Source organism: Tachyglossus aculeatus, chromosome X1 (assembly GCF_015852505.1).
Source record: "Tachyglossus aculeatus isolate mTacAcu1 chromosome X1, mTacAcu1.pri, whole genome shotgun sequence".
NCBI lineage: Eukaryota > Metazoa > Chordata > Mammalia > Monotremata > Tachyglossidae > Tachyglossus > Tachyglossus aculeatus.
Genome location: NC_052101.1, coordinates 121,700,726 through 121,942,593, shown reverse-complemented (window position 1 = coordinate 121,942,593; position 241,868 = coordinate 121,700,726). Strand labels below are relative to the sequence as shown.

Here is a 241,868-nt window from a genome sequence, read left to right as displayed (position 1 = left end):
TTGAATTCCCATTTTGTCCAGGTTTGGTTGCAGGCGAGGAGGGACCCCAGATAGGGAAAGAACAGTTTACCTTTCCCTAGTGTTTGCCCCCCTGAGAATCACTATCCTATGCCCATTTTACCCCTAAAATTTCCCTTGGGATTTTACAGCTCAACCTATCAATTCTGGGGCACCCAACTGGGAATCGTGGGGGAACTGGGGATAGAAGCCAGGCATCCTGATCCCCGGCCTTAGCCCCACCCCCCCATTCTTCTCAGGGGCCTTGCTCCCATGTTTCTCCCCACCCTCTTCTCTGGGCCAAAGGGAAGCACTTGTGGCTGGCATTGCTTCTCCCTAGAGGAAGAGCCCCGGATCTCCCCAACCCTCTAACCGGCTTCAAGAGGAACAAACAAACCCATCTGTCTCTCGGCAGATGAATTATCCATGGTGGCAATAAAGAAGAAACACTGCTGCTTGCAGTGCAGTTTAGTATGTTTAACACCCCAGCCAGCTCCTCAGAAACTTCCCATGGGGAGAGTGGGGGGCAGCCTCCCTCCCTCGCTTCCTCCCCCAACCCCTCCCTCTGTCCCTTCATCTATCCTTCTCTGGGAGCGCTCTAGGAGCCAACTGAGGACCGGCAAGAACCAGAGGGACACACTGTGGAGTGTTTGTCCAGGCGGGGCAAGAAGGAAGGTGGCCCCGCTGGGGTCGGCCCCCTTCTTCAGCCCCATTCCCCACTTCCCTGTGGCCCGGAGTCCCCCTCCTTGCCACCAGCAGCAGACAGAAGGTGTTCCCAAGTGAAAAAAATGCCAAACTAAACCCCACCGACCAGGGGTGAGATGTGAACTGTGAATGGCTCAGAACAGGGACCACGGAGGGGCGGGGAGGAGGAAATCCATCACCTGCTTGGCAGTCGAACACACTGGGCTGTTGCAATGGGCCTCTGGGTAACCCCGGGCGTTAGCTGACTTGCTTTGTTTCGGTTGAAGGGTTGAGGAGGCTGAAGTGGAGGCAGGCCCTCAGCCCTCAATCTGGGAGGGTCCCAGCTGGGCCAGACAGGAGGCCGGGGCCAGTAGAAGGGGCACTATGGGGATGGGAGGGGGGAAGATCAGGGGACAACAGGCCACACTATGGATTTACGTGAGCCACAAGGGGAGGAGCCCCTGGGTCTTTCAGGATATCCTCACAGAGGCTGGACTTTCCAGTTAGGCCAGAGTTTGTCTTAGGGCCCCTCGAGAGCAGCCTGAATCCTGAACCCCTGATAGCAAGAGTTCAGGGCTGGGACTCAGGAGACCTGGTTCTAGCACCTAGCACTGGTCGCTGGTCTGCTGTGTGATGTAAACTTTCTGAACCTCGGTTTTCGTATCAGTAACAGAGGGGTTGTGAGGCTGGGATGAGATCACTGTTTTGAAAGCACTTTGGGGAAATAAGTGTCATACGATTTCAAAGCATTTGCACTCTCAACCTGTTCCCTACCCAGCTGCACCCAGCAGCTTGGCCTAGTGGATAGAGCCCGGGCCTGGAAGTCAGAGGAGCTGGGTTCTAAACCCGGCTCCCCCGCTTCTCTGCTGTGTGACCTTGGGCTTCAATCTCCTCATCTGTAAAATGGGGATTCAGTACCTGTTCTCCATGCCCCTTAGACTGTGAACCCCACGTGGGGACAGGGACTGTGTCCACTCTGATGATCTTACATCTACTCCAGCGTTTGACACACAGCAAGGGCTTAACAAATATCCCAATTATCTTTCTTAAAGAGTCTGGGGACTGAGATCCAGGGGCTGCCGTGACACTGAGGGAACCAGCTCTGCCCATCCCTAGGCTTTCTGGGTGAGGGGGTTGGAGGGAAGCAGTAGAAGGGGGTTCTGCAGCTCCCTCCATAGCCCTGTGGGGAACCGCATCAAGTGCTGACTCCAGAGGTGGGCTCTGGTCCTCCCCAGCAGGGGTGTGTTTTCAGCTCAGCGGCCCTCCCCACACTTAGAAAAGGGCTTTGCCAAGAGGGGTGGGCGGAAGGACCCCATTCTGCTGTTGGAGTGCATCCCTGGCACCCATCCCCCGCCCTTCCTGAGTCAGACTACTTCACCTGCCTCTTCTCCTTTAAAATTCCCTCCTTCTCTCCCTTCCTCCTCCAGCCCCCCCCTTCCTCCCGCATTCGCCTCCCTCTGTCCCCGCTCAGGCAGGCACCGGCCCCAGTCCTGCCCGCCCACCTGCCCGCCCCATCCTCCCTCTCACCGGAACTTCTCTAGCGGGTGCTCTGTGGATTCCAAGGGGAAGATGCTGAGGGCCATTTGGGTCCACATCAGCCGGAGCCCCGTCCCCACGCTGCCAGCCAAGTAAAAAAAGAGGGAGAGAAAGCAAAGAACGAAGGAAGGGGGCAAAGTCCAAGCTGGCCCAGAGAGCGAAACCCCCACCCCCACCCCCACACAACTTAGCCTGATGGGCATCTAACAGGAGCCCCTCTTCTGCCTGCTTCGCGGGGTCCGTTTGGTCTGTGCTCCAGGAGTCATGGTGAGTTAGAGAGAGGTTCTCTCCATCCCACTTTGGTGCAGGATCCCAGCTCCTGATAATGTAACCTTGGCAATGCAGTTCTCCACCGAGCTGCTGCATTCTGCTACTGCAGGCGGAGCTGAGTCCGTCCCTACTCCTGGAGCAGGATGGAACCCAGGGGCCGACCAGCCTGGTCGGGTTGCTCAGGGTGGGGCTGGCCATGGGGAGAGGGCTGGGGCCCTCTGGGATGCCCCTCCACCATCCCCCGAAGCTTCCCCCCCCAAGGATCCCAGTCTCAGTACTGGGATGCGGGTATGCACCCCCAACCCCCCACCCCCAGGCACAGTCCCTCTCCCCACTCCCCAGCCCGGCCCCTTGTTTCACTGGAGAGGATGGTGCTTTGACTGTAGCAGCAGCTACTACTGGCTTGAGCATTTTGCAAAGTTGCATGAAACAACTGCTGGACCATGGGGCTGGCACTATTTTCCCCTCCCTCTCCTCCATGGCCATTCCTCTCACCCCCATGGAGGTCGGCCTGTCTTTCTGCCTTCTGCTAGCTCCCCCCTCGCTCTCTCGTTCTCTCTCTCTCTCTCTTCCTCATGGCGCAGCCCAAATGCTGTCATTATGGCTTGGGGGGAGGGGAAGTCCCTGGAAGAGCCTGGCTGGAGTCTGGGAGCCAGGACTCCTGGGGTCTATATCTGGATCTGCCAGGCTGGGGGCCTCCAGGCCTCAGTTTCCCCTTGTGTCCAGCATGGTAGCCCACTTTCCTTGAGTCATCAGATTTTCTTAATTAGTGTTCGCAAAGCACCAGAGGAATGGGAAGCATTAGGGTCCTCTATTAACTCATTTCTCTGCAGGCGATGGCTGCCTGCATTGAACAGTCTCTCTCCACACTGAAAAGGTAGCCAGTTTGCGGGTGCGTGTCAGTGTGCGTATGTGCACGTGTGTGTGTGTGTGTGTGTGTGTGTGTGTGTGTGCACTTATGAGTGTGGGCACTCTCTAGCTCCAGCCGAGGTCTAGCTAGACTATAAACTATATCTGATCTGACCCTACACCAGGGAGGCAGCTTTAGGGGTGGCACATCTCCACCCCCCGACCCAGGGTCCCACTCTCTTAGTACCACTGTGGCAGCGGGGGGCAGGAGGGGGGGCGGGAGACAGGGTGTCCCCCACCTGGAGGCTGAAATGAAATAAAAGAACTGGATCCCCTCCCTGCTTTCCATGCCAACCAAGGGTGCCCTTCCAGGACTCTTCTTTCCATGCCACCAGACTGACCCCTTGGGTTTTTAGAGCAGCACCAAGTGTTCTTTCAACTCTTATATCAGGGAGCGAGGTTATTCACTTCATTTTACAGATGGGGAAATGAAGCCCAGAGAGGTTAAGTGACTTGCCCAAAGTCACACAGCATGTCAGTGGCAGAGGCAGGACTAGAGCCTGGGACCCTTAGTTCCAGGCTCCCTTTATGCCATCCCCTTCACTACATAAACTCACCCCGACACCTAGGGCTGCATCCTCTTTCCTGGTCCTCGAGAAGGCTTTCGGGGAGCCTGGGGAGGGGGAGGAAGGAGGAGCTGGGGGATGCGAAGGGAAGAAGAAAGAGGAAGAGAGTTCCTTGGACCAGGGAGACAAAGGAACCGGCTCTCTACTCTGCCCTATAGATGGCAGCAGCTTCTCAAACCTGCCAGCTTTCCCAGTTTCTCAAATCTGTCCTTTTCCCCATTTCCTACCCCTTGCTTCCCAGAGGTGAAACTCCCCAAAAAGGGGCGGGGGGGGGGGGGGAGAGGAACGACGACGACGATGAGCCAGGCCCTGCCCCCCCCAGATCCTCATCCTCCAGACCCTAGCAGGGGCTCAGGAGGGTTTTTTTTTTAATGGTATTTGTTAAGTGCTTACTATATGCCACACTGTACTGTACCCTGGAGTAGGTACAAGCTAATCAGGTTGGACACAGCCCAAGTGCCACATGGAACTCACAGTCTTAATCCCCATTGTATAGATGAGGTAACTGAGGCACAGAAAAGTTAAGGGACTTGTGTCAGGAATCCAATTGCAGGATTACTTTTTATGGCGTAGTGGATAGAGCCTGGGCTTTGGAGTCAGAGGTCATGAGTTCAAATCCCAGCTCCGCCAACTATCTGCTGTGTGGCCTTGGGCAAGTCACTTAACAACTCTGTGCCTCAGTTCCCTCATCTGTAAAATGGGGATTAAGACTGTGAGCCCTATGTGGGACAGGGACTGTGTCCACCCTGATTAACCCATCTACCCCAGTGCTTAGTAAAGTGCCTGGCACATAGTAAGCGCTTAACAAATACCATTTAAAGCAAAACAAAACAGTTTGCTGGTCCACAGACCTACAAGGGGACGGAATTGTGTCCCTCCTTCTCAGGTGTGGGAAAGACACTGGGAGTCAGAAGACAGAGTTCTACTCCCAACTCTGCCACTGGCCTGCTATATGACCTTGGAAAAGTCACTTTATCTTGCCAGGCCTCTGTTTCCTCATCAGTCAAAGGGGATGAGATAGTTTGGGAGCTCAGTGTGTGACAGGGTCTTGAATGAACCCTGGCACTTAGCACATTAGTAAGCACTTAACAGATTCTTACCTCTAAGCTGTAAGCTTGTTGTGGGCTGGGAACCTGCCTACTAACTTTGATATTGTACTCTCCCAAGCACTTAGTACAGTGCTCTGCACACAGTATGCGCTCAATAAATACAAATGCTTTATTGATTGATTCCCCCAGCAATCTTGGCACATTCCCATGATGTCATAAACTTTTCAGGGTATGGCTTTCAGGGATTGTTGACTACCATGGGAAGCGGCATAGCTGCTAATTCCAGAGGAGTATGGGGGCCACTGCCCCAGACTTCAATCTGTGGGGAGAAAGGCCATTGTTTCCAAAAGGTCCTGGGAGCTTCCGAGCAGGGCTGAAAAGAAGAAGAGTTTCTCAGAGGGACTGAAAGAGATCCCAAATCAGATCCTCCTGGCTTCTGGGATTCAGGAGATCCAGGTTCTCCAGTCCCGGCTCCATCATTTGCCTGCTGTGTGACCTTGGGCAAGTCACTTAGCTTCTCTGGTCCTCATCAGTATAATGGAGTTGAAATGCCTGTTTGCCCTCCTCCTTAGACTGCGAGCCCTGTGTGGGACTGGGGCTGTATCCGACCTGATTATCTTCTACCTTAATACAGTACAGGCACATAGTAAAAGCTTAATAAGGACCAAGTTATTACTATTATTACTGTTAGATCTTCAACGGGCTTGGGAGTCAGAGGTCATGAGTTCTAATTCCGGCTCCACCACTGATCAGCTGTGTGACTTTGGGCAAGTCACTTGACTTCTCTGTGCCTCAGTTACCTCATCTGTAAAATGGGGATTAAGACTATGAGCCCCATGTGGGACAACCTGATTACCTTGTATCTACCCCAGTGCTTAGAGCAGTGCTCAGCACATAGTAAGCGCTTAACAAATGCCTTCATTATTATCCAACAGCTGCATGCCACTCCCATGTGGGATCTCAAATGTATCACTCTCTAAAGTCCCACCCGCCTTTTTGCCCCTCATATCAAAAGGAAAATTTGGCACCTTTGTTAGGGGGTAAAGCTTAGGGGGCTGATTACCATTGGCCCCTAAATAAGTATCCACATTCATTCATTCATTCAATCGTATTTATTGAGCATTTACTGAGTGCAGAGCACTGTACTAAGTGCTTGAAAAGTACAATTTGGCAACAGATAGAGACAGTCCCTACCCAACAATGGGTTCACAGTCTAGAAAGGGGAGACAGACAACAAAACAAAACAAGAAGACAGGTGTCAATACCATCAAAATAAATAGAATTATAGAATATGCACATCATTAATAAAATAGAGTAATAAATATGTACAAATATACACAAGTACTGTGGGGAGGGGAAGGGGGTACGGCAGAGGGAGGGAGGGGGGATGATGGGGAGGAGGAGGAGAAGACAATGGGGGGCTCAGTCTGGGAAGGCCTCCTGGAGGAGGTGAGCTCTCAGTAGGGCTTTGAAGGAAGGAAGAGAGCTAGTTTGGCAGATGTGTGGAGGGAGGGTATTCCAGGCCAGAGGTTGGACGTGGGCCAGTGGTTGACGGCGGGACAGGCGAGAACAAGGCACAGAGAGGAGGTTAGTGGCAGAGGAGCGGAGTGCATGGGCTGGACTGTAGATGGAGAGAAAGGAGGTGAGGTAGGAGGGGGCGAGGTGATGGAGAGCCTTGAAGCCTGGTTTGAATCCCTAAAGAGAACAAGGGGAAAATCCAGGCAGAGAACCAGAGTCTCAGTCCTATTCGTGTCATGCATTCCTTCCCCCAACCCTCCCCAGCACATACCCATTTCTTTACTTAATAATAACAATTAAATAAATAAATAATTAATAGGTCATGGTTTCTAATCCTAGCTCTGCCACATATCTGCTGTGTGACCTTGGGCAAGTCACTTCCCTTCTCTGGGCCTCAGTTACCTCATCTGTGAAATGGGAATTAAGAGTGTGAGCCCTGTGTGGGACAGGGACTGTGTCCAACCTGACTACTTTGTATCCACCCTGGCACTTAGAACAGTGCTTGATACATAGTAAACACTTAACAAGTACCATTACTATTATTAATCAATCAATCGTATTTATTGAGCACTTACTGTGTGCAAAGCACTGTACTAAGCAGTTGGGAAGTACAAGTTGGCAACATATAGAGACGGTCCCTACCCAACAGTAGGCTTACAGTCTAGAATAATTGTATTTGTTAAATGTTTACTATGTTCCAGGCACTGTTCTAAGCACTGGAGTAGATACAAGCAAAATCGGGTTGGACACTTGCACACTCATGAAAACATATCCTCTGCGCATGCATCAATCAATCAATCATATTTATTGAGTGATTACTGCATGCAGAGCACTGTATTAAATGCTTGGGAGAGTACAGCACTACAATATAACAGACACATTCCCTACCCACAATGAGCTTACAGTCTAGTGGGGGAGATAGACATGAATATAAATAAATAAATTACAGATATGTACATAAGTGCTGTGGGGCTGGGGGCGGGGGTGGTGAATAAAGGGAGCAAGTCAGGGCAATGCAGCAGAAGGGAGTAGAGAAAGAAGAAATGAGGGCTTAGTCAAGGAAGGCCTCTTGGAGGAGATGTGCCTTCAATAAGGCTTTGAAGGGGGGCAAGAGTAACTGTTGGAATCAAATCAATCAGTGGTATTTATTGAGTGCTAACTGTGTGCAGAGCACTGTACTAAGTTTTTTTTAATGGCATTTGTTAAGTGCTTACTATGTGCAAACCACTGTTCTAAGCACTGTGGGACACAAGGTGATCAGGTTGTCCCACGTGGGGCTCACAGTCTTAATCCCCATTTTACAGATGAGGTAACTGAGGTTCAGAGAAGTTAAGTGACTTGCCCAAGGTCACACAGCAGACGTGGGGGAGCTGGGACTAGAACCCATGACCTCTGACTCCCAGGCCCAGGCTCTTTCCACTCAGCCACGCTGTCTCCCTGACGAAGTGGTCGGAATAGTACAACAGAGTTGGTAGACATGTTCCCTGCCCACAATGAGTTTATACACAACATCTATCTCCATACACAAAAACACACCCACACAAGCACACAAGCCCTCCCTCTCACTCACACCCTTTAGCAGTAATAATAATAATGGTGGTATTTGTTAAGCGCTTACTATGTGCCAAGCACTGTTCTAAGCACTGGGGTAGATACAAGGTACTCAGGTTGTCCCACATGGGACTCACAGTCTTAATCCCCATTTTACGGATGAGGGAACTGAGGCACAGAGAAGTTAAGTGACTTGCCCAAGGTCACACAGCAAACAAGTGGCAGAGCCAGGATTAGAACCCACAACCTCTGGCTCCCAAGCCCGTGCTCTTTCCACTGAGCCACGCTGCTTCAGTATTACAGTAGTACAGTACAGTACTACAATGGGGGTTGGCAGCCCCCCTTCTAATGCAGCCCCATGCCCCGTTTCTCCACCCTGTCACTCACTTCCACCCCAGCACTGAGTACAATGCCTGACACATAGTAAGTGCTTAACAAATACTACAATTATTCCTTGCCAGCCCTAATTACCTCGCCAAAGCTGGGATGAATTTGCTGCCTGTTGCTTTTTATGACCATTGCCAGAAACACTCCCACTCCCTAACAATACCCTAAGGACTGCCTTTATGCTTGGGTAATCCCCCATGGCTCCTGAGCGGGTTTAGAACCAAAGCTGGAAAGGGGGTGTCTCCATCACTTAGTACAGTGCTTTGCACATAGTAAGCGCTTAATAAATGCCATCATTATTTATTATTTATTACAGTGCCTGGAACAAATGCCACAATTATTATTGTCATTATTATCATTATTATTATTAGGCGGCATGGTGTTGGCCGAGTCAGGGAGAACTGGGGATAATAATTATGGTATTTGTTAAGCGCTTACTGTGTGCCGGGCACTATACTAAGCACTGGGTGGATGATGCAAGCAAATCAGGTTGACACAGTCCTTGGTCCATGTGGGGCTCTCAGTCTCAATCCCTATTTTACAGATGAGATAACTGAGGCACAGAGAAGTAAAGTGACTTGCCCAAGGTCACACAGCAGACAAGTGGCAGAGGCAGGATTAGAACCCATGACTTTCTGACTCCCAGGTCTGAGCTCTATCCTCTACACCATTCTGATACTCATCCCAGACATACAATACTTGCACATATACTTGCGCAACACTTGTGCATACGACCTTCTGACTCTATCCACTATCTATCTAGGCCCAACTCTAACCACTACCCCATGCAGGAGACAGGAGGTGGGGAGATTGAAAGGGAAATTGAAATTGAAAGGGAAAGATGGGGACACTGGCAGGGTCAGGTGGAGGGTGATGGTGTCTACAGCTGGTGGGAGGCCGGGGAGAGGGCTAGGCAAGGCTCTAATCAATCAGTGGTACCTACTGAGCGCTTACTGTGTGCACAACATTGTACTAATTGCTTGAGAAAGTACGATATAACAGAGTTGGTAGACGTGATCTCTGCCTACAAGGAAATGCCAGTTAATAGGGAGACAGACATTAAAAAACATCAAGTATAAGGGAAATCACAGAATATAAAAATATATGCACAAGTATTGTGGGGCTGGAATGAGTATCATCGTGGTGCAGTGGATAGAGCTCAGGCCTGGGAGTCAGAAGGTCGTGGGTTCTAATTCCAGATCTGCCACTTGTCTGCCGTGTGACCTTGGGCAAGTCACTTCACTTCGCTGTGCCTCAGTTACCTCATCTGTAAAATGGGGATTGAGACTGTGAGTCCCACATGGGACAGAGACTGTGTCCAATCCGATTTACTTGTACCCACCCCAGTGCTTAGTACAGTGCCTGGCACATAGTATGAGCTTAACAAATACCATCAATATTATTATTATTGTCATTCATTCATTTGTTCATTCAATCAATCGTATTTATTGAGCACTGTGTGCACAACACTGTACTAAGCGCTTGGGAAAACACAATACAACAGTAGAGACAATCCCTGCCCACAAGGAGCTCACAGTCTAGATGGGAGGAAGACAGACAGCAATACAAGTAAACAGACATCAATATAAATCCTTATTACACAGCCAAGTTCAGAGTAAATGCAGAGGAGAGGGCGGATATGGGAAATACAGAACTAAATCTGGAACTACAGGACTAAGTCCTCTGAAGAGGACTAGGGGTGGTGTAGACTGTGTGTGCCTTTCAAGTGGTTTAAGGAGAGGAGGGAGGGATCTCGGCTGATGCCACACCCTGATAGGGTCTAAGCCACTAGCCTGTCCCAGAAAGGATTCTCTGACTAGATCAGTCAATGCCTCTGTCCGGCTTTGGATGCTCCTTCCAAATCTGTCTCCTGGTGTGTCAAGCCCACACACTTCACTTCTCTAACACCAACCCACTCACTGTGCCTCCACCTCGTCTCTCTCTCGCCACTGACCCCTCGCCCATGCCCTCCCTCCTGCCTGGACCTTCATTCCCCATCACATCTGATAAATAACCACCACTCTCCTTCCTCAAATCACACCTCTTCCAGAAAACCTTCCCTGACTGACCCCCTCATCTCCCCACTCTACTCTCTCTCCCTTCTGCATCACCCATGCACCAAAGCCTGTACCCTAATAAGCACTTTGATACGCCACCTTCAGCCCCACAGCACTTATGTACAAATCCTTACACTCTACCATTTCCCCTGACATTTATTTTAATGTCTGTTTCCTCCTCTAGATTGTCAGCTCCTTGAGGGTAGGGATCAAATATATGAACTCCCCTGTGCTCTCCCAAGTGCTTAATCCAGTGCTCAGCACACAGTACATGCTCAGTAGATATCACTGATCGATTTATTGGTGCCAAGGGGCACTGCTGTAATTAAGCTTTTACTGTGTGCAAAGCTGAGTGTCTGGGAGAGTATTATTATTATCATTATTATATTTAAGCACTTACTATTTGTCAAGCATTGTCCTAAGTGCTGGGGCAGATATAAATTAATCAGGTTGGACACAATCCCTGTCCCGCATGGGGCTTGCGGTCTAAGTAGGAGAGAGAACAGGTATTGAATTCCCATTTTACAATTGAGGAAAGTGAGGAAGAGTGAAGTTAAGTGACTTGCCCAAGATCACATAGTAAGCAAATGGTTGAGCCGGGATTAGAACCAGCGTGGCTTAGTGGAAAGAGCCTGGGCTTGGGAATCAGAGGACGTGGGTTCTAATCCCGGCTCCTCCACTTGTCTGCTGTGTGACCTTGGGTAAGCCACTTCACTTCTCTGTGCCTCAGTATCTCATCAGTAAAATGGGGATTAAGACTGTGAGCCCCATGTGGGACAACTGATGACCTTGTATCTACCCCAGTGCTTAGAACAGTGCTTGGCACATAGTAAGTGCTTAACAAATACCATAATAATAATAATTATTATTATTACTATTATTATTATTATTACAGCCCAGGTTCTCTGACTCCCAGGCCCATGGTCTTTCCACTAGGCCATGCTGCTTCTCATGTAGCAGAGTTGTTAGACACATTCCCTGCCTTTAAAGAGTTTACAGTTTAGAGGGGGAGAGAGATATCAAAATAAATTATGGACCTGTAGAAGCATATTAATTCATTCATTCAATTGTATTTATTGAGCACTTACTGTGTGCAGAGCACTGTACTAAGTGCTTGGAAAGTACACGTTGGCAACATATAGAGACAGTCCCTACCCAACAACAGGCTCACAGTCTAGAGGGGGGAGACAGACAACAAAACAAAATATATTAACAAAATAAAATAAATAGAATAGTAAATATGTACAAGTAAAATAAATAGAGTAATAAATCTGTACAAACATATACACAGGTGCTGTGGGGAGGGGAAGAAGTAGGACCGGGGGGATGGGGAGGAGGAGAGGAAAAAGGGGGCTCAGTCTGGGAAGGCCTCCTGGAGGAGGTGAGCTCTCAGTAAGGCTTTGAAGGGAGGAAGAGAGCTAGCTTGGCGGATGTGTGGAGGGAGGGCATCCCAGGCTAGGGGGAGGACGTGGGCCAGGGGTTGATGGCGGGACAGGCGAGAACGAGGCACAGTGAGGTGGTTAGCGGCAGAGGAGCAGAGGGTGCAGGCTGGGCTGTAAAAGGAGAGAAGGGAGGTGAGGTAGGAGGGGGCGAGGTGATGGAGAGCCTTGAAGCCAAGAGTGAGGAGTTTTTGCCTGATGTGTAGGTTGACTGGTAGCCACTGGAGATTTCTGAGGAGGGGAGTAACATACCCAGGGTGTTTCTGCACAAAGATGATCAGGGCAGCGGCATGAAGTATAGACTGAAGTGGCGAGAGACAAGAGGATGGGAGAGCAGAGAGGAGGCTGATGCAGTGATCCAGTCAGGATAGGATGAGAGACTTAATCAGCAAGGTAGCGGTTTGGATGGAGAGGAAAGGGCAGATCTTGGCGATGTTGCGGAGGTGAGACCGGCAGATTTTGGTGCTGGATTGGATGTGAGGGGTGAACGAGAGAGCGGAGTCAAGGTTGACACCAAGGTTGCGGGCTTGTGAGACGGGAAGGATGGTAGTGCCGTCTACAGTGACGGGAAAGTCAGGGAGAGGACAGGGTTTGGGAGGGAAGATAAGGAGTTCAGTCTTGGACATATCGAGTTTTAGATGGTGGGCAGACATCCAGATGAAGATGTCCGGAAGGCAGGAGGAGACCCGAGCCTGAAGGGAGGGAGAGAGAGCAGGGGCAGAGATGTAGATTTGGGTGTCATCAGCATAGAGATGATAGTTGAACCCGTGGGAGTGAATGAGTTCACCAAGGGAGTGGGTGTAGATAGAGAACAGAAGGGGACCAAGAACTGACCCTTGAGGAACCCCTACAGTAAGGGGATGGGAGGGGGAGGAGGAGCCCACAAAAGAGACTGAGAAAGAACGGCCGGAGAGATAAGAGGAGAACCAGGAGAGGACAGAGTCTGTGAAGCCAACATATTGAGCAGCAGCATGACCTAGTGAATACAGCACAGGCCTGGGAGTCAGAAGGACTTTGGTTCTAGTCCTGTCTCTGCCACCTGTCTGCTGTGTGACCTTGGGCAACTCATTTCACTTCTCTATGTTTCAGTTACCTCCTCTGTAAAATGGGGATTAAGATTGTGAGCCCCATGTGGGACATGGTCTGTATCCAACCTGATCATCTTGCTTAGTACAGTGCCTGGCACATAGGAAAGCACTTGACAAATACCATTAAAAAAATGTGTCCATAAATGCTTTGAGGCTGAGGGTGGGCGAATATCAAGTGCTTCAAAGATACAAATCCAAGTGCAAGGGTGATGCAGAAGAGAGAGGAAAGCAGGGGAAATGAGGGCTTAGTTGGGGAAGGCCTCTTGGAGAAGATGTGAATTTAGTAATAAGAAAATCAGACCCTGAGCCAGGCCACTGCGGGGTGAAATCCATGGTCCATCCGGCACAGCATCTTGCCTCCGACAGTGGCGAGAGGGTGCACTTGCTTGGGGGGAACGGTGTGATGGTTGCATTGGTGACTCTCTTGCTCCTCTTTGTCAGGTGTCTGGTTGCAGAGGCCTGCAGGGGAGCCTGCTCCAGGCCAGCCTCCTGGTCTTCCTGATTCTCCTGGCATCCTCCCGCATGACCAGCAGTGAGAGAGGACGCAAGAAGATTGTCCATGTGCTTGGTGAGCAGGGAGGAGTCAGGGATGGGGAGCTGGGAGCCTTGGGGACGTGTGGGGAGGGAAGAGGTGGTGGTGGTGGGAGTATTGAATGGTGGTGCCTGGAGTAGCCGGCCCTTGATGACTACTGCACATCTGGTGAGTGCAAAGGGGATTGCAGCAACCTGACTGAAAGTAGGAAGGCAGGGAGGCCCTCAGTTGGAGCCAGAGTTAGGTTTAACCCTTTAGATGCTGCAGCAGCAGGGTCCAAAGCTCTTCATTCTGGGAAACTACTGTAATCCTGCCTCTGTCAGTTGCCTGCTGTGTGACTTTGGACGTCTAGACTGTAAGCTTGTTGTGGGCAGGGAATGTGTCTATTGTTATATTGTACTCTCCCAAGCACTTAGTACAGTGCTCTGCACACAGTAAACACTCAAGAAATATGACTGACTGACTTAACTTCTCTGTACCTCACTTTCTTCATTTGTAAAATGGGGATTCAAAACCTGTTGTCCCTCCTATTTAGTAATTATGGTATTTCTTAAGTGCTTACTCTATGCCAAGCACTGTATTAAGCACTGGGGTAGATACAAGATCATCAGGTCCCACATGAGGCTCACAGTTTAGGGAGGAGAGAGAACAGGCATTGAATCCCATTTTACAGATGAGGGAACTGAGGCACCGAAAAGTGAAGTGACTTACCCAAGGTCACACCATATGTACATGGCAGAGTCAGGCTTAGAACCCAGATCCTCTGACTCCCAGGCCCAAGCTCTTTCCACTAGGCCAGGCTGCTTCCTACTAGGCCACGCTGTGGCTTCTTTTTTTTTATGATATTCGTTAAGCACTTACTGTGTGCCAGGCACTGGGGTAAATACAAGGTAAACAGGTTGGACACAGTCCCTGTGCCACATGGGGCTCACAGTCTTAATCCCCATTTTACAGATGAGGTAACCGAGGCCCTGAGAAGTGAAATGACTTGCCCAAGGTCAGACAGCAGACAAGTGGTGGAGACAAGACTAGAACCCAAGTCCTTCTGACTCCCAGCCCCGTGCTCCATCCGCTAGGCCATGCTGCTTCTCTTAAGTCTAGATTTAGACTGTGAGCCCCATGTGAGACATGGATTGTGTCCAACCTGATTAACTTGTATCTCCCCCAGTGCTTAGAACAGTGTATGACACATAGGAAATGATTAACAAATATAACGATGATAATAATAGTAATACGAAGAAGAAGAACGATAACAACAACTGGCTCCCACCCGGGGTCACTAGCTAACCCTCACCTACCCACCAACCACCACCAGCACCTCCACATTCTATACCCCAGTCCCATCCCAGCTCCCTGCAATAATTCATCTGCATGCACGCCATGCCTCAGGGACCAGGGAGGAAAAGCTCAAACAGGAAAATGCAGCTCCCGCCGATAAAGCCGGGCACCTTTTATTGGCCCACAAATCAGCCATCCCCCTCTGCCCCATGCTGGGACACTGCCGGTCCCTTTAAGGCCATACTGGACGTCTTGCATGTAAACCTCCCCGGCCACGGCCACGGGGCAGGGAGGAAAGGGGACTCCGGAAAGGCTCAACCTGCACAAGTCCCCGGCTCTGCGTGGGCTCCTGCTCTCCAGCATCTTGCCCCTCTCCCGGCCCAATCGCTGGGCTCTCTCTGCCCTGGGCCCCTAAGCCCAGGGTCTCACCAAAGAAATACACTCCCCAAAGAGCTGGGACCTTTAGCAGTTGGGGCCCCGCCTGCTGTCCTAGAGAACCTCAGGGCTTCTCCACCCTCTCCCTCTCTGCTCCCACTCAACATGGGTTTCAAGTGGCTCCCCCCCAGGTTGAATTCCTTTCCTTCCCTTCCACCCTGCCCCTCCCCTCCCCCCCCCCGGGACACCTAGCAATCAATCAATCAATCAATGATATTTACTGAGCGCTTACTGTTTGCAGAGCACCAGACTAAACGCTTGGGAGAGTACACTATAACAGAGTTGGTAGACAGACTCCCTGCCCACAAGGAGCTGACGGTCTAGAAGGGGAGTCAGACATTAATATAAATAAATAAATGATAGGTGTTTACATAAGTGCCGTGGGGCTGTGGGAGAGGTGAAGAAAGGGTGCAAATCCAAGTGTGAGGGCGACGCCTGTGACAGTAGCCTCATTTGTCCAACCCAATTTGCTTGTATCCACCCCGGTGCTTAGTATAGTGGTTGGCACATAGTAAGCGCTGAACAAATACCACAATTATTATTATTATTCTTTGCTATTCCCAAGGCAGGGCCCTCTTAGAAAATCTTGCTGTCTCTTTCTAACTCTCTGCCCCTCTGTTGCTTTCTCTTTCTGTCTCTCTATCTCTTCTCTCCTTCTCTGTATTTCTTCTTTCTCAAACCCTCTCCCTGTCCATGCCTCTGTGTCTTTCTCTGTCCCTATGCCTTTCTCCCTCTGGTTGTCTGTCTCTCTCTCCCCCCCCCCCCCCCCCCCCCCCCCCTTGTCCCTCCTGGAGCTCTCCTTCTCATTCCTTCTCCATCCACTTCCTCATGGCCTGGCCTCCTGGGATTCAGTCAATCAATCAGTGGTATTTGTTGAGCACTTACTGTGTGCAGAGCACTGGACTAAGCAGTTAAGACAGAGTTTCTTCCCCACCCAGGATCATGTGTGTGAGCCTGTTGTTGGGTAGGGACCACCTCTATATGTTGCCGACTTCTACTTCCCAAGCGCTTAGTACAGTGCTCTGCACACAGTAAGAGCTCAATAAATATGATTGAATGAATGAATGAATGAATATGTGGCCCAGCTGACCCCGACAGTACCAGCCTGCAGGACTCAGCGTCCCTCACCCTGCCCTCCCTGGCTCCCTTTCCTGCAAGCAGCTCCTGGCAATCAATATTGTGGACCCGCCTATTAAAACTGACGACTCTTGTGAGCGGGCTTGATAACAATTTACATTCATGAATTAAACATGCCCATCAGATTGTTTTTAATATCATCCGCAGCAGCGGATCGGCTCTGGAACCGCTGCCTCTGCGACGGCTTTCAAGTAGTTATTACAAAAGAGCTGGGCTTCCCCCTTCATCCCCTCCCCTTCCCTTCCCCGCTTTGTAATAAGCTATTAAGCGCTGCAGCTCTGGCTGGTAATCATTTTATAAATATGAATTAAGCTTTAACCAAACAAACCCTTTGTCTAGCATGGAAGCAGGCCACCTCCCACTTGGTGCTGCTGCATCTTCCTCTTCCACTTCCCCACCTCTCCCCCACCGGGAGGCCTGGGTTTCAACCCAAAGGAACAAGCCTCCCCTTCAGGGACAATAATAATAATAATAATAACAATAATAATAATAATAATAATAATATCGTTTGTTAAGTGCTTACTATGTGCAGAGCACTGTTCTAAGTGCTGGGGTAGATACAAGGTAATCAGGTTGTCCCACGTGGGGCTCACAGTGTTAGTCCCCATTTTACAGATGAGGTCACTGAGGTCCAGAGAAGTCAAGTGACTTGCCCAAAGTCACACAGCTGGTCAGTGGTGGAGCCGGGATTAGAACCCACAATCTCTGGCTCCCAAACCCGTGCTCTTTCCACTATGCCACGCTGCTTCAATGACAAAGGTCTCTTCCGATCCCATCCTGCAAGGGAGCTCCCAGTTTGATTCATTTTAGCCCTGCTTTTCCGGGTCCCAGCTGACCACTGCTCTGTAACCTCCCAGTGGGAAGGGACCTGTCTCCTTCCCGGTGAAGCGGCCAGTGGGGAGATCAGGTTGGGCCAGCACCAGGCTCTGCTCCGGGCTGTCCTCTGCTAGCTGGGTAAGCTGGAGTTTGGCTTACAGCCACCTAGACTTAGACGCCCTGACTACCTGCTGCTCCCTGCCTCTGATAATAATAACTGTGGTATTTGTTAAGTGCTCACTATGTGCCAGGCAATGTACTAAGCGCTGGGGTGGATACAAGCAAATCAGGTTGGACACAGTCCCTGTCCCATGAGGGGCTCACAAACTCAATCCCCATTTTACGAATGAGGTAACCGAGGCCCGGAGAAGTGAAGTGACTTGCCCAAGGTCACACAGCAGACAAGTGGCAGTGCTGGATTAGAACCTATGACCTTCTGATTCCCAGGCCCAGGCTCTGTCCACTAGGCCACACTGCTCCTCTGCCTGGGTCCATCCCCCAGCGGCTTCTGTGTCAAAGCTGGGAGAGGGAGGGAGCTCTGTTCTGCTTGGGGTGGGAAGAGGGGAAGGTGGAGGAGGAGGGACAGACTGGGACCCCAGATGGAGAGAGGGAGGGAGAGGGAGATGGAGCCCAAGGTGCCAAATCCTCCGGCTAAACACGATCCCAGCTTCTTTCCCTGGAAACCAGAAACCTCAAAGACTTCCAGTTCAATGGTGTCCAATACCTCAACCTCTCCAGCTTCTCCCCTGAGAGCATCAGCCAACCACCTGCCCTCATTTCTTCATCCTGCTAGATTGGAAGCTCCTTGAGGGCAACCAATCTGTTGTATTGTCTTCTCCCAAGCTTTTAGTACAGTGCTATGCACACAGAAGATGCCCAATCAGTCAATCATTGATATTTATGGAGTGCTTGGTGCAGCCAAAAAAACGTTCTTCAGAGCCCTTCCTTCCTCCCTGGCACCCACAGGAGGGAAAAGACCAACAGCTTAGGACTGGTATCGGGGACTGCCAGGAAGCAGGGCAGGACTGGGAGGTGGGCAGGAAGGACTTCGGGACCAAGAACCCAAGTAAAGTTATTGATTTTAGTGCTAGTGGTTGGCGTGGTGCCACACACTCTTTCGCCCCCCTGCCAGTCGTGTTCCTATTGGGGCACTGAGTGCAACAAGTGAGTTGGCGGGCAGGGGTGTGGTATATTACAAAGCATTTGTAAGAATTTGGTATACAAAACCTGTTTATGTCCAAAGTGGCTGTGGCTTAGTGCTGGGCCATAGCATCATGGAATGACAGGTAGTTGCTAGGGTAGCCACTTGGGAAATTGCTGCTGGGGTCTTTACCATCCAAGTGAGCCAGGATTTCTGCAGTCTGTCCATCATACGAGATTCTCCAGGTGATCCTCTGGTCAGAAATTTTCACCACTGATGATAGAACTCTTCCTCCCTTCAAAGCCCTACTGAGAGCTCACCTCCTCCAAGAGGCCTTCCCAGACTGAGCCCCCCCATTCCTCTCCCCCTCCCCACCCCCCTCACCCTACCTCCTTCCCCTCCCCACAGCACCTGTATATATGTTTGTACAGATTTATTACTCTATTTATTTTACTTGTTCATATTTACTATTCTATTTATTTTATTTTGTTAATATGTTTTGTTTTGTTGTCTGTCTCCCCCTTCTAGACTGTGAGCCCGCTGTTGGGTAGGGACTGTCTCTATATGTTGCCAACTTGTACTTCCCAAGCACTTAGTACAGTGCTCTGCACACAGTAAGTGCTCAATAAATACGATTGAATGAATGAATGAACCCCAGCAGGCACTCCTCTATTTCTGGCTGATTTCACCCACCAACCACCTGTCTCCCCACCACAGAATGAGTCGAATTTCGTGGGGTGGGGGTTGGGGCGGGGCCAGAACAGATGACTAGAGGAAAAGTTAGCATTGTGAGAGCCTTCATTCCTCACCGTGAGGAAGGGACATCTAGGAGTGTAACTGATACGAGGTTCTTCTCGGCATCCTGTTACCATGGAGACAGACCACTGGGCCGGATGAACCACAGGTCTGACCCATCAGCGGCCTTGCTTGCTCATGGGCTTATGAAGTGGTAGAGGGGGGTTGAGAGAAGAGTGGCAGGACGACAGGGAGAGGAGAGGATGGGTCCTGGGAAGGCCTGTGCTTGCCCCGTTTACTTCTCCTCTGCCCCCGGAACAGGAAAATGTAAGCAGTCCAGTCCATTAATGATAATAACAATAATTATACTACTACCACTACTAATAATAATACTTGTGGTACTTGTTAAGTACTTACTATAAGCACTTACTAGAAAAGCAGCATGGTGTACTAGATAGAGCACAGGCCTGAGAGTCAGAAGGTCGTGGGTTCTAATCCCAGCTCTGCCACTTGTCTGCTTTGTGACCTTGGGCAAGTCACTTTATTTCTCTCTGCCTCAGTAACCTCATCTGTAAAATGGGGATTGACACTGAGAGCCTCATGTGGGACAGGGACTGTGTCCACCCCAATTTGCTTATACCCACCCCAGCACTTAGTACAGTGCCTGGAACATAGTAAGTACTTTACAAATACCATAATTATTATGCCAAGCACTGTATCAAGCACTGAGGCAGATATAAGATTGTCCAGTCCTACATGGGGGTTAGAGTCTAAGGAGGAGGGAAAAGACGTATTAAATTCCCAGATTCAATATTGAGGCACGGAGAAGTGAAGTGACTTGCCCAGGGTCACACAGCAGGGGAATGGCAGAGCTGGGATTAGAACCCAGGCATCCTGACTCCCAGGCACAGGCTCTTCCAGCTAGGCCACACTGCTTTTCATTATAATCAGTGGGGATCTCCCGCCCTATCTTCCCTATTGCTATCGCCACCCCTCTTGGGGTATACCCTCCCGAGCCCCCATTTCCTTTATCCAGAGGATGACAATCCAGTCTGTAGCTCATGGAAGCCTGTAGCATCTCCTTCTCCCTCTCTCCCAGCCCCTTCTTTTTGCTCAAGGATTATGGGGGCAACCTTGACAATCAATCAATCGTATTGACCTATCCCCTTCCTCCCCCAGAGGATGAGTTGGGTGCTGTGGTGGTGCAAACGGCACCAGGGAAGGTGGTGACCCACCGTGGGGGCACAATCGTCCTGCCCTGCCGCTACCACTACGATGCCTCGGCCCACGACCAAGACGAGATCCGGCTCAAGTGGACCAAGGTCACCGACCCCGTGGCCTTCGTCGACGTCTTTGTGGCCATGGGCAAGGAGCGCCGGGCCTTCGGCAGCTACCGGGGCCGGGCCATGTTGCAGGAGGCTGGGGCTGGAGACGCCTCCCTGATCATCCGCAACATCACCCTGCAGGACTATGGCCGCTATGAGTGCGAGGTCACCAACGAGCTGGAGGACGATGCTGGCATGGTCAAGCTCGACCTGGAAGGTACCGGCTCCCTTTCTCCCTCTCCCTCACACCCCAGCCTCCATCTCCAGCTCCCGGAGCTGAGGAAAGTCTACTTTCACCTCTCTTGGGGCCTTGGTCCTCTGCCCCCTTGTTTTGGAGACTGGAAAGCCTTGGGCCTCTCTGGGTAGTCAGTCACCCTGCCTCCTTCTCTGACACTCCACCATCATTGTCCACTGCTCACCTCCTTCCTGGCACCCGACTGCCACTTTCCAAAAGTTGGGGGCAGAGTCCTGGCCCTGGCTGGGGCTGGGGCAGGGGCAGCAAGGAAAGGGGAACTGAAACCTGCCCGCTGGACTCCCTGGTCAGCAGTCCCACTAAATGATTTGGGGGTGGGAAAGGAGGGATCAGTACAGCACCAACAATCAGTATGCATTGAATGCTGAGCTCTGTACTAGGCGCTTGGGGAAATATACAGAAGTAAGATATTATCCCAACCTTCCAGGAGGTTACAGTCCCATGAGGCAGAGGTTAAAGCCAGAAGCCAAAGCGAGGCATTTGGGTGGTTCTTAGCAGGCAGGGATAAGGGTAAGTATTGGCTGAGGGCAGCTGGCCGCAGAGGTCTCTCTTAGTCACTCAGCAAGACCGAGGGCTCCCAGCTGCCCTGAATTCATTCATTCATTCTATCATATTTATTGAGCGCTTACTGTGTGCACAGCACTATACTAAGCACCTGGAAAGTACAATACAGCAATTGAGAGACAATCTCTGCCCATAAGGAGCTCACAGTCTTCTCTGAAGCAGCATGGCTGGGGTTTGGGAGTCAGAAAACCTGGATTCTAATCCCAGCTCTGCCACTTGCCTGCCATGTGACCTTGGGCAAGTGACTTCACTTCTCTGTGCCTCAGTTTCCTCATCTGTAAAATAGGAATGAAATGCCTGTTCCACTCCCACTTAGACTGTGAGCCCCATGTAGGACAGGGACTGCGTCCAACCTGATTATCTCGTATCTACGCCAGCGTTTAGTCCAGTGCTTGGCACATAGTAAGCATTAAATACCATTATTATTATTATTATTCTCTGCTTAGCTCTAAGTTGACCCAGGTTCTATCAATCAATCAATCAGTGGTATTCATTGCATGCTTACAGTGTGCAGAGCACTGTACTAGCACTTGGAGAAGTACAATAAAGTTGGTAGCCACGATCCCTGCCCACAAGGAAGTCTACAGTTGACATACTAAGGTGAGAGGGTTAGAGCAGAGAGAAGGTGGGGAGGAGGGGCTCCTGGGGTCTCTAACCAACTCTCAGACCCCTGACATTTTCTCTCGATCACATTGATTCCACTTGGGAGAGTGAAGGGGGTGGTCAGATCCCAGAGGTTCGGGCCCCAAGACTGCCAGCTGTGAGGGGTGGCACCCAGCTTCTGCCCTGGGCTACCAACCTATCTTCAGAGCCTTTGGGTGTCCCCACAGAACCCCTCTCATGTGCTTCAGCTCCAGACCTGTGCAGCGGGGCCCTGAGCTCACCAGCCCAACCCTGTTCCCCCTGAGACTGGGTTACTAGCCCTGAAATTTGTTTCTGGGCCAGGCGAGTGGGCAGCTGGGGAACACAGAGCTGGGCTAGTTCCTGGTTTATTTTATTTGGGAAAATTTCATCTGCGTGAATGCAAATGGAGCAATCATAACCCAAGCGGCAAAACCGATGTCCTGGAAATTTAGGAGCTGATGATTAGAGCCATAAAGCTGATTCACAGCTGGGTAGGCAGCCCCTCACAGGCTCATCGTGGTCCACAGGAAAAGCCCTCTCCTTCCTTTCCAGGAAAAGATGTCTTTCCATTCCCTCCCAACCCCCGGACACAGACAGAAGGGAATGGGAATGAGGGGGAAGTGGGGAGTGGGAAGGATCAGGCTGGGGTTTTATCCAGAGGAGCCTGGGAGCAGGAATGGGGCTCCTGGGAGCTAGAATCAGGGAGATGAACAGTCATTGGCTTGTAGCTTGGCTTCTTGCCTCCCCTAGGGACTCAGGAGTAACTGGGCCGGGCTGGGGCAGACCCTGGGGTCCAGATCAGCCCCTGGACATCCCCAATCCCAAGGATGGGTCCTCATGATCCCCTAAGTGGGTTCAGGGTGCTGGACTCTGGGAAGAGCTGGGTCTGGCAGGTGAGACCATGGAGGCATTAATGGTGGATGGTGGTGGCAGGGTCAGGCCTGGGGCCCCTCTGCTACCTCAGATTGGGGGTAGCTCCAGGGCTCCACAGTGTGAGACTGTGGACCTACCTCCCCCTCAGAGGGTCTTAGGTACCAGCCCTCAGCTCCCAACCCCTGGCCTAACAGTAATCAGGAACTCCAGTCCCTGCCTCACTCTGTTTCAGGCAACTGAGAGCACTGCCTGGGGCAACAGAGCGATTCCATGTCCCCCTCCTCCCCTGGCACCCCCAGCCCATCACCATGACACTTCCCTGGTGTGTGTGATGGGTGTTTTATTGGGTCTTTTATTGGCTTTTATTGTTGTGCAGGTTTATGTGGCGGGACCTAATAAAGGCAGGAGATGGATAGTGACTCAGAGATGTAAACCATCCCAACGAGAGAAACCAAGAAGGAAAACACATATATCTCTCAGTCCCCCCGGGTACACCCTGCACCATTGCCACCACCGTGAGGTGTTCGGCCCGGGCCTAGAAACAGTAGGGTTTCAGTCCCCACAGAACCGGCTCCTCTCTCCTTTCCTCCCTCTTCTCCTCTTTCCCTCCCTCTCAGAGGATGACTGGTTGGAGAAAGGAGGGGAGGGAAAGGAGGAAGAGGGCTATGCCCCAGAGATGCTCATTTCACAGAAAGGACTGGGAGAGGTCTTCTCATCTGTCCCCCTGCCTCCAGGCCGGGCTACCTTCAAACCCTATCCAAATATCTCCCTCTGGACTGTCCCTCTGGTGCTGAAACTGATACTTAGAGGTGAAGTGAACAGGGGGATAGGCAGATGGGAACCCAGAAAGTGAGGCCTTAGCAAGGGTGAAGGGAGAGGAACATGGAGAAGGGATGGGGAAGAGAGATTTAAGTAGCTGTGGATTCCGGGGGAATGGAGAGCTCTGCCTCCCAACCTCCCCTGGCTGCCTGAGGGGCCCTGGTGGGGAAAAAACAACTTGGCCTGGTCTGATGTGGAAATCAGCAGAGGGGTGAGACCGGTGGACGTGGGGCATTTAGAGCTTCCCACTTCTCTCTGCTGCCCGAGGGAGAGAGGGGGGTCCAGACTCTTGACTTAAAAATAATATGTTTATTTGAGTATAATTTGCATGTTTTGGAATGCCCAAGTGCAACCTCTCCCCTCCATCGTCCCCCATCTCTCAGTGCCCCTGAATCCCTTTCTAGCTTTCCAGGGACCAGCAGCCAGGTGGGTTAGATCAGGAAGCGCTACTGACTGCACTGTGGCCTAGTGGAAAGACCCCAGGCCTGGGAGTCAGAGGACCTGGATTCTCATCCCAGCTCCGCCACCCATCTGCTGCATGACATTCTTAATTTCCCTGTCTGTAAAATGGTGATTCAATTCTTGTCCTCCCTGTGTGGGAGGGGGACTGTATCCAATTTGATTATCTTGTAACTACCCCAGTGCTTAGAACAGTGCTTGGCACACAATAAGCACTTAACAAATACCATCACTACTATTATTATTGTCTCCCCCATTCCCTTGCAGCCCTGGATTGGGGGCATAGCTTTCCCCAGCTCAGCTGGGCCCTCCCTCTCCTCCCCGCCAACCCCAAGCCAAGAGTTAATAATAATAATTAATAACTGTGGTATTTGTTGAGTGCTCACTGGGTGTCAGGACCTGTACTAAGCGCTGGGGTGGATACAAGCAAATCGGGTTGGACACAGTCCCTGTCCCACATGGGGCTTCCAGGCTCAATCTCTATTTTACAGATGAGGTAACTGAGGCTCAGAGAAGTGAAGTGATTTGCCCAAGGTCACAAAGCTGACAAGTGGCAGAGCCAGGATTAGAATTCATGACCTTCTGAATCCCAGGCCCGTGCTCTGTCCACTCTGTCATGGCATAGGCCTACCGCCTCAGTCAATCAATCAATCAATCGTATTTATTGAGCGCTTACTGTGTGCAGAGCACTGTACTAAGCGCTTGGGAAGTACAAGTTGGCAACATATAGAGACAGTCCCTACCCAACAGTGGGTTCACAGTCTAGAAGGGGGAGACAGAGAACAAAACCAAACATATTAACAAAATGAAATAAATAGAATAGATATGTACAAGTAAAATAAATAGAGTAATAAATATGTACAAACATATATACATATATACAGGTGCTGTGGGGAAGGGAAGGAGGTAAGATGGGGGGGATGGAGAGGGGGACAAGGGGGAGAGGAAGGAGGGGGCTCAGTCTGGGAAGACCTCCTGGAGGAGGTGAGCTCTCAGTAGGGCCTTGAAGGGAGGAAGAGAGCTAGCTTGGCGGATGTTGGGAGGGAGGGCATTCCAGGCCAGGGGGATGACGTGGGCCGGGGGTCGACGGCGGGACAGGCAAGAACGAGGCACGGTGAGGAGATTAGCAGCAGAGGAGCGGAGGGTGTGGGCTGGGCTGTAGAAGGAAAGAAGGGAGGTGAGGTAGGAGGGGGCAAGGTGATGGAGAGCCTTGAAGCCGAGGGTGAGGATTTTCTGCCTGATGCGCAGATTGATTGGTAGCCACTGGAGATTTTTGAGGAGGGGAGTAACATGCCCAGAGCATTTCTGGACAAAGACAATCCGGGCAGCAGCATGAAGTATGGATTGAAGTGGGGAGAGACACGAGGATGGGAGATCAGAGAGAAGGCTGACTGTCTTTGGTCTCCTCTCCCGGGTCTCAGGCGTCATCTTCCCCTACCACCCCCGGCTGGGCCGCTACACCCTCAACTTCCACGAGGCCCAGCAGGCGTGCGCGGAACAGGACGGAATCCTGGCATCCTATGACCAGCTGCACGAGGCCTGGTTGGAGGGTCTGGACTGGTGTAACGCCGGCTGGCTGCAGGACGGCTCCGTGCAGTACCCCATCTCCCGGCCCCGCGAAGAGTGCGGCCGCAAGGACACGCCCGTGGGCGTCCGCAACTATGGATACCGCCACAAGGACGATGAGCACTACGACGCCTTCTGCTTCACCTCCAATTTAAATGGTAATTCCCTCTGCCCCTCCCGCTCCCATCCCCATACAAGGTTGACTAGAATACCAGGCTCACTTGAGTAGAAGGCACAGACCAGATCCCTTTTTCTCTTTAGTTCCCTCCCGATTCACACTCCAGCACCACCCCACCCTCACCAGAATAGAGCACAGACCTGAGAGTCAGAAGGACCTGTGGTCTAATTCTGGTTCCTCCACTTGTCTGCTGTGTGGCCCTGGACAGATCACTTAACTTCTCCGTGCCTCAGTTACCTCATTTGTAAAATGACGATTAAGACTGTGAGCCCCATGTGGGACAGGGACTGTGTCCAACCTGACAAGCCTGTATCTACCCCAGAGTTTAGTACAGTGCCTGGCCTGGCCTGGCACTGTAAATGCTTAACAAATACCATTAAAAGAAAGAGATGCTGTCTGCTCTTTCACCTCTGCTTTGCTTTCTCTCCCCTAACCCTACCCAAGGGTAGGCGGCGAGTCAGTGGTCAAGGCATAGTCATGAGACAGAATTATGAGGAAGCCAGGAGAGAGGAGGGAGGAAGTTAGGGAACTTGGAGAAATGGCTGATCAACCAATTAATAACATTTATTGAGGCCTACTGTGCACAGACCACTGTACTAAGTGCCTGGGAGAGTACAAAAGAGTTAGTAGATACCTGTCTTCAAGGAGCTTGCAGTCTAGTGGGGAAGACAGACATCTAAATAAATTAGAGATGGGAGGGATAATAGAATGTATAAGATATGGACACAAGTGCTAGGAGGGCTGTGGTAGCTTTAGTGCTTAGGTGGCACAGAGGGCTGGAGTAGCAGTTGGGGATATAAAATGGGGAAGATAAGAAATTATTGGGAAAGGCCTCCTGAAGGAGATAAGATATCAGAAGGGCCTTGAAGATGGGGAGAGCAATGGCCTGTCAGATATGAAGGGGGAGGGGGAGGGAGTTCTGGGCAGGAGGGAGGGTGTGAGCAAGAGGTTGGGTGGGAGAGAAAAGAATGAGTCACAGGGTTAACGAGAAAAATGAAGAGGGTAAACTGGGGTGTGGTGAAAGAAGAGAGTGGATAGGTATGTGGGAGAGAACTAACAGCATCTTAAAGCTAAGGGTGAGGAATTTCTGCTGGATGTGGAGAGGAATGGGCAACCATTGGAGGTTTCTGAGGTGTGAGGAGACACGTGACTGTTTAATAGCCACACTCCTAACTTGGACACCTCAGAAAAGACTAAGATCAAATCACCCCATGGGCTCAAAAATATGGTAGGCCCTGCTCCTAAAGCACATTCTCCTGGGCAATTCTCAGGGCTAAGTACGCTCCCAACTCATCCCCCCAGCAGGCAACTCGAGAAGAATTTCCATTTGTTTGGTCTAGAGTGGTCAGGCTTCCACTCTGGCAAGGAGGCCAAGGGCTCCAGCTTCACTCTTTAACCATGACAACCTTCCAGATCCCCCCTCTTCCTTTGGGTTCTCTACCATGATGGCTTTGGCACTGGGAGAGGCCAGGTTTGCTTTTCAAGATGACAAAAGCGTCCCTGATCTTTGATGCCTGGTGGAGCGTGCGCAAGGCTCAGAGGCCTCTAAATATAGATCCAAGGGCAGTTTCAAACATTTCCTCTCAAAGCCCAAGCTGCCTATTGCATGCGGCGGCCAGGGACGGAATCTTTTCTCTTGCTCACTGCCTTTTGTTAACTCTGGCTTTGATTGCTGAGGCGGCTTCATGTGTCCTTGGTGGAAAGGGCTTCCAGCCCCAAGCCTGGCTCTGGACTGCTGGGGGGTGTGGGGGAGAAGAAAGGAGGGAACGTGTGCATGGGTGCAGATGTTTACATGCATTAAGGGGGTGCACATATGTTGTGGGCATGCCCACTGTGTGCAGATGTGTGTTCATGTGCTTGCCCATGTGTACAAGTGTATACGAGAGAAGCAGCATGACTCAGTGGCAAGAGCCTGGGCTTGGGAGTCAGAAGTCATGGGTTCTAATCCTGCCTCTGATGCTTATCAGCTGTGTGACTTTGGGCAAATCACTTAACTTCTCTGTGCCTCAGTTCCCTCATCTGTAAGGAGGGGATTAAGGCTGTGAGCCCCACGTGGGACAACCTTGATTACCTTGTATCTCCCCTAGTGCTTAGAACAGTGCTTGGCACATAGTAAGTGCTTAACAAATACCAACATTATTATTATTATTATTATTATTGTTATTACGAGTGTGTGTGTGTTGGGGGGGGTGTGTCGGGGAGGTGGCCACTGATGGCTTAGACAATCAATAGTATTTATTGTAACTGAGTACCTACTGTGTGCAGAGCATTGTACTAAGTGCTTGGGAGAGTACTATAGATATGATTCCTGTCCTTAAGAAGTTTACAATCTACCAAGGTAGACAAACACTAAAATAAATTAGAAGTAAGAGGAAGCAACAGAGTTTAAAGATATGTGCATAAATGTGTGTGTTGTGGGGCTGGGGGGGGGGGGGGGGGGCGCTGCCGGGAGAGGGGAGAGGGCCATGGAAGTGAGTACCCAAGTGCTTAGATAGTAGAGAAGTCCTGAAGTGGCAGTGGCAGGGGAAATAGGGCAGGGAGATGAGAGATGAGTCAGGATGCCCTTCTGGTGGAGATGTGATTTCAGAAAGGCCTTGAAGATGGGAAGAGCAGAGGTCTGCCGGATGTGAAAGGGAAGGGAGTTTTAGGCAGAAGGAGGGCGTGAGCAAGAAGTCAACGGTGGGAGAGATGAGAATGAGACACAGTGTGTGGGTTGGCTTGAAAGGAGTGGAGAGGGCTTAGGCAAAATTGGAGGTTTTTGAGGAATGGAGAGATAGGTGCAGCATAATGTTTCAGAAAAATGATCTAGGCAGCAGAGCGAAGCATGGACCGGAAAGGGGAGAGGCTGGAGGCAGGGAGGTAAGCGAGGAGGCTAATGCAGTTGTCAAGTGGGATATGACAAATGCCTGGACCAGGGAGCTGCCTGTTTGGGAGGAGAGGAAGGGGCAGATTCTGGAAATGTTGCAGGGGAAAAGCAGACAGAAGTTGGTGACAGACTGAATACAGGGGCAATTAAGTGAATGAATAGCTGGAAAAGCAGGTGAGAAAGCACAGAACTCCAAGACCAACAAAGCCTGGGGCAGGCCCTGGTCCCGGCCCCGTAAGCCCAGGAAGCATATTTGGGAATGAAGTGTTGGGAAGAGGGGAAGAAGGGAAGGGGGAACTGGGGATTGGGCTGTCTACTAAGGGAAGCAGCATGGCTCAGTGGAAAGAGCGTGGGCTTGGGAGTCAGAGGTCATGGGTTTGAATCCCGGCTCCACCACTTATCAGCTATGTGACCTTGGGCAAGCCACTTAACTTCTCTGTGCCTCAGTTCCCTCACCTGTAAAGTGGAGATTAAGACTGTGAGCCCCACGTGGGGCAACCTGATCACCTTGTATCCCCCCAGCGCTTAGAACAGTGCTTTGCACATAGTAAGTACTTAACAAATACCATTATTATTATCATTATTATTATTATTATTATTATTACCAACCTGGGGTCTCTTTATTGCTACCTTGGCCACGAGTACAAATCATTTCCAGCCAAAGTCTCTGATTACCAGCTTGCCCTGCCTTGAGGGGGTCCATGGGATGCAGAACATGCACTGACATCCTTGCCCAACCACCTGGCCCCAGTTAGCACATTCTGGCGAGTGGCTATCTGCAAGGCTGTTTTATGAACCCCCTGGGAGGCTGTTGTGACTGAAAAGCAGATGGGCTAACAGGGACTATGGCTCAGACCTTCTGACCTGGCACCTGCCAAAGGCTTGGGTTAGTTTTCCTCCAGAATGAGGGGTGCCAAGTGGCAGGTGCCCCCCCTCTCCTCTTACCGCATGACTTCATGGCCATGCAGCATTCCTGCCCCTTCTTGTCTTCCTGTATCCCCAGGTCCACTCCTTCCCTCACCCCATGGATGCTGGCAAGAAGAGAACCAGTTGAACATTTGGCCAGGGCAGAGGGTGGTAAAGTTCTTTCAAAATGACCAGGTCGGTGTCCTCTGTTTGGTACCTGCAGCGTGGCTTAGTGGAAAGAGCCCAGGCTTGGGAGTCAGAGGTCGTGGGTTCTAATCCCGGCTCCGCCACTTGTCAACTGTGTGACTTTGGGCAAGTCACTTCACTTCTCTGTGCCCCAGTTACCTCATCTATAAAATGGGGATTAAGACTGTGAGCCCCATGTGGGACAACCTGATTACCTTGTTTCCTACCCAGCGCTTAGAACATTGCTTGGCACATAACAAGCACTTAACAAATGCCATCATTATTATTATTATTATTTCCCCCTTCCCATAGCATACATTCCCAGGATGAACAATGTGGCCGACGGGAGCCAGAACACCCCCTCCCCTTTTTGCATTTTGGCATGAGGGCTGAAGGGCAGGTCCCAGCTGGGAACAGCAGACTAGACTCAATGAACCCAGAAACTGTCCCCTCCTCCCTCTGCCCCTTGGACACCAGCATGACCCTTATTCGATTTTCACAGAGAATTGGTTTGTGCCTTTGGCTACAGCGAGTGAGTCAATATGGCAGCAGGATGTCCATCATGTCTGGCTGCCCCCCCACTGGGGGTGCTAATGGTGTTCTCTCTCTGGGGGAGGAAGCTCTCTGTTGGAAGCAGGTGGGAATGGGCAGTCTGGCTCTCCACCCCTTCCCCGATCTCCCTCCTTCATTCCCTCCCTCTTTTCTCTTCCCCCACTCCACCACATTCCCCATCTGACTGAGAGAAAGGAAGGCAGAGGACCATGTTGGAGCCAGCGAGGGCAGGGGTAGGGGACGAGGCGGGGGCCGGAAGTGGGAGGGAGGGAGGGAGGGTGCAGAGTATGATTTCCTCTTTGGATGCTGCGGAGGGGGAGAGGGAATGGGCCCAGTCTGTGGCGCTTCTTAGAGTGAGGACTATGATGGACGTACAGTTCTGGTTACTGTGTCCTAGGAGAAACTTCATTATGTAATAATAATAATAATGACATTTATTATGCACTTACTATGTGCAAAGCACTGTTGTAAGCACTGGGGAGGTTACAAGGTGATCAGGTTGTCCCATGGAGGGCTCTCAGTTTTAATCCCCATTTTACAGATGAGGTAACTGAGGCACAGAGAAGTTAAGTGACTTGCCCAAAGTCACACAGCTGACAATTGGCAGAGCCGGGATTTGAACCCATGACCTCTGATTCCAAAGCCCATGCTCTTTCCACTGAGCCATGCTGCTTCTTTGTAGAAATATCTTCTATGTAGAGATAACGAACATGCCAGGACTCTTCAGCTTGGAAAAATGTAGGCTGGGAGGAGACAGGATTGAAGGTTTGTTGGAGTCTCCCATCGGGAACGATGGATGAGCCTCCATTCTGTGACTTCAGGACAGAGAGCCTGTGTGGAGGAATTGATTCTAGTGCTTGTGGTTTGTGCGGTGCCATTCAAACTCTCTTGTCCCTTCCAGTCGTGTTCCAGCTGGGGCCCGACGTACAGTGAGTGAGTTGGCAGTGCAGGGGGGCAACACATTACAAAGTACCTGTCAAGGAAGCAGCACGGTGTAGAGGATGGAGCACAGGCCTTTGAGTCAGAAGGTCATGGGTTCTAACCCCGGCTCTGCCATTCGTCTGCTGTGTGACCTTGGGCAAGTCACTTCACTTCCTCTGTGCCTCAGTTACCTCATCTGTAAAATGGGGATTAAGACTGTAAGCCCCATGTGGGACATGTATCGTGTCCAACCTAATTAGCTCGTATCTGCCCCAGGGCTTAGTACAGTGTCTGGCACATGCTAAGTGCTTAGCAAATACCATAAAAAAATGACTGTTTATCAAATCTCACCCTGCTTGGTTGAGGAAATACCCACTTGGAGCTCCAAGGTAGGAGGATCAAGATAAACAAAAAGAAACATTTTTTGTTAAGCAAATCAGTAGGTTCAAGAAGGGTTTGAATAGCTCCATAGATATAGGTTCATGATGGTTTATTAGAAAGAAAAGTTTGGGGTCTTGGTTTGTTCATTCCTAACCATGAGGGTGGATGTCCAGGAGGGCAACCATAAGCCAGCTCATCTAAGCATCCTGTTGCCATGGAGATAGAGCACTGGGCTTGATGGACTGGCCGCAGCCGTAGAGAGGGGGAGTGCGTGTGTGGGTCTGCTCCAGCAATGGCCTTGCTCATGGGCTTATGTTCTTATGCGTCTTCCAAGGGTGCATTGCTGTACCCTCGACAGCCTTGAATGGCTAATATTGGCCTTATATTTTTCATTTTATATATTAATCTTGCCTTCAGCCGCTAGAACAATATGGGGACTAGCCAAACGCAGGATAATAATCATCTGTTAACAAGATCGATGAGAGATCAATATATCCTGTTTATTTGGAAGAGCAGCTGTCTGAACTGATACCTTGGAAGAATGTTGAAATAATAACCCAGGTATAACAATAATAGCAATAAATAGATTATGATTCTTTGATTCCTTCCATCTCTGCTATATTCTCCATGGGGCAGTTTGAGGAGGTGGGCTGAGCATTTTTATCCCTCCTCCTTCCACACTCAAATCAGTTGCCCAGCTTCCCCTGCCCCTACCCTCCACTCCCACTCCCCCCATAGTCTATGGGGCAGGAGGAAGTAACCTCAGGAGCCACAGGAAGTCCTTGTTCTGTGTTGATTGGGTCTTTGCCTGCCCCCCTCCTGACACCTGTGTATTCTGGTAGCTCCTTACCCTGCTTCACCTCTCTCCCACCACCAAGCCTTGGTCCTCACAGTTCCTTCCACATGGACCGGCCTCCCTGCTTGTGCCTGTCAACTCTCCTCTCTGTCTTTTCCTTAAATTGCAGCTTCAGGCCTCCCCCTCCATGAAGGCTTCCCTCAGTCACCATGCTCCTCACTTTCTAGTCTGCCACCCCAATCCATGACCCATTCCTCAACCTATTGCTGCCATGACTGTGGGTCTATCCTTGTGGACAAGGCTAATCTAGGCACCTGGACTGCCTCCCCTCTCAGACTGGGAGCTCCCTGAGGATAGAGACCAGGTGGTTTCTCCATCAGCACCCCCCAACATCCGGGTTCTGTCCCCACAAAGAGAAGCAGTCGGGAACGAGAATGGCCTAGTGAATAGAGCATGGGCTTGGGAGTCAGAAGGACCTGGGTTCTAATCCCGGCTCCACCACATGTTTTCTATGTGACCTTGGACAAGTCATTTTACTTCTCTGTGCCTCAGTTACCTCATGTGCAAAATGGGGATCAAGACAGTGAACCCTATGTGGGACAGGGACTGTGTCCAATCTGATTAGGTTGTATCTACCCTAGCGCTTAGAACAGTGCTAGACACGTAAGTGCTTGACAAATTCCATCACCCCGAGGGGAGGCCTGGACAAGCTTGTTGCTGCTCACTCCGAATCTTTCTCCTTCTCTCCCCAGGCAACGTCTTCTTCCTGAAGACTTACCGCAAGCTGAGCTTTGCCGAGGCGACGCGAGCCTGTGAGGGCAGCAGGGCATCCGTGGCCAAAGTGGGCCAGCTCTACGCAGCCTGGAAGATCCAGCTGCTGGACAAGTGTGAGGCAGGCTGGCTGGGGGACGGCAGTGTCCGCTACCCCATCGTCAATCCCCGAGCCCGCTGTGGGGGGCTCCAGCCAGGGGTGCGCAACCTGGGCTTCCCTGACAAAAAGTACAAGCTCTTTGGGGTTTATTGCTACCGGCCGGCTGGAGTGGTGGCCCCTCAGTGGGGCTGGGAGGACCAGGGGTCCTGGCAGCCCTTGCGAGTGTAGTTGGGTGACACCCTTCTTCTGGAGGGGCAGGGTATTCTGAGCCCCAGGACCCTCAGACAAAGCTGTTGCTATGGGGATGGGCACCCACCACTCCCTCACCCTGACCCTGTCCACCTCCCCCTCTTTCTTCTCGCCTGCCCTATCTTGCCTCCCCTGAAAGCTCAGGCCTCACAGGTTTGAAACATGTCAAGAAAACCTCCTTTTTCCCCACAACCCAGCAGGGACCAGATTCTTAAAGGTTCAGTGGGCAGCCCTGGGGAGAGACACAGCACAAGGAAGCTGCTTATTTCCAAGTAGAGCTCCCTACCTTACCCCCTTTCTCAAGACAGTTCCCTCCCCCAAAAAAAGGCAGTCCCCACCTGCTCCCCCTTGACTCAGAGCCAGCCTTTGTGCTACCTGGAATGTCAAGAGCACCTGGCATGGCACCTGGCATATGCTAGGGGAACCAGGATGGCTGGGTTCTACGATGGACTCCCCAACTGGTGTACTTCCCCTTTCCCTCTCCCTAAACCACACTGCTCCCCCCTCTAGCCAACTGGGAGAAACCTTGTCTCCTTGGCTCTTGCCTCCTGCCCCAGGCTGCTGCGGGGGCTTAGGGGTGGGGCCTGGGTAATGTCTAATCCAGCTGCCCCTTCCCCCAGCTTAGCCCAGAGCCAGGGCAAGGGCTGAAGCCTAGGACATGGGATCAGACTGAGATCACCTTCCCACATATTTCCCTGGCTCATCCCTGCCTCCCCCCGTCTCCTCCTGGCCTGGTCTGGAAGCAGCTGACTTGCCCCTCCGATTAACCCCTGCTTCTCGCCTGTACCCACAGCGCCTTGCCCCTCCCTCCAATAAAGCTCTGGATCCTCCCTTCCCCTCTGTGCTTCTTCTGGTGCTTTGTCTGGGGTTGCCCCCCACCTCCCCTTAACTCCCCACTCACTCCATCCTTTTCCCACCCTCCCCAGTTCCACTGGAATTCAGCCTCTAGTTTCCCAAGGTTAAATATGCTGTCCTGGTCCCTAGATCCAAGCTTAAAACTCCAGGAGAGGTGTAACATTTCTCCACCTTTCTGTTCGCATAACAGCCTGTGCTGGGCTGAACTTGGGAAGCTGCAGTGAAACACCTGAGAATCATCCTGCACCTCCCCAAATCCTTCCCGCACCTTCCAGGGACTTTGAGATTGAAACTCTCCAGAGACTCACAGCCAGCCACTTGGGGCAGGGGTACATTCATTCATTTATCCGATTGTATATATTAAGTGCTTACTGTGTGCAGCACACTGCACTAAGCGCTAGGGAGAGTACAATACAACAATAAACAGTCACATTCCTTGCCCACAACGAGATTCACTGGGGCTGAGAGCAGGTGGGAACTTGAAAAGTAGTAGTAAGAGTATTTATTAAGCCCTTACTGTGTGCAGAACACTGTACTAAACCCTGGAAAAGAATAAACTGGTGGGAATTAGACTTGGCCCCTGGTCCTCAAGGGCCTCTTGTCTTGTCTTATGCCGTCGAGTCGTCTTCAACCCATAGCGACGCCATGGACACATCTCTCCCAGAACGCCCCACCTTCATCTGCAATCGTTCTGGTAGTGGATCCATAGAGTCTTCTTGGTAAAAATACGGAAGTAGTTTACCATTGCCTCCTTCCGCGCAGTAAACTTGAGTCTTGGCCCTTGATTCTCTCCCATTCAGCTGCTGCCCAGCACAGTTGAGTTTTGACTTGTAGCAGATTACCTTCTACTCACTAGCCACTGCCCAAACTAGGAATGAAATGGATATGCCTCTGCCTGACTCTCCCTCCTGTAGTCGAGACTGGTGGAGTACTGGGAACTCTCCAGGTGTGACCCTGAGAGGGGTCAAGGGGCTCACAATCTAATATAAGCTGGGGAGAAAGGACCAGAAGCAGACACATGAGGACTGATGAAACAATAAAACACTAAAACATAAAAGACAAGGACAAATACACAAAATCAAAGCAAAAATCAGTAGGATGTTGAGGCTAGAGGAGAAGAATTTGGGGTTCCTTGTGGCTGAGTCCATAGCAAACCCAAAGCCACAGCAATGGCTACAGCAGCCACCATCCTTCTAGAGGGTTTATGGAGTCCTTATGCTGTGGATTGTTCTTCTCTTTCCCACCAGGGTGTTGGGAAGGCAGGATCAATCAATCAATCAATCAATCGTATTTATTGAGCGCTTACTATGTGCAGAGCACTGTACTAAGCGCTTGGGAAGTACAAATTGGCATCACATAGAGACAGTCCCTACCCAACAGTGGGCTCACAGTCTAAAAGGGGGAGACAGAGAACAGAACCAAACATACCAACAAAATAAAATAAGTAGGATAGAAATGTACAAGTAAAATAAATAAATAAATAAATAAATAGAGTAATAAATATGTACAACCATATATACATATATACAGGTGCTGTGGGGAAGGGAAGGAGGTAAGACGGGGGGATGGAGAGGGGGACGAGGGGAGAGGAAAGAAGGGGCTCAGTCTGGGAAGGCCTCCTGGAGGAGGTGAGCTCTCAGCAGGGCCTTGAAGGGAGGAAGAGAGCTAGCTTGGCGGATGGGCAGAGGGAGGGCATTCCAGGCCCGGTGTCTCCTCAGTGTCTGGGTGGGAGAGCCAGTGCCTGTTCCTTGGGAGGCACTCTGGATGGCTGTCCAGTCGGGGGACACCAAAAGCGCACGGCAGCGAGGTACGCCCGGAGCATGTTGGGAGCAGGGGCCCTCGGTCGTGGAGAGGAAAGGCAGAAGCGTTCCCTGTTTCTTCACTTGGCCTTGGTGGAGAGGGGCCAAAACCACAAAAGGAGGTGAGGCTGTAGTTACCAATTGCCTTGCTTGCCTGCCGTAGAAAGGTGGACGTGGTGGCTAGCAAAGGGGCTGCAAGGGTGGCTTAGTGGCTAGAACACGGGCCTGGGAGTCAGAAGGACCTGGGTTCTAATCCAGGCTCTGCCACATGTCTGTTGTGTGACCTTGGGCAAGTCACTTCACTTCTCTGGGACTCAGACACCTCATCTGTAAAATGGGGATTTAGAGTGTGAGCCCCATATGGGACAGGTACTGTGTCCAACCTGCTTAATTTGTATCTACTCCAGCACTTAGAACAGTGCTTAGCACATAGTAAGTGTTTAACAAATACCATAATTGCTATTATTACTATTATCGTAATTATTACTAAGGGAGCAGCTGACTCCAGGACTCCAGTAGCAGGAACAGCATTCACATTCAATCATTCATTTCACTTGTATTTATTGAATGTTTACTGTGTGCAGAGCAATGCACTAAGCGCTTGGTAGAGTACAATACAACAATAAACAGACACATTCCCTGCCCACAGCAGTTGGACCTACTGGTGCTTGTAGCTGGGAGCCTGAACTCTTTCTCTGGGAATATGTCTGGGATGGGCCCATTGGAGAGTAGGGCCCCTTCCTGACTGTGAGCCCGTTGTTAGGTAGGGACCATCTCTATTTGTTGCCAACTTGTACTTCCCAAGTTCTTAGTACACAGTAAGTGCTCAATAAATACGATTGAATGAATGGGGTCTGGGTAGGGCCTTCTTGCCAGCAATGCTCCTGAGAGCCTGACTAGAATTCTAGATCCCGCAAGACTGAACAATCAAACTCAGCAGCTCAAGAAGCCAGAGTGGAGAGAGAGGCTTCATTCTTCACTCCTCCAGGATCCTGCTCCCAGTGGGAGCTTGGCAAGAGCAGCATGGTTTAGTGGAGATGAGGGACACGTGAAGAGTATGGCAAGGGTGGCACATGATAAGAATGATTGTGGTATTTGTTAAACACTTACTATGTGCCAAGCACTGGGGTAGATTCTGGATAATCAGGTCTGACACAGTCCCCGTCCTACATGGGGCTCATAGTTCAAGCAGGAGGGAGAACAGGTCTTGAATCCCCATTTCACAGATGAGAAAATGGAGGCACAGAGAGGTTATATGACTTTCCCAAGATCACACAGCAGGCAAGTGGCAGAGCTGGGATTAGATCCCAGGTCTCCCAACTCCCAGGCCTTGGCTCTTTCCCTTAGGCCATGCTACTTCTGAACATGCTCTAAGCACACATTTTATAAGAGGTGTGGGGGTGGTACAGAGGCTTTGAGGTAGAGGGGGATGTACCTGCAGGAGGGAAAGTTGAGTCATTGAACCCTCCATCCTCTTCTTTCTTTCTTGGCCTCCCTTCCTCCACCCTTTGGCTGTCATCGTATAACAATGGACCCACTGAGCCTAACCCAGGATCTGCGAGGCAGAAACCTGAACTGGATCCGGCTGGATTGCGAGCCCCTACCCTTCCCCCGGCACTCATCTATTGTATTCTCTCAATCGGTCAATCAATCGTGCTTATTGAGTGCTTACTGCATGCAGGCCACTATACCTAAGCGGGAGAGTACGACACAACAATATAACACTCCCTGTTCTATGTACTTCATTCAATCGTATTTATTGAGTGCTTACTGTGTGCAGAGCACTGTACTAAGCGCTTCGTGCTCTGTACACAGTTAGGACTCAGTTAATGCACAGATTAATCCACTTGCTAGAGGTCAGCCTACTCCTGCCTTCTCTGGAGTCAGAGTGGGAGGTCAGAGTCTATTTCTTCCCTTAAGACCACCATCCATGCCCCTAACCACCTCCCCTTTTCCCCTCCCCACAGTCCCTGCTCTTAAGCAGACTTTTGTTTCCCAGGCGCTTTCCTTTATAGCCACGGAATAACTGCCCTAATTCTCCATGTGCCAGGGAGGGAGGGCACCCGGTAGGGGGGCTCCCACTCTCCCGCAGCGCCTTTGATATTTTCATTAGCCGAGCCACGTGGCGCCAACGGGAGAGGTTAAATTCCTGGGCCTGAGGCTGCATCTGGCTACTGCAGCTCTGATTGGAGCTGGTTAAATGGGGGAGGCCTGGTCTGCTCTCGGCCTGTAAACAGAAACCAACCGACCAACAAACCAAATAAGAAAAACCCAAGCTGCCAGTTGGCTGGTTTCAGAGGAGCATTGGCTGAGTTCTTCCAGCTCTCCCTGGGCAGATTGTGTCCGCAAAAGCATCATCCTGGGTTTTGAACTTTTCACCACTGCAACCGTAGAGACTGCAGGCCTTCTTTGGGCCCACAGCCTGCCAGAGTCACTGGGTGCTAGATAGATCTTGGGGTTGGAGATTGGGATCCCTGAGGCATTCGTTAAGCACTTACTATGTGCCAAGCATTGTACTAAGCGCTGGGGTGGATGCAAGCAAATCGGGTTGGACAGAGTCCCTGTCCCACATGGAGCTCACAACTTAAATCACCATCTCACAGCTGATACCCGGAGAAGTGAAGTGTCTTGCCCAAGGTCATACAGCAGACAAGCATCAGTTTCGGGATTAGAACCCAGCTCCTTCTAACTCCCAGGCTCATGCTCTATCCACACTTACTGAGCACTGAACTAAGCACTTGGAAGAGTACAATGTAACAGAGTCGGTAGACACATTTCCTGATCACAATGAGTTTACAGTTCTGAGGGGGAGACAGACATTAAATATTAGTAAATAAATTATGGATATGGACAGATGTGCTGTGGAGCTGAGGGAGAGGTGAATAAAGGCTGCACATCCAAGTGCAAGGGTGATGTAGAAGGGAGTGGGAGAAGAGGAAATGAGGGCTTAGTCAGGGAATGGCCTCTTGGAGGAAATAAATCCAGTTGATTGATTGATTGACCTAGGTAAGAGTAGAGTTGTCAGACTCAAAGACCACCTTTACTTAATCCATTTTACATGGTGTGTCAATTATCCTTCTCTTCTCGTGGCTCATTAGACTGGTGTGCCCCTCTCCCCCATCCTCTCCCTGCCCCCCACTCACTGATAGCTCAGGCCACCCTGTCATTTCTCTTTATTAAGCTCCAGTCCTTATGTTAACAGCACCATCAAAGTGCGTGTCTTTGACGGGGAAAGGTCCCCATTCATTCTAGCTGACTGCCTGCTGCCGGCTGGGTGGCTACTGAGTCAATAAAAGGGAAGGGGGCATGGATGAAGGGCACAGAGTTTATGGGAAAGGCTGTGCGGGTCAGATAAATCCAGATTCATTTTTAAATGGGCTATCAAGAGTGACCCCGATAGGGTTTCTCGAAGGATAATTTGGGGGAGGGGGGAGGGGGCAGCCCCCGGCTCATATTTGATCATCTCTCACCTGTCAGCACTTTCTAAGTGAAATGCTGGGGACAAAGGGAGCCGGAAATAGTTTGCCCTAAATGCTTCTTTCCCTTAAGATTATTTTTGGGGTTTTAAAAAGAAAATGGAAGTTGCAGCTGGAAGGATTAAGGAAAGTTGTGATTGTTAAATCTCTGGAGATCTTTAAGAATAGGAGAGCCCCTCCCATCTTGCCTCCAATTCAAGGAGGAGGCATTAGGCGGAGTCACCTAGAGGCAGGCGGTGGGAGGAGAGGATGAGTTTTTTGGGTCCGTTCTCAATGGTTTAGTCATGGGGTCCCTTCCAGCCCATGGTTTCTGGAAGATGATGACTCCAAGAAGACTGAAAGAAGCATCGTCCTGAGTTTTGAACTTTTCACCGGTGCATTAGGCTCAAGAGAGCTATTTCCTATAAAATTATTTTTATTGGGCTCATCCAAATGGGCATAGAGAGTAGGGAGAAAAATGGAACAGAAACAGCAGGATATGATTGGGCAGGATGATGCTGCTGAAAGCCTGGAATTAGACCTTCAAAGCTACATCAGTGAGTAAAATTTCTTTAGAATGAAACTAATGGGGCCCATTTTAGGGAACTTTTGTTCTATGGGAGTCTTTTTCTTCAAAATCATCCAGTGAGTGAGTAACGGAAAATTGTATTATCTGGAGATTTGAGGACTGTTTTGAGGTGTTTGTCACCACAGTGAAGAGGCTCTACTGCGAAATCACGCCTTGCGTGCCCCCTCACCCCACCCCTGGCCCCCTGGCATAGAGAAGGAGATGGTGCTAGGCATTTGAACTGTTAAAAAAATTTATTAAAATGTCCAGGAGTACATAAATGCACAGTGTTGGGATACCACGGACCTACAGAACACTGCACGTCAAAACCAGCGGAGTCCAAAGCGTGTCGCACACACGCACACACGCACACGCACACACGCACACACACAGAAGTAAAAAAAAATCCTCGGTTTAAAAAAACCCCAAAAACCGGGAACCCCAAAGAATTAGTAAATTGAGCCACCCTCCCAACCGCCTGAATGCCTCTGCACGGGGGAAGGGAGAGAGACAGAGAGAGATAGGAGGAGAGATGAAGATGGAAAGAGAGATGGAGAGAAAGAGAGTTGGAGAGAAAGATAGAGAGTTGGATAGAGATAGAAAGATGGAGAGAAAGAGAGATGGAGAGAAAGAGAGATGGAGAGAAAGAGAGAGATGGAGAGATGGAGAAAGAGAGAGATGGAGAGATGGAGAAAAAGAGAGAGATTAAGTGAAAGACAGGGAGATGGAGAGAAAGACAGGGAGATGGAGAGAAAGGGAGATGATACCTCTCCATGTAGGAAGAGAGGAGAGAGAGGTGGAGAGAGATTGATGGAGAGAACGAGAGAGATGGCAAGAGATGGTGAGAGAGAAGCAAGAGGCCACCGGCACGAACAAAGACTACACGTTCCAACAACACCAGATTCAAACAGAGAAAAATAACAAAGGAAAAAGAAAGGGGAAAAAACCCAAAACCTTCTAGCAACATTTAAAACTGAGAGACTGGATTTTTTTTTTCTTCTTGCTTTCTGAAATCGAGACGAGTCCCAAACTGGAAACTGGAAGGCTCAGAGCTACCTGCGAGCGAGCGCTCCTCGTGGCGGGCTGCAGGTGTCCTGCAGGAAGTGTACTGCAGGAGGCGCCCCGGCCCGGAGAACGACAGGCCCGGCCTCCCTGGAGATTCGCGGAGTTCGCAATTGGCTTTCCCTCCCCCATCCCCGGGGCCGGTTCTGAGCGATTGGGATTTAGGGCTTTAAAACGTCGTCGTTGGACCGTATCCAGTCCGAGCTCGTGGACGGGGAGGAGCAGGGAGTCTCTTGGTGACATGTTTTCATGTTTAAAATCTGTTTTGTACTTTCCTTTTAATACTGCAAACCTTTCTACTATACGATCACAGGTGGGAGTTACTACTTCAAGTTTTATGCGATTCTATTCAACCAGAAAAAGACCGGAAACATAAGGGACCCGTCAGCCTCTCCTCTCCCCCTGGAGCTGGAGAGAGAGAGAGGGAGGGAGGGAGGGGTGGAGGGAAGCAGGGAGGAGGGAAAAAGACTTTTTGGGGCGTGGGACCACCAATGCCTGCTAGAGGGGGTGAGGGGAGAAGGGAGGGGTAGAAAAACAGACTCTTTTGCAACAGGCAGGCAGGGGGAAGTTGATGGGGCTTACACATGCCCAGAGACCAAAGGCTGGGGATCCTGATGGGAAGAGATGAACAGGAGATCAGGCTGAGCAAGGAAAATGGATGTTACTATCTTCCACCCTGACTTCATTATCATCCATGTCTGGTTGTCTACCGTATCCCTCCGAATCTAAGTCAGCCCCATCTACAAGTCGACTCCCCCTTCCTGTGCATCTCATTCAAAGACCAGCCAAAGCGACTTCACCACACATGCTGAAGACCAGTTTAAGAGCTCTGGGGGAGCAGTCTTAAAAATATCTGTCTTACATTCAGACCGATACGGGACATATACACGCAGATATGTGACACTCTTGTATGTGGGTACACACATACCTTCCCATGGGCACTCTGCGTATGTGGATGATTACACAGGTACATTGATACTTTAGCGGGAGGTATCTTTTGGGGATAAGAAGTGGAAATCGAGGCTTTTTAAAAAGGGAGTTGGGTTGGGGGCTTGGGATCAGGGGTGGGGCCCCTCCCCTACCTCCTCTGCCAAAGGTTTTGTGGGGAATGGGAGTGGGCTGGGATGAGAGGGGTTTGTGCTTTCTCTTGCCTTGGCCTTCAGCAGAAGTTACTCTCCTCCTCCTCCTCCCAGTCCAGCTTGGGGTGCTTCTTGTGTTTTCTCCGCTCCTTGCGGGATTTGTGGTGGTGGTGCTGGTGGTGCGGGTGGTGATGGCGGTGATGGCGCCGGGTCCTGTGGGATCTCCTAGCTGCAGGGTGGAGGAGGACAGGAGAAAGGGATGATTTAGCCATGCCTGGTGGAGGAGAATTCTCTTTCTCCTTAACCTGGGAGTCTGGACGAGAGAAGCAGTGTGGCCTAGTGGAAAAAGCCTGGGAGCCTAGGAGTCAGAGGACCTGGGTTTTAATCCTGCCTCTGCCAATTGCTTGCTTCTCTGTGCTTCAGTTTCCTCAACTGTAAAATGGGGTTTCGAAGCCCATTCTCCCTCCTACTCAGAGTGTGAGCCCCAAGTGGGATGGGGAATGTGTCCAACCTGATACACTTGTATCTACCCCAGCACTTAGAACAGTACTTGACAAATACCATGAAAAAAAATAGATGTTAGAACTGCCAGCCCACACAGCTTTCCTCATCTTTCCCCCACTCCAGGAGGCCTGTGGGCAGTTTAATGCAAGAAAATCAAGGTACTTGGTTACTGGCTCAGGCAAGGGGCTACTTGCAAGGCTGGTCCAAGAGTCCCGGGATGGGAGAAAGTGAGAGGGAAGCAGCCACCTACGTTTTGTACAGATGATCTTGGGCCGATCCCACTTCCCGTTACTGTGACATTTGATCGTGGGCAGGTGGTGCTGTAGGAAGCCCTCCTCACACTGGTAGCGCACAGTCGAGTGGATGTTGTACTTGTCCTTCCTCGAGCCCAGGGGAAAGGCGTTCTCCACAGCTGGGGGCAGCCCACACAGCACTGCAGACACAGTCAGACAAGGAAACCAAGGATGAGACCAACATCAGCACAGTCTATTAGATCAGGGGGCCTGTACCCAACGGGGCCTCTGTGGGGCCTCTGCAGGGTTGGCCGCTTGTCCCAGGGGCCTGAGGATAGTGGGCACTTTTCTAATAGGGCAGAAGAGGAACGGGAGGGGGAAAGGCAAGGAACAGTAGCTCCCATCCTGCCCCTGGTCCCTCTCCTCTGATATTCGATAAAATATTATCAGTCCCTGAAACCCAACCCTCTAGAACTCCCCCTAATAAATAACCTGGTGTCAAGGGATCAGAGGTAGTCCGGTCCTGTATCTCTTTGGCTAAATTTCTTTGAGTCTCTCGTCCTATCCCGTCTGGACTACTGCATCAGCCTTCTCTCTGATCTCCCATCCTCATGTCTCTCCCCACTTCAATCCATACTTCATGCTGCTGCCCGGATTGTCTTTGTCCAAAAATGCTCTGGGCATGTTACTCCCCTCCTCAAAAATCTCCAGTGGCTACCAATCAATCTGCTCATCAGGCAGAAACTCCTCACCCTCGGCTTCAAGGCTCTCCATCACCTCGCCCCCTCCTACCTCACCTCCCTTCTCTACTTCTACAGCCCAGCCTGTACCCTCTGCTCCTCTGCCGCTAATCTCCTCACCGTTCCTCATTCTCGCCTGTCCCGCCGTCGACCCCCGGCCCACGTCATCCCCCTGGCCTGGAATGCCCTCCCTCCCAACATCCGCCAAGCTAGCTCTCTTCCTCCCTTCAAGGCCCTACTGAGAGCTCACCTCCTCCAGGAGGCCTTCCCAGACTAAGCCCCCTCCTTCCTCTCCCCCTCGTCCCCCTCTCCATCCTCCCGTCTTACCTCCTTCCCTTCCCCACAGCACCTGTATATATGTATATATGTTTGTACATATTTATTACTCTATTTATTTATTTATTTATCTTGTACATATCTATTCTATTTATTTCATTTTGTTAATATGTTTGGTTTTGTTCTCTGTCTCCCCCTTCTAGACTGTGAGCCCACTGTTGGGTAGGGACTGTCTCTATATGTTGCCAACTTGTACTTCCCAAGCGCTTAGTACAGTGCTCTGCACACAGTAAGCGCTCAATAAATATGATTGATTGATTGATTGATTCTTCCCCACTGTGTCTCTCCTGTGCTTCCCCATCCACCCCAACCAACACACCTCCCCCCCCTCCGTATGCACACCTCACGGCCCCCTGGAAAGAGCAGGGGAATCTCCCTCTACCTTGAAGGGTTTCTAGCCTTCCGTTGGGGAAAAAGTCTCCATTGACATTTACATGGAATTCACCAGCTGGAAGGCAAGGCTGTCAAATCCCTGGCTCCCAGTCTTGATATTTACAAAGGGTGCGGAATTTAAATACCAAGTCAAAGAAAGAAACAAACTCAGGCACTCCCATGCCCTGGGGGAAAAATAATCAATAAGAGGGAAGTCTCCAAAGCTGGGTTGCCCCGGGGGTCGGGCCAGGGCACTGTGCTGAGCAAAGCCATGTTTGGGCATTTCAGCACCAGGATGTAGCTCCGACAGCCGCTCTTCTTCCATCCCTGGCACCACCTTGGCAAGGCTGGAGTGGATGGAGAGCCAGGGCTGCTAGCACTGCTCACATCTCCACTGCCGAACATGTGCTCTCCTTCCCCGTCTGAAATCTCTACTTCCCCCTTCCAGGGAGACCAAGTGGGGCAGTGGCAGTGAGGTCAGGGAGGTGCTGAGCTTGTGGTAAGATTGGACTTCTTCACCTTTGCCAGTCCCCATCTTGTCTCCAGAACCCCCTCCCTTCCAAGCGATCTGAGGATCATCTAAACCATAACCACTCATCACCTCTGTCACTCCCCAGGCCCATCTCTGTGGTCATCTGCGAGGTCAACTGGCTTTTTTCATTAGTCAGGATCAAAACTACCCCCAGGCCCGGATTTTCAGGGGGGAGACAGGTGAAGAAGGGAGAGCTGGATGTCATCTCTCCCACCCTCTTCTATTCCCTCCTTGGGCCTGGAGGTTGGCTACTTTATGATCACTAAATGCAATTTGGGTTTGGCATTAAAAATGAATGCCCCTCTTGTACCATTTACATAGGGACCATGTGGCATTATATAACTATATGGAGAGCTATAGTTATATCCTCTCTAAATTATAGATAGGGTCGGGTGTGGAGAGGGGGGCTGTGTTTTGACAGATCCTCACTAAGGTGTGCTGAACTATCTGCATATTTAATTAATTGCCTTATTGGGGAACATATATCATGACATTTCACTGCCTGTCGGCTCTGCCGGGAATTGAAAGTGTATTTCTCCAGCTCCATTTGAACAGCTGGAGGTTAATATAACTTTCAAGATAAGAAATAGGAGACTTAATAGTTTTAATAGTGTCATATTAAGGAAATTAAAGCGAAAGGAAGGAAAAAATAGAGCAGTAAAGACACAAAGATAAAGCTGTTGTGGCCTGGGGGGAGAAGGAGGGAGCAGGGAAAGGATGGCATGTAGCCTATAGTCTATTGCATTGTACTTTCCCAAGAGCTTAGTGCAGTACTCTGCATTCATTCATTCATTCATTCAATCGTATTTATTGAGCGCTTACTTTGTGCAGAGCACTGTAATAAGTGCTTGGGAAGTACAAGATTGGCAACATATAGAGACGCACACAAGCACTTAATAAATACCGATTGATTGATCAGTTGTGTATTCTCGGGAAACCAGGGCACATCTTCCCTCGGGGAAGCTCCCGTCTAGATAGAGCATCTAGTATGGGGTTCACACCCTCCTGGGTGGCAGGGTTAGGGGCTTCGGTGGGATCCAGGTCAGGTGACTCTGAGTTGCCTGTGACCCTGCCTTTGTTAGGCAGGGCACAAGGTGTGTACCGTTATACAGACCATTTTGCACGAGTCCACACAGACCTAGAGGGTTTCCCTGGGGAGTCCCCTGACCACCGCCCCCCACCACTTGCTCTAGAGTTCTTGTTTTTCCCTGCCAGATCCTTCTGAATACAGGTGCCACTTCTGGGATTACTCATCAGAGAGATTTCAGCATGGCGTAGTGGATACAGCACGGGGCTGGGAGTCAGAAGGTCATGGGTTCCCTGATCCTGGCTCCCCCACTTGTCTGCTGTGTGACCCTGGGCAAGTCACTTCATTTCTCTGAGCCTCAGTTCCCTCATCTGTAAAATGGGGATTGAGACTGTGAGCCCCATGTGGGAAAGGGACTGTGTCCAACCTGATTTGTTTATATTCACCCCAGTGCTTAGAACAGTTACTTCAACCTCCTTATTGTGCTCTCAAGGAAGCCAGAACCAAGCTTTGACCCACCCCCAGGGTGTCACCTAGCCAATTAGAGGACAGCATCAAACAATTTACAGTCTGCCCCTCCCGCCAACACTTTCCCACTTCAAGGTGAGAGAGCTTCTGTAAACACCTTTCTTACCTGTTCCCTTTTTGCAGATGTAGGGGAGATTGTAGTTGCAGGGCACATCGTTCCAGCGGCCACTCTCATGGGCCACGGTCACCACGCAGTCTTCCCCTCCCGCAAAGAAGTTATCTGGCTGGTTTTCCCTCCAGTTCTCATATTGCTGAGGGAATGGGGTGGGGAGAGAGAAAATAGACCTGGGTCATTTCTTCCATTGCTAAAGGCTGGGGGTGGGAGGGTGACCCACCCATCCCCAGGTTCTAGAGGTCACACCCTTCTGTTCCTTCTTTCTCCTGACCTAAAGCTCTTGCCACACCAAATTGCTAAACGGCTTGTTACCCAGGAGTGTCCACTCCCTCCCCAAAGTCCTCCTTGCTCACCAGGCCCGTGTTGTCGGTCCACTGGAAATCCTGTTCCACGATCCGGTCATTCAATCCGATCCACGTGTTCTCGTGCCCGAAGCCTGGGGACAGGGAATTGGGGGTGGGAGTGGGGGGGAAGAACTGCAGGGCCTGGGATGTAGCAGGAGGGAAAAGGGACTAGGGTAGGCTCCTCCCTGAGAGTCTCATGCCACTAGGCTGTGTGGCTTCTGTGCTCCACCCCAGAGGTGGCTGCAGTCTTCTGTCCAGCAATTCACATCAGAAAAGACCTGGGCCCTAAGGGCCTTGAACTGGGAGACTCTAAGATGGTTTTGGCTTTGGGACATCCCAGAGGACTATGATAAAAAGTCCTCTAGCCCTACTCCCCAAACTGCCCCCAGGCTGTCCCTCTCCACAGAGCCTTTCTGTTCCTCTCCCTCATGACCCTGAAGGCAGGACCGCCAATTCCCCCCCAACAGGGTCCCTACAAGACTCACTCTTTTGGCTGGCAGCATCCGCTGCCTTCAGTTGCCTGCAGCCTGGGGCCCCCATGCCCTTGATTGACTGCTTCCTCACCCTCCACCATCCCCATCCTTCCCCCCTGCCTCCCGCCCCCACACACAGGGCTGGTGTCCCTACTGTTGATGAAGCCGTGTTCCTCTGGGGAGTGGATGCTGGTGAGGTGGCCAGCCCTGCGGCGGCAGTCCCGCTCGGCATCCTCCCAGGCACGGCGGTGAGCAAAGTAGCGGTAGCAGTGGCCCTGAAACTTGTGCCAGTTGTGGTCGCAGCCTTCTGTGTCTGAGAGGAGGGTGGGGGCCAATTGTGGGGGGGGTTCGAGGGAGACAGAAGAGAGCCCATCCTTAAACAGTAAAAGGGGAAGCAGCGTGGTCTAGTGGATAGAGCACAGGCCTGGAAGTCAGAAGGACTCGAGTTCTAAACCCAGCTCTGCCACTTGTCTGCTGTGTGACCTTGGGCAAGGTACTTAACTTCTCTGGGCCTTGGTTTCCTCAGATGTAAAATGGGGATTAAGACCGTGAGCTCCATGTGGGACATGGACAGTGTCCAAACTGATTAGCTTGTATCCACCCCAGCGCTGAGAACAGGGCCTGGCAATAGTAAGCACTTAACAAATACCATAAACTCCCCTGCCCAAAAATCAGTACTGTTTCAAGGCCCACTCAGTGTGGAACATCCAGGAAGAGCCTTGGACTGGGAGCCAGATGACCTGGGTCCCAAAGCCTGCTCAGATATAATAATAATAATAATAAATAGTATACTGTAAGCTCCTTGTGAGCAGGGATCAGGTCTACCATCTCTGTTATATTGTACTTTCCCAAGCACTTAGTACAGGGCTCTGAACATAGTAAGCACTTAATAAATATCTTTGATTGACTAATTAATCGATTGATTGGTAATTGTGAGGTGCTGACTATATGCCAAGTACTGTACTAGGGTAGGTACAAGATCATCGGTTCAGACACAGCCCCTGTCCCAAATGAGGCTCACAGTCTAGAGGAGCAGGAGAGCAGGTATTCAATCCTATTTTGTAGATGAGGAAACTGAAGGCCAGAGAATAATAATGATGGCATTTGTTAAGTGCTTACTATGTGCCAGGCACTGTACTAAGTGCTGGGGTGGATATAAGCAGATCAGGTTGGACACAGTCCCTGTCCCACATGGGGCTCACAGTCTCAATCCCCATTTTACAGATGAGGTAACTGAGGCACAGAGAAGTCAAGTGACTTTGCCCAAAGCCACACAGCAGAAAAGTGGCATGAAGTGACTTGCCCAAGGTCTCACAGCAAGCAATTGGCAGAGCTGGAATCAGAACCCAGGTCTCCTGACTCTCTGTCCTGTGCTCTTTCCACTCGACCACATTGCTTCTCTGCTGAAGAAGCCCATAGCCACAGCCCGAGATCCAGTGCCAGTTCTGGTTGGTTTCTTTGCCCTGTGATTGAAAGTTCCATGAGGGCAGGGGTGGGCTTGTTCTGACACTCCCCATGGTGTGGTGCCTGGCCTATTGGGAGGTATTCCACACCCACCCTCCCACCTTCCTGGGGCTTTGTCCCCTGGCTTCTTCCTTTGGCACATTAGGGGGGACCTGTGATCCTGAGGCACTGGAGGAGGGAAACTCGCTGTGGGCAGGGAATGTGTCGGTTTATTGTTATACTGTACTCTTCCAAGTGCTCAGTACAGTGTTCTGCACACAGTAAGCATTCAATAAATACGACTGAATGAATAAATGAATGCATATTCCCCTAGGTCCTGGCTAGGCCTCATTTGCTATGGGGCAGAGGTCCATGCTGGAGGCCTCTCACCTTTCTCACAGACGCTCCCTCCATAGCTGGGCAGACAGAGGCAGACGAAGGAATTGATCTCATCAATGCAGGTGCCGCCATTCTGACAAGGGCTGGACAGGCAGTCGTCGATATCTGCAGAGCCAGGAGATCCAAAGGGTCAGCTCTTCCCCGTGACCTCCCACCCCCTGGGCCACCAGAGGCCAGGCGAAGACTCCTGGAACAACCCAATAAGGGGGCTGGACAGAGAGCAAGGAGCTTGACCTTCTGATCCCATGCCCATCCTCATCCTAGCAGGATGCCTCCAGAGGCAGCAGAAAGACAGATGTGAAAAATGACTCACTGTGTGAACACCGATTAATTGGCAATTAGCATTAATTAGCACCACTCCTAGAAGCCGCCCTCAACTTGGCCGAGTCTTTGTTTGTGGGACTGGATGGAGTCCCCCAGATTGGGTGTCCTTTTGGTGTCTCGCCCAGTGGGTAGCAGAGAGTGAAATCAAAGACGCTAAGCAGGGAGACCCCCTCTTTCCAGGTTTCTGGCTCTGTGGTAACCTTCCTGGACAGGGGCAGCCTGTCCTCCTGTCCTCCCCAGACAGGGAGCCAGAGGTCTGAGCCAGACACCACCCTCCTCCACTCCCTATCTCACCCGAAGAGACTGGCAGCAGCGTGGCATGTGCCAGCAGAGAGATACCATATTGGATTCCCTCTGACAAGAATGGGGGCACGGCAGCTGCTGCAGCTGAAGTTGCTCAGCTGCATCCAATGGGTTAGATTTCGGCACTAATTGGGGCTGATTTATCTATGGCTAACAAAGAGGGAGTGGTGGTGGTGGGGAGAAAATGAGTCTCCTTCTGTCCTAGCTCTCCCTTCCCCCAGGGGGAGATGGGGTGGGTGTAGGGGAGGAGGGCTCTGAGACTAATGCAGCACAGGGAGGATTCTAGTGTCTTGCTTCTCGTTTTGTACCTACAGAAGGCTCCAGGTTTACCTCAGCCTGTAGTTAGGTATGCAGCGATGCTGATGGAGCCAGCCGGCATGAGAGGGAGTCGTGGGCCCATTATTCCCAAACCAGAGGACCAGGGACTATGTCTAATTCCCACCCATGTCTCATTTCCCAATGCGTAGTGGAGGGCTCTGCACCCGGTAAAACACTGAATGAATACCCTTACTACTTCTACTTGTAGCAACTAGCTGGTGATGACCAATTTAGTGTTGGGTGCCTCGGCTAACCTAAATGTCCCTTGCTCACATCTCTCCTGTCTCCAATCCACTGGTCACACCTTTCCCCCTGCAGGGAATATCATCTCCCCTGAACTCCACCAAGCCATGTTCCTTCCCAGCTTTCCCACCTTCCTAAAATACCACCTCCTCCAAGAGGCCTCCCCCGATTGGTCCCCTACCTTCCTGGTTATGTTACCCCAACATCCATCTGAGTGCCCTGTTTATGTAACAGCTGTTTACTGGGTTGTTTTTTTTAAATCACTTGGATCTAAATTCTTATTCTTAGCTACTGTAAATTTGGTCATCTGGGTCTGCTCGTTTCCCCCTTTAGACTGTAAACTCCTTGAGGTCAGGAACTGGGTCTTTTACTCCTTTCACATGCTCCTCAAGCACCTAATACTGTGTTCTGGACACAGTAGGTGCTTAATCATCAGTGCTACTCCTGCTGTTGATGAATACTCTAATGAGTCGGTCTGGGCTTGTGGGTAAAAGCTGATCTCTCAAAACCCGGTTCTGAGCAGGAGCAAGAGTCACATCAACAACTTGTATGGCCAGGACCACCTCCCCACTTAAAATCTGTCCGGCTTGTTTGCCTCCCCTCCATCAAAGGCTATCTCCTCCAGGAAGCCTTTCTTGATGAGCTGGAGGATAGGGCAAGGAGAAGATGCCCACCCATCCACCATCCATCCATTCATCCAACATATTTTCAACCATCCCTTGAATCCTACCCCTCCTCCTCCAGTACACCTCCCTCCCTCTCTTGCCCTACATGGCTCCTCTGGCCACTCCCCTCCTTTCCTGCTAACACTCGAAGATGCTGCCCAGAATCAATCATGAACGGCACAAGTTTGTCCCGTCTCTTTATATTTGGAAGCTCCTAGGAAGGGAGGAGGTATGGGGTGGAGGCAGGCAGGCTCTAGGGTCCATTTTGCTGGTCAGGCAGATTGGGAGCATTAATGAATATTATTTGCAGAGGAGGCAGCAAGCAGGCAGGCTGCTTTTGCTTCTGGCTCAATAACGCCGGAAAGTCACGCTGTGGTTGTGGTAATTATAGACTCTTCCCCACTCATGGGTGAAAATGAGAATTCAGAAGGGGTGAGGGAGAATAATAATAATAATGGTAATAATGGTATTTGTTAAGCACTTACTATGTGCCAAGCACCAATCTAAGCACTGGGGTAGATACAAGGTAATCAGGGTGTCCCACGTGGGGCTCACAGTCTCAATCCCCGTTTTACAGATGAGGTAACTGAGGCTCAGAGAAGTGAAGTGACTTGCCCAAGGTCACACAGCAGACAAGTGGCAGAGCTGGAATTAGAACCCATGACCTCCTGACTTCCAGGCCCGTGCTCTATCCCCAGAGGGTGACCAGGAGTTATGTTTTCTGGTGCCTAGCATGGATTGACGTATTCCTGCAAAATGACTTACATGACGTTGTTACGTCATTCTGGTGTGTGCTTGGCATAGCTCATGTGATGTCACTTGGGCCTCCTTGTCTGGTATTCGCAAGGGCTGTCAGTGGCCACCCTAGATCCAAGTAGGGCTGGGGGTTTTAAAACATGTGAAGACATTGTCTGAAAGCATTTGAAAATAAAGCCTCCTGCCTATACACCAAATGATGGCTGGCATCATCATCATCATCATCATCCATCGTATTTATTGAGCGCTTACTGTGTGCAGAGCACTGTACTAAGCGCTTGGGAAGTACAAATTGGCAACATATAGAGACAGTCCCTACCCAACAGTGGGCTCACAGTCACAGAGTCACAGGGCTCACAGCTCACAGCTGGCATGGTATGGGGTTGGATGGATGGGTTTTATCCGGGCCCGGGGAGGTGAACTGCCATGGCTGGGGGGACAGTGGGAGGAGGGATGGGGGAGGAGAATGGCTGAGGGACACAGCCCTATGCCCGTTGGCTCCCAAACCCTAAATTGGGCCCGGCTTAAGCTTCCTCCCACTCCATATTAGCTCCAGCCTATTGCCAGGTCTCAGGCTGGGGTGGAAGAGATTTGCAAGATCCGGAGAGAGGGGGAGCAGCAACAACAGCCAGCAGGGGGGATTAAGAAGGCATTAACTGGGGAGCAGGAACAGGGACTGAGCAATCCTTTCACCGGCAGCTTCCAAAACAATTTGGAATCAGTGAGCACAACCCCGGGAGACTGGCATTGAGAGCATACAGTGGAGCCGGGGCCCGGGCCGAAGCCTTATCGTTAGGCCCCTCAGCAGGCCCCGGCAAACCAGAGGGAGGGAGGGAGGGGAGCTGGGATTATCCCCTCTTTTAACTGACTAGGGGTCGCTGCCAACTCTTGTGTGCCCCTCTGGCACACAAAGGAAAAAATCATCTCCCTCAAAGTAAGGGATAGGGGAGGGAAACAGGGAGGGAAAGGCTGAGGTAAAAAAAAAAAATACCCAACAAAACCTGGAGGTAGTGTGGCAGACTCAGAGCCATCCATCTCTCTCCTTTCTCGTCTCCCTACCCTGCCCCCTGGATTTAGCTCCCACCCTGAGTTTGAAGAATTTAAAATGCTTTCAATTGAGTGCCACAAATCAATCATTACACATATTTTCAAAACCTCCAGTCCTTGGATTAGCCACCCCATTGCATTCAACACACTGAGCCTTGAGCTTAAAGCTTTGGCTATTCCTCCACCTGGACCTAGCGAGATTTGCTGTTTATATTTTACTGCGTTGAATGTGTGTGACACGTTTACATCAGTGATTTCATTTTATCATCACCACATCTCTGTAAGAGGCAGCTATTCTCTGCCCCCATTTTACAGACAAGAACACTGAGGCCCGGAAAGATAAAGCCACTTGCCCAAGGTCACACAGCAGGCACAGTGGCTGAGCCAGACTAGGGCCCTTGACTCCCAGCCCCCACTGGGAATCAAGTGGTGGGGAGTATTACATCCATAATTTACATAGCTGTAATTTATTTATTTATATTATTATCTGTCTTCCCCTCCATTCATTCAGTATTTATTGAGCGCTTACTGTGTGTAGAGCACTGTACTAAGCTCTTGGGAAGTACAAGTTGGCAACATATAGAGACGGTCCCTACCCAACAACGGGCTCACAGTCCAGAAGGGGGAGACAGACAACAAAACAAAACATGTGGACAGGTGTCAAGTCATCAGAATAAATAAAAATAAAGCTAGATGCACAACATTAACAAAATAAATAGAATAGTAAATATGTACAAGTAACTAAAAGCTCACTGTGGACAGGGAACAAGTCTACCAAGTCTTTTATATTGTACTCTCCCAAGTGCTTAGTACAGTGCTCTGCACACAGTAAGCATTCAATAATTGATTGATTGGAGTAAGGGAGGGGGAAAGATTGAACCAGATGGCTCTAGGCTCAGGGCCAGAGTCACCCTCCTTCCCTCTGGCCACTTCCATCCCGGTGCCCTTGGGCCAGAGACCAAAGGACAAGGAAACCCAGAGAGTGGCAGAATCGGGGAGCGAGCCACTTCCTGCTGCAGAAATACCAGGGAGGTCAGCCCATTTGCTCCTGGAGAGCAGCGAGCCCATCTCAATGTCTCATAAAGACATCCTAAATCCTGGGCACTGTTCCCTCATGAAACACAGGATGGTGCCAGCTAAATGCTTACCTAAGTCCACAGGGGCAAGGTGGAGACCAGCAGTTCCACCGTGGAATCCCCCTCGCCACCTGCCTTTCTTGGGGTCCATCTGCCCACCCAAAGATATGGAATAAGGGATGGAAAGAAGCAGGAATTGTCCAGAATGGCACACTGGGAAAACTGTTGGTGTCCATTCACCCATTCTGGTTTGAATTAATTTTTTTCTTTTTTGTGTTGTGGGGGGTGGTGGTGTTGAAGTCCTGAGCTGAGTCATCTGAGTCAGGACAGAGACTCTACAGAGGCATGGGGTCTAGGCCTCCCCAAAATGACACAATCCTGTGTGCCAACAAGGCTACTACCCAGGATCCGGACTGTCGGTGTTCAGAGGGAGCTGGAGTCTCGCTAGCACCATTATGCAGTTTGAAATGTCTTGTTTTGTCCATCTATCCACTCCCTTGCCATGCAACACTTTTTCTTATTGGAACAACCTGCACCTTTAAATGCCTCAACCCTACCCCTCATTCTAGTGTGAGTCTATTTTTATTCTCACCTCTGGCCATGTGTCCCACTGAGAACCTGCTTCTCTGCTCCTTGCTGATCTCCCAGCCTCCTGTTTCTCCCCACTCCAGTCCATACTTCACTTTGCTGCCTGTATCATTTTTCTGAGAAACGTTCTGGTCATTTCACCTCACCCCTCAAAAAATTCCATTAGTTGCCCACCACCTCCGTATCAAACAAAAACTCCTCTCCATTGACTTTAGAGCACTCCAGCACCTCGCCCCCTCCTACCTCGCCTCACTTCTCTCCTTCTACAACCCAGCCCGCACACTTCGCTCCTTTAGTGCTATCCTTGTGTGTGACTTTGGGCAAGTCACTTAACTTCTCTGTGCCTCATTTCCCTCATCTGTAAAATGGGGATTAAGACTGTGAGCCCCATGTGGGACAACCTGATCACTTTGTATCTCCCCAGTGCTTAGAACAGTGCTCGGCACATAGTAAGTGCTCAACAAATACCATCATCATCATTATTATTATTATTATTATTATCCTTCTCACTGTGTCTCGATCTCGCCTGTCTCGCCACTGACCCCTAGCCCGTGTCCTGCCTCTGGCCTGGAACACCCTCTCTCCTCTATTCTGACAGCCAACCATTCTCCCCCGCTTCAAAGCCTTATTGAAGGCACATCTCCAAGAGGCCTTCCCAGACTAAGCCCCACTTGTCCTCATCTCCCACTCCCTTTCGCATCGCCCTGACTTGCTCACTTTGCTCTTCCCCCTCCCAGCCCCAAAGTACTTATGTACATATCTGTCATTTTATTTATTTATATTGATGTCTGTCTCCCCCACTCTAGACTGTAAGCTCTTTGAGGTCAGGGACTGTCACTGTTTATTGTTGTATTGTACTATCCTAAGTGCTTAGTACAGTGCTCTGCACATGGTAAGTACTCAATAAATACTATTGAATGAATGAATGCCCCCCACCCACCTTTCACTTCCCACTGTGCTAAGTGCTTACTACATGCCCTGAGCACTGAGGGCACTTACTAAATACTACTGATTGAGATACTGATAGGGAGTGCAGCACTCAGATACTAAATACCATAATTATGTTGATAATAATAAATACTAAAAGTTAAGGATAATTATAAAAGTAAGAACACTAAGGGTGGGAGGCACCCATCCAGAGAAGGGTGTTGGCAGCAAATCAATCAATCAGTAGTATTTATTGAACACTTATTTTTTAATGGCATTTGTTAAGCACTTACTATGTGCCAGGCACTGTAATAAGCGCTGGGGTAGATAATCCATGTCCTACACGGGGCTCACAGTCTCAAGCCCCATTTTACCGATGAGGTAACTGAAGCAAAGAGAAGTTAAGTGACTTGTCCAAGGTCACACAGCAGACAAGTGGCAGAGTCGGGAATAGAATCCAGGTCCTCAGGCTCCCGGGCCCGTGTTCTTTCCATTAGGCCACATGGGGCACCATACTAAGCACTCGGAAGTGTTCAATACAAAAGAGCAGGCAGACAATCACAGTATGATGTCTATGCATTGATCTCAAGTCTAATACAACCCCAGTTTTGAATGGGGGTGTTTTCAAAGGGAAAGTCTTTACTGCAATTCTTCCTAAAATCAACTGGGAACTCCAGGCCTCTTAGGAGGAAGGAGGGAGGGAGCAGGAAAACCATATCTCTTCAGCCCACAGGATGAGGTGAGATGGGGAAACAGACCAGTTATAGGCTGAGATCTGGATGGAAAGATGCACCCTTTATTCACCCCTCCCTCAGCCCCTCAGCCCTTAGGTACTTATCCATAGTTTATTTGTATTAATGGCTGTCTCACCCTCTAGACTGTAAGTTAATTGTGGGCAGGAAATGTGTCTACTGACTCTGTTACATTGTAATTTCCCAAGAGCTTAGTACAGTGCTCTGCACACAGTAAGGACTCAATAAATATGATTGATTGATGATTGATAAAATCAATCAATGGTATTTATTGAGTGCTTACTGTGTCTGACCCACACAGGGCTCACAGTCTAAGTAGGAAAGAGAATGGGCATTGAGTCCCCATCTTACAGATAAGGAAACTAGGGCACAAAGAAGTTAACCGACTTGCCCAAGGTAACCCAGCAAGCAACTGGCAGAGCCAGGATTAGAACCTAGGTACTTTGACTGCCAGGCTTAGGCTCTTTCCATTAGACTATACTGTTCCTTAGCTGGGTAGCTCCAAGGGCAGGCCATGTTCACCCTCTTTAGTGCCCATGGTTCAAACCCCCTTCTTGTACCTACTCCAGCCAACATTTTTTTTTAACCATACCTGTCGAGTCGAGGGGTTGGGACAACCTTGCCCCTCTGAGGGTGTGCCCTTGTGGCAAGTACTACACAGGCCACCTTGCCATACTCATCCACTTCACTCATATACCCAACAGTCCTGGGTGCCCTTGTGGGGAAGGGGCATCATCCTCTTTAGCAAGCATGCTCATTACCCCCTCTTTAGTTGGTTGTCTCTCCCAGGGGCGATTTAACGGGACATCTGTTCCCAGCATCCTCTCTGTTTTTCTGGAGAAGTAACATGCTAATGAATTGCTGCACAATCGCACCTCTCTCCTCTCCTCCTGGCAAAAGGCAGTAAGCAGGTGGAATCTGTCACTTCCACGCTGAGGAAGAGGAGACCATGAGGCCTGGGATTTGGGAGGTCTTTACTTATTGGATTTGGCAGAGGCCTGTTGCCAGAGCCAGTCACTGGATGGAGTGAGATCCCTGCAACCTGCTATTGATTCTAGACTGTGAGCCCACTGTTGGGTAAGGACCATCTCTATATGTTGCCAACTTGTACTTCCCAAGCACTTAGTACAGTGCTCTGGACACAGTAAGCACTCAATAAATACGATTGATTGATTGATTTTAAACTTGGGGTCTTCCCCATGCTGTGCCTCTTCAGATGGACAGTAGAAGGAGTTCTACATCCTTGGTGGATGGGGAGGCCACCTTGGTGGGGGGTCAGGGAGACAACAGAAGTCAACAGGGCGAGAGGCAGCAGCTGGTACCTCTGGCCTCACAAGGACTGTAGGAGAACCTTTGCACTTGGGTCCAAACCCTCTAAGCACTTTGATACTCACCCCACCTCCACCCATTTTAGGTCCATATCTTTATCCTCTGTTGTTTCCCCTACCCGTCATTTATTTTCATGTCTGCCTCCCCCACTAGGTTCTCAGCTCCTCAAGAGCAGGGATGGTAATAATAATAATAATAATAATGGCATTCGTTCATTCACTCATTCATTCAATTGTATTTGTTAAGCACTTACTGTGTGCAGAGCACTGTACTAAGTGCTGGGGGGGATACAAGGAAATCAGGTTGTCCCACATGGGGCTCACAGTCTTAATCCCCATTTTACAGATGAGGTAACTGAGGCACAGAGAAGTTAAGTGGTATTTATCGTATTGTCCTCCTTCTGGCCAGGGAGCATTGTCTAATAAAAATAATAATAATTATGGCACTTGTTAAGCACTTACTATGTGCCAAGCACTGTTCTAAGCGCTGGGATAGAGACAAGTTAGTCATGTTGGACACAGTCCCTGTTCCACATGGGGCTCACATTCTTAATCCCCATTTTACAGATGAGGTAACTGAGACCCAGAGAACTGGAGTGACTTGCCCAAGGTCACATAGCAGACATATGGAGGAGTCGGGATTAGAACACAGATCTACCAATTTGTTATACCATACTCTTCCAAGTGCTCAATACAGTGCTCTGAATACAGTAAGGGCTCAATAAATTCCACTGATTGGTTGATTGAGTAGCCAGATGGAGTTTATATGGCTGTCAAGTGGCTCCAGAGCCCCAATTCATCCCTGGGAGATCCCCTGGGCTGTCTGGACTGACTCGGGGTGAGGTGGGAGGATGGAAATCTTATGGGGTTCTGGGATTGGGGGAGAGGGGCATCTCTGCACCTCTGCTCCCCTCTCCAAGGCCGATGAGGGCAAAAGGAAATTTCGGCAGCTGCGGCAGCGGAGGAGATGGATGCATCACGGAGGGTGAGAAAAATCTTCTTCTCCCTTCCCTACTCTCCCTCTCCACTTCCTTCTTCTCCCCCACTTTCCCTCCACTTTCCCTTCATAGTCTCCCCTTTCCCTCCTTCTCCTTCCCCTCCCCAGCCCCTCAACGCTCAGCTTCAAGTTAGCCCCCTTGCTTAGGATGAGAAGTTGGCATCATTTGGCCTTTCTTACCAATTTCGCAGTTCTCTCCGGTGAATCCCTGGCCACAGTTGCAGCTGTAGACAGTACCGTTGGGCTGGCAGGTCCCCCCATGCAGGCAGGGATTGTTCTTGCAAGGATCGGGCCAGGCTGCAAGATAGGAGCATGCGATGAGTGCTGGGGCTAGGGGTGGGGATCACTGTAAGAATGGAAGCTGCTGTAACCCAACCAGAGTGAATAATCAGTGAATCTCAATTGAGAGGTTAAGACTGTTGCCATCATTCATTTTATTACTGGGTTTCCCTTGGGCCAGTCTTCTAAAAAGTATTTGTGGGCTGGTAGACTTTTTCTTCTTTGCAAGATTGTTTCCTCCCACACCACAGCAGCACCCAAACACCCTCTCCCACCCTCCGGCTCTGCCCAGTCAAACCTGAAAGTAGGACCTGCCTCTGAAAGAGCTAGACAAGCCAGAAGCGGCGGTGCTGCCAGCTGGTTCTCCCTGCTGTCCCTCTGCCCGCTGTCATGCAACCCCTTCCCCTTCATGGCAGGGAGAAGGAACCATTGCCAGGAAGATTTTAGGGCACTGTGCTATTAAATGAAGGTCCTGAATAAGCCATGCCACTTTGCAGCTAATGTCTTTTGGGTCATCAGCTCAGGCACCTTTTCCCAAAGGGCTGAACAAACTTGATGACTGACTCCATCTCCTTGGAGAGGCTTTCTGGGGGATAGAATTTTGGAGGTTCAGGCCTCACCCTGAAGACCACCTTCCAGACGGGCACCCCGGCATCTGTTCTACAGCTTCCTTTTTCCGGCAACGGTGGGAGTCAGCTCCTGCCTGGTTCAGGTTGGCCCGACTGACCCCGGCCCCTTCGATCCCTCCAACGTACCTGTGTCACCCTCAAACACTCCACCCCTAGCAGTCGTGTAGGTCTCTGCCAATTACCCAGCTCCGTGGTTTAGTGGTTTCTCCTCTTTGGAATCTGTTGCATTCTCTGCCACAGTCCCTTGTGGTTTGTGTTTATTTGTCTGTGTCTGTCCTCCCTCCCCAGCTAGGCTAGCAGGGACTCAGTCTAGTGTTTCCCCCAGTTTCCTGGGGTGCTCAATGCAGACTGTTGACTGACTGGCTGATTGAATCCATGACTCCCCGTAAGAAGCCGAGTCTTCCCCAGCTCGCCAGTCTTCCACTCCTCTAATCCTGGACTGGCTGCTCCTCTCCCCCTTCAGTGGGGGAGATGCCAACTCCTCTACCCGAGAGAGAGACAGCAGCAGCAAAGTGTCTGACAACAATTAGTCACGTCCTGTTCCCTAAGAATGCAGCTTTCCAGCTCCATCTGTTCACAGGTAATTCAGAGGCTGTGAAGCTGCCCTTCCTCGCTTTTCCCAACCCCTCGCCCCCTTTCCAGAAAAACTCAGCTTCTCCACCGCCTCCCCCCTCACGCCCTGCCAAAGATCCGCTTTGCTCCATCTGTCTTGGGGCCCCGTGGGCTGTCAGGCGGTGACAGACAGAGTCTCCCTGGGTTGTGGGGACCCCGGATCTAGGCCCCCAGAAGACGGAGCGTGGCCGGCCCACCATGGCCCATTGTTGCCTGTGGTGATGTAAATGCAGCAGTGGCATCGCAGGCCCCACAGCCTTCTGGCAGATGGAACAAGTCAGGATTTCATTTTTTTTTTTATAACGAGTGGTGACTGACTTTACACAGTCTCTGAGGAAATCAGTGCCCCCCAGCCCTGCATGGAAATGGGAGCGGGAGTCAGAGTCCACCCACAAGAAGCCCCTGGGATAGGGAAATGTGCACCAGTCAGCGTCTACATGGAGGAATTCACTGTTCTCTTGCCCCAGCACAAGGGGCAGGGGCATGTGGAGGTCCCCAGACCAGACCCTCTCTGCAAGGGCACTCTGGAGGTGGAGTCTGTCCGGACCCCTCTCCGGAGAGGCAGTCAAGCTTAGGTGTCCCTACTCAAAGCCCAACCTGGCACTGTCCCAGAGCTGGGCTCCCCGACTCGATACAGCAGGTGCTGGGGGCTGCCGGAGGGAAGTGACACACGGAAAAAGATGGACTCCTGCATACGCCCCATCCCACCTCAGAGACCTGTTCTCAGTCTGCCCGAAGTCCAAGCCATAACTGCCTGAGCAACACCAATGGAGAATGAATGTATTCCCAGACCAACAATCCCTCAACAGATTGGCGTCGGCCATCAAATGTCTCAACCACCTCTGAACGGGATGATCCAAAGTCACCTGAAACCCAACCCTGTGCCTAAATCTCATCTCTCTCACCATAGACCCCTTGCCCACATCTTCTCTCCTGCATTGAACTTCCTTCCCCCTCATATCTGACAGACCACCCCTCTCCCTATCTTCAAAGCCCAATATCACATCTCCTCCAAGAGGACTTCCCTGACTAACCTCTCATCTCTCCACCCTATTCACCCTCCCTTCTGCAACACTTATGCACTTGGGTATTTACCTCTTGAGTACTCTGATACTCATCCTGCCCCCAACCCCACAGTACTTGTGTACATATCCTTATATTCTTTTGCTTCTCCTACCTGTCTTTTATTTTAAAGTCTGTTTCCCCCATTAGAGTATAAGTTCCTTGTGGGCAGTGTTCATGTCTACCAACTCTATTGTACCTCCTGAGTGCTTAGTCTAGTGCTTGGCACATTGTAAGGGCTCAATAAATACCACTGCTTTCTTGCTTGATAAGTGGTCAAATCCCAACCCTCTCTCCCAACTCAACTATCTCTGACAGGTCTCCGTTCTGAAATCCTGCCTGGTGGAGACCCGTTGCCTGAGCTGGTACCCTGATATCAATCCCCAAGCATCCCTTCCGCCTAGCGTGCCACTGCCAAAGGGATTCTAGGTCCACAATCCTGAGGTTTTCCTCTCTGAACACTTCCTGTCAGCAGAGCTTTCTGAACCTCTGCAGAGACCCAGCTCATGCTCTGGCCCCCAATTCAGAATCGTCTCCCTCGGAGGTGGAGCTGCAGACTCATCAGGTACTCACCCTCCAATAATGATGATGATGATGATGATGATAACAATAATAATAATACCCAAGCATTGCACTAAGAGCCGGGGTCGATAAGAGATAATGAGGTCAGACACAGTCCCTGTGTCACACGGGGCTCACAGTCTATGGGAAAGGGAGAAGAGATATCATATCCCCATTGTACACACGAGGAAACTGAGGCACAGAAGCTAGGTGACTTGCCCATGGCAAGTGGTAGAAGCGGAATTAGAACCCAGGTCACCTGGCTCCCAGGCCCGAGGTTTATCCACTTGGAAAAATAATAATAATATATAATTGTTATATAATATATATAGGGACTGTCTCTATATGTTGCCAATTTGTACTTCCCAAGCGCTTAGTACAGTGCTCTGCACATAGTAAGCGCTCAATAAATACGATTGATGATGATGATGATAATATATAATTATTACATAATTATAATATAATTATACATTATATAATATAATTATTATTATTATTGGGTGTGCTGCTTCTCATTCCAATCACTCCAGTGCTCACCTAGTGCACACAGGCCACTCTGAAAAGGACAGGTGCATAGTAAGACCTTTCAGAGCACGATTTCTCAACCCGCGGGGTTGAATCTTCTTGAATGTCTTAGCGATTCCCTTGTTCAACACACTTTGAAAACCCTCGTTATACACATAGACGGGTCCCTCTCCTCTCTCTCCTCCAAAGGAAGGAAGGCTTTGAACTACAGAAAGAACCTAGTGCTTTAACAAAGCAACGGGTAATCCTGCATACCTCCTGGGCAGCAAGAGAATATGTAGTATTTCAACAAAATCCAGCAAATTTAAAGAGGCAGACAAAAACAAAGGAACAGGGAAACTAAGAGGATTAGCTTAGTGCATACATAAGAGACATGTAAGGACCGCCTCCCCCCCCACATCCTACTACACCATGCCGCTGCCAGGCTCCCCCAGATACCACGGCAGGGAGCAGACACAGGGAGATGCGTTCAGAAGCACATAAACCCAGAAACAGATAAGCATAAATTATATTACCATTGCACCTACATACTGTTTTGAGGTATTCACCAAAATATTATTTTTTTTAAATCCCTAAAACCTCAAGACCCTAGCCCATTAATTCCCAGTGACTCAATGACTCCCACAACGGTTTTAAATAAGAGGGTGTTTTCCAAGAAGAAAACTACAGTATTATCAGCATTTTTACCATCTATTGTTTGAGCTCTCAACTCTCTTTAATGTTCTTTGCCACAGTCTTTTGCAATATGTTTTTCATTGAGCGTCTATGCAGGCGCTGACTCCTCCGTCACCCTGAAAGTCTTCTGAGGTCAGGGTAGACCTTTCACCAGGTCGGGCCAGGCCAGACCTACTCTGTTAAAGGTTAAGGTCCTTAACTGAGCCTCCGCTGGGCCCAGACTGGGTTGGAAATCTCCCATTCAGCAAGCCCACCCTCACAGCCCTCCTCTTTACAACCATTTTAGGATGAAGTATGGCCAGAACCTGTGGGGAAGAAGCAGTTGAGGTGGCGGGTGGAGTGGAAGAGCACCCATCTGGAGGCCAGCAGGCAGCCTGGAAGCAGACAGACCCAGGTTTGAGTCCAAGTTCTGTCACTGGCCTCCCGTGTGACCTTGGGTAAATCACTTAACCTCTGTGTACTCAGTTTCCTCATCTGCAAAATTGGGGTAATACCTGCCTTTCTACCTACCTTGCAGGGGTGTTGTTGGGGCAAAACTGAGATAAGTAATGTGAGGGCTGTTTGAGAATCAAAGCATGATACAAAAATCAAGGCCTTATAATTATACATAGCTTTTCATACATCAGTAGTTATTCCACTCAGCTGCTTGAACTACAAATCCCAACAGGCCACTGGGCAACTGTATGTGCCTACATTTTCCAATCATGGTGATACCCACTGAAAGTGAGAGCCTAGCAGAAGCAGCGTGGCTCAGTGGAACGAGCACGGGCTTTGGAGTCAGAGGTCATGGGTTCAAATCCCGGCTCTGCCAACTGTCAGCTGTGTGACTTTGGGCAAGTCACTTAACTTCTCTGGGCCTCAGTTCCCTCATCTGTAAAATGGGGATTAAAACTGTGAGCCCCCCGTAGGACAACCTGATCACCTTGTAACCTCCCCAGCACTTAGAACAGTGCTTTGCACATAGTAAGTGCTTAACAAATACCATCATTATTATTATTATTAATTATGGCATTTGTTAAGTGCTTACTATGTGCCAAGTGCTGGAGTAGATATAATTTAATCAAACAAAACATGGTCCCTGTCCCAAATGGGGCTCCCAATCTAAGGGCGAGGTAGACCAGGTATTGAATCCTCATTTTACAGATGAGAAAACTGAGGCTCAGGGAAGTTAAATGTCTTGGCTAAGGTTACACAGCAGACAAGTGGTAGAGCCAGGATCAGAACTCAGGTCTGCTGACTCCAAGTCCATGCTCTTTCCACTAGGCTATGCTGCTTTTCAGCTCCTGAACCACTTCCTGTCTTGCTAAAGCACATTTCCTGTTCGAAACCGAGGGGGCTGGACCACAAAATTGCTGGGCTCTCGGGCAGCAGCCATGTCCTGTTCTTCTTATGTCCTTCCCCAGAATGCCTAGTACAAGGCTCTATACCCAGCAGGTGTTCAGTCCAGGCCAGTGACTGAAACACCATTTTATTGAACAACTGCCCCCCTTTCTGGCAACCACAGCCACTCCTCGACCCACATTTCCTCGTAACCTCACCGTGCCAGAGGAAAGGAGGTGTGGTATCTCACAGTGGGGTGTGATCTGGACTGGCTTCCCCAAGTCCAACTTTCATCAGTCCCAAGACTAGCCTGCTGTCAGAAGGGAAGAGAGATCGGATTCTGCTCAGCTGGATTGATTTCAGTGATAAATGAGCCATCCTCTGGAATCACCGCTGAAGCTGGGTAATTTCCTGGCCCCTGAGAATGTTTGCAGTGATGTATGGAAACAAGAGTAATTGAACCTTGGGCTTCAGGGTATCGGCCAGTTGCTGCAGGTGGTAATGGGAAGAGCACCAGGCCCCTTCCTGCCTCCTGTCTCCATTCTGCCTCAGACAGGGAGCCCGGGGAGTGCTCCTTAACTTCTCCTCTCTCAAAGATGAGGGGAGAGGGAAAGGAGCTGCACTTGATGTTGTAGGAGGGAGGAGGTTGGCTTTTACAAACAAGTGGGCTGAGCCTATGTAGCAAATCCCATGTCCTGACTTGAAATGTGCATGGGCGTGTGTGTGTGTGTGTGCGCATAATGGGACGGGTGTTCACATGTGATTACAGGTGGGAGTTGGTGAATCCTTAAATCCCCTCCTAAGATGGCAGGCACCTGGACTGTAAGCTCCAGGAGAACAGACACCACCTCTTTTCCTTCTGTTGTCTGTTCCCCAACACCTGCTCTAAGTAGGTCTCTGTCCTCAGTAGGCCTCAATCACTGCTGTGGATGGAATGAAGAAAAGGAGGAGGAAGAAGAAAGCTTCTGTGCAGGACTTAGTGGATAGAGTATGGGCTGGGAGTCAGAAGGACCTGGGTTCTAATGCCGGCTCCATGACACGTCTGCTGTGTGACCTTGGGCAAGTCACTTAACTTCTCTGTGCCTCAGTTACCTCATCTGTAATATACGGATAAGAGTGTGAGCCCCATGTGGGACAGGGAGTGTGTCCAACCTGATTAACTTGCATCTACCCCAGCATTTAGAACAGTGCTTGGCATATAGTGAGTGCTTAACAAGTACTATTATTATTATTATTTTTATTATTAAGACCATTAATCCCAGATTAATAACTGATGGTGATTGATCCTGGTTTTAAAGTGGGGACAGAAGTTGGGGCTTGCCCCAAGATTACTGAACTCTAAGGGGCCTATTCAAGGCTAATAATTAATACATTAATTATGGGGTTTTTTTTAGTGCTTACTATGTGCCAAGCACTGATCTAAGCACTGGGCTAGATATAAAGATATCAATTTAGACACAGTCCCTGTCCCACATGGGGTTCACAGTCTAGGTAGGAGGGGGTAGGATTAATTCCATTTTTACAGAAGAAGGAACTGAGTCACAGAGAAGTTAAGTTACTTGCCCAAGGTCACACAGCAGACAAACGGCAGAGCCGGAATCAGAACCCAAGTCCTCCGTCTCCCAGGCCCCCGCTCTTTCCACTAGGCCATGCTGCTTCTCAGGCTGCTAAGAGTATGCCAGTTCAGTGTTTTCAAGGCAGTTAAGCCTGTGGAGGTTTAAGGACTTTCAGCTCTCTGTGGATATAATGAGTCTCCTGAACTTCCAGATTCCGCACTGGGGAGCTGAGTATTCAGAGAGAGCTCCCATTACTCATTCTTCAAGCACTTACTTCAAGTCCAGGAAGTTCTCCCACTACCTAACCTAACTCCCTCCTGCTGCAGTTCAAGCCAAGTTCAGCATGTATTTCTGTGGCTGTGCATGGCTGAGTACCTGTGCCCATGTAATTGCATGCAAGGCTATGGACCTATTCTCTCTACCTCGATCTCATTTATCCTGCTGCCAACCCCTTGCCCAAGTCCTCCCTCACAGCTGGCACCCCCTCCCCCTACCTTCAAAGCCCTTCTAAAATCACCTGTCTTCCAAGATGCCTTCCCTAAACCCTCATTTCCCCGCCTCCCTCTCCCTTCGCATCACCTATGCCCTTGGACCCCTAAAGCACTTGATAATCACCCCCGCCTCAGCCCCACAGTACTTATGGTCATATCTTTACACTCTGCAATTTCCCCTTTCTGAAACTTATTTTACTGTCTTTCTCTTCCTCTTGACTGTAAGCTCCTTGTGGACAGGGATTGTGTCTAACAACTCTGTTATACTCCCACGGCACTACCATCCTTCCTGTCTCACAAGCCTGCAACCTTGGTGTCATCGTTGTCTCCGCTCTCTCATTCACCCCACACATCCAATCCGTCACCAAAACCTGCCGGTCTCACCTTCACAACATCGCCAATATCTGCCCCTTCCTCTCCATCCAAACTGCTACCTTGTTAGTACAATCACTCACCATATCCCGACTGGATTACTGCATCAGCATCCTTTCTGATCTCCCAACCTCCTGTCTCTCCCCACTTCAGTCTATACTTCACTCTGCTGCCCAGATTATCTTTCTACAGAAACGCTCTGGGCATGTCACCCCCATCCTCAAAAACCTCCAGTGGTTACCTATCACCCTTCATATGAAGCGAAAACTCCTATTGGCTTCAAAGCTCTCCATCACCTTGCCCCCTCCTACCTCACCTCCCTTCTCTCCTTCTACAGCCCAGCCCACACACTTCGCTCCTCTGCCGCTAACCTCCTCACTGGGCCTCATTCTTACCTGTCCCACTGTCGACCCCTGGCCCACGTCCTGCCTCTGGCCTGGAATGTCCTCCCTCCTCACATCCGCCAAACTAGCTCACTTCCCCCCTTCAAAGGCCTACTGAAAGCTTACCTCCTCTAGCAGGCCTTCCCAGACTGAGCCCCCTTTTTTCTCTGCTCCTCCTCCCCTCCCCATCACCCCTACTCCTTCCCTCTGCTCTACCCCCTGCCTCACAGCACTTGTGTATATATGTACATATTTATTATTCTATTTATTTTATTAATGATGTGTATATATCTATAATTCTATTTATTTATTTTGATGCTATTGATGCCTGTCTACTTGTTTTGTTGTCTGTCTCCTCCCTTTTAGACTGTGAGCCCATTGTTGGGTAGGGATTGTCTCTATCTGTCGCTGAATTGTACTTTCCAAGTGCTTAGTACAGTGCTCTGCACACAGTAAGTGCTCAATAAATATCCTTGATTGATTGACAGAGCCCTGTGTGTGCCTGTACACATGTGTGCCTTCTGGTGGATATTGTGTGCACATGTGCAAGTCATGTGCGCATTCATGTGCATTTTCGTGTGTGTGTTTGGAAAGCATGTACCCACGCGAGCCAACGCAGAGCAGTCCTCCCAGATCTGTCCCTTCTCACTGCCTACAGCAAGTGATGACTCAGTCGCTTTCAAGCTCTGACTTCTATTTTCAAACTCATTTGCGTTTCTGCCAGGAAAGGGATGTCTGTGATGAGGCACCCCCCAAATCCTCTCCTCCTCCTTGCTGCTTCACTCCAGAAAGGAATGGAGGCTGCCTTCCTCCTCTGCACCCTCGCTGAGAGATGCTTTGAAGCTTCCTCCAATACAGGGATCGGTGACACTGCTGCCTTGTCCTCTGTAGTAGCCTCGGCTTCCCCAGCGGGTAGTGCAGGGTTTCAGGGTCTGTGAATTGGGTTCCATCAGGATCTCAGATTCGGTGGGCGAGCCACTGGTTCAAAGGGGATATGTTGTCGAGCAAGGCCTGGGAGCTTGGAAACCTGGCTGCCCCCACTTGCCAGTTGGGTGACCTTGGGCAAGGCACTTAACTTCTCCGTGCCTCAGTTTTCTCAACTGCAAAAATGGGGAAAGAGACCTGTTCTCCCTCCCCCTTACACTGTGAGTCCCATGTGGGATGGGGACTGCGCCCAAACTGCCTATATTGTATCCAGCCCAGTGCTTAAAGCAGTCTTTCACACATAGAAAGCGCTGACTTAACAAAGACCATGATTATTATTACTACTGAGAAGCAGTGTGGCCTAATGGAAAAACCACAGGCCTGGGAGTAAGGGAACCTGGGTTCTAATCCTGGCTCCACCATTTGTCTGCTGTGTGACCTTGGGCCAGTCACTTAACTTCTCTGTACCCACTTACCTCATCTGTAAAATGGGGACAAAGACTGTGAGCCCTATGTGGGACAGGAACTGCGTCTGATCCGATTATCCTGTATCTACCCCAGCGCTTAGTTCAGTGCCTGGCACATAGTAAGTGCTTAACAAATACCATAATTATTATCATTCTTCCTGTGGTGGAAGCCCTCCACCCCAAGTCCTCTTGCCCCACATGCCCCTCCTCTAGCCCATCTGCTCCCGATCAGCAGGGCTCCCAACTCAAAGCCAAAACCTTGTGATGGGGATCTCTGGAGCCCTGCTTTTTCCTTTGTTATGGCCACTGGAGTGCATAGATGTTTAGGAATCTGGGTGACAGCAGCAGCTCTGGGCAGCTAATTGCCTTGTTCTTTGGAGATGGGGTGGTTACCAGCCCCCTTGATATGCTCCTGGCCCGCCGGCTGAAGGAGTGGTCTGCGGCTAGAGAGTGGCCGCTCTCGGATTTACTCCCTGGTTAGGTATTGCAGGGTTGCCTCATGTGGGCAGGTGGACTGAGGAGCTATTCACTGTTGGTTGTTTAGAGCATCCATATCCACACATGGCTTTGTTTTGGAAGAGTCGCTGGAGAGCCTAGGGACAAAGACTCTGAAGACTGCAGGGTTCCTCATTACAGCCAAATGGCAGCTGCTGAGTGTATCAGGACAAAGCTGTCCCTGCTGGCAATGTTGGTGACATCTCTCCATCTCTCCAATCACAGGGAGTTTGCAAACAGAGAGGATATGGGGCTGACTCCTGATCTCAGCACAACCTCCTGGTGGCGGGGGGCGGGGGGGGGGGGGGGAAGGAAGAGGAGGAGGAGACAACTGCAGCAGCTAAGAGGCCAGGAGGGCCCTCCAGTTCCTCTGGCCTTCTTTGTTCCACTGCTGCAGTTGCCACAGTTGCCGTGACCTACCACTTGCTGCCCGCTTGGCCACCGTGCTGTGATCTATGGACCCTACCTGGGCCCTGATTAATTAATAGCAAAACCCATGGTTGGAAGATCCCAAAAAGAAGAAAGGAGCCTGGCAGTTTGCAGAGCAACAGAGAGCAGGGCCACCGGCCCAAGTCCATTTCCGGAAACCCACGGGATAGGGACAGGCTCAAGACCAGGTTGTTCCTTTAATAATGATAATAATAATGATGATGATGATAATAATTGTGGTATTTGTTAAGCACTTTGGGAGTTAGAGGTCATGGGTTCTAATCCCAGCTCTGCCACTTGTCAGCTGTGTGACTTTGGGCAAGTCACTTAACTTCTCTGTGCCTCAGTTACCTCATCCGTAAAATGGGGATTAAGACAGTGAACCCACATGGGACAACCTGATTACCTTGTATATACCCCAGTTCTTAGAACAGTGCTTGGCACATAATGAGTGTTTAACAAATACCATCATTATCATTACTATGTGCTAAGCACTGTTCTAAGCACTGGGGTAGATACAAGATAATCAGGTTGGACACAATCCCTGTCCCATGTGGGGCTCACCATTTTACAGATGAGGTTATTGAGGCCCAGAGAAGTGAAATGACTTGCCCAAGGTCACACAGCAGACAAGTGGTGGAGCTGGGATTAGAACCCATGACCTTCTGACTCCTAGGCCCATGCTCTTTCCACTAGGCCACACTGCTGCTTCCTTTTCCATCCATCACCTCCCTCTTTCCAGAAGGCCGTCCTTTCCTCCCCCCAACCCACCCCAATTCCCAGCCTTCACTTTGGCCACGGGCACCCAAGGGCTCTGCGGTGACATTCATCACCCGGATTAGGAGCAAACGTGGTTCTCCAGATCTGACAGGGAAGGTGAAGGGAGTGACGTGTGTTCAGCCTTTCACTTTCTTGTTGGGGCCTCTCAGAAATTAATGGAGTATCTGGAGTGTAGACAGGTGGGAGGAAAGGAGGGAGGAAGGGCAGGAAGACAGGGAGAGAGAGAATCAGAGACAGAGAGCATGAGGGAACAGAGAAATTGGGCCAAAAAACACAAGGCAAAGAAGGATGGGAAGGTGAATCTAGGAGAAGCAATATGGTCGAGGGGAAAGGGTACAGGACTGAGACTCAGGAGACCTGGGCTCTAATTCTGACTCTGCCACATGTTTGCTGTGTGACCTTTAGCAAGTCGCTTGACCTATCTGTGCCTCAGTTACTGCAGTTTTCTCCTCGAGGATTCAATGCCTGTTTTCCCTCCCATTTAGACTGTGAGCTCCATGTCAAGCAGGGACAGTGTTTGATCTGATAGATAACTTCCCCAGTGCTAGGTACAGAATAAGTACATAACAAATACCACAGTTATTCTTCTGATTATTATAGTACTCTCTCTTTCTTCAGATCCAGCTCTTTCCCTCTCCCAAAATATAACTCCCACGACTCATGAGGTTCCTTTCATCACCTTCCCCACCCATCCCGCAGCAGGCAAACTCCCCGGTGCCTCAGGTCTTAATTCCCTGACACCCCCAAGAGTTTTCCGGTTCAGCCTTACAATTATTCCTCAGACCCACAATTAATTCACCAGCCCACCCTATTTGTGATTCACCAAAGCCAAAACTATGAAACCAACACACTCAGGTGTTCTCACAAAAGTGGTTAAAAACAGGGGTGAAAGTTTTAAAATAAATTCTACCTGGAATGCTGTGGCAGCAGAGAGAGTGCTATGTGGGAGTAACAGAAATGGGATCAGGGAAAAGCCCCAATCACACCCAAACAGGTTCCTGGGTTGGGTCAGGAACCATGTCCCATCAGAAGAGGGCAAAGAAAGGAGCCATCACATTGACTCCGCCTCTAACCACAGCTCCTTCTGACTCCAAGGCTGAGCCAGGCATACCCAGGCAGACTAGGCAGACTAGGGCCCAGGGGAGGAGTAAGATAGGCAAGGTGGAGCTGGTGCCTACCCAGAGACAGCAGGAGCTTGGTGTAGTGGATAGAGTACAGCCCTGGGAGTCAGAAGGTCATGGGTTCTAATCCCCATTCTGCCACTTACCTGCTGTGTGGCCTTAGGCAAGTCACTTAATTTCTCTGGGCCTCAGTTACCTCATCTGTAAAATGGGGATTAAGACTGGGAGCCCCATACAGGACAGAGACTGTGTCCAGCCTGCTTAACTTGAACCTACCTCAGTGCTTAGAACAGTGCTTGGCACATAGTAAGCACTTAACAAGTGTACCATCATCATCATTATTATTATTATTATTATTATCCACCATCACCACCGCAGCAACATAATTCTCATACCGGAATGACCGTTCTGGCCCTTTTTCTTTTACCAGACCCCAGCTCTGGTCCAATCTGGCTTACTTTCAGCTCTGGTTAAAATAGAAGCAGAGTTTATTATTCAGTTTTCATCCTGATTTCCACTAGGTCCACTGCCTGATTCCACCAAGAGCATGCTCAGATGCCTGGCTGCTCACGTCCAACCCCCTTGCCTCTACCCGTGCCAGATTCCCAGCAGAATCCTGCCTCCTGCCAATGGAGCCAGCTCTTGGCAGCAGAGAAGGGTCAGCAGCCTCGTAACCTTCCAGTCCCCACACCAACACCCTCTTGTCGACACATCCATGCCACGCCAGGGCCGGGCTCTTCAGAGTCGAAGGGGAGAGGGCCAGGGATGGGAGGGAATGAATGTATGATGGATGGCAGCTGTAAGGTGGGGGTGAGTACAAGTAAGGAAATGTCAGCTGGGCCCCAGGGAGCAGAGTGCATCAGTCACTGTCATCGGGACAGCAGAGCACCGGTGACAAAGCGGTTTAAAAGCCAGCAAAATGACTTTAACCAAGAGGAAATCACAGTCCTCCCTGTTCCCTGACCCCCGCATCATCCAGGCCAATAGCAAGTGGGATAGCATCACGAGAAAAGCAGCACAGCTCAGTGGATGGAGCCTGGGCCTGGATTCTAATCCCAGTTCTGCCATTTGTCTACTGTGTGACCTTGGGCAAATCGCTCAACTTCTCTGGGCCTCAGTTTCCTCAACTGTTAAATGGAGATACCTGTGCTCTCTCCTACTTACATAGCGAGCCAGGGACTGTGTACAACCTAATTAACTTGTACCTACCCCAGCGCTTACAAGAGTGTTTGACACATAGTAAGCGCTCAAGAAATACCATTAAAAAAAAACTGGGTGGCTGAGAAATTCCTGGCTTCTGGGGTCTTCACCCGGCCCTGATCCACTCTGGTTTCTAAAGATCTGAGAAGGGACTGAGTATGAGACAGCCAATGGGATTGGAACAACACTCAAAGAGACATGCTGGGGGGCAGCCCCCCAACCCCGGGCACCCAACACCCATCTGTCTCCCCTCTTCTTTCTGTCCTTATCTGGGACCAGGCAACCCCTGTCCCCCAGGGATTCGTTCATTCAGTCATATTTATTAAGCTCTTACTGGACATCTGAAAAGCCAACTACCTAGCAGGGAAGCTAGAGAACCACAGGTGGTCCTAAAAAAAGCTCTTCCTGCTACTCTGCATTATGTGGGTCATACTTTTTAGGCTTCATCCTACCACAGAAAAAGCCTAAGGCAGCCTAAGCCTCTAAGCAGCATGATCTAGTGGATAGAACACAGCCCTGGGAGTCAGAAGGATCTGGATTCTAATCCCAGCTCCACCACTTGTCTGCTGTTTGACCTTGGGCAAGTCGCTTAACTTCTCTGGACCTCAGTTCCTTCATCTGTAAAATGGGGATTAAGACTGTGAGTCCCATGTGGGACAGACTGTGTGCAATCTCATTACTTTGTATCCACTCCAGCACTTAGAGCGGGGCCTGGCACATAGTAAGTGCTTAACAAATAACATTAAAATAAAAAAAAAGATTCAATTAGAGTCTTACTTCCCACCGGAGTTGTAGGAGTGGACCCCACATTGCAGCAGTGGCAGCAGCATGGTAACAGGAGGGAGGAGGATAGAAGTAGATGGCATAGTGGATAGAGCACGGGCTTGGGAGTCAAGGATCTGGGTTCTAATCCCAGCTCCACCACTTGTCTGCTGTGTGACCTTGGGCAAGTCACTTTGCTTCTCTGGGCCTCAATTACCTCATCTGTAAAATGGGAATTGAGACCGTGAGCCCCACATGAGACAGGGACTGTGTCCAACCTAATTTGCTTGTATCTAACCCAGCACTTAGTACAATGCCTGGCTCATAGTAAGCGCTTAACAAATGCCACCATTATTATTATTATTAGAAGGGGAAGGAGGAGGAGGAGAAGAAGGAGGAGGAGGAGGAGGAACAAAGAGGCTGCGCAGCCTCTGTCTCCTTCTCTTTTTCTGTGCCACCTCCGCTGCCCCACCTGACATCCGAGGGCTGTACGTGGGTACTGGGCAAGGGCTGGAATGACACGTTTCTGGTTGTACTGGAAACTCCCTTTAATAGCACCAGGCCTGGCTGTTTCTGTAGAGAATGGTAAAGTCAGGAAGATGCAGCAACACCAATGGAGGCGTGAATGAATTGTCCCAGTTCTCTCTCCCACCTTTCAATCAATCAATGGCATCTATTATTAATAATAATAATGTGGTATTTGTCAAGCACTTACTATGTGCCCAGCACTGTTCTAAGCACTGGGGTAGATACAAGGTAATCAGATTGGACCCAGTTCCTGTCCCACATGGGGCTCACAGTTTTAAGCCCCATTTTACAGATGAGGTAACTGAGGCAAAGAGGAAATGAAGTGACTTGTCCAAGGTCACACAGCAGACATGTGGCAGAGCGAGGATTAGAACCCACATCCTCTGACTTGCAGGCCCATGTTCTTTCCCCTATGCCAAGCACTTACTGTGTGCAGAGCACTGGACTAAGCACTGTTCCTCCTCTCTCTCTCTCTCCATTTGTCTCCCTTTCCATCTGCCCACTCTCTGCTCTGCCTCCCATCTCCCCCCTCCCTCCATTTCCGGCTTCTTTGGTCCTGCCTCATAGAGAGCCCATTCCCATCCCACCCTGATCCTCAAAAAAACTACCTGAGGCCTCTTTGAACAGACCCACCTAACTTACTCCTGTACCATGAGGGGCTGGGATTCCACAGCCCTGAAAAAACTCCTCAGTCTTCTAGAGAGAGAGAGATTGTGAAGGAGTCAGAGAGACAGAGAGAGAGAGAGATACACCTAGAAAAAGAGGCAATCAGCAAGAAAGAGACATAGAAAAAAGCAAGAGAGGGATAGAGAGTCAGAGACAGAGTGATAGAAAGGGGGCTGAGAGTTGGAGAGAGAGATAGTGTATGTGTGTGTGTGTATATATGTGTGTGTTTCTGGCAGAAAGAAAAATCTGTTCAAAACTCAGTCCTGACCTGGCCCCATGCTATCCCCCTCTTCTCACAGAGAAACCAGATCTAGAGTTGCCTCCACCCCCACACTCCCCCTTTCACCACCTCCCAGCAAGAGGGGATCTCAGAGAAAATGTGTTCAAGCAAAGCGAGCTGTTAATGAAGTTGTCACATATGGAGTGGGGCTCTCAGAAGGGTCCTGGTGAGCCCAGGTGGGCTGCGAATGGGGCTGTTGGTCTGCAGGCAGATGGGGTGGTTAGTGGGTTGCTGTGTGTGTGTGTGTGTGTGTGTGTGTGTGTGTGAGAGAGAGAGAGAGAGAGAGAGAGAGAGAGAGAGAGAGAGAAAGTTTAAGGTCAGTTGGTATCCAGATGCCTCCAGCCCCAGCTCCACAGTGCCCCATCCAGCTGCAAGCTGTGGCTCTGATCAAAGGTGGCAAGAAAGCCCTGGTCTAGGATGTCCTTGCAGCAGCAGGGGTTGGAAGCAGTGTTGGATTGGAAAAAAGGCTAACCAAGAGACCCTAGGATCCAGGAAATCTGACCAGAAATCAAATGCAAATGAACAGACATTCATTCTGGATTTGGGGAGGGGGCACCCCCAGCGGCCCCGTTCACGCCTCACTGAGCACACCCGAGTAGCTCGCCAAGATTCTCAGTTGCCATGGTGATGGCGGGTGCCTGCAGGCCGGCTACCTCAGCTTGGCCATGCTCCTGACCTTGGCTGGCCAGGGTCTGAGTGAGCGGAAACCATCCCCTGAGGCAACTGACCATCTTTAGTTAGTTATTGCCCCCTGTCCACCAGCCCTCCCAGCTGGTCCTCTGGCCTGGCAGGAGGCCCCAAGGGTCACTCCTCTTGGCCCATCTCTCCCTGTCATTCCTAGGAGGTGAGGGAGGCCTGAACTCCACACTAGGCACCCCATTATAGGGGCTGCTGCTGGGGTCCCAGTTCAGGAAGGACCAGCAAGAAATGAGTCCTCCCCCTCTGCCACCCCTTCTTTCTCCTTTTCTTCCTTTTCTTCTCCCTCTTTCTCTTCTTTTTCTTAAGAATAGTAACAATACTTTACATTTATGTAGCATTTTCCACCAAAGGAATCCAATGTGCTACCCACATATTAGCACCCTTTCTGGGAAGAAGACTGGGAAAAAGATCATCCTCCCCATTTTACAGATAGAGCCATGGAGGCCCAGAAAGGTTCAGTGACACAACCAAGGTCACCCAGCATGCCAGTGGCCGAACCAGAATTTAGAACCCTAGCTCATCCAACTCCAACCAGATTATACTGCCTGCCCTTCCTTCTCCTTCCCTCCATCTCCACCCTCGCTGGGGTGCCTTTCCCTGTCAAGTTGGCGAAGTACAAGATACCATGAAAGAAACCTACCCATCTCCCCACTCAAAACCCAGATCAAAAGCAGTCTATTGAGAGACAATCCTATAAGAGCAGAGCATCTGTCCTCTTTCCCTTCCTCCCCATATTTGCATGAGGGCAGGGTTTGTCAAAGGCTTCTCTTTGCCCTCCTCACAGCAGGGGGGAGAAGCAAGGGTGATGTCTGAGCTCAGGGTCTGGATCGCAGGTGGCCAGGAAGGAAAGTGGGCTGAGGTGGCCCTGGCAGGTGAATTTTTCAGATGAGTCCCCTATTTCCATGTAAATATCCTTCACCGTTAAGGAAAAGAAAGAGGATTCAAGCCACCGAGGGAGTCGAATTTCTGCGGGAGCCCTGAGATACCTTAGTATCCCAGGGCTGGAAAGGATCCAAGGGGTCATCAGGTCCATTCCCCTGCCCCCAGACTGCAGAAAGCCCAAACCATCCAGGACGGATGGAGTTTTGACCTGTTTTACCAATTTCCATGATATACCTCAGTTGCTGCTTCTCTGTTTGCTCTCCCTGGCACTCAGGAGGTTCTTTCATGCCTAACCAGACTCTTTCTTGTTGCATTTTAAGCCCTTTGAGGACTGAGAAGAATGGGTTAGTGTCCTCCTTGAAGAAACCCTTTAGAGATTTAAAGGGATCTATGAGGCTCAGCGTGGGAAATCACAGGGCAGGACTTCATGGAGCTGGGTTGAAGAGCATCAGTGGGGAGTGAATTTATAGAATGGTGGAGGCTGAGGCCCCTCTCTGTAGAGCCTCACCACAAACCAGGGGAAGAATGGCCAGTCTCCTCCCAATCACTTAAATGATTGGGTGGGAAAAGGGGAGCTCAGAGACTGGGAATAGGGGGGTCTTTAGCCTGTTTTATACTGAACAGTCCAGTTTTCAGCTAATCTGACCCCTGTCCACTACAGATGGCCTTATGCCCAGGGGTTTTTATTTTCAATACTTCTACTTCCCTGATTAAGTCCTCATTTCCCCTACCTGCCCTCCCATTTCATTCATTCATTCATTCATTCTTCATTCATTCAATCGTATTTATTGAGCACTTACTAAACTCAAGTATAATTGATCAATCAATGGCATTTATTGAGTGCTTACTGTGCGCAGAGCACTGTACTAAGCACTTGGGGAAGTACACTGCAACAGAGCTGGTAGACACGTTCCCAGCCCACAAGGAGCTTACAGTCTATGGGAAAAACAGACACTAAAGTCAATTCCAGCTAGGAGAAATGGTAGAATATAAGGATATGGACATAAGTGCTTTGGGGCTGGGATGAGTATCAAAGTGCTTGAGGGATGCACAGCCAGGTACTCTCCCAAGTGCTTAGTACAGTGTTCTGCACCCAGCAAGCATTCAATAAATGTGATTGACTGATTGAATGGCAGAAGGGACAGTGTGGGCCAAGGCTGGTCAATAGGTAAGAGGCATAGCTTTAGAAGGCATATGTCTGGATCAGAGGGGTCAGGCTGAGGGATCATGGGAGACAAGAGCAGACAGATACGGTGGGACTGGAGGAAAAGGCTCCAGAGGGAACAGAAACTTGGGATTTGAGCCCAAGTCTTGGGCCTCTCGGCTTCCCCTCATTTCACACAGCCACGTCTCCTCTGCACAGCAGAAAGAGAGGACTTGGCTCCAGGGTGGGGTGAGACTCTGCACTGAAATGGCTCCAATTACATCCCTGGCTCAGAACATTAAGACACATTTTATGAGTCAAGCAGCTTCTCTCCCAGAGCCGGGAGAACTTCAAATCGTGAATATTAAGTGTGTTGACAGACTGGCCCCTCAGCTTGAAAGATCCACGTTGCTTTCCGCCCCCCTCCCCACCCCCCGCCAGACTGAAACAGAGCAGAAAGCTAAAATATTCCTGGCCAGGGGCAGCCTTTCCAGCAAGGCAGAAGAGACTCTTGGAATTTCATATATTTTGAAAGTTGGCTCTGTGGTGGCCTAGGGGAGCCTTAGGTCGGAAAAGCCTGGGAACCGGAGTTACAATCCAGGTGGGAAAGCAAAGAGACCTCAAAACTTTAGCTCAAATGTATATATGTTTGTACATATTTATTACTCTATTTATTTATTTATTTTATTTGTGCATATCTATTCTATTCATCTTATTTTGTTAGTATGTTTGGTTTTGTTCTCTGTCTCCCCCTTTTAGACTGTGAGCCCACTGTTGGGTAGGGACTGTCTTTATATGTTGCCAACTTGTACTTCCCAAGCACTTAGTACAGTGCTCTGCACACAGTAAGCGCTCAATAAATACGATTGATTGATTGATTGACTGATTTAAGGGAAGAAAGAGCCTGGAACTCCGATGCCATTATTACTAGGTTGGTCCTTTCATGGTGCTATTGATATTCCAGGTTCTAATTGCTAATACCAGCAGTACAGATAATATTGCCAAATGCTAATATTCATTGCTGATAACGCTACTTATCACCAATATAAATATATTATTGTTAGAATTTGAAGACGATACTACTGATGGGGATCTCTAGCCATATGTGCACACGTGTCTGAAAAGACAGATGTGTGGGGAGGGTGGCCAGACTTTCCGATTCTGCTGGGGGGCCCTGGCTTCGGGCACCTGGTCTTAATAAACATTCCCAGGATTCCTGAAACATGCCAGTTTTCACAAGCTAGGCCCACTACCCCACCCAAACCAAAAGGGGATCTTCCACGCATATGCAGCCCTGTTCAGCAGGCCCAGCTGTGCCTGATGCCTTCTGGGAACTTGTAACCCCAGCAGCCCAAGGGGCAGCAACAATACACTAACAATTTAGGGGGTGGGTCCAGCCAAAACTCCACAACACCCTGACCCTTGGAAGCCCTTAATGAAGACGTAGAGAATTGGGAGGGGATTCCACACCTGAACCAAATTTGGCTGAGTTCTTTTGGGCCAGTCTGACCAGAGCTCATGCCTCTGCTCACTCACTCCGTGCCGACCAGGAGAGGCAGACCACGTCCCCAGTAAATGCTGAAGGGAGGCGGTGAGCTGAGGGTTGAGGGGCTGGGGACAGATCTTCACAAGAGTGGTAATGCAGGAGACAGACCCAATACAGGGTCAGGAATTGAGTCTAGGAGAGGAGAAAGGGGTTCTCCATTAATAGACTCCATCTTAGCTGACTCCTCTCCTCTCCTGTCACTCCCCCACCTCAGTCTCCTCACTCCTCCAAGGCAAACCTCCTAACCATTCCTTGCTCTTAACTCTCACTCTCTTGTCTCCGAACTACTGCTGATGCCTATCTACCTGTCTGGGACAGCCTCCCCTTCAGCTTTGCCAAACCCTCTTTCTAATACTGCTTCCCCCAGGAGGACTTCTCTAATTATTTCCCTCATCTTCCTGGTGCTAACCCCTTAGCTCTCATTGTATAGAAGCCACCTGGTCAAACAGAAAGAGTTCAGGCCTGGGAGACAGAGGGCTTGAGTTCTTATTCCAGCTCTGCCAATTGCTTGCTGTGTGAGCCTTGGGCAAGTCGCTTCATGTCTCTGTGCCTCAGTTTCCTCATCTGTAAAATGAGGATTGACTCTAATCCCAGCTCCACCACTTTTCTGATTATATATATAATATACATACATATGGGGGGGATACTGAAAGGAGCAGGAAGATGGGGCAGGGCAGTTAGTTACTGGTGGTAGCACAGCAATTGATTCATTCATTCATTTATTCAATCGTATTTATTGAGTGCTTACTGTGTGCAGAGTACTGTACTAAGCGCTTGGGAAGTGAAAGTTGGCAACATATAGAGACGGTCCCTACCCAACAGCAGGCTCACAGTCTAGAAGGGGGAGACGGACAACAATGTATCAAATACAAGGAAGCAGGGTGGCCTAGTGGAAAGAACACAGGCCTGGGAATCAGAAGTCCTGGATTCTATTCCCAGCTCTGCCACTTACCGCCTATGTGACCTTGGACAAATCACTTACCTTCTCTGTACCTCAGTTTCCTCATCTGCAAAATGGGGATTCAATACCCGTTCTCCCTCCTACTTAGACTGTGAGCCCCATTGCCCTGATTGTTTTGTATCTACCTCAGCGCTTACTAGTGCTTGGCACATAGTAAGCACTTAAATAGCATAATTATTATTATCATCATTATTAATATTATTCTGTGGGACATGCACCATGCCAAATAGCACTATTATTATTATTATTATTATTATTTGGGACATGGACTGTGTCCAACCTCATTATCTTGTATCTGCCCCAGCACATAATACAGTGCCTGGCATATAATAAACTGTTAACAAACACCATTAAAAAAAAAGGAAAGTGGAATTAAGACATTTCCAGACACAAGGAAGAAGGACAATAGGACATTGACAAGAATAACCCCAAAGCTCCAGGAGGAGAATTGAGAATATGCAGACACACCTCTGGAATACCCCAGATGACCCAGAGAGACATCAGAGGCCAGGATGCCCACCCTCGGGGCAGAACCAGGGAGAGGGCAAAAGGATGTTGGAGTGGGTAAAAGAGGGACCAGGAGACAATAATCTTTGTTCTGCCAGTTGGGCTCTGCAAGCCAGAGTCCACTGGTCTGTGCACCAGTGTGGGAAGAGCTAGTAAACAGAATTGCTTTGGACCTCTTGCAGTGTCATCTCATTTTTAGTTAGGAAAGTAAGCGCTCAATAAATACAATTGAATGAATGAATAATGGGGTGACTGGCAGATTCTTTCTCTTTTTGCGAGGTTCTCTTACAGGAACCCCAGAATGCTGTTGATGGGAGGTGGTTGTCAGCAATACAAGTCACTTAACTTCCCTGTGCCTCTGGTTCTTCATCTGGAAAATGGGGATTCAGTACCTGTTCTCCCTCTTTCTTTGACTGTAAGCCCCACGTGAAACAGGGACTGTGTCCAACCTGATAATCTGGAATCAGTCCCAGTGCTTAGTACAGGGGTTGGCACATAGTAAGCACTAAACAAATATTATTATTATTATTATTAATGTCATTATTAATTCAAGAGCTGCCCACACTGGAGGGAGCAAGCACAGGGTGAGAGAAGAAATCTCTTTAAGCACTTTGGCATGCTCCTCAGGGGCTCGCTCAACCCGAGACACTGAGAAGCGCCAAAGCTCATCTAATTAAAAAGAAAACAAAAACACACCAAAAAAAGCACATAAGCAAGCACCAGGGCCCAAACAGCTGAATTGCTGCTACAGACACCACAGTCGCCTCAGGGAAGCCCACAAGAATTGGAGGCCCAGATGGAGAAGACAGGGAGAGGGGTACCTCAGCTCTACATGGCACTAGCTTGCTTAACCAAGAAGGAAATGGGAGGTAATAATTATAGTATTAAAAGCCTACTGTACGCAAAGGGCCGTACTAAGGGCTGAGAAAAAAAGACATGAGAGAGACAGGGTCCCTGGCTAGAAGGGGCTGGGATTTGTGGATAATAAGAGAAGCAGCATGTCCTAGTGAATAAAGCACAGGCCTGGGAGTCAGAAGGACCTGAGTTCTAATACCGGCTCTGCCATTTGTCTGCTGTGTGACCTTGGGCAAGTCACTTGACTTCTCTGGGCCTCAGTTACCTCATCTGTAAAATGGGGATTAAGACTGTGCGCCCCCCCCCCAGGGACAACCTGATCACCTTGTAACCTCCCCAGAACTTAGAACAGTGCTTTGCACATAGTAAGTGCTTAATAAATGCCATTATTATTATTATTATTTCACTTCTCTGGGCCTCAGTTCCCTCTTCCGTAAAATGGGGATTAAGACTGTGAGCCCCATGAGAGGTAGGGACTGTGTCCAACCTGATTATTTTGTTCCCATCACCTCCACTCCCTCCCTCTGCCCTACCCCCTTCCCCTCCCCACAGCACTTGTGTATATTTGTACAAATTTATTACTCTATCTATTTTATTAATGATGTGTATATAGCTATAATTCTATTTATTCTGATGGTATTGACACTTGTCTACTTGTTTTGTTGTCTGTCTTCCCCTTCTAAACTGTGAGCCTGTTGTTGGGTAGGGACCATCTCTCTATGTTGCTGATTTGTACTTCCCAAGCGCTTAATACAGTGCTCTGCACACAGTAAACGCTCAATAAATATGATTGATTGAATGAATGAATATCTACTCCAATAATTAGAACAGTGCCTGGCACATAGTAAGTGCTTAACAAATATCATACAAAATTAATAATAATAACAGTTGTGGGATTTGTTGGGTGCTTATTATGTGCCAAGCACTGTACTAAGCCCTGGGGTAGATACGGTGCATGCAAACCAGACACAGTCACTGTCCCAAACAAACAGAAGCCACAGTTTTAGGAGGAAAGAACAGGTATTTAGTCTCCATTTTACAGATGAAGAAATTGAGACCTAGAGGAGTTAAGTGACTTGCCCAAGGTCACACACAGATTGGAACCCACTCCCTCTTAAAGGCCTGTGCTCTTTCCATTAGATCATGCTCTCTAAAAGCAGGGCCAGGCCTAGACACTTTGGCACATATCAGCCATCCTCCCTCCCATGCCCACTGCTTCCCAGAACCAAGGTTGGTGGGGGCAGGAGGGATTATAGCTGCAGGACCTCTCCAGTGGCTGAGGGCCTGCTCAAGGGTTGTGCCAAACAGATGATAAGTCAGTCTTAATAGCAGACCTGGGTCGCTCTTAACTGTAGCGACCCTCCTGTCTCATCAGAGCCTATCCCAAGAGCCTCAAGGTGGCATCGAACCAGGACCATAAAGGTGGGGTGTGAGCTCCAAGCCCTGAACACCTGGGATCCAGACAAGTCCTTGCAAATCTTCTCCCTCCCAGACTCCTGGCCCAGCAAGGGGAGGGGGCTGAAAGTGGAGGGGAGACACCTCCAGGCTCCAGCCCCTCTTATCAGGAAGGAGTCAGTCAGGTTAAAGAGAGAGAGCTTCTAGCAGTTCGGGCCAAGCTGGCTGGCATTTCAGGGTGGCCACTATTAATGATTTAGCAATAAATACTGCAGAGACAGACAGTGCCTGCCGGAATCTCATTCCACACGGGGTCAAGAAGATTTCAAACCCCATTCCCTGCTGCGAGGGCCCGAAGAGGCTCCTGTCATTAACCCAGTCAGCCAAACCCCCTGGCCTGGGTCCTCCTCACTCTCTGCAGACTCTCATTTCCTGGTTTGGGAGCTGCCAGAGCGCTCCTGCCAAGCCCAAATGAAACCTGATTTCATTTCTCCACGTGAAAAATCGAGGGTGTTTGGGTTGGGTTGAGCTGGCAGAGCGGATCTTTCCTGTTTTTTGGCTGCTTCTGTGCTCCTCTGCTGGTTCAGGTCCTCGGAGAGTGGCAGCTGGGGTTCGGGTGGGCTCTCTTAGTATTAGTGGATCCTCCCTCTCTCCCCCACTAGCCCTGCCAGGAGGGCGGCACCCAGGCTCTCCTGCACCTATGGAGCCACACCTCCCTCCCTACAGTTACGAGACCCTCCAAGGGGGGGCCACAACCGCCACCCCCTCTGCAGGGCTGGACCTGCTCCCTTATGGAACTCAGTGTAGCCTAATGGATTGAACACAGGCCTGGGAGTCAGAAGGACCTGGGTTCTAATCCTGGCTCCATCTGTTGTCTGCTGCGTGACCTTGGGCAAGTTGCTTAACTTCTCTGTGCCTCAATTACCTCATCTGTAAAATGGGGATTAAGACTGTGAGCTCCATGTGAGACATGAACTATGTCAAACCTGATTATCTTGTATCTACCCCAGTGCTTAGTACAGTGCCTGGTGCATAGTAAGTGCTTAACAAATACATAAAAAAAATCTTCTTTAGGAGGTAGAGCAAGGAGGCAAATAGCCAAAAAATGCCCCCCCCCGCCCCGCCCCGACACATACACACCCCAAGCAGGGTGAGTTTGGACAATCATGACCTCAGAGGGCTTAGCCCCAGACCCTACAGGATGCAGGCGAATTAGGATTCCAGAGGGTGCCATCTGTCATGGAGGGGTGATGAGGAAGAAAAGTCTGAAAACCTGCCTCTTTGGAAGAGAGGAACCACACAAACACTCCCAGGCAGGGAGTGGAGAACCTCTCACCTTCTCCTGGGCCCAATGGGATGTGGCAGGGAGGAGGAGGAGGGAGTATCCTTGGGTCTAAATTTTCCCTTTGCATGGAGGAAGTAAGAGAGGGCCCAGCTCCCGTTTCCTCGTTCTACGGACTCCGATGTTTCTGCATGGAACAACCTTCTTAACCATCCACCGGACCATATCCTCTCCCTTTGCACCCTAGAGCTGGAGGCCACCTCTGTCAGGAAGCCCTCCCATCCGGAGGGCTTTCTCAGCTCAATCCTGTCGTGGCTGGCTCTGGCTGGCACAAGATGGGGATTGGAATTGTCTGCCTGCCTTGCCTCCCCGATTCTCCCAGATCCTGCCCCCACCTTCCTCCCCAACCCCAACCCTGTAACTTCCCACCACCCAGGTTCTCTCTACTAGGTAACTGACCCCCTGACCCCTGAGGGTGTCTTGGCCTTGTGGCCTCCCCTCCAGACTGTCAGACCATCACCAATGACACCTCCGCTGGCTGCTGGGTTCTGAGCTGATCTGATGCTCCTCCCTCCCGACCCACTCTCTTCCCCAGCAGAAACCCTCAGGAACACAAATCCAGTGAGACTAGAAATGGGGGTGGGGGGTGGGGGGAGGTAGTGGCAGGACGGAGGAGGGGAACAGATTCAGCCTGCCAGACAGAATCCTCTCACCACAAAAATCAAATCAAATCAACCATCTGGCAGCATTTGGGGGAGGAAGGGGACGTACGTTTGATTTCAAAGGATGTCTTTTCATTTCGATTAGTACCAGTGTTACTGGCGAGAGGGGCGGTGGGCATTGAAACAAGAATATAGGATCTGAAGCAAATAAAAAATCCTCGACAGCACCTGGAACAAAGGCGCTGGGGCCTCCCCGGGGCAAGGACATTATCCTTGTCTCTGCCACCCTGATCGTCTAAGCAATTGGACTAGCTAAATAAGAGCATCAATCCCCCACAAGCATAATTTAATTAGAGGTGGGTACGGCCTAGCTGGCAGCATGCCACCACTTCGGTGGAAGGCGTGGGGGAAAGTGGCTGGGTTCTCCAAGAGGTACCGGTGCCTCTAGAGAAGCAGCTTGGCTGAATGGAAAGAGCATGGGACTGGGAGTCAGAGGACTTGGGTTCTAATCCCAGCCCTGCCACTTGCCTGCTGTGTGACCTTGGGAAAGTCACTTCACTGCTCCGTGCCTCAGTTTCCTCATCTGCAAAATGGGGATTCAATTCCGTTTTCTCTCCTACTTAGACTGTGAGCCTTACGTGGGACCTGATGATCTTGTATCATCCCCAGCACGTAGTACAATGCTTAACAAAGACCATTATTATTATTGTTATTACTATTATTATTCACAAGCAGAGCCTTAGTCTCGGCACCATCACGTGGGATGGGCAGAGCAGGGGAGGGGAAGAGGAAGGATTTCCTTGTGGACTAGTGGGTCTGGCATGTAAATGGCAGACAGGAAGCAGTATGGACTAGTGGAAAGAGCCCGGGCCTGGGTGTCAGAAGGACCTACGTTCTAATTCCAGCTTCACCACTTTCCTGCTGTGTGACCTTGGGCAAGTCACTTAATTTCTCTGTGCCTTAGTTACCTCATCTGTAAAATGGGGATTAAGACTATGAGCTTTATGTGGGACAGGGACTGCGTCCAACCAAATTACCCTGTATCTACTCCAGTGCTAGTACCATGCCTGGGACATAGTAAGCACTTAACAAATGCCAGTATTATTATTAGGAAAAGAGGCTAGGAAGGATTAGGGGAAATGGGTAGGGGGAAACACTCCCAGCAGCAGCAGCAGCAGTAGGGGAGTTGCAGAATCATTTGGCTGGATGGCAACTAAGTCATCCTCCTACCTCCAACATAGGACTACCCCTAATCTGTCCCAGATATTCCTAAAGAATTACAGGGAAAAGGAGATTGTCTATCCTCTCTCGTTCCCTCGGGGCAGCATCCCCAATCGGGACTTTCAGGAGGTTCTTCCTTGAGTCTAATCTCCATCCCTCCCGCTGCAAGGGAAGCTTGCTTTGTCTTCTGGTCTTGGGTGGAGCTGGAGACCTTCTGTTTTCTAAAGTGCTGGGGCTGTGGAAGAGTTGGGCAAGGGCAGGTGGGAAACAGAGGATCCTGGGTTCCAGGGTGAAGGGATCCTAGATTATAGCCACCCCCTTCCCTCCCTGAGAACTTTCCCTGGCCCTCTCGGTCCCTAGGGACAAGCACTTACATTCTGTGCTCAGGTTACTCTCCAGGGTCCAGGATGGGACTTCCAAATCCCCTGCCATAGGGAGCATCTGGTCCTCTGGTCCACTCCCGGTCTCCTCCCCCAGGGCCAAGCCCCCGGACTCTGTCACGGGGCCTGGCTCAGCCTCCTCGGAGGATGCCCCCTCTGGCCCAAGGGAATAGCTCCCCTGGTCCGTGGTGGGTTCTTCTGAGCCCTCCCCAGGCAGGGTCCTACCCTTGGGGCCAGTGGGCTCCCCACCCTCCCCGGTTCCAGGCCGCAGGGAGAGCAGGGTCTCGGGTAGCTCCGGCAAAGACTCGCCAGGGCGCAGGGTCTCCTTGCTGTGGCTGAGCAAGCCGTTGGTGGTGGGGTGGGGTGCCGGGAGCCCCAAAGGGCTGGGCAACTCTCTTCTGCCTTCCCCTGAGGCATCGTCCATGTCCTGCTCTGGGATGCTGGTCGGGGTTCTCTGGAGAGCCCAGCCCCCTGATTCCTCTGAGCCATTTGGGCTCAGAGACTTCAGGGTCCCAGCTTCCAATGGCTCTGGGACAAGCGTGGGTTCCCCTGAAGGGCCACCCTCTTGGGCAGTCAGCATGGCCAGTGGGTTGGCTTGGGTGGGGTCTGGGGTCACCCAAAACGACTCTAGAAGGCCTTCGGCTCTGCTTTCCAGGTGGGGTCTCCAGGGGTCCAACTCTGGCTCCAGGGGGTTCCATGAGGTGAGGTGTCCAGGGCTGGGATCATCGGGCCCAGGCTGTAGGGTGGAACTAGCTGGGGTCTGGCTTTGGAAAGCATCTGCAGAGGAAGTAGCCACCGTGTGGAAGCCAAGTCCCTCCTCTTCTTCCTCAATCTCTTCCTTCTCCTCCATCTCCACCTCCGCTTCTTCAGTCGCCTCGGTAACCAGATCCCCAGGGGCCATGGAGGGGTCTCCGGTGATCCTGATGGGAAGCAGAGAGTCAAGGTCGCTGTTCAAGGGGTGGGAGGCCAGCAGGACGGTGGATGGAGTCTCCTCTTGGAGTACCGAGACGGTTGTCCCTGCCGCAGCCCCCCCGGTACCCTGCCAGTAGGTAGCTCCGGGCACAGTGGTCTCTGTCTCTCCAAGAAGGGACGGCGGATCGGGGTCTTGGTCTTGTCCAGCCTGGCGTGCCTCCTGCCCTCTGTAGGGGGATCCAATTTCAGTGACTGAATCTTCCTGCCTGCCCACTGTGGAGGGTGCTGGTGGGGTGGATGGCTCTTCCTCAATTCTTTCTTGCCCACCTCTGCCCCATCCGGGGTCCTGGATGCCTGTGGAACTCCAGTTGACATGCTGGGTCTGGAAAGCCGTGGAATCCTCTGGGAAGATAGCAGTTTTGCCAGGTTCCCCTTGGGGCTCCTGCATAAAGGCCCCTGGGGTCATTCTGCTGGGCAGGGTGACATCTGGAGGATGGGAGGTCCCTGGGGTAGGAGGGAGTGAGGACAGCAAGGAGGGCTTGGGAGCCCGCAGCATGGCCAGGACAGGCACATCCACCTCCTTGCTGACACGGGTCTCCCCAGAGGAGACTTCGGAATCTTCCCCCTGGACCCGTTGGAGGGAGCTGCTCTCTGCTCTTTCGGTCAGCATGCCACTATTGGTGGGCAATGGGTACGGGGTGGCATCTTGGCTAGGAGGGCTGTCTGTCTGTCTTCGTGTTGCAGTGTCCCTCAGGTGCCAGAGGAGCTCACCCCCAGCCAGATCTAGGGTCACCACTGCCAGAGGAGCAGTGGGACTTAGACTTGCTGCCCAGCTGTCAGTGTTGGCTGATGATGTTGGCTCTTGGGTTGGGACTAGGAAGGCTCTTGTCTCCTGGTCACTGGTGACTGGACGCTCTTCAGGCTGGGTCAACGAGGGGCGGTTGCCTTCTTGAGGAGCCAGGGCTGGGGTTCTGGTCATTTCTGGGTCTTCTCTCTCCTCGAAGTCAGGCACAGAGGTCAGGAGGCTAGGTGGGCTCCCTGGCTTCTCGGATCCTGGCACATCTGCAAGAAGGCACATGTGGCACAATTAGCAGGAAGCCGGAGGGCATCATAGGAGAAGGCCGGGGACCCAGGGAACTGAACCAGTGAGAAGCACTGTGATCTTGTTGAAAGAGCCCAGGCCTGGGAGTCAGAGGACCTGGGTTCTAATCCTGACTCTGCTACTTGGCTGCTGTGGGACCTTGGGCAAGTCGCTTCACTTTTCTGTGCCTTAGTTTCCTCAGCTGCAAAATGGGGATTCAATTCCTGTTCTCCTTTCCTCTTTGACTGTGATCCCCATGTGGGATGGGCAAACAGCTGCCCCAAATCTGGGAAGCAGTGCAGCCTAATGGAAAGAGCATGGGCTTGGGAGTCAGAGGATGTGAGTTCTAATCCTGGCTCTGCCACTTGCCTGATAGATGACCTTAAGCAAGTCACTTTGGAGAAGCAGGATGGCCTAGTGCAGAGAGCACAGGCCTTGGACTCAGAGGGACCCGGGTTCTAATCCCGGCTCTGCCACTTGTTCTCTGTGTGACCTTGGGCAAGTCACTTCATTCATTCATTCATATTTATTGAGTGTTTACTGTGTGCAGAGCACTGTACTAAGCACTTGGGAAGTACAAGTCGGCAACATATAGAGATGGTCCCTACCCAATAACGGGCTCACAGTCTAGAAGGGGGAGACAGACAACAAAGCAAAACACGTAGACAGGTGTCAAAACCATCAGAATAAATAGAATTATAGCTATATGCACGTCATTAACAAAATAAATAGAGCAGTAAATATGTACAAGTAAAATAAACAGAGTAATAAATCTGTACAAATATATACAAGTGCTGTGGGGAGGGGAAGGAGGTAGGGTGGGGGGGTGGGCAGGAGGAGAGGAAAAAGGAGATTCAGTCTGGGAAGGCCTCCTGGAGGAGGTGAGCTCTCAGTAGGGCTTTGAAGGGAGGAAGAGAGCTAGTTTGGCGAATGTGTGGAGGGATGTCATTCCAGACCAGGGGAAGGACGTGGGCCGGGGGTCGACGGCGGGACAGGTGAGAACGAGGCACAGTGAGGAGGTTAGTGGCAGAGGAGAGGAGAGTGTGGGCTGGGCTGTAGAAGGAGAGAAGGGAGGTGAGGTAGGAGGGGGCGAGGTGATGGAGAGCCTTGAAGCTGAGAGTGAGGAGTTTTTGCTTGATTCATAGGTTGACAGGCAACCACTGGAGATTTTTGAGGAGGGGAGTGACTTGCCCTGAGCGTTTCTGTACAGAGATAATCCGGACAGCAGAATGAAGTATAGACTGAAGCAGGGAGGGACAGGAGGATGGGACTTCACTTCTCCAGGCCTCAGTTACCTCATCTGTATAATGAGGATTAAGACTGTAAACCCTGTATGGGACAGGGACTGTGCCCTACCCAATTTGCTTGTATCCACTCCAATACTTAGTACAGTGTCTGGCGCGCAGTAAGCTCTTAACAAATACCACAGTTATCTTCTCTGTGCCTTAGTATCCACATCTGTAAAATGGGGATGAAATGCCTGTTCCCCTCCCATTTAGACAGTGAGCCCCACGTAGGACAGGGACTGTGTCAACCTGGTGATCTTGTATCTACCCTACTGCTTAGTACAGTGCTTGGCACATAATAAGCACTTAACAAGTACCCCAATTATTAATATTATTATTGAACCGAGGGACTTATTCCCTGAAACCCTGGCACCCAGGCCTGGGTCTGAATGAGCTAGGAGGTGAGGGGCGTGGACAAGGTGAAGGGACCCACCCTAAGTGGGTCCCTGTCCGATCCCTCTCTGACCCACCCCCCCCCACCAGCATCTTTTCTCTTCAGAATACAGCCCCCCCACCCCCGATGGTGTCACATTCTCATGGTCCCCAGGAAGACAAGAAACACTGAGACACAGAGTTGGTCAAGGGCTTGCCCCAGAGCCACTCAATCAATCAATCGATGGTGGTTATTGAGTGCTTACTGGAGGCAGAGTACTGTACTAAGAGCTTGGGAGAGTAAAATCCAACAGAGTTGGAATCAAAAAGTCATGGGTTCTAATCCCAGCTCTGCCACTTGTCTGCTGTGTGGCCTTGGGCAAGTCATTTCACTTCTCTGTGCATCAGTTACCTCATATTTAAAATGGGGATTTAAGATGGTGAGCCCCATGTGGACTGGGACTATGTCCAACCTGATCCCCTTATATCTATCCTAGCGCTTAGAACTGTGCTTGGCATGTAGTAAGTGCTTAACAGATACCATAGTTATTATTATAATTACCCAAGCACTTAGTACAGTGCTCTACATACAGTAAGCGGCTCAATAAATATGATTGAATGAATTATTAATAAATGCATTAATTGATTGAAAGGTAGGAGAGAGAACTGGAACAATTCATTCATGCCTCCATTGGTGTTGCAATATCTTCCAAACGTCCATCGTAGATGAGCCACGTGACAACCCTAACTCTATCCTCTATAACCCTAACTATCCCATCTTAGATGGCTTGTCCATGAATTTATCCAAAACGTCCTTGAACCACAGTTTTTTTTCGCTGAATAACTTCCTGTGGTAACTGCTTCCATACCACTCTATCTGCTATGTGAAGAACTGTCTCCTTTTGATTTGAACCTTCCATATTCAAGCTTCAGTGGGTGCCCCCTTTTCCCAGTGCTCTGGATTGGGGGAACAATTCCGTGTTGGCCCTACCCACAACCTTCATGATTTTGTAAACCGTGTCCCCTCTCGGCCTGCATCTTTCCAAACAGAGTCTTGTCTTTTCAGGCTATTCTCCTAAAGACCTTCCTCCAATCCCCCAATCTTCTTTCAATCAATCAATCAGTAGTATTTATTGAGTGCTTACTGTGTGCAGAACACTTTATGAAGCAATTGGAAGAGTTCAATATAATCGAGTTGGAAGACACGTTCCCTGCCCACAATGAGCTTACAGTCACGGGTGCCCTTCCCTATCGCTAGTCTCCGCAGACTAAATTGCAGCAACCAGAGCTGCCCACGGTATTCCCGTGACTTTATATATTGTTTTCTCTGTCTTTTATTTTGCTTTCCAGTCCCTTCCTGGTGGTGTTCAACATTTGGTTGGTCTTTTTGGCTATCATCAGCCATTAAACAGATGATTTAAAAGAGCAATCAACAATGACTCGGAGATCTTTCCTGAGTCATGACTGTTAGTTCGGGGACCATCGTCATGTGCTTGTACTTGGGATTATTTTTCTGCACCCACATTACCTCAGTCTTGCTCAAGAAGCTTCCCTCCTACTTTCCTACCCACTACTCAGCCCTGAGACCGTCCTGCAGTTTATGACTCTCCATATGGCAGGTCAACCCCCAGAAGAGCTTGGCGTCATCTGTCAAGTTGGAGAGTTTATCGGGTACAATGCCCGCTGCCAGATCATTTCTGAAGATGTTAAAGAAAACTGGCTGTGGCACTGATCCCCACTATTTTTACTTCTCCATCCAGGCAAATGGTCATTTATCCCTACCCTCTCTTTTCTCTCTTTTAGTCAGTGTTCTCTCCTTGGCAAAACAATTCCTTCAATCTCATGATTACTCCATGTTTTTCAGCAGTCTTTGGTATGGAATCTTGACAGAGACCTTTTCAGAATCTGGTTCCCTTCTCTTGCTTCAAAAACTCCAAATGATCGATAAGACTTGATTTCCCCCTACAGAAATCACTTCTCCTCCAGGAGGGTTTCCTGATTAATCGCTCATCTCCCCCCACTATTTCTGCCACCTAAGCACTAAAGCTACCACAATCTTTATACTCTGTTGCTTCCCCGCTACCTGTAATTAATTTCAGTCTGTGTTCCTCATTAGATTGTAACTAATAATAATAATAATAATAATAATAATAATAATAATAATTGTGGCATTTGCTAAGCACTTACTATGTGCCAGGCACTGTACTAAATGCTGGGGTGGATACAAGATAATCGGGTTGGACACAGTCCCTGTCCCATGTGGGGCTCACAATCTCAATCTCCATTTTACAGATGAGGTAAGTGAGGCACAGAGAAGTGAAATGACTTGCCCAAGGTCATGTGGCAGACAAGTGGCGGAGCTGGAATTAGAACCCAGGTCCTTCTGAGTCCCAGGCCTGTGCTTTATCCACTATGCCATGCTACTTCTGAAAACCCTTTGAGGGCAAGAACCAGGTCTATTCAGTTGAAATCCCCCAAGTTCTTAGTATAGTGCTCTCCCCAAACCAGGTGCTCAGGAAATACTATTGATTGACAGATTGATATTGGCCCCTCCCCAACAGATTGCGTTTCTCTGCTCACTGCTCCTAAACTTATTTATAGGTTCTATATGTGTGCCATATACAGAAGTGAGCCTCACCAGTTTGTAATTACCAGGATCACTTCAAATCCCTTATAAATGGGAGTTATATTAGCAATTCACCCGTTCTCTGATAGAGTGGCCTGATCAATCCATCAGTGGTATTTACTGAGCACTTACTGTGTGGAGGACATTGTACTAAGCGCTTGGGAGGGCACAACAGAGTTAGTAGACACATTCTCTGCCCACAGTGAGCTTACAGTCTAGTGGAAAGAGCACATGATTGGGAGTCAAGAGACCTGAGTTCTAATCCCAGCTCCACTGCCTGTCAGTTGTTTGAACTTGGGCAAGTCATTTAACTTCTCTGTGCTTCAATTTCCTCATCTGTATAAGAGGGATTAAACACCTGAACTCCTTTCCCTTGGACTGTGAATCCAGCGTGGGACAGGGCCTGTGATGGCTCTGATCACTCTGTATCTACAGCCTTTGGAACATAAGCGCTTAATGAATATTATTATCATTATTATTACTACTATTAGAGTGCTATCTGTAATGATAGGTTACTGACTCTTGCCAAGAGTTCCTTCAGAACTTCCGGGTGGATGCCATCTAGTCCAGTGCTTTGTTTCCACCTAATTTCTCAATATCATTGGCTAACACAATTTGACTCCGTTCTTCTGACCTGTCAGGTAAACAAACAATTTGGGGGTGCGAATCTCTCTAACTTCTTCCTTAGTAATGACCAAACTGAAGAATTGAGTCCCCTGCTATCTCCTTTTCATCCCTGAGGGCAGTTTTTACCCCACCGTGGTCATGGGGCCCCACTCATTCACTAACCTGCTTCCTACTTTTGATATACTTTAAACATCTCTTATTTTTAGCTTTGGCATTTCATGCAAGATGCTCTTCCAACTCTTTTTTGGCCCACCAAATTTTCTGTTGCACCCGAACTGCCACTTTTTATGGGCTTTCCATTCTTACTTGGGTGAGCTTTCTGCTTTTTAAAGAATGACTTTTTCATCTGGTGACCCCTTTTCCTCTGCCAGTTAGCCATGCAGGGTCTTTGTTTGGCCTTCTGGTTCTCTGTGTTTTTTCTAATACATTTTTTATCTCTTTTATATTTGTTTAGCACTTACTATGTGCCAGGTACTGTACTAAGCACTGGGGTAGATACAAGCTAATCAGGTAGGACATACTCCATGCCCCACATGGAGCTCACAGTCTTAATCCCCATTTTACAGATGAGGTAACTGAGGCACAGAAAAGTTAAGTGAATTGCCCAAGGTCACACAGCAGGCAAGTGGCAGAGTCAGAATTAGGATCCAGATCCTCCTAACTCCCAGACCCATGCTCTGTCCACTAGGCCATACTGCTTCTCCATTTGAATCTGCGGCTCTCTGCTGAATGATGTCATTGTTTCTAGCTCTTCCACTCATAAGGTTCAGCCACCCCGTTCTAGTAGATCACTTAGATTTCTTTTTATCCCTTCCCGCTTCTAAAGTTCACATTTTCTTTCCACTTTCTAAATTAAATGTTCTCATATTCATTTTTTGAAGCCTCCCTTCCCAGGAGAAATGCTAAATGTTACTAAGTTGAAGCCATTTTATCAATAGGTTTAAAGCAGGTAAATTCATGGTTAAGCAGTGCATAACAGGTTACTAGAGGGAAAACTCAAGATGTTGGATGGTCCAGGCATGCAGCTGACATCCGGTTCCTCCAAGCATCTTGCAGCCATGGAGACAGAACCCTGGGTCGGATGGATCACTGATCCAGACCAGGATGTTCTTTTGACTAGTGAGAGAAAAATCAAGGGATAAACAGACAGACAAAAGAAAGTGAAATAGAAAGGAAGGGAGACAAAGAGGCAGAAAAAATGGGACCGTGAAAGGATGCTTGCACCAGGGAAATAAACGCAGAGACAGAGGATTTTAAATGTACAAGAGTATTCTTTTCCTTTTTTAGCACCATCCTCCAATGGAATTAGGTGGCTGCGAAGTTGGTGGGGGGAGGGGGAAGGGGTCCATCGGAAAGCATGCAGGAGGCTTGCACAGTGCTAGCCCTGAGTTGGGAGGTCAGGGTGTTGATTTTTGAGAGACTGACCTTTGTCGAAGTTGGGGACAAGTAGGGCCCCAGATTTAGTCCCACAATCCTCTGCATCCAAGGGGCCTAAGAGAACAAGAAGGCCTGGCTCATGGGCTTTAAGGAATCCCAGCCAATCCCAGCACTGAAGGGTTGCCATGGAGACTGTCTTCTCCTGGCAAGGGAACTGTGTAAGGGGAAGAGATGAAGAAAGCAGGGAGGGAGTCTAGTGAGGAGGGACAGGTCCTGAAGGTGCCCTTGATTTCTGAAAGGCTCCAGCAGAGGAAAGCAGTCCTTGGCCCCCGAGGGGCCAGGAGATCAGGACACTTGGGGTTCTTTCCAGTCTAGCTAGAATCTGGGCTTTACTAATAATAATGATGGCATTTCCCAATCCTCTCTGCCTTCTGACTGGGTGGCCACTATCTCCGACCCTGGAAGAGAAAGCCCCGTCTCCACCTCTGGGACCCCATGGCCTCCCACCTACCTGGCTTCCCTCTGACTCCCAGCCAGACCACTCCCCAAGTCCAAGCTTCACTGCCTTGTGTGGGGTGTAAGGTGGGGTTGGGGAGAAAGCCCCCTGCTCCCTGCCCTCATCAGCATTCGGCCAGTATGCCCAGGAGATAGGTGCTTCCAGGTCTGGGCTGGAGGCTGTGGGAGTCAGGCAAATGTGGTCGGAGAGAGAGAGTATCATGCGGACATCAATTTCCAACTCCACTAGAGTGCCCCTCCTCTTCACAGGCCACCTGCTCCCAACAGCTGCTTTCCAGATTGGAGTCTCTCCTCAGCTTTCTGCCTAGGCTCTCCTAGCCCCTCTGCCATCTCCATCTCCCCCCTCCTCCTCCAGGCCTTCCCCCTCCCTTTTGGCACCCCTCCATGTTCTCCCTTCTTCATCTTATTCTCTCTTTGCACCTTGAACACTCCCTGCCCCTCTCTATAATAACAGCTTCCATTCAGACTAATGGCAGGATCAGCCTGCAGGGGAAGAAGGGGGAAAGGACTTTGGCAGAAATCCAGGTATGCAATTCCAGAGCCAATTGTCTTAACAGCAATACAGCTGGAGTTTCCACAGGACCCCACTTCCATTTCCGGTATTGTTCCAAGGCTCACCTAAACCTGGTCACCCATACGAACTAGTGTTCTTCTGGGATAAAGGGGAAGTGGAGGCCGGGGGGTGGTGTACAGCCCTGGTCCCTCTGAATCTCCTCAACTGCCCTATTCCTTTGCCTTAAAGTCCATTAAATACCTTCCTGGACTGCTGACTCTAAGACAAAAGACCCCAGAATGAGTAACCAAGGGGTTGGGTGGAGAATTTTAAGCAGCGAGGCAGACGGCTCTCTCTGTGAGCTGGTTGGAATGACACCTTCTGAGGCAGAGGGATGGAGTATATGACCTCTCAAGGCCCATCCCAGACCTTGAGTTCACTGATTCTGTGACAGCAGCTTCTTCCATTAGCTCCCTAAAAGACCACTGCCCTGGAAAAAAAAAAACCCAACCCACTGAAAATTCCTTTGTCTCTTTCCGTTCAATCAAAAGTAACAAAATTGACTCCCTGGCCTGGTTTCCATGGTGACAGAACCTAACCTCCCATTTACTCCCTGCCTGCTCTTGGGGTCAGTTCGCAGGTTGGGCTGGATAGGGAAGAAAGGGGAAAGAGCAAAAGGGATGGGGGAAAAGAAGTGGGAGGGAGGGGGCCAAGTCCCAACAGCCCGAGAGCCTCTGGCTCCAGCTGAGGGATGGGCTGAGGGATGGGAGAGACATTGCCAGAGCCCAGGGCTGGGAGTGCTGACAGCTCCCTCTTTCCTTGAGTGCTCGGCTGACGGGCTGTGCCCATAAAACTTAACGATTTGTTAAGATCTGCAATTCCAGCTTTAACAAGCTGCCGGGTAAAACGTTTATTTTTAGTTGAAAAGGTAAAACATCAGCTGGGCCCACTTTGCTGCCTTCCTTCTGCCTGTTTTTTCCCCTCAATTTCCTTCCCCTCATGCCAGCCTTGGGCATGGCCAGGGAGACAGCATGGATGCACCCTGCCTGGTATGAGCACCCCAAGAGCAGCAGCACCCCCTGACAGGGGGAAGAACCCTTGTGGCACGGTCATTCCTGGCCTAGGGATCCCTAAAACGAGGTGGCCCTTGTGGCATCAATGCCCTCTCAGGAACAGATACCCCTGCTCCCATTTCTTGGCACAGACTCTGATCCTGCTGGACACTGGAGAAATCAAATGGAGGCATTTTGGGATTGGAAATTGGGAGCTGCTGACTCTGCCAGGGATCTCAATTCTCCCCAATGCCGAGGGGAGCTCCCAGTGGTCCTCCTGGCCCATGGAGAGAGGGAAGAAGGGAGGGCACTGGGGAGGGAGAAGTGACTTTGCCTGCTGCCAGCCATTCACTTAAGTCAGCAGGAGGTGATTTGTTGTTGAAGGGGAAGCATTAATTAGCCGGTGGTAGCCTGCTCGGGCGACCTCAAGCCCTAATGAGGCTGTGGTTGAGGGTGATGGGAGGTGGCGGAGAGCGGGAGAGGAGCAGGAAGAGGGCAGGGAGAAACAGCAGGGGGAGGCTTGTGTTTCTAAACCAAATGAGCGTTGAGCTGCTGGATGCTGGGCCCACACCAACTGTTCCAGCATCTTCCAACCTGAGGCTCCGTGTAGGGGAATCACCATGTCCAGGCTTCAGCCACCAGGGATCGGAGCTGGCAGCCAGAATTTGGGTTTCCCACACCTGAGCCCAAACTAAATCCTCTGCTCAGGACCCGACCCTCCCCGTCTGACCCTGACCCAATGATTCCTTGCAGGTGGCTCCAGACTGCTAAATCCCAGACACTGCTGGGCACAAAAAGGAGAGGCATCCAACAGTGGGTGCCCCACCACTGCCCCCAGGATGGCATAAGAACTATCACTGACATTATTTTTCCAGCCTTATTGACTCCCATGCCCATTGCCTTTGCCAGATGTTTCAGACATTTAACTCCCTCCTCAAACTCCTGTCTTCCTGTCCCCATCCCACTACATCTCTTGCCCCTAATGACCTGGCCATGCACTTCATTGATAAAATTGAAACTACCTGGCGTGATCTCCCTAAAATTTCTCCTGCTCCTCTCCAGTCCTTTCCTCCTCCTGCCCCTTCTTCAACTCTCATCGTTCCCAGCAGTATGTCAAGAGGAGATCTACCACCTCTTGTCAAAAATCTACCCCTGCCACCTGTGCCTTGGACTCCAACCCTTCACACCTTCGCATCAAACACTTTCTCTCTCCCTTCTTTCTTCCCCAAATGCCATCTTCAACCGTTCGCTTTCCAGTGGCTTCTTCCCCACTGCTTTCAAACATGCTCATGTCTCCCCTAACCTAAAAAAACCCCTCCTTTGCCCCGCAGCTCCCTCCAGTTATTGCCCCATCTCCTCCTACCATTCCTCTCCAAACTTCTTGAGTGAGTTGTCTACACCACTGCCTCCACTTCCTTTCCTCCAATTCTCTCCTTGACCCCTTCCAAACTGGCTTCTGCCCCCTTCACGCCACGGAAACTGCCCTCTCTAAGGTGACAAATGGCCTCCTTTGTGCCAAATCAATGACCTCCACTTCATCTTAATCGTCCTTGAACTCTCAGTTGCCTTTGACACCGTGGACCACCCCCTTCTCTTGGAAACATTATTTAACCTTGACTTCGCTGACACCGTCCTCTCCTGGTTCTCCTCCTATCCTTCTGGCTGCTCCTTCTCAGTCTCTTTAGCAGGTTCCTCCTCTGACTCCCACCCTCTAACTGTGGGGGTACCTCAAGGTTCAGGTTTGGATCCCTTTCTATACTTCATCTACACCCACTCCTTCGGAAAACTCATTCAATCCCATGGCTTCAACTACTATCTCTTTGTGGATGATTCCCAAATCTACCTCTCCAGTCCTGACCTGTCTCCTTCTCTGCAGTCTTGCATATCTTCCTGCCTTCGGGACATCTCTACTTGGATGTCCCGCCGATGCCTCAAACCTAACATGTCCAAAACAGAACTCCTCACCTTTCTACCCAAACCTTGTCCTCCCGAGTCTTTTCCATCACTGTAGACAACACCACTATCCTCTTTCTCCCAAGCCTATAACCTTGGCTTTATCCTCGACAACTATCTACATGTTTTGTTTTGTTGTCTATCTCCTCCTTCTAGACTGTGAGCCTGTTGTTGGGTGGGGACCGTCTCTATATGTTGCCGACTTGTACTTCCCAAGCGCTTAGTACAGTGCTCTGCACACAGTAAGCACTCAATAAATGCAATTGAATGAATGAATGACTCATCTCCCTCATTCAGCCCACATATTAATTCTGTCACTAAATCCTGTCAGTTCTATCTTCATAATATCCCTAAAATCCATCCTTTCTTCTCCATCCAAACTGCTACTATGCTGGTCCAAGCACTTACCTTATCCCACCTTGACTACTGCATCAGCCCCCTTGTTGACCTTTCTGACTCCTGTCTCTCCCTCCAGTCCATTCTTCACTCTGCTACCCGCATCATTTTTCTTAAAAAACATTCAGTCCACATCTCCCCACTCCTCAAGAACCTCTAATAGTTGCCCATCCACCTCCACATCAAACAGAAACTCCTTACCATTGGTTTTAAAGCACTCAATCAGCTTGAGCCCTCTTACCTTACCTCCCTGATTTCCTAATACAGCACATCGAATACAATTCACTCCACTAACTGTCACCTGCTCACTGTACCTTGATCTCATCTGTCTTGCCTCCAACCTCTTGTCCATGTTCTCCTTCTGGAATGGAACTCCCCCTCATGCCTTCATGTACCGGAGACCATCACTATTCCCTCCTTTAAATTCTTATTAAAATCACATCTCCTCCAAGAGGCCTTCCCTGATGAAGCCCTCATTTTCCCTACCCCCTCTCCCTTCTGCATTGTCCGTGCACTTGGATCTGTACCCTTTAAGCACTTGATAGTCACTTTTCCCTTAGCTCCACAGCACATATATAATTTCTTTTAATGTCTATCTCCCCCTCCAAACTGTAAGCTCCTTATGGGCAGGGAATGCATCTACCAACTCTGTTGTACTACATTCTCTCAAATGCTTAGTACAATGCTCTGCACACAGTAAGCCTTCAACAAATAACATTGATTGATTGACCCTTCACTTTCCAATAAGCCACTCAGCAGTGAGTGTACAAACCAGACCAAATAAGTGCCCCCCCGCAACTTTGAGATCTCATGTCAGGGGAAAACTGAAATTGAACCCTCACATATAAATTGTGGGAATTGAGAGTACTGTACTCTTCCCAAGCATTTAGTACAGTGCTCCACATACAGTAAGCACTCCAGCAAAATTACAGCTGAATTGATTGATTAAATGTGGAAGGTTTGACTTCAGAGAACCAAAGAGTAAGTCTAGGCTAAATGCCAGCTGGAAGAATTGCGAACTCTGAGGGCAGAGCCCAGAGCTCCCCAACTCTGCACTTGGAGGGCCAGAGAAATGGCCATTTTCCTAGCTGCCCGTAAATGGCTCTAAATAGTCCCTGTTTGAGTAAGGTTATAGAGATCATAGACCTGCAGGACATTCCTTTTTTTATGGTATTGGTTAAGTGCTTACTATGTGCCAGCCACTGTACTGAGTGCTGGGGTTGATACAAACTAATCAGGTTGGACACAGTCCCTGTCTGGGGCTCACAGTCTTAAAATCCATTCTACAGATGAGATAACTGAGGCACAGAGAAGTGAAATGACTTGCTCAAGTTCACTCAGCAGACAAGTGGTGGAGCTGGGTTTAGAACCCAGGTCCTTCTGACTTCAAGGCCTGTGCTCTATCCACTAGGCCATGCTTCTTCCCTAATAATAATAATAATGATGGCATTTGTTAAGCGCTTGCTATGTGCAAAGCACCGTTCTAAGCACTGGGGAGGATACAAGGTGATCAGGCTGTCCCACGTGGGGCTCACAGTCTTAATCCCCATTTTACAGACAAGGTAACTGAGGCACAGAGAAGCTAAGTGACTTGCCCAAGGTCACACAGCTGACAATTGGAGAAGCCGGGATTTGAACCCATGACTTCTGACTCCCAAGCCCGTGCTCTTTTCACTGAGCCACGCTGCTTCTCCTAGTAGTAGTACTACTACCAACTAAGTAGCTATCAGAAAGGAAGCTAAATTAGGAGTTGTCCCTCCACCCTCATCAGTCCCAGCTGATACCAGGGCCCCTGAACGGGGCCATGGAGGGGTCGGGGGGTGTTCAGTAACCAGGCTGGGTGACTCACCAGAATTGAGTCGGTCCACCTCATTGGACAGGGAGGAGGTCTCGGGAATGCTGAGGGGTCCAGGGGCCAGAGCAGAGGGGTTCTCCAAGTGGTTTCCAGATGCTTTTGTTTCCAGGGGTGCTGCAGTGCTGCCTCTCCCGCTGCCCCACTTCCTTTTAGGGGCCACCTTTGTCTTCTGGAAGTACCGTCCGTTGAGCCCTTTGTAGTGGCCTCGCCTGGTGGTCTCGGGGCTCCTTGGGGCAGCTTTGGTGATCCCTGGCTTGCTGGGGTCAACTGTTTCTGTGCCCAACCCCCCAGTGACTCCCAGGACTCCCCCTGGCAGGGATGTTGGGAAACCCTCAGGGCTTGGGCTACCCAGACCTCCAGGGCTGTTGCTCAGGGTTGACTCCGTGGCCCCCGGCCCAGCCACTTCCGTGATAGCGGCAGGGACCCAGAGCTGGGTGGGCCCCAGACCCTTAGGGACAGACGTGCCCCCTTCTGAGATGGTAGTGGAGCTGGGGCCCTGAAGTTCCTGGGATGTGGCTTTTGGAGGTGGATGCGGAGTGCTTTCTCTCCACCTGGGGATCTGGTCCACCATATTCTGCCACTGATCTTCCTCCAGTTCAGGATCCGACTCCAAGGATGTTATCCCAGCTGTCTCGGCCCTATCTGCAAGAGATGCTGGGGTCCCATTCCCTGCACCCGTCCCCGACCTGGCCTGGTGACGGTCCACCCGGGACGTCTCCGAGGGGGCGGTGGTCGTCAGCTGCAGCTGCTCATCCACGGGATGAGGTGGGGCCAAGAGGCGGGGCTTCAGGGCCGGGTGTTCCCGTCCCGTCCCGTCTCGGGAGTCACCGGAGACCAGGAGATCGTCTCCGTCGGGGCCGGGGAGCCCTCCAGGGGATGGGGTGGGGCCGTGTTCCTGTAGAATGTTCTCCAGGCTCAGGATGGGCAACTCCTCTGGCTGGGATCCAGCCCCCGGGGCCCATGTGGGATGCTCCGGGAGCTGAGTAGGGGGAGCCAAGTAGTGGGCTGCAGGAAAGAGGCAGGACTGGTGTCAGGAGCGGCGGGCCAGACCAGCTCCCAAAGACACCAGGGACTTAGGGCGGAGGGAGGGAGGAAACCCTGAATACTTTCAGTCCAGACTGGCCAGCTAAGGGGTAGGGAAGATTTCAGGGTTTGGGGTCACCTCCCATGGAGCCACCTGGCTGGCCAATGGACCCACTGATTGATGAAAGGATAATTTCAGCTTATTACCCATGCCTCCTGTGCCCAGTAATGGGGAATTATTAGAACCGATCGGCACCGTGCAGTCACCCTGCGGGCTGTGGGAGTCGCTGATGAGGCCCCAGTCGAGGTAAGATTAGCATGGGCCATTAAACAGGAGCCACCAGTGTCCCCTAATCCCTGGACTTGGAAAAAGAGGTGGAAGAGTCTCTAAGCCAAAGGCCCTGGAAGAAAAGCACGAGGGGGCAGGAGATGCCAAACCCTACCACCCCTTACCTCTGTAGCAGTAAGCATCAAACTTCAAGGAGGGCTCCGGGAAGCCTGTTCGGTTAGGGAACTGGTACAGGGTCCTCACTCCGGGTTCCTCCCCACCACATTTCTTCCGTGGAGTCTGGATGGGGTAGCGGACGCTGCCATCAGCCAGCCAGCCTGGGTCGCACTGATCCAACCCCTCCTGCCAGGCTAGGTAGAGTTGGCCAACAGTTGCCAGTGTGGCCCCATGGCTCTGGCAGTGAGCCCGGGCCCCAGAGAGGGTCAGCCGGTGGGGGTGGGACACGTAGAACACTTCGCCTGCAAGGAGGGAGGAGACAAGGCCCTGATGAGAGTTGCTCTATCCCCAAAACCCCCAAAGAGGACAGGGGCATCGAAGAAGTGTTTGGGATACATATAATTTTTTTGTGGCATTTGTTAAGCACTTACTATGTGCCAGGCACTGTTCTAAGCACTGGGGGGGATACCAACTTATCAGGATGGACATTGTCCCCATCCCACATGGGGTTCACAGTCTTAATCCCAGCGCTTAGAACAGTGCTTTGCACATAGTAAGCACTTAATAAATGCCATCATTATTATTATTTTACATATGAGGTAACAGAGGCCCAGAGAAGTGAAGTGACTTGCCGAAGGTCACACAGCTGACAGGTGGCAGAGCTGGAATTAGAACCCAGGTCCTCTGACTCCAAGGCCCATACTCTTTTCACTAGGCCATTCTGCTTCTTTTTTTATGATATTTGTTAAGCATTTACTGTGTGTCAAATACTATTCTAAGGACTGGGATTCCTTACAAGTTAATTAGGTCGGACATGGTTCCTGTCCCACATGGGGCTCACAGTCCAAGTAGGAGAGAGAACCGATATTTAATCCCCATTTTACAGTTGAGGAAACTGAGGAACAGAGAATTTAAGTGACTTGCCCAAGGTCACACAGCAAGCAATTGGCAAAGCACATCCTCTGTTTCTAATAATAACCCCTTAAATTTGTAGAGTGCTTTGATTTTTCCAAAACACCTTCACATCACTTAGTTCATTTTTTTCTCGCAACATCCCTGTAAAGTGGACATTATAATTCCCATTCTACAAATGAGGAAAATTAGGCCCAGAGAGTTTCAATGATTTGCTTGTGTCCCCACAGCAGGCCAGGGACTAGAAATCAGCTCTCCTGATAGGTCACCTGATACCCAGGAATAGGCTTTTGCCCCAGACTTTGAATGCATACTTCCCCCCTTCTGGCCTGGAGCTCCCTCCCCCTTCACATCTGACAGATCACTCCTCTCCCCACCTTGAAAAGCCCTCCTCAAATCACACCTCCTCCAAGAGGCCTTCCCCGACTAAGCACTCATCTTCCCTACTCCCTCTCCCTTCTGTGTCGCCCTGGCACTTGAATCTTTACCCTTTAAGCACTTGATATTCACCCCCACCCTCAGCCCCATAGCTCTTTTGTTCATAGCCATAATTTATTTTAATGCCTGTCTCCCCCTCTAGACTGTAAGGTCCTTGAGGGCTGGCAAAATATCTACCAACTCTGTTGTATTGTCCTCTCCCAAGCTCATAGTAACAGGGCTCTGCACAAAGTAAATGCTCAATAAATACCATTGATTGATTGATTAGTAAAAGAGCCACAGACTGGCCTGATTCTTAGGAACCCACCCTAGAGGGACAGTGGGAAGAGAGTCACCAAGGGTGGGACAGTGGGGGACTTTAGGGCGTGGCTGGACAGCACAGATCCAGAACACAGGACTTGCCTTTCAGTTCCCGAGCAAAGCAATAAACATCATAGCGCTCCTGGGGGTCCCGCAGACCATAACTCCGGACCCCGGGTAGGCTGTTGCGGTCTCCATAGCAACCAGGCCTGGACAGAGTGATGGGGTACCTGTGGGAGGAAGAGGCAAAAGAAATGGGGAAGTGTTGCCCAGTGAGGACCCAGGCTTCCTCCCTTTCCCCTGACATCAAGGACGATGGGCAGGGAAACAAGGGTAGATGCAGACAGAGCTTTATGGCAGCCACCAGGTGCTATACCCCTCCCTGGAGAAGCCATGGTGGGCTGGGGCAGAGTCAAGGCAGAGTTGAAGGAGCCTTAGCCCAAGAAGTCACACCCCTGCCTCTAAGCCTCCCAGGCCCAGGGGCTGATCCTCCCCAGAGCCCTAAACCCCTAGATGCGACCTGAAGTCCCACACCAGCTCACCTGACAGTGTGATCGGAGAGCCAGCCTGCATCACAGTTGTCGTACCCGTCCTCAAAGGCAGCCTGCAGGTGATGGGGGGTGGCGATGACGGCCGAGCTGCGACGGCAGGCATCCTGGGCCGCAGGGAAGCTCAGGGTGTAGCGGTTGCTGGCAGCTCGGTAGTGAAAGACCACACCTGGCGAGGGGCGAGGGGAGGGTGGTGCAGAGGGGTGGACGTCATGGGAGGGAAGATGGGCCAGGGAAGCTGGAAGAATGATGCTGGGGCAAGGGGAGGAGCCCAAAACTTCCCAACCCTGGATGGCCCTTCCCTGGGGCTCACTGTTCCCACCCAAGCTCCATATTGGCATCCTGCCCCTGTAGACCAGTGTGAGAAGCACACAGCGACACACTCAGCAAATACCTCCTCTGCTTACACCCCTCTCCCCCAGTCCAGGGCTTCGTTTCCCCAACTAACCAATCAGAGGAAGGGCTGGAGGAAATGGAGGAGGGGGGCAGTCAAGTTGACCCAAATCCATCAGTTTGACTCTGTCTGAAGGCAGTCCTCAGATCTAGTCCCTCCCTGGAAGCTCCCCCCAGCCCCCCGCTCCCCACCACCATCCAAAATCCCAAACTCATATTGCTGGAGCCCTGGAGAAGCCAAAATGGTGGGGAGAGTGAGTCTGGAAAATGGGGAGAGAGGGAAGGGGCGGGACCGAGGGCCCATTTCCCGCCAGCAGTCCCCAGTCAAGCTTCAAGAGATGGATCAGAGAGCCAGGCAGAGGGAAGGTGATGGTGGGAGGTGTGGCATGGTGAGGTTTTTCAAATGTTCCTCTGAAAACCTCAGAGACTGTTTCAGTGTTGAACAGTCCAGGTCTTTGGGCAAAAAGTGAAATGGCAAAAAAAAAAAAATCCCCAGCAGCATCATGCTAAATAAAAGATCAAAGTCAGAGATGGGCAGAGCAGGGCCCGTGAAGGATGGGGAGGACAGTGAAGGGCAGCCGCAGCCTAGCCCCAGCCACCTGGAACCCTAGTAGAGATGGCAGTGATCTCTCCTGGAGCCTCAAGGCTCCCTGACATTTCTACCCACTCTGTGGAGGCCTGAAACCTGACTCATTCATGTCCTCCCCACTATTGTTCTGGGCTTTGGTGACGGAGAGAGCAGTTGGAGTGAATTTCCCCCCAAATAAATCATGTCACTCCCTACGTAAAAGCACATATCAGTCTTTTGGAGCAACCCTAAAATCACACACATTTGTGTGGGGGGTTAGGTGTGGGGGTGGGTGCACACCTGGCCTTTGGGAGCAGGCCTCCGTTAGCACACCATAGTGTGTCATGCTACCCTTACTCTAACAACTAAGGAATAAAGCTGCCTGAGGATCCCTCATCTTCCCCCCATCCAGCCCCAGTGTACTCCCCTCTCCCTCCCAGCTCTCCCCTGTGCCCCTGAGCCATCTCGCAGGCCTGCCAATCGCAGGAGAAGGGAGACGTTGGCAAGGAAACCGACTTGGGCTGCTGACTTTCAGAGGATTATTATAAATAATGAGAGGAAAAGAGGGATTTTAACAGCTGCTCAGCACATCCAGAGAGCACCAATCCCTCCCCCTCCAAGGCTCCAGCCCCTCTCTGGGCAGCTCAAATAAAGGGTGCGGGGGACAGTTGGTGGGCACAGCTTCCGCTTCCCCCTCCCGCCTCCCAGATGAGGGCTTCTTCCTGTGATGTGGGCACCCACGGTGGGCGGAAGGGCTGGAGGAGCCGGGGGCAAAAGAGGCAACACCTCCAGCCAACCAGAGCCCAGACCAGAGAGAGTGACTGATGGAGGGGCAGATAGCAAGACAGGAGAGACAAAGCTGGGTAAAAAGATGAGATGGAGAGACAGAACCGGAAAAAATAATCCAACCCATACATTCACCCCTTCCCACTCTCTGAGGGTCCTGGTCCCCGCTTTCCTCCCACCCACTAAGAAGCCTGGAAACTATCAACTTGCCCACTCAGTTCAGGCAAGTCATGCTTTAAGCCAGGTGAGTGGTCTGAAATCTGACTTAGTGGCTGTCCCTGGGAGTGGAGGGTGGCGGATGGGGGTGGGGAGGGTGGGGGGGGGAGGGAGTCAAACATTTGGGAGGACTGGTCAATGTCTTCTGTCTATTTTAACTTTAACCCTTTCCCTCTGGACTGACCGGTCACTTCCAAGGGCAGCAGGTCTTGCTCATCGTCAATGCCAGCCACCACCTCGCAACGGTAGAGCCCCGTGTCGCTTGCCCGCAGGGGCCCCAGCACCAGGGTGGCGTTGGTGTGGTTCTGGGGATAGCCAGGCAGGCTCACCCGGCCCTGGTAGCCCCGCACCACCTTCACCACCTTCTCCTTGGCCACCAGGATGGGCACCTCGACCTTCTGCCCTGATGCTGAGCGCACTTTGGTCCACTTGACCCTGGGTGGGTCGTGGGGGGTGTTGGGGCCCAGCGAGGTGGGGGAGCGGAGGAGGAAGAGGCAGGGCAGAGCAACCATCTCGGCCAGCCCGGCCCGCAGTGGCTGATGCTGCACCTTGTTGATGTGGATTACCTTCCCGGCGTCCTGGGAGCCTGAAAAGCAAAGGGGAGAAGGCGGATGAGCGGAGACAGCGCGGCCACCAAGGGGCGCCTTCTGGGGCCAGACCCAAAGATCCCTCTCCAGTCAGGGCTAAAGTAGGGCCGAAGGAGTGACTCTCCCATGAAAGGGTGAATTTGGATGCCCAGGGACAAGCCGAATGGATTTATCCCCGAGGCCACATATGCTCCTGATTGGCTGTCTGAATGTTCTCAGGATGGGCCTGTCTCTCTGCTGGTGGGCCAGAGGGTGGAGTTCATCCGGGTTCCTCCCCAACCTGGTCTGCTCTGGTCAGGTACCCAGTTGGGATTAACCAAACTCCAGGTTTGGATGGAAACATACCCTCACAACTGCATAACTCTCCTTGCACGCTCTCCTCCTCCTCCGCCAAAGGATGCCCGGCCGGAACTCAGAAAGACCCTGAGAATTCTAGGGACTCACACCTCTCCAGAGCCAACCGGATAGGTACAGGTCTGGCAAATAGCCACCACCTGCCCACTAGCCAAGGTGAATCATGATTGAGGGTGGGGTGAATGGGCAAGAATGTGGGGACTGAGATTGGGAAATCCTTGGTCCTCATTTTCAAGGCTGCTTTATCTTGACCCAGAGGGTTATTTAGGCATTCCCACCCAACTCAAATTGGCCATGTAGACAAGGATCCAATGAGTCAGAGCCCAGAAGTGAATGAGTGACCTGTTGAGACCATGGTATAAATAAGCATTCCCCTCCTTGGCCCTCCCTGAGTCCTCAGGCCCTTTGTTCAGCTGGACATCACAGAAGACTGCACAAGTCCATGAGGGCACGGGCAGGTTGGGCCTGGGCCCCCTGGGGACCACAGAGCTCCTGAAGTCTGAAAAGTACCTAGCTTGGGGGAAGGTGCTCCAACTGTTTGGCTCATTATCCCAATTTCTCTTTTCCCTGCCAGGGAGCCTCTGCAGAGCTCAGTCTGAAGGCCACCCCTCCTCCTCAAAATCCCTCTCCCTAATGAATAACCCGGAATCCTAGGCCAAAGAGGAGGCACCCGGGGTGGCAACTCTCTGTGCCCCCGAGGCTGCTGGGATATGGGCTGGGATGGGGCTTAGAGTTGGGTGAGAAGGTGACTAATGGGGCAGAAAGTGGCACACACCAACTCTGCTCTTCCTGGCACCTGCTTCCCCTTTCCCCCAACCCACACCCAGCTGTGGACCCGACCCAGATGTCTTGCAAGAAGAGAAGGAAGTGCTTAGGGGTGAAACTGGTCCAGAGGGTGAAGGGAGAGCTCTCTGTGGGGCTTGAGGGCCCTTCATTCTTCTCTCGGTTTGACCTTAAGCAGGTACTGGGATTGTGATGGAGGAGAAGACTGTTGAGTGTTCCCCTTGATCTCCCTGAAATGGGAACCCTCCTATCGTCCCTGCTCCAGAGCCACCAAGTCCTCAAGGCTCATTTCCCACTCCCTAGGGAGCTCTATGTTCCATAGACTTCGGGTCACCCCAGCATCTGGTTTCCTGTAGGACCATGTAGCCCAAAACCCCGATCCTCTCCCAGTTTCAGACTTCCTTATCTCAACCAAGCCGACCACCTCACATACACAGAGGTGGGAGAGATAGCAGGTGTCAAGGGTGGAGGCAGGATTGGAACCCGAGCAGATCCAGAAATAGTCCCGTGGTCTTTGGAGGCCTGTGGGGACTCGGAGCTGGCCCCCAGAGTGCCCCTCATGGTGGGAGAATGAGCAGAAATCTGATCCTGCTCCCTAAATCCCTCCCATTTGGGCAGGGCCCCCACCCCTGCACAGCTGTAGCTGAAATCGTCTCCTTTCCCTCCACATCCTCCTACCCTCTCCCTCCCTTCCCGCCATGGCATGGCAACAGCAGCCAGACCCATGACCAGCAGGACAGCAGTGCCTTGACTCTCACAGGATGGACAGCTGAGCACCCCTTCTGAATAGAGAAGTAGCAAGAGGTGAGAGGAGAGGAGACGGCTGCCCAGCTGAGAGGGTGATAAGTGTGGCCACGACCATAGGCGACCACTCACGAGGTACTAGGTATCCTGGCACCCCGACCCTACGGCCAGGTAGTGGGGAGCACACTTGAGGCATTCCCACTACATCAGCAGTCCTCCATGTCGCTGATGAACAGCAAGGAAAAGGAAATGTGGTGTGAGAGGGAGGGGAAGAGAGCAAGGAAAGGAGGGTTTCACTACAGGTATGGAAAAAACACAGCACAGCCCTTGTCTATCCTGTCCCAGAGTGCTAGATTGGAAGCCCCTTGAGGGCAGGGATCATGTCTACTAATCTACTGTCCTTTCCCCAGTGCTTAATACAGTGCTCTGCACAGAGTAAATACCACTGATTGCTGCCTCTATGACCCCTGAGCCTCTGAGGCCCAGAGCCCAGTTGGTGTCACCCCCAGGTATCACCAGCCTTCCTGAGTCCACTCTCTGGGGCACATAGACATACAGTTGAATCCTGGATGCAGGGTCCAGGACAGACACATTTGTTATTTTTAATTACACAAACTTCAGGGAGGAAAAAAATCAGGCGATGGAGGGACTTTCGAGTGTTTTCTCAGTTCCTCTCTCGCTGACTCTGCGTGATAATAAATCACCCGGCGCTCTCCCTGGGAATGTGTTTTTCTGCTCAGATTGCTCTTCCTCCATCACGCGGCCGTGCCAGAGGGTTATTGATGGGCTCCTGAGCCTCAAAGGGGCCGCCACCCGGCTTTTTAATCGTGGGGTTGCTCTCACCACCAGGTATCTTGCTTGCCCTGATCCATGGGGTTCAGGGCCTTATCCATTGCCTGGCTGGCCCAAGGGGCCCACACATCCTAGAGCCCGGGGGGAGAGGGCAGCAGGGTGGGGGGAAGGGGCAGGTAGAGCAAACTGGGACAACAGTTTCTTCACCTGCCACCCTCTGGTGTTTGCCTACCCAAATGGGAAGTGGGGGTGGCAAGCAGATAGGAGTATTGTGGGGAAGAGGCCAGGATGGGGCAAAGCTGAGCTATGAGAAGGGCTGGTTTAGTCACAAGGAAGGCCATGGCATCTCCATCTTGGGAGATCTTTAGGAAAGGAAGAGTCACCCATCCAACCTGAAGGTGGAGGAGGCACACAGGAGAAGCTGGTGATTTGGGCAAGTGGGATGGAGGGGAGGGTGGGGGGCGGGGAGGGCAGGGACAGGGAGGGGGATTGGCCTGTGGGCCCTGCCCCCTCCCTGCTTCCCTCAGGGAGGTGGGCAGCAGCAGGACTCAGTCCCATCCATCAACGATCTGACATCGAGGGAGTGGACTTCAACTACTGCAGAAGGGATTTAGGTTAGACCTGAGAAAGGTCTGGATCCTGACCATTGGGGTTGGGAGACCCTGGAGGGTATTACCCAGGGCAGCCGTGGGGTCTCTTCTCTGGAGGCAGGGGGATGGATCAGATGACGGCTGGAAGATTGCACGATCCATGTCTCTCCTCCACTGTGCCAGCTAGCCCTCTTCCCTGGTCTCCCTCTTGCCAGTGCCCTCTGGCATCTCTGGGCCCAAGGCAGCACTTCCCCAGTCTCCGGAAACCAGAAAATCCCAATGGCTTTGGGGGAAGCATCACCGCTGCGGAAATCACAGTCAAAAAATACAAACTAGAAAATCGGGGTCAGATGCGGCTCCAGCAATGCTTCTAATTATGCAAAACCCTAAACGGCTCTGATCCCCACCCCTCCCAAAATGACCCGCAAGCAGCTGACTCACTTGTTCAAGGCAATTGCCTGAGTGGCTTATCCCTCCACGGAGAGGTGAATTCACAGAATGAGGAAGAGGGATCAAAGAATTAGAGGGGAGTAGGGGTGGGGGGTGGGAGTGAGGGTTAGGGGGTGCAGGGGTGGGGGTGGGGGACCAGGATGAACAGTTCACATGGTCTGAAATCCTGGAGCCCTGCCTGGCACAGACGGGGTCAGGCCAGGTCACGGCCAAGAGGCTGGAGCGTGCACGTCACTCTTGTGGCACCTCAGCCTCCCTCGCTAGGAATGGAAAACCAGCCTTAGGGGAAAGGCTAAATAATTTTGTGGTGTATATCTTGGAGAAGAGAAAACTTGCAGGTGTGGGGGTGGGAGGGGACTTTACAAGGAGGAGTCCATTGACCAGTTATTCTCCTTTGAACAATTAACAAGGGGAGGCTGGTGTGTGTGTGTGTGTGTGTGTGTGTGTGTGTGTGTGTGTGTGTGTGTGTGTGTGTGTGTGTGTAAGAGAGAGAGAGAGAGAGAGAGCTCTTTGGGTTAGACTGAAAGAAGAACCTTCAGTCTATTTAGGGGATTAGACCCTGGAGCACATTTCCCAGGGAGACTGCCAACTCTCCATCGCTGGGGAGTTTGAAACACAAATCAGACAGCCTTCTGTCCTGGAGGGTTTAGGCTCTCATCTGCCCAGGGGCAGGGGGCTGGACCTAATGACCTATTGGAGTCCCTTCCAGCCCTGGGATTCTCCGATTACGTACCTTCTGGATAATGGGAGAATCAGCTCAACAGGGAACGTGATTTGGCGTAAAGACCAGGCTGGGGTGTGAGGCCTGAAGGGCTGGGGCCGGGGTCTGCAGGTTCCCATTCCGCCCTGGCTTGTAGGACGGTCTTGGTGAAGGGCCCCTCCGGAACTCCCAGACATGTTCCTCACCTCACCCCCGGAAGGCAAGAGCAGGGAGGGGGTGTGCTTCTTCCCATTTTGCAGGTGGGAAAACTGAGGCCCAAAAAGGTTAAGTGACTTGCTCGAGGACAAACACATGCTCAGTTGCAAAGCCAGAGGCAAGCCTCCCTCCCCACTCCAGTCTGGTGCTCCTTCCACAGGTCCGCTCCATCACCTGGGCCAAGTGACTCACACCTATAGGCCAGCTGCAATGAGCCTCCTTTTCCACAGGTCTTCCTAATGGTTTTTACCTTGACCGAGCCTCTGCCCTGAACGTTACTGTGGCTTTTACCTTGCCCGAGTCCCTGTCTTGGATGTACTATCCCGGGAAAAGCTGCAGGAGACAGGGGCTCAGGGAAGCCACTCCTGGCCCCTCATCCACCCTCATCCTCTGAAAGTCCTGGGCCCAGCTAGCACTCCCGCCCGTGGCACATGCTCTGTGTTCCCACACTATCAATCTCCCATAATTACCCTCTTTGTGTGCTGCCTCTCACCAACACACACATGCGCACCAGACTGGGCTCTGCTCTCTTAACAACTTTCATCCAGGAGGCCACGGGTAATAAATAAATGTCTCACCATTCTCTCCTCATTATAGCTGCTCCCGGCCTGGGCCTGGAGCCGGATTGTCCACTTTTCAAGGCTATTAAGGCTCGGTCCCCGTCATTACATCACCCTGCCCGTTATCCCAGGAGAGAGGCTGCTCACTTCTCACAGTGCAGGCTGCTGGGTGCCGGGAGTGGAGAGGGGAGCATGTTTTATTTATATTCCTTTCCATGCGGTAGTGACTTTCCAGGCCCAAGGACTTGTCAAGAGCTTGATAGATGTGTCGCCCGGTTTAAAGAGGGTTTGGAGGTGGCGTGTGGTCCCCCTCAGATGTGCCACAGGATCAACCCCCCCACACACACACACACAGCCGGTGCCCCCAGGACCAGAGGATCGTGCCCTAGGGAGACGGGAATGACATGTCAATAAACGGTCGGCTGGCTGTTTCCCTCCCAGAGGTCCCGGCTTTGGTCTGGTTCAGCCCAGAAACTCTCCATTTGGAGTCACGAGGGGTCTGGTGTGAGAACTTTACTGGGAGGTTGGGGGAAGGGGGACAGGGGTCCCATGGGTAGCAGACCCCAGGGGTCTGGGTGGATCGGGCCCATCTGATGACACGAGCCAGGTCAGAACCCATCAGGGACCTGAGTCTCTTTTCAGTGGGCCCCCAGAGCTGTCCCTGCCTCCTCTTGGTCTCTTCAGCCCCCATCTGGGGCTCTGCTTGATGGACCCTCCGGGGAGCTCCAGGTTCCACCCATCCTGTTTCCGGGCGGGCAGGCCCAGCGCCGCTGCTGTCCAAGGGCCTTGGGGAACGAGCGTGGAGTGTGAGCTGGTGGTCAGGTTGGAGGGCCGTGGTGACGAGAACACTCTATCCAGAGTCTCCAGTTCCTGAAGACCAGGGGCCAGCCGTCTGGGCCCCAGCCCCATGCCGGTGAGCTCTTCTGAGTGCTTCTCTTCGGGCCAGGTTCTGGTAAATCTCCATCGGGGCGACCTCTTTCCCAAAGAAACAGCTGGATCCAGATACTGCATGGGGGTGGGGAGGGGGGAGCGGGAAGGGGCCCCGCAGAGCAACCCCACAATAACCAGGCCTACTGCACTGTCCCCCTGGCTGGGATCAACCCTACAGTAACAAACCCCAGCCCCGTGGAGGTGTTATGGAAACTAACCCAGGTGAGTCTGAAGGAGGAGGAGAGAAACAAGTAGAAAGGAGACTGTGTGGTGGCTGCACCCAGGGAGAGGGAGAATCTCTATAGATGTTAACTAACTTCTTCTCCCATTTTCCCCTTGGCAGTTTGGGGATTGAGTGGGCAGGGGTTGGAAGGGTGTGGAGAGCTGGTTTTGTTCTCAGCTTTGCTAGGAGGCCCAGAGAGGGGGCAGGGATTGCCTGAGGTCACACGGTAGAGGAGGGGTTGAGACAGGAGTGGGACCCAGGAATCCTGGCTCCCAGGGCACCCTATGCCCAAGCAATCCAGGTCTCCTGGGTGTTTGGCAGGGGAGGGGGAGAAAATCCAACTCCAGGAGTCAAATGAGGCTAACCTGGACGGGTATGGAAGAGCAGGAAATAGGGTCTCTTCTCCCCCCCCACCCCCTCCTTCACCCTCCAGGCCCCAGATAGGTACCAAGCTAAGAAGGCAATGTCCTGGCTGGAGGCACAGAGGACAACTCCCCAGGGCTATGCCTAGCCACAAAGACAGGGACTTGTCCTCCATCTGGCCACCAGCCAGCCATCAGTCAGTCAGAGGATGCCCAAGACAGCCAAAAGGAAAAGCCTCCAGATTCCCAGGGTGAGCAATGATGTCCTTAGGGTCAGGAGCCCTCAGTGCAGCTGGGGTGGGTAGCCTGGGACAAGATGGAGGGGGTTCCCCTGGCTAGCAAAGGATAGAGGGCAACTCCGCTTCCAGTCCAGCTCTCTGGCCCCAGCTACTCCTATCCAAATGTCTCTGCCCACTGCTCCTCCCTCCCTGAGGGCTTTGGTCCCATTGGTCCTCAGCCAGTTTATCCAGGGAGAGGGCAAATCTGATGCTAAGATGGGGTGAGAATGTGATGTCCAGGGAACTGGATATTGAGGTTTAATACTTGGAGGGAAAGGGACCTAATGCCCAGCCAGTGGGTCTAGGACAGGGGCCAGAGGCAGCCCAGGTGAGAGGCAGGCCTGGGGGAGGGAATGCCCCCAGAATTAGTCTCTGGTGCCAGTCTGAGGGCACATAGGAAGGCCTGGCCATGCCAGTCACAGGGAAGGCTGCTGGCAGCCTCATGTTCAGCTCACATTGGCACACGTCTGGACTAACGAGCTGGCTGACAGATGCCACCAGCCATGCACCTTCTGCAGACAGATGGGAAAAGCCGGGATTGCCCCCAGATGGAGAGGAATAGATTCAGCCACGTGACGTGCACGCAGCCTGGCTCTGGTGGGGGTGGAGAGGTGAGGAGGGACAGTGGAGGAACAGGCACAGGACAAGGGCCAGAACCCTAGGGCCTCTGGAGCTCAGAAATCAAGGTACTTGTCACTGAGGTGCCTGAGATTGAGGAACAATCCTGCCCGCTCTTCCCATTGGAATGCAGCCAAGTTCAAGGTGCCCCTGGGCTGGGGATGCCTGGGCTGCTTGAGTCTCCATCCAGCACCTGCTCTTGGAGCTCTGATTGAAAACCACCCAACCAGTGTCCAGAGATAGGGGCCTATGGGACGGGGTGGGTGGGGGGAGTGGAACCTGGAGACCCCTCTGTGGCCCTCCAAACTGCTCCACATATACCCCGTCACTGCAATAACAAATCCCATGCTCCAGGGGCCTCCACCGAGCCAGATCCGTGCGTGTGAAAGAGTGAGGAGGATTGTCCGTGCATTTGTATTAAATTTGCATGTCATTTACATCTCCTACAAAGACTGTGCTGCTCATTCTCCAACCCGTTTCCAAGTTAAACCATCATCCTTGTTACAGTTTTTTGTCTCGATTTCTTTCTGTCTCAGCCCTCCCGTCCCCTTATCAAACTAGATCTCCTCAGCCAGTCAAGCTGCAGGGGGACTCAGAACTAGGGATGGACGGGGGGAGGGAGTGGGAGGCCGGGAGGGTAAGAGCTCAGACTCTTCTCACCTGGAGGAACCCACAGAAGCCCTCCTCTCCCTGGTGCCCAGCCCACAGTGGAGAATGGGGGAGGGGAGGGGCTTGGGAAGAGCAAACAGTGTCCCCTGACTTACCCTGCCCAGAGACTGCAAGGAGCAGCAGTTGGAGGAGCAGACCTCTGGCGGCTTGGCCCAAGAGGTTCCCCATCGTTAACCTGAAACAAAAGAGAGAAGGGTAGGTTTTTTTGTGGGGGGAAGACAAATCCGCTCTTGATTTCTGTTTGTTTAGTGACTGCACCGCCTCATAAATCACCTTTCAGCGCCTCTCAGGCCTAAGTGACATCCAACCTTCCCCAATGAATAATGTAGAGGAAATGGCCTAGAGGGTAATATTAACTCCACTTAGGAAGATTGCTTTAAACCGGGAGAATTTAATTCCTCTGCTGGTGTGAAGCCTTCTCCAGAGCTCAATAAACGGAAGTGGGAACAAGAGGAGGGAGGGGAAAGAGGAAAAGCCTAAGAAACCGGATAGGAAGTGGGGGTGGAGAAGGCTTGGGTTGGAGGGAAGGCTGACATCCAGGCACTGATGCCAAGGAAGTATGGCACAAGGGCCCATGGCTTCCTCCAGCTCGCATCAGGTGCACTATTTGGGCAGCTGGGTACCTTCGGCAGCTGCGTTTGAAGGTCTGATCCCAGAAGTGATTTCTGGTCCTAACAATGATGATAATAATAATAGTGGTATTTTCTCAACGCACTGTACTAGGCACAGCGATCTGATACAATGCGATCAGATTGGACACAGCCCCTGGCTCACATGGGGCTCATAGTCTAAGGGGGAGGGAAAACGGGTATTTCATTCTCCCATTTGACAGTGGAGGAAAGTGAGGCCCAGAGAAGTGAAGTGATTTGCCCAAGGTTAAGCAGTAGGCAAGTGCCAGAGCCGGAATTAGAGCCCAGGACTCCTGACTCCCAGGCCTGTGCTGATTCTGCTAAACTATACTTCTGGTCCTCTCTGGGACTCAGTTACCTCATCTGTAAAATGGGGAATAAGACTGTGAGCCCTTCGTGGGACAACCTGATCACCTTGTATCCCCCCAGCACTTAGAACAGTGCTTTGCACATAGTAAGTGCTTAATAAAATGCCATCATCATCATCACTGTTTGTCGGGGCTGTGGAAACCACCACTGCTCAGAGGCCTGAGGGGTGGGGATGAGGAGTAGGGGGTGGGGAGGGCCCCAGCACTGAAGGTAGGAGGTTTTAAACTGTGTGAAAGAGCCTGAAGGAATGGCTGAAAACTCTTTAAACCCCAGCAGTAAGGGCTAAGTGCTCAGAGTGGAGTAAGAGTTGGATGGGATGGGAGTGCTGGCTCCTTCAGGAAGTTATGGGTGGGAGTGGGCAATGGCAGGAGCAGTGAAAGAGTGGGAGTGAAGAAAGATGGACAGGAACACAGTCCTGCCCCAGGGCCAGAAGTGCTACACTTGGGGAGGGATGTGATAGGGATGGGCACAGGTCAAGCATGAGGGATGACGTGGGGCGAAATGGGATTCTGGGAGCAGCATGGCCAGTGGGAATGCCTTCATTTAGGAAACTCCAAGGCCCCACAGAAAGGCCCCATGTAGAAGAGCCCCACAGGGAGACCTAACCAGGGATGGGGCTTGCCCAGCACTGAGCTCATAGTGGGGAAGACAGGAGAGGGGAAGGTGGTCCTAACCCAAACTCCACCCACCTAGCACCCCTGCCCTGCCTGCTTCCTATCTGACCCCCTATTCTGAGTCCAGGGTTCTCCTACTGGGGCTCTGGGGCCATCTCCCCGGACTCCAGCTGCCCCTCCCCAAGGGGCTTTGGCCTGTCACTACCACTTTGTCATCTCAGGCAGCTCCCAATTAATTCTGCTTCCAGGCTGCCTAGACACCAGCCTTGCTCTGCAAAAGTAATTGCAGAGGTTGGTGGTGGTCTTTTTGCCACGGTGGGATAATTGGATCAAATTCTATCTTCCTGACGGCAATCAGGGATTTCAACAAGCCTATTTCTCTCTTTCTCGCTCCCTCCTTCTCTCCCTTCCTCTTTCCCCCTCCCTCCTTCCCTCCCTTCCAATCTCCCGTATTTTCCTGTTTCCTGGTTCTCATGGATTTGGGGCAGGTCTCACTGCGGTAGCCACAGCTCTCCTTCCCTGGGCTGGGTTCACCTCCAGGTTCAATCAATCAATCAATCGTATTTATTGAGCGCTTACTGTGTGCAGAGCACTGTACTAAGTGCTTGGGAAGTACAAGTTGGCAACATATAGAGACGGTCCCTACCCAGCAGTGGGCTCACAGTCTAGAAGGGGGAGACAGAGAACAAAACAAAACATATTAACAAAATAAAATAAATAGAATAGGTATGTACAAGTAAAATAAATAGAGTAATAACTATGTACAAACATATATACATATATACAGGTGCTGTGGGGAAGGGAAGGAGGTAAGGCAGGGGGGGATGGAGAGAGGGAGGAGGGGGAGAGGAAGGAGGGGGCTCAGTCTGGGAAGGCCTCCTGGAGGAGGTGAGCTCTCAGTAGGGCCTTGAAGGGAGGAAGACAGCTAGCTTGGCGGATGTGCGGAGGGAGGGCATTCCAGGCCAGGGGGATGACGTGGGCCGGGGGTCGACGGCGGGACAGGCGAGAATGAGGCACGGTGAAGAAATTAGCGGCAGAGGAGCAGAGGGTGTGGGCTGGACTGTAGAAGGAGAGAAGGGAGGTGAGGTAGGAGGGGGCGAGGTGATGGAGAGCCTTGAAGCCGAGGGTGAGGAGTTTCTGCCTGATGCACAGATTGATTGGTAGCCACTGGAGATTTTTGAGGAGGGGTGTAACATGTCCAGAGCGTTTCTGGACAAAGACGATCTGGGCAATATCAATAATATCAATAAATCATATTTATTGAGCGCTTACTATGTGCAGAGCACTGTACTAAGCGCTTGGGAAGTACAAATTGGCATCACATAGAGACAGTCCCTACCCAACAGTGGGCTCACAGTCTAAAAGACAGTGCAGACTGGGCAGCGGCGTGAAGTATGGATTGAAGTGGGGAGAGACAAGAGGTTGGGAGATCAGAGAGGAGGCTGATACAGTAGTCCAGAAGGGATGGGATGAGAGCTTGAACGAGCAGGGTAGCGGTTTGGATGGAGAGGAAAGGGCGGATCTTGGAAATGTTGCGGAGGTGAGACCGGCAGGTTTTGGTGACGGCTTGGATGTGAGGGGTCAATGAGAGAGCGGAGTCGAGGATGACACCAAGGTTGCGGGCTTGTGAGACGGGAAGGATGGTAGTGCCTCCCTCCCTGCCTTGCCTCATAGCACTGTCTCCCAGCCTGCCTGGGCCCCTCAAGGGTGTGTGTGTGTATATGTGTGTGGTCCACAAATGGGGGGCTCTCTTTCTCCCACCAGTCCCTTAGCCTGTCTCCTCCCTCTCTCTGCCCAGAGGAGCCAACTCACTGAGGGCTCTGCCTGGGGAGGACTGAAGTGTGACCTGCCAGCCCATTCAGGAGCTGGATATACCCTCGACACACTGCAGAAGCTGTACTTCCATAGGGCTCACCAGCAAGCCTGGGGGATCGGGGAGGGTTGGGGAGGAGGAGAGGCAGAAGGCACCCTCGGGTGGGGATCTTGGGTGCACAAGATTCAGAGTCTACAACCTCAGCTTCCCTCCCACTGAGCACCCCCAGCAGAGCTGCTTAAAAACACAGAATCTGACCCTGGATGCTTAGAAAGAAAGAGACATTCAGGGTAAAGGTAGAAGCTGCCCCAACCTCTGGTCCTCACCCCAACCTCCCTGCCTCCAATTTTAATCCCGTCTCCCTTTTCCAGGGCTCCCAATTCCTACAGCTTCACTGGGTGGAGCAGAAGGCAGTAGGGAGGGCTGTTGAGTTTGAGTCCAGACTCGGTGGTTGTTCTGCTGTGTGGCTTCAGGCAAATCACTTAGCCTCTGTGGGTGGCTGAAGCGATCATACTGAATTACTCCTCTGGGCAGCCCATGAGGTTCGGCAAGGTCTCCTGAGATAGAGGCTGCATCCTACCCCTTACCTGCCTGGCCAAATCGTTCTGCTGCAGGGATCTTCTGCTGGGGCTGGGAAGTGGGGATGGTGTCAGTTGAGCTACCACTACTGTCAACAATCCAAGCATGAGTCCCACTGAAAGCAGGGAAGGTGACGCCAGAAATAACTCCATGGCCAGTGTGTCTAAAGGATAATGGTCTCCAGGAAGACAGCAGCCCCTTGAAGGCTATTCTGCTTGGAGGTCTGCACGTGGCAGGGGCTCAGTAAACCCTAACAACCCCCAGTGGCTATACTGGAACCTAAATTATCCAATCCATAGAAGAAAAGGCTGATAGAAAGTTTAATTCTTTCTCCCAGCTGTCACTTATCCAGCAGACAGAGAACAGCCGAGGAAAAGGAACTAATCTGCCATTGCAGCAGGAGGAATTCCGGTTAGACCTAAGGAAGAACTTCTCAGACAGGCGTGTTGGAAACTGGAATAGATTAAAGAATGAGGGTGGTCATGGGAGCCCCTTCTCCCAGAGGTAACAGGAGGGACTTTTGCCTGCCTGGAGTGGGGTGGGGTAGTAGGGTCCTGCCCAGAGGCAGGGGCTCGGATAAGATATAAGTCAAGGATTCTAAGCTTTTCAGGGATGTGACATAAAAGGACCGTCTCTAGCTTAATGGGGGAAATAAGGGAGCTGTAGATATATCTAGCCATATCCTTCCTCCTGGGTCAGATAGAGCTGTATATTGCAGAGAAATTGTTACAGTGTACAGAAGCACAACCAGAGCCATCTATCCCAGCAGCTAGAGAAGCAGGGTGGAATCATGTAAGGGTTGGCCCAACTCAACGTGAGAAGTAAAGTGGCCTAGTGGGAAGAGCATGGATCTGGGAGTGGGAGGACCTGGGTTCTCATCCCCACTCTGTCGATTGCTTGCTGTGTGGCCTTGGGCAAATCACTTCATTTCTCTAGGCCTCAGTTTCCTCAAACTGTAAAATAATAATAATAATGGCATTTATTAAGTGCTTACTATGTGCAAAGCACTGTTCTAAGCACTGAGGAGGTTACAAGGTGATCAGGTTGTCCAATGGGGGGGGGGCTCACAGTCTTAATCCCCATTTTACAGATGAGGTAACTGAGGCACAGAGAAGTTAAGTGACCTGCCCAAAGTCACACAGCTGACAATTGGAGGAGCTGGGATTTGAACCCATGACCTCTGATTCCAAAGCCCTTGCTCTTTCCCCTGAGCCATGCTGCTTCTCTAGGAGGGAATCCCTGTCAATCCCTCTACGCCCTCCTACTTCAAACATGAGCCCCATGTGGGACAGGGACTGTGCCTGACCCGATTAACTTTTATCTACCCCAGTGCTTAGAATGGTGCTTGACCCATAGTAAGAGCTGAACAAATAGAATAATAATAATAATAATAATACAGCAACCCCTGAGATGATAGCCCAGACCTCATTTCCTTCCTCTTCTAACACCACCCCCAACCTAAACTTCTCTCCCCTCACTCCCAACCCCACTCTGCCACCTCAAAAAACAGAGAGCCTAGGGCATCTCCCAGCCTCTTCTGAATCTCCACCTTCAGCCAGAGAAAAGCACTTTGTTTTTCTCTCAACTCGGAGGAGGCCACCTTCTGAAATAGCAGCTTCGTGCAACACCAACAAGTAGAGCCCAGAAGAGAGGAGAGACAGCTGCAGGGAGGGGCTGTTGTGGGGTGGGGGAGAAGGGAGGAGAGGAGAGGGAAAAGAAGGAGAAGAGAGTGAAAGAGAAGAAAGGGGAAGGGAAGGAAGAGGAAGAGACTAGGTGAGGAGGAAAGGGAATGGAGACTTCCCCATTGAGTGGAACTGTGGAGCGGAGTGGACCAGATTAAGGCTCCAGTCATGCCCTCTCACCATCCCAGGAGCAGATGGATTCATTCCACCCTCCACCCCCTCCCCTGCTTCTGTGTTCTCCTTCCCTACCACTTTTAGCCTGTGGCTGCGGTGGAGAAAAAAGCAAAGATACCCGATAAGAGCTGGGAGGAAGACTGTTCCTGGGACGGCCCACCCTTTAGGCCCCCTCAGTATCCAAAGGGGAGACCCACTGCTTTTCCCAGTGGTTCCAGTAGCCCTGCCCTAACCGGATCGAGGAGAATGAGAAAGGACAGCTGTAGCGACCTCCAATCCATCACCTCTCCCCTCTGGTTCTCCACTGGTGATGCTTGGAACCAAGAAAGAATATGCCAGTAGGGAAGTAGCATGGGCTAGTGGTTAGAGCGCAGCCCTGGGAGGCAGAAAGACCTGGGTTCTCAACCTGGCTCCGCCACTTGTCTACTATGTGACCTTGGGCAAGTCACTTCACTTCTCTGTGCCTCAGTTACCTCATCTGTAAAATGAGGATTAAGACTGTGAGCCTCACATGGGACAGGTACTGTGTACAAGCTGATTAGCTTGAATCTACCCCAGTGCTTAGAACAGTGCTTAACAAATGCCATCATTATAACAAGTCAGTCCAAGGAGCTGAGAGATTCCATGGCCAGATGCCTGTTCCCTCCCCTCCTCTCCTTTCCTCTCCAGTCGGCTTCTCTTCTCTCTTCCTCTCTCTCGCCCCCTCCCCACTCTCTTTCTCTCTCCCTCTTCCCTCCCTCCCTCCCTTTCCAGGGAGCAAAATGAAAGGGGTGATAATCTGAATAATTCAGCTGAGAAAAGAAAATCCAGGCCATGGTGAGGGTGTGGCTGTGGGAGCTGGGGTCAAAGGCTGTTAGATGGGAGAAGGGGAGGGCAGAGGCCAAAGCTGAGCCCTAGCTTCAGAAGCTCAATCCGAGCATTTTAAAGAGCTGCCAGGCTTGTGGATCGAGGCCGGATCCTGAAGGTCGGGGCGGGGGGGCTAAGTGGTGAGTGGGGTGGGGACTCAGGTGTCTAAATCAGAGGCGGCCACCTCGCCTCTGCCTTGAGATCGGAATTCCCGAGTCCCGGGATGGGCTCAGCCCAGACAGGGTGTCTATTTCCTGTCAGTCCCTATGTCCCGGGGCCCTCTCCCTCTCCCACTGAGCCCCGGCCAGGCTCCAGGAGTGATGGGCCCGGAAACCCAGCTGATTCCAGGCTCCCCTTCCCACCCCCACCACACCCCCAAAAAGAGAGGCTTTGGAGGCCAGCCAAGGGACCCAGCCCTGTGGGCTCGGGGTAATGAAGAAAGGGGGTGAGAGATGTGCACTAGAAAGGCAGCTCTTTGTCAGAGAAACAAAGGATCAGGGAGGGGGCGAGAGCCACATGGCACCGGGAAGGCAGCCGGCTGGTCCGTGGCTCGCAGCTAGATGTGATGGGGAAATGATTGGTCTCCGTGCCTTCTCCGTGATCGGGGACTCAATGGGGTAGAAAATCATCCCCGGAGCGAGCGCCCAACAGGCTCCTGGGGGGATTTCAGCGCGGCAGCCTCGCCTTTGCATGTCGTCGGTGAGGGGCGTTGGTGGGGGGGGGGGCAGAACGAAGCTTCTCCGTGGAGGGACAGGGCTGGTGAGCCCCCTGGACCCCACTACAGGGCTCTTCCCATCTCCTGCTGCGGGCCCCCTCCCCTATAAAAAAAAATTTCCCCTCGTCCTGTGCCATCTCTTTCAGTGCCCCAGCTTCTCCAGTCCAGGAGACTCTCCTCTACTCAGGACTCTGTCCTCTCCCCCTCTTTCCTCCTCCTCCTCCTCCCCCTCCCTCTCCTTTTTCTCTAAGCTGGAGCTCCAGCCAGAGTGATTGCCACCCCTTCCAGAGAGGCCTGCAGTGGGCAACATACACAAACACACACACACACTCTCTCTGTCTCTTTCTCCCCCTTCCTCCCCACAAAGAAACTCAGTGTTTCATCTCTAGAATGTAAGCTCGTTGTGGGCAGGGAATGTGTCTGTTTATTGTTCTACTGTACTCTCCCTAGCGCTTAGTACAGTGCTCTGCACACGGTAAGCATTCAATAAATACAATTGAATGATTCCACCTCTGTCTGTGGCAGCAAGACGACTGGAGAAACAGTGTTATGGGTGCCCTCCTGGATACCCAGTGCCAACTGGGGCCCTAGGACAAAGAGCACCCTGTGCTGCTGGCCATCTACACGCCCCCTCCCTGCTCCTGGTGATGACCACCCTCCCCAACATTTCTAGGGGCCAGGAAGGAGTGGTCCAATTGTTCCACCAGAGCCAAAGCCAGAGGTTGAGACTGTAAGCTCTTTCTGGGCAGGGAAAGTGTCCACCAGCTCTGCTGTATTATTATATTGTACTCTTCCAAGCACTTAGTACAGTGCTCTGTACACAGCAAACACTCAATAAATACGATTGATTGATTGAGTGAGCGGTTTGCCCAAGGTACCATAGCAAGTCAGTGGCAGAGCTGAGGCTAGAACCCAGGTCTCCTGACTCCCAGCTTAGTGGAACTCCCTCCCCCTTCTCATCCAGAAAGCAGCTACTCTCCCCATGTTCAAGGTCCTCCTGAAATCATATCTCCTCCAGGGGGCCTTCCCTGATTCATTTCTCATCTTCCCATCCTATTTCATTCATTCAATCATATTTATTGAGCGCTTACTGTGTGCAGAGCACTGTACTAAGCGCTTCCACACCAACTGCCACTTTGGTACTTCCACATCACCTAAGCACTTAGGTATTCACCCCCTACTCCACCCCCACCCCCGCCACTAGTACTTTATGAACATATTTTTAACTCTGTTGCATTCCCCGACCTGTAACTGATTTTAGTGTCTGTCTCCCCTGCTAGATTGTAAACTCCTCGAGGGCAGAGATCATGTCTACCAACTCTATTGCACTCTCCCAGGTGCTTATTACAATGTTCTGTGCAGTAAGTGCTCAATAAGCAACATTGACTGATTGATTTTTCTGCAGGCATCACCGAGCAACCAAGCGGTCCCAGCTGATAATAATGATCCTTTGAATTTAAATGGCATTTTATTTTCCAAGGCACTTTCGCATCCATTATCTCATTTTGTTCTCACAGTATCCCTGTGAGGGAGGGAGGAGGCAGGAGGAAACCAAGGCTCAGAAAGGTTGAGTCAATAGCCCAGGCTCACCCAGCAGAAGCGAGGCAGAGCTGGTACTCTTTCCACCGAACCAAGCTTCCTGAGTCCTGGGTCCCATCCAGCCCCTTGGCTGGCACCAAGACTTAACCCCCACCCCCGCCGCCATCAGAAAGTGTGTCTTTACATCCAACGGCTTCCTCCACTCATCAAATATTACCCGTCCCCTCCTGCCTATCACGAGTCAGCACAGCTCTTCCTGAGGTCGGGATTTCTCAAAGTGTCGTTAAAATTAATGATAATATAATATTGTTGAAAAACAACAACACACACCAACCAAGGCGTGTGGTAATTGTACAGTGAGTGGCTGTGAAGGTTAAAGAATGAATAATATTTGCATGCTATTTAATTAGGAAACAAATGTGATATTTATCTGACGCGGGCTGGCCCCCCTGGCTGACTGCACACACATCCCAGACGTCTCCACACATTTTGATTCATTAAATTCTTTGGGTGCTTTTAGTACTGACATTTATCATCCTGGCACAAGGGACATACATTCCTCTGAGTGCTGTCTGTCAGTAGCTGAGAAGGGGGCATCTTTTCTCCATTGGCAAGTCTCTCTTCCCAGGTTGTTGACTCTGGGACATTTGGATCCCTATCTTAGAAGGGTCTTGCCCCAGAGAGCCCTGGCTCCTGGATGGCTTTCAACATCTAGTCTCCCAAAGAATGGCAGCATAGACCCCTCAGGCTGGAAGGGACCTTGAGAGGTTATCCTGACTATCTTCCTGCCTCCAGGAAGCCTGAGCCTTCCCAAAGAGTGGGCTACTGGAGTGACCACTCCTGTCTCCTAGCAAGCTAGTACAGGCAAGAAAAGAGGGCTGGCTCTAGACCCAGAAGGGCTACCAAGATGGCCAACCAGCTTCTGTTTGGGTAGAGGTCGAAGGAGTTCATAATTATTATTACTGTTATTATTATTATGTATGTACTGTGTCATTAATTATTATTATTATTGTTAAGAATTTGCTATGTGTCACTATGCTATTCACCCCTCTCTCAATCCCACAGCACTTATGTACATATCCGTAGTTTATTTATTTCTATTAATGTCTGTCTCCCTGCCTAGACTGTAAGCTCGTTATGGGCAGGGAATGTGTCTACCAACTCTGTTATATTGTTATATTGTAATAATAATAATAATGATGGCATTTATTAAGTGCTTACTATGTGCAAAGCACTGTTCTAAGCACTGGGGAGGTTACAAGGTGATCAGGTCGTCCCACGGGGGGCTCACAGTCTTAACCCCATTTTGCAGATGAGGTAACTGAGGCCCAGAGAAGTTAAGTGGCTTGTCCAAAGTCACACATCTGACAATTGGTGGAGCCGGGACTTGAACCCATGACCTCTGACTCCAAAGCCCATGCTTTTTCCACTGAGCCAGGCTGCTTCTCTGTACTCTCCCAAGCACTCAGTACAGCACTCTGCACACAATAAATGCTCAATAAATGTGATCAATTGATTGATTGATTAATTGCCAAGCACTGTTCTAGACATTGGAGTCTTCCCCTCTAGGCTGTAAGCTTGTTGTAGACAGGGAACATATCTACCAATTCTGTTATATTGTTATATTGTACTCTCCCAAGCACAATAAATGCTCAGTAGAAGTGATTGATTGATTGATTGTCAAGCACTTCTAAGCACTGGAGTACATACAAGTTAAGAGTCCCTGTCCCACATGGGACTCACAATCTAAGTAGAAAGGAGAACAGGTTTTGAATCCACATTTTACAGATGAAGAAACTGAGGCACAGAGAAGTTAAGTGACTTGTCCTAGGTCACACAGCAGACAAGTGGTGAAGCTGGGATTAGAACCCGATCCTCTGACTTCCAAGCCCGTGCTCCTTCTTCTAGGACATACTGTTCCTAGGAATTTTCAATCTGGAGAGGTGCAGGCTGACGGGCGATGTGATTGACATATACGAAATTGTGAAGGGTGCAGACAGGGCAAATACAGAATTGCTGTCCATTAAATCCCATGCAATAAGCACAGGAGGCACCCATTGGAGCTTGAAGGTAGGAGGTTCATGATAAACAAAAAGAAACCCCTCTTCTCACAGAGGGAAGTAAGCTGATAGAATTTGTTACCATAGGAAGTTGTGCCAGCAAAAAGAACTACTTATTTCAAGAGCCTTTCAGAGGCCTGGAGGCAGGAGACTGGACCAGAAGGCAGTAATAATCATAGCGGTAGTTGTTAAGTGTTTACTATGTGCCAAGGACTGTGCTAAGCCCTGGGATAGATACAAAATAATCAGGTGCAGCGTGGGGCTCACAGTCCAAGGAGGAGGAAGAACAGGTACTGAATCCCCATTTTGCAGATGAGGGAACTGAGGCACCGAGAAGGAGCTAGGATTAAAACCCAAGTCTTCTGAGTCCCAGGCTCATGCTCTTTCCTCTAGACCATGCTACTTCTCAAGGTACCTCTCAATGTACCTTCCGGCTTTAGGATCCTCAGATTCCAGTGCTTGGCGCATAGTAAGCGCTTAACAATACCATTATTAGTATTCCAATCATCACTAAATGAGATTTATGTCCTTATCCCTAAATGACCTTTATAAAATTCTAGGAGATTCCAGAAGACCTTTTCTCTTTGGATGTATAACAAGGATTGAAACCAGTCAGATTGCCAAAATAAGAAGACACCCCCCCACCCATGTCCCCCCAACTCTCTGGTGGCAGTTCAAAATGAGCTAGTGATGACAGTAAATCCTCTGGTGAGTTGGTGGTGATATCATCTGGTAATTTCTATTTTACATTTTAGCTTAATCCATACATCTCCTGCACCAGGTTGTTTGCACATGATCCGGGGGTGGGGTGGGTGGGAGGGGCAAAACTTTAAATATTTCTGCCCAGTTATACTGCCTAGATAAGGGTATTCATGGTGTCAGTAAAAGGGATATTTCTTAACTCCCTCTCCAAACCCTGCCTGAAACCAATCTCAGTAAAACACAGTTGGTTGCTCAGCAACTTGAGAAAAGCGCTCCCCCTCCAGTGCTCAGGAACACCAGAAAGTGAGCTGGAGACTGAATGAGGGGAGAAAGTATGAAAATAACAGTAAAGGAAAACCCTAAGACATATTAAGTGAGCAACCTGCAAATTAGATGCAAACTACCATGCAAATTTGCGTCTACAGTAAAACCTCATTAAGCCAATACCAGTTTATTCAAAGTAGTGTGTAATTCAAAGCAACTGCTTTTCCCCAGCTGATTAGATGCCTTGTTGTTCTTTAATAAAGATATTGGATCATCTAAACCAGTTCACTCAAAGTCTGATATTCTGGGGTTTGGAATGAATAAGGCTTTGCTCTGTTCTTTCTCAGCTGTCCACTTGGGTACTTTTAGTGCTGGGACCCAAATGCAGGGGGTTGGACCAGATGACCTCTTTTGAGGCCTCTTCCAGCTCAAGGAGTCTTCAGCACCAATTTCACTGTCCTTTTCTCTGGCTCAAAATCCAAGTTTTCTTTAGGAGAGAAGGATGGCTGTGAGCATGGCCAGGGGATGAGGAATGGGAGAGATACTCTCTCCATCCTGGAACCAAGGGAGAGGGGGAGAGATGGCAGATTGTCTCTGGGCCAAGGGAAACCTGCCTTGGCTGCAGCTGGCCCCGTGGCCTGGTTCATTCATCACGGAAACCCTGCCAAAAGTCCCTCATCGTAATAAGGGGGGAAAAAAACCACAAAATCATATTTCAGCCAAATCCACAGACTAGGGCCTGCCAGGGAGGGCAGAGGTGGGCTAGCAGAAGAGCTCCAGTCCTATTACTATGTATACCCAAGCCACTGATGCCCAAGCAACTGATGATTTGCATTCTGATTTGATGATTTGATGATGATTTGCATGCTGATTTGTATAGGATTTGCATGAAGTTCCACTCCCGTCAAAATATTTATTCATTCATTCATTTGATCGGATTTATTGAGCACTTACTGTGTGCAAAGCACTATACTAAGCACTTGGGAGAGTATAACATAACAATAAACAGATACATTCCCTGCCCACAATGAGCTCATTGTCTAGAGGAGGAGACAAACATTAATCTGCATAAATAAATACCCTCAACACTCCTTTCTCCCACCATGTCCCTGCTCTGCACTTCAAGAAATACAAGTTTGAGTTTCAGCTGCACCCCTTGCTGTGGTACCCTAGGCAAGAGATTTGCCGACTCGGTGCCTCCGTTTCTCACTCAAATTGGTGTGTAGTTCACTCCTGCCTGGAATCGAGGCAGTGAGTACAGGGTGAACATCAGAATTTTTCTCTCGGATCTGCTGTTGCCTCACTCATTCATTCATTCATTCAATCGTATGTTTTGAGCGCTTACTGTGTGCAGAGCATGGTACTAAGCACTTGGGAAGTACAAGTTGGCAACATATAGAGATGGTCCCTACTCAACAATGGGCTCACAGTCTAGAAGGGGGAGACAGACAACAGAACAAAACATGTGGACAGGTGTCAAGTCATCAGAATAAATAGAAGTAAAGCTAGATGCACATCATTAACAAAAAAAAATAGAATAGTAAATATGTACAAGTAAAATAGAGTAATAAATCTGTACAAACATATACAGCGGCTGTGGGGAGTGGAATAAGGTAGGGCGGGGGGGATGGGGAGGAGGAGAGAAAAAAGGGGGGCTCAGTCTGGGAAGGCCTCTTGGAGGAGGTGAGCTCTCAGTAGGAGTCCACCCCTTGAATTTCTATTTTCCTCTTTCTTCCCTACACCCACATTTTGCCCAGTTACCTTACTAAGTAGGACTTTGTTTCCTTTGAACGGGGTCTCCCTGAGACAGGAGAACCCCTTTAGGGAAAACTTATTCCTCCTTGGGATATTTGGCAGGTGGAAGGAGAGTAAAAAGCATCTTCGAATGACCTGAAGAAGGTTCAGCTCAACCTGGACTGCTCCCTACTGAACAGATGGAGGAAACTGAGGCCCACAGACTCAGCTGGGAGGGGGAATTGTGGTCTGGACATTGTCAGTGTTGCCATCAACCCCCGTGTTGGAGACAGTGATGCTCAGAATTTCAATTGCCGTCTTCTTCTAGACTGTAAGCTCCTTGTGGGCAGGGAGAGTGTGTCGACCAACTCTGTTGTACCATACACTCCCGTGCGCTGAGTACAGTGCTCTACACACAGGAATTGCTCAGTAAATATCACTGATTGGTTGATTACAGAAAGCTTTCCACTAGACATCTCATTTCATTTATTCATTCATTCATTCACTCATTCATTCATTCATTCAATCGTATTTATTGAGCTCTGACCGTGTGCAGAGCACTGTACTAAGCGCTTGGAAAGTACAATTCAGCAATAAAGAGAGACAATCCCTGCCCACACCGAGTTTACAGTCTAGAATGGGGGAGACAGACATCAAAACAAGTAAACAGGCATCAATATAAATAAATAGAATTATAGATATATACATATATACATAAGTGCTGTGGGTGGGATGGGGAGAGGTGGGGAAGAGCAAAGGGAGCGAGTCGAGGTGATGCAGAAGGGAGGGGGAGCTGAGGAAAGGGGGGGCTTAGTCTGGGAAGGCCTCATGGAGGAGATGAGCCTTCAGTAAGGCTTTGAAGGGGGGAAGAGTGATTGTTTGGGGGTTTTGAGGTGGGAGGGCATTCCAGGCCAGAGATAGGATGTGAGCCAGGGGTTGAAGGCAGGACAGATGAGATCGAGGCACAGTGAGAAGGCTAGCACCAGAGGAGTGGAGCATGTGGACTGGGATGTAGAAGGAGAGAAGGGAGGTGAGGTAAGAAGGGTCAAGGTGATGGAGAGCTTTGAAGCCAAAAGTGAGGAGTTTTTGTTTGATACAGAGGTTGCCTATCAACCTTTGATATGGAGGTTGATAGGCAACCACTATGATGTTGCCTATCATAAATAGTTGATCATAAGTTGATCATAAAGTTATGATGTGTATCTAACTTTATATGATGTACATCTAACTTTATTTCTATTTATTCTGATGACTTGACACCTATCCACATGTTTTGTTTTGTCTGTCTCCCCCTTCTAGACTGTGAGCCCGTTGTTGGGTAGGGATGTTGCCAGCATGTTGCCAACTTGTATTTCCCAAGCGCTTAGTACAGTGCTGTGCACACAGTAAGCGCTCAGTAAATACGATTGAATGAATGAATGAACCACTGGAGATTTTTGAGGAGGGGGGGTGACATTCCCAGAACGTTTCTGAAGAAAGATAATCGGGACAGCAGAGTGAAGTATGGACTGAAGAGACAGGAGACTGAGAGACTGGAGGTTGGGACGTCAGAAAGGATGCTGGTGCAGTAATCCAGTTGGGATAGGATGAGTCATTGTACTAACGTGGTAGTGGTTTGGATGGGGAGGAAAGGGCGGATCTTGGCAACGTCGCGAAGGTGAGACCGGCAGGTATTGGTGACGGATTGGATATGTGGGGTGATTGAGAGAGTGGAGTCAAGGACAACACCAAGGTTGTGGGCTTGTGAGATTGGAAGCAGGTGAGGAAACTGAGGCCGAGAGAAGTCATCCAGGGACATAAGATCACATGGCAGGTAATAATTATAATAATAATGATGGTATTTGTTACACACTTATTATGTCCCGGGCACTGTACTAAGCGCTGGGGTGGATACAGAAAATCAAGTTGGACACAGTCCCTGTCCCATGTGGGGCTCACAGTCTCAATCCCCATTTTACAGATGAGGTAAGTGAGGCCCAGAGAAGTGAAGCGACTAGCCCAAGGCCACACAGAAGACAAGTGGCGGAGGCAGGATTAGAACCCATGACCTTCTGACTCCCAGGCCCATGCTTTATCCACTACGCCATGCCCTCCTGCCTATTGGTCCCTCCCTTGTCACTAGGCCAACTCCAAGCACAGGCAGGTGCCCCCGGGGTGGGGGTCGGAGGAGGGGAGGAGCAGCATCTGAGGGGGAGGATTTACAGAAGACTCCCTCCCCCTGAACAAACCCCAGACCTTTCCCACCTTTATCTGCAGAGAAAAATAACATGACATTATCAAGTACTTGTGCGGGCTGTTATTTCCTGGGCTGAACCCATTGAAATGCTAATTCTGACTTTCTCGGTGGCATCAGAAAAGGAAACAAAGTGTTTCCCGTCACCAGCAATTATGAGAACAGTAGCCTAGACAGGCAGCCACAACCAGGGTACCAGACCCTCCTGGGAACATCCACGCTCTCCCGTATTCTTTTTTTGGGGGGGACCCCAGGGCTTTGGGGTCCTCCTGGCTTCTCTCGGGGCCCAGATCAGAAGGGGACGCCACCAAGATTCAGCTCCTGATGGGGTGGGAGTGAATAGGGAGGGAGCTGGAGCCGGTGTGAGCAGGGGAAAGCGGCTCAGGCTCTGTCCGTGGTGCTGAGAGAGCTGATCCGGGCTCCTTCAGAGACAAGCCGAGAATGAGAGAACCTGTGTGGTGTGACAAGTCCCAGGATCTGCAAGCCATTGGACTGGGTCAATCCTTCCACTCCTGCCCTCCCACTCACAAGGAAGCTCCTTATCCTCTTGACACAAAGATGGCTCAATAAAGATATAGATATGGTGCTGATACCGACTTGTACTTCCCAAGCGCTTAGTACAGTGCTCTGTACACAATAAGCGCTCAATAAATACGATTGAGTGAATGAATGAATGCCACACACACACACTCACACGGGGAGGCAGGCACCCATTCACCCAGAGGTACACAACCTCACGCTAGATCAAGCGCTCACTTATATACCCGTATGCTCATTAACACGCATACACACACGCCCCCACATGCACACACGCACGCACACACACAAAAGGCAGCATGATGCAGTGGACAAAGCATGAGTATGAGAGTCAGAAGACTTAACTTCTCTGAGCCTCAGTGTACCCATATGGCAATTGGAGAAAATAATTTCAGGGACGTTGGGGGGATGGAGTGAGAGAACTGATATGAAAGTGCCTTGATGTATAAAACTGTCCCACGGCCATTTTCTGGGGAGAGCTCCCAGACAGCTCCACCCCACCACCAGGGCCGACACAACTATTTCTTCGACAACGTTTTCAGTGCAGCGTCTTGGCAATCCCTATCACCAGATTCCCCTTAGCCTCTCTGCCCCTGCCTCTCCCCTCCCTGCAGCCCCCACCTGCAGGGCATTCAATCACGCATCGCTGTTCAATTTTAAAAGTACACACACACACACACACACACACACACACACACACACACACACACACACTCAGCTGTGGCCTGCTCCTGACATCAGCATTTCTGCAGGTTTTACTCGTGCAGCAGAAGAGAACCAATCCCCCAAGGGGGGAGGAGAGATCTTCTAACAGTGCGGGGGGCGGGGGGATCTTGAATAATCAGGATCCAGGGCCTGTGAGCTGAGAGTGAGGCTCTTGGAGGGTAGAAGCTCTGCCTGACCTCTGCATGGATCAGTGGATCTGGGCAGCGCCTGGCCTGGGTAATCCTGAGCCTGTGGCAGGACTCTGCCTGGATCGTATTCTGGACACACACACACACACACACACACACACACACACACACACACACACACACACACACACACACACACACACACACACACCCCAGGCGCCATGTCTCACTCTCAGCCCACAAGCCCTAGTTCTGATCCATTATTATTCCTCTATCTCCCTTCATCTGGTTGAATGACACCCCCCCACCCCTTCAGGACGCCAGGGTTGAGGCGGAGGGAGAGACAGAGATAGCCTGTGAAGGGGAAGCAGAGTCCCCTGGCCCCATTAGCAACACAAAAGCCATTTCTCCCCTCCCAGCCATTCAGACGCTAGCCCTTTCCCCGTCTCCGCCCCATCTAGCCTCCACTCTTTGGCAGGCCTGGCTGCCACTGATACGTGAAGCTCTTTGCTTTTTGGAGCGACGATTCCAATCGGCTCTCAAGTGAGCGGGCAAGAACCTTAAGAGCCTGTTAATTATTGAGATTTCTCTCCCGAGCGCTTCCTACTTGATCCACTAACCTGCAATCAGAAATGGTTTTCTCTGCCGAGATTTGCCTGGTCCTAACCCTCTCCCCTCTATTGAAACTTCAAAGCAATGAGAATCCTCTCTCGCCCGCCCCCGCTGACTCTCCATCCTTCTCCCCTGCAAACCCTTCTTCGGTGGGAAAAGCTTGAGCCTTGATGGGAAAAGGGAGAGTGCAGGACTAAGGTTCTCCGTTGGTCTTGTATAGAATTACCCAGAACCAATTCCTGTCGAGCAAAACTGAAGACAAGGGGCATTTATTTGCAGGGAGATTTTTAGAGCCTTCCTAGTTCCTGGGTTTCTGAGAGATTTGAATGCCTTGTGTTCTTACAAGAAGATCTGTTTCTTATCTTTCTCTCTCCCCCTCGGTTTTGGAGGACACCCGGATGCTGCTGAAAGAGCCTGAGCAGCAATGGAGAGGGCTATGCTCAGCAGTAATATGTTGCTCCTCTGACAAATGTAGCTGATTCTGCCTGAAGAAAGGAGAGGTGGACGGGGAGGATAAAGGAGGTGGAGAGAGAGAGACAGAGAGAGAGAGAATATCTAAGCCTTCTTTTTCTAGGAAGGAGAAATCAGGATTTCTTTGAAAGGAAAAGTTTCTACAACCCTGGGAGATGAATTACAAGCTCCCGCTCTAGCTATCCTCTGCCACACCTTGCCAGAACTCAGAAACTAGAAGACTGTGGCTTGCATAGACAAAGACTGATTCCTCAAAAGAGAGAGCGTGCACGCGTGTGTGCACGCGCGTGGGCACCCACCCAAGGGCACATCCAACGGGATGGGCACAGCACAGCCCTTCGTATGCTGCCCTTAGAGCTCCCCATAGCTTCATTGCTCGAAGCCTAGTCTTGCCTCCTGACGGTCGGAGGCAGCCTGGGGGGAGAGGATGGAGAAACTCCCAGGGCCTTTCCCTGCTTCAGGCCCTGGGGACGCCCCTCTTTTAAATCAGTGGCTTTGACGGGAAAGGTGACCTGTCCTGGTCTCTCCCTACCCTTGGCACCCGAACGTCCAGGGCGAGGAGCGGGGACGCAGGGGGCCGAGCCTCCCGAAACCTTTGGCGCTGAGGCATGGGACGCCTCCCTGCTCCGGCCCAGGTTCGCCCCGGGCGCCACCGTGACCCAGCGGAGCCTCGACCTTAGCCTCCGTCCTCTTCTGTCCTGGGGAGGGAGCCGGGGGGGGGGCGGATGGGCAAGGGTGGGGACATTCGCTTGAAAGGAAACAAGAACGAGAGTCCCCGGTGGGAATGCGAACATCGAGGGCGGTGCAGGGCCGGCCAGGTGGCTCCCAGGCCCCGGGAATCTACGTCCCCGAGCTCCCGCCTGCAAATCCGGCTGTCGGCTCGGGATGCAAATCGCGGGGGTGAGTCTCCCTCTCGATTCCGCCACACGGGGCCCTGGAGTTACCCAGGAAAGCGGCTGCTCAGGGTCAGAACTGAACGGAGCCTTCTCACCCCAGCTGCGCTGCCGGGCCCCACTTACCCCTCCGTTCCCCATTGAAGATGTTTGTATAGATATTAATAACTGCGCGCGCGCACACACACACACACACACACGTTTAAAATAACCTACACCCCAGAGCAGTGGTGAGCATTTTCACAGCTGTCGCTGACTTGTCATCTTATGAATAATGCATCAGTCGCATGCATATGCAGACAGGGGGTTGGTGATTAGCTTCAACTGAAACACAGCCTAATCCCTTGCAGACAATTGGAAAATGCGGAAGGGGATGTGAGGCGGGGGTTGGTTCCTTAGGTCTGCGGATTTTTGAGGTTTGGGTCTCCCCATCCTATCTCCCCTTTCTCTCTCCCAACCCAACTCCCGGGACCTGATTGCCAGGGTCAAGAAAACACTGTGGGGGGGGGGGGGAGGGGGGAGGGAGGCTAGGCGGGTGTTGCATAGCCCAATTTAGGGGAAAGGAGGAGATCAAGGAGAAGCAGATTGCAAAAGGCTACATGGGGGGACTTCTAAAACGGAGATTCTCAGAAGGAAGTAGACCTTTGAAAAGGCAAGGAGGAAGTCTAAGCACCGCCCCAACCACTCTCTCACAGCTCTCCAAATTCTCCCAGCTTTGTGTCGAAAGCTCCCCGCCCCCAGGACCCCCTCCTTTGCAGGCTCCCGGCTCCCCCCATCGTGGGGCCCCTGCTCTCCTCCTAGCCAGAGTCGGAGCCTCGCCCCTTAGTGCCCCCTGGTGGATCTAGAAAGGAGAGAATTCGCGCCCCCTCGGCTCCGCAGGCGCTGTTTCCGCCGGCCGGTGCGAAGGGACAGCCGCATTCATCCAACCCGGCCCCCGGGAGCAGCCAGACCCAGGGACGGGCGAGGGACGAGGGGCCTGGAAAAGGAGCCTGGCTTCTGGTCCTGGGACATCCATCCGCTACCCCACCCCCGGAGCCCTTTCCGCCCCTGTGGAGAGAGACATTCGAATACAAACTGAGCACAAGCCACCCCTCAAGCAATGAATTCTGTGTCTGTCTGTTTCACATGCACACCCACAATTTGACACACATACCCAACTCATATTTACAGATGGTCACACGCACGCATAGATAGATATGCATACCCAATACAAACACATTCGCAGACGCACACACCCTACACATACACACTCGCATACACCCACCCATGGACAAGACACATGCTCTTAACTAACACACCCAGTGCACTCACCCGCTCAAAGACAAGATACACGTACTCAGAACACACACACATACACACACACACACACACACACACACTACCCGATGCACACACCCGCCCATAGGTTCACATCCTCAAAACACTCTTGCAGGCTCACACACCCAACCCCATATATTCACACCTACTTATCACACTCAATCACTCCTCCTTTCAAGCCACCACTCCTCCTTTCAAGCCACCTGCTATCCAAGACAGCATGCTATCCATAAGATAAACTCCTAATTGTAAATTTTCTCCCTCCCGAGGTTCTTCGAATAACGGAGGAGGCCCGGGGAGCTGGGCCAAGGTGGCTAATAGGTGCGCTTTCCTCTTCCTGTAGCTACCACGCCCCTTAACCCTCTCTCCTGGTCACTCGCTTACTCCGTGAAGCCAAAAGTTGAAGAGCGAAAGGAGCTGCAACCCTCTCCCACCCACCCATCCTCCCTCACCCCTCGCCTCCCTCCTTCCAATTAAGCCCACCGGCGGGAGGTGGCGGCTTTGCGGGAGACTCGAACAAAGCTGGTAGGGGTGAGTTGTCTCCGAGCCGACCGTGCTGGGGCGGGGGTTGCCCCCCACCCCCTCCCCGAGCCCGTCGCCCTGCGCCCAGAGGTGGGGGCGTGGGGGGAGACTGGGAGGAGAGAGGAGGGAGGAGGGGGAGGACGGACAGGGGAGCGAAGAGATTTCATTCGGTTTTCCTCATCGGCCAGCAGGCTCCGGGTGTTTTGGGAACCCTGACGGGACGCTAGCTCCAAAGCTATCACAGCCAGTCGGAAAGAGAAACGGCATTCGCTTCCTTCCCCGCCCGCGGGGACAATGGTCCGGAGCGGTCCCTGTGGCCACCCGCGGCTTCCCTCCAACCAAAGCTTCAGGGGAGGGTGAGAGGAGAGGAAGGGGCACCTAGGCTCCACGGACGAACCCGCTTACGCCCCCGGCCTTGGGGAGAAGCAGTGGCTGCGCTCCGGGCGGGTCTTCCCTCGCACTAGTTTTCTCAACCTCAACGCCACCGCTCTCCCCTTCTCCATCGCCCTCGGCCAGGTGGATGGGTCTGGGCGCAGGGCACGGCCTCGCCTTCCACGCCCTTTGGAGAGAACCCTGATGAGTCGAAAAGTTTCCTCTTCGCGTCCAAACAGCCCTGGGAACCCCAGAACAAAGGCGAATGGCCCCCACGGGGGGCGGGCCCCGGGCGCGCGGGACGCCCGGAGGGAATATTAACGGGGTGAAGCTCCCCGAGTTCGGTCCCGCGTGATGCCCTCGGGTCACCGCGGGGTCCCCGCACCCTTCCGCGCTATCTCCAGATCCCCTTCGGTTCTCCGCGCCTTGGCTGCCCCTCCCTCCAGCCGAAATGGAGGGATTCGAGGTTTTCGGCTCCCCTCCTAAGCAGAACCACATAGGGAGCAATTTCCGCCCGTCCCCATCTCTTCTCGCTCCTCTCCCCGAATCTGCCGCCGAACCCCGAGATCGGTCCACCCCGCGGCTCTGGCCCCCATCAGGCCCTCCGCCTGCCTCATTTGGTGCCTTGCCCCTTTTCTGTTCTTCCTTTCCGTCCTTCTTCCTCCGTCTCCCTCTCCTTGTGCCCTCGGAAGGAAGGCTGCTTTCCCGCTCCCTTTGCCCAGTCTCTACCCTGGCTGGACTCTGGCCCGGAGGCAACCCCTCGCCCATCGGCCCCGAGCACCGCCGGGCTTCTTGCCATCCCACCCGGCGCCGCCCGCGGAGGCCGCCAAACTCCCCGCGAGGAAGAGACGCACCCCGATTCCCGGAGAGGGAGCACCCTGAACTCTCCTCCCCTCGAAAAGAGCCCGGTTCCTCCCCAGGAGGCGCGGGGGACGGGCTGGATTGTCGGGGTAAGGGAAGGAAAGGAAGGAGGGCTGGGCGGGACCCCGTTTTCTCTTCAATAAAGAATAGAGCTTCCCAGACCCCAGGCGCAGGACCTCCGCGCTGACCCCAGCTCTGCGCCCCCCGGTTCCGGCCCGGGGGCCGCGACAAGAGACTCGGCGAGCCCCGTCCGGGGGAGATGGGGAGGTGGCGGCGGAGCGGGGCGGGGCGAAACCGTTAGCGCCTTCTCTCCCCTCCATCCTCCTCGAGAGAGAGGCGCAGGGAAGAAGTTTGCGTGGAGCTAGACAGGAGCAAACCTACCTATGGGCGCAGCGCCCCTCGCCAGCGGCCGTCGGTCCGTCCGCGGGGATCCCCGGAGTCGGCGGGGCCCCGGGGGCAGGGGCGGGGCTGGCCGGTCCGCTCTAGCTCCGGCGCATCTTGGGGCGCAAATACAAAGCGGCGGCGACGGCAGCGGCGGCGCGGTAGTGCAGCCCGGCGCTGGGGCACCGGCGGGGACACCGCATCTAGGGGCGCGTGGGGGAACTCTAAGGGGTGCGGCAGCGCCGATCCGCTCTCCCCGTAGCAGCGCCGGTGGAGAAGGGATGGCGAGAAGGGCGATCCCGGGTGGGCGGCCCACAGAGCCTGGAGGCGGGCTCGGGCTCGGCGCCTGCCGCGTCCCCGAGCTAGGCGCCGAAAGCCACGAGAAGCTGCCGCCGCGGCCGCTGCTATCGCTGCTACAGCTGCTACTGCTGCTATCGCTACTGCCCCTGGGTTGCTGCTTCCTCCCCGGTGTGCCGGCGGGTTGCAGCAGCTCTGGGCGAGCAGGGACCCGGAGCAGCACCTCCGTGATTTATCGCATTTGTTTGGTCGTCTTCTTCTTTTTGCTTTTTCTTTACCTTTTTTTTTTTAAAAAAAAGGATAGGAATCTGGATTGCGCATGCGCGTAGGCTCAGCCCCCGCCCCCCCATTCACTTGTCCCCCTTTGACGCCCCCCTACCCCATCTCTTTCCCTCTGCCGTCCCCGCTGCCTTGGAGGGGCTCCTGCCCCTTCCAGAAACCCTGGCGCCCCTGAACCCTGCCAGCTTTGGTTGGGGAAAAAGGAGACTCTCCCCACTTCCCCAAAGCCGCCCCCCCCCAGCCAAAAGTCATCCCCTCCCCCCACGACACACACACACATATGTATACCAGAATCTCCCTCCCAGCACCGCAAAACTGCCGGCGTGGCGAAAAGAAGACAAGTAGCTGAAGGGATCAGAGACGTCGTCAGCGCCTAGTGGGGCTCAACCCAACCCTAACCCCCACCAACTTCTCCTCCCCGGGGCCCAGCCTGAGTGCTTGGATGCTGGAAAAAGGAAGTGAACGTGATTCCTGAACGAGTTACTAAATGCTGGAGATGCGGGCCTGGGGCTGGGAACGCAGGCTTCTGGGGGCCCTCTCCCCCTTCCCTACTAGACCAGGTTATTTGGGGGAGAGCTCTCCATATGTAAAATGAGCTTATCCCTTCCCCTCTCCCTCACCTACCCAGTGATGAAAGAGCTATGAGCTTTTCAGGCAGGGGAGGACCGCGGACAGTAAGCTTCTTGAAAGTCGAGATCGCGTCTTTTATTTCTTCTGTATGGCCCCCAAACACCTAAGACAGCGCTCTGAACTTAATACTGGTGACACTGATGCTGTTACTGAACAGAGACACCCCAGTGGGCGGTCTCTGAGGCTGGCAGCATCATGCCAGGGTGTCAGTCGCTGAAACTCCTGCTCCGTCTCCATCCTTCATCCTTTCTCACGGAAACACCTGCAGACTCTCAGGAACTCGAAGATGAGTGTCAATTCTCTCCCCTGGTAGCCAGGCCCCCCGGAAGGGCGGCCCTTATAGGAGGGGCTACCCTTTCAGGATTTTTTAATGGTATTTGTTAAGCGCTTACTATGTGCCAGACACTGTACTAAACGCTGGAGTACAAGCCAATCAGGTTGGAGACAGTCCATGACCCACAAGAGATTCTGGACTCTGCTTGGGAGAGGAAAGGGTTTGAAGAGACAGAAGAGTCCTTCTACTCAGTCCCTCTTGTATCAATGCTGCTGTCCTTCCCGGTCCCGCCGCCGCCTAGAAATAGCTCGCTGATTGGGGGCTGCTTTTCTAAGGCCTCCAGGGAAACTATACTCACCTCCCTCAAACAACAGCCCAGACCCCCAGCAGCGTGCTGACCAAACACAACTACCATTCTGCTCCCTTTCTGGGGTTCCCGCCCAATCCAGGCAGGTGCCAAATCCAGGCTCTTGGGGGCTATGACCAAACCCACTGAAGAGAGACCTTCAGGAAGGACAAGGACAGATTCAGCCAGGACTGATTCTCACCGACGCCCCCCCCCCCCCCCCCCGCTCACCCCCCACCACCCTGTTCTCCCCATAGCGGTTGCCTGGAGAGGCAATGCCATTTGGCAGGCGTCTCCTCCTGGCAGCTCCACACCAGTTCGCTCCACGCCCCCCAGGGCTCCATTGCTCTGTTAGCTTGGATCTCGGGCCCAGTTCCCAGGCTACCACTCACCCCTACATGTGTGTGCAATGGAGGCAGGCAACTGGACCAGGGTTCTCTAACTGGGCGCGACTCCACCTGAGTCAAGCTGGGGGAAAGAAGGGTCGCCCTGGAAGTGATAATAATAATAATAATAATAATAATAATAATAATAATAATAATGGCATTTGTTAAGCACTTACTATGTGCAAAGCACTGTTCTAAGCGCTGGGGAGGTTACAAGGTGATCAGGTTGTCCCGCATGGGGCTCACAGTTATCATCCCCATTTTACAGATGAGGTAACTGAGGCTCCGAGAAGTTAAGTGACTTGCCCAAGGTCACACAACAGACACGTGGTGGAGCCGGGATTCGAACCCATGACCTCTGGCTCCAAAGCCCGTGCTCTTTCCACTGAGCCACGATGTGGCCAGAGACCCCTGCCCATTGCTAAGACCTCACAGAACAGGCTCCCCCAGTGCAGAACCCTCGCCACGATCAATCTCACATCCTCGAATCGATTGACTGGTCGATCGAGTGATTGATAACAGCCTTTTTGTCCTGTCATTCCTAGCCTGCCCATCTGGTCCCCTCCCCTTGCACACTGTCCCGTCCTTTTCTTCCTTTCCTCTTTCATCTCTTTTTCTTACCTGGGTCCTCCCGATCTCCCGCTCATCTCTGTCCTGCATCTTCAGCGTCCCCAGAGTCCCCAACGACGGTCACGTTCACCCTCAGTACCTCTCTGGACCCAGTGGGGGGAGGGGGGTGGGCCTTTCAGCTGGGGAAACGGAGTCGCAGAGCTGGCGGGGAGGCTGGATGATTAGCGTTCCAGGGTGGTACAACCAAGAGCCCGGAATCCGACCACTAGACGGACCACGCACCTGAGCTCCCTGCTCATGCCAGGGCAGAACGGAGTCACTCAGACCCAACCTTTCCTGGGGACCGGCCTGAGAGAGGAGAGGGACTTCCTTGGCCTCAGTGGACTCCAGTTCACAACTATTTTCTTAATTGCCGGATTCCCAGCCGGGGGCGGGGTCTGTCAAGTATAAACTAGACTAGCTCTGTTTTCTGTTGAGGGCGCGATGTCCTGTAAACCTAACGGCCCCGTCACCTCCCCCTCCATTTGGGAAGGGCCCGTCTGCTGCTCCTTTACACCTCCACCGCTTCCTCCATTCCATCGCTCCCCTTCTCGAGACCGCCCCCGCCCCCCACCGCTCTCCTGCCTCTCCTCCGGGCCCCTCACCATTCCCTCCTTTCCACCCAACCTCTCCTCGATGCAAATGAGTTGCATTGTGCGGGACCGCGCCACGGCGTTGTCTAATTAAATTGAAAAACAAGAGAGTCATTCATAAAACTGGAAGCTCTGTATGGGAGGGCTTGGTTTAGGCTCGGAGCCCTGCACACCAGGCCGGAGAAGCCAAGTTAGGAAGGCGAGAGCCCAGCCCAATCTGGTGCCAGAGAGAAGCAAGCACGGGTTAGAATCAGATCTGGACAAAGCCCCGGAAAGTGGCTTGGGCCGGGGTGGGGAAATGGCTTGCGGGGGTGGGGGGCGACAGCGGAAGAGAGCTGTCACTGGGTATGCGGCTGGCAAGAAGCCAGAGCGAAGCCCCGGGCCCTGGCCGGGGGCGAGGAGGAGAGGGCGTGGATAGGACAGAAAGCTGGAGGTCGCGGCGGCGAAGCGGAGAAAACGATGGAGAGAATCTCTGTTCCTGCCCGAGGCTGGATGCGAAAGGGCCCAGGCGCCGGGCAGCCCCGTAGCGTCTCCCGAAAGCGTTTCGGCCTCCGGTAGCAAAAACGCTTCGGCTCCGCTTCGGCTGAGGCGGCTGCGCTCTTGTCTGCGGGATGCAGCGCCCCCTTCTGGTCCGAAACGACCAAGCCCAGACACCCCGTCCACGAGGTGGTCGATTGGAGAGCTTAGATGGGGGCCTTGAGGGGATCGGGAAGGCTTTGTCTGGGGGTGCAATTTTGTCTGCCCCGGGGGGAGATGGCGGGGGAGAATGCTGGCTCAGAGGCTTACAGAGGGCCTTTTATGTTTCTGATTCCGCGCCTTCCGCTCCCAGCCCGTCCGTCCTCGTGACCAGGGCCCTGCCGATCAAGGCAGAGAGGCAAGACGAAAGTAAGGCGCAGGTAGCCCCGGAGAACTCTCGATCTGGGAGAAAAGAGGCTCAGACACCTAGGCAGCAGGGACGGGGACCGTGGGGAGGAGGTCTCGCCACAAACACCCCTCCCCCACCCGCAGGGGTCTTTTAACTGGGCTCTGCCTCAATCCCCAGATCCCCCACCACCTCCCTCCCGCCCCTTTTCTCCGGGCCTACTCGGATATTTTGCTTTCCTCCCCGGCCCAACCTCTTTCAGCTCTTCTGATTTGTGATTTTTTTCCCCCAATCATTTCATTTGTCTGTTTAAAAGAGGATTCCAACCTCCCAGTGAGCTAAAGGCACGGTGGCTGCGGGAGGAGCGGGGGAGCGGGGGTCTGCAAGCTGACAAAGAAAGCAATCCCGGGCCATTGTGCAGAGCCATCCCTCTCCTCCCGCCCCCCACCCCCACCCTCACCCTTGTCGGAATCCTATGATCGCGGTGTGATATCGCTCTTTTCACACCGGGGGAGGAGAGACTGCGGCCCGCAGAGGCGAAGGGAATGAGTTACCGCAACGAACCCCCACTAATTCAGCCACTGGAGTTGGGGAGGATGGGGAGGGTGGTCGAGGGACCGATGGAGGGTGGAGGTGGAGAGTGAATTCAGCAGGGGTGGGGAGGGGAGGGAGGAGGAGACGGACTGCGGAACGGGATGGCATCCTCAATTTTTATCCAACCACATCCTCCACCGCGAGTTGCTTGCTTGCGGGAGACTTAAACTGGAACAGGGGCAGAAGGTATTGGTAGGCCGAGAGTTTGAGCACTGACTGTTCTGTGCCCTCCGAGAAGGGACAAAAGCGGTATCTATATCCGCTCTGCAACTCGTTTCATCCCTGAGGTTATCTGAGGCCAAGCGGAAGGTTTGGTACCTGGAGACGTGGGCCAGGGCCCTATTCTCTCTGAGCCCTTCAGCCCCCGATTTTCCTGATTTAGGAGCAGCAGTGACAACAGCAGCAGCAGCAGCAGCAGCAGCAGAGGGTCAGGGGAGGCTTCTCTAATCCTGAGTGGCCGCTTCCTGGGCCGTGAATCCGAGGACCTAATCGGGGATCCAGTGAGGGCAGTTATTCCCCATTCCCCTACCCTAACAATCATTTTCCCTGCCCCCGCCAAGGGAGGGGGTCTGTCGAGGACCACTCCTTCAGCTCGTGGCGCATTTAGTCTTATTAGACCCGCATCGAGTTGCTTGGCAATTTGGCGTTTTGCAAGTCAAATGAGACTCCAGACCACCGAGCCCAGCGCCCTGAGGGCCCACGAGCCCGGGAATTTGGGAGGACTGGATGCCTCCTGGGAGCTGATCCTTGCTTCTTGCATCAGTCAACAATCTGGCTTCATCTCCCAGCCCGGTAACGGACCAGGTGGGGAAGTGTAGAAGTTGGAGGAAATTTGGTCCGGCCGTCGAGGTATCCAGAAGATACAGAGGCACAGACGATGAACAGGAAACTCTGGATGCAGAAGCAAAACCACCGAAAAAGGTCCATTAGAACCCAGACGACGGACCCTACCTTCCCTGGAACTTTCCCGGGACTTGTTCTTAGATCCCCATCTCTTCCCTTTTATCCAGTCCTTCCCCCCTCCTCCCCCAGACCTGGGCTATCTCACCATCCTCCAAACCGCACACTACCACAAACTCTAGAACGAGAAGGTTGCGGAGGCTGCACATGACCGCGCGAGCTGTCATAGGCTGGGAGCCGGAGGAGTTTATCGGAAGCAATCACCAGCCGGGCGATTAATACGGCCAGAAAGCTGTTAAGATTAGGGATTTAAACTCAAGAGTGAAATACTGCAACGGGGGAATCAATAGAGGCTGGGGAGAACAGCCGGGAGCAAAAGCTGCCAAAGGAGAAAGCAAGAGCAGGAAAGACGAAGGGGAGGGAAGCTGAGAAATATCAGACCAGAAAACATGGCAAGGTGGGAGAGATAGAACCGAGAACTGGATTAAGCGCTTGGGAGAGTACGATATAACAGAGTTGGTAGATGTGATTCCTGCCTATAAGGAGTTTACAGTCTAGAGGGGGAGACAGATAGTAAAATAGAATACAAATAGGGGAAAGGACAGAGTATAAAAATATGGACATTCATTCATTCAATCGTATTTATTGAGCGCTTACTGTGTGCAGAGCACTGTGCTAAGTGCTTGAGAAGTACAAGTTGGCAACATATAGAGACGGTCCCTACCCAACAACGGGCTCACAGTCTAGAAGGGGGAGACAGACAACAAAACAAAACATATTAACAGAATAAAATAAATAGAATAGTAAATATGTACAAGTAAAATAGAGTAATAAATCTGTGCAAACATATATACAGGTGCTGTGGGAGGGAAAGGAGGTAGGGCGGGGGGGGATGGGGAGGGAGAGAGGAAGGAGGGGGCTTAGTCTGGGAAGGCCTATAAGTATTGTGGGGCTGGGGGTAGGGTGAAATCATGCGCTTAAGGGATGTACAGCCAAGTGGATTGGTGAGCGAAATAGGGGTTCAAACCAAGGACGTTTAAGAGCATCAGCAAAGCCCTGCAAAGCAAAGCAAAGCAAAGCATCAGAGCCCTGGGCCATCCAGTCCAGTGTTCTGTCTCCAAGAAGAGGAACAGAATTCTTGGAGGAACTGTGCTGCCCTCCTGAATAGGGACGTCTCCCTCTATAGACTGTAAACTCCTTGTGGGTAGGGAACGTGTCCTCTAACTCTATTGTGTTGTACTCTCCCAAGTAAGTCACAGGGCAAGTCACTTCACTTCTCTGGGTCTCAGTTACCTCATCTGGAAAATGGGGATTAAAACTATGAGCCCTACGTGGGACAGGGACTGTGTCCAGCCTGATTGACTTGTATCTACCCCAGAGCTTGGTAGAGTGCCCGGCACATTGTAAGTGCTTAACAAATACCATTTAAAAAAAAGCCAACCCTGGAAATGGAAGGGTTATCTGTAGATGCTGGCCAGGAAAACGCCAAACAGGTGGCTCCTATATCTATCCTTTGGGCCCAACTCCCGGTTGGGGATGGTTGGGGGGCCGTGTGAGGTAAAAAGAGAGTCTGAATTCTGGGGTTCTAGCCGGACTGAGAGTGTAGGGGAAGGGGGAGAGTATATTTCTTTGTTCCTGATGAAGCAGGTCGATGTTCCGTTTTGCTTTGTATGGTATTTGTTAAGCACTTACTATGTGCCAGGCACTGTACTAAGCGCTGGAGTAGATACAAGCTGATCAGGTTGGACACAGTCCATGTCTCACGTGGGACTCGCACACTTAATCCCCCTTTTACAGATGAGGTAAATGAAGCACAGAGAAGTTATGTGACTTGCCCAAGGTCACACAGTAGACAAGTGACAGCCCCGGGATTAAAACCCAAATCCTTCTGACTCCCAGGCCTGTGCTCTATCCACTAGCCCACGTGGCTTTTTTCACTCAAAGAAAGCCCCAGAACTGGGCCAGCACCTTAACTAAATGGCTTGCCCAAGGCCCAGCTCCCGGAGAAAGAACGGGGCTGAGAAGCCCGGATGGGTTTCGTTCCAGACAGTGACTGGGACCATGGAAGTTCCCTTCTTTTAGATAGATAAGCTGAACTCTGCTTCTCAGTCTCCGCTATGTCTCTACTTCTGTCTCTGCCTCAGTGGTCCGTTCTGACTGGCTGTTTCTGCTTTTCAATCCGTCGGTTTGTCTGTCTCAGCTTCCATGCTCCTGTCTCTTCGTTCTTACCTTTCCCACTCCGCCTTCCGCGTCTATAGAATCTCTGGATATAGAATCAATCAATCGTATTTATTGAGCGCTTCCTGTGTGCCGAGCACTGATAGTGCTCGTGTCGCTCTGCCTCTGTCTCCCACGGTCGCCTCCTCCGCCTGTCTGTCTCTCTGTATCCCTTCTGCCCCTCTTCCTTTTTCTTCCTCTGGTTTCTTCCTCTCGTCCCCTAGGCCCCCACCTTCGGGATCAACCGTCCCCAGCTCCGGCGCTCACCAGAGATACCCAGAGATGCAAGCCCAGACTCAACTCTTCTGGACGCCTCGAAAGTGAGAGTGCCTTCCTCCCTCCCCAAAGTCCTCCTGTGAGATAGGGCCCTCCATGTTGACCCCGGCCAGGTCGTCCGCGCCGAGGAGGAGGATGTCCGACGGCTAATTGTTGCCACCATCTGTCTTCATGAGTGAGGGTGTCACCCGTGAGTTATCTCCGCTCCTCTCCCGCGAAGATAAATGTCATAACAGCCATCAGCCATCCGGGATTATGGATGGGGATATAATGGCCATTATTTTTTTTCCTTTCTCCCACTGTTCTGTGTGCTGAAGAGGCTTGTGCATGATAAATGTGGGAGGAGAGACTCTTCCAGAGGCGGGACCCTCTCACGGAATCACTTCAGGACAGAGAGGAAGAGCTACAAAAAAGGCTACCCGTTTTCCCCCAGAAAACCTCGTTGTTTGAAATTGGTTTGCATATTCATTTGCATTTTATATGCCTACCGCTTTCCCCAAACCCTAACGCCGCTCATCTAAAATAAATGAATTAGGGCCACCGAATGCAAAGATAATCGAGGGCGCGGAAGAGGTGGGGAGCAAAACGTCCTTGGCACAGCTGGGAATTCGCCCACAGGTCTGACCTTCCGGGGAGCCAGAGTGGCCCAGAAGTGGTACACTCTGTCATGTTGGCAGTAAGGAGAGTTCCTCCAGTCCAGAGAGCTCTTTCCCGGATCACTCTCATCGTCAAAATAACGTATTCAGCCCCTATGACAACCATGTTGTCAGAAAACTGGAATTCGAGACAGACCCCGTCCATGAAGAGCTCACACTACGGTGGGGAGGGGAGAGGGCGAGGAAAGACAAACATAAAAAACAATTACCAATTAAACATTAAAGATAAAGGCAACGATTAAGCATGTGCTGCTCAATAAGAACCTCGGAGCAGCCCCGTGATCCCTCGCCCGGCTCCTCAGGCTAATAGGCAGAAAAACCAGTAGAGTCGCCCTAACAGATAAGTTATGTCTGAATCTGAGTGTTTTTACGGTATCTGGGTGAGCACTGCAATCAGGGATTATGGATGCATTATTGCCATTATCATTAATTTTATTTCTTTATTGCTCTTCATTTCTCAGTGACTTAGCTAGCTGCCTGCCCTAGGCTACCCCAATTCTGTGATGTTCTAGGTCTCCTGCGGGGTTTTTTCCGCCTCTCCTTGTTATTGTTGTTATTTTTTATTATTTACATTTCTTTGAAATCCAACTTCTCAGTTGCCTCCCCCCTCTGTGCTTCTCGTCTCCAGCCTCAGGAAAGTTTGGATCCAGAATCCGCACTCTCCTATTCCGGGATTAAATATTCAGTGCCTGGGGCGAACTGTGGAATAGTTTGTTCAATACACTCTCTCCCGCTCAAAGGCCCATCCACAGCAGGGGCCGAGAAGAAGGGAGGAGGAGGACGAGGCTGGATTAGGGATAGGAAACCGGGATGGCGGCTAAAAAAATATCCCAGCCCTCTCCCCTACCCATCCAAGGGAAAGGAGGTTAGAGCCCCGTCTGCCCTTCCCGCGGGCAGAGACTCAATTACAAACTAAAACGCCGCCGCGCCCGTGTAGCCCTGATTTACTGGGGACGGGGAGGGGTTGGGGTGGGAGACAAATCCCTTCCCACCTCCGTGCTTCAGTTTCCCCACCTGCGCATTCGGAAAAATCAAACTGCTCTGCCCTGCCTCTCTCCCACCTCCTCCCTGGCCCTTCCAGCCTCTTCTCTCCACATCCCCCAGACAGAGTAATAATAATAATTATTATGGTATTTCTTAAGCGTTTAGTATGTGCCAGGTACTGTACTGAGCGCTGGAGTAGATACAAGCAAATCGGGGTGGACGCAGTCCTTTGTCCCACTTGGGGCTCACAGTCTCAATCCCCATTTTACAGATGAGGTAACTGAGAAGTGAAGTGACTTGCCCTAGGTCACACAGCGGACAAGTGGCAGAGCCGGAATTAGAACCCATGACCTTCTGCCTCCCAGGCCCGTGTTCTACACACTACGCCAGTTGTTTAATATTAACACAATCTTCCGTGGCAGCTCTACCCAATTTAAGGCCCGGATATGCATATGTATTCATCCATTCATTCATCATCATCATCATCAATCGTATTTATTGAGCGCTTACTGTGTGCAGAGCATGGTACTAAGTGCTTGGGAAGTTCAAGTTGGCAACATATAGAGATGGTCCCTACCCAACAACGGGCTCACAGTCTAGAAGGGGGAGACGGACAACAAGACAAAACATGTGAACAGTTGTCAAGTCCTCAAAATAAATAGAAAGAAAGCTAGATGAACATCATTAACAAAATAAATAGAATAGTAAATATGTACAAGTAAAGTAAATAGAGTAATAATTCTGTACAAACATATATACTGGTGCCGTGGGGAGGGGAAGGAGGTAGGGCGGGGGGGATGGGGAGGAGGAGAGGAAAAAGGGGGCGCAGTCTGGGAAGGCCTCCTGGAGGAAGTGAGCTCTCAGTAGGGCTTTGAAGGGAGGAAGTGAGCTAGCTTGGCGGATGTGCGGAGGGAGAGCATTCCAGGCCAGGGGGAGGACGTGGGCCGGGGGTCGACGGCGGGACAGGCGAGAACGAGGTACAGTGAGGAGGTTAGCGGCAGAGGAGCGGAGGGTGCGGGCTGGGCTGTAGAAGGAGAGAAGGAAGGTGAGGTAGGAGGGGGCGCGGTGATGGAGAACCTTGAAGCCGAGAGTGAGGAGTTTTTGCTTGATGGGTAGGCTGACGGGAGATTTTTGAGTTGGGGGCAGTAACATGGCCAGAGCGTTTCTGCACAAAGATGATCCGGGCAGCGGCGTGAAGTATAGATTGAAGTGGGGAGAGACAGGAGGATGGGAGATCAGAGAGGAGGCTGATGCAGTAATCCAGTCGGCACAGGATGAGAGATTGAACCAGCAAGGTAGCGGTTTGGATGGAGAGGAAAGGGCGGATCTTGGAGATGTTGCGGAGGTAAGACCGGCAGGTTTTGATGACGGATTGGATGTGAGGGGTGAACGAGAGAGCGGAGTCGAGGATGACACCAAGGCTGCGGGCTTGCGAGACGGGAAGGATGGTAGTGCCGTCTATATATGTATATATATCTATATCTATATCTATATCTATAACGCTATTTATTTATTTTATTACTTTTATTGATGTCTGCCCCCCCCCCCCCAAGACTGTGAGCCCGTTGTGGGCAGAGATTGTCTCTCTTTATTGCCGTATTGCACTTTCCAAACGCTTAGTAAAGTGCTCTGCACACAGTAAGCACTCAATAAATACGATTGAATGAATAACGGAGGGTCCCGGAGCCAGCCAGCGGGAAGCGAGAGGAAAGCAGGGATTGGGAACCGTGGACCAAACGGGGATTCCTGCTTTCTTCTGTGTCCCCTGGCCAGAGTGGTTCAAGGGGGGGGGGGGGGGGGGGGGGGGGGGGGAGGGAGGAGGGAACAGCCCCAGAGATGAAGGGCAAGGACTCCCATCGCCTCGTCCTATCTGGACTGTGAGCCCGTTGTTGGGTAGGGACCGTCTCTATATGTTGCCGACTTGTACTTCTCAAGCGCTTAGTACAGTGCTCTGCATACAGTAAGCTCTCAATAAATACGATTGAATGAATGAATGAGGAGGAGAAGGAAGGAAAGAGACGGTTGGAGAGAACAGGCCTGGCGTCGTCGAGGGGGGGAGCGTTCTGACGAAAGACCCCCTTAGGCCGGCCAGCCTCCCCGTCCCCCCTTCTCCAGCACGCCAGCATTGGTATTCCGTTCAGACTCCCGGTCGCTAATGAAGGCTGGTGCAGGAGAACGGCTACATTCATCCGGAGCCTCACTTATTAATGAGGCCTCCTCCGTGGCAGCTGGGGCCAGAGGCTCCCACAGCCCGCCCTAAGCCCCTCTCCGGGGCCGGGGGCAGCGGTGGCGGTGGGGGAGGGGAGAGGGGGCCCGAACAAGCTGCTCCTTCAGCCCACTAAGGCCAAGGAACTGTCACCCCGAGCACAGAGCGAGCCCCCCTCACATTGCTGCAGGGGCCAGGTTTCAGAAAGAAACCTCTGTCTGCTCGCTGGAAAGATGGACTCACCTGCCCTGGGCAGAGGGGCTTGCAGGGGAGGTCCAGGCGACATCCCTCCCCTGCTGCAAAACCAGCCTCCCCTCTCCCGCCTTCCCCCCCGGCTTGCTCTCAATGAAACCTTCCCTGCTCTAGGCTGGTTTTGTTTCCCAGCCATAAAATTGGCCTTGAGAGGGCAGCTGTGTCACAGTCACAGGAAGTCAGAAATTGGGCCCCAGTGACTGTACACCGATGGTTTCGGTCCGCCCCCCCTCCTAATCCCTCCTAATGGCTAGGCAATGTGTCACTTCGTTATTCTGAATGTCCCAAGCACCTAGTACAATGTGTTGCACCAAGTGGTGGTCAGTAAATGCTGCCACTACTGCTGGTCTCCCAGTTCCACCCCCACACCCAGCCGGTTCAGGAAATATCAACCTAAGTCAGCCAGTCAATCATATTTAATGAGCGCTTACTGTCTGCAGAGCACTGTATTAAGCGCTGGTGAGAGTACAATACAATAAACAGACATATTCCCTGCTCACAATAAGCTTACAGATACCTGAAACTGCACTGTCACCTACAGAGTCCTTAGGACAGAGGCCACAGATTCGGATTCCCTGTGGTCACTGCCATAAAGTGTGCAGCCCCAGCTGGACCAATCCCTAAATCCCAGGGATTCAGAAATTCATTCATTCATTCATTCAATCGTATTTATTGAGCACTTACTGTGTTCAGAGCACTGTACTAAGCGCTTGGGAAGTACAAGTTGGCAACATATAGAGACGGTCCCTACCCAACAACGGCCCCCCAGTGTAGAAATAAATGGGTTTATGAAGAGGCCCAGGGAGAAAACAACTACCAAGCAAGGTCCCACTTGCTCTGATTCTGTCCCAGCCTGCTTCCTTCTTCCTCTCCTCTGAAGAAGCTTCAGGGTCCCTCCTGTAAGACTGATGGTCAGAACACAGCTTTCACATCTTTTAACCACCGACTGCCTCCTCCTCAACCTTTGTCCTGCCTCCTCCCCACACTCCTCTTAGCCCCAGCCCTGAAATCCCACTCTCTCTGCAGATCAATCAATCGATCATATTTATTAAGTGCTTACTATGTGAAGAGCACTGTACTAAGCACTTAGGAAAGTACAATATAATAGAGTTGGTAAACATGATTCCTACCCTCAAAGAACTTACAGTCTACAGGGGGAGACAGTCATTAAAGTAAGTTATAGATAGGGGAAATGTAGCATATAAGGATATTTACATTTAATTCCAATCAATCAGTGATATTTATTGAGCACTTACTGTTTGTAGAGCACTGTACTAAGAGTTTGGGAGACTACAATGGGTAGATATGATCCCTACCCTCAAGGAGCTTACAGTCTAGCAACAGGGATGGACATTAAAATAAATTACAGCTAGAGGAAGCAACTGAGTATAAGGATATGGACATAAGGGCCATGGGGATGTGGGTGGGGTCCTAGAGGAGATATGATTTTAATAGGACATTGAAGATGTAGAGAGGCTGGTCAGTTGGATATGTGAAGGAGAGAGTTCCCGGAAGAAGGAAGGATGTGAGCAAGGTATGGATGGGAAGTGAGGCAAGTCTAAGAGACAATGAGTAGGTTGGTATTAGAGGAGCAAAGTGTGTGAGCTGGGTTGTAATGGGATAAGTAACACGGAGGGAGCTGATTGATTGCTTTAAAGCCAGTAGCTAGTAGTTTCTGCTTAATGTGGAGATGGATGGGCAACCATTGGAGGTACTTGAGGAGTGGGGAGATGTGCACAGATCGATTTTTAGAATATCCAGGAAGCGGAGTGAAGTATGGGTTGGAGTGGGCAGAGTCAGGAGGCAGGAAGGTCAGCGAGGAGGCTGATTGCAGTAGTCGAGGCGAGATATGACAAATGTTTGAACCAATGTGATAGCAGTTTGTATGGAGAGGAAAGGGTGGATTCTGGAGATGTGGCGATAGAATCTGATCTGATTAATTCAGTCGTATTTATTGAGCATTTACTGTGTTCAGAAGACTCAGCGCTTAGAAGAGTACAGTTTGACAATAAACAGACATTCCCTGCCCACAGTGTGCTGGTAGAGCGCCTTTTAGTGATCCACGAGGCTTATGAGAAGAGAGGGAAGAAAGGGTGATAGTGGAGGAAGTAGAGTGGCTTCCAAAAGCTTCCCACCTGGGCCCAAGGCTGGTGGCGGTGAGGGCACTTTTCTCAAAGAAGCACACAGCTTTAAGGGACCAGGAGTTTACAGGCCTGTTTGGAGCAGAGGGGAGACTATGCATCAGTTTTCTCATCTGTCAATGCTTGCTCTCCCTCTTATTTGACTGCAAGCCCCATTTGGACAGAACTGTGTCTGACCTGATTATCTTATATCTGCTCTAGCCCTTAGCACAATGGTTGGCAAATAGTAAGAGCTTAACAAATATTATTATTATTATTATCTGGAAGGTCTGGCGCCTCCCTGGAGGATTCACTTCACCCAACTTTGCTTTTCAGCATCCACCAGCCCTGATGCTGAGATGTCAGTCTCCATTCTTCACGGCTGGGCCCCAGATGAATATGGCCCAGGCTGGTTGCTTTGGGAAGATGATATCAGGTGCCAGCATATGACATGCCAGTGAATTTACCCAGCGATGTCTCAGATATTTCCACCTCTTCTTATCCTCAATGGCTTCAGATTGGGGCTTGTATTAAATTCCACCTCACTCCATCAAGAGATCAGGTCTCCAAATTCATTTACGCTAATGTCTGTCTCCCGCTCTAGACCGTAAGATCGTTGTGGGCAGAGTATGTGTCTGTTATATTGTTATATTGTACTCTCCCAAATGTTTAGTACAGTGCTCTGACACAGTAAGTGCTCAATAAATACGATTGACTGAGTGACTGATGAATCAGGCAGGAGACCCAGTCAACCCTATCATGACTGCTATATGACCTTGGACAAGTCATTTGACTTCTCTGAGCTTCATTTTCTCCATCTCTGGAATAAGCAGGACTGGCCATTGCAGAATGTCCCTCTTCCCCATTCCTTTCTTTCCCTCAAATTCCATCTGGGAGATGGTCCAATGAAGAGACACCTGTGGAAAACGTCCTGGGAGCAAGGGCCTCCTGGACTGCAAAGGATTATTATCCCAGGTGATGTTGCTGGGCCTGTGCTCTGCTCCCCTCATTTGCCCTTCATAGCCACCAGCAGAGTCTGTTCCAGGTTGCCTACTTTTCCTAAAGCACCCTTGACTGATTTATTTAGTTCCATTGTCTGTTTATAGGAAAATGGCAGCAGGTGGCTTGATAAATTGGTGCTCTGCTCTGCAGAGGCTGCTCTGTTTCTCTCCTCCCTCTTCCCCATCCTTCCTCCAACCACCCCTCTAGCCCTGTAGGAAGCTGGCACTTCAGGGTAGAATCTTCAGACCTGACAGGGGGTGGGAGAGATGGTTATCAGATCTCTTGGACAGCTCTCTTAGGTTGTTAGCTCCTTAGGGGTTGGGAACATGTCTTTTACTTCTGTTGTGCTTTACCATGCAGTTAGCACTGTGCTTTGCTCTCACTCGGCACTCAATAAATAGGATTGATCGATTGATTCTTTCTAGCTTCCCTTACCTAGGAAGTGTGTCAGGGGTTGTGGGGCAGGGAGGGGAGAGGCTGAGGAGGGAGGAAAGACGATGGATTGTCCATGGCTGGTGTCCTTTGTGCAGACTCCTGTCTCAGGGATGCCACTGTGCTCCTCTTAGGTCAGCCTAAGATTGGAATAGCAATCCCAGGGCTAGCCCACTTCAGAAAGACTTTTCCAGGGTTTGCCTGGATGGGACTGCTTTGCCCAGCAAGCCTGGATTCAGCAGTTTCACTTTCCCACACTGGGTCCCCTGCTGCTTCTCAGAATCCCCCTGCTCTGGCATCTTTCATCCCCAAAGCCAGATTTGGCAGTCCCAGGCAGGGCACTTGGGCTTTAGCTCCACTTCTGGGTTTGGTCCAGGGCTGCTTCCAATGGTGTGGGCTGGTGGTAGCAACAGAACTACAGCCCCTTAAATCACCTCAGTCTGAGCTCACAACCTCTTACTTGTGGAGGTCCTGCACTGGATTTTCCACAGTCGGTGTTTCCTGAGAAGTGGTGGCCCTGAGTGACCTCCTGCTTCACCCACCCCAAGAACTACTCTAGCCAGAGCAGCACCAAGCCCCCACTCCAGGGTAGCCTTTGTTTCTGGGAGAAACCCAACTCCTGTTCCTCCTTCCCCACAGCAGAGCCAAGGACTGGATCCTAAGAAGAGGTGGGCCATAAACTCTGCTTCCTCAGGACAGTCATGGGGCTCCAAGGGAACTTCTTCCAGCCTTTTTCCTCTTCCAATACAACCCCACACCAGGCACCCTGACTTCCAAGACTTAGAACCTGCCCGATCTCTAGAACACAGGCTTTCTCCAGCTCCTCTACTTCTCCTGGTCCCCCTTTCCCTTCAGCCCCTCCCTTCCCACCTTCATTAGGCTCCACTGTTTGTAGAAGCCCAGTTATCTCCACAGCAACCGTGTTGTATGTGGCAGACCAAGAAGGACGGTGACGGCGATGGCTGTGGCTGTATGAGAAGCCTTGAGAGTGGAGGGGATGGGGAGATTTGGGGGAGTGACGGGGGGCGATGTGGAGGGGAGGAGGAGGGGAGGAAAAGGTGGGGCTTGGTCTGGGAAGGCCTCCTGGAGGAGCTGAGCTCTCAGTAGGGCTTTAAGAGGCCCAAGAGGCCCCTTGGATCCCATGCCTCCCTGGCTTCCCAGCTGATCTGTCCCTGACTGAGACCTCTATCTGAGGCAGCGTGCTCTAGTGGAAAGAGCACGGGCCTGGGAAGCAGAGCCCCTGGTTCTAACCCCAGCTCTGCCACTTCTCTGCTGGGTGACCTTGGGCAAATCACTTCACTTCTGTGGGACTTAGTTCCCTCGTCTGCAAAGTAGGGATTCGATACCTGTTCTCCCTCCTACTTAGACTGTGAACCTTATGTGGGACCTGATTACCTTGTATCTTCCTCAGTGTTTAGAATGGTGCTTAGCACATAGTAAGCAATTCACAAATGCCACAATAATTATTATTATTATCATTATCATTATTATTATTACCTGAGGGTTTGTCTCACCACTGACTCCTCTCTGCTCTCCAAGGCCCTGGCTTGGCCTTCTGCATATAGCGGGTCCTATTGTCTCTCCATGCCCACAGTACAATATTTCACAGAAATTGCTCCAGGGACCCTCTTTCAGTCATTCTTGTCATGGATCTGGCTTGGCAGGGATTTCTGAGCCAGTGGATGCCTTCCAAGCCCCTGCCATCTCACTTGCTCATCTAGAAATCCTCAGGCCAGAGAATTCTCCAGGCCCCAGACAGCCTGTCTCCTGCCTCCAGGCAGGACTTCAATCCAAGCAGAATGGCCTCTTGCCCATTTTCAAAGATCTCCAAGGTGTGGATTTCATCAGCTCCCTCTGTCACTTGCTCAGGTATTTCATGGTCTTTCCTGTTGGCAAGGGCTTTGACTCTAACCTAGATCCTTCCTGCTGCAGTATAACCCTATTTCTTTTTGTTAGAGTAGACGGGTGTCAGTGATGAACCCGACTCAGAAATCATGACAGCTGTGACAGGTTCAAGTTAAGGGTAGGGAGGGGAAGAAAGACAGCAAGACAGAGATGGGGACAGAGAGAAAAGGTGAAAATCAGAAAGGACTTGTTCCCTTGAGGGAGGGTAACTCCAGATGGACCCCCAGCTCTGATGTCTTTGAGTTTCCATTTTCAGCTGCTGCCAGGGGTCTGGGCACTGTCCCTTGAGGTAGGCCCTACTCAAGGCCCTACTGAGAGCTTCAAGGCCCTACTGAGAGCTCACCTCCTCCAGGAGACCTTCCCAGACTGAGCCCCTTCCTTCCTCTCCCCCTCGTTCCCCTCTCCATCCCCCCCATCTTACCTCCTTCCCTTCCCCACAGCACCTGTATATATGTATATATGTTTGTACATATTTATTACTCTATTTATTTATTTTACTTGTACATATCTATTCTATTTATTTTATTTTGTTGGTATGTTTGGTTTTGTTCTCTGTCTCCCCCTTTTAGACTGTGAGCCCACTGTTGGGTAGGGACTGTCTCTATATGTTGCCAACTTGTACTTCCCAAGAACTTAGTACAGTGCTCTGCACACAGTAAGCGCTCAATAAATATGATTGATTGATTGATTAGAGAAGCAGTATGGCCTAGTGGAAAGATCCTAGGCCCGGGAGTCAGAGGACCTGGGTTCTAATTCCAGCTCTGCCACTTGTCTGCTATATACCCTTGGGCAAGTCACTAAACTTCTCTGTGCCTCATTTTTCTCATCTGTAAAATGGGGATTACATACCTGTTCTCCCTCCTACTTAGACTGTGAGCCCTGTGTGGGACAGGGTGTGTATACAATCTGCATATACTACTCTATCTACCCCAGTGTTTAGTACAGTGCTTGGCACATAGTAAGTGCTTAACAAATAACCACGCTCAATATTATTATCGGAGAAAAGAGCCGTTCTGTTCGGAGGTAGACTCCTGGGGTGAGTATGGCCTAGACCTTAACCCTCCTTCCTCCATGGAAATCTAACCCATCCCTCCAGGCCTTTTACAGTTGCCCTTTCTACCTTTGGAAAGGCCCAGACAGATGGGAGCTTCCAGCAGAGTGCTAGAGAGGGGGAACATAATCCTGCTATTCTACTAACAGCCCCCCTCCCAACTTCCAGCCCTAGGGCAATACAAAATTAGCTGCTCTCTTCCTCTCATCCCCTGTACCTCAGGGACCAGACCTTAGACACTCCCTCCATGCCCTCGCCCCCACCCAGCAATCAACCATCCAGAACTTTAGGATCTGCCTACATTAGGTTCAGGGAAGGGGGCTGAAAGGGGGAAAAAACCCAAGCTCTCCATCACCTTGCCCCCTCCTAACTCACCTCCCTTCTCTCCTTCTACATCCCAGGCCACACACTTCGCTCCTCTGGTGCTAACCTTCTCACTGTGCCTTGATCTTGCCTGTCTCGCTGCCGACCCCTGGCCCGCATCCTACCTCTGGCCTGGAACGGCCTCCCTCCTCAAATTTGCCAGACAATCACTCTTCCCCCCCTCAAAGTCCTACTGAAGGCACACCTCCTCTGAGAGGCCTTCCCAGACTAAGCCCTATTTTCCTCAGCTCCCACTCCCTTCTGCATCACCCCAACTTGCCCCACAACACTTACGTATATATCTATAATTCTTTTTATTCATATTGATGCCTATTTACTTGTTCTGTTGTCTGTCTCCCCCTCTCTAGACTGTGAGCCCATTGCAGCCAGGGATTGTACTCTTCATTGCTGCATTGTACTTTCGAAGCGCTTAATACAGTGTTCTGCACACAGTAAGCACTCAATAAATTCAACTGAATGAATGAATGAATGAACTCCAGGAAGGAGACCAACTCCCTGCCCTGACTGGTGACACTGCAGCCATTCACCAGCTCTCCCAATCTTCTCGAGATGATGATGATGATGAGGCTGCATTTCAGGACTATGGGCAAGGCAGAGCCAGAAAGCTCCTTTAGAAGCTGCCTGGAGAATGTTGAGGACGATGGGGAGGATATTATCGAATTGTTAAACTGCTATTATCACCGCCCAAGAGGCGTCTGTGTTTTCTGTTTATTATGCACCAGCCTCAGAAGGGAAATCACGAATGATTCAGAAAGTGATTTTATTCCTTTCTCAGTGTCATCTGCGCCACCTCAGTTACAGCCCTGAGGATTCCCTGATCTCTGTTCCCTCTTCACACTCCCACATACATAGCCACTCTCCTGAGGGCACACACACACACACACACACACACACACACACACACACACACAATTTTCTCGGCACAGAATTGCACTTGCACACCCTTATGTCCAGTCACACATATTTGCAACTTATATCCAGCCAAAGTAGTCTCCTGTCACCTACATTTGAAGTTCCATCTCCTCCCCCATTTCACACACCAAGATACTTGAAGTTCAGTCTTTCAGGGACCAGAAAAGTCAAGGTTCAACTTAACCCAGCCCATCCTGATCTTGGTCCAGGCCTACCCCAGCCAAAATCTGACCAGCCTTATTGAAGGCACATCTCCTTCTAAGAGGCCTTTCCTGACTAAGCCCTCATTTCCTCTTCTCCCACTTCCTTCTGCATCTCTCTGATTTGCTCCCTTTATTCACCCTTCTCTGAGCCCCACAGCATATAATATACACATCTATAATTTATTTTGTTTATATTATTGTCTGCTTCCCCCTCTAGACTGAAAACTCACCATGGGCAGGGAATGTGCCTACCAACTCTGTTATATTCTTATATTGTACTCTCCCGAGCACTTGGTACAGTGGTCTGTACCCAGTAAGCGATCGATAAATACGATTGATTGATGGACCTATGGACCTTAGATAGGAGGAGATGAAGCCTAAAGGTGTGGGGCCAGAGTTGGGGCATGAGAGAAAGGAGGGGAGTGAAGAAAGTTGGGAAAAGGGTTAGGGGAAGGGGAGAGGGAGAGTGAAGAGAAAATGACAAGAGGGATGCGGGGTGGGGGAGAGAAATAGGGACAGTTCAGGAGTGGCTGCTGCTGCTGCTACCATTGCCCTTGTGGCAATAGACTCAGCCTCTCTGTATTCTCCTAGGGAAGGGCTATTTCTCCACCAGGAAGCCCAGTCTCACACCTGGCCCAGCCCAGTGGGAAACAATTTAGGGTCCTTTTCCCATAGGATGCTGTTGGGTGTGGGGAACAGAACCTGATCCTAAAAGAAACTGGCCCAGTCCTTTCCTTGATGCTACATTAGTGGATTCAAGAAATGGGCTGTTCCAACCTCTCCCAGCCCATCTGTACCCTGTGCCCTGAGCATGGTGTAGTGGATAGAGCAGGGGCCTGAGAGTCAGAACGTCATGGGTTCTAATCCTGTCCCCACCATGTGTCTGCTGTGTGACCTAGGGCAAGTCACTTAACTTCTCTGAGCCGCAATTACCTCATTGTGTTTTAGACTGTGAGCCCACTGTTGGGTAGGGACTGTCTCTATATGTTGCCAATTTGTACTTCCCAAGCGCTTAGTACAGTGCTCTGCACATAGTAAGTGCTCAATAAATACGATTGGTGATGATGATGATGATTAACTTATACTTACCCCAGAGCCAGCACATAGAAAGTGCTTAACAAGCACCAGGATTATTATTATTAAATCAGGGAAGCGAGGGATTCAGCCGGGATTCCTTACCAACTTCCTTGACTTGTTCCTGACTCTGGTGCCAGGTTACCAAATTACGGTATTTGTTAAGCACTTACTATGTGCAAAACACTGTTCTAATTAGTAATTGGGGAGGGGTTGTTCTTTTTTTGTCTGTCTCCCCCTTCTACACTGTGAGCCCGTTGTTGGGTAGGGACCGTTTCTATATGTTGCCGATTTGTACTTCCCAAGTGCTTAATGCTCTGCACACAGTAAGCACTCAATAAATACGATTGAATGAATGAATGAATGAATGAATGAAAAGCGATGGGAGACAGTGCCACTCACCCGCCTGGGCTCTCTCTCTGCCCATATCTTTGTGAGTCAGGCCACTGCAGGCCGGGAAAAAGCGATCCACTCTTCCGAATTCAGATCAGCCGGAGGCTTCCAGTAGGGCTTCTCTCTCGTCTCGCCCCACCCCACCCCACCCCACATAGCCCCCAGCCTGGTGCCCTCCCTACCCTCTGAAATTAGCACTGTCCCCCACTCCTCGATGGAGGAATCGGGGCACCTTAGCGATGGCATCCAGAGCTCAGGTTTTCCACATTCCTCCCTCACCCAGTGCTCCCCCAAATCCTGCTCACACCCGCCTCCATTTTCCCTGTGTCTGTTTTACTATCCATCACCCTCTAATTAATTGTGTTGTCGGATCTGCTTTCGCCTGTAATCGGAGCGGCGTCTGGAGTTAGCAAAGTAAATGCTCATTAATGGGGAATTATCTGCTGACATCTGTTCCGAACCAGAGCCCTCGCTTCCCTTGGTTGGCGGCTCCTCCCGCTGCCGAGCCTCGCTCGCTTCCTCCCCTCCCATTCCCTCCCCTCCCCTCCGAGCGCGGCCCGACTCGTGCAATATCTAACCGGGGCTCGATGCAGCCGGGGTGGGAAGGGACAGAGACGAGCTCCGGAGAAAACGACGTCTTCCGCAAGCGGGAGCATCGCCTGGAGCTACTGGTGAGCTCAGGCTCGAGAGGCCTTTAAACGAAGAGAGACCAGGGGACCCATTGGGGAGAGAAGAGAGAAAGGAGGGCGAAGAGGGAGGAGAGGAGAGATGAGCTCCATCTCCAGGGATATTCAGGACCTTTCCCTCTCCGTTGGGGAGCGAAGGAGCTGCAACTGGGACCCTAGGGACCCATGCCTTTTCCGTGGGCAGCCTGGAAGTCTCTCCGTGTCCATCTCCCATGCCTCCAGGCAGCTCATCATCATCATCATCATCATCATCAATCGTATTTATTGAGCGCTTACTATGTGCAGAGCACTGTACTAAGCGCTTGGGAAGTACAAATTGGCAACATATAGAGACAGTTCCTACCCAACAGTGGGCTCACAGTCTAAAAGGGGGAGACAGAGAACAAAACCAAACATACTAACAAAATAAAATAAATAGGATAGATATGTACAAGTAAAATAAATAAATAAATAAATAAATAGAGTAACAAATATGTACAACCATATATACATATATACAGGTGCAGTGGGGAAGGGAAGGAGGTAAGATGGGGGGATGGAGAGGGGGACGAGGGGGAGAGGAGGGAAGGGGCTCAGTCTGGGAAGGCCTCCTGGAGTAGGTGAGCTCTCAGTAGGGCCTTGAAGGGAGGAAGAGAGGTAGCTTGGCGGATGGGCAGACGGAGGGCATTCCAGGCCCGGGGGATGACGTGGGCCGGGGGTCGATGGCGGGACAGGGGAGAACGAGGTACGGTGAGGAGATTAGCGGCAGAGGAGTGGAGGGTGCGGGCTGGGATGTAGAAGGAGAGAAGGGAGGTGAGGTAGGAGGGGGTGAGGTGATGGAGAGCCTTGAAGCCCAGGGTGAGGAGTTTCTGCCTGATGCGCAGATTGATTGGTAGCCACTGGAGGTTTTTGAGGAGGGGAGTAATATGCCCAGAGCGTTTCTGGACAAAGATAATCCGGGCAGCAGCATGAAGTATGGATTGAAGTGGAGAGAGACACGAGGATGGGAGATCAGAGAATCCAGACTACTGCACCAGCCCAGACGGGATAGGATGAGAGCTTGAATGAGCCGGGTAGCAGTTTGGATGGAGAGGAAAGGGCGGATCTTGGCAATGTTGCGGAGCTGAGACCGGCAGGTTTTGGTGACGGCTTGGCTGTGAGGGGTGAATGAGAGAGCGGAGTCGAGGATGACACCAAGGTTGTGGGCTTGTGAGACGGGAAGGATGGTAGTGCCGTCAACAGAGATGGGAAAGTCAGGGAGAGGACAAGGTTTGGGAGGGAAGACAAGGAGTTCAGTCTTCGACATGTTGAGCTTTAGGTGGCGGGCAGACATCCAGATGGAGATGTCCTGAAGGCAGGAGGAGATGCAAGCCTGGAGAGAGGGGGAGAGAGCAGGGGCAGAGATGTAGATCTGGGTGTCATCAGCGTAGAGATGATAGTTGAAGCCGTGGGAGCGAATGAGGTCACCAAGGGAGTGCATGTAGATTGAGAACAGAAGGGGACCAAGCACTGAACCTTGGGGAACCCCCACAGTAAGGAGATGGGAGGGGGAGGAGGAGCCTGCAAAAGAGACTGAGAATGAACGACCGGAGATATAAGAGGAGAACCAGGAGAGGACGGAGTCTGTGAAGCCAAGGTCAGATAGCGTGTTGAGGAGAAGGGGGTGGTCCACAGTGTCGAAGACAGCTGAGAGGTCGAGGAGGATTAGTATAGAGTATGAGCCATTGGATTTTGCAAACAGGAGGTCATTGGTGACCTTTGAGAGGGCAGTTTCCGTGGAATGTAGGGGACGGAAGCCAGACTGGAGGGGGTCGAGGAGAGTGTTGTTGTTGAGGAATTCGAGGCAGCGCGTGTAGACAACTCGTTCAAGGAGTTTGGAAAGGAATGGTAGGAGGGATATGGGGCGATAACTAGAAGGTGACGTGGGGTCAAGAGAGGGTTTTTTTAGGATGGGAGAGACATGGGCATGTTTGAAGGCAGAGGGGAAGGAACCAGTGGAGAGTGAGCAGTTGAAGACGGAAGTTAAGGAGGGGAGAAGGGATTCAATAGTATTTATTGAGCGCTTACTGTGTGCAGAGCACTTGGGAAGTACAGTTCAGCAACAGAGACAATCCCTGCCCACAGTGGGCTCAAAGTCTAGAACGGGGGAGACAGACATCAAAACAAGTAAAGAGGCAACAGTAACATCATTATAAACAGAATTATAGATATATACACATCATTAATAAAAATAAATAGAATTATAACTATGTACATAGATACACAAGTGCTGTGGGGTGGGGGTAGAGCAAAGGGAGCGAGTCGGGGCGATGGGGAGGAGAGGGGGAGCAGATGAAAAGGGGAGCTTAGTCTGGGAAGGCCTCCTGGAGGAAGTGAGCTTTCAGTAGGGTTTTGAAGGGGGGAAGTGTGCTAGTTTGGCGGATTTGAGGAGGGAGAGCATTCCAGGACAGAGGTAGGACCTCCCCCCGATGTCTCCGTGTCCATCTCCCATGCCTCCAGGCAGCCCATGAGAATACCCTGGACTTCCATCAGTTAATTAATCAATGGCATTTATTGAGCATTTACTCTGTGCTGAGCATTGTGTTAAGCACTTGGCAGAGTACAATATAATAGACATGATCCCTGCCCTTAAGGAGTTTACAGTCTAGCAGAGATTTGCATCCCCAAATTCCATACCTACATTTTCTTCAATTTACAAGTAATTTACGTAACACAAGCATTCAAAAAGTATGCCCATTTGCCAACGAACGCATTGGGCAGTTCTTCTGCGGGCAGGTTCCGTGGTAGAATCAATCAATCTTATTTATTGAGAGCTTACTGTGTGCAGAGCACTGTACTAAGCGCTTAGAAGGAGTCACGTGACGGGACTAAACCCAGATATGCGCGCATGCGCCATATATATCTGCTCGTGCCAATCCATCTGCCCCGATGTATTTCTCTTTGTTGGTTGTGGATGTTACTCATTTCTATTCTCTCATTCTTAACTCATGTATATTCGTCAGTTTATGTCTTTACCCACTCCGATTACAAGCACCTCGAGGACAGGGATGGCGTCTTTTATTCTGTAATCATGAATGATATTTATTGAGCGTTCATTATGTGCAGTCCACTATACTAAGCGCTTCTTGTTGTTGCCCAACGCGCTCTGCACACAGTAGTGACTTCGAATATGCTGTTAATGAGTCGTACGTGAGAACACTCCCGAATTCGGCGTTTGAGTTACCGCATCAACGCCGATCGGAACGTTTATGAGGCTGGATTTTTTGGGTTCGCATCATCATCATCATCATCAATCGTATTTATTGAGCGCTTACTGTGTGCAGAGCACTGTACTAAGCGCTTGGGAAGTACAAATTGACAACATATAGAGACAGTCCCTACCCAACAGTGGGCTCACAGTCTAAAAGGGCAGTTTACTGTGTTAAAAGTTTAATTTTTAAAAAAATTTTCTGACTCCTAAACTCGGACGGCGATTCGCCAATAATCCCTACAGCCAGGCTATCCACCCGTGTCTTGCTTTCTCGCTCGTTCTTTGACTCCGTTGAGCTCCTCATCCCCAACTAGGGGTATCGCTGTTCGTCTCCCTCACTCGCTTGCCCCAAACAACTCCTAACTCCCCTGTCCTGTCAATTGAGGCCCCCTGCTCCTCGCTCCCCCCGCCGTCAGGCCCACGGCCGTGACCTCAGGAGTTGCAGCCCCCAGCTCCGAATTCAAAATCCCCCTGGGTCAAGAGGTTGCTGAAAGTAGATGCCGAGCATCTGCGTTTCCCGGAGTCCTGGGTTCCGTCCTCAGATACTGTGGGATTGAGGACCCAGGGAACAAGGGAGACTCGCCCCACCAGCAAATTGGCCCTACAGGGAGAGATTTCTCGGCCCCTCTTTTTTTCGTATCTCCGTCTCTTTCGCTGGCTCCGCCCCCATGATCCTCTTCCTCTCCTCCATCATCATCAATCGTATTTATTGAGCGCTTACTATGTGCACAGCACTGTACTAAGCGCTTGGGAAGTACAGATTGGCAACATATAGAGGCAGTCCCTACCCAACAGTGGGCTCACAGTCCTCCATCTCGGGCCGACCCCTGTCCGTTCCCAGCTTTGCCGAAATTCGGGAGCTGGCCCTCGCCTTCCTGGCGACCCGTGGGAAGCTGACTAAAAAGCTGGGAAAGGAGGACACGGTTCCGGCCGCCACGGAATAAATCAGGGGCTGGCGCCGGCGCCTGGGGCCAGCTGGCCCGGTCCCCGGTTTGCCAAGCTCCCCGAACCTCTCTGCTGTCCTTCCCATCACAGATCTCCCCTTCGAATGGACACCCCGGCCCTGTTCAATCAATCAATCGTATTTATTGAGCGCTTACTGTGTGCAGACCACTGTACTAAGCGCTTGGGAAGTACAAGTCGGCAACACATAGAGACAGTCCCTACCCAACAGCGGGCTCACAGTCTAGAAGGGGGAGACAGAGAACAAAACCAAACATACTAGCAAAATAAAATAAATAGAATAGATATGTACAAGTAAAATAGAGTAATAAATACGTGCAAACATATATACATATATACAGGTGCTTTGGGGAAGGGAAGGAGGCAAGGAGGGGGGATGGAGAGGGGAAGGAGGGGGAGAGGAAAGAGGGGGCTCAGTCTGGGAAGGCCTCCTGGAGTAGGTGAGCTCTCAGTAGGGCCTTGAAGGGAGGAAGAGAGCTAGCTTGGCGGATGGGCAGAGGGAGGGCATTCCAGGCCCGGAGGATGACGTGGGCCGGGGGGTCGATGGCGGGACAGGCGAGAACGAGGTACAGTGAGGAGGTTAGTGGCAGAGGAGTGGAGGGTGCGGGGTGGGCTGTAGAAGGAGAGAAGGGAGGTGAGGTAGGAGGGGGCGAGGTGATGGAGAGCCCAGCCTTTTGCTGGCTGGGCCGATCTCTGTCTCTGTCCTTTCCCTAGTCCCAGGCGGTAGCCAAGTGGAAGAGGAGCGAGGAATCGCACCCCTCTCTGTCCGGGTGACCACTGCCCTTGTTCCAGGCCGGGAGCTGGCTGGGCATCTCTTGGCCGCTTTGAAATCTCTTTCTGGTTGCTTTGGGGTTGGGCACCCGAGGTCGTGCCGTGCTGCGATCCGCCAGTGCCCCCTGCGGGCCCTGGGTGAAAGTGCACCCTGCGCGAAGCTGCGCAGAAGAATCCTTCGGAACCCAGGAATCTATACAGAGAGAGGGAGGGTAGGGGTTCCCAGGCCCTGGCCTTGTTGGGGCGTCACGTCTTGGTTTTGGGGGGGTTTTTTGTTTGCTTTTCCCCCAGAAGCCCCACAGCTTCCTATCCTGGATTTCCCAGATTAAGGAGGTTCAGCCAACCCTGCGCTAATTAAATTTGTTATTCCAATTTGAAGGTTCCATTGTTTTAGAGGGTAACCCCGTGACTCATCCAGGGAGCCTCTGACAGTGTCTCCATGACAGCCACCTCCTACACGACTATCTACCCCCCAACCCCCCTTCGGCTTTTCGCCACTTGCTCCAAGATTCCTCTGAGGAGCCTATTATCAGTGTGGGGGTCCTTCTGAGTTTTTGTTTTTCCAGCCCTCTCTTTCTATGTTCCCAAATGGGAAGGCCCATGGCAAGAGGATTTGGCCTGGCCCAGGACTTCTAAGCTTCTGTGGTTTGGTTTCCCTAATTATGGCTGAGCACAAAGGCTGACTGGGGAAGGGATAAAAAGCAATAGTCTAGTTGGGCTTGGACCAACATGAGCATTTGTGTTTCTACACGTCTCTGGAAAACACAGTAGGCCCCTTCTTAGAGAGGGACGGCTCCCTAAGATGGCTGCCTCCTCCCTTCCCTTCAGCCATGGCAGCAGCCATTTTAGGGAATTCTGAGATTCCACTCCCCCTTTTCCCCGCTTATATACATGTGTTTTTTCAATTGTACATTCAATTATTAATTTTGATTACTCTGAATGATGTATGATGTTATGTCTCCTGCCCCCATCATCGTCATCATCATCATCATCATCATCATCATCAATGGTATTTAGTGAACACTTACTGTGTGCAGAGCACTGTACTAAGTGCTTGAGAGAGTACAATACAACAGAGTAGGTAGACATGTTCCCTGCCCACAACGAGCTTACAGTTAGAGACAGGAATTAATATAAATAAATAATTTATAATATATAATTTATAGATATGTCCATAAGTGCCATGGGGCTGAGGGTGGGGTGAATATCAAATGCCCAAAGGTCACAGTAGAAGTGTCATTAAAGTATCAGCTCTTCCAGGGCAGGGATTATATCACTTGGTCGTTTTATACTTCCCAAGTATGGGAAGCAGTGTGGCAAGAAGGTCATGGGTTCTAATTCACGCTCTGCCACCTGTCTGGATTCATTCATTGTCATATTTATTGAGCAGTTACTGTGTGCAGAGCACTGTACTAAGCACTTGGGAAGTACAAATCGGCAACATATAGAGATGGTCCCTACCCAACAGTGGGATCAGAGTCTAGAAGGGGAAGACAGACAACAAAACAGAACAAGTGGACAGGTGTCAATACCATCAGAATAAATAGAATTATTATTATGTAGTACAGTGCATTGCACCCAAGGGGTGCTCAATAAATACTTTTACTACTTAAAGGATTTAATAATAATAATTATGGTATTTGTTAAGCGCTTCCTATGTGCCAGGCGCTGTACTGAGTGCTGGGGTAGATACAAGCAAATCGGGTTGGGCACAGTCCCTGTCCCAAATGGGGCTCACAGTCTCCATCTCCATTTTACAGATGAGGTAACTGAGGCCCAGAGAAGTGGAATGACTTGCCCAAGGTCACACAGCAGACACATGGATTTGTTCTGCCCAGTGTTCCCATTAACCTGCCCTAGTGGGAAGAACAAGTGACTGGGAGTCAAGAGACCTGGGTTCTAGTCCCGGCTCCAGCACTGGTCTGCTGTGTGACCTTGGACAAGTCAGTTAACTTCTCTGAGCCTGTTTCCTCATCTGCAAAATGGGGATTGGATGCCTGTTCTCCATTCCCCTTAGATTGTAAGTCTCTTGTGGGACAAGGAATGTGTCTGCCCTGACTCTATCTACCTCAAGGCTTAGCACAGTGTTTGTCACATAGTAAGTGGTTAACAAACGTTAAGCAGCAGAGAAGCAGTGTGGTCTAGTGGATAGAGCACGGGCCTGGTAGTCAGAGATAATAATAATAATAATAATAATAATAATAATGGCATTTTTAAGCGCTTACTATGGGCAAAGCACTGTTCTAAGTGCTGGGGGGAGATACAAGGTGATCATGTTGTTCCACGTGGGGCTCACAGTCTTAATCCTAATTTTACAGATGAGGTAACTGAGGCACAGAGAAGTTAAGTGACTTGCCCAAAGTCACACAGCTGACCGGCAGAGCCAGGATTTGAACCCATGACCCCTGACTCCCAAGCCTGTGCTCTTTCCACATAGCCACGCTGCTAGAGATGTGGTGAGCCCACAACAAGCTGCCTTATCAGCGACTGTTTGTGATCCCGCGGACAACAATAAGGAAAAGACTGGCGAAGGCACTGATGCGCTCTACTTGGGACAGGCGATTGTGGGCCTGGACGAATCAAAGACTGCTAGGTGTAGCAGAGCCACAGCTGAGACAGATAAAAGGTGGTCACTTTGAATGGTGAGGAAGCACCTGGAGCAGAAGCACGCAGGGAGGCCAAAGCAGAGCAGGAGAGAGCAGCACTCAAAGGAAGCTAGAACAGTGCTCTGCAGATAGTAAGCGCTTAACAAATGCCATCATTATTATTATTATTAAGGCAGCAGCACGGGGAAGCGGTGTGCCGAGGAGGCTTGCGGTGTCAGCGGTCCATGTCACCAGGAACTTCTCCCAACCTTCTGCAGTGGGATCAACAGATCAGATTGTGAGCCCACTGTTGGGTAGGGACTGTCTCTATATGTTGCCAACTTGTACTTCCCAAGTGCTTAGTACAGTGCTCTGCACACAGTAAACGCTCAATAAATATGATTGATTGATCAGACGGAACAGGCTTCCCTTGACCAGCAAACTGGTAGTGGACCCTTGGTGGAGTGAGTGTGTATATGTATGTGTCACTCCCTTGTATGTTGGCAAAACTAAGTAAAAAGCTTTCCGCAGTAGCCTTGGGGGCTGGTGGTGTGATTTGACTCTACTATGTGCCACTGAGGCTCCCCCGGTCCAGGAAAGTCCTGGTTGGTGCAAGATGGGGGCTCTTGACAAGAGGACCTGAGTTCTAATGCTGGCTCTGCCATTTGTCTGCTGTGTGACACTGGGCAAGTCACTTAACTTCTCTGCGCCCCGATTCCCTCATCTGTAAAATGGGGACTAAGACTGTGAGCCCCATGTGGGACATGGGGACTGTGTCCAACCCAATTATCACGTATCTATCTCAGTGCCTAGAACATAGTAAGTGTTCAACAAATTCCATAAAAAGTCACAATTATTATTATTATTTGCTTGAACTCTTTCACCTCCCATCCATCCTTCCTCCTTCCCTCAGCTAGTCACTTCCAGTCAGTGCTTGACCCCTGCTGTCTGCCTGGCCCCTTCTTTTCCCTCTCCTCTGTTCCATCACTGAGTTGAGGAGTCAGATGATTTTCCCCTTCCCCTCCATGACCCCAAATGATCTCAGTCTGATCCCCAACTCAAATCCAAGGGCAGGATCACAATCAATCATTTATTATTTATTAAGTGCTTACTGTGCACCGATGTCTGTACAAAGTGCTCCGGAGAGTTCAGTACAGAAGAGTTGGTAGACCCGATCCCTCCCCTCATGGAGTTACAGTCTAGCGGGAGAGCCAGACGTTAAAATCAATTACAGTTAGAGGAAGCAGACTATAAGGATATGTACATGAGAGCTGTGGGGATGGAGGTTGGGGTAATTACCTAAATGCTTAGTGGGTACATACCATAAATGCCATTATTATTATACCCACGTACATAGGTGATGCAGAAGGGAAGGAGAATACGGTGGGAATAATAATAATAATAATAATAATAATAATGGCATTTATTAAGTGCTTGCTATGTGCAAAGCACTGTTCTAAGCGCTGGGGAGGTTACAGGGTGATCAGGTTGTCCCATGGGGGGCTCACAGTCTTCATCCCCTTATTACAGATGAGGTAACTGAAGCCCAGAGAAGTTAAGTGATTTCTCCAAAGTCACACAGCTGACAAGTGGTGGAGCCGGGATTTGAACCCATGACCTCTGACTCCAAAGCCCGGGTTCTTTCCACTGAGCCACACTGCTTCTCAGCGTGGGAAGATGAGAGGTTAGTCAGGGAAAGCTTCCTGGAGGAGATAGCATTTTAGTAGGGCTTTGAAGATGGGGAGAGTGGTGGTCTGTCAGGTATGAAGGGGGAGGGAGCCCCAGCCAGGAGGGAGGATGTAACCAAGGGGTCGAAGGCAAGAGAGATGAGATCAAGGTACGGTGAGTAGGCTAGTGTTAGAGGAATGAAGTGTGGAGGCTGGGTTGAAGTGGGAGGGGAGTGAGGATAGGAAGGAGGGAGAGAGCTGATTCAGTGACTTAAAGCCAATGCTGAGATGTCTCTGCTTGATGCCCCCTCCTTCTTCACCTCGCTACTCTCTTACTACAACTCAGCCCACACACTTCACTCCTCTAATGCCAACCTTCTCACCGTGCCTCAATCTTGCCTATCTCGCCACCGACTCCTCACCCATATCCTGCCTCTGTCATGGAACACCCTCCCTCCTCAAATCCTACAGACAATTACTCTCCCGGCCTTCAAAACCTTACTGAAGGCACATCTCCTCCAGAGGGCCTTCCCTGACTAAGCCCTCCCACCCCTTTCCTCTTCTCCCACTCCCTTCTGCGTCTCTCTGACTTACTCCCTCTGTTCTTTCACTCCCTCCCAGCCCCACAACACTTATGTACGTAGGTGTATTTTTTTATATATATTAATGCCTGTCTCCCCTCCTCTAGACTGTAAGCTCGTTGTGGACAGGGAATGTGTTCGTTTATTGCTGTATTGCACTCTTCCAAGCACTTAGTACCGTGTTCTGCACACAGTAAGCACTCAATAAATACGATTGAATGAATGAATGAATGCAGAGATGGATGGGCAACCAGTGCAGGTGTTTGAGGAGTGGGGAGATAATAATAATAATAATGGCATTTATTAAGCACTTACTATGTACAAAGCACTGTTCTAAGAGCTAGGGAGGATACAAGGTGATCAGGTTGTCCCACATGGGGCTCACAGTCTTAATCCCCATTGTACAGATGAGGGAATTGAGGCACAGAGAAGTTAAGTGACTTGCCCAAAGTCACTCAACAGACAAGTGGCGGAGCCGGGATTAGAACCCACGACCTTTGACTCCCAAGCCCGGGCTCTTTCCACTGAGCCACGTTGCTTCTCATTAATAATGATGGCATTTGTTAAGCACTTACTATGTGCAAAGCACTGTTCTAAGCGCTGGGGGAATACAAGGTGATCAGGTTGCCCTGATCTTAATCACAATCTTAATCCCCATTTTACAGATGAGGTAATTGAGGCTCAGAGAAGTTAAGTGAGTTGCCCAAGGTCACACAGCAGACATGTGGCAGAGCCGGGATTCGAACCCATGACCTCTGACTCCCAAGCCCGGTCTCTTTCCACTGAGCCATGCTGCTTCTTTGCTTTGGAAAAATTATTCAGGCAGCAGAGTGAAGTATGGACTGTCAAAGGATGAGGCCTCTTCCGTGACTCTAGGTCTGAGGTCTGGTGTTGGGTGGGATCCTAGTGTGCCTTCAAATTTACCCATATTTCATTACTCTTACATTTCAATCAATAGTATTTATTGAGGACCTACTGTGTGCAGAATTTGGGAGAGTACAATATGATTAGAAGATGCAATTCTTGCTGTCAAGGAGTTTACAACAGTCTACATTTCACTTAACTGGTATGATTAGTAAATGATAAGTGAAATACAGAAGGAAAGTGTGGCCTTTGGAAAGAGCACAGGGCTAGGAGTCAGAAGGCTCAGGTTCTAATTCTGACTGGGCTTCTTCCCTGCTGTGTGACCTTGGGGAAGTCACTTAACTTCTCTGTCCCTCACTTTCTTCACCTGTAAACTGGGGATTAAATTCATTCATTCATTTGGTCAGTCATATATTGAGTGCTTACTGTGTGCAGAGCACTGTACTAAGTGCTTAAATGAAAAGCAGGATGGCCTAGTGGAAAGAGTGTGGACCTGTGAGTCAGTGGACCTGGATTCTAATTCTGCTCCATCACTTGCTTTGGCAAGTCACTTAACTTCTCTGTGCCTTGGTTTCCTTATCTGTAAAATGGGGATTCAATACTTGTGCTCCCTCCTCCTTAGACTGAGAGCCCCATGTGGGACAGGGACTATATCCAACCTGATTAATATCTATCCCAGCGCTTAGTACAGTGCTCTGCACATAGTAAATGCTCAATAAATACCATTGATTAACAAATACCAATGATTATTGTCAACTTTAAATAACTGTTTTCCCTCCCCCTTAAGACAGTGAGACCTGTGGGGACAGGTCTAATGTCTGATCTGATTGTATTATATCTACCACAGTGCTTTGCACATATTTAACAAATATCACTATAATGTTAAATTGACATTTACTGAAGCTCCTTTTGTGAGTTTTTCACCTTCCCTTCCCTCAGAGCAAGAGATGCCACGAAAAAAAGAAAAGATTATGCCCATTTACCAGGGTAGGGAAATTGAGGTGCTTGAAACTACATCCTGCTGTTGACCCAAGTTGTATCATCTCACCAGCCATCTCTATTCTTTCTATACTTTATTCCTATCGTCAGTACTGGTGTGTTTGTTTAACTGTAAATTCAGTATCTGTGGTGATTATTTCGAAATGTTTTTATACCTGTCTCCCCCGTTTGAGTATAAGTTCTTTGTGGGGAAGGAACATGCCTCTTCACTCTATTATACCTCCCAAAGCACTTAGTATACACTACATTCAGTGGGAGCTCAATAAATACCATTACCACAACTCCTTGAAGAGCCACATGGGGTTGATCGACTACTACCAGCGATATGAGAAGCAGAGAAGCTCTAGAGAAGCAGCGTGGCTCAGTGGAAAGAGCCCGGGCTTAGGGGTCAGAAGTCATGGGTTCTACTTCTGGCTCCTCCACTTGTCAGCTGTGTGACCTTGGGCAAGTCACTTAACTTCTTTGGGCCTAAATTATCTCATCTGGAAAATGGGGATTGAGACTGTGAGCCCCACGTGGGACAACCTGATAACCTTGTATCTCCCCTAGCGCTTAGAACAGTGCTTGGCACATAGTAAGTGCTTAACAAATACCATTATTATTATTATTATTATAAGCAAGCAGTGGTTCCAGTTGCATAGTACGTTTGCATTTCCAGGTTCAGCCATTAGGCTACCGTATCAAATACTGCTTGAAACCTGCATTGTCTGACCAAGTGCCGTCGTGTTCACACACCAATTTTTTTTAAATCAATCTATCAGTCGATCATATTTGAGTTTATGTGCACAGTACTAAATAAGGGCTTGTTGTACAATACAACAGAATTGGCAGACACCTTCCCTGCCCATAATGATCTTAAAATCTAGGAAGGAGACAGACCTTAATATGAATAAATAAGTAATTTATAAAAATGTAAAGATATAAAAATAAGTACTGTGGGAGTGGGGTGAATATCAAGTGTCCAAAGATTGAAGTGCATAGATGATGCAGAAGAGAGAGGGAGACAAAGAGAGCTTAATCGGGGAAGGCCTCTTAAAGAGATTCATTCATTCATTCAATCGTATTTATTGAGCACTTACTGTGTGCAGAGCACTGTACTAAGTGCTTGGAAAGTACAATTCAGCAACAAATCAATCAATCAATCAATCAATCGTATTTATTGAGCGCTTACTATGTGCAGAGCACTGTACTAAGCGCTTGGGAAGTACAGATTGGCAACACATAGAGACAGTCCCTATCCAACAGTGGGCTCACAGTCTAAAAGGGGGAGACAGAGAACAGAACCAAACATACCAACAAAATCAAATAAATAGGATAGAAATGTACAAGTAAAATAAATAAATAAATAAATAAATAAATAAATAAATAGAGTAATAAATATGTACAACCATATATACATATATACAGGTGCTGTGGGGAAGGGAAGGAGGTAAGATGGGGGGATGGAGAGGGGGACGAGGGGGAGAGGAAAGAAGGGGCTCAGTCTGGGAAGGTGACAATCAACAAATAGTGACAATCCCTGCCCACAACGGGCTCACAATCTAGAAGGGGAGAGACAGACATCAAAACAAGTAAACAGGCATCAGTTACATCAATATAAATAAAGAGAATTATATATATATATATATACATCATTAATAAAATTAATAGAATTATAAATATGTACATATAATGATGGTATTTATTAAGCACTTATTGAATACATATATACACACACAAAAGCTGTGGGGCAGGGAAGGGGATAGAGCAGACAGAACGAGTGGGGGCAATGAGGAGGGGAGAGGGAGCAGAGGAAAAGGGGGGCTTAGTCCAGGAAGGCCTCCTGGAGGAGGTGGGCTTTCAGTAGGGCTTTGAAGGGGGGAGGTGTGCTAGTTTGGCGGATTTGAGGAGGGAGGGCATTCCAAGCCAGAGGTAGGATGTGGGCCAGGGGTCGATGGCAGGACAGGCGAGAACGAGGCACAGTGAGAAGGTTAGCACCAGAGGAGTGGAGTGTGTGGGCTAAGCTGTAGAAGGCAAGAAGGGAGGTGAGGTAAGAGGGGGCAAGGTGATGGAGAGCTTTGAAACTAATAGTGAGGGGTTTTTGCCTGATATGGAGGTTGATAAGCAACCACTGGAGATTTTTGAGGAGGGGGGTGACATGCCCAGGGTGTTTCTGTAGAAAGATAATCCGGGCAGTAGAGTGAAGTATGGACTGAAGTAGGGAGAGACAGGAGGCTGGGAGATCAGAAAGGATGCTGATGCAGTAATCCAGTCGAGATATGACGAGTGATTGTACTAACGTGGTAGTAGTCTGGATGGAGAGGAAAGGAAGAGATGTGACCTTAGTAATGCTCTGAAGGTGGAGAGTGGTGATCTAGTGTAAATGGGGGGAGAGAGAGTTCCAGGCTAGGGGGAGGATGTGGGAAAGGGGTTGGTGGCGAGATAGAAAAGTTTGGGGAACAGTGAGTAAACCGGTGCTAGAGGAGCGGAGTGTGCAGGCTGGGCTGTGGTAGGAGATTAGTGAGGTGAGGTAGCATTGAGTTCTTTAAAGCCGATGGTAGGGAGTTTCTGTTTGATGTGGAGGTGGGTGGGCAGCCATTGGAGGCTCTTGATGAGTGGGGAGACATGAACGGAACGTTTTTGTTGATTAATGATTTGTTCAGCGGTGCCAAAGTATGGATTGGAGTTGGGAGAGACAGGAAGCCAGGAAGAGGCAGGAAGAGGCCAGGAGCGAAGAGGCAAGTAGTAGTAGTCAAGGCAAGATAGGTCAAGAGGTTGGAGCAGCATGGTAGCAATTTGGATGGAGAGGAAAGGGCGGTTTAGAGGTTATGAAGGTAGAAACAAATACGTGGGTGGAATGAGAGATGAGTTGAGGACAACGCCAGGTTTACGGGCTTGTGAGTTAGCGAGTCCAGGGCAGTCCATTGTTAAAAATCACATTTTAATTTCCAAATTTTCAAAATTTGGGATTAAGACTCTCTAGCGAATTCTGATTCTGTGACCTGAATGCTAATCACTAGCCAGTGTTTGAGTGGCAGCATGGCCTAGTGGATAGAGCCCAGGGGCTGGGAAGGACCTGGGTTCTAATCCTGGTTCCACCACTTGTCTGTTGTGTGAGTTTGGACAGGTCACTTTATTTCTCTGTGCCTCCGTTACCTTTTTTTATGGTATTTGTTAAGTGCTGCCTATGTGCCGGAAACTACTAAGCACTGGGGTACACACAAACTAATCAGCTTGGGCACAGCCCCTGTCCTACATGGGCTTCTCAGTCTTAATCCCCATTTTACAGATGAGGTAACTGAGACCCAGAGAAGTTAAGTGACTTACCCAAGGTCACACAACAGACAAGTAGCGGAGCTAGGATTAAAACCCAAGTCCTTCTGACTCTCAAGTCCATGTTCTATCCACTAGGCCACACTCCTACCTCATTGGAAAATGGGGATTGTACTTTCCCAAGCACTTAGTACAGTGCTCTGTACACAGCTTTTATTTTTATTAAGTGCTGTCGAGTCGTTTCCGATTCATAGCGGCTCTATGGATATACTTTCTCCAGAACGTCCTGGCCTCTGCCATAATCCGCAACCTTTCTAATGGCTCTTCTGTTATCATTGTTATGGTCTCTATCCATCTAGCCGCTGGTCTGCCCCTGCCACGTTTTCCCTGGACTTTTCCTAGCATTGGTGTCTTCTCCAGAGAATTAGTCCTCCTGATTATGCGTCCAAAATATGCTCATCTAAGTCGAGTCATTTGGCCTTCCAAAGACCAATTTGGTTTAATTTGCCCTAAAATTAGAGAAGCAGCGTGGCTCAGTGGAAAGAGCTCGGGCTTTGGAGTCAGAGGTCATGGGTTCGAATCCTGGCTTCGCCACATGTCTGCTGTGTGACCTTGGGCAAGTCACTTAACTTCTCTGAGCCTCGGTTCCCTCATCTGTAAAATGGGGATTAAGACTGTGAGCCCCACGTGGGACAACCTGATCACCTTGTATCCCCCCAGTACTTAGAACAGTGCTTTGCACATAGTAAGCGCTTAACAAATGCCATTATTATTATTATTATTAAAATCCATTTGTTTGTTTTTTGGGCAGTCCACAGTCTTCGCAAAAGCTGTCTCCAACACCACATTTCAAAAGAATCGATGTCCTCTCTATCCTGTTTTTTCACTGTCCAGCTTTCGGATCCATCCCTTGTCACTGGAAACACCACAGAGTTGCCGTTTTGCAAGTGGAAAGAGCCCGGGCTTTGGAGTCAGAGGTCATGGATTCGAATCCCAGCTCTGCCAATTGTCAGCTGTGTGACTTTGGGCAAGTCACTTCACTGGGCCTTTTTAGACTGTGAGCCCACTGTTGGGTAGGGCTGTCACCCCTCCTACCTCACCTCCCTTCTCTCCTTCTACTGCCCAGCCCGCACCCTCCGCTCCTCCACCACTAATCTCCTCACTGTACCTCGCTCTCGCCTGTCCCGCCATCGACCCCCTGCCCATGTCATCCCCCGGGCCTGGAATGCCCTCCCTCTGCCCATCCGCCAAGCTAGCTCTCTTCCTCCCTTCAAGGCACTGCTGAGAGCTCACCTCCTCCAGGAGGCCTTCCCAGACTGAGCCCCTTCTTTCCTCTCCCCCTCGTCCCCCTCTCCATCCCCCCGTCTTACCTCCTTCCCTTCCCCACAGCACCTGTATATATGTATATATGGTTGTACATATTTATTACTCTATTTATTTATTTATTTATTTATTTATTTATTTATTTTACTTGTACATTTCTATCCTACTTATTTTATTTTGTTGGTATGTTTGGTTCTGTTCTCTGTCTCCCCCTTTTAGACTGTGAGCCCACTGTTGGGTAGGGACTGTCTCTATGTGATGCCAATTTGTACTTCCCAAGCACTTAGTACAGTGCTCTGCACATAGTAAGCGCTCAATAAATACGATTGATTGATTGATTGATAGGGACTGTCTCTATATGTTGCCAACTTGTACTTCCCAAGCGCTTAGTACAGTGCGCTGCACACAGTAAGCGCTCAATAAATACGATTGATTGATTGATTTTTGTGGCAATCGTTACAACAGCACAGTTCACGACTTTTTCCAGGCTCTTCACACCGAGATCTTAGTCACATTTACTCTTCGGCTTAGTTCTGGGCTGTGTTATTGACAAGTAGGGTGCAAAATAGGTTAATCGGTGTAAATCGGCCGCAGGGTTCTTGTACTCAGGGTGGTGACGCAGATAGGAAAAATGACTCGGAGACATGAGTTCAGATAGAGCAGTAAAGAAGGAAAGTGGCTACCTGCCTGTTCACCTCCCGGGAGAGGTACGAGTGACAAGCAGCTCCGATCCCAGCTGCTTCTTCCTCTTTTATTGGGTTTCAAATCCGAGCTACACAAAGGATTCCTGAGAGTAGTGCCCTACGTGAGGCCTTGGCATTCCAAGATCCCAAGTTAAAGTACAACCGTTTGTTTGTCATGGTTTGGTTCGTGTTAAAATCCCTGTTTACAAGATGTTATCAGGAGATAATGGTCAACACAGGATGGGGACATTCCAGACAGAGAGGGGCCACTTTGGTTAATGTTACTTTACGAACACTGGAGTGCTTTCGGTCTGCACAAAATAAAGGGTTACTGTTGGTATGCACAAGATGGAGTCAGTCATGCCAAGTTTGCCGGTAGACAACAAGCTGCTAGTTCCTTTATTGTTAATTATCTTAGGAGAGGGAAGTAGGCGCTCAGGCAATCCGACTGAATGAATGAAATGCCTTTATTGAATACCATTTAATACTACAGAAGTGCCTGAGGGAAGAGGCGAGCAGGCGGAAGGGTGGTGTCTCTTTAAGACGCCCGCGGGAGCCCCGCCCCCTCCCCCCCGTCTCACCAGGAAGCAGTTGGGAGTTTCTAGGCCCCCGCGCGTCTCGCGCTGCTCGCGGCGCGCGCCTGCCGCGAAGCCTCATGGGCCCCTTTCCCTGCCCGCGCTGAGGACGGCTTGGCTCGGGAGTTGACCCGACGACCCCTCGCACTGCGCATGCGCGGGGGCTGCTGTTGGTCAGTAATACTTATTGAGCCCTTACTGCGACGGCCTAAGGACTGTGAGCCCGTTGTTGGGTAGGGCCCGTCTCTGTATGTTACCAACTTGTACTTCCCAAGCGCTTAGTACAGTGCTCTGCACACAGGAAGCGCTCAATAAATACGATTGAATGAATGCGATTGAATGAATGAATGAATAAGGGCGTTGTTGGGGGGGGTAGTTTGTGTGGAGGGATCGAACGGGGGGAAGAGGAGAAGCCGGGCTGGCCCAAGGGCTTCGGGAGAGAAGCCTGACGGGTCACATGACTTAATTCTCTTTAATAATAATGATGATGGCATTTATTAAGCGCTTACCATGTGCAAAGCACTGTTCTAAGCGCTGGGAAGGCTACAAGGTGATCAGGTTGTCCCACGGGGGGCTCACAGTCTTAATCCCCATTTTACAGATGAGGGAACTGAGGCCCAGAGAAGTGAAGTGACTTGCCCAAAGTCACACAGCTGACAATTTCTTTCCAACCTGCCCTCGCCTTTCTATTTTTCTTTCTTTTTTTTTTCCTTTAAACCCTTCATGTTCCGGCATTTAACTCCACCCATTTGACTCCCCCGGGGCCGTTTAGAACGGCCCCGGCCCCTCTCTGGAAGCCGCAGACCGTGACTCTCTTGCCCCGGTTAAGACAGTCACGTTTCAAATTCGGGGGCCTGAGGAGCAGGGGGAGCAGAGTTTGCCCGGGGTGGGGTTGGTTTGGAGTGTTTAAACAACACCCTGGAGGTTGCAGTCATCATCATCATCATCAATCGTATTTATTGAGCGCTTACTATGTGCAGAGCACTGTACTAAGCGCTTGGGAAGTACAAATTGGTAACATAGGGGCTGTCTCTATATGTTACTGACTTGTACTTCCCAAGCGCTTAGTACAATGCTCTGCACACAGTAAGCGCTCAATAAATACGATTTAATGAATGAATTTCCCAGTTGCCCGAGCTCCGGCCATCGCTAAAATCCGCCCTTTCCTCTCCATCCAAGCTGCTACCACGTTAATACAAACACTCATCCTATCCCGCCGAGATTACGGCATCAATCTCCTTGCTGACCTCCCAGCCTCCTGCCTCTTTGTTTCCTGCCTCTTCTCCACTCCAGTTCACTCTGCTGCCCAGATCATCTTTCTACAAAAAAGTTTGACATGTCACCCCCCCCTCCTCAAAAATCTCCAGTGGTTGCCTATCCACCGCTGTATCAAGCAAAAACTCTTCACCATTGGCTTTAAAGCACTCCATCACCTTGCCCCCTCCTACCTCACCTTGCTTCTGTCCTACAACCCAGCCTAAATACTTCACTCCCCTAGTGCTAACCTTCTCACTGTGCCTCAATCTCATCTGTCTCACCGCCGATTCCAGTCCACGTCATACCTCTGGCCTGGAATGCCCTACCTTCTCAAATACGCCGACAGTTACTCTCTCCCCCTCCTTCAAAGCGTTTTTGAAGACACATTTCCTCCAAGAGGCCTTCCCAGACTAAACCCCTACTTTTCCTCATCCCCCACTCCCTCTGTGTCGCCCTGACATGCTCCCTTTGTCCTCCCCTCCCAGCCCCACAATGCTTATGTATATGTCTGTAATTTTATTTGTATTTATGTCTCTCCCCCTGTAATAATAATAATAATAATGATGATGGTATTTAAGTGCTTACTATGTGCCAAGCACTGTTCTAAGCGCTGGGGTAGATACAAGGTAAACAGGTTGTCCTACGTGGGGCTCACGGTCTTAATCCCCATTTTAAAGATGAGGTAACTGAAGCCACCGAGAAGTTAAGTGACTTGCCCAAAGTCACACAGCTGGCAAGTGGCAGAGCTGGGATTCAAACCCACGATCTCTGACTCCCAAGCCCGTGCTCTTTCCACTAAGCCACGCTGCTTCCACGCTGTAGACTGTGAGCTTGTTGTGAGCAGGGAATGTCACTATTTTTATTGTTGTATTTCCCAAGCACTTGGTACAGTGCTCTGCACATAGTAAGCGCTTAATAAATTTGAAGGAATGAATGAATGAATGAACTGTAGCTCAGAATTCCAGCCCATGTTCTGGAATTTTGGGTCCCAGTAGATAATGGCACAGGATATCACCAAATGGAGTCCATTGCAAACTCAAAAGTCTCTTAATGGTCTCTCTTTCTGCAGCAGAAGACAGGCGTTGTAAGTGCCAGTCGCAGCCAAGATACAGTTGGATCTGCTTCTTACCTCCAGAAGCTCGTTGGTAGGATTCCCTAGCTGCCTGGCCTTTGCTAAGATGGCCCCAACAGTGCCATTGATCTGCAGTGGGACAGTGAGTAGGTGAGACTCCTTTTCTGCTAGCAGAGGGCTGACTGAACCTTTTTTCCCCTGAATCAGGGAGGTGAGCTGTTCCCTCCCCTGGGAAGAAAAGAACACTTATCTGGCCCCCACCTTGCCACTGTACTTGGCCCTGATGTCAGGGTTAATGGGAAGCCCTGGGACTGATCCTGATGGTCACTTGGGCTTTGAAGGCCAAATTGCCCTTCAGTCATTGAGCATGGATGATCTAAGACCAGACCCCACCCCCCACCCTCACGAGGTGGAATGGCAGAGGAAAATTGGCATTGTGTTGGAGAGAGGGAATGAGGCTCTGCTCTTATTTGGGGCCTTTTCCTGCCACTGGCAGATGGTTGGTTGTGGGGGGTGGGTATGTGTGTGTTTGTTTTGGAGGGCAGAGGGGAATATATGATTCAGGCCTTCTGTGTCCCGTGTGCCCACAGGGTGAGTTCTGTTCTCAACCGGGATGTGAAGCAGTTTGGGAAGAAGCATCTGTTTGACCAGCTGGAGGAGACCTGCTGGAACTCAGACCAGGTAAGCCAAGAAACAGAGAGGGGAGCTGGAAGGATATCTCCTTCTGCTCCAATTGGACAGGGCTCACAACCCATTTGCTGTCGGAAATCCCAGTTGCCCGACACAACACGAAACCTTTGTGTGTCTTTCCCCTACCCTCCCTTTAATAATAATAATAATAATAATAACTGTGATATTTGTAAGCGCTTACTGTGTGCCAGGAACTGTTCTAAGCTCTGGGATGGATGCAAGCAAATCGGCTTGGACAGTCCCAGTCCCACATGGAGCTCACAGTCGCAATCCCTATTTTACAGATGAGGGAACTGAGGTACAGAGAAGTGAAGTGACTTGCCCAAGGTCACACAGCAAACAAGTGGCAGAGCCGAGATTAGAACCTATGACCTTCTGACTCTCGGGCCCGCGCTCTATCCACTCTGCCATGCTGCCCTTGCTTTTGGGTTTTTGCTCATTGCCTTTTTACAGGCTGTTCTCCACTTGTCCGCCATGGAGAGGGGTTTGAGGTCTACCCTATATCAGGTGGACAACTTGCATTTCTCAGAGCCATCCAGCGAGGCCATCATAGGGTTGGAACCAGGAATAGAATAATAATAATGATGACATTTATTAAGCGCTTACTATGTGCAAAGCACCGTTCTAAGCGCTGAGGAGGTTACAGGGTGATCAGGTTGTCCCACAGGGGGCTCACAGTCTTAATCCCCATTTTACAGATGAGGGAACTGAGGCACAGAGAAGTCACACAGTCACACAGCTGACAACTGCCGGAGCCGGGATTTGAACCCATGATCTCTGACTCCAAAGCCCACGCTCTTTCCTCTGAGCCACGCTGCCAGGTAGTGATCACTGACAGGCCCATTGCGGGCAGTATCATTATTACTCTACGGGCAGGCTCAAATCCTTTGCCGCCTGCCAGCCGAGGGGAAGGCAGAGCTGAGCTTCAGGCAACTCCCTCTACTACCCCAGGCTACCCCTGTGGACTGGTCTCCCCCGCTGGACTGTAAGCTTGTTGTGGGCAGGGAATGCGTCTGTTAGGTTGTTATCGTATTCTCTCAAGTGCTTAGTACAGTGCTCTGGACCCAGTAAGTGGTGAATAAATCCAAATGATTGACTGGTCTCCACTTCCTGGGCTACTGGGTGTAACCCACACCCATCTCTGATTTCTGGTTTAGGGATCCTCCCAGTGGGTGGTGCTGGAATTTCCACAGACGGTCAAGGTGTCCCAGATCCAGATCCAGTTCCAGGGCGGGTTCGCCTGCCGGCATGGTCGCCTGGAAGGTAATACTGTTCAATGGGGGTGGGAGGGTGGTGGTAGACTGGGGCCAGCGGCTCTGCCCTCCTGGGTCCTTGCAGGGGCCACCCTGTGCCAGAGCCGGGCTCCTTGTCCCTCTGCCAGGGACCCCGGTGACCTGCTCTCCCCCTCCTGTTGTAGGCGGCAGGAAGAACGAAACGTTGGTGAAGATCACAGATTTCTACCCCGAAGACTTCAATTCGTTGCAGATATCCTTTTCTGCCATCAGGCCCCTAGCTCTGGCTTTCAGTTCAGTCCCATTCCTCCCGGGAGCGGGAGGGCCGGAAGGGAGGGGAGTGCCTCTTAGCCAGCCCCCTTTGAGTAGTAGAGGATGGCTTCCCTTTCCTATCATAGTGTCTTGTTAAGTGCTTACTATGTGCTGCGCACTGGATTAAGTACTGGGATAGATATAAGATAATCAGGTCATACACAGTCCCTGTCCCACTTGGGACTCTCACTTTAATGGAAAAGGAGCATAGGTATTCTATCCGCCTGTTACAGTTGAGGAAACGGAGGCCCGGAGAAGTTAAGTGACTTGTCCAAGGTCACCCAGCAGGCCAGGGCTAGAGTTGGGATTAGAACCCAAGTCTCCTGCCTCCCGAGCCCATGCTCTTTCCACTAGGCCTCACACAGCTTTCAGTGCAGTTTAAACATCGGAGCAGGCATTTGAGAAGGGCTGTGAGTGTTTTCTGCCTGGAAGCAGGGGGCTGGACCAGATGACCTCTTGCTCCTCCCCACTTTTGGAGGAGCTATCTGCTCCACAAGGGTTCTGTTGGTCCAGCGCTTAGAACAGTGCTTTGCACACAGTGAGCGCTTAATAAATGCCATCATTATTATTATTAGAGCTCAATGCTGTCTGACCCTTCCTCAGGAAGGTCCCCTAACCTAGTTTCAACACAAGGGTTGTCGGACTTTAGAATGCAAAGATCCTGGACCTGTTTTCCCTTCACTGTTTTGTGCACAGCTTTCCCGTGGCAGATGTGATGGTGGACAAGTTGAAAATCACCTTCGAGAACAGTACCGACTTCTTTGGCAGGATCATCATCTACCACCTGCGCGTTTTTGGGGAGAGGCTCTAACTGACTTGGGGGTGAGGAGTGAACAAACCCAACTTCCACCCTTTCCCCATCCCTTCCTGTCCAAGCACAGTGGCCCTGGCCCTTTCCCTGTTCAGCCTGGGTCAAGGCAGGGAACATCTGAGCGAAAGACATGAGAGTAGGGATGCTGTGACTGGGAGCAGCTTCCCGGTGTCTTCCTACGCCCCACTCCCCGAGGAAGTAGCTAACCACAACTGGAGCTTGTTGCAAAACCAGTTCCTTTGAAAACCTAAGCCTAAAACCCTTGGACCCAGGAGCTGTGGCAGGTGCTAAGCTAAACTGGGTTCTGGGCCTGGAAAATCATTCCCTGTTATCACCTCCCCCACCCTTAACTATGATCTTCTGCTCTGCCCTGATCCCATTTTCAGCCCAATTTATTGTGGCTATAATCAGCAGGAAAGCAAAGGAGGGGGTGGGACAGATAGTCAGCAGGTCTGCCCAATCCTCCCTACCCCTCTTCTCAGCTGCCCCAGAGCCAGAGTGTTGCTACATGCCTTCCCTTTTCTGGGACTGACGCAGGGCTGCCCACATCATACGACGGTAGAGGAAACACATAGCCGCAAGGCCAAGGAAGAGCATGTTTGGTTTTATTTGTCGCTGCCCCTGTTGGCCAAGAAGCAGGAGGTGGCGAGTGGGTGCCTGGCTGAAGCTGGAGACAAGGTGGAGGGATACAGCTAGCAGTGTTAAACCTGGCAGAGTAGCAGGGCTCTTGCCTCCCAAGCCCAGCAGCAGGGACTGGATCCCAGGCCTGGGGGAACTGCTTAGCTGAGGACCAGAGAAGATGTCCACTTGGCCCTCACGTGAACCTCATTTCTGCCTGAAGGCAGTCCACTCCCTGCTGCAGAGCTCCCGAGAGGGCAAGAGAAAGGGGGGAGGGGCCCTATTTCTGGTCGCAGTAAAATCTGGTCCTCCAAGTCCCAAAACTCTGCACTCGGAGAGGTGACTTTGGCTCTTGGTCCCCGAGGGATGGAGCCTCTTGTACTGGTGACAGAGCCAAGAGACCCAATCTGGAGTCTTGGGCTCTTCTCTGACCTGCCTGGAAACCAGGACCCTAAAGTAATGGAGCTCCCGGCCAGCTAGTCAGCTAGCCTGCCTCCTGCCGTGAGAGGTAGTGAACCAAAGCGTAAAGGGTTAAGGCCGTGGAGAGGCTCGGGGCGACCTTCATGCTGTCTCCGGAGGCAGCTTGTTCTGGAACAGTTTGAGGATGTGATTTTCGATCACCTGTTGAACTGAGGTGGAGAGAAGAGAGAGAGTGAGTCTTTAAGGCCATGCAGATAGAGGGATGGGGATTTTGTAACACCAATAGGTGTCAACCCAAAATGGAAAAATAAAAATAAATGGGCATTTCCCAACCACCCCCTTGCTTCCTGAGATAAGTTAAATTACATCTTTTTCAAAGTGGGACTGGAGTCTCGGTTTTCAAGAATACAAGATCACCGTCTGCATGAAAGCGGAAGAGAAAAACTACCCTCTTTCAAACCCTAGGTTAAACCGCCAGTTCTGGTCGGAGGGATCTCAGCTGGGCCCCCTGCTGTGGATGTCAGTTTGTTCGCCTGATTGCCTCAACCAGGGTTGGTGGGCAATAATGGGGAGGGGTTAAATGGGAGTGGGGTGGGGGGGTGCAGAGAATGCCAACCCTGGCCCCAACCTCTAAAGCTGGGAGCCTGAAACTGCACTAAGTGGGCTGGACACCCACCTGAGCTTGGAAATGCAGCCCAGGATTCTGTCCATCAACCCAGTTGCCAACTTATCACTCACCCATTAACACTAAATAGCCACTAACTTGTTAACTTGGTAGCACTTGCCTGTTCACCCTAAACAGCCGCTGCTGACATGGGAATCCTCCCAGCTGGGAGCTCCTGGGTGCCTACCCATTTGAGGAGCCTGCATTGGTCACTGGATGCTTCAGGTTGGCTAATGCAGCTCTGGACTTTCTTGAACACTCTGATCTCCGCATGTCCTCTCAGTTCCCTCCCTCTGGCCAGACTGTGCCGACTCCCATTGAACCCTTCCCTGTCCTTTCTCTTTCATCCTTTTCCCCCCGCCCCTCAACATGTACACACAGCCTCAGTCAAGTGTGGCCTATGGAACTCCTGCTCCATCATGGAAATCTTCCCTTCATTCTTGACCTGTTCCTGATCCAGTCACTGATCCTCACCATTACTGACACCTGGCTCTCCCCAGATGAGTGTCTCCCCTGCCACTCTCTCCCAAAGAGGACTTGTCTCCCACTCTCCAAGACTCACTGGGAAAAGGGGAGGAGTTGGCCTCCTTCTTGCCCCCCTCCATGCCACTTTCCTACAATCCCATTCTCCCCAACCCTCTCTTTCCTTTGAAGCCCATATCATCCACCTCTACCACCCACTCCAGTTACTTGTTGCCATTATTTACCACCACCACCAACCCCACCAGGCTCCACCTTCAACTTTCTGAACCATCTTGACCCTGTTCTTGACTTTCCTTCTCCTTACACTGATTCTCAGAGACTTCACCATCCACATTAATGCTCCGATGAACTTCTTGCCCCCCGCTTCCTCTCACCATCAATTCCACTGATCTCCTGCTCCACCCCAACCATTCACCAATTTGGCTACATGCTCAATCTTATTTCTGCTGTAATTCATCAACTGTAATGGCCCCTACTCCATCCCAATCCTCCTTGATCTTTTTGTTGCCTTCGACCTGGTGGACCAACCCCTTCTCCAGGAACTATCTAACCTTGACTTCAACGACACCGTCTTTTCCTGGTTCTCCATCTATCTCTGACCGCTTCTTCTCAGTCTCACAGATTGCTCCTTTGCCTCCCCCCTCTAACTGTGGGGGTACCTCGAGGTTCCGATATGGGTCTCCTATTCTCCATCTACACTCACTCCCTTGGAGAACTCATTCGCACCCGTGGCTTTAACTACCACCTCATTCCCAAATCAACATCTCCAGCCCTGACTTCTGCCCTCTGCAATCTCACTTTTCTTCCTGTCTTCAGGGCATAATATAATAACTATGGTATTTGTTAAGCGCTTATTATGTGCCAAGCACTGTACTAAGTGCTGAGGTGGATACAAGCAAATTAGGTTGGATGTAGTCCCTGTCCCACGTGGGGCTCAGATGAGGTCACTGAGGCACAGAGAAGCAAAGTGACTTGCCCAAATTTACCCAGCAGACATGTGGCGGAGCAGAGATTAGAACCCATGACCTTCTGACTCCTGGGCCCCAGCTCTATCCACTACACCGTGCTGCCCCACCAACACCTCCAACTTTAAATTTCCAAAACATAACTACTCATTTCCACCCAAACCCTATCCTCCTCCTACACATAGCCAGTGCTTAACAATTACCACAATTGTTATTATTATGCTACTCTTTCTCCTAATCTACTTGAATGTCTGTCTCCTGTAAACTGTAAACTCCTAACGGGCAGAGATCACACCTACCAACTCTGGTTTGTTGTTTTTTTTTAACAGCAGGTTAGGCACTCACTATGTGCCAAGCACTGGGGTAGTTAAAGGCTAATGAGGTTGGACACAGTCCATGTCCATGTGGGGTTTACAGTCTTAATCCCCATTTAACAGATGAGGTAACTGAGACACTGAGAAGTGACTTGCCCAAGGTCACACAGCAGACAAGTGGCAGAGTCAGGATTAGAACCTCAGTCCTCAGGCCCACGCTTTCCCTTAGGCCTTGCTGCTGTATTGTACTTTTCCCCAAGTGCTTAGTCCAGGACTCCACACATATAAGTGCTCAAATACCATTGATTGAATAATGCTGTAAAAGCAGATCACCCCTTAGTGGGTCAGATAATAAAAAATAATGGCATGTGTTCATCACTTAAGTTTGTACCAAGCACTGTACTAAGCGCTGGGGTAAAGTCAAGCTAATTAGGTTGGACACAGTCTCTGTCGTCTGTGCACTAGTATCTGTGACCTTGAGGCATTTGCTATTCTCCCCAACCCCGCAGCACTTACGTACATATCTTTAAATTATATATTATTATTTCTATTAATATCTGTCTCTCCCTCTACACTGTAAATTTGTTATGGGCAAGGAACGTGTCTGCTAGTTCTGTTGTACTTTCTCAAGTGCTTAGTACAGTGCTCTGCACATCACAAGCATTCACACACCAATGATTGATTCTCACAGGTCCATTCTTCCCAGGCTTCTGCCTTTCTGGAGGATCTACGTGCTGGTTGCTCTCTGGGACACCCATCCTCATGATTAGGAATGGACCCTAATCCTAATCACCCTATTGACACCCCAATCCTGGCTCCACGACTTGTCTGCTTTGTGACCTTGGGCAAGTTGCTTCACTTCTCTGTGCCTTAATTTACCTCATCTGTAAACTGGGGATGAAGACTGTGAGCCCCATGTGGGACATGGTGTCCAACTTGATTAGCTTGTATCTACCCCATCAGTTACTACAGTGCGTAGTAAGTGCTTAACACTTTAAGAAAACCCCAAACTCTTACCCTCTCTATCCCTAACTTTCCCTCTAGTAATGCATTTTGGATCATTCAGCCATTTATTTATCCAAATCCCTCTTGAGCCTGCTGCTGTTTTTGACCCCAAACAGTTTCCTATGGTAACAAATTCCATTTCTTTACCACCCACTAGGTGAAAAAGTATTTTTTCTGTTTGATCTGAATCTCCCACCCTCAAGCTTCCACAGGAGCCCCCTCCCCTGAGATCATTTGGCAAATGGCAATCGCGTGTTGGCTCAATCCACACCCTTCCTGGTCTGGTAGGCCTCAATCACATGCCCCCTCTGCTTCTGGAGCCTGGAACTCAGTGGGAAAGGCCAGAACTAAACAAAAACATGTCCAGCTCTGGCCTACAGAGCAGGAGGACTAGCTGTCTGCAACCTCAGGTAACTGAGCAGATAACAGCAGGCTGAAGGAGAACAGCTTCAGTAAGAAAATCAGTTTAAAAAAAAAATCAATTGCTGGAAACCATCGGGGGGCAGGTTTTCTGTTCCAGTAAATTCTCTAATAATGGAGATGCTGAGGGTCAGAAGGAAATTAATTTGGTTTCCTTTAGGCCTAATAGGGCACTCCACCCACAGTAGAGACATGGCTCGATATGGAACCCCCCCCGAGACCCCCTAAGGTGGGAAGAGTGGGAGCAGTGGGCAGTTGAAAGTTCGCCCTAGCTCCCAGAAGGAAAATTGCCTTTTTTGTGTCCCAGAGCCACGGCAAGGTCCATTGGGGTGTAGCCTGAATCCGCCTCAGTCGTCAAGTCAGCACCTCGTGCTGAAAACCAAAGCCAGAGACAGCAGTGAGCAAAACAAGAAACCCAAGACCCCCAAACCAGCACCCTGAATGATGCTTCATTTTAGCTTCCCTGCTTGGAAGCGGCGCCTGGTCTGTACCCACTTTGGGAGCATCCCACTGTATGACCCACCCCACCCCCCCGCCCTCAAGTTACCTGGGGTGGTTCCACCTACTTTTGCAAGGGAAAAAAAGGAAAAGCATCCCAGATGCTTCTTTTCCCATTCCCCAGATCCCTCTGCCCACTCTTTTCCATACCCCCCAAAAGGCCTGGATCTGAGATTCTTCCTGCCCTTTAATAATTATGGTATTTAAGCACTTACTACGTGCCAGGCACTGTACTAAGCACTGATATGAGGGGCAGTCAGGCCCCAGCTGTCACTTACCCAGTAACGCTTCCACACACTTCACGTGGTTACCCCGCACGGCATACAGCAGAGGCGTCCCCCCATTCTGCAGAATGGGAAATAATACTAATGATGGTAGTTGTTAAGCGCTTACTGTGTGCCAGACACTGTACTAAGCACGAAATGAGGGGTTGGGGTCACCACCAAAGAAAGCTGCTCTCTCTCCACCACTCTTCTACCCTCTTGTTTTTCATCCTTCTTTCCGGCTGACTCAAGAGGAGATCTCTCACCGGCCTTCCACATCGATCCCCTTCACCCACACTTCTGACCCAAGCCTTTCCCTTCCCACCCACCAAAATCTCTTTCCCTTCAAATACACTCAAGTCACCTCCATTCTAAAAAGTGTCAGTCAGTCCATCATTTATTGAGCACTTACTGTGCGCAGAGCACTGCATTAAGTGCTTGGGAGAGTACATTATAACAAACACATCCCCTCCCCACAACGAGCTTACAGTCTAGAGGGAATGTCGGCTCTGGATCCCAATGCCCCATCTCTCTTTCTCTGACCAAACACCTTGAAGGGGTTGTGTACACCCGTTGCCTCCACCAACCGTCTCCTTGACCCAATACAATCTGGTTTTCACCCGCTTCACTCCACTCTCCCCAGCATCTTGTACGGAGCTGCCCATTCATTCAGTCGTATTTATTGAGCGTTTACTGTGTTCAAAGCACTGTATTAAGCGCTTGGGAAAGTACAATACAGCAATAAAGAGAGACAATCCCTGCCCACAACGAGCTCGCAGTCTACAGGAGGGGAGACAGACATCAAAAGGCACTTAGCAAATACCACAGAGGAGGAAGAGGAGCCTGGCCTTACCCAGTCATAGATGTTGATGTCGACATCCCGCTCCAGAAGCATGACCACAATATCCGTGTAGCCGCCCGTGCTAGCCAGCGACAAGGCGCTCTCCCGTTCCTTGGCCAAGACATGGGGGTCAGCACCCTGCAGGACCAGATGGCATCATGAGGAGAAGGCTATAGAGGGCAATGCGAGAGTGGGTGAAGATGAGGGGGGCTGGGGCCCTGTTCAACATCTCTGAATCAATCAATCATATCGATTGAGTGCTTTACTGTGTGCAGAGTACTGGACTAAGCCCTTGGGAGGGTACAATAAAACCAAGTTTGTAGACACATTCCCTGCCCGACAAGCTCACGGTTCAGAAGGGGAGACAGACATAACAAAAATAATAATAATAATAATGGTATTAAGCACTTACTATGTGCCAAGCCCTGTTCTAAGTGCTGGGGTAAATACAAGGTAATCAGTGCTCTGCACACAGTAAGCGCTCAATAAATACGACTGAATGATACAGTCCCTGTCCCACATGGGGCTCACAGTCTTACTCCCCATTTTGCAGATGAGGTAACAGGCACAGAGAAGTAAAGTGACTTGTTCAAGGCCACACAGCAGACAAGTGGCAGAGCTGGGATTAGAACCCATCACCTTCTGACTCCCAGGCTTGTGCTCTATCCACTAAACCACGCTGCTTCGGATATGTACACAAATGCTGCGGGGACTAGGGGAAGTGCTACCCTCACAATACAGAAAGAGAAAGATAATTTCCTGTTTGGACCTTAACTTGAGAGGAGTTTCCATGCCTATTAATGCCAAGACATGCTACTCAGACTGGTCTCGTCCTTGGTTGTATCCTTCACCGAGGTAGTTGATGCTGCCATTTGATTGGTGTTCTTCCATCTAAGAGTTCTACATCCCTAGCCTTGTTCTGTTCAATGCTTCTGCCACTGTACCCCAAAGTCGGGCCACTCTCCTTACTGGAGGACTAAGCATGTCATCCAAACTGTCTTTCAAAGACTAATTCCAAAGTACATTTTTACACTTTCCCCGTACAGGTGTCAAAATTCTGGGCTACAACGCCATGTTCTGGTTGGGTGGTTTCTAGAGGGCCTGCATTCTCCACAAATTGAAATATGTCACCCCAATGCTGGGATTTGGATCTTGTGGCACTCAGAGATTTACCCAAAATCAGTTTCGCTAGGCAAATAGAGCCGAGGAACACACTGGTGTTTTTACATGCAAATCACAATTTCAGTGATCCACACTCTTTATCTGCTAGAATGTTTTCTTGACACCCAAATCTCCTCAAACTCATTGCTGGCCAGGCTAAGTCAGGGCAAGGTATTGATCTGAAGCTGGTTGCAGGGAAAGGGGCTTCAGATGATGTGAGCTCGTTGTGGGCAGGGAATGTGTCTGATGTTATACTGTACTCTCCCAAGTGCTTAGTACAGTGCTTTGCACACAGTAAGCACTCAATAAATATGATTAATAATAGAGTGGTTCCAAATTTTCATTATGAGCATCCAGTGTGCTCCCACCCCCATCTCTTCTTATCCTATCAGTCTCTGGAACTGACTGGCACAGCTTCTGCTGACCTGCAGACATTGCTATCTCTGCTGGGAATGTACCAGTCTCCAAAGGTCTGGGCGTACTACCCGGACCATTCCGTTGTCCAAACTCCTCTGGGGATGTGTCCGGAGTCGGCATGCACTGGGGATTCATCAGTGGGTTTTTTTATGGTCTTCTCTGTAGTTTTCTGCCCCTTTGGAGCCACAACATGGGAAGCATTGTGGCCTAGTGGATGGAGCACAAGCCCGGGAGTCAGAAGGACCTGGGTTCTAATCCCAGCTCTGCCACCTGTTCTGCTGTGTGACCTTGGGCAAGTCACAACTTCTCTGAGCTTGTAATCTCATCTGTAAAATGGGGATTAAGCCTATGAGCCCCATGTAGGACATGGACTGCGTACAACCTGATTATCCTGCATCTACCCCAGTGCTTAGTACAGGGCCTGGCACATAATAAGTGCTTAAATTCCATAAGAAAAATAGCACAACCATTTCCTTCCACATACACCTAGCACAGCCAGACATTCTGACATTTATGATAGCTGTGGTCTTCCTCCCTGAAGGTCTTTCAGAAAAGAAGAGAGTTTGCTTAAGTGCAGGCCTGCCTGGAGGCGAGGGAATTGACTGGATGACCTTTCCAGTTTCCTCCCAGGTAAAGGGTTTTGATGGGGGAGCTCACCCCTGACCCAGCATGAACCCCCCTCTCACCCTCTTAGCTCTGGCTTGCCGTGGCCAAGAGGGTGAGAGTCCAGAAGCAGAGTTCTCTCCTGCCTGGAACTACCCCCACTTCATATCCAAAAGATCACCCAACTCTCCACAACTTCAAGCACTGCTTTAAAAAAAAATGACACTTCCTCCATGAAGTCTTCCCTAACCTCATCTCCCGACCTTATTCGTTGTCCTTATTCTTTTCTTTCTCATCCTCATTGTCGTCATTTTTGTTCTTGTCATCTTTGTCCACTCCTCACCGCCCCCTTGTCCTCGTTACCCTCCTCCCCCCGTCCTCTTGCTCCTCCTTGTTGTCCACCTCGTCGTTGTCCCCCTCCTTGTTGTCTTCTCCCTCCTTGTCATTTGCCCTTCCCTGCCCTCTTCCCCCTTCTTGTCATCCCCCTCTCTTGTCATAGAGAAGCAGCATGGCCTAGTGGCAAGAGCAAGGGCTTGGGAGCCAGAGGTCATGGGTTCTAATCCTGGCTCCTCCATTTGTCTGCTGTGTGACCTTGGGCAAGTCACTTCACTTCTCTGTGCCTCAGTTCCCTCATCTGTAAAATGGGGATTAAGATTGTGAGCCCCACATGGGACCACCTGATCACATGTATCCTCCCCAGCGCTTAGAACAGTGCTTTGCATATAGTAAGCGCTTAATACCAAAATTATTATTATTATTATTCCTCCCTTCTGCATCACCTAGGCACTTAGGTCCATACCTCCTTACACTCTATCATTTCCCCTACCTGTAATCACTGAATGCTATTTGAGTGCTTACTCTGTGCAGAACACTGTATTACAATACAAGAATAGATGATCCCTGCCCAACAGGAGCTTACAGCCTAAAGGGGGAGATGGATATTAAAATAAAATTACAGCTGTACATAAGTGCTGTGGGGCTGGGGGGACACATCATTCCAACATCTCCCTCACTAGATTGTAAGCTCCTTGTGGGCAGGGTTCCTATCTGCCAACTCTATTGTATTGTACTCACTCAAGCGCTTAGTACAGTGTTCTGCACATGGTAAGTACTCAAATACCACTGATTGATTGATTGACTAAGGGTGGTCAGCTAGGCTCATTGCCTGCCACTCTGGTCCCCTGGGAATGCTCCGGGCAGCCCTGCTTGGTGCTTTAGGATTGCTTTTTTTAAAACCCCTTGCAAGACTCTCCCTGCCTTTAGGGGTCTAAAACTGGTAGTCAGAGCGGCCGAAAAAAAGAGGCCTAGTCATGTGACAACCTGCCCCTCACTGTCTGTTATACTGTCCTCTCCCAAGTGCTTTGCACAGAGTAAGCGCTCAATAAACACGATTGAATGAATGAAAGAAACATGGCCATGGAGGTCGTACTGAAGGACCTCTATAGCTTGGTGATGATACATGTTGGAGGTCAGTCCTAAAAGGCCCCCGCTTAATGAGCGATAGTGATTTGTCCAAGAACCCTCCTGGAACCAGTGGGCTGGCTCCTTCAGCAGTGTCACCACGGTGCTTAAGGTTAGCCGTTGGATTCGTTCATCTTGCAAACTGCTCCTCTTTCGTGCTGCTCTTGGCTGGCGGATTGGGTGTTTCGCGACGAAAGCATACGCCCCAACACCTCTCCTTGAATAGCTCGAGTGGAAACTGTCCCGCCGGCCGGAATCTGAACTCAGCTCCTCTAGAAAGGAGCCACAGAGGCCTCTTAAGAGTGGCGTTTTGGGGGCAGATCGAATGGCTGTAGGTGCAGGTAGGTGTGGAGGAAGAGCCCAGCTCCAGGCTCCAAATTTAAGTCAGGAGGTCACGCTCCCGGTCCATGTGCGAGAAAGGGAGGTACAGCCCGAGCTCAGGTTTGGTCACAGGTTCTTGGTTCGCCTCAGGTCCCAGAAAGGCAGCCTGGGCCTCCTCAAGCTCTCAGTGGCTAGTCCCTGGCTGGGGGAAACGACACAAGGAGGAGCCACCGGGACCCCTGTTTACGGCTCCGGAGGACCCTCCTGCCCCAGTCCCCTCCCTGGAACCATGTCATTCATGCTGACTGGATCGCATCCCCCTTGGAACGAGCGAAAACACACACATGCGCAGTGGTGTCCTTGCTGCCGGGCTACAGCCCCAGGAAAAACAAGGGGCAGGACAAGCCTGGAGGGCACAGAGTCAAAAGCTCTAGTGGAAGATGAGAGCCTCAATAAGCCCCTCGAGCTTCTTGAAGAGACGGGGAGGGAAGAGAGAACAGGAAGAAGGGAAAATGCCAGGTGTGTTTCCCACCTGCTGTCGCTATCCCCTTACCCGCTCCAGCAGGTAGCGGACCGTCTCGATCTCTCCGAAGGCGGAGGCCCAGATCAGGGGGGTGAAGCCACGCTCATCCGGTTTGTTTATCAAGTTGTCACCTGGCAGTGAGGGAAGTGGGGCTGAAACATCTCCCCCACCCTAGTCTCCAGAGCAGCAACCCTGCTGCAGCCCAACCCAACATCTGGAGTGGGGAGGGGAGAAGGGTGGGGGGGGAGAAAGACTGGTGACAGCAGTCACCCACCCAGGTTGGTCAGGGATATTTTCGGGGGGAAGGGGCAGGGGGGCTCAAGCTGGTGCCCAGTTTTAGATCTGAAGTCAGAGAGCGGAGGCTACCACACCAGCATTTTTCAGACAGTGGAAGACACAAAAACACCCAACCGTTGACTTTCCCCGCAGAGCCAAATGCCAGTGATCGGGCAGACGGAGAAATAAAAGCAGCCATGCAAATGAGCACTGGCCCATGGAAGAAGTCAGGCGGCCGATGTTTACCATTGCCAGATGCATCAACACAACGAGATTGGTAAGCGTGGGGAGGGCTGGTATATGCTGCAGGCTGGTAGGTTTCTGAGCATATCTGCATGACTGGTTTAAAAATCTTCCCTGTGCTGAGCCAGGATGATGCATCATGAGGGAGGTGTTCACTGACACCCGACAGCTGTGTTTCCAAGCAAAGCAAACACACGGAGGCCACGGCTGAAGGTTCTCCCAGTCGGCGGCTTCATCCGCCTTGGAAATACTGGCTGAGAAGTAGAGAGTTCAGGGAGGAGAGGAACTCCAGCCCAAAGTTTCACGCACCTTTTCGAAGATATTCTTTTAACTGGTTCAGTTCTCCCTGAGCAGCTACTTGGTGGATGGACAGAGCTGTGGTTTCCCAGATTGAGGTGGGACGGGAGGGTGGAGAGAGAGGAAAACAAACAAACAAAAAAAACCAAAAAAGAAACCCAGCAGCTTGTACAAGATCAGAATCATCTTGCTATTTTGAATGTGTGCGTGCTGCAAACTGACAGAGCTCTGCGTTAGGGTTTGGGGGAAAAAGAGCCAAGATATCAAACTTTGGGGAGGAAGTAGCAAAGCTTAAAAATTTAACACCTCAATCCAATTTATTCCTCCTGTCTCTAGTTACTATTCATGGCCGTTTGAAAGACTATTCAGTCAGTGTCCGGGGGCTGTTCACAACCTAACAAAGCCTTGCTCTTGAGGGACAGTTTGCAGTTGACTAGTGACCACCTGTGGGTGGATTATCCATGTCAAAACCCACCCACCTTGGGCCTGCCTTCTCTCAAGCCTCCCACCCTGCAGCATCTACAGTTCCACAGGGCCCCTTCCTCACATCTCCGGGACAGGTCCTTTGGCTAACTTCTTCCCTGCTGCCCAAATGGGGGCACAAGCTCCCTCCCCTGCTTGGTAGTATTCACTCCACATCACCCCCTCCATCAGTGTGGATAACTGAGAGCTGCGTGTAGTTAGGCAGCAGCCGAGGACAGATCTCGGGCTGCTTCCCTTTTTCTGAGCAACCCCCTCTTAGTCAGTCTTCCCCCTCCTCTTGCTCCTTAGCTGTGAAGCGACCGTCTCTATATGTTGCTGATTTTTATTTCCCAAGCGCTTAGTACAGTGCTCTGCACACAGTAAGCGCTCAATAAATACGAATGAATGAGTAAACGTCCACGTGCCCAGCCCCTCCCTGCATTGGATTCGATGGAGCCACCTGGTCCGGGGTCCCCGGGACGGCCGATACTCACAGTCAAGCGTGGCAGGCAGAGCTGAGATCTCGTTTCCTCGCTGCCGATTTGTCAGGGTTGTGGAGTGCTTCAATGAATTGCTCACTGAATTACAAGAGGAGAGAAGTGAGGAGAAGGAGGTGGTGGGAGAGGCAGGGGGAGGGGGTGTCTCTCAGGGCTTTCTGGTGTGGTGAGAATCGGCAAAGACATCGGAAAAGAAAATGCTTTTAGCTTCTTTGGAGCCAGGCTGAGGCTTGACACGGGTGGAATTTGTACTTTCCAACCACTTAGTACAGTGCTCTGCACACAGTAAGCACTCAGTAAATATGACTGAATTGAATTGGTGTGTGCCCTAGGTCCCACATCCTTAGAGGTGAACAGCCCCCCCTCCCCCACACACATACCAACTGCAGGGAGCACTTTAGCACAGTGCTCTGCACACACCCTCCAGGATTCAACGGGGACCCGAGGGGCCGGAGAAGGGGAAGTGAAGAGCGGGAGGTGGAATGCAAATTGCTTAGTCCCACCCATCCACATTCACGGTCATGGCTTGCAGCTGTCACTGTCAAGAAAAGCAGCAGGGGAAGGGAGAGGCAAAGGTTGGAGCGGCAGAAGAGTGGCCCCACAGACCAGGCCAGGGTTTGGCCTAGATGGGACAGGAGCAGTCTTCCAGCCTGGTCAGAGAACTACTGTGTAGCCTCCTGGCTGGAGCCAGTGGCACTGGTCTGGCCTACAGAGAACAGAGAATTCTTGGCAAATTCTGGTCTCTGGCATTTCAGCTATCACACCACTTGCCCCATTCACTGGAAGTTAAAGATCTGGGTTACTGAAACTACCTCAAGCCAATAATAAGATCAGAAGGTTACTGTTTGCTGCCAACCCCTTGCTCACATCCTCCCTTCTGCCTGGTACAGCTGGCAGATCACTTCTCTCCCTATCTTCAATGCCCTTCTGGAATCACATAATAATGACTGTGGTGTTCGTTAAGTACTCACTCTGTGCCAAACATTGGACTAAGCGGCACTGGGGTAGATACAAAATAATCGGGTTGGACACGGTCCTTATCCCACGTGGGACTCACAGTCTGAGAAGGGAAAACAGGTATTGAATCCCCATTTTATCGATGAGGTAACTGAGGCCCAGAGAAGTTCGGTGACCTGCCCAGGGTCCTCATCCACCAGCCATCTATGCATCAGGGAAAGAGACAAGTATGATTCCCCCCTGTTCGTGGCATTGGTTAATGTGGGGGAGGGGACTTGGGGGAGGGTCTTAAGGCCTTCTTTTATGATCCCAGAAATAGAACATGTGCATCGAGAGCTTCCAAATCCCGAGGCTCCAAGCTGTGCCAGGCCTCATTCCTTGTGCCAGGTGACCCATCTGCAACTTTTGGGGGGGAACACAGCCCCTGCCCCCCGCCCAGTGTGGAACCTGGAGGACAGCAAATGGATTCCCCCATTATCCCAGCTATCCCACGGGGAGCACCACCCAGGCCTCAGCTTCCCTTCATCTCCCTCTGATCTTACGACCATTCCCTGAAAACTCACTATTTGGCGGGCAGAAGCCAGGATCCAGATTCGAAATCATTTGGTCTGGGGTGCAAGGAAGGAGATGCAGCATCCCGGTTTTTGGGTCATCCGCGTCATCCCCAGGGGTTTCCTTTGCTTCCCTGAGGTCGGTGGCAGACGGCTCCTGGGTTTGGCTGGGACTACTGGCAGTAGCAGAACCTTTAGAGGAGTCAGCGGCTTCCTCCTTACCCTCCATGAGAGCAGCTTCTGTGAAATAAGAAATGGCAAAAATGAAGAATGCAAACACCCGAAGCACGGAGCCTCCTGGTGACACCTCCTGTCCCAATTCCCTGAACCGCCACCCTCCTGGTTCTTCTGAATTCTGACCCTCCCCACAGCCCTTCTGTCAGCCTGGCCGAAAGCTCTGCTCTGGGAACTCAGAAACTAGCGTTCTAGTCCCGGTTCTGCGTTCTGGAGCTGTGCCACCAATGGGGAAAGCTCCTAGGGCATTCCGAGAGGTGGACAGGTCCAGCAGGAATCCTGAGAAAACACAGGCTGATGCAGGCATCAAAGACCACAGCAACTGGGTCATAGTGCTACGGCACAGCTTCGGCGGCCATCACTTTGGTCGACAATGGGCCGACAGTGGGCTCTGCACGTTAAAAAAAAAACTGCATGCACTGCACAGTGTGCAGCACCCCTGCCCGCCTGCTCAATTGTTGCGCTCTGTGCCCTACCAAGACCCAGCCCCTTCAATCAATTCCTTTGTTCAGGTTCTTGGTCCTGAAGTTTCATTCAGAACTGAAGCTCACCCACGCACTACTACCCCTCCTGATTTTTTTCTCGCAAGCTACTTTTTCCATTTGAGGCTAAATGGAGGAGGCCAGGGTCAGCTGGACTCTGACAACTTCTATGATTTGCATATGGCATTTCAGTACAAAGGGCAGCTTTATATTCTGACAGAGGATCAGGGAGCGGGGGTGGGGGGGGGGAAGGGAGAGAAATGGGAAGAAGGGCAAGAATGGGGAGTCGGAAAGGAAGAATAGAGGGTGAACTTCCAATATGTCCCATTTTCCTTGCACAACCACCCTAATCTGCAAGCCGTTAGGTCCGCCCTTTCCCATAGGAGGGAAAGTTCACCCCCCTTCTAGACTGTGAGGCCGTTGTTGAGTAGGGACCGTCTCTATAAGTTGGAGACTTGTACTTCCCAAGTACAGTGTTCTGCACACAGTAAGCGCTCAATAAATACGAATGAATGAATTAATTTAGCCTAGAGAACTAGACGGGAAGCTTCCAAGGTTACGCGGATCACCCAGCCGGGGCCTGACCGTTAGAGGTGTCTCGTGGTGGGAGAATAAACCCGTAGTGTGCCCTTACCGTCCAGGCTGGATGCCCGCTCCCTGCAGCTTGCAATCAGGACTGTGGGTTAGGGTGCCAAGCTCTCTCCATGAGCAGCAGTACCAGCCTCCAGGCCTTTCTGTGTGTGTGTGAGAGACACAGTGCGTGTGTATGTGTGGAGGCAAAACTTACAGCTTTCCTTTCACTCCCTCGCCCGCAATTCCCTAATCCCCTTAGCGGGGCTGCCCACAATGCAGCCGCACTCCGTCCCCTCCCACCCAGCAACAGCTGCAGAAAGGAAAGAGGGGAAGAAGGGGATGGGTTTGGGAGTAGGGGCACACTGGCTCTTTAAAAATTCAGCTCGAGCCGGAATGAAGAGGGTGGGGCTTAGGTCGGGCAAGGCGCCACTTTAACCCGGAGAATTAATTCCAAAAGCGCGCTCGCCATACCCTTTTCAGTGCCTCCCCTGAAAGCAGTGTGCGAGCGGCGGTGGTGGGTGGGGCTTCTGGACAATTTGAAGGTTTAAAGGGACAATGCCACCTCCTTTTAGTCCCTTTACCCCCTTCCCAAGTGCCAGCCTGAGGGGGAGGGTTGTCTCAGGGTCATGTGTGGGGGCCTAGGGGAAGCCTTGCCCAGGGCCGGTGACACGCCTTCTGGCAGTCGTGGAGGGCATAAGGAGAGGCCCTTCGTAGTCAGTGGTGAGTCCAGGGGCTTGAAATAGGGAGGCTCCCGCTGCAGCCCCTTCAAGAGCTGGGGGTGGGTGGGTAAGGGGAAGTAAAGTCATGGACCTGGAGTTCTTCCTCCCCTACTCACCATTGAATAAGACGGGGCTACTCTTCTTCCTCACCCCCACCCCGGGATCCAGGGGGCTTTTCAACTCCTCAACTACGGTGGTCGTAGCCCCACCGTACCTCGCCCCCGTCCTGCCCCCCTCTTCCCACTCTAGGGCTGAAGTTACTCACAGGCCCCTCGGTTTGCTCCTTGCTCCTTGGGGGGAACCGGGCCGGAACTCTCGGTGCGCGGCTCCGGGTTTCCGCGGGGAAAGAGGGGAGCCTTGCACCGCCTCTCCCCTCCCCTCCCTTCGCCCGCCGTGTCGCCGTTTGGTCTCTCCCTCTTAGTCCCCTCATGGAGGAGCCGGAGATGCAGCTCAAGGGGAAAAAAGGTAGCGCTGGGGGGGGCGGGGGGACCGAATCTCGCAACTCGGTGGGGCCTCCCTACCCCTAAGGCCGCGATCCGGGCCTAAATTTGGATTTTTTTTTGCAGGGAAGAGATAAAGGGTAACACCGGAAGTGGGGGGGGCCCCTCTGGGCAAGGCAGTGAAAAGGACAAGAGAGCCCCCCTCCCCCCAAACGAAAATAATAATAATAACAGGCATTTGTTAAGCGCTTGCTATGTGCAAAGCACTGTTCTAAGCGCTGGGGAGGATACAGGGTGATCAGGTTGTCCCACGTGGGGCTCCCAGTCTTCACCTTTTAGACTGTGAGCCCACTGTTGGGTAGGGACTGGCTCTATATGTTGCCAAGTTGTACTTCCCAAGCGCTTAGTACAGTGCTCTGCACACAGTAAGCGCTCAATAAATACGATTGATGATGATGATCCCCATTTTCCAGGTGAGGGAACTGAGGCCCAGAGAAGTTAAGTGACTTAACCAAGATCACACAGCAGACATGGGGCGGAGTCGGGATTCGAACCCATGACCTCTGACTCCAAAGCCCGGGCTCTTTCCACTGAGCCACGCCGCTTCTCTAGACCAATCCACCCTCTAACTAGCTCAGAACAAACAAGTTCCCCAAAGCCCCGGAGATCCGAAGGAAACTGCGAAACCAGTGGTTTGGTATGACCCTGGAAAGGAACTGGCCATTCATTCTGAAGGCCTTTCACTATGTAAACGTTCCTCGATACGTTCGTTTTTTCTTGTTGGAAGGAAGAAACTGATGTACGACGACATTTAGTGACTACCGAAAGTCACCCAGCAGTCAGTAGACTTCTCCAGCCTTGATTTGCTGGAAGGGAGGAGAATTCCTCTTAAACCGCTGCAGACAAAGGATCATAGCGCATCAGGGCTTTTGTGGTTTAAAGAGTGGTACCATGCCCCTAAGCCGGCTGCAGACTCATTTCCCTGGCAACAACTCCCGGGTGGAAGTTGCTGCTTTCTGTTAAGGTGCCCTTGTCCATTCTCTGAGCGGACTGTAGTGGCACAGGGGATTGAATTGGCCCAAACGTTCACAACGTATGCCTGGTCTTCACTGAAATCACTTGTTGAAGTCTCTGGCGGATCCGGTGAACGGGTGGGGGAAAATGCCTCTCAATCCTTGCCAGTTTGAGCTCTTGGGGGGACTTATCACCCAAGGGATGCGAAAGAACAGAAATGGCACTGTTGCGGAGAGCTGGCTTTGATGTCAGGTTATGTAAAGGGGAATGTAAGGGGGTGATTTTAATTGTTTGCTTATTTCCCTGTTTTGTCCCTGTCTTTGCTGCAATCAACACAGTTACAGACAAATTCACAGAAAGTGTGTATGTCCTAGCCAATGAGCCATCGGTGGCACTGTACAGGTTACAGGAGCATGTGAGGCGGTCACTCCCCGAACTGGCACAGCACAAGGTGAGCCCTGAATCTGCCTTAAATTATATTTAAGCGTTTACTATATGACAGGCACTGTGCTAAGCTCTGAGGGTCTACCAATCAAGCTAATCAGGCTGGACACAGTCCAGGTCCCACATGGGGCACACAGTATTTATTCCCATTCTGCAGATGAGGTAACTGAGGCACGAAGAAGTGAAGTGGCCTGCTTAAGGTCACCCAGCAGACAGCTGGCGGAGCTGGGATTAAAACCCAGGTCCTTCTGACTCCCGGTCTCAGGCTCTATCCACTAGGCCACACTGCTTCTTGGACCTCTTCCTTAAGTCATAGGAACGGCATCTTTGTTTTTCTTCCCCCATGATTCTTGGCAGGGTTTTTTTTGAGGTGTCTCCCCCTCTAGATCGTAAGCTCCCGTTAGGCAGGGAGCGTATCTACCAACGCTGTTGTACTCTCCCAAGTGCATCGTACAGTGCTCTGCACACAGGAAGCCCTTTTATTTTGTCAATATGTTTGGTTTTGTTCTCTGTCTCCCCCTTCTAGACTGTGAGCCCACTGTTGGGTAGGGACTGTCTCTGTATGTTGCCAACTTGTACTTCCCAAGCGCTTAGTACAGTGCTCTGCACACAGTAAGCGCTCAGTAAATACAATTGATTGATTAATAAAAGCTAATGATTGGCATGTTTTTAGATGAGAGCAGCTTTGGATAAAGCTGTTGCCTTGGATTAGTAAGAATTGAGCACATAGAAAAGAGTGCTGATTTTCATGAAGGTTACTTCTTAGTAATGGGGTGGCTGGGCTGTGGGTTTTGGGGGTCTCCTTTTAGAGGCATAACCTGGTTAAAAGTTTGTATTGATTGTAAAGCCTATTTGGAGTTTCTCGGCGGAGCACAGAGCGTGTTGAGATTGTTAACTCTCACCAGCCCTGAAGCATAGGCGGAAATTGTAAGAGAAGCTGAGCCCCATTCCCTCCCGCGACCCCTCCCCCACCCTACTGAGAATTTATTCATTGGCCAAGGTTTTCCAGGAAGCCAGAGGCCAGAGCAGGGAGTGAAATTTCCTGTTTAGTACTTTTTCCACTGGACCCTACTGCCAGCAACTTTTTCTGTGCTAACAATTGCCACTCTGTGTGGGTATTCCTCAATGTGTGTGTTTTTCAGGCTGGCGGGGAGGGAGGGGCTGAGGCCCAGAGGGGTTTAGGGAGGATTGAAAGGCAGAGTCAAAGAGCTACTGACTATCCAGGGTCACCCAATGGTCAGAATTCTGTAGGCCTGATTTCCTGGAAGGGAGGATATTGCCTCTTTCATAACTACAGGCCAAGGAATCTGGTCCATCGGGATTTTCGTGGTTAAAGAGTAGCACCGTGCCCCGGTGCCAGCTGCAGACTCATTTCCCTGGCCACCACCCCCGGGTTGAAATCGATATGCTCTGTGGCTCTGTGCGGCCGGAGGTGCCCATTCCCAGCACCGCTGTGGTGCCCAGCCCCTGCTCCCAGCGGCTGTTGGAGATCAGGTGGGATCTCACGGGACTTAATCCCTGCATCGGTTAGCCCCGGGCTGGGCATCGGGGGAGGGAATTGAGAGGTCTGATTTTTCTAACTGATCTGTGTGTGTGGGGGGGTATTTTCTGCCTGAAATGTGTCTGTGGAGAGAATGGGAGATGGCAGGAGAATAAGTAGAAAGATGGCCCACAAGAGGCAAAGGAAGATAATGAATTTCAGCTAGCAGCTGTGGTTACATTCCCCCTCCCCTCCGTCCCCCGCCAAGCGCCGATTCCTGACGCTTTAATGCCAGCCCTGTTGTCCTTCTCCGTCTTCTGCCAGTCATGATTCATTAGGAGTGAGGCCCCATGCTTGGATTACTGCTCTAGGTCTATGCTAATACAACGTCAGTCCTCATTTTTCACCTTTGCTTTACTGCCTTCGTTTTCAAATTAACCTGGATTGCGGCACTTTATTATTCAATTATTTATTACCGGCTCATACGCGCACGCGCGCACGCGTGTGTGTCGGGGGAGAGTGTGCAAAGGCTGAGAGGATCCCATCTCTACGACACGGGGGCAGATTCTAATGTTATTCCCGAGCCGTCATCTGCCTTGATTGAATCAGGATCACCCCAATTTCAGGGACTTATGTCCCTTGAACAAAAGAAAATTGAGCAAAATGTAAGGCAAGTCAGGCGGAGGGAGGAAATCTGTTTCTAGCAGTGATTATAAGGTGCTTGGAGGAGGAAGGGAAGAGTCGGCAGGCTTAGGTTGCCGGCTGCATCGGTGATGGGGTGTCTCCGTGGGGTCCCAGAGGTTTCCGATCAGAAATTGTCGCTGAGTCTTCGGAACCCGCATTACTCTTTGGATTGACATAATAATAATGATGATGGCATTTATTAGGCGCTTACTATGTGCAAAGCACTGTTCTAAGCACTGGGGAGGTTACAAGGTGATCAGGTTGCCCCTCAGGGGGCTCACAGTCTTAATCCCCATTTTACAGATGAGGTAACTGAGGCCCAGAGAAGTGAAGTGACTTGCCCAAAGTCACACAGCTGACAATTGGCGGAGCTGGGGTTTGAACCCATGCTCAAACCCCATGACCAAAGCCGGACTCCAAAGCCCGGGCTCTTTCCACTGAACCACGCTGCTTGGAATCGGACTTGGTACGCACGGTCCCGGTGTTGAAGACTTCTTCCCCTGTTCCTTTCGGCAGTCGGTTCCATTCCCGGGGACCCAAAGGCTCTCTGCCCATCCGCCCCTAAGCATCTCCCGTGGTTCCCTCTTCCAGACTGACCGTGATTCAGCTTTTTCTTGGGGATGCCACCGGGCTTGGGCGATTGTGACTGCAGAATCAACTGATCGAATTCATTCATTCAGTCGTATTTATTGAGCGCTTACTGTGTGCAGAGCACTGTACTAAGTGCTTGGGAAGTACAAGTCGGCAACATATAGAGAAGGTCCCTACTCAACAATGGGCTCACAGTCTATTATTGAGCGCTGACTGTGTGCAGAGGGCTGTACTAAGCACTTGGGAGAGCACAATACAACAGAATTGGTAGGCATGTTCCCTGCCCATAATAATAAAAATGATGGTATTTGTTAAGCACTCACTACGTGCCAAGCACTGTTCTAAACACTGGGGTAGATACAAGGTAATCAGGTTGCCCCACATGGGGCTCACAGTCTTAATCCCCATTTTACATTTTAGGGAGGCAGCGTGGCTCAGTGGAAAGAGCCCGGGCTTTGGAGTCAGACGTCATGGGTTCAAATCCCAGCTCTGCCAATTGTCAGCTGTGTGACTTTGGGCAAGTCACTTCACTTCTCTGTGCCTCAGTTACCTCATCTGGAAAATGGGGATTAAGACTGTGAGCCCCCCATGGGACAACCTGATCACCTTGTAACCTCCCCAGCACTTAGAACAGTGCTTTGCACATAGTAAGCGCTTAATAAATGCCATCGTTATTATTATTATTATTATTACAGATGAGGTAACTGAGGCACAGAGAAGTTAAGCTACTTGACCAAAGTCACACAGCTGATAAATGGCGGAGCTGGGATTAGAACCCATGACCTCCGACTCTGAAGCCTTGGCTCTTTCCACTAAGCCACGCTGCTTCTCATGAGCTCACAGTCTGGGGGGAACAGATGTTAATATAAATAAATAAGTTTTAGGTATGTACATAAGTGCTATGGGGCTGGGGGCGGGGTGAATAAAGGGTGCAAATCCAAATCTAAGGGTGTTGCAGAAGGGAGTGGGAGAAGAGGAAATGAGGTCTTAGTCAGGGAAGGCCTCCTGGAGGAGATGTAATGAAGGAATCAAGGGGGTGTATATAGATGGGGATGGGGAGAGAGGGTTACTTTAGAGTGGCATTGACCAGCTCAGATTACTTTTTCAGTCGTTATTACGAACATTTATTATGTAGATATGGTGTGCTAAGCACTGGGGCAATGGATTAAGACTCAGTCTCTGGGCCCCAATCTAAGTTGAGAAAAACAGACAAGTACAGCAAGACAACCCAAGGCAAGCCACAATGAAAACAAGTTAAATTTCCACAATAAAATAGCACATGAAGATACGTCAGTTGAGTGGGATTGGGACGGAAGAATCTTTGGGAACGTCAGCGCACCAAGCAACAGATTTTGGCTACAGAGCGCTATCACCTGCCCAGCATTCGTTCTCAGAGTTGGTCGGGGAGTGACGGGGGGCAGCCTTGGTCCCCATGATGTCATTCATTCATTGTCGTATTTATTGAGCACTTACTGTGTGCAGAGCACTGTACTAAGCGCTTGGGAAGTACAAGTCGGCAACATATAGAGACGGTCCCTACCCAACAATGGTCTCGCAGTCTAGAAGGGGGAGACAGACAACAAAACAAAACATGTAGACAGGTGTCAAAGTCGTCAGAACAAATAGATGTCCAGTGTGGGGGGGAGACAGAGGGGAAGGGAGGTTGCCCCCGGGCATGAGGTGGCCCCCAGGTCTCTGGTGGCATGAGGTGGCTGGGCTGAGTGGATCTGTGCCATGTTTGGCACAGGGCAAGACAGACGTGTTGGTGAGAAATGAGTTTGGTGTTTGGCTCCCGAGTGGCTTTTTATCCAGACCAGGTGCCCATAGGAAGAGCTGCAGTTTCTCGTCGTCCTCCTTTCCCCGGCTTTTGCAGAACCACACAGCCCACCTCCCCTCCTCACCTCCAAGCGGTTCTGCAGTTGTGTAGCTGAAGCAGAGCTTGGAAAATCCTTTAAGAACTCAACACCAACCCCAAATCCTAGCCACAGCTGGAATTATCATCATCAATGGCATTTATTGGGCGCTTACTGTGTGCAGAGCACTGTACTAAGTGCTTGGGAGAGTTGATAGACAGGTTCCCTGCCCAATCTTCACTGTCCCTCCCTGCAGCTTGGGCCGGGGTCTCCAGGAAACCTGGATGAGGTCCAGTGCTCTGCCCACACTAAGCGCTTAATAAATGCTACTACTACTACACCGAGGGTCCAGCCCGGTGGCTGGCCTCTGGAGGCAGAGGAGTAGCCATTTGGTGGCTCCGTTTCCTGTCGGTCGCCATTCCGGGGGGCGGTGAAGCGGGCTCGCCGCAGCTGCCCCCTTTGCTTCCATAATACCAATTTTGGGGAGGGGGCGGGGGGGCATTCAACCCCTTCAGTCACTGCTCTCTGTGTGCAGAGTTGCCCCAGCACCCACTACAGAACCCCCAGGGTCTTTCAGGGGACCAGAGACAGGGCACACACAAACACACACATCCCTGCTCCACTGCGTGTCTCAACCTAGGACCAAAAAGAAGCCAGCAACAGCATTTCCCTATCACCAGAGGAGGTGGTTTCCCCAACCCTTCTCAGTAACCAGTTCTGCCCCAAAAGGGCTCCGCGACAGGCTTTACTTTTGACCCAAGGGTTGGACACCACCGGCACCCAATGCAGAACCCAAGGTGCCGGAGACCAGCAACTTCTCAGAACGAGGCGGGTCTCCAGAGGCCCGCTGGGCGGTGTCTGGAAAAGCCTTCAGGCTCTTGGGGGGTTTTGGGGGAGTTTTTGGTACCCCCTTGTTGATCCACCGTTCCGGTTTGTTCTTCTGTCTTGGTTTCCTCAGCGGGCCTGAGAAAAAGAGTGCTTGGGTTTCATGTTTATTCAGCCTTTTTACAATTGCTCCCAAGCTGCTGCCCTGAGAAAGGCCCAGGACGTGCAAAGCAGATTTATTCATCGCTGCTGGGATAGAGAGGCCTTTGGCTTTTTATATCATCTTTCCCTTTCCTCGTAGTCTCGCTTCTAGTGAATTACATTGAATAAAGAGCCCAGCAGTGTCAGGCTCTTGCTGAAAGGGTTCTAGTGGCAGAGATTTGTCACCCCCTCTGGAAACTACCCTTACGTAATCCCCACCCCCACATACACACCTAGTTAGTTTTAAGACCCTTCTTGCAAGCATCACACTGGGCTGACTAAAAAGCCAGAGAACGTCCAGTGAGGCTGTTATGTTGTGATCTAGAGTGTTATAGGGATCTGCCTGGGGGTGGTTGAGCTCCTGCAATCCACAGGCATCAGATCGCTGCTTAGGGGGCCTGGAATTAGTATGGGACTGACTGTTCTTGGGCTAACTCTGCGGTTAGGGCCCGTCAGTTTTGTGGCAGGACGTCAACATTTGAGGTTGCCACGGGTGTCATGAGACCATTGCTCTGTGGCAGTCTGTCAGAAGTGATCTGAATCAAGACTTCTTGGCCTAATGGCTTGCCTTTTTTAATCTGTATTTCGGGCCCCCGTTCCGGGCAAGGGAGGCTCTTCTACTTCAGCCTCAAATTCTAATTTTGCTTATAAGCATGGGGCAGAGCTCTTTCCTGAATGTTGTGAAATTAGTGTATACCATTTCTAAAATGGCAGTTTACTCTCCCCTGGCTTCCCCCTGCCCCCCAGTCAGCAACTTCTCCGGGATTTTTGAAAGCACTCAAACCTATGCCGTGTCCCACTGTTTCCGTTCCAGATGCCAAATGCCTGCTTCTTTCCACAATTCACTCCTGTAGCGCAAAAATGCGAGGGAGGCGTGATTGAAGTGCCTGTGCGTGTCCTGTCTCCATAGCTGGATGTGCAGCTGCAGGAGTGTTTTTCGCAGGTGTCAGACACAAATCTGGTAGAAAACCATTCTCCCTGGAGTATGTGAATTCCTAAAGTGGCAAGCTGCAGTGAGTTGGGGGGTGGGGCGGTTTTCTACTGACTGCAGCTCATTCAAAAAACATCTCTATCTTCCCCTCTTCCCCATCTGAGAATTTTGACTATATTTTCTCCATTATCTATGCTACACGGACCCCACTTTGCTGTCCAAGCACTGGTTTGCTTGCTACCCCAAAGATTAGGAGATAGCGGCTCTTGGTTTCAGGTGGGGGGGAATATCATGTGTTTAAGGGATACACAGCCAAATCCTTAGGCGATACAGAAGAGAAGGAGAATAGGAAAATGAGGACTTAGTCAAGGAGGGCCTCTTGACGGAGATGTAATTTTAGTAGAGTTTTGGAGGTGGGGAGAGGGTTGGGCTGATGGCTATGAAGGGAGTGGGAGTTCCAGACCAGAGGGAAGATGTGGATGAGGGAGTCGGCGGCGGGATAGATGAGATCGAAGTAGAGGGAGTAGGTTGGCATTAGAGGAGCCAAGTGTGCGGGCTGGTAGGGTCTATGCCGTCCATACAGCCTTTAAAAACAAACAACCTAATGGATGTTGCCTGGAAGTGAATTGGAGCCCAGTGGTCCTCTCCCCTGATGATTTCCTCATGCATTCTGACATCACTTTTTGTCTTGGGGGGCCAGGTTTCCAGGGTCGGTAAGGGGGGTCGGGGAGGGTAGCTAGCAATAGCACAATAACAGATGGATCTTTTGTTCCTCTGGAGGTTCCATTTAAATGCAAATGGCTCGAATAAAAAACAAAAACAAAAAAGGGTGAGGAAAAGTTTGGAAACCTAGACAGAAACAGAGTGGTTTCTGTATAGCATTTGGTGGGAGTTTTTTCACTATTCTTAATGTCTGTGGTTCCCGTGTTGAGAGGGTGCAAAAATGTCAACGTTTCTAGTCTTGCCTAGGAGATGTAAAACTTTATTCAGCAGGACAGCTGGATAGGAAGTGTCCCTGCCTGACCATCCCTAAAAAAACTCAAACTGCATCCTGGGGTGATCAGGTAATAATGGTATTTGTTAAGTGCTTACTATGTGCCAGGTACTGTACTAAGCTCTGGGGTGTATCCAAGCAAATCGGGTTGGGCACAGTCCCCTGTCCCAGGTGGAGCTCACAGTCTCAATCCCCATTTTAATAATAATGATGGCATTTGTTAAGCACTTACTATGTGCCAAGGACTGTTCTGGGGGAGATACAAGGTAATCAGGTTGTCCCACGTGGGGCTCACAGTCTTCATCCCCATTTTACAGGTGAGGTAACTGAGGCACAGAGACGTGAAGTGACTTGCCCAAGGTCACACAGCAGACAAGTGGCAGAGCCGGGATTAGAACCTGTGACTTCTGACTCCCAAGCCCGGGTTCTTTCCACTGAGCCACGCTGCTTCTGACAGATGAGGACACTGAGGCACAGAGAAGTGAAGTGACTCACCCAAAGTCACACAGCAGACAAGTGGCAGAGCCGAGATTAGAAGTCATGACCTTCTGTCTCCCAGGCTCATACTCTATCCACTATGCCAGTAATATAATAATGATTATTATAATCATTGTGGTATTTAAGTGCTTACTCTGAGCCAAGCACTGTACTAAGGCCTGGGGTAGGTGCAAGATCATCAGGTTGGACACAGTCTAAATAGGAGGGAGAATCCTTACTTTATAGATGAGGAAACTGAGGCACAGAGCAGTGAATCAGTCAATAAATGGTATTATTGAGCATTTACTATGTGCAGAACACCATACTAAGTGCCTGGGAGAGTACAAGGCAATAGAGTTAGTAGCCACGATTTGTGTTTTCAAGGAGCTTACAGTCAAGTTGGAGAGGCAGACATTAAAACAGATTACAGATAGGGGAAGTGTCAAAGGATAAAGTTATGTACATAAGTGCTGGGGGTGGGGTATCGTACATAGGCGACACAGACTAGACTGTAAGCTCCCCCTCTAGACTGTAAGCTCGTTGTGGGCAGGGAACGTGTCTGTTTATTGTTGTACTCTCCCAAGCGCTTAGTACAGTGTTCTGCACACTGTAAGTACTCAATAAATATAAATGACTACGAAGGGAGGGCGAATAGATGGGGGGTGAGGGGTTAGTGAGGGAAGGCCTCTCGGACGAAATGTGATTTTAGTAGGGCTTTGAGAATGGGAAGAATGATGATCTGTTGGATATAGTAATAATAATTATGGTATTTAATAATAATAATAATGGCATTTATTAAGCGCTTACTATGTGCAAAGCACTGTTCTAAGTACTGGGGAGGTTACAGGGTGATAAGGTTGTCCCACGGGGGGCTCACAGTCATAATTCCCATTTTACAGATGAGGTAACTGAGGCACAGAGAAGTGAAGTGACTTGCCCAAAGTCACCCAGCTGACAGTTGGCGGAGCCAGGATTTGAACCCATGACCTCTGACTCCAAAGCCCATGCTCTTTCCACCTAGCCACGCTGCTTCTCTGATATGGATATGAAGGGGGAGGGCGTTCCAGGCTAGAGGGAGGACATGAGCAAGGGGATATTGGTGAGGTCGAGGTACAGTGAGCAGGTTGACATTAGGGGAGTGAAGTGTGTGGCTGGATTGCAGTGGGAAGTTAGCAAGGTTAGTTAGGAAGGAGAATGCTGATTGAGTGCCTTAAAGCCAATGATAGTTCCTGTTTGATGCAGAGCTGGAATGGCAACCATTTGAGGTTTTTGAGGGGAGGGGAGACATGGACTGACTGACAGTGGGTTTTTTAAGAAAAATGAACTGGACAGCAGAGTGAAGTAAGGACTGGAGTGGGGAGAGACTGAAGGCAGGGAGGTCAGCAAGGAGGCTGATGCAGTAGTCAAGGTGGGATATGAGATTTTGGACTAGCATGGTAGAAGTCTGGATGAAGAGGAAGGGGCAGATTTCTCCGAAGATGTTTTGAAGTGAAGTGACTTGTCCAAGGTCAGAAAGCAGGCAAGTGGCAGAGCAGGGATTAGAACCCAGGTTCTGATTCCGAAGCCAGGCTCTTTCCACTAGGCTATGAGGACTGTTTCCTGCCTTAATCCTAGAAAGCAGCATGGCTCAGTGGAAAGAGCATGAGCTGGGGAGTCAGAGGTTGTGGGTTCTAATGCCGGCTCTGCCACTTGTCAGCTGTGTGACCCTGGGCAAATCACTTAACTTCTCTGTGCCTGTTGCCCCATCTGTAAAATGGGGGTGAAGACTGTGAGCCCCAAGTGGGACAACCTGATTATCTTTTATCTACCCCAGCGCCTAGAACAGTCCTTGGCACATAGTAAGCACTTAACAAATACCAACATTATTATTATTATTATTAGAAAGGCTGGAGTGTCTTCAGGCCTATCGGTCCTACCTTCACTACATCACAAAAATCTGCTCTTTCCTCTCCTTGCAAACTGCTTCCATGCTGATCCAAGTATTTATCCTATCCCGCCTTGATCAGATGAGATCTCCTCCCTCCTCTCAAGTGCTACTCCAGCCACCTGTGCTTCTGACTCCATTCCCTCTCATTTTATGAAATCTCTCACCCCGTCCCTCCTCCCCTCCTTAACTTCCATCTTCAACCGCTCACTCTCCACTGGTTCTTTCCCCTCTGCCTTCAAACATGCCTATGTCTCCCCCATCCTAAAAAACCCCTCTCTTGACCCCATCTCCCCTTCTAGTTATCGCTCTATCTCCCTCCTACCATTCCTTTCCAAACTCCTTGAACGAGTCGTCTACACCCGCTGCCTCGAATTCCTCAACACCAACTCTCTCCTTGACCCCCTTCCAGTCTGGCTTCTGTCCCCTACACTCCACCGAAACTGCCCTCTCAAAGGTCACGAATGACCTCCTTCTTGCCAAATCCAATGGCTCCTACTCTATCCTAATCCTCCTCCAACTCTCAGCTGCCTTTGACACTGTAGACCACCCCCTTCTCCTCAACCAACCTTGGCTTCAGAGACTCCGTCCTCTCCTGGTTCTCCTCTTATCTCTCCAGCCGTTCATTCTCAGTCTCCTTTGCGGGCTCCTCCTCCCCCTCTCATCCCCTTACTGTAGAGATTCCTTAAGGGTCAGTTCTTGGTCCCCTTCTGTTTTCTATCTACACTCACTCCTTTGATGAACTCATTCGCTCCCATGGCCTCAACTATCACCTCTACGCTGATGACACCCAAATTTACATCTCTGCTCCTGCTCTCTCTCCCTCCCTTCAGGCTCATGTCTCCTCCTGCCTTCAGGACATCTCTATCTGGATGTCTGCCCGCCATCTAAAACTCAGTATGTCCAAGACTGAACTCCTTATCTTCCCTCCCAAACTTTGCCTTTTCCCTGACTTTCCCGTCACTGTAGATGGCACTACCATCCTTCCCATCTCACAAGCCCGCAACCTTGGTGTCATCCTCGACTCCGCTCTCTCGTTCACCCCTCACATCCAATCCGTCGCCAAAACCTTCTGGTCTCACCTCCGCAGCATCGCCAAGATCCACCCTTTCCTCTCCATCCAAACCGTTACCTTGCTGGTTCAATCTCTCATCCTATCCCGACTGGATTACTGCATCAGCCTCCTCTCTGATCTCCCATCCTCCTCTCTCTCCCCGCTTCAGTCTATACTTCACACTGCTGCCCAGATCATCTTTGTGCAGAAACGCTCTGGGCATGTTACTCCCCTCCTCAAAAATCTCCAGTGGCTACCAGTGAACCTGCACATCAAGCAAAAACTCCTCACTCTCGGCTTCAAGGCTCTCCATCACCTCGCCCCCTCCTACCTCACCTCCCTTCTCTCCTTCTACAGCCCAGCCTGCACCCTCCACTCCTCTGCTGCTAACCTCCTCACTGTACCTCGTTCTCGCCTGTCCCACTGTCGACCCCCAGCCCACGTCCTCCCCCTGGCCTGGAATGCCCTCCCTCCACACATCCACCAAGCTAGCTCTCTTCCTCCCTTCAAAGCCCTACTGAGAGCTCACCTCCTCCAGGAGGCCTTCCCAGACTGAGCCCCCTTTTTCCTCTCCTCCTCCCCATCCCTCCTGCCCTACCTCATTCCCCTCCCCACAGCACCTGTACATATGTTTTTACAGATTTATTACTCTATTTTACTTGTACATATTTACTATTCTATTTATTTTGTTAATGATGTGCATCTAGCTTTATTTCTATTCTGACAGTTTTTACACCTGTCTACATGTTTTGTTGTCTGTCTCCCCCTTCTAGACTGTGAGCCTGTTGTCGGATAGGGACCGTCTCCACATGTTGCCAGCTTGTACGTCCCAAGCGCTTAATACAGTGCTCTGCACACAGTAAGCGCTCAATAAATACGATTGAATAAATGAATGAATGAATGACTACTGCACTAGCCTCCTCGTTGATCTCCCTGCCTCTCCCCGCTCCAGTCCATACTTCACCCTTCTGCTTGGATCATTTTTGTATAAAACCATTCAGTCCACGTTACCCCATTCGGGAACTTCCAGTGGTTGCCAGTCTACCTCCACATCAAACAGACAATCCTTACCACTAGCTTTAAAGCACTCAATCACCTTGCCCCCTCTTACCTTACTGATTTCCTGCAACGCAGCCCTCACACTTTGCTCCTCTAATTCCAACCTACTCACTGTACTTCTATCTTGTCTTTCTCGCCATCGACCCTTTGCCTAAGTCCTCTGTCTGGCTTGGAATGCCCTTTCCCTTTATATCTGACAAATGATTACTCACCCCACCTTCAGAGCCTTGTTAAAATCACATTAAAATACCTTCGTCATTATTATTTTTTGTTCACAGCTCTAGGTTCCTACTGTAGCTCACTAGTAATAATAATCGTGGTGTTTATTAAGCGCTTACTGCGTGCCAAGTAGATACAAGAGAATCAGATCAGGCACAGCCCCCATCCCACATGGAGTTCACAGTCTCTGGAGAGAGGGAGGAACGCGTATTTAATCCTCGTTTTGCAGAGGTGGAAAGTGAGGCCCAGAGAAGTGGAGCAACTTGCCCACCACAAGCAGGTGGTGGAGCCGGGATGAGGACCCAGGTCCCTTGACTCCCAGCCCTGTGCTCATGCTAGGTGATACCTGAGATATCTGAGGGACTCAGGAAAAGACTGTTCATCCTTTCCTTCCCTTGTAGGATTAATCTCGATATGGTTTTGTGGAAAAAACACTGGCTAGGTTGGTGAGTAAAAGCTTGAGGGTGGGGGGAGGGCAGGAAGGTGGAAAGTCCACCCTCTCCACTCATCTCAAGCAAGACCCTGTGGTTTTTTTTTTATTTAAAAATTAACCAGAGAGCTCCAAAACACGCTTCTCAAACTTGGCAAGACAAATGGAGCATCAGGCAGCGGTTCTGGGGACCCCTGGCCCAGCTCTGCCTGGGACCAATGAGGATGGAAGGAGAAGAGCCTCCCGCTCCCCACACAACCCTGCTAAGTGGGGTGGACCCACCGGGAATTCTGGAAAACGAGTTCAAAGTTGGTGCGGGACCAGCTCAGCGGCTCTGGGCAACTTTTGACAGCCCCCTCCCTCTCCCAGCCTTTAGGAGAACGTAGAACCTCTCATTAATACTACTAATTATACTACTAATACTACTAATAATAATACTAATAATACTACTAATATTAATAATACAGAGCTACTCTGTAATCTGCCATTTGGGCCATTGTACATCATTAACTGATGTTAGTTATTAAAACCCAGCCAAGGGGATGTCCTGGGAATTTCAAGAAAGGACACTGAGAAACGGTGTAAAAAGTTAGGCGCTCTAGGGGAAGATTGCTTGTTCCTAATTAAGGGCCCCGAAAGCCCCAGGAAGTAGTAACGATGTTGGAGCAGAAACCTTTGTGGATGTGGATTTAAATAGCAGGGATGGGTGGCATTTGAAATCCACTAGTAAACGCCGAGGGCTGGGAAGATAAGTGTCTTAACTTTCAGGACCTGTGCTTGACAAGGGAAAAATAGGAGAGTCGGTCTCCACTCCTTGAGCTAATCTTCAGTTTCTGAAAGTTGTCTGAATTCCTACTGAGCCTTCTTCAAAGATTTCTTGGGCCCCTGAGCCATGTGGTATGGCGTATGCCTGACTGGTGTTTGTGTGCTGATGGGGGATGGGCGTTGGAGGTGTTTGTACCCTCCAACAAAGGAGAATGAGATGAGACCAGGCCTTACCACTAACGAACACAAAGGAATTCCACTTGTCAGTCAGTGCTGATCCTGCTAAGGGGAGCACCCCAATCCCCGGTTTGGGAGAAATATTCCAGTTCCCGTCACAGATTGCCGAAATATCCGAGCCCAGCTGAATGACTCCAAATCCTGTGGCCTCTTGGGTTCCCCTCCGGAACTTGGGGAGAAAACTGCAGTTTTCCAAATGAGGGAGTAAGAGCGCCATCTTCCGAGTCACTAGCCTCACTTGAGACAGCTCTTAAATATACCGCTCCCACATCCAGACTGAGATCAGCCGCACTGAACTTGTGTAACTTAGGAGTCTCCGAGAGAGTGGCTATTTGCCCTTAGGACTTCGGATCGTATGGGCACCTTGAGGTTAAAACAGATCTTTTTTTTTCCCCTCCTCCAAGTCTACTTCCCTGTGGAAGTTCATTACCGAAAGGGATAGTGAAATACTGTTGTCATCATGCCAGCGCAGCAACTGATCAGCTGTACCTTGATCTCGTCTTATCTCGCCGCCACTGACGTCTTGCCCCCGTCCATCCGCTGGCCTCGAATGCCCTCCCTTTTCATATCCAACAGACAGTTACTCTCCCCACCTTCAAAGCCATCTCCTCCAAGAGGCGTTCCCTGCCTAAGCCCTCATTTCTTCTTTTCCCCCTTCCTTCTGCACCACCCGGATTTATTCCCTTTATTCACTACCCCCATCCCTAGCCCCACAGCACTTATGCGCATATCTATAATTTATTTATATTAATATCTGTCTCCTCCTCTAAACTGTAAGCAGGGAATGTGTCTGTCACATGGTTGTACTTAAGCATTTAGTACAGTGTCTGACTGATTTACAAGCAGTTATGCCTACAGAGTTCATATGTTTTTGGCAATGGGACAGGGAGGTCGTGGGTGTCTTATGAGAAGCAGTGTGGCCTAGTGGAAAGAGCACGGGCCTAGGTTCCACCGCTTACTTATTGTGTGACTTTGGGCAAGTCACTTCACTTCTGTGTGCCTCAGTTCCCTCATCTGCAAAACGGGGATTAAATCCCTCTCCCTCCAATTTAGACTGAGAGCCCCATGTGCGACAGAGACTATGTCCAGTCTGATTACCATGGGTCTACCCCAGCATTTAGAACAGTGCTTGTCCTATAGTAAGTGCTTAACAAATACCATAATTATTCATTCTTACTATTAGTAGAAAGAGCACAAGCCTGGAAGTCGGAGGACCTGGGTTCTGATCCTAGCTCCACCACTTGTCTTCTGTGTGACCTAGGCAAAGTAATTTAACTTCTCTGTGCCTCAGTTCCCTCATCTGCAGAATGGGGATTCAGTACCTGTTTTCCCTCATCCTTAATCTGTGAGCCCTATGTGGGACCTGATTATCATGTATCTACCCCAGGGCTTGACACACAGTAAGTACTTACCAACTGCCTAGCAGCATGGCCTAGTGGATAGAACACGGGCAGGCCTGGGAGTCAGACGGTCATGGGTTCTAGTCCCGGCTCCGCCACTTGTCTGCTATGTGACCTTGGGCAAGCCACTTCACTTCTCTGGGCCTCAGGTCCTCCATTTTTAAAATGGGGATTACGACTGTGAGCCCTGTGTGGGACAGGGACTGTGTCCAAACCAATTATCATTAGAAAGTACTTGGCGTATAGTAAGTGCTTAACAAATACCGTTATTATCATTATTACTGTTATTACTGTTATTATTGTCATTATTCTGTGCTTTCTGGGCAGACTTGTCCAAGTCACTTTCCTATGAGAATTCTGTAGCTTCTGCAGCCGCCTTCACTTTTTCCTCTCTTTTGTCTCCCATGTAGTCTGATATGCAGAGTTGGGAGGAGCAGAGTCAAGGTGCCATCTACACAGTGGAGTATGCTTGCAGGTAGGACACTTGAGAATCAATCAATCGTATTTATTGAGCGCTTACTGTGTGCAGAGCACTGTACTAAGCACTTAATAATAATAATAATAATGATGGCATTTGTAAAAGTGCTTACTATGTGCCAAGCACTGGAGGGGGGGGGGGGCGGGGGGGGGGGGGGGGATACAAGGTAATTAGGTTGTCCCCCGTGGGGCTCACAGTCTTAATCCCCATTTTACAGATGAGGTAACTGAGGCATAGAGAAGTTAAGTGACTTGCCCAAAGTCACACAGCTGACAAGTGGCAGACCTGGGATTAGAACTCATGACCTCTGACTCCCAAGTCCGTGCTCTTTCTAATGAGCCACGAGAAGCCCTTGGCCTTTCTGCCGCTTCACCCACCACTCACCCTTCCTTTTCTTCTCCATCAGAGAAGCAGCATGCCATAGTGGATAGAGCACTGGACTGGGAATCAGAAGGTCATGGGTTCTAATCCCGGCTCCTCCATTTGTCTGCTGTGTGACCGTGGGCATGTCACTTTACTTCTCTGTGCCTCAGTTACCTCATCTGTAAAATGGGAATTGAGATTGTGAGCCCCACGTGGGACAGGGACTGTGTTCCACCTGATTTGCTTGTATCCACCCAGAGCTTAGTACAGTGTCTCGCACACAGTGCTTAACAAATACCATTATTATTATTATTATTTCTTCCAAAACCCACAGGCATAATTGGATTTGAGGACCGGGCAGGAGAGGATGTCTGTTCTCCACTGTCCCCCCACCCCCCCCAAATTTAGCCACCCCTCTCCCCTGGCCCTAGGTGGTTTTCCAGCACTTTCCAGGCTGCCCCTTATGCACTGGGCTGGATCCTATCTAGGCTTCTGGCAATGTGGGTGGAGCACTTCAAAAAGCAAAACCACATCTTGATCCCAAAGCTGTTGGGTTGGTTTCAAAGAAGGGTCAGGGCTTTATTAAGCATCTAACGCTGTGGGACTTCCCATTATCCCACTGGCCACTGAGACTTCTCCCAGCACACACACGGTCTCTCAGTGGATTTCACTATGGTCAGAGTCAACGGAGAAAGCCCCTTCCACAACTATTCCACCATCTTCAGACCCCCACCCCAGTTGCATCCTGCACATTGTCTGCTGACCGCTCTTACAGCTTCCCAATAGATTGTATTTACCCCGACCTGTTTTTCCCTGCTGTGTTCCAGCGCTATAAAGAACATGACGGACAGTAGCGTGTATTTCCGCAGCGTCGAAGGGCTGCTGAAGCAGGCCATCGGCTTCAAGGACCAGATGACTTCTTCACAGGGTCGCAGGTAGCTCTGGAAAAGACGGACCGAACTCTCTTAGCCACCGTTCTTATTTCTTTTAGGGAGCTTCAAGCTCTCTCTAAAGGGATTCCCCTAGTAGAAGACCATCTTGACTGATGCTTCCTCAGTCCTAAAACCGTTATAATGCCTGGTGGCTTTTTCACCTCGTAGTTCTCATGTGGGAGAGCATTTGCAAGATGGTAGAAGAAAAATAGCTAAAATAACTTCATGCCTATTTGGAAAAGGTTGGTGGGGGAGGGTTGTTTTTTGGGGGGTTCCGTTCATATTAATGGATGAATGCGTGATCTGCAGGGCAGGTTTTAGCTCTGAGTCTAACTAACCTCGGATGTTGCCTTTGGGTGGAGATATTTAGAGATCAGAGCCCCTCCGTAGGCCAGGAGGAGCAGAAAATGCCCGTTTGGTCCCAAGCACTTGTATTCCACCCCTACACCCTATCTGGCACCTGACCGTAAAACAGGTTGGCAGAGCTGAAGACTATAGCTCTTGTCGATGTTACCATGGCAAATGTCTGTTTAAAGGGAATGAATAAAAGTCCCATCAGTGGAAGGTGTGTGCCTCATTTATTTAGAGCTGCCTCGCTAAGCCCACTGGGGCATCAGCACCACAAACTCACCAATTGTTTCAGAATGTAAACCTCAGCCCACCCCACCCCGTGCTAGGCGCTTTAAACTTCACCCTCCCCTCTCCCTTAGTTCCCCCGGCTTAGGGGTCTTGAGCCCCGAGGTTTTGTGGAAGCACGGCGATTTGACTGCAGATAAGAAGCCAGTGCAGGGCAAAGACCAGGCTCCTTTCAAACTGCCCGATGACTCCCTAGTTTGAAGGTGCAGGCGAAGGGACCACCCCCACAGGTCAGTATTTGGCTAATTGGGCCCTGCGTTCAAGTCTTGCAGTCCTCTTTCCCTAGTTCATCGAAACTGCATCCAAGTCACACCCGAGGCCCAAGTTTCTCTTGCCCATTGCGAACGTCTTGGCTGGGTTTCCCCACTTGTCCATGACTGCCGAATGTGTGCAGCTGTAATGATAACAATAATTATAGTATTTGTTGAGCCCTTACTATATGTCAAGCGCTGTTCTAGACACTGGAGTAGATATAAGTTAATTGGATCAGACACAGTCCCTGTCCCACATGGGGCTCATGGTCTAAGTAGGAGGGAGAACAGGGATTGAATTCCCATTTTGTAGTTGAGGAAACTGAGGCAAAGAGAAGTGAAGCAACTTGCCCACGGTCACACAGCAGGCAAGTGGCGAAGCTGGGATTAGAACCCATGGCCTCTGCCTCCTCCCTTCCCCCTGGTGGTTTGTCCTGATTTTCATGTGATTTTTTTTCCGCCTCCCCGTCGATGTGACACAAGCATTTTGTTCCAGCCCCAATGAGCAGCAGCCTCCATCCTCGACCTGATCTCAGACCAGACGAGTCTTGCTCCGCCTCCCCAGCTCAGGTCAGTGTTGACGAAGGGGAGAAGGGCTCTGGCTCCTTTGGGACTAACAGCTTGGTCGCCTCCTGAGCCCCTTGCCAGCTGCTCTTTCTTTGCTTCTGTTTCCGAGTGGAACTTGGCTTCTCTAACATACCTGCAAAGGGCAAGTGTAGGGGAGGGGGCGTTAGGCTGGGTGGATCTGATTCCTGCCTTTTGTTCAGACAGAGTGGCCGGGAGAGAAATAGTTTATAAGCAGTGAGCCCTCCTTCATTACCCCCTGAGTTGTTTTTGTTTTTTAAATAAATGGTGTTTGTTAAGCGCTTATGGTGTGCCAGGCACTGTACTAAGTGCTGGGGTACGTACAAGCTAATCAGGTTGGACACCGTCCATGTCCCACAAGGGACTCACAGTATTAATCCCCATTTTACAGATGAGGTAACTGAGGTGCAGAGAAGTGAAGCGACTTGCCCAAGGTCATACCAGCAGACAAGTGGCAGAGCTGGGATAGAACTCAGGTCCTTGCGATTCCCAGGCCCGTGCTCCAGTAGGCCATGCTTTGTCTCTTGTTCTTTTCCCACTAACTTTCTGAATGTGCCCCATCTCTCAGGCTGGAAAACTACGTCTGGCCCGGTCACGCACCCCAAAGTGTTTCCATGGGGTGTTAAGAAGCTCCCGTGCTCACCATGTGTCCTGTTCCCCAGCACCCCAAGGGTTGGGCATGTTTCTGATGGATTAAACTAGCTCCCACCTCTGCGTCTTCTTTCAGGGGCACTTCTGGGTCGCCCCATCGGGTACTAGTCCATTTAGTCCCTTAAGCAACTTGAAGACTGTCTCCTTTTTCTTTTTTGCTTTAATGGTATTTGTTAAGCGCTTACTATGTGCCAGATGCTGTACTAAGCACTGGGGTAGATAACAAGCTAATGAGGATGGACTCAATCCACCTCCCACTCGGGGCTCATATTCTTAATCCCCATTTTACAGATGAGGTAACTGAGACCCAGAGAAATTAGGTGATTTGCCCAAGGTCATACAGCAGACAATGGGTTCTAGTCCCGGCTCGGCCACTTGTCTGCTGTGTGACCTTGGACAAGTCACTTCACTTCTCTGTGCCTCAGTTACCTCATCTGGAAAATGGGAATTGAGACTGGGAGCCCCACATGGGACAGGGACTGTGTCCAACCCGATCTACTTGTATCCACCCCCATGCTTAGTACAGTGCCTGGCACATAGTAAGCGCTTAACAAATACTGTAATTATCATTAAGTGGCAGAGCCGGGATTAGAACCCAGGTACTGTGAATCCCAGGCCCATGCTCTATCCACTAGGCTGTGTTGCTTCTCCTCAAGGAATGCTTTGGAGGAAAGGCTGCCTGTCCTCCAAGCAGAACTGGTAGAATCATATCTGTCCTTATTAGAAGGCACTGGAAAAAAACCAAACAGTAGCCCAGCAGTCTCATTTGACTGCACAACAGAATCCTTCATTTGTGACTTTGAACAGTCCCGTAGGGGTTTAGCCTGTTGTAGTGAGCTGCAGTGGATTGGAGCTAAAAGAACAAGCAAAGATGAATTCTGAAGGACAAAGATCTTGTTGACGTGCAAAAGACCTTCCTCCGTAGAGGCCAAGGGACAAGAGCAGCTAAACAGCAGCCTCGGTACATATAGGAGAAGAGGTGGGGTTGCCCTCTGAAAGCATCCGTGCTCATTTCACACAGCAGGACAAACTGGGCCAGACGAGATGAACCTAATCCCCTCCCTGCTTAATTTTCCTGTTCCTCTCTCTGCCTTTCGGTGGCCTCAAGCCTTTCCCAATGGTTCTTTGTTCACTGGACTTGGAGGCCCAGCCTCAGCTACTCAGCTGGCTGAGCCAAGAGGAGAGAACATTGAACTAGGAGTCAGGGCTGAGGATTCCTGGGTTCCGTTCTGAGCCTATCTAACCTACTTCATAATAATAAGTATTTAAGTGCTCACTATGTGCTAAGCACTCTACTAAGCATTCGGGGAAAGCACTCAATCGATGGTATTTATTGAGCACTTACTGGGTGGAGAGTATTATACTAAGCTCCTGGGACAGTACAGTGCAGTAGAATTGATGGATGTGATCCCTGCCCACCAGGAGCTTACAATGTAGAGGGGGAGACAGACAGAAGAAATTGCAGATAGGGGAAATGGCAGAAGGTAAAGAAATATACATAAGTGCTGTGGGGCTGAGCGTGGTGTACAGATGCAAATGCTTAAAGGGTGCAGTGACAACTGAGGCCCAGAGAAGTTAAGTGACTTGCCCAAAGTCACACAGCTGACAATTGGCAGAGCCGGGATTTGAACCCATGAACTCTGACTCCAAAACCCATGCCCTTTTCCGCCGAGCCACGCTGCTTCTCCGTGGTGGTCTGTCATGTGAAGGTGGAAGGAGTTGCAGGTCAGAGGGAGGGCGTGAGCAAGGGTTTGGTGAGACAGACGAAGTTGAGGAATGGAGTGTAGGTTGGTATTAGAGGAGCAAAGTTGCAGGAGATCATCGAGTTGGGTGTGGGGGGAACGAGCTGATTGAGTGTCTTAAAGCCGAACAGGTGTTTTATCCCCATTTTACAGATGAGAAAACTGAAGAACAGAGAACTTCGGTGACTTGCCCAAGGCCACACGGCAGGCAAGTGGCAGAACCAGGATTAGAACCCAGGGCTTTTGACACCCAAGCTCTTTCTACTAGGCCATGCTTCTTTTTGCTACTGGGTGACTGTGGCTAAATCTAGTGGACTTCCCCAAGTGCTCAGTACAGTGCTGAACACACAGTAAGCGCTCCATAAATACCATCGATTGATTAAACCCCGCTGAGCTCAGTTTCCACTGAATAAACTGAGGATGGTAATATCCCAGAGGCAGTGACCCCCTCAAAAGGAAAGTGATCATTTCAGTTACAAGACGGCAGGGTGTTCCGTTTCACCTTCTGACCTCCCCCTTTATCTCTCCCCCGGCAATCTCTGGCCGCAGACTGAGCCGCTTCCTTCTTGCCAACCTTTAGACACATGGCTGAAATGGCACTTGGCTTTTGGGCACATGGGTTGGCAGCGATGCCCAGGGGGTGAGACCTTCAGCAAAGCTTTTGCACCAACTCTAGGCGAGACGATGGTGGTTTGTCCATGAAGCTGGGGCGGGCAGCTCTCTGACAAGGTATAATGTCCACATCTCCCAGGGAGGCAACTCTGAGAATCGTGGGATTGTTTTTGTGCCAGCCGCCCCCTTTTTTTCCCCCGTATCTCTTAGTCCTGTAAAATGTGCAGAGCAGATGCCAAACTGGTGCTACAAGAGGTTTCTTCTCACCTAACGTGGCTGGCCCAACTACTTCCTCTGCTGGCGAAATTTGAACCTCACACACAAGAGCTCTTTGTGCAAAGCCAAAGGGCCCCACGGAGAACCAGGTCTCGCTGCCGCTCAGGGAAAATCAGTCATAACCTGAGGGCCCCCAGTGCCAGATTCCCTGGAACCGTTCGGGCTGAATAATCCTGCGATGATTTGTCTCACGCTAATGTGGAGCCTTTCCCGGGGCTGTCTGCCTTCCTGCTCAGCACATCCCTCATCTCCCGGGTGACCCCACGCCAGGACTTGGTCTGCGCCTGCAACGGGCCCAGCTCAGCGGACGGTGTCCGCAGCAGCTCGGGGCCGACGGGGACCCGGGGCGTCGTGGGAACAGCACCTTCTGTGGGGGCAGGGTCGCTGGCGGCCAGTGAGGTCAGGCGGAGCTGGGGCTCTAGGAAGGGCGGGTAGGAGAACTGACGGTGGATCTCCGGCCGGCCCTCTCGTTGAGGCCCCCGGCGGGGACGTCCCCCCGCTGGGCCGAGCCATTCTCGAAGAGGGTGTGGGCCGGCTCCAGCCGACTGCCCCGGGCAGCGTGGGAAGCCCTGACGAGGGTGTAGGTCACGGTAATGAGCAGGACGACGATGCCAGAAGACGGGATGCAGGCACCAATGATGCCAGTTTCAATCTCGAAGAGCAGCAGCATGTAGATGGACAGAGCTGGAAAGAAGAAGGGCAGGGACGTGGGTCTCCTTAGCTAGGCATTCCTGTGGGTAGCCCCACCTCTTCTAAGCCTTCGCTCTGGGTCATGGTAACGATAGGAACCGTCACCTGGGCCCCTGAACTCCTGAGTTGTGCAGTTCTGGGTGCCCCAGATTCTCTGTCCATAAAATGGGGAGAGGTAAGGGTTCATCCGAGCATTCGCTATCACCTGGTTCGAATGTCAGGCACCTTGTCAGAGTGTCAGCTCGGTTAGAGTGTCGTGCCTGGACTGACTAGAGGATTCACAGAGGATCACTCTGTGACCTTTGGCGACTGCACGTTTCATAATCAGATCCCTCGTCGTCATCATAATGATAGTTATGGTATTTGTGAAGCATTTATTAGGTGCCCGGCACCATGTTCCCTACAAGGTAATCTAGTTGGACACGGTCCTTGTCCCATATGGGGCTTACAGCCTGGGGAGGAGGGAGAACACCCCTATTTTATGGATGAGGACACTGAGGCACTGAAAAGTTGTGACTTGCCCAAGGTCACACAACAGGTGACGGGGCTGGGATCGTAATCCAGGTTCTCTAACTTCCAGGTGTGTGCTCTTTACAATAAGCTATGCTGTTTCTCTGCATTCCCTTGAATGCCATGATAATCAGGCTCTCTGTTCAGTGTCTGTAAAGCACCTTGTGGGCTTTACTTAGCATCACTGCTGAGGCAGGTCCAGGGGCACTGTTTAACAACAGGGCTGGAGATTATAAAATGCTATTGTAGTGCTGTTTGACAGTGTGGTCTAGTGGCAAGACCATGGGCCTGGACGTCAGGAGACCTAGGTTCTAATCCCGGCTCTGCTACATGCCTGCTGTGTAATCGGGGAAAGCAGTGTGGCTTAGTGGAAAGAGCATGCTTGGGAGTCAGAAGTCGTGGGTTCTAATCCCAGCTCCACCATTTGTCAGCTGTGTGACTTTGGGCAAGTCACTTAACTTCTCTGTGCCTCAGTTATCTGTAAAATGGGGATTAGGACTGTGAGCCCCACGTGGGACAACCTGATAACCTTGTATCTACCCCAGTGCTTAGAACAGTGCTTGGCACATAGTGTTTAACAAATACTATTGTTATTATTATCGGGGGCAAGACATTTAACTTCTCTGGGCCTCATCTGTAAAATGGGGATAAAGCTCCTGTTCTCTCTCCCACTTAGATTGTGAGCCCCATGTGGGAATGGGTCTGTGTCCAGTCTATCATCTAACTCCTCTGGCGTTTAGTACAGTGCTTGGCACATACCATTATTACTAAACTGCACAGAGGTTACTTTTAGGCTGAAAATTCTGCCTCTTTATTCCAAAATTGTGGATCCGCTCAGGTTCTGTCTCCAGCCTCTCTTCTATTGACACTCCATCCTTAGAATGCTCCAGATTTCCTTTGACATTTCTTCTCCTTTGGGAGTTGCAGCTGTCTTGCTGGGGCCTGCTCCCCCAGAACCCCTTAGGAAACAGAAGTGGGGTTTGAAGGGTTTGTGTTTCAGTGAATGTAGCTTCTCTAGGTGTTCTGCTGTCTGAACCTACTACTTTATCTGAATGTCAGTTGCACTACATCTCTTTGCTCTTTTCTCTCTGTCAGTCAATCAATTGTACTGATCGAGCTCTTACTGTGAGCAGAGCACTATACTAAGCGCTTGGGGAGAGTACAATACAAAAGAGTTGGGAGGCACTATTTCTGCCCACAAGGAACTTACAGTCTAGGAGGAGAAGACAGACATTAAAATAAGTTACAGCCAGAGGAAATGGAAATTTCTGCTCTCTTCTCTTTCCTCTTCTCCCCCCGCCCCCCACCTCCTCTCTTTTTCTCTTCTTTCTCTCCCCCCTCTTCTCTTCCTCCCTCTCAATCCCTCCCCTCTCCTAGCTTTTCCTAGAATTGTTCCCTTTCTCAACCACTACAGCTCCTGGACTTTCCTGTTCTGGGTGAAGACTTTTTATCGTTTTCCTCCACTGGCTTTTGTTGCCCTGTTTGACTTTCTGCCCTGGTGGCCCACCATGGCCCCTTCTGTTTCCCGTGGCCCCTCAGCTCTGCTCATGAGGATGTGTGCGTGTGTGTGTGTGCGCGTGTGTATTCCAGATGGCCCTGGAGCTCACAAGCAGACGAGACCTGGGAGGTGGCAGCCATGAGACATTCCTCAGAACTGGCAGCGGCACTGCTCGCGGTACATATCTTTGTCCTTCATATTCGAAGAAGAGCCCGCTGGTGGTGAAATTCACCAAGGAACACGTGTGTGACTGGAAAGGCCGGTGGGGGCCCCACAGTCCCAGCCACTCTGGAGACCCCAAAAGGCCACCCCTGTGTTGTCATTCTTAAATGTTTGCAGCAGCTGGTGCTGTCTTCTCTTTTGCCTCCTTGTCTCTCAGCACCTATGCAGCAAAAAAACCCCTAGTATCTCTCCAGGAAAACTAAAAACTTTTGCTCTAGAGCCTCTGGTGTACAGTCAATTTTGAGTCCAGAATCCAGACCATTCCAACACTCTGTTTCCAATTTCCTTCCACCCCTAGAGCTCGGGTGCTAGGGACAACTTGGTTCTTCTCCCACTCCTGCCATTACCCTTGTAGGTAATGCCCAAGGGGGCATGGGGTAGCCTTCCCTGAGTAGCACACGGCCTAGTAGAAAGAGCCTGGGCCTGGGACTCAGAGGACCTGGGTTCTAAACTCAGCTCTGCTAGTTGCTTGCTGTGTGGCCTTGGGCAAGTCACTTACCTTCTCTCTGCCTCAGTTACCTCATCTGTAAAATGGGGATTAAATCCTCCTCCCTCCAACTTAGATGGTGAGCCCCATGTGGGACAGGTCCCTGATAAACCTGTACTTACCCCAATGCTTAGAACAGTGTGTGACACATAGTAAGCACTTAACAGATGCCATTGAAAAAACAAAACAGAAAAACCCACCAGAATCACATACATCTGCTCTGTTGCTCTGGGGAGGGGAAAGAGCAGGGGCAGGATACGGCTTCCTGATCTCTGCTGGGAGTAGCCTTTTGCCCTCCTAGCAGGCCTCAAGGGAACCACCTGGCAGTGTGATCAGAAAGTTTCTTTGGACAGCGATATTGAATCCTCATGTGGAGACGGCTGAAGGTAATGAACGGGTGACCCCCCCCACACACACACACACGCACACAAGTCACCTCCTTCCACTGGTCAGCAAATGCTGACTAGTAAAAAGGATGCATGTGGCCTCCAACCAGCCCTGAGGAGAGAGAGGAAGAGAGAGAACGAGGGACCTAATTCCTGCAGAAACTTTGGTTCTTGTGAGGGAGTCCTGCCTCTAGGGTGCTGATGGAAAAGAAAGCGTTTACCTGCCAAATACACCGAGACCCCACAGCAGAGGAAGCCAATGGTGATATGCCGGAAGAGGTGGCTGTCGAAGGAGAACCAGTCAGCCCTGCAGCACGGGAGAAAGACAGATGGGAAAATGACTCATGAGGCCGAGGTCAGGGTTACTCCCTGTGGGATGATAGTTGGGCAGGAATGATCAATGGGAAAGCTGGGTGGTGTTTGGGGAACTGGTCAAGGGAAAATAGGGTGGTTTGGGAAGTCACGTTCCTGGGCTAGGAAGAGTTAGGGCTTCCCAAGCCAAATCTTCAATGCATTATTTCTTCCTGAGTTCTTTAAGGAGTACTAGAAGCAGCGTGGCTCAGTGGAAAGAGCATGGGCTTTGGAGTCAGAGGTCATGGGCTCAAATCCCTGCTCTGCCAATTTTCAGCTGTGTGACTTTGGGCAAGTCACTTAACTTCTCTGTGCCTGTTACTTCATCGGCAAAATGGGGATTAAGACTGTGAGCCCCCCGTGGGATAACCTGATCACCTTGTAACCTCCTCAGTGCTTAGGACAGTGCTTTGCACATAGTAAGCGCTTAATAAATGCCATTATTTTAGAGAAGCAACGTGGCTCAGTGGAAAGAGCACGGGCTTTGGAGTCAGAGGTCATGGGTTTGAATCCCGGCCCTGCCACATGTCTGCTGTGTGACCTTGGGCAAGTCACTTAACTTCACTAGCCTCAGTTACCTCATCTGTAAAATGGGGATTAAGACTGTGAGCCCCACGTGGGACACCTTGATCACCTGATCACCTTGTATTCCCCCCCAGCGCTTAGAATAGTGCTTTGCACATAATAAGCACTTAACAAATGCCATTATTATTATTATTATTAAGTAGCATTGAATAAGAATGATGATGATGATGAAGGGTATACCATGTGCCAAGTGCTTGGGTGGACACAAGATAATCAGATCAAACAGTCCCTCACCTACACGGGTTTCACAGTCTGAGGGAGGGAAGGCAAGTTGGTTATCCCCATTTTACAGATGAGGAAACAGGCACAGAGAGGCTAAGTGACTTGCAGCGTGGCTTAGTGGAAAGAGCACGGGCTTGGGAGTCAGAGGACGTGGGTTCTAATCCTGGCTCCGCCACTTGTCTGCTGTGTGACCATGGGCAAGTCACTTCTCTGGGCCTCAGTTAATTCAGCTGTAAAATGGAGATTAAAAGTGTGAGCCCCATGTGGGACAACCTGATTACCCTGTTTCTACACCAGCACTTAGAACAGTGGTTGGCACATAGTAAGTGCTTAACAAATACCATAATTATTATTATTACTGTTGCTATTGCCCAAAATCACCCAGCAGGAAAGTGGTGGAGCTGGGACTAGTCTCCAGACTTCCAGCCTTGATTTCTTTTCATCGGGCCCTGCTGCTGCATCGCAGTCACCGAGAGAGTAGAGAAATTAATTGTGCTTTGGTCAGCTAGGAAACTTGAGAGAACTCCGATCCCGTGCTCCACTGCAGTTTCCCAAATTGTTCTGTGTCCACACCTCTGGCACTAGTGGCATTTCCACTTGAGAAGCAGCGTGACTTAGTGGAAAAAGCACGGGCTTGGGAGTCAGAGGTCGTGAGTTGTAATCCCGGCTCTGCCACTTGTCAGCTGTGTGACTTTGGGCAAGTCACTTAACTTCTCGGTGCCTCAGTTACCTCATCTGTAAAATGGGGATTAAGGCTGTGAGCCCCATGTGGGACAACCTGATTACCTTGTATCTACCCCAGCGCTTAGAACAGTGCTTGGCACATAGTAAGCGCTTAACAAATACCATCACTGTTATTTCCCCTCACCCATTTAGGACCATTGGATAGAGTCAGGTGTAGCAGCGTGGCCTAGTGGAAAGAGGACCTGGGTTCTCATCCCGGCTCTGCCACTTGCCGGCTGGGTGACCTTGGACAAGTCACTTCACTTCTCTGGGCCTTGGTTTCCTCATTTGTAAAAGGGGAATGAAATACCCATTGTCCCTCCTACGTAGACTGTGAGCCCTGTGTGGGATGGGGACTTTGTCCAAGCTGTTCAACTCGTATCTACCCCAGCACTTAGAACAGTGCTTGACACATAGTAAGTGCTTAGCAAATACCACGATTATCATTATTATTACTATTACCATTAATGATTAGGCACACCATCTCTAGTTCTTTTGGCATGTCACTTCTCTATGCCTCAGTTTTCTCATCTGTGAAATGGGGACGAAGCACCAGTTGTCCTTTCCTCTTGGATGTGAGCCAACCGGATGATCTCATATCCGCTGCTGTGCTTTGTGCAGTGCTTGGCACATAGTAAGCACTTAATAATAATGATGGTATTTGTTAAGCACTTTCTATGTACCAGGCACCGTTCTGAGCGTTGGGGTAGATACAGGGTAATCGGGTTGGGGTTCACAGTTTTAATCCCCATTTTACAGATGAGGTTACAGTAGGCACAGAGAAGTTAAGTGGCTTGCCCAGGGTCACACAGCAGACAAGTGGCAGAGCCGGGATTAGAACCCACATCCTCTGACTCCCAAGCCCGGGCCCTTTCCATTACGCCACGCTGCTTCTCGGTGATCATTAGCATTACTGGCCTGCAAACCTGGGGATTCGGTCCTCCCAAGTGTCCATCCGGACCTAACCCTGGCACTCGGTGCACTGAACTTCACGGGTCGGCTTCCCCGAGCAACCTTTCTCCTTAATAACGATCAGTGTGGGACAGGGGCGGGACGGCTGACTCTGCAGTGAAGACGGACGAAAGGGCTTATGAAATGCTCTGGTTTTGAGCACAGCTCTTCCTGTACCGGAAACGGCGAAACTTCAGTTGCTAAGCCTATGGCCTAGCCCCCCCGGCACACCATCTCAGGCTGGTGGGCAAGCTGGGAAGAAGAAATTCTGCCAAGTCTGGCTCCCAAGATCAGGGTCGGGGCAGGCCTGGTGGTTCAGGCAGGAGACTAGAGATCGGCGGCTCCCGGCTACCCTTCCTGACTGCCGCCGACTTGCTGGCCTCCGGGGCTACGGGCACACAGATCCTGGGCCTCCAGATAACCTGGAGATCTCTGAGAAGCGGGTATCTTCCTTGCGAGGGGAGCCCCCTGAGAGGGATCCTTCTCGATTTGTTTCTGCTCCTCGCTCAGCTGGGAAGAGAAATGACTTTGCTGTATTAATGAAATGCTTTGGTGGAATGGGGAGGAAGGGGCTCAGGGGACGGGAGGGAACATGCTTTGTTCAGCCCAGACCCGGACTATTCAAGACCCAGCTGAGCCCAACGGGCGTAATTGACTGTGACAGGTCGGACGTGCTGCTCGGCGAGGAGGGTTGTGAGTGGCAGCAGGAGCGGTCTGGTGGGGGGGCTCCCCCGACAAGCCTGCAGGTTTAGCCAGAGTGAGTTAAGGAGGGCACCAGTTGCGTAGTGACCTGAGAATCGATCGTATTTATTGAGTGATTACTGTGTGCAGAGCACTGTACTAAGTGCTTGGGAGAGAACAATGTAACAGAGTTGGTAGACACATTCCCTGCCCACAGCGAGCTTACAGACAGCAAGCCGGCAGTGTGGCCTAGCGGATAGAGCACCGGCCTGGGAGTCAGAAGGTCCCAGGTTCTAATCCCAGCTCTGCCACTTGACTGCTGTGTGACCTTGGGTATGTCACTTAACTTCTCTGTGCCTCAGTTCCCTCATCTGTAAAATGGGAATTAAGAATGTGAACCCTATGTGGGACAGGGACCGCATCCAACCTGATTATCTTGTGTATCTACCCCCCGCGCTTAGAACAGTGCCTCACACATAGTAAGTGCTTAACAAATGCCAGAATTTATTATTATTATTATTATTAATATTAAGCTTAGCTTTTCCAATAACCCATATCTGGCTGGCTGTTGATGATTGGGAGACGGCCTGTCCTAACACTTTTTAGCCACTGGTAAGGGAGTCAGGATACTTGGGTTCTGTCCCCAGGTCTGCCGAGAATCCCCTTTCTACGACCTCGACACTGAGGCCACGGAGAATTTATAGAAAGGGAAATCAATCAATCAATCAATCGTATTTATTGAGCGCTTACTGTGTGCAGAGCACTGTACTAAGCGCTTGGGAAGTACAAGTCGGCAACACATAGAGACAGTCCCTACCCAACAGCGGGCTCACAGTCTAGAAGGGGGAGACAGAACAAAACCAAACATACTAACAAAATAAAATAAATAGAATAGATATGTACAAGTAAGATAAATAAATAGAGTAATAAATATGTACAAACATATATACAGGTGCTGTGGGGAAGGGAAGGAGGTAAGATGGGGGGATGGAGAGGGGGACGAGGGGGAGAGGAAGGAAGGGGCTCAGTGTGGAAAGGCCTCCTGGAGGAGGTGAGCTCTCAGTAGGGCCTTGAAGGGAAACCTCATTTGATGAAAAAGGGGAGCCACCCGACTTGGCCACAAACTTCAGCCCCTCTGCAGTGAAACAGCGGAAAAACCAAATGTTAGGCTCCTTCACCCACCCCGGTGTGCCCCTGGGGCCTGGGGGCACCAGAGCGTGGCAAGGCTTCATGCCCACCTCGGCCAGCAACACACCTACCTGGTCCCCGCCGGCAGTGGCATTCAGGCCCTGACCTCAGGTGGCCTCACAGGGTTTCCCAAGAACTTGTTTAAAATGCAGACATCCTGGCACTGATTAAGTCTCCACTTCATGGGCTCCGGAGGTTAATGATTCTGCATCAGAAATCATTCTGTTTGCTTATTTTGCAGAGACTGCCTCTTTACAGTTCACCTTTAACAGTCCCAGAAGGCGACAGATGTAGGTCTGATGTAAAAATCCAATCCTCCAACTGTCTCTGTCACCACTGGCTGAACGGACCTTTCAGCTGACCCCGGATGGCATCATTGCTCATGGTGTTACGGTCTAACTCTCTTGGCCCCTCCTTCCCTTTTCTCTTTTGAGAAGGGAGCTCGACACAGCGCCAGATTTCAAACCGACCAGATCTTTACCGTTTCTGCTCACCACAGGCCAAACAATGTCAGGCACCTTGAACCAGGGGCATCTCAAAGCAACATTAGGAAGCTGGATTCAGCCTTCCACGGCCCTGAAAATGCAGTAAGGGTGATTCAGAGAAGAAAATGGCAAAGCCAGGGCTATCGGTTATGGTCAAAACGGCAGCTGGAGCTGGAATGGCTTGGGCAGGGGTCGGGGATCAGGGATAACCTGGAAAATTGGGAACTTGAGGTCAGCAAGGAAGAAGGAACTTGAGGAAGACTTCCGTGGGAGATGGTTCGACAACATCACACTGGAGGTGGGAGATTGAAGGTTTCTGTTTGAGAGATTGCCATCACCCTCAAAAGACCAGTGACCCAAGCAGGGTCCTCGAGCCTCTTACAGCCCAGCTGGGATAAAGGAGGGACAGAAAGGGTGACAGAAGGAGAGAAGTGGACAGGGTATAAAAGCAGAGACAGGAATAGATAATGTTGGAAACCTTGGAAAGAGACCGTGCCATGTCAGTCAATCAGCAGTATTTACTAAGCACTTACTGTGTGCAGGGCACTGGACTAAGTGCTTGGGAAAGTAATAATAATGATGGTTTTTGTTAAGCACTTACTATGTGCCAAGCACTGTTCTAAGCACCGGGATGAATACAAGGTAGTAAGGTTGTCCCATGTGGGGTTCACAGTCTTAATCCCCATTTTACAGATGAGGTAACTGAGGCCCAGAGAAGTTGTGACTTGCTCAAAGTCACACAGCTGACGAGTGGCAGATCCAGGATTAGGACCCATGACCTCTGATTCCTAAGCCCGGGTTCTTTCCACTTAGCCACGCTGCTTCTCTGTAAGTATAGTACAATAGCATTGGTAGACCCGATCCCTGCCCACAAAGAGCTGAGAGTATAGTAGGGGAGACAGACATTAAAATAAATGATAGATTGGGGAAGCACATCTCCTCCAAGAGGCCTTCCCTGACTAAGTCCCCCTTTCCTCTTCCCCCACTCCTTCTGCATCACCCTGACTTGCTTCCTTTGTTCTCCCCCCCGTCCCAGCCCCACAGCACTTACGTACATATCTTTAATTTATTTATATTAATGTCTGTCTCCCCCGCTCTGGACTGTAAGCTCATTGTGGGCAGGGAATGTGTCTGTTTATTGTTGTACTCTCCCAAGCTCTTAGTACAGTGCTCTGTGCACAGTAAGAGCTCAATAAATGTGATTGAAAGAAAAGAAAGGAAGAGGCAGAGTAAAAGGGGATGGGCCTAAGAGGGGTGGGGTGAGTATGGAAGTGCTTAAAAGGTACAGACCCAAGTCTGCCGGCAGAGAGGCATCTACAGAGACAGAGTGAGGATCCAGAGACCACAATCCTAGCAGACCTTTGCTGAGTCAAGCCGCCCCGTGCCCACTGATCCCCACTTGTCCCCACTGGTGTTGTGGAAAGAAAGAAGAAAAGTAACAATACTAACCTCCCTGCTGGTTTGATATTTGGGTCGGAGGAGGGGAAGGGTGGAGACAGCCCTCCAGGACTCCCCCCATAATAATAATGATAATTGTGACATTCTTTAAGCGCTTACTATGAGCCAGGCATTGTACTAAGTGCTGGGGTGGGTACAAGCAAGTCCCTGTCCCACATGGGGCTCACAGTCTCAATCCCCATTTTACAGATGAGGGAACTGAGGGCCAGAGAAGTGAAATGACTTGCCCAAGGGCACACAGCAGACAAAAGGCAGTCGGTATTAGAACTCATGACCTTCTGATTCCCTGCCCCTGCTCTATCAACTACACCATGCTGCTTCTGCTCCAGCTCAACAGGATCGAATTCTGGTAGATTGGTATCTACCTACTCTATTGTCCTCTTCCAAGTACTTAGTATGGTGCTCTGCACACAGTCAGTGCTCAATAAATACCACTGATGGATTGGTTAGATGGTACCCCAGCGCTTAGTACAGTGCCTGGCACATAATAAGCGCTTAACAAATACCATAATTACTAATTATTGTTAGTTATTATGGCACCTGGTCCCTAAATCAGTGACCTGGGTGTGGATCCTGCAGGAGGGGAAGGGCCCCACTTCCACTTCCTCCGCCTCTGCACATTGGAGCCAAACCCAAGAAGGAATGTGCCTGTTTATTGTTACAGTGCACTCTCCCAAGTGCTTAGTACAGTGCTTTGCACACAGCGCTCAATAAATACCACTGACTGAATGAAAGGGCTGTTAACCACTGTTCCTCCAGCTGGCCTCGTCCTGGGGGAGGCGAGGGAGGGACAGAGGAGAGGGTGTCCAGGAGCCCAGCAGCATTGGCTGCAAAAGGGAAATCCATCAAGCAATTGACCGATCGTATTTATTGTGCCCTTACAGTGGGCATGGCACCGTGCTAAGCGCTCGGGAGAGTCCACTCCAAGAGTGGGTGGATATGGCTCAGTGGAAATAATAATAATAATAATAATGGCATTTGTTAAGCGCTTACTATGTGCTGAGCATCATCATCAATCGTATTTATTGAGCGCTTACTGTGTGCAGAGCACTGTTCTAAGCGCTGAAAGAGCCCGGGCTTGGGAGTCAGAGGACGTAGGTTCTAATCCCGCTCCACCACTTGTCTGCTGTGTGCCCTTGGGCAAGCTGCTTAACTTTTCTGGGCCTCAGTTCCCTCATACGTACAATGGGGGTAAAGTCTGGGAGCCCTATGTGGGACAACCTGATTATCTTGTAACTACCCCGGCGCTTAGAACAGTGCTCGGCACATAGTAGGCGTTTAACTAATAATAATGGCATTTGCTAAGTGCTTACTATGTGCAAAGCACTGTTCTAAGGTGATCGGGTTGCCCCACGGGGGGCTCACAGTTTTAATCCCCATTTTACAGATGAGGTAGCTGAGGCCCAAAGAAGTTAAGTGACTTGCCCAAAGTCACAGAGCTGACAGTTGGCGGAGTCCGGATTTGACCCATGACCTCTGACTCCAAAGCCCGTGCTCGTTCCACTGAGCCACGCTGCTTCTCCAACTGCCGTCAGCATTATAATTATAGGATCCCCGCGCACTACGAACATACAGACTGTTCCCACGTGGAAAGACGAGGTTGTAACAGACCTGTCCATGTCCTGCTCGGCTCGGCGCTGCAGGAGACGCGCAGGAGGGTGAGGAGCAGACAGCTGACGTTGAGCACCAGGCAGATAGCCGCCACGGGGACCAACAACCCGCTGGCCCTGGGGGAGAGGCCGCCGGGCGGACGGGATGCCCCCGTCAGCTCGGCCCGGCCGGACCCAATCTGGAAGATGAGCAGCGTGGAGAGCACGGACGTGAAGCAGCATGGCTCAGTGGAAAGAGCCCGGACTTTGAAGTCAGAGTTCATGGGTTCAAATCCCGGCTCCGCCAATTGTCAGCCGTGTGACTTTGGGCAAGTCACTTCACTTCTCTGGGCCTCAGTTACCTCAACTGTAAAATGGGGATTAAGACTGTGAGGACAACCTGATCACCTTGTAACCTCCCCAGCGCTTAGAACAGTGCTTTGCACACAGTAAGCGCTTAATAAATGCCATTATTATTATTATGACGGCCGCTAGGATCCAGAACAACCCCAGCCCCGGCGCCGACGGCATGGTTCGCCCAGGGCAGGGGGCCCGGCCTGCAGGCGCCGAAAGGAGAAAGCCACGAAGAAACTTGGCGCTCAACTTTCTGCCTCCTCTTCCATCCCTCCCCGGCTCGCCGGAGCCTTCCGCCCCTTGGAGGGGAGTGGGTTTGGGGGGCGGCGGGGGGATGGGAAGGGACGCTATCTCCCTCGGGGCATTGCCTGTTTGGGGGCTGGGTCTCATTCATTCAATCGTATTTATTGAGCGCTTACTGTGTGCGGAGCACTGGACTCAGCACCTGGGAAGTACAAATCGGCAACATATAGCGACGGTCCCTACCCAACAACGGGCTCACAGGCTAGAAGGGGGAGACAGACGACAAAACGAAACAAGTAGGCAGGTGTCAATACCGTCGGAATAAATAGAATTCTAGCTATATACACATCATTAATAAAATAGAGTAATAAATACGTACAAATATATACAAGTGCTGTGGGGAGTAGGAGCGATGGGGAGGGGAGGAGGAGGAGAGGGAAAAGGGGGGCTCGGTCTGGGAAGGCCTCCTGGAGGAGGTGAGCTCTCAGTAGAGCTTTGGAGGGAGGAAGAGAGCTAGTTTGGCGGATGTGTGGAAGGAGGGCATTCCAGGCCAGGGGAAGGACGTGGGCCGGGGGTCTCCGGCATTCTTCTAGACTGTGAGCCCACTGTTGGGTAGGGACCGTCTCTATATGTTGCCAACTTGTACTTCCCAAGCGCTTAGTACAGTGCTCTGCACACAGTAAGCGCTCAATAAATACGATTGATTGATTGATCCTCTTATCCCCCGCCCCGACCTCTCCCTCTGCCAGCTACGGCTCCGGCTTAGCGCAGAGCTAAACTGGTGGGAGGGAAGGGAGGGTGTGCGTGCGCGCGTGTCTGCCTGTAGCCTCTCCCTTCCTTCTCCTCCACCTGCTCCCAAGCCCCTTGCAAGACTTTCCCTCTCCGCCTGCCAATTCTGGACTACCTCAAACCACCCCCTGATGGGTGTGTGGGTGAGTGGCGGGGGCGTGGTGGGGGGAGAAGCAAGCTGGAAAATGCACGAGAGAATCAAGAAAGGAAAGGGTCTTTCTGAGCAAAGGCTTCGAAAGAGTCCTGAAGCTGAGGCAAAAATGAAAACAGCACCTGGTGCAGTAAACAACAAATATATGTACAAGAGAAGGGACGATCTCTGGCGTGGTCGGGGACTGCGGTGTCACCTTAGTCTTTTCAGCCCCACCTGCACCCACAGGTAAACTGCACCACAGGCAGCGTCATGTTTGCCTAGAAGGACAACTAGAGATATCTGATGGCACTGTATGGGACATCTGAGGACTGGGGATCGCCCACTGCTGAGAAGGGCGCTGGGGAAACAGAGCCCCTGATAAGGAAGCTGGGAGCTGCGGAGCCATGGTGGTGGTGGTGGAGGGGTAATGGGGTGGGGCGGATTTGCAGGGAAAACACTGCAAAGTTATGCTTTGTTGGCATTTCTTGCTTCCCCAGCGTTCCAGTTTTAGCCGGTCAAATCCCGGGATCCAGGAAACCTTGGCAGGGCCACATTCGGCCCCAGGGAGGGAGGAGCGGGACAGATGAGGAATTCAGTGATCGAGGCACCCCGCCCAAAGGCCCCCATCTCCACGTACCAGCTCTGAGGTGCCACTCTCCCCTCCCTCCCGCTCAACCTGTGGCGCTCTTTCCTTCTTTGTCTAACCCTTTGAGCCTCGTTCAGAGTTTCATTTCCCTGACATTTTTCTCCCACTGTTCCCATAGCGACCGGCTCACCCTGACAGCAGGCGCTGTGGGAAATGAGGCTCGAGGCAACAGGGTCTGAGCCGGAGCTGAGTAGCATACCGGAGACCTGACTGGAGCCCTTGGAGCTGAGGAGTTCGAGTTATTTTTAAAAAGTGCCAATGCAATCGACTCAAAGTGCAGTGATGATTGATTGGTCGGTTGTGCTATTTGCATGTGATTTGCATATCTGGGCTTTCCATTACCAAATTCTAAATATCTACATGCCACTCTCTCGTCAGCCTTCAACGAGGCAAGGCTGCTCCTGCTATCGAGAGGGATGCTCTCCCACCCTCTCGATCTCATTCCCCGCCAAGGAGATGCAGCCACCTCTGGAGTGGGACAAGGTGGCCCTTCCCCAGCTGCCCCAGCACATCCTGTAGAACCAAGCTGAGACAGACTGGGAGAAGGTGATCCCCCCTAAAAAAAAAAAAAAAACCACAACCTCTTGATAGGGAAGGAGAAAGTCAGAGGGAGAGGCAGCAGTAGGGTGAGCCTGCAGTGATACATCTAGGAGAAGAAGCAAAATCCTACAGGATTCCAAGAGACAAGAGCAAAAGAAAGGGACAGAGATGGAAAGAGTCTTTAGAGACAGAGATAGACTCAGGAACACGTTCACATAGAGAGAGACATAGACAGAGAGCTACAGAGAGAGAATGACACCCCTTCTCCCTCCACATCAAGCAGAAACTCCTTATCGTTGATTTCAAGGCTCACTGGCGGGCCCCTCTCTCCTTTCCTGCAATTCCTCCCCCCTCCCTCTGCCTTGTTTCTTACCCTCTTCCCCGCACCCATTCCAATCAATCAGTGGTCTTTATTGAATGCTGCATCGCAGCTGCCTGTGAAGTGGTACCTTGCTTTTGAGTCTCCTACCTCCGACCCATTGTTCACACCGTTTCAATCGATCAATCGGATTTATCGAGTATTTACTGTGTGCAGAGCACTGTACTAAGAATTGTTAGACATGTTCCCTGCCCAAAACGAGTTTACAGTCTAGAAGGGGAGACAAGACATTAAAATACGATATGGATATGTACATAAGTGCCGTGGGGCAGAGAGAGGGGTGAATAAAAGGTGCAAATCCAAGTGCAAGGGCAAACTAGAAGAGCCCGGGATAAGAGAAAATGAAGGCTTAGTTGGGGAAGGCCTCTTGGAGGGGATGTCCTTTTAATAAGGTTTTGAAGGTGGGGAGAGTGATTGTCTGTCAGATGTGAAGAGGGAGAATATTCCAGGCCAGAGGCAGGTCGTGGGCAAAAGATTGGTGGAGAGATAGATGAGGTTGAGGTACAGTGAGTAGTTTAGCATTAGATGAGTGAAGCAGGCTAGGTTGTAGTAGGAAAGCGGTGAGGTAAGGTAGGTGGCAAGGTGATTGAGTGCTTTTAAGCTGATGGTAAGGGGTCTCTTTTTGATGTGGGGGTGGATGGGTAACCACTGGAGGTTCTTGAGGAGTAGGGAAACATCGATTGAACATATTGAGGGCAGTATGTACAGGAGTGGGGACAGACAGGAGGCAGGGAGGTCAGCAAGGAGGCTGATGCAGTAATCCAGGCAGGTTAGGAAAAGTGCTTTGGATTAACATGGCAGTAGTGGATGGAGTGGAAAGGACAGATTTTAGCGATGTTCTGAAAGTTGAACCAACAGGATTTGGTGACAGATTGAATATGTGGGTTGATTGAGAGAGATGAGATGAGGATAATGCCAAGGTTTCGGGCTTGTGAGACAGGGTGAATGGTGGCGCTGTCTACAGCGATGGGAAAGTCAAGGGGAGGACAAGGTTTGGGTGGGAAGATAAGGAGTTCTGTTTTGGACATATTAAGTTTGAGATGTTGGTGGGATATCTAAGTTGAGATGTCCCTAAGGCAGGAGGAAATGTGAGATCGCAGTGATGGAGAGTGATCAGGGCTTGAGAGGTAGATTTGGGAATCATCTGAATAGAAATGGTAGTTGAAGCCATGGGAGTGAATGAGTTCTCCAAGGGAGTGGATGGAGATGGAGAATAGAAGGGGATCCAGAACTGAGCCTTGAAGGACTCCCACAAAAGAGACTGAGAAGGAGCGACCAGAGAGATGGGAGGAGAACCAGGAGAGGACACTGACAGTGACAGAGAACAAGGTTGGATAATGTTTTCAGGAGAGGGGGGTGGTCGACAGTTATGAAGGTGTCTGAGTGGTCAAGGAGAATTAGGATGGAGTAGAGACTGTAGGATTCCCCCAGTCTAGATCTCCCTCCCCAACTAAATCCCTTTTCCAAAGCATTTCTAAAAATCCCACTTCCCTCAAGAAGTCTTCCCTGATTAATTCTCAACACCCCAAGTGACAGCAATCCAACAGCCACCCTTAGCACTTATGTCTTTATAAGTTGTCTACACGTGCTGTCTACACATGAGTTGTCTACACACGCTGCCTCGAATTCCTCAACGCCAACTCTCTCCTCGACACCCTCCAGTCTGGCTTCCGTCCCCTACGTTCCACGGAAACTGCCCTCTCAAAGGTCACCAATGACCTCCTGCTTGCCAAATCCAACAGCTCATACTCTATCTTAATCCTCCTCGACCTCTCAGCTGCCTTCGACACTGTGGACCACCCCCTTTTCCTCAACACATTATCCAACCTTGGCTTCACAGACTCCGTCCTCTCCTGGTTCTCCTCTTATCTCTCCGGTCGTTCATTCTCGGTCTCTTTTGCAGGCTCCTCCTCCCCCTCCCATCCCCTTACTATGGGGGTTCCTCAAGGTTCAGTTCTTGGTCCCTTTCTGTTCTCGATCTACACTCACTCCTTTGGTGACCTCATTCGCTCCCACGGCTTCAACTATCATCTCTACGCTGATGACACCCAAATCTACATCTCTGCCCCTGCTCTCTCCCCCTCCCTCCAGGCTCGCATCTCCTCCTGCCTTCAGGACATCTCCATCTGGATGTCTGCCCACCACCTAAAGCTCAACATGTCGAAGACTGAACTCCTTGTCTTCCCTCCCAAACCTTGTTCTCTCCCTGACTTTCCCATCTCTGTTGACGACACTACTATCCTTCCCGCCTCACAAGCCCGCAACCTTGGTGTCATCCTCGACTCTGCTCTCTCATTCACCCCTCACATCCAAGCCGTCACCAAAACCTGCCAGTCTCAGCTCCGCAACATTGCCAAGATCCGCCCTTTCCTCTCCATCCATACCGCTACCCTGCTCATTCAAGCTCTCATCCTATCCCGTCTGGACTACTGCACCAGCCTTCTCTCTGATCTCCCATCCTCGTGTCTCTCTCCACTTCAATCCATACTTCATGCTGCTGCCCGGATTATCTTTGTCCAGAAATGCTCTGGGCATATTACTCCCCTCCTCAAAAATCTCCAGTGGCTACCAATCAATCTGCGCATCAGGCAGAAACTCCTCACCCTGGGCTTCAAGGCTCTCCATCACCTCGCCCTCTCCTACCTCACCTCCCTTCTCTCCTTCTACAGCCCACCCCGCACCCTCCGCTCCTCCGCCACTAATCTCCTCACCGTACCTCGTTCTCGCCTGTCCCGCCATCGACCCCCGGCCCACGTCATCCCCCGAGCCTGGAATGCCCTCCCTCTGCCCATCCGCCAAGCTAGCTCTCTTCCTCCCTTCAAGGCCCTGCTGAGAGCTCACCTCCTCCAGGAGGCCTTCCCAGACTGAGCCCCTTCCTTCCTCTCCCCCTCGTCCCCCTCTCCATCCCCCCCTTCTTACCTCCTTCCCTTCCCCACAGCACCTGTATATATGTATATATGTTTGTACATATTTATTACTCTATTTATTTATTTATTTATTTATTTTACTTGTACATATCTATCCTATTTATTTTATTTTGTTAGTATGTTTGGTTTTGTTCTCTGTCTCCCCCTTTTAGACTGTGAGCCCACTGTTGGGTAGGAACTGTCTCTATATGTTGCCAATTTGTACTTCCCAAGCACTTAGTACAGTGCTCTGCCCATAGTAAGTGCTCAATAAATACGATTGATGATGATGATGATGATGCCCAGATTGTCTTTGTCCAGAAACGCTCTGGGCATGTTACTCCCCTCCTCAAAAATCTCCAGTGGCTACCAATCAATCTGTGCATCAGGCAGAAACTCCTCACCCTCGGCTTCAAGGCTCTCCATCACCTCACCCCCTCCTACCTCACCTCCCTTCTCTCCTTCTACAGCCCAGCCCGTACCCTCCGCT

General features: G+C 50.7%; 6 protein-coding genes and 1 non-coding gene across 15 annotated transcripts; 3 read left to right on the top strand and 4 right to left on the bottom strand.

The window, feature by feature from the left end:
* The first annotated feature begins 2,224 nt into the window (after positions 1-2,224).
* Positions 2,225-34,412, top strand: HAPLN4 (hyaluronan and proteoglycan link protein 4). The gene is made up of 5 exons (XM_038739860.1): positions 2,225-2,484; positions 13,493-13,619; positions 20,305-20,667; positions 25,464-25,766; positions 33,147-34,412. The coding sequence occupies exons 1-5, from the start codon at positions 2,482-2,484 to the stop codon at positions 33,491-33,493; spliced, it is 1,143 nt and encodes a 380-aa protein (XP_038595788.1). The 5' UTR covers positions 2,225-2,481; the 3' UTR covers positions 33,494-34,412.
* Positions 34,413-35,195: 783 nt separating this feature from the next.
* LOC119920578 lies at positions 35,196-35,333 on the bottom strand. The gene has a single exon (XR_005448312.1). It is a non-coding gene; the product is annotated as a small nucleolar RNA SNORA7 (small nucleolar RNA).
* Positions 35,334-40,949: 5,616 nt separating this feature from the next.
* Positions 40,950-138,673, bottom strand: NCAN (neurocan). 4 transcript variants are annotated; one of them, XM_038773015.1, is made up of 17 exons: positions 115,480-115,532; positions 112,323-113,279; positions 110,465-110,681; positions 106,713-107,114; positions 104,560-104,734; positions 104,120-104,247; positions 102,376-102,669; positions 100,894-101,904; positions 86,348-88,327; positions 58,883-58,999; positions 49,370-49,483; positions 47,691-47,849; positions 47,073-47,155; positions 46,711-46,855; positions 43,087-43,269; positions 42,405-42,561; positions 40,950-41,864 (listed from the first exon to the last, which is right to left on the bottom strand). In XM_038773015.1, the coding sequence occupies exons 3-16, from the start codon at positions 110,538-110,540 to the stop codon at positions 42,413-42,415; spliced, it is 5,016 nt and encodes a 1,671-aa protein (XP_038628943.1). In that variant the 5' UTR covers positions 110,541-110,681; positions 112,323-113,279; positions 115,480-115,532; the 3' UTR covers positions 40,950-41,864; positions 42,405-42,412. The 4 variants fall into 4 exon arrangements, with proteins under 4 accessions (XP_038628943.1, XP_038628941.1, XP_038628944.1 ...); XM_038773013.1 differs by having other exon boundaries at positions 40,950-42,561; XM_038773016.1 differs by lacking the exons at positions 110,465-110,681; positions 112,323-113,279 and adding an exon at positions 138,158-138,673 and having other exon boundaries at positions 40,950-42,561; positions 115,480-115,559.
* Positions 138,674-178,256: 39,583 nt separating this feature from the next.
* On the top strand, positions 178,257-183,932 carry LOC119950041 (nuclear receptor 2C2 associated protein). Its single transcript, XM_038771954.1, has 6 exons — positions 178,257-178,345; positions 180,499-180,651; positions 181,092-181,182; positions 182,349-182,454; positions 182,609-182,676; positions 183,430-183,932. The coding sequence occupies exons 2-6, from the start codon at positions 180,608-180,610 to the stop codon at positions 183,544-183,546; spliced, it is 426 nt and encodes a 141-aa protein (XP_038627882.1). The 5' UTR covers positions 178,257-178,345; positions 180,499-180,607; the 3' UTR covers positions 183,547-183,932.
* A 196-nt stretch (positions 183,933-184,128) lies between these two features.
* RFXANK (regulatory factor X associated ankyrin containing protein) lies at positions 184,129-200,162 on the bottom strand. Of its 4 annotated transcripts, none has more exons than XM_038771947.1 (9): positions 200,080-200,162; positions 197,819-198,046; positions 196,296-196,379; positions 195,352-195,417; positions 194,554-194,654; positions 190,050-190,175; positions 189,212-189,278; positions 188,727-188,807; positions 184,129-184,793 (listed from the first exon to the last, which is right to left on the bottom strand). In XM_038771947.1, exons 2-9 carry the CDS (start codon positions 198,033-198,035, stop codon positions 184,726-184,728), a joined length of 810 nt encoding a protein of 269 aa, XP_038627875.1. In that variant the 5' UTR covers positions 198,036-198,046; positions 200,080-200,162; the 3' UTR covers positions 184,129-184,725. The 4 variants fall into 4 exon arrangements, with proteins under 4 accessions (XP_038627875.1, XP_038627874.1, XP_038627876.1 ...); XM_038771946.1 differs by lacking the exon at positions 200,080-200,162 and adding an exon at positions 199,157-199,393; XM_038771948.1 differs by lacking the exon at positions 200,080-200,162 and adding an exon at positions 198,592-198,618.
* On the top strand, positions 199,646-226,501 carry BORCS8 (BLOC-1 related complex subunit 8). 3 transcript variants are annotated; one of them, XM_038771951.1, is made up of 6 exons: positions 199,646-199,815; positions 201,607-201,719; positions 217,247-217,311; positions 218,505-218,612; positions 219,993-220,066; positions 226,153-226,501. In XM_038771951.1, the coding sequence occupies exons 1-5, from the start codon at positions 199,722-199,724 to the stop codon at positions 220,024-220,026; spliced, it is 414 nt and encodes a 137-aa protein (XP_038627879.1). In that variant the 5' UTR covers positions 199,646-199,721; the 3' UTR covers positions 220,027-220,066; positions 226,153-226,501. The 3 variants fall into 3 exon arrangements, with proteins under 3 accessions (XP_038627879.1, XP_038627881.1, XP_038627880.1); XM_038771952.1 differs by lacking the exon at positions 199,646-199,815 and adding an exon at positions 200,167-200,279; XM_038771953.1 differs by lacking the exons at positions 199,646-199,815; positions 219,993-220,066; positions 226,153-226,501 and adding an exon at positions 200,165-200,279 and having other exon boundaries at positions 218,505-219,173.
* TMEM221 (transmembrane protein 221) lies at positions 223,542-235,919 on the bottom strand. Its single transcript, XM_038771950.1, is given in 6 exon segments — positions 223,542-223,825; positions 223,828-224,046; positions 227,377-227,462; positions 231,016-231,025; positions 235,411-235,619; positions 235,870-235,919. Coding segments are annotated over 6 exon segments (849 nt in total). The 3' UTR covers positions 223,542-223,550.
* Positions 235,920-241,868: the final 5,949 nt, after the last annotated feature.

Excerpts from the sequence above, each read along its gene's own strand:
- LOC119950041 (XM_038771954.1), top strand. The coding sequence starts at position 180,608 with ATGGCCCCAACAGTGCCATTGATCTGCAGTGGGACAGTGAGTAG. Across the intron at positions 181,183-182,348 it reads CCTGCTGGAACTCAGACCAG|GGATCCTCCCAGTGGGTGGT; the intron begins GTAAGCCAAGAA and ends TTTCTGGTTTAG. Across the intron at positions 182,677-183,429 it reads AAGACTTCAATTCGTTGCAG|AGCTTTCCCGTGGCAGATGT; the intron begins ATATCCTTTTCT and ends TGTTTTGTGCAC.
- RFXANK (XM_038771947.1), bottom strand. The coding sequence starts at position 198,035 with ATGGAGGGTAAGGAGGAAGCCGCTGACTCCTCTAAAGGTTCTGCTACT. Across the intron at positions 194,655-195,351 it reads AAAAGAATATCTTCGAAAAG|GTGACAACTTGATAAACAAA; the intron begins GTGCGTGAAACT and ends CCTCACTGCCAG. Across the intron at positions 190,176-194,553 it reads TCCGCTACCTGCTGGAGCGG|GGTGCTGACCCCCATGTCTT; the intron begins GTAAGGGGATAG and ends CTGGTCCTGCAG.
- NCAN (XM_038773014.1), bottom strand. The coding sequence starts at position 110,540 with ATGGATCGTGCAATCTTCCAGCCGTCATCTGATCCATCCCCCTGCCTC. Across the intron at positions 102,670-104,119 it reads CTTTGCTCGGGAACTGAAAG|GCGAAGTGTTCTACGTGTCC; the intron begins GCAAGTCCTGTG and ends CCCTCCTTGCAG. Across the intron at positions 43,270-46,710 it reads CATCTGCAAAAAGGGAACAG|TGCTGTGTGGGCTGCCCCCA; the intron begins GTAAGAAAGGTG and ends CTGTGTCTGCAG.
- HAPLN4 (XM_038739860.1), top strand. Across the intron at positions 13,620-20,304 it reads GAAGATTGTCCATGTGCTTG|AGGATGAGTTGGGTGCTGTG; the intron begins GTGAGCAGGGAG and ends TTCCTCCCCCAG. Across the intron at positions 20,668-25,463 it reads GGTCAAGCTCGACCTGGAAG|GCGTCATCTTCCCCTACCAC; the intron begins GTACCGGCTCCC and ends CCCGGGTCTCAG.
- BORCS8 (XM_038771951.1), top strand. The coding sequence starts at position 199,722 with ATGTGTGGGGGCCTAGGGGAAGCCTTGCCCAGGGCCGGTGACACGCCT. Across the intron at positions 201,720-217,246 it reads CCGAACTGGCACAGCACAAG|TCTGATATGCAGAGTTGGGA; the intron begins GTGAGCCCTGAA and ends TCTCCCATGTAG. Across the intron at positions 218,613-219,992 it reads ACTTCTTCACAGGGTCGCAG|CCCCAATGAGCAGCAGCCTC; the intron begins GTAGCTCTGGAA and ends ATTTTGTTCCAG.